The 288,358-nt window shown below is 45.2% G+C and overlaps 1 protein-coding gene and 1 non-coding gene across 3 annotated transcripts; one reads left to right on the forward strand and one right to left on the reverse strand.

Moving 5' to 3' along the window:
• Window positions 1-37,642: 37,642 nt before the first annotated feature.
• On the reverse strand, window positions 37,643-214,655 carry MCTP2 (multiple C2 and transmembrane domain containing 2). 2 transcript variants are annotated; one of them, XM_063142442.1, is made up of 23 exons: window positions 214,594-214,655; window positions 185,188-185,712; window positions 183,924-183,986; window positions 183,066-183,174; window positions 164,727-164,869; window positions 161,460-161,536; window positions 160,335-160,446; window positions 160,057-160,092; window positions 145,320-145,484; window positions 143,074-143,204; window positions 132,966-133,152; window positions 130,788-130,881; window positions 129,046-129,148; window positions 126,482-126,584; window positions 113,470-113,571; window positions 111,524-111,598; window positions 106,800-106,919; window positions 73,925-74,047; window positions 62,680-62,721; window positions 50,404-50,513; window positions 45,013-45,122; window positions 43,406-43,503; window positions 37,643-37,743 (listed from the first exon to the last, which is right to left on the reverse strand). In XM_063142442.1, the coding sequence occupies exons 1-23, from the start codon at window positions 214,609-214,611 to the stop codon at window positions 37,675-37,677; spliced, it is 2,715 nt and encodes a 904-aa protein (XP_062998512.1). In that variant the 5' UTR covers window positions 214,612-214,655; the 3' UTR covers window positions 37,643-37,674. The 2 variants fall into 2 exon arrangements, with proteins under 2 accessions (XP_062998512.1, XP_062998513.1); XM_063142443.1 differs by lacking the exons at window positions 37,643-37,743; window positions 164,727-164,869; window positions 183,066-183,174; ... (1 more) ...; window positions 185,188-185,712; window positions 214,594-214,655 and having other exon boundaries at window positions 43,268-43,503; window positions 160,335-160,442; window positions 161,456-161,594.
• TRNAA-UGC (transfer RNA alanine (anticodon UGC)) lies at window positions 95,697-95,768 on the forward strand. Its single transcript has one exon. It is a non-coding gene; the product is annotated as a tRNA-Ala (tRNA).
• Window positions 214,656-288,358: the final 73,703 nt, after the last annotated feature.

A 288,358-nucleotide genomic window follows, 5' to 3' on the forward strand; every position in this document is an offset into this window, starting at 1 on the left:
CTGGGTATGAATCTTTGTCCATTTCTAGCCTGGCATTCACTACTTGGACTAGAAACAGCTCTACAAGGGCTCAGGCAAGAGGTTTTTCTCCATCACTTGCTATCTGATCCTTCTTTCAAGAGAACTGGAAAGGCTAAGGGTTGAAGCCAGAACCTTCTACACACGAAGCAGGTGCTCTGCCTCTGAGCGATGGTCCTTCACTATACTTCATGGCCCTGTTGAGTAGTCAAGCGCTGCACGCTCAAGTAAACAAGGTTTTTTTCTGCTTGACTCTGGGTTGGACTTGAACAAATCAGTAAGGGGTGAATACAGCCAGTCAACTATAATTTATCAGGCAGTAGCTTGCCATAACGTGGGTAAAGTTTGCCACACTGCCTGCTTGTCTTGTCCTGGTGAGAATATCAAGCAGGATTCCATACATGACAAGGAACATCCCAGGAAGCATGAAAAGCGTTAGGATTTTACAGACATCCTTACGCTAAGCCAGGCCATTGGTTCATTGTACTATTTAGAAACCTTACATGCCCCACGCTATATAATTTGTCACCCCATTAGTCTCTGAAGGACCACAGCCTTCCCAGTGGATCAGTAGACACATTTGGACATTTGCAGGAGTGTTGTAGGCACTTTTACAAAATGGCTGCATGGAGGGTTCCCCCCCCCGGTTCATAAAATGGCTGCACTAGTGGCCATGGGCAGTCACAAAATACTCATTCCCCAGAAGGCAAACTATTGAGACTATAAGAAAAGTAACAGATCCCAAAACCTATGTTCAAGACAAAGGTGGGTTCTGAGAGTTTCTCTAAATGAGCAATTTATTGCACACTCATGATTGGCCACTCACAAAGCTTGCGGGTCTATTTCATGATGTCATCAACATCCGAGACATCTCCCATGATATCCCCTGATAATCTCACTTTTAAAAAGATCGGAGATAATGTCGTATTTATTGTTGGGATATCACGGGATCGCCCCAGTGTGTAAAGTTGGCATTATGCCATAATTCTATGACTAGATAGCACTGTCTCATGAAACACAATGAAGCCTTTATGAGAAGGGAAGTTTTCATTTCAAAAGCACATGGTTGTGTGTAAAGCAGTGAGTCATAAAGGTGGATAGACCAAGGGAGGGTGAAAGCCATGGTAAGGATGTGGAATTTTTCCTATGTGTAGTTCTGAGCTCTAAAACACAAAACCACCCCTTTAACCAGTGGAGGTTGGTGGCTCCAATGTCAGTGGAATGGTTAATCCACTCTGGAACAGCTCCTGAGTGGTTCTGACTAGTATGTGCTGAGCTGGGCAAGCACACGATTACCCACACCCTCACCAAGTCACCATTTTGCATAAAAATAGTGGTTCAGACTTTTTTGTAAAGGGCCATTTATGCCTGTAATGTTCCATAAATGGTCCCTTTATGCCCCCCCATTTGCGTAAATGGCCCTTTCCAAAAAAGACTGAGCCACCATATTTATGCAAAATGGTGACTCAGCAAGGCAATGAGGGAAGGATGAGGGTTGGAGCACTAAAATGTCCCGTCAACTGACTAACAAGTCCCTGTGACGACCGTGCTGGAGAAGCGCCCCACACTCCCCTTTTGTCATCAAGTCTCCATTAGCACACGCCTCCAACAAAGGGAAAAGCAAGAGGGGAAAATAATCCAGACTTTCCCCGCACCAAATTAAATGCAACAAGAGGGAGAAGGGGCTAGATAATTGCAGAACAGGAACGACGTCATGTGAGTACCGCTCTGCAAATCCACATACCAGGCATGGTGAGTGTGCAATAAATAGCCAGTGTGATGGAGCTCGATATCTGCCTCTTGTTTCTCATTTCTGTTGGCAGTCATAATAATCTAAGTTCACTCTAAGAGGGACTGATTCACAGCTAGTCTCATTTTCCCTCTTTTGAGCATCTATTAAAGTGATACCCTCTCACTGAATTTTCACTACTGGCACTGATGGTGGTGAGATTTGGGGGGGGGAAATCCAATCACCCCTATCTTCTTTCACACTCTTAGCCAGCCTAAGCATTAGCTGAATTAGGCCCTTTTCCCCCCTCCAAACCCTAATCCCCTTTTCCTGACAAAATTCATAATGACAGACTATTACACAATGCAACTCAAAGACTCTAGCTTCTTTCTGGGTGTGTGTGTCTTGATCTCTCCCACATCACACATCACGGGAGTGATTTATAAACTATAGTCTCAGAGCATCTCAGAGACCTGAAGTGATTTGACAAAATACTTCAGGGCTCATCAGTGAATACAAGAGCTCTGAATTCCAATCACAGAATAACACATGAGGTTTTTTCTCTCTCTCCTACTTCTCTTTCCACCCTCTTCCTGTAGCTAAAGACTGATATTTTTCCTAAAGGATGTTAGTAGGAGAGAAAACAGAGGTTATAAAGATGGGTGTTTAAATTACAGGTGCTTTGAGCTGCTTCCCCGGGATTTCAAGAATAAATGTATTGTTACTTACTTTTCCTTTTCCTTTTTAATCACCCAATTTGCAGCTCCCAGAACTGAATGCAGACTCATACACAACTTGCATTTGAGGTCTGTGCATTTCTTAGTTTGCACCGCAATGCAAATATGCCCACATTTGAAAAGTGCAAATGAAACAATTTGAGCATTTCAGATATTTGCAGTCGCACACTTTAATCAATGGGAGAAATTGCATACATTTTAAAAATGGGACGAGTTTGGGGAAACGTGCACAAAAACGCACATAAGACGTTCATATGAAAAGGTTGGGGGGAAGCAAATCTCAAATCTGATGCAGCTATAATTCAGGTAGGGTTTTACAGGCGTTGTCCTGCGTCTGCCCCCGCGAAAGCTCACCAACACCATCCTGCTCGTACAGTCCACCCCAACAAGCCAGGCTGTGCAAGCCTCTGTCAAACACTTACAAACCCCACGAACCCTCGGCAAGCCCCCCCTTTCTTCCCCTCTGTGCTAACGGCAGCTGCCGTTAGCCCAAAAGGGGGAAACGAGTGATTTCTGGAGGGACCGGGAATTGTGTATTTCCCCCCCTCCGTGCCAATGGCGCTATAAGCGTGGAGCGGGGGGGGGAATGCACAATTTCTGTCCCCTCCCACCAGACGGGCTCATGAATAATGCAAATGTGGCTCATAATGAATCCCCCTCCAAAATTTGCATGAGGTGCGGTGCTCCCCCCTCTGTCATGTTCCCTGGTTGGTCGCCTCTGTCCCTCCCTCTGAGCAGCAACACCCTAACCGCGCAGCTGCACCCGGAACCAGCCTTTGCAAGGAGGGGGAGGGGGGTTCAGATCTCCAACTCCCTATTCCGAGGCCAGAGCCCTTCCTCCAACCATGGAAGTATTTTCCTGAGCCATCCTATAGCCCCTGTTCTCCCAGGGACCTCAGGATTGCTCTCTAAAGCTATTACTGTCAGTAAGTAAGCCCAAGAGATGACTAAAATCAACGACGCACAAGGCTTGAAGCCACCACATGATCAGGGGAAAGGGGTGGGACCAAGGAAGCAGAGGTGATCATCAGAGGTGAAGATTGAGAGGAGACATGATAGCGCTCTTCAAATACTTGAAAGGTTGTCACACAGAGGAGGGCCAGGATCTCTTCTCGATCCTCCCAGAGTGCAAGACACGGAATAACGGGCTCAAGTTAAAGGAAGCCAGATTCCAGCTGGACATCAGGAAAAACTTCCTGACTGTTAGAGCAGTACAACAATGGAATCAGTTACCTAGGGAGGTTGTGGGCTCTCCCACACTAGAGGCATTCAAGAGGCAGCTGGACAACCATCTGTCAGGGATGCTTTAGGGTGGATTCCTGCATTGAGCAGGGGGTTGGACTCAATGGCCTTGTAGGCACCTTCCAACTCTGCTATTCTATGATTCTATGATCTGGGGAACCCCAAAGACCCATAGCAGGACTCCAGAAGGCCAGATTTGCCACCAGGCCTGAGTTTCCTCACCCTTGTCTTACAACAGCCCTGGGATGTACGTGAATATTATCCACACTTTGCTGATGGGGGCTCAAACTGAGGGAGACAGAGAGTCCAATCCTATGCATGTTTAGAAAGAAGTCCTACCAGCATTCTCCAGCTGGATAAGGAATGCTGGGAGTTGTAGGACTTATTTTCCAGCTAAAGATGCACAGGAGTACCCCCTAGCTTGCTTGAAGAACACCTTGTGAATTCAAAGCAGGAGGACAAATTTTGAGTTATGGTTCAGCATCTGGGATGCTGCATCATCCATACTCCTCACCATCCCAGGCCCAGGCACGAGTCTACGGAGGACTAAGCAGTAAGTCAGACTGAGTCGGAGAGAGTGCAGCCCCGTTCATGTTGAAGAGACAGACGAAGGAAGCTGAGCTGCAGTTCAGACTGTGCCGATAGAAGTTTTATTCTAATTGATTATGGCGGCAGAAGAAGGTATTAGATGTCCAGGAATGCAAATGGGAGGGGATGCCACAGGAGGGGAAAATGGAAAATGGGGAACTTTCCCCCCAATTTCCATGTGATACAGCAATAATTTTCCTTTCCAAAAGCATCTGTGCGGCTTTGAAAGCCATTTCTGATCAAAAAATAGTCACAAGGAAAAAAAATACACGACTAGAATTGTGGGCTATTACCCAAATTCCCCTCTTTGGAAGAAGATTTCCTCATCGAAACATCACTATGCTCTTTTCTTTTCCTTTTTTTTTTAATCATTTCCCTTCTCATGTCTTCTACGTTCAACCATTCATTCTAAAGACAGTCAGGGATCTAAATATATATTAATTAGAACTCTGGAGGCTGGCAACACTGAGATACAATTATCCCAAACTGATGCTATTACAGGCTCTGATAGCTTCATTTAAATTCCTGAATAAAACATGAAATATCTTTAATGAGAAATGAATATAGTTGTCAGGAGGGAGTAGTTGCAACAGTGTTACTGGTTGGAGATTGAAGTGATGAAGATGTAAAATGAATACCTTTGATTTTATATAAAAATGATGGCTGTTAAGCAAAGGCGTATTTCCTCCTTTGGAGATTTCGTTCCAGCTCCCACTCAAAACTGCACCAGAAAAAGATGCAAACTTTGCGGCAAGGAACCGTGGGCTTTTCGAAGCGGCTGTAAGAAGATCAGCATGTCATTGGAATATGGAGCTCCCTCCAAAAAATGGCATCCCTGTAGGGTGGCCAGGGGCCCTATTTTACAGAGGATAGTCCTCTGTTTTGGAGGACTGGCAGTCCCTTGTTTGATGGTGTCCTCTATTCAATTGGCTGCCCATCCAGTCTGGTTTAAAGTCAAAGAACCCTAAGGAGAGAGGGCAACAGGGGTTGCCTTGGAGTTGTCCATCCAGAGATTGCAGCACCCAACCCAACCTTCTCCACCATGGTGAGATCTCATGTTTCTATTTAAATGGTAGTTACAATTTTTAAATTTGCACCTATACATATACTTTTGCATATGCAGATGTTATGCTAATGAGTGTCTTCTTTTGGGGTGATGCATTTCTTGTTCTTTGGTGATGCATAAGTGGCCACTCTACCTCCTTGTGGCAAGTTATCTCCTGCTACAATGATGCCCTTTAACATTGGCAGGAGAAAATAAAGAGACAGCTGAAGACCTTTTTATTTTCTCAGTATTTTAACACCTAATTTAACTTAATTTTAAACTTTGCTGTTTTAATTCCAAATTTTAACCTATATCAATTTTTGCTGTGTGGTTTTAATCCTGGTTGTGCTTTTTATATTGTATTTTGCATTTGTGTTTTTAGATTGTTGGTTGTTTTTATGCTCTTCATGATTTTAATTTTTGTGAACCGCCCAGAGAGCTTCGGCTATTGGGCGGTATAGAAATGTAATAAATAAATAAATAAATAAGTCTCATACCATGTACTCTCGCCTGAGTCTTCTTCAGTCCCCTCTCCCGACATCATCCATCAGCAGTCATAGAGAAAAAGATGTATCCCTCTCAACCAGGGGTTGGGAACCTTCTCCTCCAAACCATGGGCTGCATTCCCTTAGGGATAATGAACTGATCTCCACACCAGTGCTGGGTAGGGCCAGAGATACAACTGGCTATGGCCACCTCATATTCCATCATATCTTTCCCTGATGCCACAGTTTCAGAGGAAGAGTCTGATTTAGAGTTAGAAGAATCTGATTTAGGGCCTAGTTAGGGTGACCATACGTCCGGATCCCCCAGGACATGTCCAGAAATGGGGGAAAATCCAGCGTCCGGGGGGAAATGTAATAATTTATTAAAACGTCTGGGAGTTCTGATCTCCCCCATGCTGCTCCTGCCCTTTTCTTCACCACCGCGATCATGGAGGCCAAGAAAATGCCCAAAGCAGTGTGAGGGAGGACCTTGGAAGACGTGTTTCCGGCGCAGCAGGAAACGTGTCCTCCACCCCCTCCCAGCGCAGCTCTGGCCCTTTTCTTGGCCTCCAAAAGAAAAACAAACATTACCCGAATGGGTTTCTGATGTGATCAAAAGCCATCCTGCTGCACTGCTAGCAAAGGAAGGGCAAGAGAACAAGACCAGCCTTGGGCTAGCTTACGCCCATGTGTCTGTTACTCAGTGCCTCCAGGATTACATAGTTACTTGTTATTTTATGCATTGATTTATTCCTTTGATACCTTGCCTTTGGAGTGGGGGGGGAAGAAAAAGGAAAACCCAAGGTATGTGTGTGACAAGCAAAGGAATCAAACCACATCAATTCTTACCAGTATAAATGCCCAGGTAAACAAATAGGTCTTAGCATGGCACTGAAATGAGAGTAAGGTTGGCACCAAGTATATCTCTTTGGAGAGGGCATTCCAAAGTCAGGGTGCCACCATGGAGAAGGCCCTGTCTCATGACACCATTGCATGTACTTCCCCAGTGGTGGGACAACGAGGCAGGCCTCCCACACAGATCTTAGAGCAAGAGCAGGCTGGCTGAGGCATTTCTTCAGATATGTGGTTGTGTGAAGTAGCCAACATAGATCCAACACCCACTGATAGATCTTTGAAGCAAAAACAAAATTCTCATACATTCCTAGGTTGAAAGATAAAGAACCACAAGAAGGGACATCAGGTGGGGAGGGCATGGCATTGCCCCCCAACAGTGAGCAGCACCTGGACTGCAGCCTGAGCAACAGGCACACAGGTTACCTGGTCAGACTCATTCCCACCTCTGCACCACCCGAGTGAGTTGCATTGCATTTCTATTTAAACTGTAGCAATCATTTCTAAATTTGCATCGATACAAAGTAATTAATACGTGAAAGAGGTTCTGTCCTGCTGCCTTTTAATCAAGATTTAAAGCAAATCTAGGCTTTGTGCTGCATTTAAAAAGAAACACACATGTGTTTACAGCATGATATATAGGGCTTTTCATTGCTTGTGCAGGCATTCTCTTTGCAGGGTGCCTACTATGCAATCAGTGTAGTGATAGCATTGCTAGGCATTTCACCCACTACGTAGTATCATTACTGCTATGGAAAGTACTTACAAACTGAAGGAACGCCTCCTCCCTTATGTACCTGCCCAGACCCTAAGGTCATCCTCAGGGGTCCTTCTCTGCAAGCCCCTGCCAAAGGAACTGAGGCAGGTGGCTACCAGGAGGAGGGCCTTCTCTGCTGTGGCACCCCGGCTGTGGAATGAGCTCCCTAAGGAGATTCACTTGCCACCTACATTATATGCCTTTAGACATCTTTTTATTCTCCCAGCATTTTAACAGTTTATAAATAATGTTTAACTTGGTGTTTTAAATTTGTAATTTTGCATTGCTGCTGTTTTTATCTGGTTGAGCTTTTATATTGTATTTTATATTATGGTTTTACCCTGTTGTTTTATACTTTGAATGGTTTTAATTTTTGTGAATTGCCCAGAGAGCTCCGGCTATTGAGCGGTATCAAAATGCAATAAATAAATAAACAACCATTAACTTGCCTGAACTTTCCCAAGTGACTCCAAGAATCAGGGACGTAAGTATTACTGATCAACCCTGTTCAGATGACACGCTAAACCATGCTGGTTAACCAATTTGGGCAAACCATGAGAGCTGAGAGTGTTGTGTGCAAGGCATTTGCCTAACCATGGTTGAAGCATAACCCCATTCTAACCACCTTCGCTAACCATGGGCCGTAGTTCCACAGTTTTGTGCAACAGAACTACGCGGGTTTGTGGTAACCACAGTGAGATGTGGTTAGCATAACACCATTCCCCAGAGGGCCTGTTCAGGCAACACGCTAAGCCATGGTTAGGCTGGTAACCCTTTTGCAGCAAATGGTTAGTGAGCGTGTTTAAACCGTGGTTATGTAGCCCCCTTGGTTAGGAATGCTAAGTCATGGTTCACACAGCACACTAGGCCATAATGTTCCGCTCAAAATGCTTAGTGGCTTAGTGTCTGAACAAGGTCAGTGTGTTCTTCGATGACCCAACAGGTCTCTGAGTTATGTGCATGCCTCGTCCCACACGCCTTTCCGGGGACAGGAAGAGAATTACAAAGAAAAAATAACCGGCTCTGAGGAACTTGCAAACTGCATCTGCTTTTGAAATTGTCTGTCTATGAGTTCAGACGTTCGCCCTTGGAAAGCAACAGTACTGAGAATACAGTAACTGGTAACAACCCTGAGGTACGCATCCTGACCCTAAATCCATACCCAGGTCCCATTTCACCCAAACAGCATCAGCATCAACACACACACACACACACACACACACACACACACACACACACCGTCCCCCTGAATGCGGCGTCTGTGCGCCCGGCTCCATTGCTTGCATCTGTGTCTATCCAAATGACAGCTTCCGTCTGTCAGAGCCACCTTGGAGACCAGAGGAGAGAGAGGCATTAAAAATTAAAGAACGGAGCTGGAGTCTGGCTCCTAGTCTTAGGTTTATAGGCAGCAAAATTCCTGACAGGTGGCCACTAAGCAAGACATAGCCTCCGAGACACATTTCTCTTGATTTTTATTTTTTAATTAACTTTTATTCCCAGCATTTCATCCTTTGCCTCACCTTTAAAAAAAAAATAACTATCTCATGCATTAAAAAAAAAATGGATAGAAAAAAGCATATTGCATCTTTCCCAAATAAAAACATCTGTCTGTGAGCACAAAGGCATTTGGGGGCTTAAATAAATAAAACACATGATGATGATGATGATGATGATGATGATGATATAGCAGTTTTCTCAAGGGATCATGCTGCTTTACAAACATCTTCTTAGAGATCTTTACAACAACAACCCTATAAGGTAGATCAGACGGACATCTGAGCAACAGAACCAGGCAAATTTAGAGGTGGCCATCGGCCTGGCGTAAGAAGCCATGCTGTTGCAAATCATGCAAACAACCAACTAACCCGTGGCAGACAAGCAGCCTATGTTGGCAGGACAGGGGTGCTGTGGGGATTTCCCTTGTGACCAATTTATTTATTTATTTATTTATTTATTTTAGAAAAAATCAGCTGTTACTGCTTAGCATGGCCTATTTTTCTGTTTTAACTTTTTTACTGATTTACTGCTGCTCTGTTGCATTTCACAAGCTATTGTAAATCATCCCAGATTTAAACCTTCTAACTGAAGGGCAGTATTAAAATATTATAAACAAACCAACAGTAAGGGGACAGGGGGAAAGGCTTCACAAATCATGACTCAGGGCCAGCTGAAGACATTTTGCTGCCTGAGGTGAAGACCAAGATGGCATCTCCCACCCGCCCCCACTCCATGGACAAAAGCCTACTGAACAAGCGGTTGAATCTTACTTCAATACTGTGGATAGGAGAGCGTCGTCCACTACACCTGAAGGCAGCAGGCTAGCAGCATGGCACACAGCTCTCTCCTCCAACGCCTTTCTGCCACCTCCCAGAATCTGCCACCTGAGGCAACTGCCTCACTCTGCCTAATGGTAGGGCCGGCCCTGTTACTGTCTCCCAATGCATCCAACAGCCAGCAAGAGTTTTGACAGCTGGCAACCACTGATGCCATTTGCCCGTAGCATCAGTGGCCACAACTATGGCAGCAGGAACAGTCAGGAAGAACATCTGTCCTCCAGTCCCTTCCTTTGTCACCACTGAGGAAGAGCAGAGCAAGGATCTAGCATCAGCCCAGCCAGAAGGAAATATGAGGCATCCCCAGAAGGGAAAAATCCAATGACAAAATGCAATACTACATTCTAGGGATGCTGAAGAATTTCATTCAGCCTTTACTTTTACGTGAACCAAGCTAATTTGAGTGCCCTGGACTAAGACGTGGATTGGAACACAGTTATGCTTCAGATGCCAAACCACTCTGTCTTTTGCAACGCAGTTCTCGGCTCAAAAACAGCATACAGAAATGCATATATTAGAGGAAGATGGATACAAAAGGTGTATGTTTAGGGAAAGATATGTACAAAAATAAATGCAAATTCTCATATTGTTGTTCCTTAATGATGTGGAAATTGGACTTGTGGCTGAATACATACAAAACCAACACGGAGCAGATGTACACAGATTCGTACATCCCTACTGCACACACACACACACACACAATGTAGATAGAAGGATACTACATACACACTTATTATTACTACTACTATTATCATCATCAATATGTGTGTGTGTAATATATATATATATATATAATACACACACACACACACACACACACACACACACATATATCACCCTCCCACCATCCCAAATGGGAAACATAAAAGCCACAATATCAAATGACAAAACAATAAAACTAAATGGACATAGCTAGGGATCTAGGAAATGACCTTATATCAAGGAATATCATTAACAATAAGCCTAGATCAAATAAGTCCAACTGAACAAAGTCAAAGAAGGATTTAGACAGATCTCCTGGGGTGAGATAATTCCACAGCCTCGGTGCCACCCATAATAAGGCCCTACCCATGTCCCCATCCTCCACACCTCAAACTGGGTAAAAGGAACAGGACCACACCCTGCCTTCATGGCAAGCAGTCCTTCAGATATCCAGGTCCCAAGGCATTTAGAGCAGGGTAAAGGACTTGTGACTTTCCCGATGTTTGGCCTACAATTCCCATCAGCCCTAGTCAGCATGCCCATTGGAGAGGGCTGATGGGACTTGTAAGCCAAAACATCAACAGGGACACAAGTCGTCTACCCGTGATTTAGAACAAAAGCAGCACTTTGATTTGAGCCCAGAAGCAACCTGGAAGCCAGTGATGCTCCCAACAGCAATCTAACTGTAGCATTCTACACCATCTGAATTTTCCAGATGGTGTTCAAAGGCAGATCCATATAGAAAAGCATGTACTAAAATCATCAGCATTGTAAACACAACCCTGGAAACCAGAGAGCATAAAAGGCGTGTCTAAACTCAGCATTTGCAAATACCTTTTGGAATGCTGTGAAGGAAGGGGCTCAGTGAGCCTCCTGAAGGAGGGTGTTCCAGAGCCTAAGGCACCATCACAAAGAAGGCCCTGCCCTGCTCAGTCAGCAAGTACACCTTAGAAAATGGTGGGACACAGACCAGAGGCTCGCTTTTTGTAAAGTTGAGTGTTCAGTCATGTGCACCCACCAGTCGCACCCAGATGCAGGTTGACCACCTCAGGGAGAACTAGGCCGAAACTATGAATGGCATGGAAAGAAGGAAATCTCCCCCTTTATATTATGAAACTTCTAGTGGCTCAAGAAAGCCAACAGAGAGGGAAGGTTTAAGACAATTAATGTATGGAATTCAGTGCAAAAAAGATGTGATGGTGGCCATAAACTTAAGATCCTTTTCAAGAAGGATTTTTGACAAATTCATGGAGAATTAGTTGAACTTCTATATACAATTGTAACTTGCATAGGACAAACAAGCTAGGTAAGTAACCATTGTGCCCTGCTAGGAAGGCCGCTCTGGTCCTTTTCGGAAGCAAAACTGTTGGACAATGTGGTTTTGGTCTGAGCCAGTGAGCCAGATCCAAATCGGAGCTCCGCAGCTCTGGCAGCGGCACCGAGGACTCAAACAAGAAGACCAGGCTGCAGCTTGGTAAGGCCCCCTTACCTTTTTTGCGGAGCTCCGGATCAAGGCAAAGGATCCACCTCCATCTCGATCCACTCCGCTCCGCTCCGCTGCCCCCCCATCCTCTTTTCCTCCACCTTAAGGGGAGGCGAAGCACCCTGATCCGCTTCTGCTTCTCCGATCCAAAGAGAAGCGGCGCACAGCCCTAATAATAATAATAATAATAATAATAATAATAATAATAATAATTTCAATCCCATTCATTTCAATGGGTCTACTCTAGTAGAACTTATGTTGGATTTCACCCACTAAAACAAACATAGGTGTGTGCAATGTCTCAAGCAATAACCCTCGGGCTCAGTTGAAGCAGCTGCCGGACCGCGGATGGACGCAAGTAAGGGGTAGGAGGCTCTTACCTGGTGCCGCTGCCACAGCTGCGGAGCTCCAATTTGGATCTGGAGCTCTGCAGTGAAGTGAAGCGGACCACTGGCAAATCGGGGTGGAGCGGAGCAGACCCAATCCGAAAGTTGCAGATCAGGATCCGTGCACAGCCCTAATAATTATATTTAATGACTGAATTGTTGTAGCAGGTTGTTTTCATAGGCGTGCACAGCACATTCCATTAGGGATTTTTTTTTAAAAAAAAGGTGAACATTGATTGAATACTCAATCATAAAGGACATTTTTTATTCATTTATTTATTAAACTCTGTAGACACTGATGCCTTACTATACGTTCGGCTTGCCTGACTGTGAGAGGGCCAGGTGCGGGGAGGATTGAGGAGAGGGTTATTGCTTGAGACATTGCACACACGTATGTTTGTTTTAGTGGGTGAAATCCAACATAAGTTCTACTAGAGTAGACCCATTGAAATGAATGGGATTGAAATTATTATTATTATTATTAGGGCTGTGCTCCGCTTCTCTTTGGATCGGAGAAGCAGAAGCGGATCAGGGTGCTTCGCTACAAGAGCTCTATTGGCAGACTGCAAACCTTGAAGTAATCAGATATTCTTAAGTTCTTAATGTCCAATTGGGAGGACCTTGGGGGCGGGCATCACTGGAGTGCCCCCACTTTCATCTGTGAAAGGTTGGAGGGCATGCCTTCTGTCACTCGTCTCTCCAGAGAACAACCCCCCCCCCTCGTGCTTGCCCTGAATAAAAAATGTGCAACTCCACTATTTGCTTGCTAACAAGGAAGGAAGAATGCTCCATCCAATGCATTTGGAACGCTGTTTTTCTAACCATTTTCTGCAAGGATTCGGCAGCCCTTTAAATTTTAAACAGCCCATTCTCCCAGCTGTGCTAAGTGGCTCACCCGGGAAGAAAAGTGGTTTTAAATTTGCTGGTACGCATGGCCCTGTGGCGTTAATGTCATTTATCAGCAGAACAGGGGCCTTCCAGCAAAAGGCTCACAGATGCGGGGTTTAATTACAAAAAATTAATTTTCAGCTGTGCATTTCGCAGCGTTCCTGACAATAACAGCTTTTCCCCACCACCCCTCCCCACGTGCGCCTTCTGCATGCCACACACTGAGCCGAACAAGCAGAAACGTCTCCTCGTGGCAGCCGCTCAGTGATGTTTTGACTGAATTCAGAGTAACATAGGATGCATTACAGGGATGGGTGAATTTGCCAGTTGTGCATTCGGATTTTTCAAATCTCAAGCTGTTTCTCCTGTGAATAAGAGGAACTTCGTGGATTTGGGCAAATTCTTATTTAAAAAAATGAACTAAAAGAGAAAAAAAATCTCAACCGTCTTGGAACAAAACAAATTCAAGAGGCACAAAAATTTCCAGCATGGAGAAGACCATGATGTACCTGCCTGCCATATATCTGTTATAGATGAGGATCCTGTCTGAAATAAAGATGTGGCAGGTTTAATTAGGCACTTGCATGGTTGATAGGGTGACCCTATGAAAAGGAAGACAGGGCTCTAGTATCTTTAACAGTTGTATTGAAAAGGGAATTTCAGCAGGTATCATTGTTCTATGTGCAGCACCTGGTCAAATTCCCTCTTCATTGCAACTGTTAAAGCTGCAGGAGCCCTGCCCTCTTTTGTAGCTTGTCACAGGGGCAGCGCTCCTGCAGCTTTAACTGTTGTGACTAAGAGGGAATTTCACCAGGTGCTGCACGCATACAAATGACACCTGCTGAAATTCCCTTTTCTATGCAACTGCTAAAGACAGAGGAGCCTAGTCCTCCTTTCCATATGGTCACCCTAATGGTTGAGCACTCAGGGATTCATACACCCAGGCTTTTAAGAGCAAAGTGTTCAAAGCCCTGCATTTCGATCTGGCAGCTCCAGTTTACTCCACATTTGAGTTGTTTTAAACTCCAATCTCAAGGTAAACTGATACTTCAAAAGCTTTAAGATAGGGTGACCATATGGAAATGAGGACAGGGCATCTGTATCCTTAACAGTTGTATAGAAAAAGGAATTCCAGCAGGTGTCATTTGTAGGCATGCAGCACCTGGTGAAATTCCCTCTTCATCACACCTGTTAAACCTGCAGGAGCTATACTAGAGTGACCAGATACAAAAGAGGACAGGGCTCCTGTAGCTTTAACTGTTGGGATGAAGAGGGATTTTCACCAGGTGCTGCATGCATACAAATGACCCATGCTGAAATTCCCTTTTCTATGCAACTGTTAAAGGTACAGCAGCCCTGTCCTCCTTTCCATATGGTCACCCTACTTAAAAGGAACACCACCTAACTGGAAATTTAGTGTGCTTTAATATGACCATCACCTTCCACATAAAAGTTTCTCCTGACAAGGATACAATGACCCGTAATCTCAAATAGGATAACAAAAGTTCGTCCTTCGTATTGGCCCCTTGAAAAACAATCTGTCCTATTCAAGCAGACCAAGTAACAGCTTTGGCATTTTTTCCCCTACAGAAAACAAGGTCTCAAGCAAGGTTTTCCTCTCATGCATACCTCTTGAAAATAAAAGGGCCCACAACTCTGTAGCCAAGAACTCATTTCTGCATGATGATTTCTTGGGGGGTTGTGTGTGACTCATTTAAAAACTTCTACTCTGAATACTGTTTCACTCCTTTCTCTCCTTCACGACCTCCTCAAACTCCAGTTGCTTCATGCACTCCTCTTCTCCCCCATTCACACCAGGGAAACAAGAGACCCCTCTGATAAATTGTTATGGATCACTATGGTTACGGTTCAGAGAGGAGTCAAAAAGCAATTTTGATGGGATGCATGAGAGAAGGTTGGGAAGAAATGTTCCCCTTTGTCGGGATTTCAGGACAGCTGTAACAACATTTCAGAATTCAAGCAAGTGTAAAATAACAGCAATATTGTAGAGCACTAAATGCCAGTGTGTGGTGCATTTATGTCCCCCCCTCCCCTGATTTTAACATCGCATTACATAAGAGGACAGGAAATATTAATTTCCTGTTGCGCTTCCTGTCTTTTAATTAAGAAACGGCCAGGGTGAATCAGGAGACAGGTTAGGAAAGAGAAAAGGATTAAAGATGGCAGAGAAAACCAACATGTCTACTTAAATTTAAGCACTATGCTCAATGAATATATATATATATATATATATATATATATATATATATATATAGTGCAGGGGCATAGTAAAACTGCCATGACCCGATGAGAGATGTAACACCCGTCTGGCACTGTCAATTAGTTGCATAGAAGACAGAACTTCACCGGGTGCAGCCTTTCACTCCTCTGTATGAAAAGCAGTGCCTGTCAAAATTCACTCTTTGTTCTATTTGGCCTCTGTTGTGATGAGGGCTTCATGTTGCTGGGTGATGATGAAATCTGGGTTACGGGGTTCCGCTGAGGGTTGGATCTTTGCCAGGGTTTTGGACAAGCCAGGTTTCTTAAGAAAGCAGGAACAGGAGAGAGCCTTGCAGAGCTCCAAATGGTGCTAGGATTGGAAGCCAAGCAAGACCGTCTGGACGTTCTTCCAACCAGAAGCAGCTTGAGACTGAATCTAAAGTAGAGATTTGTCTTCCTTTAGGCTTGTTGGTCCCACCTCCACACTGATCGAGGGGTTGTCTCTTAAAGGGGCTTGGTCTGTTTTAGCAAATTTAGCCTGTGATGGTGCAGGGGTGGCTGTGGCATGTCAGACTCTTTGTGGCTGGATTTTTCAGAGTCTGAAGAAATGCCATGTACAAAACCATTGTTGTTCTGTAATGTTTACTTTGTGTGGCCTCTTAGAGGCTATGATGTATCTGAGTAGGCCTGTGGGCTTGCTTGATTGGCTGGGGGATTCTAGTTAGGTGAAAAAGAGTAGTTTGGAAAGGACACTTAATGAGTTGACAGTTGAGGATTTAGTCAGTCTGTTGGTAGTCAGTGAGGGGAAAGGTCTGCTGGTTGGTTAAGAACATAAGAAGAGCCCTGCTGGATCAGACCAAGGGTCCATCTAGTCCAGCGATCTGTTCACACAGTGGCCCACCAGCCATCGACCAGGGATGAACAAGCAGGACATGGTGCAATAGCACCCTCCCGGCCAGTGGGTAAGGTAAAGCAGGAGAAAGTGGACAGCTGAGGCCTGATTAAGCTATTCCTTCTCTGTAGGATAACCATAGAAGGTGGGTCAAGATTACAAATAGGGAGCAGGGAGTGTATTTTGTCAGGAGGCTGCCCTAAGACCTTGCCAGAAGAAGTTAAATAAGCAGGCATTAAAACACAGATAAATGGTCCAAGTGGCCAGCAATGCAATAGGAGGATCTTTGAAAATCAGAAGAAGACTGTACCCAAGAGCTGGACCTGGTTCTAAGTGTACTTCACTGGGGTGGAGGTTTAGAGAATTTGGCCAGAGGTAAAAGAAGTCATTAAGAGGATTGTAGTAGCAACACTGTCTCTTGAGTCCTTAATAATGGTCATTAAGCAGTATTTGAAAAACCCAAAGTACATATTAATATTCCCTTATATGCAAAATATCCCTTTAATAAATTGACTTGTTTATTAGTTCATCTGGTTTTTGGCGTTAGTGCCCATCTCATGCCTAAGCCTCTTGTACCAATCAACAAGGAGGTTTTAATGTATTCTAAGAGAACTGGTGGTAGCAGAGTTCAGTTCCTAGAACTCTGAGTTACAGTGGCAGAGAGTTCCTTAGGCCCTGAAATATAGGCATTTGCTAAAAATAAGAAATCCCATGGATGGATTTGCCCAGTGAAGAAGTAGTTTCCCCATAGGAGGTGGCAGTGCTGGAGAGGGAGGGTATATGCAATAGAAATGCTGGGAGTGGGGTGGACCCATAGAGTCCAAGGATGGCAATGCAACCTCCTTTGGATGCAGAGGGGTAGGTATTTCCTGGAGAACTGGGGTCTGGGAAATCTGGAGCCTCTTTTTCTAAGGCCAAGCAGTCATGATCCTCTGAGGATAAGGGTTCAAGTTCTGGTCCATGACACTCTTCTACCTCTCAAAAATATAGGTGCACTGGCCACCTTAAGTGAAGACCAACTGGTCTATTGTGACATGGGATTTCATAAGCAAAAGACTGTAGAATATGGAAGGTCATAGAATCATAGAATAACCACCGAAAAGGCCCTCTCCCTTGTTGCCATCCTCCAAGCTTCCCTCGGAGTAGGCACTCAGAGGAGGACCTTAGATGTTGAGCGCAGTGTACAGGTAGGTTCATGTCGGGAGAGGCGTTCCATCAGGTATTGCGGTCCCAAGCCATGTAGGGCTTTATAGGTTAAGACCAGCACCTTGAATTGGGCTCGGAAATGTATAGGCAGCCAATTCTTGCCTTAAACAGGCTTCCTTATCACCTAAGAAAACCTGCTGCAGCTGCCTCCTATCAGGATCCTCAGAGCCACTCTCATTAGAACAACCTGACAGCAAATTCTTAGCTCAATAGGTTCAGGATGTCTCCTGATTCACTCGTTCCTGACAGTCACTCTCTTGCACGCAGATCCTGACAATGCTATTCATCGTCCCAGAAACAACTGGCTACTGTAGTTGTCCAGTTCCCCTCCCCCCTTTGTCTATTCTCACTTAGAAAATGATGAGAATCTTCTCTGAGGGACGACCCAGTCATTGCTGTGGCTGAAATACCGCGGGGCGATGAGTCAGCTTCATTCCTGTTTGGATTTGAGCATCTTGCCAAATCCAGTGGGATCCAGTCAGTACGTTCCAGGAGAAAAGCTCTATAATAGCAATGGGAGAGTTACCTGGATTAGAATTATTTTCATTTTGGAGTCTTCCACAGTGGATTTGGAATGGTCTCACAGGCTTCAAATGCAATTATAGCAAACAAATCTCTGGGCATTATGTTTTAGATAAGATTTAAAAAAAAAAAAGAGGGAGAGAGAGAGAGAGGAAAAAATAAAGGAGAAAATGCATCACAGTGCTTAAATGTTACCTAATACAAAATAGTCAGCCTGTTTTTACTGGGGAGTGGCTGCAGCTCAGAGGTTGAACACACTATTTGCATGCAGATGGCCCAGTGTTCAATCCCTGGCAACTCCAAGGAGGGCCAGGAAAGATCCCATGCCTGGCACCCCGGAGAACTGCTGACAGTCAGTGTAGAATATATTGAGTTAAATATATTGAGCTTGGTTTAAGACGGTTTGCCAAGTTTCTATCCTTTTTTATTTATCTATTACATTTTTATACCGCCCAATAGCCAAGGCTGTCTGGGCAGTTCACACAAATTAAAAAACTATTCAAAATATAAAACAAACAGTATAAAAAACAAGACATAAAATACTCTATAAAAACCCAACCAGGATAAAATCAGCAGCAGGGCAGAAATACAATTTTGAAATACAAATTTAAAACAGCAAAGTTAAAATTAAATTTATAAACTGTTAAAATACTGAGAGAATGAAAAGGTCTTCACCTGGCAACTGGAAGACTATAGTGTAGGTGTCAGGTGAACCTCATTAGGGAGCTCATTCCACAGCAGAGAAGGCCCTCCTCCTGGTAGCCACCTGCCTCACTTCCTTTGGCAGGGGCTCGCAGAGAAGGACCCCTGAGGATGACCTTAGGGTCCGGGCAGGTACATATGGGAGGAGGCGTTCCTTCAGATAGCCTGGCCCCAAGCTGTTCAGGGCTTTAAATGTTAATAGATTTGGACCTACACTAGAGGCCTTCAAGAGGCGGCTGGACAAGCATCTGTCGGGGATGCTTTAGGGTGGATTCCTGCATTGAGCAGGGGGTTGGACTCGATGGCCTTGTAGGCCCCTTCCAACTCTACTATTCTATGATTCTATTGCTGCACTTTCAAAACCTCATCATCTTTGAGAAATCCTAGATAATGGGTGAGATTCTGCAAGACTGGAGCCAGGCAAATGTCTGAATCTGCAAAATGAAAACAGGCGGGTCCAGGAAACTACAGACTGGTCAGTCTGACCTCGATACCAGGGAAGATGACAGAACAGATGATAAAGGAGCCTGTTAGTAAGTATCTTGATAACAACCCAGTGATTGGTAGACAAATCCACAGTGGATTTGTCAAGAATAAATCCCGTCAGACTAATCTTTGCTCTTTCTCTCTCTCAGATTATTAGTTTAGTGGATTGAGGGAATGCTGCAGAAGTAATTTTTCTTGATTTCAGCAATGTTTTTGACAAATTCCCCATAATATTTTGTTAGCAAACTGGTTAAATGCAGGCCAGATAACAATCCTGGCAGATGGATTCACTCAGCTTTTTGGATGACCATATTTGAAGAGTGCCCATCTGTGTTTCCTCCATAAACTGGAAGAAGGTTTCAAGTGGGACGCTGCAGGTTTCTGTCTGGAACCCTGTACCCTTCAACCGTTTTTTATCATTGACTGAGATGAAAGGCTGGAGGAAATCCTTGTCAAATTTGTGGATGACATAAAGCTGAGATGTATAGTCAGCAGCACTTCAGAAGAGAGGAATAAAATACAAAACGATCCTGATAGATTCAACTAGGGGTGAGTACTGACCACACAATTCAGTTCAGGTCCTGATTCGGTGATTCAGGAAGCAGGTCTACTCACCTTGGCTTATTCAGAGGTCACCCACTTTGTCTTAGGTCCAACACCAAATCTCAATATGGAAATCCAAATCATCAGGTCTCCCGTTGACAATAACTGAAAATCAACAAATGCCTATAACTTCTTTTAGTTCATCAGTAATGGAGGATATATGGAGACATATTACTCCTTCATGAGGGGGCTACCCCTGACAAATTTCAGATAAGTGCATGGCCTACTCATTTTGGAACAAATAGTTATGAAGAGGGGGGAACTTCCATACTGGTGGGCATGTTACAAAACAGAAATGATACACAAACGAATGCAGCAAACATTTGTCAGAAAGTTGAACGGGTCACCTGTTGAAATTTTCCTATGCACAGTCATCAGGTTTAACTGTATCCCATTATACAGTTCATACAGTAGAATGTATGAGCAGGGGGTTGGACTTGATGGCCTTGTAGGCCCCTTCCAACTCTGCTATTCTATGATTCTATGTATGGATTTATTGACACACACTCCATTTTCTCTATGGAATGGACTGAAGGCAAGTTAGAATTTCACACCAAACCATAAAACCAGACCATAAAGTAGTCAACGAAACACCCTTTGATTTCACACTGGAAGTTCTTCTCTAGCGAACTCATCTGAAAGATTATTTAAAAATAATAGTCACATGTGTATGACTCGAAGAATCATAGGAAGCTGCCTCAGGCCAAATCAGATCATTGGTCTATCTAGCTTTGCATTGTCTCTGTTGACTGGCAGGATTTCAAGAAGGTCAGGATAAGAGTGAGAATGAGAAGTTCCAAGATCACCTGGTCAGCTTCATGGCTGAATAGGCCTTGAACCCAGATCTCATTGGTCCACCTAAGGATGGACTGACTCACCCATGCCCAACTTTGTCGGGAGCTCACTGAGGTGCCACACAAGCTTCTGGATAGCCCAGTGAGTGCCTGACGAAACCGTGCGGCCATCTGACCTCTTAGTGCACTGCCATTGTTTGCAACAGTGGTGGCTCTGGTTTTACTGGGAAGGTAATGCTACAGTAACATTGTGTAAATGCCCCCTTTACAGTTGTAATTTACAAAGCATTACCTTCCTGGAAACTCCTGAGCTGGCACTGTTGTGTAAAACTGTAGCTCACTAAGGGGGCGGGTGTCTGCTGGGTGCTCACCAAGCCGTGAGGTGCTCCCTGAGCAGGTCTGCAAGTGCCCCACAGTTTGGTGAGTAGGGCCTGGCAGGGCAAGTGTGGTGGATTCTGTCAGACTCCACCCTCCACATTTCTAGGTCCAACAGTGTAGCCGCTCCACCAGAGCGACCTGGGCCCTTTGGGTTGGGGTGTGTGAAAAGACAAGCTGATAGCTCAGGGAGTAGCCATGGCTCAATGGGAGAGCTCAGGTTTCACATGCAAAAGTTCCCATGTTCAGTGCCCAACTAAAAGGATCTCAGATCGTAAAGCCGGGAAAGATCTTTTCCTGAGACTTTGAAAACTCACTGCCAGCTAGTGGGGACAATGTTGGTCTGACTCGGTATAATGAAGCTGCTCAGGTTCCTGTGAGATCATACATTCATAAGAGAGAGGCCCATTTTGGTTGGAGGATTTGATCAAGCACAACCAGCATGACTTTCTTTGTTCATCTTGAAGAAGGAAGGGCTTCGCTTCACCAGGCCAGATCTGTTGGAGCAAGCTGAGGAGTAAACTTTGATTCCGATTTGCCTTAATGCGTTCAGCAGCTATAAAAAAAAATCCATTAGATTTTTCTCGCCTATCCCAAAACCTCATTGCCGTACAGTCTCCACAACCCCAGAGGCCTTTGACAAAGATAATTTGAAATTACTGTATTGGCAGCCCCTACATTATGCTTTTGAAAGTTAAAATAACCAGAGTCCGCTGTATCTCCGGAGAGGAAAGGAGGGAAGGTGTCAGAACTCAGCTGGTAAATAAGATGTTACCGTGCAAAGCATGGGGGAAATTCCAAGTCCCTTCCTCCTTTGTAAAAGCTCTACCTGTGTTACATGAAGGGGAGAATCGGTGACAGACACATTAAAACACCATTAAACTGTGAAATGGAACACAGTGTGAAAATAGATTTAACCTTCACAGCATATCGATCTCTACCCTGTGCCGTGCCTAAGTTCTTGGACAACTGTTTTATAATAGGTTTTACTCATTTTCCCATTGCTATTCTGACTTCCTCAGAGGAGTGTGTTATTTCTAAAGGATCCTGACAGCTAAGGCAGTGGGGGGTGGGGGAGAGGAAAGAGAGAGAGAGAGAGAGAAGTTGTTGTTGTTGTTATTATTATTGTTGTTTTTTCACTACCCTTCCACTTGGGAAGGTTACAACCAACAGTCAACCTTGCAAACAGGAAGTACTCACCCAAGATGAACTGGTAGCATTTCACATGGGAACTACTCCGCCCTCATCTGTTCCTCTGCCTCCATCCTCCATGGGTTCATCTACACCAAGCAGGATATTCCGCTATGAAAGTGGTATATAAAAGGCAGGAGCCACACGACTGCTTTATAGCGGTACTGAAGTCCACTGCAGGATCTACACTACTGCCTTATAGTGGTAATGAAGTGCACTGACAACTGTTGGGGCCCAGGACACATCTACCCCAAGGAGGATATAACACTACGAAAGTGGTATGAAAGCGGTATATGGTATGTGTCAATGGGCCCCAACAGTCGTCAGTGCACTTCAATAGTGCACTTCAATAGTGCACGTCGTGTGGCTCCTGCCTTTTATATACTGCTTTCATACCACTTTCAGAGTGGAATATCTGCTTGGTGTAGATGAGCCCCATGTTTGTGGAGTCTGACTTTGCTTTGCTTCAGCCAAGCAATTCAATATTAGGGCTGGATCCAAACGTAGTCAGAGTAGACTTGTTGAAATCCATGGGAATTCCAATAGTTATGACTAGGGATGGGCAGATCGCAGTTGCCATTAATGCAGTGGGGGGGGAACAACACATTTTTTCCGGCTTGGAGAAATTGTGCATTTCTCCCCCCCCCCGGTGAATGGGGGCCTTAAAAGCCCTATAATCACACATTTTTCCCCCTCCATGCTCTGGATAGTGCACAATTTCACCCATTGCATTAATGGCGACCGCCATTAACATGGCAAGGAAAGGGCCAAAACCAGAGTAGGTGGCTGTCAAGCACTCACGAACCTCATGACCGCTCAGTAGGGGCTTGCAGGGCCCAGCTCCTGGGGGCAGGCTGAGGTGGTGGGTAGGGCACACAGTCCCCAAGCTCACCATTCCCTAGACTAATGTGCAAAATGTTGCCTACTAGGAAATGTTATGTACATCATGGTGGACATTTTGCATACTCTCTGAAATGGTGGGGGAAGGGGCTGATTCCATAGTTCAATTATGGAACTCACTACCACAAGATGTAGTGACGGCCACCAATTTGGATGGCTATAAAAGGGGGTTGGATAAATTCCTGGAGGTGAAGGCTATCCATGGCTACTAGCCCTGATGTTTATATGCTATCTCCAGTATTCGAGGCAGAAAGCCTATGTGCACCAGTTGCTGGGGAACATGGGTGGGAGGGTGCTGTTGTACCATATCCTGCTTGTTCTTCCTTGGTCGATGGCTGGTTGGCCCCTGTGTGAACAGAGTGCTGGACTAGATGGACCCTTGGTCTGATCCAGCATGGCATTACGTTCTTATGTTCCATCAATGGGCGGACAGTGGCATAAAACACGCCTGACAATCCGCAAAACACAGACGACACACAGACAGAATTAATTTAACCAAAGCCGTCCATCCTAATTGCAACTGAGATCAGTGCACACAGAGTGATAAACTGCCATCTTAAAGGCAGCACAATGCAAAACCATGTGCCTGGGAGGGTTACTGTCCTCATAACGCTAGTCCAGGCTGTCTAGTAGCTACCGCACCACGTTCAAGGTTTGTCATTGACATTCAAAGCCCTAAACAACTCTTGGCCAGTGTACTTAGCCCTACATACAAATCTTCATCTGAGCTCTTCCTTTACATGAGGTAAGGGCCTTAATGGTAATGGCACCACACACCCACACCCGGAACACTCTCCCATACGTGTCTTGAAGAGGCGGACACTGGCAGGCTTTAAAAACACCTCTTGATAACGCACTTGTTCACTCAGGCTTTCCCTGACTTGTAATCGATCATGGCACTGCTCTGCTTTACTACTTTTGCTGTAATGTTTGGAAGGTATTTATTGTTTTGTATGGCTTATTGTTTTATGCTTGATATCGTTTTATATGTGTTTTCATGTAAACGGTTTGGAAATCTTGAGATCTCAAGCGTGATAGAAGCAGCTTAGGGAACAATTCTATGGGTTGTGCCTTGGGTACACGTAAGTCCCCAAATGTGAGGATTTATGATCCTCTCCTCCATGCTCCAGCCACCCTTTTTTGGCTGGGCAGCCAATTTTGGTTGTCTAGCTAGGGGTTTCAGAGCAGGAGGAGTGTCTAAACCAGCTTCCATGGTCTCCTGGAACCACTCTCCTTTTCACTCTCTCTGTCATTGGTTTACTGAGCATGGAGAGGCAGTCACCAGAGTTCACTCCGCGGTGCCTGTGAGTGGGAGGGGCGGGCAGTGTGGTTTCCTGGTTCTGCACTCAGAACACTTTGACCTCGGTGCCAGAAAACCAATAAATAAATAAATAAAAATTTCCTACGTCCCCCCAGATGCTGTCTAGGGGACATATTTTTTTAACTCTTAATTATTGCATTTATATCCTGCCTTTTTCCCTCTAAGGAACGCAAGGTGGTGTACATAATCCTCCTCCTCCTCTCCATGTTATCCTCACAACAACAACCCTGTGAGGTGGGTTGGGCTGAGAGTGTGTGACTGGCCCAAAGTCACCCAGTGGGTTTCCATGGCCAAGCGGGGACTAGAACCCAGATCTCTTGACTCCTAGTCCAACACTGTAGCCACTGCACCACACTGGCTTTCACATAGGATTGCTCCTTCCAATGTATAAAATAAGAGCTAATCCAGAAGTTCAGAAATCCAGTCAAGTGTGCAAATGGAGTCTGTAGAAAGAAGGGAGAGAAATTCATCCAGTTGTGCACTTTTGAACTGCCATGTGAACCGAAACTCAATTATCTTTCAAAATTCACATGGCTCTGGATATTGCAATGGAGACCTCTAATCGACAAATGCACACGGAAATGCATATATTAGGGTAAATAACATTCATAAAATGCATTAAATTAGGGAAATCGTTTGCAAAACAAAAGGGTACATTAGGCAACAGTGCACAGCCAAATGCAATCATTAGGTGAAATGTGCTGAAAATGTTTATTAATTTTGAAGCAAACTTAAAAATATATATCTTTGAAAGTTCAGGTCAAATTGAACTTAAGACTGGAGAAATTCTCAAAGTTCTGAGATGAACCAAACTCATGACTGGAAAAGTAAGAAATGGAGAGACAAATAAAAATAAAATAAAAAAATAGACAAGTTCATCCATCCCTAAGCTCGTAGCATTCATTCCCTGCCTTGTCAGAAGACCACATGCTTGCAGTATTGTTCATGGAAGAGGGGTTTGGCCATAGGCGTCGGACTCATTGATGGTGGAGGGGGTTCTGGCTGGGGAGAGGATGTAGGATGTCATAGAATCAAAGAATCATAGAATAGCAGAGTTGGAAGGGGCCTACAAGGCCATCGAGTCCAACCCCCTGCTCAATGCAGGAATCCACCCTAAAGCATCCCTGACAGATGCTTGTCCAGCTGCCTCTTGAAGGCCTCTAGTTGTGGGAGAGCCCACAACCTCCCTAGGTAACTGATTCCATTGTCGTACTGCTCTAACAGTCAGGAAGTTTTTCCTGATGTGCAACTGGAATCTGGCTTCCTTTAACTTGAGCCCGTTATTCCGTGTCCTGCACTCTGGGAGGATCGAGAAGAGATCCTGGCCCTCCTCTGTGTGACAACCTTTTAAGTATTTGAAGAGTGCTATCATGTCTCCCCTCAATCTTCTCTTCTCTAGGCTAAACATGCCCAGTTCCAGCTGATGTCCAGCTGGAATCTGGTTTCCTGTCACTTGAGTCCGTTATTCCGTGTCCTGCACTCTGGGAGGATCGAGAAGAGATCCTGGCCCTCCTCTGTGTGACAACCTTTTAAGTATTTGAAGAGTGCTATCATGTCTCCCCTCAATCTTCTCTTCTCTAGGCTAAACATGCCCAGTTCCAGCTGATGTCCAGCTGGAATCTGGTTTCCTGTCACTTGAGTCCGTTATTCCGTGTCCTGCACTCTGGGAGGATCGAGAAGAGATCCTGGCCCTCCTCTGTGTGACAACCTTTTAAGTATTTGAAGAGTGCTATCATGTCTCCCCTCAATCTTCTCTTCTCTAGGCTAAACATGCCCAGTTCCAGCTGATGTCCAGCTGGAATCTGGTTTCCTGTCACTTGAGTCCGTTATTCCGTGTCCTGCACTCTGGGAGGATCGAGAAGAGATCCTGGCCCTCCTCTGTGTGACAACCTTTTAAGTATTTGAAGAGTGCTATCATGTCTCCCCTCAATCTTCTCTTCTCTAGGCTAAACATGCCCAGTTCCAGCTGATGTCCAGCTGGAATCTGGCTTCCTTTAACTTGAGCCCGTTATTCCGTGTCCTGTACTCTGGGAGGATTGTTAATATCTGTCTGTTAATATCTATTAATATATTAATATGTCTGTCTGTTAATAACTTCAAACTTGCACACTTTGTTGAATCCTCACTCTTGAGGCTGGTTGCTTTGGCGGAATCATGGCCTGGAGTGGCTGACTTGCCCAGCATTTCTGTCAGGATCTCCCCTTCTCTTCCTCCAAGACGTTATTTGCAATCCCTGTGCAGAACGCTCCCACCCACCCCGCAAGAAGGCAAGATGATAAAACAGCATAAGGTGAAAGGGATGGAGATCGACCTTAGGGCACAAGGTACCGCTTCCGGTTGCTTCTCTCTTTCTCCCCACCCCCTCTTTTCTCCTATGGTGGAGTTGATGCCGGTTCCTTGCAATGGTGCGATTCCTGCATATCCAGGATGGGCAACGAGCCCCGCTGACCATTCACGGAGATTGTCCTGCCATGCAGGCTGAAGCACCTCCATATTCTCTAGTTGACTTCTGCTTGAATGTCTTGGTTGCTGATTTAGAAAAGTTTTGGATAGAAAGGCCAGATGGGTCATTGTTCTTGAAAGAATCTAAAAGGCTTCCTCAAGAGGTGGCTGATCTATTATTGCAGATGATGGCATATCGAGAGCTGTTGAACAATGGCACAGTGGGCATTTCCCGAGGCAACCAAACGTGTCTGAAGCAAGCTTGGATCTGCAAAGCAAAAATCTCAGCCCAGTCCTTCAAGAAGGCTCTCTGCCATCATAAACTAGTAAGGAATGATCTTAGGGCACAAACTAACTGCGATGATCATAAGCCATCAGACTCAAGGACTATACTGCATTTCTATACCGCTCAATAGCTGAAGCTCTCTGGGCGGTTCACAAAAATTAAAACCATCAGACACGATTCAAAATATAAAACAAACAATAGTATAAAAACACACGCAAAAAAACCCTGCATAAAAGCACAACTGGGGTAAAACTGAGCCACTTCGTCAAGAAGTGTAACTCTCTGACTAAACAGGGGGTGTTGAACCACAGGCCCGTGGGCCAAATTTGGCCCTCTGGCCTTCCCCCAATGGCCAGGGCCCATTGATCACCGGGTGGTTTCCTAGCTTTCGTGGGGTTATTTGCCACTGTTAGAAAGGCAGTCAGCAGAGAAAAAAACAAAAAAGGCAAAACAGAATGAGTGTTTAACAGTCCCACATGTATACAGAGGTTATCTTGCAGCACACCCTTTTTCAGAGAAGAAAAGGGAAAATACAGTATTACAAATAATCTTGCATATAATTTGCAGGTACAGCGTATAAAGAGGCTTTCTTGGCCCTTTTCAGCAAGAGAACAAACACGTGTGCTTGAGGCAATGGAGACGGTCCAAGAGAGAGAAAGAGAGGGAAGGAAAGAAGGGGAGGAGCCAAAGGAAAACATCACAGGAAACCACACTGTAGACCATAGAGATCCTAAGGCTAGCTGTGGTCGAAATTCCCATGAACCCACTAACTGCAACACTGCCCCCTTCCTGTAACTTGCAGAAGAGGTTGCAATATTCCCAGCAATTCCCCCCCCCCACATTCTTAAAGGTTGAAATGCCTCTCCTATGCCTCTGTTATGGGCTGTAAGAGCTTTAAGCGAAAAGATGCTAATAATGTCGGCATTTGTCCCAAACTTTTGGCCTTCAGTCGTGCCCACCCCAGGAATGGATCCAAGAGCTTCTACGAAATAGAATTCACCCCTGAGGCTGAAAGAAGTTTGACACCCTGGTCTAAAGTATCCATGCCTTTATGCGCACGGCTGCCCCCAACGCTCCCACCCCCAAGCTAGAAAATGCCAACACCGACCCCAGGATGTCATAGGCAAAAATAACTGCCAGTAACTAAAGGCTAGGTATTCTGAACAGCGGGGAGGGGGATGGATAAACAATTAAAATGTACTGAAAGTAGAAAGGGGGAAAAGAGAGAGAGAGAAATAATTCCTAATTAATTCTGGTGCCCTGCACAACCCGAGTCTATTTGTAATCCTACAGGGAACATCTTTATTGATCTGGGGGAGGCTGTTGCAGACTTCTGATGCTTATCTCAGCATAAAAATAGGCTCTCGTGATGAGCAGTGATTTAATTACATGACAATCACCGTTAACAATGCATGGCGAGTGCCGAAAAAAAAAGCAAGAAAAATATGCCGAGGAAGACTGGCAGTGATAAATGCGAGACGATGGCGTTGACTTTCAGTAAAGTCAACTGTTGCCAGGAATAGTAGGAGGCTGCCACCCTGCCTCCCCCTTCCTCGTCCTCCACCCCCCCCCCCAAATTATGCTTCCCATTTCTTGGGAAGTCGTTGGCTCTGCTCGAGAAGTACTCAAGGGGATCTGGAGACATACTGGTGGGTGGGTTAAGAGAGAGAGGGAGAGAGGAGGTGGAGGAGGAAAGAGGATCGTGATCAAAGCAAGGTTTAAAGCATGCGACAGTTGAACTCGCCTCAGCACGACACCTCAGAGAGCGCTGGGATTTCCTTTGCACATGTGCTCTTCTGGAGTGGAGATGGGAAATGGTTCCTGCAGTTCAGTCAATACCAAAAAAAGTGAGGGGGGGAGAAAGAAAGAAGAAGTGTGTAGAAGGGGACAGAATTGAAGCCCCTTGAAAATTACTACTTGGAATAGCATTGGATCTAGGCTTAGCCTTCCCATCAACAATGAAAGTCTCCAGCAGGGATTCTGTTTTCAGTTGAACCCCACACAGCTGGATTTTCTATGAAAACTCTTCTTGCCTTCTCCATTTTTAGCTGGTTCCAATTCAATTAGCTTCCAGGCGAAGTATAAAGTGTTGGTTATCACCTTTAAAGCCCTACATGGTTTGGGTCCAGGCTACCTGCGGGATCGCCTTCTCCCGTACCATCTACCCCTCACGCTCGGGTCCTCTGGGAAGAATTTACTTCAGCCAGCAAAAACTAGATTAACAACTGTTACCTAGAGGACCTTCTCTGCTGCCGCTCCCAGAATGTGGAATGGCCTACCAGGAGAGATCCACCAACTCAATGGTCTAAAAGCAATAAGGACTGATCTCTTCTGGCAGGCCTGCCCAGTCAAATTTTAAGACATCTGGCTGTTATTTTAATAATGTATGTTTGTATATGTTTTAATCAGTTTTAGAGTGGATTCCTGCATTGAGTAGGGGGTTGGACTCAATGGCCTTATAGACCCCTTCCAACTCTACTATTCTATGATTCTATGTATTTTATAATATTTTGTATTTTATGTTGTTCCCCGTCTTGATCGAGGGAGAGGCGGGTTGTTGTTGTCGTTGTTGTTGTTGTTGTTGTTGTTGTTGTTGTTGTTGTTATTATTATTATTATTATTATTATTATTTCAATTGTCAATTGCACGTTGCCTGAGAGCAATGCATCACGGGGTTTGTAGACCTAGTCGCCACCTGTGTGCAAATGTCATGGCAAGTTACAGAAGTATGGAATTTATGTAATGATTTACAGATTTTTCAGAAAATTTTGCGTATTTTTCCTGGCACAAAGTTTTGCCACTTTTTGTGTGCCATGTTTCTGCAAAGCATGTAATTTTACTAAATTCTTATTATTTCTCAAGTTTGTAGCCCTTTCCTTTATTGGTGTCCTAATTTCTGACCTGTGCAAAATGATTCTTGCATGTGCATATTTATGTCACTGTGATGTTGTGGGGATTGAAGAGATGACAGAAAGTTCACATTTTCACCCTAAAATACTACAGGTATCACAAGAATGCACGAGGGCCATTGAAGTAACTGTGAAACAATGAAAAATGTCATGGTGTAGGATGAACACGCCACCCATTTATCCAAAACACAGTTTGACATGACCTTTTGCATGCAAAACGTGTGTCCTTTCACTGAGCTATGACTACCATCTAATTTGCATTTTGAGAATAAGTATGGAATGCCGATCTCAGAGTGGTCCACCTTGTGCCATTATTGTTAAGTTTTAAACTTCATAGTATCTTTTAGTATTGTTTTTTGATTGAGGGTTCATGCACAGTGACCCTGATTTTATCCGTTGATATAGTCTGTTTGATCTGCAATTTTTCTTCCTCCTTGACCTGCTGTTGTATTTGCTATTTTATCTGCTGTTTCTAGACATTACTGTATATGACTTTTTTTATACCATCTCCCAAGTAGTTTTTCTGTAATATTTTTTCCTTTTCTTCTTAAAATTCTTGCATGTTGCTTTTGGATCTTTTAAAAGTTTAAAAGTGGAATAGAAACCCTTGGAAGGCAGACAGTGGACTTATTACAATGCAAGGATTGTTCTGATTAAAACAGGATGAAGTGTCAGGTGGAAGAAACATTGCATTGTCACAATCGCCCTGCTTGGGTCACAGCAGCAACTGGGGAGAAAAAAAATAGACATCAAAGCAACTTCTGTGTATTGATAAATAGTTGCTGGAAGACCTCAAACAGCGAAGTCCTGGGTGGTCTGAGGGATGCATGAGAATTTCGTTTCAGTTTGCAAATCATTCGAACTTACCCCGTTTGTAACCCCAAATGTGAATAGAAACACATTTTTTGAGCCATGCTTGCACGTTGCTGGAGTCGTAATTTAGGGTGACCATATGAAAAGGAGGACAGGGCTCCCGTATCTTTAAAAGTTGCATAGAAAAGGGAATTTCAGCAGGTGCCATTTGTATGTATGGGGAACCTGGTGAAATGCCCTCTTCATCACAACAGTTAAAGGTGCAGGAGCTATACTAGAGTGACCAGATACAAAAGAGGGCAGGACACCTGCAGCTTTAACTGTTGTGATGAAGAGGAAATTTCACCAGGTTCCCCATATATACAAATGACACCTGCTGAAATTTCCTTTTCAATACAACTTTTAAAGATACAGGAGCCCTGTCCTCCTTTTCATATGGTCACCCTATGTAATTACATTTGAAAAATGCAGATTTACCCCCCCCACACACAGAAAATGTGTACTTTAAAAAGCACATTCTCTCTCTCTCTCTTTCAAACTTTAGTCAATGGGGGGTGGATGTGCACACTTTTGAAAAACGCTCACAGAAATGTGCACTTTTCCCATTCAAATTTGTTGGTTCACAAATACATCCTGTACGTATCTGACCTGATTCCTCTGGATGTGTGAACTGATTCCGTCAAGAACCAGTGAAGGTTTCCTGTGATGGCTTGAATGTGTGAAGTGGCTGACACTGAAGTCCTGGTCAGGCATTCTCAGAAGTGTGAACTTGCAAGGAGGGGGAAATGTGCCAGGTTCGCACCCTCCACCACTGCTTTCATCATGCTGTATGTGTGGAAGACAATTGTCTGAAGCGGAGAGCCTCCTTGATCCGTGGAGGTCTCCATGTGATCCAAAATGCTGATTATCCAGTGATCCGGATTGTGAGGATGGCCCCAACAGCCACCCACTAAGGAATATGACTTAGTGGTAAACTAAGGGCTTCTGGGATTAACTTTCGGGCTTCTGGGATTGACTTTCGGGCTTCTGGGATTGACTTTGGGTTTTTAATAGAATTTGAAGCTCCACCTGCTGGAAGCAGGTGAAAAATAGTAGCTGGGAGGGGGAAAGAGATGAATATGCCCTTGAAATAAAGAAAAGGCCTCTGAGCACATGATCAATCCAGGGATTTCTTTTCCGTACCGCAAATGCACCCACCGTCTTTTCACATGAACATGCACTCCAGGCTTTCTTCAAAGCTTTCTTCATTTCATTTCAACAGTCCAATTTCGGATGGTAGTGTATTTTTGTTTTCACACTTGTTAAACCGTGGGGAGTCAGGACCCCTTGCTGATCGGCTGCAAATCACCCTGAGATATACCAGGGGGTCTCAGTCTGCTTTTGCCCACTCCAGCTTTAGATGGATGGGCAACAACTTGGAGACAGAAACTCATAAACAAATGGTAGCAAGCTCCATGTGTCAGGTTACCATGCAGGGGTGTTGTTGCTTGGTTTCGAAAAGGAAACTCCTTACACACGCATCTGGCCTGACTCAGATCTAGGCCTATTGCATTTTTAAAGCCATTCTCTCATATAAGCAGTCCCCCTTGATACCACCAGAGGTATTGAGACCCTCTAGACATTCTATTTTTTTTAATTACCTCCTGATATGCACATACACAAAATTAAAACTGAAATTTGGCAGACCGTTAGAACAGGAGGGAGGGACGTACTTCCAACTGTATATCAGAGCTGGAAAAAATCAGCAAGTAAGGGGGTGTACAATGATGATATCTCCCCCCCTCTTTTAAATAATAATAATAATCGGGATGATTTTTTGCTGTTGATTTGTTTTTCTTGAAGCCACAGTCTTCTTTTAAATCCTTGACTTTGTGGTTTGTTTTTGCTTTGACAAATTGACAGTATAGGAAACCGAATGAGAACTTGGAGGGAGACAATGAGGCATTGTTGATACAGAGGACTGAGTAACCAGTTGCAGAAAAGGAGTGGGAAGGTATTATTATTTTTGTTATCACATGTACAAGCAACAGAGACTTGCTGGAACTTTTGTGATTCTTCCCAATGAGCGTCATTAACTTGAAAGTAAATCAAATCAGACAGAGAGCTGGCTAAGCCAGAAAGGAAAACTAGGAGGAAAAGAAAGATGTAATATGAAGAACAGATGCAAGACTTGAAGCCTGCAGCCAAAGAATTAGTGCAAATTAGGGATGCACAGGCATCCCATAGTTCGACCTGAAAAGGCTTGCGTAGGGATGTCGGAGAAATCCGCAAAGGAATCACATGAGTTTGGATTTCTATAAATCTGACCGATGGATTCTGCAGCGGACCAGCTTTTTCCAAGCCGTAGAGATTCCACAGACTTGTGTACTGCTCTTTATAACCCCCCCCCAAAAAAAACCCCACCGCTCTGGAATTTTATGCAAATTAGTCATAGAAAGATAAGTAAAATAGTTAAACACCCGCCAAAAATTTGCATTTCCGCCATAGGCTGAAGCATAAATGTGGCAGATTTCCACATTTTCACAAGCACCTAAATGTAGTTTTGCACAAATTCAGGAATTTGGAAACAAAATCTGATTCTGTCATTGAGCACACGAAGGAATGCTAGGAACCTGACAATCCATGGAATGGAGGTGGAATGGGTTTTACAAGACACGTACATTCCTACGGCTACAAAAGGCTTAGAGGCGCTCACATTGAGTACCGGATTCCACCACCTCCCCCTTCTCTGGCCTCAAAGGCCAAGGAATCACCAAGAACCAAGGTAGCATGTCTCTACCTTCTAGAGATAGGAATTCCAGTCGTAGGATTCCTGGCAAGAAAATGGTGCCCTATGAGTAGTCCCAGTCCTATCCCCAGTGATAAAACCCTAACAACACTCCAACACATCTTTCAGGCTACCTACCACTGGTTTCCCCCTTGCTGAACCCAAAGGTAAGTTCTTGGCCTTTGAGGCTGAGTAAGGTGTGCTCATCTCTATCTTCCCTCTCGGCTCAATCTTCCTCAAATGCTCATAACATTTCTACTTCAAATCAATGTATGAAATTTGGCCTTGTCCTTCACAACTTCATGGCTGTTCTCTGAACTCAACCCCCTGCCTCAGAATACCTTGCCCCTAAGACCTCTCACCTCCCAGGAGACCTTCCTAGTTCTCAGCCTCCCATACACGGCTATTCCTATCTCTAAGCTGCATGTGAGGTGTTACTCCCAGACAAGAGTACTTTCCCTTCCCTAATAGAAGCCAGGTGACAGCAGGGTTGCCAGAGCAGTTGGAACACTCCGTGGTCATTCTACGCCAGCCTACCCAAACCCACTGCCCTCCAAATGCTTTCAATGACAACACCCTGCATTTCTGACCACTGGCCAGGTTGGCTGGGGCTGATGGGTGTTGAAGTCCAAAACATCTGGAGGGCATCAATTTGGGGAAAGTTTATTGTGCACAGCTCAGTCAAAAGATGCCAGAGACTTCACTACAAACACAATACAATTTAGGAAAACTTTAAAATCTTTGGCACTTCTTGGAAAGAATTTGTCTCATGAAATACATTTTATAAACACACACACACACACAGAGAGAGAGAGAGAGAGAGAGAGAGAGAGAGAGAGAGAATGACTGCAAATGTTATGACTTATTACTCACACTTAGTCCTACTAGAACCAGCTGGTTCAAGCATGTATCAGAAGTTACAGGATTACTTACTACATGTTTTATTCCATCCTTCCTCCATGGCATTTAGACGGACATGCTTCTCCCCTCAGCCATCATTTTATCCTCACAACCCTTAAAGTAGGTTAGGCTGAAAGAGAGTTTGACTGTCTCAAGATCACCCAGTAAGCTTTTGGCTGAGAAGGGATCCAAGACATTACACGCTCTACGCTACACTATCTCTCAACCCATGCACCTAGTCTAGGACTACACATATACTCCAATGTGTGTTCCTTCTACCACTGTTAATTAATTATACCATTAATGCAAAAATACAATAATTATGCCATTATATTAGGAGGTTTCTCCATTCATTTCAATGGATGCAAGGTTGCCACGTGCGAGCAACTCTATGCTCCCATGCTTGTACGGCACCACTAGATCAGAGAACAAATTTGCATATAAACATGGAGGGGAGGAACACACACATACACAGAAGATGAATCTGTCCTTTAAAATAAAATGAACTCTGTTTTTTTATCTTTATTGTGTCATCAAAATATCTTCTTTATAAAATTAAAATCTCCCATTAACCAAACCTCCAATTCATTCCAGAAAGCCGGCTTATAGTCACTTATTACATCTGACAGAGCGCAAGTGGTTCTAAAAACGAGTGATGCAGGATGAATTTCCCACTGAATGTTCATGATATCCATTTTGCAAGACTCAGAGTGTACAGAATTCCAGGATATTGTTCATTGGAGGCAAACTTGTGATCTGATATGGATTGAGAGTCTGTTGTCTTTGTATGCACTGAACCCTCAAATCTAATCTCTCTAGGAGATGACTGATAACTTTAATTATTTGCATCATCATTAACATCATCTTCCTCTGATAGTAAACTACTATCAGAGGTAGTTTATAAGGATCTTCATCCTTATCTGAATGAGATGTTCCTTCACCTGATTCACTTTGTTGCTTCACAAGAACTAACGACCACAAGAATTGCCTTGCAGAATCAGATCCATCTACTCTACCACTGACCCTGTTCAGACAACACGCTAAGCCACAGCGGTTAAACATTTTGAGCTAAACATTATAGCTTAGGACACTGTGTGAACCATGACCTACCATGTCATGTGAACCATTCCTAACTATTGTAGCTACACGATCATGGGTTAAACATGCTCACTAACCATTTGCTGTAAAAGGGTTAGTGGACTAACCACGGCTTAGTGTGTTGTCTGAACATGCCCATTCTGTTCCCAACGGCGGCTAGCCAAATGGTCTGTCTGAGGTTGTTGTTTTGCAGATATACTTCCCATTTGCTCTTGGAGGACGGGCTTGCCTGGGAATTGAATCCTTAGGGACTTAAGCATAGGACCTTCATGCCCAAAGCAAGGACAATGCTCTAGAGCAGTGGTTATCAACCTTGGGTCCTTAGATGTTGCTGGGCTACAACTCTCATTATCATCAGCTAGCAGGGCCAATACTCAGGGCAAGAACATCTGGGGACCCTACATTGGACACCACTGGTCTAAACCAACATGCGGCATTAAAGGAAGAATGAAAACCTATTCAGTCAGATTTGAACAAAATTATGGATTCAACAAGCGAACATCTCTCCCTAATTGTAATATACAAGCGTTTCAGTAACAGGGACAACCGCACAAGGCACTAGCCATTCACAAGGCAGACTTGAGCTCAAAAGCCATCTCTCTTGCTGCCCTAAATCCAAGTAAACAATGCAACAGTATGTGCACAATTAAACTAGAACAGCTCGCATAAAAATCACTGGGATCTTCTTTATAGCATTTTTCACGTCCTTTTAACCTGTGCGCCTCTAAGTCTATAATGTTAGAAAAAGTATTTTGCATATGTAGTGTTGATGACATCTCCTTGGATGAAGGGGGAAGGGAGAAACAGCGTCAGATAAGATGAAATCTTAAAAGGCAAAACAGAAGTATAGCATCTGTAGGCTCAGCGGGAGGTGCAGTCCTTTTATTTTCGATGAAGGACAGCTTCAGCCCGTTGCCAGCAACGGACTCCTCCCGGGTGCAGCAGCTCTGGTTTCTAGCAGTTATTGGCAGTTTATAATGAATATATCAGCAGCAATTGCGGGATGAAAAATTGAGGGTGTATGAGGACTGTGGAATTTCTTGTAATTATGATAAAACAATGTTGTAAACTCTGCATTGCTTAAATCTGAAGATAGGGTATCAAAGATGCATTAATTCAGAGCTTAAAACCATCTACACATGGTAATTTGGACAAGAAATGAATCATTTTCCTATCTTGATGTTAAATCTGACAGATATGGCTGTGGTTTTGTGTGTGTGTGTGTTTTTAAAAAAGTCCAGAATGCCTCATATCAATCAGCTTTGTTGATCTGCTGTACTTAGAAAGTGGAAAAAAAGAGTCTTTTCTATTATACAAAACACTGGGAGTCCCTCATATGCTTTTGACTCCAATATCCATGTTGAAAGCCCTTCTGCGGTTCTAATTCTCGTCTTACAGGCGCAAATCAATGCTCTTGCAGTAACAGCGAAAATTCAAGAAAGCGTTCTCCCATGAAGCTGATTGGTGAGAGATCCAGGAGAAATAAAAGGAAGGACTTCTTCACACAGCGCATAGTTAAATTATGGAACTCACTACCACAGGATGTAGTGATGGCCACCCATTTGGATGGCTTTAAAAGGGGGTTGGATAAATCCCTGGATGAGAAGGCTATCAATGGCCCTGATGGTTGTGTGCTATCTCCAGTATTAGAGGCAGTTGTTGGGGAACATGGGTGGGAGGTTGCTGTTACACAATGTCCTGCTGTGGGTTCCTGGTCAACAGCTGGTTGGCCGCTGTGTGAACAGAGTGCTGGACGAGATGGAGCCTTGGTCTGATCCAGCAGGGCTCTTCTTATATTTTCTTTCTTTCTTTCTTTCTTTCTTTCTTTCTTTCTTTCTTTCTTTCTTTCTTTCTTTCTTGTCCATGTATATCTTCCAGACAAAATATCCGGGATGCGAGGCAGTGTGAACAGCATTGATCTGATCTGAAAGGGGGGGAGGACCCATGTGCGCGGGTTTATAGGAGGGTTTTTTTTTCCTTGCTGCATTCCGAACTCCATATCCTACAGAGCGCTCCGTTTCTTCCTAATGGGACTGGAGCCGCTGTATGGTTTCAATTCAGCATGTTGCACCTGTAAAAACAAACAGACGTCACGTTTGCAACAAGGTAACCCAAGCTCACTCCACTGTGCGTTAATGGCTCCCCACGGACAGGCCAAGGGAAAACTAAGGAAGGTTCAGAAGTAATGAATCATTTTCTAAACACAGTAACGTGGGGGATTAATTGCAGGAAGGATTTGAGAAGTCATGCATCATTTCTTGAAAACCAAAATATTAAAACCAGATTTTTTTTTCCTAATGAGATGCACCGGGCTGGGGGTGGAATGGCTGCTTCCACCTGATTTCGGCATGTGGCAGGAAGGGCCTTGTTCCACTTTATTTTTAGTTCTTTTTCTCAAAGTCTGATAAAGAAGTGGGTTTCCTCTACCACCACCACCACCACCACCACTACACATGAGTTAGACGTGCGGTGTTTCCTGATCTTGGGGAATATAGCGAGATATGCCCCACGTTTGCTTATTTGATAGAGAAAAGTCAAACTTGACGCAAAATTGGAAGCGCTGGACTTGATGATCCTTCGTGACTGAATCTTGTTTACTTCAACTGATTACAGAAGCACTCATTTCAGGCTGTTTTCATTTTTAAAAAACTTCATCTTGCAAAACAGTCATTCCCAAACCCCACCTTGACTGAAATGAACGTATTCATCTTGATACGTTCGATGAAGTTGCATTTGGAAGCTCCTGCCACAATAGAATTGTTTGTCTTTAAGGTGTCACCAGACTCCCGGTTTTTGCTACGACAGACTTACTGACACAGCTGCTCTTCTAGGACCTAAACAAAGTCAATAGCGACATTCTCCCCTCCTGTCCCCACACATATTTTCCCAAAAAACGAAAACAAAAGATAATTGTATTTATAGCAGTGTAATTATGCTAAAACTCCAGACTGCTAATGTTCACAGTGCTTGCACACATTTGTACATATCTATCCGTCTTTCTGGATCCCCCCAGTCTACTCCATTCCCACAATCCCTTGGCCTTTGAGGGAACTAAGCCGGTTCAGCATCCAACATGAACACTCCAAAAGATCTTCATCAAAGTGTTTTCCACAAGTAAAAAGCTCACAGAACACTAGGAAAACCAGAGTTGATCCAATACAGGATTCTTGAGAAGATGAACTGTGAATTTCTCCTGAACGTCATGCTTAAGGAAACGAACAGGGAACATGCAGGGAATTCTAAGTATCTCCCATCTGGAGGTGTTAACATGCCAGGCACAAACTATGGCCCTATCGAGTTACAATGCTTCAACTCATCTAACTGTGGTAAGGAGACTGAGAGCACCATATGTGCTAGCAAACTCCTTCTCCCTCCCTCCTAAGCTCATGTGTGCAAATACACCCTTTTCATTATCAGAGCTAACCACACTTAAGGCCTGTTCAGTCAACGTGCTAAGCCACGGTTCAGCTGCTAACCATTTTGCAGCAAACAGTGAGCATGTTTAAATCATGGTTATGTAGCCATCATGGTTAGAATGGTTCACATGACACATAGACCCTGTTCAGATGGCATGCTAAGCCACGGTGTTTAAGCATTTTGAGCTAAACATTATGGCTTAGTGTGTCATGTGAACCATGACTTAACGTGTTGTGTGAACCCTTCCTAACCATAGTGGCTACATAACCACAGTTTTAACCGACTCACTAATCATTTGCTGCAACAGGGTTAGCAGCCGAACCATGGTTTAGCATATTGTCTGAACAGGCCTACTGTTCACACAACATGCTAAGCCATAATGTTTAGCTCAAAATCCATTATTATTATTATTATTATTATTATTATTATTATTATTATTTTATATAGCACCATCGATGTACATGGTGCTGTACAGAGTAAAATAGTAAATAGCAAGGCCCTGCCGCATAGGCTTACAATCTAATAAAATCATAATAAAACAATAAGGAGGGGAAGAGAATGCAAACAGGCACAGGGTAGGGTAAACAGTCACTGGGTAGGGTAAAACTAACAGTATAAAGTCAGAACAAAATCAAGTTTTAAAAGCTTTAGGAAAAAGAAAAGTTTTTAGCTGAGCTTTAAAAGCTGCGATTGAACTTGTAGTTCAATCTTAACTACTGGGGCTTAGCATGTTGTCTGAACAGGGTCATGGACTTATAGATGTACCTGCAATTTAACCAAGATTTGTGAACATGCTTCTAACCATGGTTGCAAATGTGTGTGTCAACCTAACCATGGATAGTGTATACAAGGTTGCAGAGGCAATGTTGCATAATGGTTAATTCTTAAAAAGGAAAAGGTGATGGAAGTTCATGCTAGAGAAGGGAGCAGGGAGGGAGTTCAGGAATTGCTCCCAAACTACTAACTATGGTTACGAGATCAGAAATGTTGCTTCCACACCAAACCTCAGTCATACTTTCTATTTTTAACACTTGTTGTAGAGCCGTCAAATGATACATACCATCATCAGAATTCCGAAGACCTTCTTCTTTCACCCCCACCCCCACCCCCATCTCACCCCCTACCCCCAAACTTTCTTTAAGGTCACTAAGGATCAGAGAAACCATTTCAGGCAAATTTTACAAATGCAAACCTTCTATATAACCTAAACAGTAAAGCAGCTTATCTTAGAATATAAATATTAATGTATCCTGCCATTGCAAACTCCGTGTCCTCTAGGAGAAAGAGCTGGAGCAGAAAGTGAGAAGGGAGTGGAAAGCACGCTTAAGCTTAATGACTTTATAGAACGGGAGGAACTAAGCTAAAATAAATCTGGATCCAGTCTGCCCAAGATGGCATCCCCCCTGCCCTCACCACCTTCCCAGTGACAATCCTGTGGAACTTGATGTTTCAGGTCAAGAGGCATTCACAAAAGAGCAAGAAGTAAACTATGCTTATATACCTAAACGTTAAAATAGGGAACAATGCCAGCCGAAGGCACGAAGGAGTTCTCAACTGGCACCCCAGCCCTATGCCACGTGTGAGGGCCAAGATTTCAACAAGTCTGTGGCATCTTCGAGACCACAATTCCTGCCTTCAACTGTCTCCCAATTCACCATCACTATTATTATTATTATTATTTATTTATTTATTTATTTATTTATTTATTTATTTATATAGCACCATCAATGTACATGGTGCTGTACAGAGTAAAACAGTAAATAGCAAGACCCTGCCGCATAGGCTTACATTCTAATAAAATCATAATAAAACAATAAGGAGGGGAAGAGAATGCAAACAGGCACAGGGTAGGGTAAACAGGCACTGGGTAGGGTAAAACTAACAGTATAAAGTCAGAACAAAATCAAGTTTTAAAAGCTTTAGGAAAAAGAAAAGTTTTTAGCTGAGCTTTAAAAGCTGCGGTTGAACTTGTAGTTCTCAAATGTTCTGGAAGAGCGTTCCAGGCGTAAGGGGCAGCAGAAGAAAATGGACGAAGCCGAGCAAGGGAAGTAGAGATCCTTGGGCAGGCGAGAAACATGGCATCAGAGGAGCGAAGAGCACGAGCGGGGCAATAGTGTGAGATGAGAGAGGAGAGATAGGAAGGAGCTAGACAGTGAAAAGGTTTGTAGGTCAACAGGAGAAGTTTATATTGGATTCTGAAGTGAATTGGAAGCCAATGAACAGATTTCAGCAGTGGAGTGACATGGTCAGAGCGGTGAGCCAAGAAGATGATCACTAGTGGTACTGCCTGAAACAGTTCACTCGCCCTGCTGCACGGCAGTCCCTGTTAACTCGTAAACTCCATGTTATTTATGGGGGGGGGGGCGCGGTTAGACAGTTGGGGCCCAAACTGGCATTTCTAATTTTGTGGCTGGGTTCACACAACACACTACGCCATGGTGGTTTATTTTCTGGTGAGACCCATGAAGGGTGTATGTGTCGTTTGTGGGATGGTTCCACCACCCACGATGGGGTAATCCACCCAAACACCCCACTCTGAGAACCCACACTCTGCAGAATGGGCACAGTGGGCTGTTTGTGTTATTTATTTATTTACTAATTACATTTTTTACCGCCCAATAGCCGGAGCTCTATGACACATCATGGCTTAGCATTATGTGTGAACTCAGCCTGTGTCTGGCAACTATGTCTTTCCCCCCATTTTTACCACAGAGTAGGTGGAAAGAGCTTGAGTAGGTGCAAGTGAGGAGGGAGCTTCTAAAATCCAAATTGAGCCCCCTGTACCTACTCTAGAGGGGAAATGGGGGGGGAGAGAGAGAGATGTAGCTGCTAGACACAGATTGAAAGTAACATCTGCTTTGGCCTTCACATTATTCTCTCAAGCCACATGTGAGAGATAAACCCACAACACATCGGCAAATGAATCAGCAGCAGTTTGCACCTTTTACTACTCTCCATGTGTATTTAATGGAATAAATTGGTTTCCATGTTAGGCAGGTTGGTCTGTTTATACATATGTGTGCACAAAAATATGTGTAACAATTTCCAGAGTGGTAGCAGCCATGTTAGTCTGTTGCAGCAAAAACAACAAAGAGCCTTGTGACACCTTAAAGACTAGGGGTGTCCCTACATTAAGGAAAAAAACCCTGCATCCTTACTGGGGTTTCTTCTTCTGGAGACTTTCCATGTGTACGACTGGCCCCTTTAGACAGCAACCATGTGTTTTTGAATTGAAAACTTCCCCTCTTGGAAATGCTGTTCTATTCAATGGAACATCACCATCTAGTGGTGAAGTTACAGCACTATGTCAGCTTTACACACTGGGGGTGTCCAGCGATAATTTAAATACTGCATTATCTCTGGATTTTGTTTGTTTGTTTTTAAAGTGAGATTATGGGGTGGGGGTGGGGGCAAGGGACACATCCTGGAACTTGATGGCATCATATAAAGGACCTGCAAACTTCCAAGAGTTCATGCAATAAATTGCTCATGTACAGAAGTTTTAGGGATGGGGGAGAAATTAATTCATTCCAAATTTTAATGTGAATTGGTTAATTTTGCCCTTCTAACCGCAGTGTGAACTGAAATTCAGTTATCCTTCAAAATCTGCACTGCTCTGAATTTTACAATGGAATTCTCCAATGGGAAAAAAAATCAACAGAAAAATTCATATGCAAGGGGAAATAACCTTCAGAGATGCTTTATATTAGGAAAAAATACTGCAAAAATGTGTATATTAGGCATAAACACATACAAAGACATGTGTACTGTGGGCGGGGGGGAACATAGGCAGAAATGCTTATGAATTTTCATACAAACTTAAAAAAAACCAAAGACCACAAATTTTGAAGCAAACTGAACTTAACATTGGAAAACGGAGAACCGGAGAGCAGCCGAAATGGACAGATTTATCCATCACTATATGTGTGTGTGTGTGTGTGTGTGTGTGTGTGTGTGTGTGTGTGTGTAAGCTTTCATGAACTAGAGTCCATTTCAACAGATAAAAATGTATGATTTGCGCCATGTGAAGGTGTTTAAACTGCACACAGGCCGGTTGGCAGGGGCAATCCCGGTTTAATAATCACACTGAGTTCCTGAATAAAGGGAGCAGTTTTTGGAATTCACTTTCATCCCGGGAACTTTTCAAGCTCCCCTTTTCCTGGGGCTGCCCCCTTCCCTTCCCGGTTTATGGTTTCTTCAGCTGCCTTATCTCTGCTGGTCAAACTGCCCCTCCATTGTGTTCCTCAAGCACCACACCTGGGGCCTGCTTGGGCCTGGCCTGCTGTCTCTGTTGGAGGCGGCCAGTCATTGCTTACCCTTTGAACATCAGATGGTACCCTGGAGAGGAAATCCAGCAACTCATTATTGTCAATGGCATAAGGATTTCTAAGCTTCTTAGTAAATTTATTTATGCCTGGGAAAGAAAACAAAAACAAACAAAAAATGGTTTAAGAGAGAGAGAGAGAGAGAGAGAGAGAAGGTGAAAACACACACATAGCCACCACATATGACAGCCGTACGTGCTCAGGCAGGAAGATGTGGCGTTGTGGGGGAGGGCTGTGTTTTGCAAGAAAAAATTAGTGTGAAAACACAGACAAGCTGGACACATGTTGCTGTCATATGGAATCATTCACAAACATCTTTCCTTGAAGGAAGCAATGGGAGGTTTATTGCAAAACAACCCGGCTTGCCTCGGCAATGAAAAATCCCGTTATTCAAAAATAGCAGCCGAGAAGCAGGGGCAGCCGTTGCCCAGAACGGCAGGGTTGGCTTTGCAGGCTACGTTTGGGTCTTGGGAAGAGACATCCACAGGCAAAACGGTACACATACCGCGTCGGCGGTGAAGGTCCCCCATCAGTTCTGTGCATTCTAAAGCAGGGAGTGAGGTAATTTACAAGCGGGTGCCTTTCGTAATGGACCTGATACACAAATGTTCTGTGCTCAGATATCTGCACACAGCTACAAAAGGTAGCATGAGAAGCCACCTTTGATACAGCACATCGTGAAACTATGGAATCCGTGATGGCCACCAATTTGGATGGCTTTAAGAAGGGATTGGAAAAATTCCTGGAGGAGGAGGCTATCAATGGCTACTAGTTCTGATGGCTGTTGCCTCCATCAGAACAGATGCAGTAAGTCTGTGTAAACCAGTTGCTGGGGAACATGGGCAGTAGGGTGCTGTTGCAGCCATGTCCTGCTTGTGGCTTTCACATGTACATCCACTGTGTGAACAGAGTGCTGGACTAGATGGACAGTTGGTTGGACTTGATGGCCTTATAGGTCCTTCCAACTCTACTATTCTATGATTTTAAGATTGGCGCGATCCAGCTGTGAAGCACATTAAATTAGTAAGGATCAGAGATGGGCAAGCTCTCCAAAGCAGGGATGTTGTAGGCATCCGGCTGGGGCTTGAGGCCTGGTGGCCCAGCTCGGCCACCTTTGATGCCAGTCCACAGATCCTGCACTTGCCCAACTCTGTGCGCACTGAGTTGGGCAAGGGGAGGGATCCCCAATCCCTCACTGAGCTGCTTGCATACAAATGACATCAGCAGCACCTGGTGAAATTCCCTCTTCATCACAACAGTTAAAGCTGCCCTCTTTTGTATCCAGTCACTTTACTATAGCTCCTGCAGCTTTAACTGTTGTGATGAAGAGGGAATTTCACCAGGTGCTGCATGTGTAAGAATGGCACCTGCTGAAATGCCCTTTTCAATACAACTGTTAAAGATACAGGAGCCCCGTCCTCCTTTTCATATGGCCACCCTACCAAATGGGGGAAGGAGGTATGGCCACCTGTGCAATCTTGGAGGGCCGAATCTGACCCATGGGCCTGAGGTTCAACACCCTTGTCGTAGAACAATAGCCTCTCATATAAATGCATAGCTGAATTATCCAGAGCCAACTGCATTAAAGACAGACTTACCCCAGATTAAAACGATGTACCTTAGTGGTATGTAATACAGCATAATCGTTGCTACTGCAAGCACTAAACAAGCCAACACAGAGAGGAAAGGAACTGTCCAGTTGAACGTGCTGTGGACCAACATGGGGAAAGAGAGGAAGAGAAAGCTTTGAGTGTTTACAGATATGAACTATCACAATTCATTAACCCAATAGTGGTTTGAATGGTATCCCATGCAACAAGTGAAAGTCACTGCAGCCGATTCCATCAGAGGGAGGAGGCTATGTGAGTTCATTTCTGTGATGGTACACACCTACATATATAATGGACCTGTGCTTAAGGTTATGTGTTCCTGTTCCTGTATATCTCTGTGTTTTATGGTATTTCCATGGCGAGAGAGAGATGAGTGACAGAAAGGATGCTGGATTTGCATATGGGTAATGATTAGGGATGTGCTCCGCTTCTAATCGGACCGGAGAAGCAGGAGCGGAGCGGGGGGCTTCGCCTGCCCTTAAGGCGGAGGCGAAGAGGATTGGGGGGCCGGCGGAGCGTGGCGAAGAGGATCGAGGTGAAGGCGGATCCTTCGCCTTGATCTGGAGCTCCGCCGGAAAGGTAAGTGGGGTTTACCGGGCCCTGCCGCTGTCGCTGTCGCCCATGCGGCGACAGCAGCAGGGCCCGGTAACGCCCCCCGCCCTCCTCTCCCTTACCTGCCTCCGTCCGCGGTCCGTCAGCGTCTCCAATTGAGCCCGTGGTTCCAGCAGGAAGTCTGGGCCGCACTTGCGGCCCAGACTTCCTGGTGGAACCGCGGGCTCAATTGAAGACGGTGACGGACCACGGACGGAGGCAGGTAAGGCCCCCCTCCTCCTTACCGGGCTCTGCCGCCGTCGCCACATGGGCGGCGATGGCGGCAGGGCCCGGTAACCCCCCCTATGGGGGGGGACCGGAGCTCCGATCTGGATCCGGAGCTCCGAGCGGAGCAGAGTGGGCACAGGCGGAGTGGGGGCGGGGCGGAGCGGGCCGATCCGAAAATGGCGGATCTTAAAGTGAAGCGGAGTGGGGGGTCCATGCACACCCCTGGTAATGATTGGCTGAGTGTATGAAGGGGGGAAGCGTGTGTGCTATATAAACTGTGTGTTGTGCTGTGTGAGTCAGACAGGGACTAGGAATGAGGTATAAAATCACAGTTAGGATTTGCGATGAGACAGAGATAGGGATTTTAGGACAGACAGAGAGAGAGAGAGGGAGAGAGGGAGTAAGCTTACATTCTTATATGAGAATGTAAGCCTATGCGGCAGGGTTTTGCTATTTTATTGTTTTACTCTGTACAGCACCATGTACACTGATGGTGCTATATAAATAAATAAATAAATAAATAATAATAAAGGGAGGTCTGTGGCGATTGTGCAAGGATTGCTTGAGAGTGTGTCCTAGACTGTGTATGAGAGAACATATATTGCTCGAGCAATTAAGAGTTACTCTTTATTATTGAACAACTCATTCATGTAATTAATAACGCTTCTTTTGTTTCTAACATCCTGTGCTCTCTGCCCTTGGCTACAGAAGAGGTAGGTAAGGCGCAGTACCAGATTATTGAGTAAAGTCTATGTGTCCTCTGAAACAGAGTACCGAGTGTGAGATGGGCCAGACCCTAAGGGTCCTGGTGGCAGCGAAACCCGGGGGGAATCCGCACGTCGTTCCGAGATCGCTTCTAAGCGACCCCAGTGCGGTGTGAAAGCGAGCGTGTACCTGGCCTTTGGAAGAGCCGACGAAGAGACGTCCTTCCCGCCGCCACCCGCCACCCGCAGACCTCCTCGCCGGCTAGGACAGAGAGCTTGGGGGAAGAAGGCAGGGTGGAGAGCTTCTTCCGCTCTCCACCCCGCCTTCTTCAGCCGAGCTCTCCTCGCTGGTTGGCGAGGAGGTCTGTGGGTGGCGGCGGCGGCGGGAAGGACGTCTCTTCGTCGGGTCTTCCAAAGGCCAGGTACATGATCGCTTTCACGCTGCACTGGGGTCGCTTAGAAGCGATCTCGGAACGACGTGCGGATTCCCCCCCGGTGTATGTGAGAGAAGTTGGTTCCTGCTGGTGTGAGAAAGGCCTTAGAGATGAGGAATTTTCACTAGGAGAAGGTAGGAACACCACAATGTCCCTGGAAACCGACAACACATCCAGCTGACTCTCATGTGCATGGTTTTCATTCAACCACTTGCATATGCAATTGGGCCATCACAGACAACAATCCCACGGGCAGGAATATCAAACATATGCTATTTCAACAAGGCCCGTTTGCACACTGAGGTTGAAACTAGACATTATGGAGACAGCATGGCTGCTACTAAAAGCAAACCCCTGCTTTCTCTCAGTATTGTCTAGTAAACAAAAATGCATGGCCATCACATTACTAAGTATGCATGTGCGACTCTTCAAGCAGTCTCTGCAAGTGCTCAAGCGAGTTAAATCATGGCTTTTTATCAAAGCCTTTGAGGGCTAAAGCTGCACATTGTTTTACTTAATTTTACTTGTTTTTATTTTATTTTTTACTGGTTTTAGCTAGTTAATGGTTTGATACATTTTTAGCTGTATACATTATTTATTGTTTAACACTGCTTGCTTTTATCTGTACGCTGCCCTGAGATCGCAATGATATAGGACAGGGTACATATGTTTTCATGGATTTGCATGGTGCTTTGTGAAATGCAGCCTGTGGCAGGGATCCGGGAATGAAAATGCCCCCCAGACGTCTGATGGTTGCCCACCTTTGGCCTACAGACTGCAAACCTTCTTTGCTTATGAATTCTCCTGCTGACTGGGAATAATGGAAATTGTAGTCCTACACATCTGGATGGGTCCTGGTTGGGAAAGGATGCTCTTATGCAAACAGATGGAAGAATCCAAGTGAGGTGCATTTAGAATCATAGAATTGCAGTTGGAAGGGGCCTACAAGGCCATCAAGTCCAACCTCCTGCTCAATGCAGGAATCCACCCTAAAGTATCCCTGACAGAGGGTTGTCCAGCTGCCTCTTGAAGGCCTCTAGTGTGGGAGAGCCCACACTATAGCCTGTGTGGTCCAGGCTATAAAAATCTCTCTATCGCTCCCTGCACTCTACAAAAAAAGGAGAGAAATCCCTATGAGTGGCCGTGTGAATTGGACAGAGCGCCCCGTACCTAGGCCAAACAACTTGGGTCTCCACAAGAAGCCAAATAAATCAGCATCCTGCCTTTTGAAAGGCTGAGTTGTAATGAGGAGGTCACCCAGGGATGTCCTTTGGATGTGCGTAAAACCCGATGCTGGCACAAACTGACGGGCTGAACCAGAGGAGCCCTAGATTGGGTTATGAAGAAAACTTTGTCTTAACGGGCGATGAGAGGAAGTAATACATCTCTCAATGAAGACCTTACAATTTAAATTAAAGCAGCGGGGAGCGATGGCCCATAAATACATGGAAAGTATTTTTAAATCCGCCAACCCCAATAGAGTCGAGCTATTAAAAAAGACCCTTTGATACTCAGGGTTATACAGATGGAAGTGCTTATCTAAACCATTGTGACACTTGTTAATGCCTCGGTGCTGGATTCCCCTCATTTCCCTTGTCCCTAGCAACATTACTATGGAGTTTCAATGGGATTCCTGGGGGATTAGCCAGGACCGCCATATTAATGCCCCCTTGGGTTCTTAGGGATCATTGTCATAAAAATGAATACCAGAATTAAGAGTCACCCAGCGTTCCAAGCCTTCCTGCCATCCAGCTGCACTCAGAACAGTACTCTCTTCACAGTCTGGAAGCCATCTCTTGGCCATTTCCCGCACAGCTGGGACAGATGTTGCAGAACCACAACACATGGATTTGTTGTATTTTTAGACCCCACACGGCTGTTCTTTGAAAGAGCGGCACTGTTGACAAGACTCAATTCGTGTCTTGTGCGTGTGTGTGTTTAAAAAAAGGAAGGTCACACGGTTATGCCAGTGCACGAGAGAGAAAGAAGATCCCTTCTTCCTAAGCAAAAAAGAAGTGAAGTCAGAAAATGGCAGGGGAAGCAGACTGAAGGTTTACTGTTGAAGCTAAACTTGACCTGCAACTTCTAGGGATGAAAGACCAGGCAGGAACCAGGCACAAACTTGCAAAATTAGTGGTATATAAATGTAATTAATTAAAGCAAATTGTTAGATGCGGTTAAAAGCAGCAGGATTTGGGGCTGCTCACTCTAAAACCCAGAAGAAACGTTTTCGTTCATCTTTTATTACTTATCCATGAAGACTAAGGCACCTAATTATCACTCAGAAATGCAAGGACAAGCCAGAGAGTGGCCATCAATATGTATAACAGGGCCTGGAGGCTTCTATGCAGCATTATTTCAGAAACCCTAAACAACCACTTGGATTTAGTCTGGAATACAAAACTCCAGGTGTTCCAAACTGTCCTGAAATTAGACTGAGGGACCCATCTTTAAAGAGCCTCTCTTAAAAATTGGCCAAGAACCCTCTTTTGCTTTCCCCAATAAAGTCTTCCATAGTTTCTGGGAAATGCCCTAGGGTCAACATAGGTCTGCAGGGAGAGTTTTCCATACATCAGGAAGTTCCAATGAACTAGGGGATGCCTGAGAAATTTGTTTCAGTTCATTTTTGATCAGGATTTACTGAATTTGCAACTTCTGGCAGAACTTTGACTCAGCTGCAACCTGCAGTCGAAGTCCATATATTTCTGAGCTTGTAATGTGATTCGAGAGTATGTTTACATTTTAAAGAAAGAACTTCCAAATTAGTACTTTTGAAAAACGCATACAGATGTGCTTGAATCAAAGATGCACGCAACTGATGCATATATTTGGAAAAATATACACGAAAATAGGCAGAGATTCCCATGGGGTGGGTGGGAAACAAAGCTCACAGTCTGATACAGACTGATATTGGAACAGGCTTTGAGATCGAATTTGGAGAGCTTCAGCAAGGTCATCTTTTGCTGATTTGAGCATCCCCACATAAAACGCACATGTTCTACGAGTCTTTGTGGTTCAAACATGTATGATTGATAGTGATGGGGCAAAATAGATGATTCTGAATGGTCCATAGGGAGAAGCTGAAATGCCAGGGGATGGAGGTGGTTTTGGGAAATCAGTGAGGAGAAAGGTTTCAAGGCAGTTTCCAGAGAGGAATAACAAAGCCAGAAATCAACCTAGGCCTGGATTTTCACAAGCTTCCACTCGTAATTTAACTGAGCAAGGAAGACAAAGGAAGAAATGAACGAATGATACCATGATGGGTATTGTTCCTAGTGGATTGAAAATCATGTGTAGCAAATGACCTTTCTGCTGTTTTATTCTTGCCTTCCAGCAATTCCCAGTTAAATCTTTTAGCCTATTGTTTCCAGTCACGGTGTTCAGAGGTTTTTCAGAGTGCTGGGAACAAAACTTTCACTTACTTTTTTATCCTCTCTGCAAAAGATGCTATTTCCTCCAGGAGCGTTTGGACGGTTATAACAATGTCCTGCACCATGTGGATTCTCTCTATTAAGCCCTTTTTCTCGGATTCCTGGAAGGATTAAGGAAAGAGGAGGGGGGAGAAAAAGGGGAGGAAGGGACAAGCAAACATATAAGTTATCTCCTAAAACCGTCCCAGACAATAAAAGTCACCACAGAGGCTATCGTAAGATATTTAGCAACGGTATTGATCACAGCAGACTATAAAATCCAGATGCCAACATGGTTCTGGATCTGGCCTGGAAACGTATGGTGTTTCTGCAAAAATGATATTTATTTTAACACTTTTAAAAACAACAACAGGTTGTTCTAGTTTTGACGCTTTGGGAGGAGTTTTCTGATCAGCTGAAACTTCTTTGAATTTCAGAGGAAAGAGGGGAACAAAAGTGTCTGTGTGTGTCTGTGTGTGTAAAGGGAAGCTCATGTGACATCCTTCCCCCAACTGACTCTGAACAATTATCTCCTCCCATATGTACCTGCCTGGACCCTAAGATCATTTTCAGGGCTCCTTCTCCAGGAGCCCCTGCCAAAGGAAGTGAGGCGGGTGGTTACCAAGAAGGGGGCCTTTTCTGCTGTGGCACCCCGGCTGTGGAATGAGCTCCCCAGAGAGGCTTGCCTTGTGCCTACGTTGCGCTCTTTTTGGCACCGGGCGATGGCCTCTTTATTTTAGCCTTTTTGTCATTTTAAATCTGGTATGGCGTTTTAAATCTCTGGGTTCCTGCTAGCTTGTATTGTGGCTTGTACTTTTGTATTGCAGTTTTCAGCTTTTGCATTTTATACCGTATTTTATGATGCGTTTTTGTGGTTCCAGTTGTTGCAAACCGCCCACAGAGCTTTGGCAATTAGGTGGTATAGAAATAAATAAATGAATAAAAAATGCATGGGTGGGTGGGTGGAGTCATGGGGCTGGGCTGGTTATTCCCACCACTCATGTGTGTCTTGGCCATGCACCTTATGATCAACACCTCCGGTGGGAATGCTGCCCTGTTAACTGCCCCTTTGACCAGCATAGGGAAAGTCTCTTCTTATGCATGTGCAGAGTGCTCCTCCACATTAGGGGGAATTCTGATGGGGTAAGCCTCCACCCCTGAATTGAGTAGCTCTCTCTCTGTATGTGTATATATTAGTATGTTCAGTATGTGGAGTCCTTTCCAATCCTGGCCAAACAACAGATGAAGAAGTGCTTCCACTGAGGGAGACAGGAGGTGTGGCAGTGCCATAGGTTCTACCCCTATATGGACCCATGATCCCTGCCCCCATGCATGCTTCCAAATGTGTGGGGTGGTGGTGGAAGAGGAGAACTGTGCAATCTCTCTAGAGCGTACCATGAATCAAAATTTTATTGCGGGGTGGGGGGGGGGGGAAATACGCTCTCTTCTCAAAAGGGTTCTCATCTCTGTATTTGTCTTAGGAGGCATACTGTAGGGAGGGGGCCCCTTATAGAGGAGAATCTGGAGGTAGAAAGGGGCGCGTCACCCACCCACTCACCATTTCCCCCCTACAAATGCCTCCATGTTATCTCAGCATACATAGGTTTGGGAAACTTTGTTTGCCACCCTGTAGCTCCAGCCTTGGGTGGGTAAATGCAGCACTCTCACATCTGCAATTGGCAGGAAAGTCTCCCAGGTAGCGGTACCCTGCTTCCAAGAAGGGACCAGCAAAGCCGGAGCTACTCGGCTTAGAAATCTAAGTGGTGCTGTCCAGTGTTTCGCCACTTCTAACTTCTGCAATTGAATTAAAACACACACAGAGACACAGACTGATACTCTCTCTCACTCACACACACACACACGATCTTCCTGGGCAAGCCTGTTCTTGCAACCTGGAACTGTGAAGAATATCATCTGGCAGCTGGATACGCGTCCCGCTGGCTTTGTTTACACATCTTAGATTGTGCTACAAAAATGTGGCGATAACACAATTTAGCAAAAACAATATTACATCTTCTGTTGCAAGCTATCTGGACTGCCTAGGACTGAGAGGTTGAGTTAAGATGAAATAACGGATTTCTTCTGAAGAACATCCTAGACAGTTTTATGACTATTGATAGATAGTTGGATCAATAGATATGGATATATACACACATACCCCCCACCCCCAAGAGAAGCTAGGTTGGCGGGTATATGAGACAGGGCCTTTTCCATAGCAGCCCCCTGACTGTGGAGCTCTCCCCCCAGCGGGATCGGGTTGGCTCCATCTTTACCAAGGTTTACAAAGGCAGTAGGTACTGCACTGATCATAGAATCATAGAATAGCAGAATTGGAAGGGACTTACAAGGCCATGAATTTTAATGTTTAAAGGAGGTTGTGTTTTCCACTATTATTTTGCTGTTGCAATTTTATCCTATTGTTGTACTTGTCTTTTAAATGGTACACATTTCCTTAAGGCCCTTGGTGGGCTGAAAAGCAATTTATAAAAGTTTATGTACCTGCCCGGACCTTAAGATCATCTACAGGGGCCCGTCTCCGTGAGCCCCTGCCAAAGGAAGTGAGGCAGGTGGCTACTAGGAGGGCCTTCTCCGCTGTGGCACCACGGTTGTGGAATGAGGTCCGCCTGGCGCCTACACTGTACTCCTTTCGTCGCCAGCTGAAGACCTTTTTATTTTCTCAGTATTTTAACACTTAATTTTAACTTAAATTTAAATTTTACTGTTTTAACTCTGTATTTTAATCAATTTTGCTGCGTGGTTTTATCCTGGTTGTGCTTTTTATACTGTATTTTGTATTTGTGTTTTTAACCTGTTGGTTGTTTTATTATGGTTTTAATTTTTGTGAACCGCCCAGAGAGCTTCGGCTATTGGGCGGTATAAAAATGTAATAAATAAATAAAAATAAATAAAATTATAAAAATTTAAAGAAATCAAATGCAAATACAAAAGAAGATGGAGGCGTTTCTAATTTGTAACACGATTTTTTTCCAAGGAAAAGGGACAGTGGGTTGAGAAATCCATCAAGCAAATGAGATTGTATTGGTGGTTTATCTGGGCTAGCCTAAGCAATAACTTAAGACAGAAATGGGCAATTACTCTTTCTTCAGTGGGCCATCTGCTCTCCAGGGAAAGTTTGGAGCCATCTAACAAGTAAGATCTTTGCCATAACAGAACACAGGCAAAACCAAGGCATCATCATTTTGCTTAATCGTAAAATTGAGTGGTCAGGTTCTATCACCCCCAAAATAGATAGCAGTTTCTACATACTGGGTGTGTGTGTGTGTGTTATAAAGTGGTAAGGTTGCGGTTTCAACAAACTCTGCATAAACATCGCTCTACAGAAGTATATTAGTTTGTAAATTAAATTAAATTAATTTTTCTAAAAAAATATCTCTCCAAAATGGCCTGACAAGGACATGTGAGATTCCAGGACTTATGAAACATTGATGGTGGTTGAGCCTACAGATGATGATGATGATGATGATGATAATGATGATTTCTATATCAGCCCATAGCCAATGCTCTCTGGGCAGTTCACAAAGATTAGAAACCATTTAAAAATACATCATATACAGTGGAAAACTATTTACATAAAAACATACATAGACAGACAAGATACATCTAAAAATATATATAAACAACCAACCAAAAGACAGTCCGGGCCTGATTAAATTTATTATATGCTGCCAAATGCCTGGGAGGGCAGTTTTCACCTGGCACCCAAAAGATAACAATGTTGGCGCCAGGCGGGCATCGTCAGGAAGATCATTCCATAATTGGGGGATCACCACTGAGAAGGCCCTTTTGACTCTAGCAACTACAGTAATTCACCCCATTGTCTAGAGACGGAATTTCCAGGCTCATATTGAATGACAAAGACAGTGCGACGGTGGAATCAGTTACCTAGGGAGGTGGTGGGCTCTCCCACACTAGAGGCAGCAGGGCCTTGCTATTTACTGTTTTACTCTGTACAGCACCATGTACATTGATGGTGCTATATAAATAAATAAATAATAATAATAATAATAATAATAATAATAATAATAATGGACAGCCATCTGTCAGGGATGCTTTAGGGTGGATTCCTGCATTGAGCAGGGGGTTGGACTTGATGGCCTTGTAGGCCCCTTCCAACTCTGCTATTCTATGATTCTATGAGCTCCTGTCTTTGTTGCTAGCATTGGTTTGGGCTGAGCGTTGGAGACCAGGGACCTGTTAGTGCCCAATCACAGCTGCATTAAAATTCTGCAACCCACATGGCGGCTTAATAAGCAGAATCGTCATAGTGCTTAGTAGTTATCTAGTGCTTCAGATACGTTATCTCAGAAATGCCTTCAGCCGCTCTGTTAAAGTAGGACAATATTAATATACCCATACTACAGATGGGCTGGGGCTGTGTACCTATGAAGTGAATTAAAAGCAGAAGGAAGATTTGAATAAGGGGTCACAGCTCACACTCATAGCAACTACACATAGGCAGAGAAACCATGTAAGACGGCACTTAGACATCAGCAGTCAAAAAAGTTTTGTTTCCAACTGGGTCTGTGCCAAACACACATAAAGCAGGGTGTGGGCATGTGGGTTCTGGTTTGGAAGAGGAGGAAGAGGATGAACTATCAGCATGGTGAGGGGGCTGAGACCTTGCCACAGTACACAGTACTTATCACCCAGCTGGAGTCTGGGTAACAGATTTCAGCGTGGTCAATCATCCATTCTCTCATTTTTGCTCTTAAAAGTTGGACACATAGCTAGGGTGACCATATGGAAAGGAGGACAGGGCTCCTGTATCTTTAACAGTTGCATAGAAAAGGGGATTTCTGCAGGTGTCATTTGTATGCATGCAGAACCTGCTGAAATCCCCTTTTCTATACAGGAGCCCTGTCCTCCTTTCCATATGGGCCTTAGCTAGACCTAAGGTTTATCCCGGGATTGTCCCGGGGTCCTCCCTGCCTGCTCCCGGGATCCCCTGTATGTCATTTACATGAACAGGGATGACCCCAGGACGATCCTGGGATAAACCTTAGGTCTAGCTAAGGCCATGGTCACCCTAACGTAGCTCACCTTTGTACATAAATTGGGTAGGTGTGGGCTTGAGTAAATGAAACTCCCCCTCTAGATTGAGCTTACAAAAGCATGCACACTGTGTGCTGCTAGGTTTGAGTTGCATCAAAGGATAAAATATATCACAGCCAGATATCTTTTGATATGGTCTTCTGGCGACTCCTTTAGTGACCTGCTTCTCTTAAGCCAATATCTAAATTGGCTCGTGAATGAAATACAGGCACACACAAAAGGAACCGGCACCCACGGCTTGTAAGACTTGGCTCAGAAGTCTTTGTTTAAAATTAAGAACAAAAATTTTCCGGCTTGCGTCTGGCAAAGTTGTCCTCCCAACCTTTCCTCCCAAGCCATAATAAGTAGAGAGACCCCCATTTCCTCGCAGCCCCTTTCTGACTCCAAATGCTTCTCGGGTGAGTGCAGCACTTTGGGGGGAATAAAAGTCCCCTCGGCCTCTGGGAAAGAATTAAAACCATCAAAACGAATTTACAACCGAGAATGAATTACACGATCAGTGTGTTACTTAAAATCTTCTCCTCATATTCTGAGCTAAGAAAGACCTTGCTTCACCATTAATTACTTAAGCAAAACTACAAAAGGGGGTCTCGGGGATGCATGGCAGGGGGAAAGGATTTTTTTTTTTTTAAAAAGATGAACTGAGTCAGAATTTAAAGCCTTTTGTGTCTAAGTAATTCACCTCTGCTTGAACTTGGAAAATGAGATGCATGGCCATCGCCCAAGGGAGCTGAAATGTTCGCGATCTCAACCCCTGTCAAGCGCGCAACAGCTAACAATGACCGTGTTGGGTGTTCGCTCCAAAGGTTTTGACGTTTTGTGACACCACAATTGAGTGTCACGCCCTTCAGTGGATCCAACACCTTCCTACAGGATCTCACCCTCATGGGGGAGGGAACAGAGCACCTCTGCAGAGTGAACCCTTTGTACGTCAGGAAGCAGGGAAACTTGCAATAACTGTACACTGTTCATTATACAAGAGGGATAGATCAAAGAGTTCGTGGGAAAGGGCTACGTGGGCATGTGGTTGGACGGTCATACTAAGGTTGGCATTTTATTTATTTATTTCATTTATTTCATTTATATCCCAACTTTTTTCCTCCAAGGAACCCAAGGTGGCATACATAATCCTCTTCCTCTGCATATTATCCTCACAACAACAACCTTGTGAGGTAGGTTGTGCTGAGAGTCTGTCACTGGCCCAAAGTCACCCAGTGGGTTTCCATGGCCGAGTGGGGACTAGAACCTGGCTCTCCCAACTCCCAGTCCAACACTTTAGCCACTACACCACACTGAATGCAGAGCAAACTAAAGCAGAAGGAGAGTCACTAGTGAGGCTGAAGAGTGGGTCCATGGAATGAGACAGGGGCAGAGGACGATCCTGGTTATTGGAGCAACACACAGGAAATGCTCTGCTTTGCTATACAACTGCAGATGGGAAGTTATATAGGAACTAGGGAAGACCACCCATAGATGCTCCATCACACCAACAGTGTAAATACATTCCCTCTAATAACCCTATGCTTCCCATGCAAGGTAGGGTATACTTAGGTAACCGCAGATGTTCAAGTCCACAGCAGACAATGTAACGCTAAGTTGATGATCTTCTTTAAGGAGCAAGTTCCTTTGGCAGCTATATCTAAAGTTACTTGGAGCCACTTTACTGTGTGACCTTGGGCTCATGTCTCCTTCGGAAGAAAGGCAAATTTAAGATCTGGATAATCTGAAATGTCACTAAAATGCAACTAACTTAAAATGGATAGGTCAAATCTAAACACAGCCCTCCATCTGAAGGCCCTTTCTCTTTTGAGCAGCCGACGGACTCCCCTGTGCCCTTCTCCCCAAGACCCACCTCAGTGGGTCACACCACATTCATGGGGCCACTCTTCAAGTGCCCTGTGACTGCCTGGCAGCTGTCCGCCCTCATCTGAAGCTTCCATTGTGTGCAGCAATGAAGGCCCCGGACCCTACATATTAATGTACATACAGATGTAGAGAGAAACTGATGGAAGATTTTCTTCAATGGAAATATTTACAACAACCCACAGCACAGACTGCTACTGCCTGACAGAGACCAGAAGTTGCATAACACATTCAGAACTTATTTTATTTGTGGATGACGGTTGTACCCCGCACTTCTTCTTCCAAGATTCTCAGAGCAACTTTCACCTGGCACATGGTTTCCAGGTGATCGCCATCCAGGAAGCTTAAGGAAGCAGAACTGACGTGGAAATCCATCATATACTTTCAAGTCCAGTCCCGGGACTTAAGCAATTCTATGCCACTGACCTGTCTTCACACCCATAATTACGTCGGCTTTCAACCCGTTCCAAAGATTTTGTTTGACGCATACCTCAGCAAAGAAGTATTTTATACTGCCATACTCTATTCAAATAGCCACTTATTCAGCCAGTCAAGTAAACTGCATCTACTAAAAACAGAGCAGAGGTGGAAGAACCTTTTGAAATTTCATTTCCATTATTTCATGATTTGATTTTATTCTTTTGCCCATGTCATGCTGGAGCAGCTATCTCCAACCTGGTGCCCTCCAGATTTGTTGGACCAACTCCCAATGGCCAAGTTGGCTGGGGGTGATAGGTGTTGTGGTCCAACACATCTGGAGGGCACCAAGTTGGGTGCTGTGTTTCCAAGCCCTCCCGCTGCCGTGTGAGACAATAGAGAGGTCTGCCAAGTAATCCACAAAGCTTTATTCAGCAAATGAACATCTCTGCCCACCTGAAGAGAGTGTAAACACAAGGAACTTTCCTCTAGGTTAAAACTGGGCTAACTAAGCAAAACAATTGCCCTTTCAACAAAAGGGAAGAACTTTTCCCTGAGTCCCTTTAACTTCAGGGAGGACTCCTCCGAAGAAGCCTTTGGCAAGAAGCCAGCCTAGCGCCACCCGTTTGAACCTATGGCAGACTCTGAAGTCCCTTCCCCCTCTGAGTTCCCACAGATGCTGAGTTGTTAACATTCTCACTGATAAGGTTTGGTGAAGATTCCTCCCTGGCTGCTGAAGAGCCTGGGAAAATCTCCTCCCCCCACTTCCTGTATAGGCTGGTATGTTTCTCGTCCTGTTTCTTCTGCTTCAGAATCTGATTCTGATTGATAGCCTGAAACTCCTTCCCCCACAATAAGGGAAACAGGCCTGATCATGACAGGCTGCACTAGAGGGAAGTGTCCAACAGGTTCCCAAAGTTAGGCCAAATAATTGTGCAGAGACTGACCTGGCCTGACCTTCAGGACCATGCCCAAGGAAATGCCTGTGCTGTGTCTTGGCAGTAAACCACCTGAGCAATCTCTGAACTTATCTAAGCAAGTTCAGGAAACCTTCCCCATAGGGATTCACTCCACGGAGTCTTTTTAGGGATTAATCCAGCTCACCCTTCCTGAGCCTTTTAGCGAGATGAGACAGAGCTGCGTTTTGAAACCCGCATTTTTGTGAGCTTCCCAATGCAGCTCCACTTGAGAAGAATGCACACAAAACATGTTCCTATTAGGGAAAAGTCCATGCAAACCAATATTTCAGAAACATAAAGTGCACGGGGAGAATGCATGTTTTAAATGCCTACTAAATGCACACACTGATATGGCCATTCATGAGTCCATTATGAAAAATGTACACAAAAAAGGTAGAGATTTGTTTATGGTTTTTAAATCATAATCACAAGCTCATGCAGAAATGACATGGAATAACCTCGACCTTAGGAAATAAGAACATAGGAAACTGCCTTATACTGTGTCAGACCATTGTTTCATCTAGCCCAGTACTGTCGGCACTGACTGGCAGCAGCTTCCCAGGGTTCCAGCAGAAGCTTTTCCCATCCCGACGTGGAGATACCAGGGATTAAATCTGGTACCATCTGCCTGCAAAGCAGGTGCACTACCACAGAGCCTCAGCCCCTCGCTGGCCATCCCAGTGAGACTGAGATTGACAGATTCATCCACCAATCCGACTGAGTTAATGCTGAGACAAGAGTACAGATTCTCAACTGCACCTTCCAAACGATGGGTTACAGGTCCACCTTCAACATGGCCTGTGGTAGCCTTTCCTACCTCTGTGCCCTCCAGATGTTTGACTGCAACACATCACACCTTAGCATTGGCCCTTTTGGCTGAGATAGAAGGGAGGTTTAGTCCAAAACATTGGGCAGGATCCAGGTTTGGGGAAAGCTGGTCTATAGATGCTTGGTTTGGGGAAGGTTGGACTAACGGGAAGCACTGTAGCTCAGTGGCAGAGCTCTAGCTTAGCATGCAGAAAGTCCCAGGTTCAATCCCTGGCATTTGGGCTGCATTAATAGAAGTATAGCTTCCAAATCGCATGAGGTACTGGTTCCTCTCTATTTGGCCCTGGTTAGGCTTCATCTAGAGTATTGCGTCCAGTTCTGGGCTTCACAATTCAAGAAGGACGCAGACAAGCTGGAGCGTGTTCAGAGGAGGGCAACGAGGATGATCAGGGGTCTGGAAACAAAGCCCTATGAAGAGAGACTGAAAGAACTGGGCCTGTTTAGCCTGGAGAAGAGAAGATTGAGGGGAGACATGAGAGCACTCTTCAAATACTTCAAAGGTTGTCACACAGAGGAGGGCCAGGATCTCTTCTCGATCCTCCCAGAGTGCAGGACACGGAATAACGGGCTCAAGTTAAAGGAAGCCAGATTCCAGCTGGACATCAGGAAAAGCTTCCTGACTGTTAGAGCAGTATGACAATGGAATCAGTTACCTAGGGAGGTTGTGGGCTCTCCCACACTAGAGGCCTTCAAGAGGCAGCTGGACAACCATCTGTCAGGGATGCTTTAGGGTGGATTCCTGCATTGAGCAGGGGGTTGGACTCGATGGCCTTGTAGGCCCCTTCCAACTCTGCTATTCTGTGATTCTATCTCCAGGTAGAGCTAGTGAGAAATCCTGCTTGAAATCCTGGAGAGCAGCTATATTGATAATACTGAACCAGACTGACCAGTTCTCTGATTCCAGATAAAGCAACTACTTATGTTCCTGTGACTTACAGAGAATACACTGGGGTTGCTCAGTTTCCTGAAACCTTAAAATTATCCTAGGAGAAGTTGTGAAGCTCTTCTACAGTTCTAGCTGAGCAGCAATTGGGTCTCCAGGACTTTAACAGAAAGCTGAGAAATGAAGCATTCTCCCCTACCAAAACAGCCGCATTTCAACATGAAAACTGAAACTTCGTGAAAACGTGGTCCCGCTCTAATGAAAAGATGGTTTATTTAATTTTACAGATCTTCAATTGCTCCATCTGGTTGTGTAGGATGGGGAGAAACAGCCATCCCAACAGAAACAGAGTTTCAGATGTCCTCTCATTTTCTGAAAGAAGTTGAACTTTGTGTTTAAAATGGCAATGCTACAGAGAATCACGCAGGAAGGCACATGCCCGGGGAATGAACCATGGTTATCTTCCATCAGAATCTCCGCCGTTGGTATTTGGAAGGGAAAGGGGAGCTGGCAACTCAGCCCTTCCATTTTAAAGATTGATCATTCACATGGAAGGGAGTTAATCGGTTCCTCTGTTTTTGAACTAAGTGTCTATGTGTTTCTAAGTCGTAAACAGTTAGTCTCTGAGGGCGTGTTACAATTCCCAGAAGCACGGTCTGTTATGTCTGACATGCAACAGAATCCAAGAAGGCACTCTCTCCCCCTTTCTCTGTATACTTTGATAGAACACGCACACGTTTGATAGAAACCACGACCTTCTGTGTCAGATCCCAGCCAACGGCTTTCCCAAGTTGTGGGAGTTGCTCAGTTGTGGGGGGGGAAGTATTTTATAATGTCTACTTCTATGCATTTCATTAACACAATAGTAAAAAAGGAATAGTATGCCTACGTTTCTCTGCAACAACAGGTACCTCCTTGAAAATCCTGTCACACTCCAAATGTTTTTTGGGCTCCAAACCCTATCAGGCCCAGCCAGTATGGTCGATGGATGAGGGGAGTTAAAAACATTAGAATATAAGAACTCCATTGCAAAATCCAGAGAAGTGTGACTTACGAAGGATAATTGAGTTTTGGTTCATATAGAAATTATATACCTTGACATTAAAATGTGAGTGAAACAAATTTCTCCCCCATCCTTAGGTCTAACCCAAGAGCTCACAGATTTCAGTGAAGGGATTGTCATTGACCAACCGAATATCTCTTTGGGGTATGCATTCTCACCCCAAAACTCACCATTTTTGTGATAGCTTTGGCTTTATTCATTCCATTTACATGCGTTCCAGGCGTAACGGGCAGCAGAAGAAAATGGGCGAAGCTGAGCAAGGGAAGTAGAGACCCTTGAGCAGGCGAGAAGCATGGCATCAGAGGACCAAAGAGCACGAGCGGGGCAATAGTGTGAGATGAGAGAGGAGAGATAGGGCGGAGCTAGACCGTGAAAAGCTTTGTAGGTCAACAGGAGAAGTTTATGTTGGATTCTGAAGTGAATTGGAAGCCAATGAAGAGATTTCAGAAGTGGAGTTACATGGTCAGAGCGGCGAGCCAAGAAGATGATCACTAGTGGTACTGCCTCACACTATTGCCCCGCTCGTGCTCTTTGCTCCTCTAATGCCATGTTTCTCGCCTGCCCAAGGGCCTCTACTTCCCTTGCTCGGCTTCGCCCATTTTCTTCTGCTGCCCCTTATGCCTGGAACGCTCTTCCAGAACATTTGAGAACTACAAGTTCAATCGCAGCTTTTAAAGCTCAGCTAAAAACTTTTCTTTTTCCTAAAGCTTTTACAACTTGATGCTGTTTGGACTTTATACTGTTATACTGTTAGTTTTACCCTACCCTGCGCCTGTTTATCCTACCCAGTGCCTGTTTGCATTCTCTTCCCCTCCTTATCGCTCTACTATGATTTTAATAGAATGTAAGCCTATGCGGCAGGGTCTTGCTATTTACTGTTTTATGCTGTACAGCACCATGTACATAGATGGTGCTATATAAATAAATAAATAATAATAATAATAATAACATTTTTGTGGATTTTGTTTTCTAATGGACCAACATGGCTCTGTGTGTGTGTGTTTGTGTGTGTGTCAGGGAGAGAAAGGAAGGAAGGGACAGAGAGGGGAGAGAGAGAGAGAAAGAGAGAGAGAGAGAGAATGTGTACAAGTGTGTGTTTTATGTATCAGCCTGCACTTGTGAACCGCCCAGAGAGCTTCGGCTGTGGGGCGGTATATAAATGTAATTAAATAAATAAATAAATAAATTTCACATATGCTTACCTTGTCATCTTCATCTTCATCCTCCTCCACAACAATGCAATCCTTAAAAAACAAAACAATACAAAATAATCAGTCTGTTCCAGAATGCTTAGCATAATTAATATGTAAGGTTATTCACTTATATTTCGCTGTTCCAACTATTTTGGCCCATAAGGCAGACAGCAATGAATAGTTAAACACACAATGCAGCATAATAAAAACTGATAATGGAACAGAAACAGCAGCCAATAAACAGTAAATAAATTATGGACAAAACCCATCAAATGTTGTAAGCGCCACTAGAAGCTTCAGCAATTTTTTTTTTAAAAGGTTGTAACTGTTCTCTAAAAGAAAATGTTTTCTGTGTATCGCTATAGAAAAGCACCCATCTAGCCACTGAAGGTGGAGGAGCATAAAAGAATAGAGAGATTCCAAATTGGAACAGTCAATTGTACTCCCTGACCATTTACTAATATGTTGTCCTCTTGATGCTTTGGACTACTATCTCCATCATCCCAAGTCAGCATCGCCATCTGGGGATAATGGGGATTATAGTCCCACACATCTGGAGGTCACTAGCTAGGGGAAGGTTAGTTAAGGCCATGATGATTTTATTCTCTCAGCCATAGTTAATAATGAACTATATTTGCAATAGTGAAAAGAAAGGTATATGCATGGCAGAATTATTTCATGAAATGTTATTCCCCCCCCCACGCCCCTTAAATAAAGCTAACAGCATAAAGGCAACAAAAAGAAGAACACACATAATAATAAATCAAGATCACTAAAGAAACTCAGGAATTTGTTCATTGCAATTCTTAGTCTATAAATGAGCTGCTTGTGGAACATCTACAATAAAATGACCTCAGTAGGAGCTCAATATACCCAATGAAAGAGTAAAAATTCAATTCATACAGCATAGAAAAGGAGCATGTGTGAGTGTGTGTTATTTTGTGTGTATGTGTGTATTAGTCAGAAAAAAATATAGTTGGTTGGAATTCGTTCAAAAGTTCATATGAAACAAATGGCAACCATGCTGCCAAAATATCTTTCTTAAAGTTAGGATTCCAGCACAATTACATGAAAGTTTTAAACAAAACAAACACACCAAATCCTTAATTCTTACAGCAGTTACATGAATCTCCACAATGAACTGTGGCCTTTTAGCTGTTGTTGCCAAAAAAAAAAAAAAAACAGAATAAGAATAAAATGGACAATCATAGGTAGGGTGAGGGGATTACCTTTGCCATGACCATCTCTATCTGTATTTTGTCAATCAAAACTCTTCTTTAAAAAACAAACAAAAACGGACAAGGAATTCAAGCAAATGGGAAGTGATGGAAGTTAAACCCAACTTCTTAAACAAAGTTAAACAAAATAGAAACCAAATGCACAGTTACAAGATGGGGGATACTTGGCTCAGCAATACTACAAACGAGAAGGATCTTGGAATTGTTGTAGATCATAAGCTGAATATGAGCCAACAATGCGATGTGGCTGCAAGAAAGGCAAATGCTATTTTGGGCTGCATTAATAGAAGTATAGCTTCCAAATTGCATGAGGTACATTCCTCTCTATTCAGCCCTGGTTAGGCCTCATCTTGAGTATTGCGTCCTGTTCTGGGCACCACACTTCAAGAAAGATGCAGACAAACTGGAGCGTGTTCAGAGGAGGGCAACGAGGATGATCAGGGGTCTGGAAACAAAGCCCTATGAAGAGAGACTGAAAGAACTGGGCATGTTTAGCCTGGAGAAGAGAAGAGGGGAGACATGATAGCACTCTTCAAATACTTGAAAGGTTGTCACACAGAGGAGGGCCAGGATCTCTTCTTGATCCTCCCAGTGTGCAGGACACGTAATAACGGCCTCAAGTTAAAGGAAGCCAGATTCCAGCTAGACATCAGGAAAAACTTCCTGACTGTTAGAGCAGTGCGACAATGGAATCAGCTACCTAGGGAGGTCGTGGGCTCTCCCACACTAGAGGCATTCAAGAGGCAGCTGGACAACCATCTTTCAGGAATGCTTTAAGGTGGATTCCTGCATTGAGCAGGGGGCTGGACTCAGTGGCCTTATAGGCCCCTTCCAACTCTACTATTCTATGCTTCTATGCTTTATATCGAACATAGAATAAGGAACATTATCTACAAAACCAGTTCTACGAAACAAAAACGTTCTGTTCACATGAACACATGAGGGCTTAAAGTGAGCGGAGGGTCCGTCTGCCACAGTCCCTCCTCTCTCAACTCAGATGTGGCTGTGTTGAATTGTCAAGTCCTGAAAGGGGGTTCTACTCACATTCATTTGAATCTGACTTGAACTCTCTGGGCAATCAGGAACTGTCTCTACTGGTACTCTATCTCCTTCCCACATCCCCACACAGGGCTGGCCCTATCGTTAGGTAGAGTGAGGCAGGCAGTCACTTGACGTGGCAGATATTGAGTGTTGGCAGAGAGGTGTTGGAAGACACAGCTGTGTGCCATGTGGCCTGCCCTGGGGCCCCTCTGCTGCCTTCAGGAGCAGTGGAAGATGTTGACCCATCACCCATGTTGAAAACAGATTCAATTGCCATTGTAGTTGGCTTTGATACATGGAATTGGAGAGGACCCCATCTTGTCCTTTGCCTCAGGCAGTAAAATGAGTTGGGCCAGCCCTGCACACACATTTTCTTTTTTTCTTTGCCAACTGACACTGGTTTTAGGGGGTGGACGAGGCTTGCCCTCATTTATATACTGCATACAACACACAAACACACATTTATTTATTATTGCATTTATATCCCACCATTTTTCCTGCAAAGAACCCAAAATCCCCCTCTCCACTTTATCCTCACAACACTAACCCTGTGAGGTGGGTTGGGCTGAGAGTCTGTGACTGGCCCAAAGTCACCCAGTGGGTTTCCATGGCCAAATGGGGACTAGAACCCGGATCTCCTGACTCCCAGTCCGACACTCTAGCCACTACACCACACTGTCTCTCTCTCTATATATTATCAGAACCATTTTGATTCAGACAGGGTTTTTTTTTCTAATTTAAACTACCCTCCTTCCCTCAATCTTTCACCAATCTTCTTGAAATTTTGAGGGTTTGTAAAACCAACATTTCTTTCTGGCACCTGTAAATTTCAGCAAGATTGGTGAAACATTTTCAATTTTATGAATGCTACAATGACCATCCCCCGATTACTGCTTTATAATGGTGGTGTGCAATATATACTGTTCGCTCTTAACTACAGGGACATTGCCATGTCCTTGTAAATGTATGTTGTACTTCTCCATATCTCTGGATTTACCTCAGTATGTCAACTACACCCTCTTTTTTGCCTCAATGGTATTCTTTTGGTTCCAACCCTGTTAGTGTTCAATCACCTGAGTTTGCTGCTAGGGGCAAATGGTGTTTCTACAACGTCCATCAAGAATGGCCGAGGAGTAACAAGAATACAGAATATATCCAGTGGAGGCTGGTCACTCTGTTGTCAGTGGGGCAGTGAATCTGCTCAGGGTTTCAGTCAGAACCTGTCAGAGCTCTATTATTATTATCTCTCTTTTCTTGCTCGTGGCGTTTTTTTTAGGTGAAGCTTCTTTTACTGATTCAGGAGTTTCCTGACTATTGAGCCTGTTTTAAGTATGACTGCTTTCTGGATGTTGGTGTGGATGTATTTTGGTAGGCCCCATTTCTGAAGGTTTTTTGTAATATATATATATATATATATATATATATATATATATATATATATATATAATGTGATGCCGGTGACTGATATGAATGACTGTAACCTTTTCCTGTTGCCATAGTTCTTTAACTTCCATGGCTAGTGGTGTGCATTCTTCTCTCTTTTCCTCTTCCTTTTCTACATTTTTGTCATTAGGTATTGCTATGCCAATGAAGTAGGTGTGTTTTTCTTTTTCTATAACTGTTATGCCTGGTCAGTTGCAAAGGATTGCCTTGTCCATATGAATTGTTCTGTCCCAGTATATTTTATGATCTGCATTTTCCAAGACTGTTTCAGGTGAGTATGTATAGTACGGTGTACATTGTTTGATGAGGTTGTTGTTGTTATTTCTATACTGCCCTATAGCCAAAGCTTTTTGAGTGGTTTACAGAAGGAGCAGAATTTGGAGAGCTCCCTTAGAGTTCTGATGGGTTCTGACTGAAACTCGGATTGGATTCTCCACCCCACTGACCTCAGAGCTTCCATCCTCCCCTGAATGCGTCAGAGCTCATTGCATTCCCTTGCTTCTCCCACACTGTCCTCCCCACATCCCACGGCAGTGTGATTTTGACTCAAAATAAACAAGCAGGCAAACAAAAAACCCTCTTTTCAATGCTCAAGGACCAGAGGCTTTGCGCGCGTGTGCGCCCCCAAGATCAGAAAATAGCAGCACAAAGCAACCCTCACCCAAGACAAAAAAAAAAAATGTACATCTAAACAAAACAGATGCAGCCTAATCATTTCAAAGGCAGCAAGGTTTGGGACTTTATTTTATGTTGTTTAAATTCATTGCCAAGTTTTCCTGCTGCCGGTACACAGCTTTGTTCTTTCCCTGACAAATGAACCAGTTGGAATGTCAAGGCTGCGAATTCTACACTCAGATTGTTCTACCCTCTTTGCTTGTTTCAATGACTGTTCTCTCCCTTTAGGGCCATTACCGAAACATTAGGGGGCAGAAAATACATTAGCAAGCACGTAATCAATCTTAAGAATCAGATACAAAATTCTATATCGCATTATCACTCGACTTGATAAAAAAAGAGAAGAAACGAGGTTACCGAGGGGGTGGAGGGGGCAACGTGGGTTTCAATGCCGTTTCTTTGCCTGCGATGTATAAAACTGGTTTAACTGGAGTGCTGTGTTGTTGTTTTTAAAAGGCAGATTTTTATGTATCTATCTATGAAAAAAACCATGATAAAAATCTTTACACACAGTAGAATGGAGATGTATCAAAGAGGAATTAAAAGCTGCTTTGTTCAAAAATTACAATATCCAGAAGCTGTGGGCAAAGCACTAAGCACTTGAAAGGAAGATCCATCCAGCGCTATGCTGTGCAAGAAGCTGTCTAAGCACTGAAGAAAAACCCACTAAAAATGTTGGAATGGGGGTCCCGACATGATAGTGGAGCATTTGTCCCACTGGGAAATATAAAATGTGCAAACTCTTTGAGACTTTAATGGAAGCTTCTTTCCCCTATGCAAACTGCAGGCACATGGATCATGACCACTGCAGGGAGAAAAGGTTAAAGCCCCCTATCCCACCCACGGATGTCCCTATTTGGATCGGGTGCCCATGCTTACTTGCAAGAGGGAAAGAAAGTCCTCATGCAAGTGCGTGCTGCGTATTAAAGGTTACAATCAGTTTGGCTCTCAGTGATCCTTGAAATCATTTCAGTCCATTTACAGCAGAGGGATGGTGCTGTGACCTGTCACAGCAGAAAAGTGGGTTCAAAGGGACCACTCAAGGAGGTGACAATCTCAAGGACAGTTGGGGTGGGTCTACAAAACATCTCAGCAACCCTGATCTAAGGGGCACAAAAATGATCAGATTCATTCAGGGTGGATTCACTTGATAATGATGGGTGGATACCCATCACTACCCTCAGAAATGGGCAATAAAAGCACACATGTGAACATAGAATCATAGAATAGTAGAGTTGGAAAGGGGTCTATAAGGCCATCAAGTCCAACCCCCTGCTCATGATGAAGGCTATCAATGACTACTAATCCTGATGGCTATGTGTTACCTCCAGTAACAGAAGCAGCAAGCCTGTATACACCAGCTGCTGGGGGGAATTGTCTGGAGGGTGCTGTTGCACTGCTTGTGGGTCCCTGGTTTACAGCTGCTTGGCCAATGTGTGGATGAGATAGGCCCTTGGTCTGATCCAGCAGGGCTCTTCTTGTGTTCTTATGACCTCACAAACCATGCATGTGTGTTCATGTGAACCCTCCTAAAGTAAACTTTTCCAAATGAGATGTGATGGATAATGGGAGGCATTATAAGGGAAAAAAAATATTGTCCTCAACAAAACGTTTAGCAAATTGTGACATCCATCACTTGCTTAGCAGCGGCGATGAGGACATTTTGGGTTTTTAGTGGGACATTGATGTGCCACCAGAGAATGAGTGATGGAGAGTGGCTGTTTTTAACTCTACATCGGTAACCTTCATCAGGTTTGCTGAGCTCCACAATACTTCATACTCTGTTTTTAAAATATCCCCTTTTGTATTTAATGAGTTGTTTGTCCCAAATTCCATCTAGTGCAGAGAACTCCCATTTTCCAGATGCAATAAAAGACACGTTAAATGTCCTTATGGCTCCATCTGTAGGGCTTGGGAGTTTGCTTCGATTCCTCGGCCTCTTACCATTTGTCATCATATCCAGCATGGCTGAAATGTTCCGCTAACTGGAAATGTGATCTGCAACTCATTTCTCGGGGGTGGGGTGGGGAGTTGAGAGTGGCTCAAAACAGAACCGGAAAAATAAAGGAAAATCCGAGGGCATATAAGAACTCAGGAAGCTGCCTTAGGTGGAGTCAGACTATTGATCCATCTGGTCCAGTAATGTCAACCTTGACCAACAGTCTGGCATGGGATCTATTCCTTGCTCTATCTGGAGATGCTTGAGGTTGAGCCTGGGACCTTCTCATGCGCTCTACTGCTAAGCCATGGCCCCTCCCAATGGAGTTCCTTTGCCCCAGGGAATTATGTCTTTCTGTAAGGTTCTGTCACTGCCAAGAGTAAATTGAAATTGCACTTAGCACAGACAAATAACATTTGCTTTCCTTAAAGATCCACAAAAAGAGAGCCGTGCAAGCTCACAACTCTTTTAACAGGACTGATATCGAAACACAGGTCTGCATATTACAGAGCAGCATTCCAGTTCTTTCTCGCTCTAAGGACCTGAGCATTCAGCACCAACCTGTGTTTAGTGCTCTTACCCAAACGAACACATTTTCACAATCCCTTCCCTCGCTCCCCCCTGCACGGGTCCTTGTGGAGCGGGCTTTGCCCATTTCAAAAGGGCAGGAGGAAGAAGTAAAGTTGGCTCAATTGGAGGCAGGAGAAGAAAAGGCAGGATCCTTAGCAAAGCTTGAGAGCTGCCTTGCGTTAAACTTAATTCAACTTACATTGCAGTGTACTTTAGGAGCCTGTGTTGTGGTTTTATACGTAGCTATAGTAATGTTGACGACACAGCCTGGAACAAGCAATTGTGTTTACGGCACTTGGTGCATAGACAATCTATGATAGATTTCCTGTGGGCTGCATACACACCTCCCTTGTCCCACCTTCATCACGGACCAAATAGCTTTTGCACTTTCGCTTCTATTTAAGGTGCTTTCTCCTATCAGAGGGTAGCAATTATTACAGCTATTTTTGTCTTTGATGCTGCTGCTCTAAATAATTGTATAGAAGTTATAGCTTTTGCACAGGTTTCAGGAATTTACTCTTGGGTATGTCAACCCGGTGTGCAGTCACTGTAAAGAAGGCAAACTCCATGCTAGGCACTATCAGAAAAGGAATTGAGAATAAAACTGCTAGATCATACTGCCTTTATACAAATCTACAGTGCGACTACACTTAGAGCTCCATCAGATGAGTGTTTTATTGCATGCTCGTTGCTGGGCAGGCACAGATTTTCCCTCTTATAACGTCATTTGTCCCCCGGTCGCCTCCCACACCTTCTGGCCTTCCTTGCATGACAAAAAAAATCCCCTCAGAAAGCCAGATATATTTTTAAACATGGAAGTTACCACTATCTCCTGCTGTGTGCAATTAGAATGGCCAACTGAATGGGCCATGTGCATGTTGCTTACTTCCTGTTTCAAAAGAGGAAGTAACTAGCAACGAAAACAGGTGCGGAGAAGTGACAGTAGGGAAGCGTGATTTCCCCTGTCTGATGGAGCTCTTAGTTGCTACTCCTAAAAAAAGGTATCGCAAAGCTGGAAAAAATGCAGAAAAAGGCAACTAAAATGATCAAGAGGCTGGAGCATCTCCCCTATGAGGGAAGGTTACAGCAACTTGAGTTGTTTAGATTTGGGGGTGGGGGAAAGAGGCTAAGGGGAGACATGATAGAGGTGTACAAAATTATGCATGGCATGGAGAATGTGGATAGGGAGATACTTTTGTTCCTCTCTCAAAATAATAAAACCTGGGAAAATCCCATGAAGCTGATTGGTGGGAGATTCAAGACAGATAAAAGGAAAGACTTCTTCACCCAGCTCAGAGCTAAACTATGGAATTTGCTACCACAAGATGTAGTGATAGGCAGAAATTTGGGTGGTTTTAAAAGGGGATTGGATGAATTCTTGGAGGTGAAGACTATCAATGGCTCCTAGACGTATTGGTCATGTGCTACCTCCAGTATCAGAGGCAGTTAGCCCGTATTCAGTAGCTGCTGGGGAACATGGGTGGGAGAGTGCTGTTGCACCATGACCTGCTTTGTTGGTCCCTGGTCAACAGCTGGTGGGCCACTGTGTGAACATAGTGCTGGACTAGATGGACCCTTGGTCTAATCCAGCAGGGCTCTTCTGATGTTCTTATGTGTTTAGGATTGCCAATCTGGGTTACAAACCTAAACACACTTGGGCCATAGCTAGACCTAAGGTTTATCCCTGGATCGTCCAGGGGTCAAACCTGTTCATCTAGGTGACACACACGGGATCCAGTGCTCAGGCAGGGGTGAACCCTGGATGATCCCAGGATAAACCTTAGGTCTAGCTGTGGCCTTAGTCAGGAGTAAGCCTCGTTGAACTTAGTGGGACTTACTCATGAGTAGACACACATAGGACTGCACTGTAAGTCTAATACGGATAGGCAAACATGCAATATTCAAGTTCATTGATGTCCCCCAAATTCTTCCTCAAAGCTCATTTTGCCTTGATTGCATTCCAGAATGTGAACAACTTTTCTCTGAGTGAGAAAAATGTGCATTTCTAAAAATACAAAATCTTTCCCAGTTGTGGACATTTGCACAAGGGTGTACTTTCAAAAGTGAATGCAAGTTCTGGAAATTGTGAAAATCTCCTGAAAACTGCATTACTGATCATGTTCATGTTCAGGGCGGTTTTAAACACACATGTTGGTGACAAAAGAAAATGACAACAATCCATGTGATATGGTCTTTTCTGTGGTGGGCCATCCTGTGTGGTACACATTAGCTGGTGAAGTTAGATGATCTCCTTTGCTCGCATTCTGCTAGCATCTGAAACTGGATTTGTTTTGCTTTAGCAAGGCTGGTCAGGCTACTGTCATGTTGGCTCTCCTGCTGTTTCCAATGCTGCTTTATTTTATATTCATTTTTTATATTGAAGCATTTATAAACCATTTAGTGCTGAGGTGCTGCATTGCTATGATTTTTACGTTTTGTTTTGTGCGCATTTCGTTAGTTGCTTTTTATGTCTCCTTGGAGAGGAAGCTGGCCATCAACTTTGCTATAATATAATAAAATAATAATAATAATAAAAAGAAAAAGAAAACGAACAGAAACCAAAACCATTTTGTATAGATTCCCTGTCTGGTCATATGGCTATTATAGATGACCATCTGATTGGCTATTGACAAGAAATAAGTAATTTCCTTTATAGATGATTCCTCTTCTATTTTCCATTTTAGAGAAAGGACCCTATCTGCTCATACTTTCAAAAGTATCATTACGCAAGAAGTGTATCCAACAAGAAGTATATCCAACTTTCCGTTCTTATGCCACATGCTTTTAGATACTGTATTTTCTGGCGTATAAGACTACTTTTTAACCCAGGAAAATCTTCTCAAAAGTTGGGGGTCGTCTTATACGCCCAGTATAAGATGACTTTTTAACCCAGGAAGATCTTCTCAAAAGTTGGGGGTCGTCTTATACGCCCAGTCGTCTTAAACTTTCTTAGCCAGTCTCTTTGTCTGTGCTTCTTGACAACATATTATTATTATACAAAGGGAATTTATTTATTTATTTATTGCATTTCTATACCGCCCAATAGCTGGAGCTCTCTGGGCGGTTCACAAATATCTGTGTGAATTTAATATATGTGTGTGCCTGTGTCTCCATACACACACATAACATTATGGATTCTCAAAAGTCCTTGAAAAGGTTTCATTTTTTTGAGGGGAGTAGATTTGAAGTTCAAACAAACAGTGGGTTGTTCATTTGCAACATGTAAACATTTTATTTTACAAGGTTCCTAACATGTATGTTGCTGCTTGTATTTCTGGATAAATCAATAGGCTTTTGATTATTGTAGATGATTGTAGAGATATTGCAGTTGAGTTGATTGAGTTCCTAATAAAATCAATGGCACTTAACTCATGACTAACTTTCCCCACTGAAACTGATGTGCAACTAGTTTAGATCCAATCCACCATCACTAAAGGCTAGCAATATTTTACCCCACTTTTTATCATAGATATTGAATATAGCAAACAACAACTCAGTAAAAAACACAATAACAATTAAAATACACATTGTAATAATTAAAATATATATCATAAGAATTATCATCATGAGCGGTTCTCCTGGAGGACGGGCAACAGGCTGGCACGCAGGGAGGATTCAGGTAAGTCCCATGGGCTGAGGTGGCCCAATCCACTCCCAAACCAAATTTGGGCTAAGGCAAAGCACCCCCTACTTCTTATAACTACTCTGTAACTTGCGACCAGCGGTGTATTTTTAGTTATTTATTTGCAATATGTATATACTGCTCTCCATTCAGAATTTTGGAGCAGTGGACAAAATAAAACAGAATAAAAACGGAATAAAAACACATTAAAAGTACATTTCAAAAGGTGTGTGTGCATGTGTGTGCCTAGTTGTAAGCTGAGAGCCCCCTCCCTCCTGCTGTCAACTGTAACTGCTGAACTTTACAACTAAGATTGTAGTGCCTGAATTTGCTTTCCTTTTCCCCCTCCTCCTCCTCCCTCCCAATCCCCTTTCCTTTTGTGTCATGTCTTTTAGATTGTAAGCCTGTGGGCAGGGACTGTCAAGAAATACTTTTGTAAGCCGCCGTGAGAGCCTTCTTTGGCTGAATGGCGGCATAAAAATCCTTAAATGAATAAATGAATGAATAGTTGACGCAATACATTGTCCACGCAAGCGGAAACCTGGAGTTGATCAGAACTTTTTCACATGTAGAGAAAATGTTCTAGTCCAAACTGACATTTAGAAATCCAACAGAAATTTAGGTTTTACGCTACCATAAAACCTAAAGCACCCAAAGTCCAAATGTTCTCCATTGTTCAAGAGCAAATGGCAATTGGTCCTGAAATATGAAGCACTGTTTACCTACCTGGATGTCTTGGGTGTTGGCAACTTTCTCCGGAGTGATGAGGGAGAAGTTGTAAGCGAAAAGCAGCAGCAATGCCAAGGGCATCATGTACAATTCAAAATGCCAAACCGTGACTACGAACACCTAAGATAAACAAAGCAAGACAGAGAGAGTTAAGGGGGAAATTACATCATTTGCATTAAAAAAGAGAGGGGGGATAGAAAGAGATGAAGTCTTTATTCCTACAAATACACATCCTTGAATCTACACTAACCTCTGATTTTCCCCACCCCACAGCTTTTATGTTCATGAAAGGTAATCAGTCTGAACATTTCTACATTTCTTGTGCCCCGATCCTTCCATAAAGATTGTTAGCATCACCTTCTCCTTTTTAACCTCCTTTTTAACCTATTGCTTTTATAATCCTACATAGATATAAGCAAGGGAAACAGAGAAAATCTACATTAAGTTTAAAACAACCACAAACAGCTCAGAAGAGATGCAAAAGTTCAACGCTAATTTTAAATGGAAAGAAGGATGTGCAGGAACAGAATACAAAAGACTTCCTGGTGGAACCGCGGGCTCAATTGAAGACGGCGACGGACCACGGACGGAGGCAGGTAAGGTCCCCCTCTCCCTTGGTCCCTTACCGGGTTCTGCCGCTGTCGCCGCATGGGTGGCGATGGCGGCAGGGCCTGGTAACCCCCCCTATGGGGGGGGAAAGGAGCTCCGATCCGGATCCAGAGCTCCGAGCAGAGCGGAGTGGGCACAGGCGGAGTGGGGGCGGGGCGGAGCGGCCCAATCCGAAAATGGCAGATCTGAAAGTGAAGCGGAGTGGGGGGTCCGTGCACACCCCTAGTTCCAGCACAGTGTTGTCATATCAGCTGGAAACTCCCTTGGATGAAACAGCACTTGGATGTCAAAAACCACTGAGAGCCATCCCAGGGATGGCAAAAATGCTCCCCTCTCACCCTCCGATGGGCACGAACTCCCCCCACAGAGCTCCGTGCCCATTTGGTGAGGCCCACTACTCATGGGGAGGAAGAATGACGCTGGGATCAAGTGCCACACCGCCTGCGGACCTCAGGGTTGTCCTGGGACAGCAGGAAAACCTTGGGGTGTGTGTGTGAAACAGACCCAGTTATCCCAGGACACTGAGAGGTCATCCCTGGTTGACTCCGGGATCACTTCTGCATCATTTGGACACACAGGGATGATCTCGAGCTCACCCCGGGATAACCGGCTGGCATAGATTAGACCACGGCGCTTAATTAGAGCTGTTGCCTCTTTTTTTTCTGGGAGGCTCCTCATCTTTTACAGTGATGTGACTGAAAGGTCGAAGATCGGCCTCTCTACGCTGGGAACAGCTCTACCCACTGAATGTGGCCCATGCAGTTAGGTGAGGATTGCATTTCAGTTCATTTTTTATGGGAATTTACCAAAATTCATGAGAGGGAGAGAGAACTTGAGATTTAGGCTCAGTTCAGACAACACATTAGTCAACGCAGCGTGAAAACTCCACTCAACAGTAGAGTTTTAGGGGGCACTCCCCACAGAACATGTTCTAACTCCACCGCTGTGTGACTGTGGGCTACTGCGGAGTTGACTAAATTACATCATGACGTTTGATTGACTTTTCCTCCACCTTCTCTCCTCCCCTGGTCCTTCTGATGGCATCCCATCAGCCATTGCTGCAAAAAAATAATAATCCCGGTGGCTCTCCTAGAACTGCACTCCCTCCTTTCACCGCTCTTGCCAGGGAACTCTGTAGCTAGCGGGAAAAGTCAACGCAACACAAAACTCCACGGAGCCCACCACACATCACAACGGTTGTTCAGGAACTCTCCTCTGCAAAGCACGGATATTCTGCGTGGAGTGTTTTCCAACACACACCCCCCCAAAAAAAACACCCTTCCATGGAGTTTTTCTGCCAGACAACACATTTCTCAATGGTGGTGTAAAAACTCCACCGTGGAGTTCTAAAAACACCATTGAGAAACATGTTGTCTGAACTGAGCCTTATACAATTTGATTGCAGGAGAAGGCAAAACTGAGAGATTTGCCTATCTCTACTCTGCAGTGTCTATGTATGCAGAGGGGTATACGATATCCCCTGACCGCAGGCAAAATACTTCCTTTCCACATCAGGTGAAGCAAGTATGGGTGGAGAACTGGGGTAGGGGGGAAGAGAGAGAGAGAATGGCTGTTTAGCTCTTTTCTTCCCAGCCTTTTTGCTTGCTCAAAATCACCCTGCAGTCTCAGGAGGCAGATGTGCAGGGACTGGTGGCAAGGTGTTGGAGGACAGAACCCCTTGCGCACCCCTAAGCTAGCCTGGTTCTCTCAGGGGCAGCAGAGGGCACAGTCCCATTGCTATGGATATCTGCCACTTTGAAATCCAGCCCCTTTTTTGGCTCAACGGACTGCGACTCACAGCCTAACTCAACTCTAATTTGTGTGTCTTTATCCAAAATCCGGGGACTTTTCCCATGCTTTTTTTAAAAATGTCAAAATAGAGATTTGCGCAAATTGCAGCTGCAAGTTGCAAATTTGCGCAAGTTGCGCAAATTGCAAATTTGCGCAAATTGCAGCTGCAAGTGGTGCCGTTGGAACAAACTGTGTGCAATTTTTTTGTGAACCACCCAGAGAGCTTCAGCTATTCGGCGGTATAGAAATGAAATAAATAAATAAATAAAAATAAATAAATTACGCAAATTGTGATTGCAATTTGCCCAAATCTCTTTTTGTGCATTTTTTTTTTAAAAGAAAACAACAACAGAAAATCCGTGACCTCACCCGACTCAATGCAGTTTGGGTCAGGCCAGTTTGCAATAAACAGACCGAAGCCCGGAGAAGGGGGGGAGAGTCAAGGGAAGCTCATCAAACTCCACCCCCCCAAAAAAACTGATTTCTCTGACATCCTTACCAATTGTCAGTGCTAAAGAAGAATTCAACAGCCCATCTAGTTGTCTTCTCTATATGGAATTTGAGAGGGAGCTATCTTGTCCTTTGCTTAAAGCAGCAAATCATCTTGGGACAGCCCTGCTCTACATAGAATCATAGAATCATAGAATAGCAGAGTTGGAAGAGGCCTATAAGGCCATCGAGTCCAACCCCCTGCTCAATGCAGGAATCCACCCTAAAGCATCCCTGACAGAGAGCTGTCCAGCTGCCTCTTGAATGACTCGTGTGGGAGAGCCCACAACCTCCCTAGGAAACTGATTCCATTGTCGTACTGCTCTAACAGTCAGGAAGTTTTTCCTGATGTCCAGCTGGAATCTGGCTTCCTTTAACTTGAGCCCGTTATTCCGTGTCCTGCACTCTGGGAGGATCGAGAAGAGATCCTGGCCCTCCTCTGTGTGACAACCTTTTAAGTATTTGAAGAGTGCTATCATGTCTCCCCTCAGTCTTCTCTTCTCCAAGCCAAACATGCCCAGTTCTTTCAGTGTCTCTTCATAGGGCTTTGTTTCCAGACCCCTGATCATCCTGGTTGCCCTCCCTAAGAGATGAAAAGATTCATGTGCCCGACAGTGGGTTTTTTTTAATCTCTCAAGAATTAAAGAGTTTGGCCATTGCAATCCTGAGTAGAGAAATACCTGGGGTAGAAGGGGTTAAATAACCCCTCCCCTCTCGGTTCCTCATTCTGTCTGAAGCCACCTACTGCTGTTTTGCTGGGTCAGAGAGAGCCTTTGCGGGGACGATGACGACTGAAGAATCATGGGGCAACATTTAACTTGTGGCGATGACTTCGGAGTCCTAAACATTTGCTGTTATTTATATGGATTGCGTGTGAGTGCATGGCACGAGCTCACCCGCACACATATTACACACACACACACACGGGATGTGCATCTTTCGCATCTGAATTTTTAAACACAAAAGAGATCTCGCACCTTCAATTTTATGCCAATGAAGTCGCTTCCTGTCTGTTCCAAATATCCTGCGCTAGAGAACAAATCCTGCTTTGCAAGTTGAAAGCAAGGGCAGGGGAGGGGGGACACAGAGAGAGAGAGAGAGAGAGAGAGAGAGAGAGAGAGCGAGAGAGAGAGAGAGAGAGAGAGAGCGAACCATCCTGGGTGTTTTAGTAATTAAACAAATGTGCATAATGAACCATATGCCCAGAAGGGGCCTCTTTTTTCATGTGGGCCAGATTTTTGTTTGAATTTTTAATTTTTATATACAGATGAAACACTGGGTGTGATGGAGTAACCCAGTGAGGTAACACACCATGCGGTACAGGAGGAAGAGGGAACTGTGGGTGTGAAGATGAGCAGAGCATCCTTGGATGATTATGTGTCTAGATTTCACTACTTAGAGAAGGATTTTAAAAAAAAAAAAAACTTTTTTTTTCTTCCTTCCCTCCTTTGAGCAACTGTTTTAAGCATCTGTTCAAAGTCTCCATGAAAGAGATATTGACAGCTTTTTCTGCTGAACAGCCCAACAAAAAGCAGAACGCTGCCTGCCAAAAATGAAAACCACGCTGACCCCCACGGGAGAAAGCAACAAGGACTCTTCTGCTTTCCTTCCGTGGGACCCACCGCGTTGCCTCAACCACTCCGGTTCGGTGCGAAGACTGCCTTTGAAGCCCACGCCAAAACATTCTACAATGATAAGCCTGGCTTATCGTCGGGCTCTCTGAATTCCATTTATTTAAAATTTTGTTTCCTGGCTGCCCTGTTTCTAAGATAACAAGGAATGGGTAACAACCTCTCTCCTCCAAAAAAAAAAAACCACCAAAGAACACCCATCACTAAAACCAATTAAGAAAACATACATTAAAAACATTAAGAGTGCAATCCTATGCATGTTTAGACAGAAAAAAAAGTCTCACAACTCCCAGCATGACCCCAGACAGCATGGGTCTGGCTGGGACATGGTGGGAATTGTAGGACATTTTTCTGTCCAACCATGCATAGGATTGTGTCCTAAGTTACCTTATACCTTCTTAGTGCCACAGGGTGTGTTTATTTTAGTGTGCAGTTGAACACAAAATGTGCAGCTGGGGAAAAAATGTGCAGTTGGGCATCCGATAACGTGCAGTTGAAAAAAGTGGTAAAAAATAAGACACATGTTATGTGTATGTGTTTATGAAGAGCTTAGCAATAGACAAAGTCAGGGATGGCACGTAACGCAAATTATATAAGGATGCAGGTGAAAGAGCCCTTGATGGTGGGACTGATGTTGTTGGGTCCTGTGACAGCGTTGCCTGAATAGATGTGGGGGCAGAGTTGGCTCTTGGGTCTATTGCTTGGCCCGGTCCCTCTATCTGTGTCTCTGTCCTGTGTACTGTTGCTGGTTAGCATCTGCTTCAGGTTGGGAGTTGGTCTGTAGGCCAGGACTGCTCTGCCTCCCAAGTCATGTGAGAGGAAAGTGTCTGTGCCGATGATGGGTTGGAGTTCACTGATGATCCGTAGTAGTAGTTTCAATTGGGAGCTGTAGGTGACAACCAGGGGTGTACTTCTCTTGGTTGTCATCCTTCCTGGGTATCCTTATGGCCCTGTCAATCTGTCTTTAAGTTTACGGTGCTACTAGTGTGGGTGATAATCTGTCCAGTTGTAAAACAGAAATAATGTGTTTGGCTGGGGCAGGGGGTCTGACAGGGCATTTGTGCAGTTGGAAATACGGCTTTTTAAAAAACCCTGTAGAGTGCCAACCTCAGGAAGGAAGGGAGGGAGGGAGGTTCATCTGAACCCCCTCATGAGTTGAAAGAGCCTGTGAGACAGATGCAGGGTCCACTGGCCATATATTCAGCAGGAACAGGAGCAGGGGCTCTACTTGTGTACTGACATGCATAGAGCTTCTCCACACAAAGGTGGATTATTGACCCACCAGAATCCCCCCTCAGATGAAGTATCTGCACAGGTGGAGGGACCCTAAACACGGCTGCTCACTGGGAGCATGACCAGAATGTGCGTCAGGAACAAGGGGTGAGGCAATGCAGGTGCTTTCAAGTGTCTGAAGGGGTGAGACTGACCCTCTCCATCCACCCCAGATCTAATCAGGATTCTACATTTGCGGGCTACCCTTAGGGACTCATGGAACATGGGAATCTGCCTTATACCAGGTGGACATATGTTTTACCACCTTTCATCATTGGTAGAAAGCTCACACTCCTCCTGCAAATGGTCTACTTTAACATCCCCCAACCTGGTGCCTTCCAGATGTGTTGGACTACAACTCCCATCACTCCCAGACAGCACAGCCACAGTACCAGGTTGAGGAAGGCTGGCCAAGCTTGACCAAAGGATAGCGAAGGCTGAAATCCTGTTCATTAAGCTGATATTTTTTTATAAAGGCATGTATTTTTTACCCACTTTTAAATTACCCAGGTGACCGATGTGATAATGAAACACTTTGGCACTGTTTTGATCCTTTGGATGCGATGACAATTAGCACCAAGTAGCACCCATTTTAATGCTTGTTCAGCCTAATGAAATACTTATTGCACTAGAAGTCTTGCATTTGGGGGCAGGGAGGGCTGGATATGCATCTGAATGGGTTTTGGAAAAAAAAAAGCAAACATTTCTATGCTGTCTCTTTCCCAAAATTAAGGACACTTGGCAGCAGTTCTGAATTGTGTGTCTGGGTCTTACAATGAGCCCTTCAAGAGCTCACAATGGAAAGAGGCCTGATAAAAAAGATAGCATCATACTGACTGGGTTCACACAACACAATAACCCTTACTCAGTGGTCGTATGGGTTGAGTGTGGGTTTATTTATTTATTTATTTACATTTATATACCACCCCACAGCCAAAGCTCTCTGGGTGGTTCACAAAAGCTAAAAACAGTAAACATTAAAAATATACAAAAATTAAAAACCATCAGAAACATAAAAACAACAGTATAAAAACAGCAGCAGCCATTTAAAACAACAATTCTGGGGTCCGTTAAAAAACAAACTTCGCGTTCAATGTCTTTAAATGCCTGGGAGAAGAAGAAAGCCTGAAAGATAACAACGTTGGCGCCAGGCGAGCCTCATTGGGGAGATCATTCCACAGTCGGGGGGCCACCACCGAAAAGGCCCTCTCCCTTGTTGCCATCCTCCGAGCTTCCCTCGGAGTAGGCACTCAGAGGAGGACCTTAGATGCTCAGCGCAGTGTACGGGTAGGTTCATGTCGGGAGAGGCGTTCCATCAGGTATTGCGGTCCCAAGCCATATAGCTTTATAGGTTAAAACCAGCACCTTGAATTGGGCTTGGAAACATATAGGCAGCCAATGCAAGCGGGCCAGAATCGGTGTTATATGCTCAAACCTCCCTGTTCCAGCTATCAATCTGGCCGCCGCATTTTGCACAAGCTGCAGCTTCCGAACCGTCTTCAAAGGCTGCTCCATCTCACTGAAGTGTGGGATGTTGTGTGGAAATGTGGGTTATCATGCTATCTGAATCCAGCTACACTAACAAACTGTGGCTTCTTAACGTCTGACTTCAAAAAGACCCATGCTATCATTCTGATGTTCAATTTTTCTAAAGAATTAGACCTTTCCATTCCACAAAATACCTCTGACCATGTGATGCACCTCTTCCAATGCCTCCACACCCAACTAGGGATGGGTAAGGAATTTGTTCAGTTCACACTGTTATGCTGCCTTGCACCAAATATTGCAAATATAGTTCACAAGTTTTTAAAAAAGTGTTCAAAAATTTGAGTAATAGGGGAAAGTAAGCCTAAAATGCACATACTAGGGGAAACTGCATACACAAATGCATATATTTGGGGGAAATGATCTGTCTCTCTCCACACTCACACAGAGAAATTTTCATGCTGAATTTTAGAAAATAAATCACACCGGGTGGAATTAATTTCATATTGGAAAAAAGAGAAAATGAGTGATATCGAACTTGACAGATTTGTTCCCCTTACCTTTAAAGCTCCCCACCGGCTTGCTCCAACTCTTCCCCCTCATCTCCCAATATATCCCTAACCATGATGTTCACTTAGCCAACTGCCCCATCCTCAGCTGCCCGGATGGACTCTGGGCTCTCCTAAACAACTTTGCCCCCTCTGTATTGCCCGTAATTTCCTCCTGACTTTTTACTTATCTAACAGCGTCATATAATTGAAAGGTGCTGTATAGATCATTAAAAGCTTGACAAATTTAAGCTGCTTTAAGGTACTTTCACCCAGCAGCCACTACATTAGGCTGGCATTGGCGTGCGCACAGCAGGTTCAAGAGGTTCAAATGAACCCCCTAATCCGCTGCCGCCGCCATGTTTGCCCCGCCTGCACAGTGAGCCACTTGAGGGAGAGAGGACAAGCGAGGCGCCGCTGCTCTGGCCCGAGCTCCTCTAAGCGCGGCCCAGCCCCGCAGCTGCTCTGCAGCCTTGCTTCCCAGCCAACTTTCACAGGAAGTAGGAAGGCTTGCAAGAGTTCCTGCGAGACTTCCCAGCCAGCAGCCGAGATCTCGCGCGATTCAAGAGCGCGCCAAAGACCCCGGCTGCTGGCTGAGCTGCACAGCTGAGCTGCACAGCAAGAAGCACGAGGCGCGCGGCGGCGCGAGGGCCAGAGCTGTGGGCAGCGCGAGGAGGGAGGATGAGAAGCAGCAGCAGCAGCAGCAGCAGCACCTTACGAGGCGGAGGGAGTAGCAGCGGGAGGCCAGCAGCGCTGCCAGGGAAGGTACGTGGCCCCCGTGTCCATTCCCCATCCTCAGCTGCTTGGTTTTCGCCCGCCTCCCCCTCCGCAACCTCTAATAATGCCCAACCCAGATTGCTTCTCCTGCAAAAGCCCCCTAGAACAAACGAAGCTCTACTCCAAGGGAGGCTTTGTGTAGGAAACATGGGCTTTGGATTGTGTTTGTGCCGTATTGCTATCCTGGGGATAAGCACACGTCTGGAGGTTCCCACCATCTGTATCTCTCTCTTTTTCTTTAATGTAAAATGTCTTGTCTTCTGTGAGCTCAGCTTAAATACTTTCCAGAGAATAAAATCTTTGCCTATTCTTCTGTTATATTTTTTTTTCCAAAAGGTTACCGGTGGCTTTCTTTAATATGTTTTGGTAGTCTTCATATGTGGCAATTAGGTTCCCAATTCTGACAAATTTGGGAGAGATAAAAAGCTGTGTTTTATTTTTGTTTTTAATTTGACAAGTATTACTTGGAAGCAAATCCTCTCCAAGGCGGCGGGGAGTTACTTCTGAGTAAGCCTCTTGGTATTGTGGTGTTAAGCACATTTCAGCTGTTGCTGTATTGATATTTTTGAGAACTGGAGGGAGGAAGGGGAGGAACGCCTCCTTGAAAAGCTGAGGCTGTTGATCCGATGGTCTACCCAGTAAGATTGCCCGGAGCTGCAGATTGGGGCCCTCCCCCCTTCGGAGCTGCTGCCCTCCTCTCCCCATCAGCCCTGCAGGTACTGTAATGTTTGGGAGAAAGAGGGAGAAGCTGCATGTTTGCGTGCCTTCTCTCATCATCGCTGCCCCACCGCCCACCCCAGTCTGGTCTCCAGCAAGAGAAAAGAAAGGGGGAAGAGGGGAGAACTGCAATGCCCCCCCCCCCAGGACCTCCTGGCTAAGGAGGGTTCATTCAGCAGCACCTTTTTCAGAATGCATGCAAAAACAATTCCTATCTGTCCTTGCTTATTTTAGGGTGTCTATCCCCCTTTTTTCAAGCCATTCTTTTGGTAAACATTGGATGTGTGCATCTTGTGTCACTTTAAAACAGAGCTGCAGCACAATCCTATGTATGTCTACTCAGAAGTAAGCCCCTCTGAGATCAATCAAACTTACTCTGAGGTAAATGTTCACCGGATGCAGCCTGAAAATGAAGAGAGGATGAAGAAAGGACAGGAGAAAAAGAATTGTAGAAATAGAATTGCAAGGTAACTGTGGGATATTTAACCATATTAAGTACATCCCACACTGGGATATTTAACCATATTTAAAGACAATAAGTACAGCAAAATTAGTGCCCCTCTACTTCAGTCCCAATCAAATAATTACAACAGTGAACCAGCCAGGTCTTCCATAGGAAAACTCTGTACATATGTAATAGTCTTATAGACCCCTTTATGTCTTAAAATGCATTGCTTCAGTTCAAATGGCAGATATATCTTCCACACTGACAGCTGCTACATTCCTGATACTAGACCAATAGTATATATATGATTCAACACATGTGAGGAGTTTCACATTTTAAACTCATTTAAGGTGCAAGCCTGTGCATATTAGAATGTAAGCCTATGCGGCAGGGTCTTGCTATTTACTGTCTTACTCTGTACAGCGCCATGTGCATTGATGGTGCTATATAAGTAGATAATGATGATACCAGGTGATAGTTATTTTTAAATTTTAATTAAAAAAATATTACCCTTTCCTATAACAAAATGGTACTTACTCCTAAGTAAGTGAGTCCCACTGAAGAAGGAAATCTTATTTGATTCCTGTATTCCTGTTAGTGTGACATGATAAGTTAAAGGCACAATTTTATGCATGTTTAGACAGAAAAAAGTCCTTCAACTCCTAGAATCCCCTAGCTGGCATGGCTGGCTGTGGTATGCTGAGAATTGTAGGACTTCTTTTCTTTCTAAATATGCACAGGCTTGCACCTTAAATGAGTTTAAAATGTGAAACTCCTCACATGTGTTGAATCATATATATACTATTGGTCTAGTATCAGGAATGTAGCAGCTGTCAGTGTGGAAGATATATCTGCCATTTGAACTGAAGCAACGCATTTTAAGACATAAAGGGGTCTATAAGACTATTACATATGGTTTCTAAAATTGCTTAACACCATTGTAAGCTACTACCTGATTATGCAGAGAGAGATGCCCAGGCAATTACTATACTTTGCCATTATAGGCAGCGTGACTCCTGGCAAGGGGAGGAGTGGGTAGACTGGCTGTTGACATGTTCAGTGGAGTGCCATAGGCCTTCTTTACTTGTTGCTTCTTCCAAGCTGCCCAGGCCCCTTATCTGGGTCAAGGGGGCAGAAGTGGCACTGCAGCAAAAAGGGATATGAGCACCAATGTTTGGACTGGGGCAAAATAATACAGTATGTGGGTATGTGGTGTGGTTTGGCTTGAATTGCTTGTGTCTGGATTTCCTTTCTGGAGTGTACTTGCTGGTTACATGACCCACAAGGCCAGGTTGTGGTATAGTCCTCTTCTTCTTTTGTGTTCAAAAGCCGTAAAGTATCCTGTGAGATCTGGAAGACTCACAACTTTATTATGGCATAATAAGCTATTGTCCACTGGCCTCAAGTGCCAAAATGACTTTACTGGCTTTGCACTGTGAGTTTGGGGGTGGGGTGGGGGGTCATGTCATTTGCTATTCCACTTTGGGCAGCAAAATATCTTGGGCCAGCCCTGGCAAGAGCTGGCTATAATTTAGATACTGAACAACATACATTGGGTTTCCTAGGTGTACAGGGCCCAGGTGTCTCAAGCAGGATCTACACTACTGTTTTCATAGAATCATAGAATAATAGAGTTGGAAGAGGTCTATAAGGCCATCAAGTCCAACCCCCCACTCAATGCAGGAATCCAGCTTAAAGCATCTCTGACAGGTGGTTGTCTAGCTGCTTCTTGAATGCCTCTCGTGTGGGAGAGCCCACAACCTTCCTAGGTAACTGGTTCTACTGTCATACTCTAACAGTCAGGAAGTTTTTCCTGATGTCCAGCCGGAATCTGACTTCCTGTAACTTGAGCCCATTATTCCGTGTCCTGCACTCTGGGATGATCGAGAAGAGATCCTGGCCCTCCTGTGTGTGTCAATCTTTCAAGTATTTGAGGAATGTTATCATGTCTCCCCTCAGGCTTCTCCTCAAGGCTAAACATTACCTCTGTTTCCTCTCCCATCCGGGACACTCCTACCTCTCCTGTCTGCACCCTCTCTCCCTCTTCTACCCCCACACATAGGGGCATTTCTCTCTCTTCTTTCCCCAGGGCTCCCCCTACGCCAATCCTCTACTTCTGCCCTTATTTTATTTAGAGTATTTTTATTTAGAGTATTTTTATCCCGCACCTCAGCCTAAAAGGTTGAGCGGCTTACAATTGATCAGTAAAGAAGACTGATGTGCCCTTGTGACGGTTTCCCATCCTCTCTTTTCTCCTTCATCTCCTGTCTTCTGCCAATAGCCCCTTCGCGGCCTTCCAGAGATGTCCCTACTTCCAGATCTCCTACACTCCCACAAGTTCTCCAAATCTTGCCAGCCAGCCCTCTCTTATGCTAGGCTCGCAGCCACCCCTCGTCCTCACTATATTCACCCCAGAAGTCTCTCTCCTGGACCTCATTCCAAATTCTTTGCTCAGCAGCACACAGGGCAATCTTTTAAAATCATTATTAGGGCATTTTATGTATGGTGTATTCTATGTATGGTGCTGGAACTTAAGATGACACTCGTTAATGTGATAGAATCTGTTTTAAATGTGAATCTGTTTTAGAAAGTTTGGATTAGGTCATTATCTGATTAAATTTAAAGATGGTGAAAATTGACTGTGTCTTTATATATGCCTGGTTATCACTACAGCAAAAAAATAGTATTCAGAGTCTCCATTTTAAAATGTGTATTTTTAAAGTACAGATTACTTGTTAATTAAAAAATACAGTTTACTTCAGTTTTCATTTATTTTGTTTGTTTGATGAATGAAAAAAAGTCCTTTATTACTGTATATTTAATCAATGTTTACCTTAAAAAAAATCCCTGGCTGAACCCCCTAATGAAATGTGCTGCGCACGCCTATGTAGGCTGGGTGTGGGCGGAGAAGGAACACAGGGCTACCATCTGCCCTGCAGAGAAGCCAGTTTCCTCATGGTTTTCCTCTCCCCCAACTCTCATCCAGGAGCCCTTCCATCAGGCTATGACAGAAGGAGAGACAGGAAGCAAAGCCCTTTCGTCAGGCTATGACAGAAGGAGAGACAGGAAGCAGAGCCCTTCCGTCAGGCTATGACAGAAGGAGAGACAGGAAGCGGAGCCCTTCCATCAGGCTATGACAGAAGGAGAGACAGGAAGCAGAGCCCTTTCGTCAGGCTATGACAGAAGGAGAGACAGGAAGCAGAGCCCTTCCGACAGGCTATGACAGAAGGAGAGACAGGAAGCAGAGCCCTTCCATCAGGCTACGACAGAAGGAGAGACAGGAAGCAGAGCCCTTCCATCAGGCTACGACAGAAGGAGAGACAGGAAGCAGAGCCCTTCCATCAGGCTATGACAGAAGGAGAGACAGGAAGCGGAGCCCTTCCGTCAGCCTATGACAGAAGGAGAGACAGGAAGCAGAGCCCTTCCGTCAGCCTATGACAGAAGGAGAGACAGGAAGCGGAGCCCTTTCGTCAGGCTGACAGAAGGAGAGACAGGAAGCGGAGCCCTTCCGTCAGCCTATGACAGAAGGAGAGACAGGAAGCGGAGCCCTTCCGTCAGGCTATGACAGAAGGAGAGACAGGAAGCGGAGCCCTTCCATCAGGCTATGACAGAAGGAGAGACAGGAAGCGGAGCCCTTTCGTCAGGCTATGACAGAAGGAGAGACAGGAAGCAGAGCCCTTCCGTCAGGCTATGACAGAAGGAGAGACAGGAAGCGGAGCCCTTCCATCAGGCTATGACAGAAGGAGAGACAGGAAGCAGAGCCCTTTCGTCAGGCTATGACAGAAGGAGAGACAGGAAGCAGAGCCCTTCCGACAGGCTATGACAGAAGGAGAGACAGGAAGCAGAGCCCTTCCGTCAGGCTATGACAGAAGGAGAGACAGGAAGCAGAGCCCTTCCATCAGGCTACGACAGAAGGAGAGACAGGAAGCAGAGCCCTTCCATCAGGCTATGACAGAAGGAGAGACAGGAAGCGGAGCCCTTCCGTCAGCCTATGACAGAAGGAGAGACAGGAAGCAGAGCCCTTCCGTCAGCCTATGACAGAAGGAGAGACAGGAAGCGGAGCCCTTTCGTCAGGCTGACAGAAGGAGAGACAGGAAGCGGAGCCCTTCCGTCAGCCTATGACAGAAGGAGAGACAGGAAGCGGAGCCCTTCCGTCAGCCTATGACAGAGAGAGAGACAGGAAACGGAGCCCTTTCGTCAGGCTATGACAGAAGGAGAGACAGGAAGCGGAGCCCTTCCGTCAGGCTATGACAGAAGGAGAGACAGGAAACGGAGCCCTAACGTCAGGCTATGACAGAAGGAGAGACAGGAAGCAGAGCCCTTCCGTCAGGCTATGACAGAAGGAGAGACAGGAAGCAGAGCCCTTCCGTCAGCCTATGACAGAAGGAGAGACAGGAAGCGGAGCCCTTCCGTCAGGCTATGACAGAAGGAGAGACAGGAAGCGGAGCCCTTCCGTCAGCCTATGACAGAAGGAGAGACAGGAAGCGGAGCCCTTCCGTCAGGCTATGACAGAAGGAGAGACAGGAAGCGGAGCCCTTCCATCAGGCTATGACAGAAGGAGAGACAGGAAGCGGAGCCCTTTCGTCAGGCTATGACAGAAGGAGAGACAGGAAGCAGAGCCCTTCCGTCAGGCTATGACAGAAGGAGAGACAGGAAGCAGAGCCCTTCCGTCAGGCTATGACAGATGGAGAGACAGGAAGCGGAGCCCTTTCGTCAGGCTATGACAGAAGGAGAGACAGGAAGCGGAGCCCTTTTGTCAGGCTATGACAGAAGGAGAGACAGGAAGCAGAGCCCTTCCGTCAGGCTATGACAGATGGAGAGACAGGAAGCGGAGCCCTTTCGTCAGGCTACGACAGAAGGAGAGACAGGAAGCGGAGCCCTTCCGTCAGGCTACGACAGAAGGAGAGACAGGAAGCGGAGCCCTTCCGTCAGGCTATGACAGAAGGAGAGACAGGAAGCAGAGCCCTTACATCAGGCTATGACAGAAGGAGAGACAGGAAGCAGAGCCCTTTCGTCAGGCTATGACAGAAGGAGAGACAGGAAGCGGAGCCCTTCCGTCAGGCTATGACAGAAGGAGAGACAGGAAGCAGAGCCCTTCCGTCAGGCTACGACAGAAGGAGAGACAGGAAGCGGAGCCCTTCCGTCAGGCTACGACAGAAGGAGAGACAGGAAGCGGAGCCCTTCCGTCAGGCTATGACAGAAGGAGAGACAGGAAGCAGAGCCCTTACATCAGGCTATGACAGAAGGAGAGACAGGAAGCAGAGCCCTTTCGTCAGGCTATGACAGAAGGAGAGACAGGAAGCGGAGCCCTTCCGTCAGGCTATGACAGAAGGAGAGACAGGAAGCGGAGCCCTTCCGTCAGGCTATGACAGAAGGAGAGACAGGAAGCGGAGGCCTTCCGTCAGCCTATGACAGAAGGAGAGACAGGAAGCAGAGCCCTTCCGTCAGGCTATGACAGAAGGAGAGACAGGAAGCGGAGCCCTTCCATCAGGCTATGACAGAAGGAGAGACAGGAAGCAGAGCCCTTCCGTCAGGCTACGACAGAAGGAGAGACAGGAAGCGGAGCCCTTCCGTCAGGCTACGACAGAAGGAGAGACAGGAAGCGGAGCCCTTCCGTCAGGCTATGACAGAAGGAGAGACAGGAAGCAGAGCCCTTACATCAGGCTATGACAGAAGGAGAGACAGGAAGCAGAGCCCTTTCGTCAGGCTATGACAGAAGGAGAGACAGGAAGCGGAGCCCTTCCGTCAGGCTATGACAGAAGGAGAGACAGGAAGCGGAGCCCTTTCGTCAGGCTATGACAGAAGGAGAGACAGGAAGCGGAGGCCTTCCGTCAGCCTATGACAGAAGGAGAGACAGGAAGCGGAGCCCTTCCGTCAGCCTATGACAGAGAGAGAGACAGGAAGCGGAGCCCTTCCATCAGGCTATGACAGAAGGAGAGACAGGAAGCGGAGCCCTTCCATCAGGCTATGACAGAAGGAGAGACAGGAAGCAGAGCCCTTCCGTCAGGCTACGACAGAAGGAGAGACAGGAAGCGGAGCCCTTCCGTCAGGCTACGACAGAAGGAGAGACAGGAAGCGGAGCCCTTCCGTCAGGCTATGACAGAAGGAGAGACAGGAAGCAGAGCCCTTACATCAGGCTATGACAGAAGGAGAGACAGGAAGCAGAGCCCTTTCGTCAGGCTATGACAGAAGGAGAGACAGGAAGCGGAGCCCTTCCGTCAGGCTATGACAGAAGGAGAGACAGGAAGCGGAGCCCTTTCGTCAGGCTATGACAGAAGGAGAGACAGGAAGCGGAGGCCTTCCGTCAGCCTATGACAGAAGGAGAGACAGGAAGCGGAGCCCTTCCGTCAGCCTATGACAGAGAGAGAGACAGGAAGCGGAGCCCTTCCGTCAGGCTATGATAGAAGGAGAGACAGGAAGCGGAGCCCTTCCGTCAGGCTATGACAGAAGGAGAGACAGGAAGCGGAGCCCTTCCGTCAGGCTATGACAGAAGGAGAGACAGGAAGCAGAGCCCTTACATCAGGCTATGACAGACGGAGAGACAGGAAGCGGAGCCCTTCCGTCAGGCTATGACAGAAGGAGAGACAGGAAGCGGAGCCCTTCCGTCAGGCTATGATAGAAGGAGAGACAGGAAGCGGAGCCCTTCCGTCAGGCTATGACAGAAGGAGAGACAGGAAGTGGAGCCCTTCCGTCAGGCTATGACAGAAGGAGAGACAGGAAGCAGAGCCCTTACATCAGGCTATGACAGACGGAGAGACAGGAAGCGGAGCCCTTCCGTCAGGCTATGACAGAAGGAGAGACAGGAAGCGGAGCCCTTCCGTCAGGCTATGACAGAGAGAGAGACAGGAAACGGAGCCCTTCCGTCAGGCTATGACAGAAGGAGAGACAGGAAGCGGAGCCCTTCCGTCAGGCTATGACAGAGAGAGAGACAGGAAACGGAGCCCTTCCGTCAGGCTATGACAGAAGGAGAGACAGGAAGCGGAGCCCTTCCGTCAGGCTATGACAGAAGGAGAGACAGGAAGCGGAGCCCTTCCGTCAGGCTATGACAGAAGGAGAGACAGGAAGCGGAGGCCTTCCGTCAGCCTATGACAGAAGGAGAGACAGGAAGCGGAGCCCTTCCGTCAGGCTATGACAGAAGGAGAGACAGGAAGCGGAGCCCTTACATCAGGCTATGACAGAGAGAGAGACAGGAAGCACAGCCCTTCCGTCAGACTATAACAAAAGGAGAGACTGGAAGCAAAGTCCTTCCATCAGGCTATGACAGAGAGAGAGACAGGAAACAGAGTCCTTCCATCAGATTATGACAGAAGGAGAGACAGGAAGCGGAGCCCTTCCATCAGTTCAAGCTGAGGCACAACAGCAATGTTTGGCTCTTTCTGGCAGTAGCGGCCCAACTCCTTTTGCTGCCTGAGGCAAAGGACAATATGGTGCCCCTTCCCATTGTATTGGACTGGCAGATGGATCGGTCTTCAACACTGATAATGGGGCAGTATTCTTCACTACCTCTGAAGGCTGCCAGCTAACTTAGGGGGCGCAGAGCTGGCTGCACGGCCCACAGCTCCCTCCTCCAACAACTTGCTGCCACCCCCAGCCATTGCCACCTGAGGAAACTTCTTCATTCGGTCTAATGGTAGGGCCAGCCTTGCCTTTTTATAACCACCAGCGGTGATGCAGCTCTAATGGTGTAATGCTGCTGGATGCTACAAACAACATCCAGCTGCATCACATCATTACATCTGCATCAACACTGGTAGATATAAGAACTGCATAACCTTGCAAATTGGTGGCTGAGTTTCTGTGTTTTCCTCTTCCCTCTCCACCACTTTTTCCTTTTGCACCATGCGTTTTTAAGATTGCAAACCACAGGGAAGGGACTGTGCTGTTTGACTGAACTCTGAGCCACTCTGGGAGCATTTCTATCTGAAGAGGAGGGTTAAAAAGGCTCTAAATAAATACAATACTTTTCCTTTTCCCAAACCGTGTAGCTCAATCCAACAACGATGAGATATTTGTGAACAAAATCTGTGTTGCTAAAGGGAGGGGGGGAGGTGTCACATTCCTGCTTGTGGGATTGAGCGATGTTTATTATTTCCCACCCAACACACTATGGGTTGTTGGGTAAGCTTTGATATCCACCAAGATAGTTTGCTCTTTTCTTTAAAATTAGAGGTATCCATCAGAGAAAGGGGGAGAGAGACAGAGAGAAAGGAAGAGAGGGTAAGGATGGTTTCTCAGCGCAATGCAAATTCTGGAAGCGGGACATTACGGAGAGCATAAGATGGTTGACAAAATAATTCAACTGTGTGCGTCCTTCACATTCCCATGGAATGTCTAGGTATTGCTCAGCACGTGACATCATCACAAAGTGACCTTCGCCATCCATACTCCACTTCAGTGATGGGCAGACCTGCCCTGTCAGAAATCGTCATTGGCTCTCCATGTTACAAATCCATCCTTATAAGCAGTTCTTGAGCACGCATGTCACCAAAGTGCATCTTGGGAAGGACCTTTATTTTCCAAACCCGTCATGTATTATCATGTATCCCTTCTCTAACTGGGCTGTTTTCATGTGTGCGTTTATTCAACTCCAGTGACATGGAACACAACCGCAAGTGAGAAAGAGATGTTGAACAAGGGGTGAATACTCATCAACCAAAAAATATTTCTTTAAATGTGACCGGCTGCCGCACAGTTTCAAACAGATTGGTTTGGGCAAGGAGTAAATAAAGGGATTGACGTAAAATCCTTCCATGCACATGTGCGTTGCAATCCCTTTAGAGATTAAAAGGTTACAGAAAACACACACACACACTTGAGAACATGTGCAGAATGTAGAAATTTGAATGCTTAGTCATGCAGAGTGCACAGGCACCGAAAACATAAACTAACTCATAATCAATCTTGGTTTGAATTACGAAAAGTATTAAAGTTCATTGAATCAAGGCCTGGGCTCATTACACATTTGGGAAACCATGCAAATTGGCCACCAGTGGTGAGGGTGAGGCAAATCACAGCATGGTGGCACATCACGCAATGAGCCATCCAACATGTTATGGAGGAGAGGAGAAAGAGATACAGGTTTGCCATTTCAATCGCTGGCATCATATTCGGACAGACCTGATCTTACACAGAGACTGCTGAATTTTCCTCCGACTTTCAGATGTTTCATGCTATCCCTAGCTTTATTCCCGTTAAAAACTTTCCTAGGCTTTGTACATCCATTCAGGTTAGGAAACACTGTTCCCTGGCCAGGATCTTGTCTCGATCATCCCAGAGTGCAGGACACGGAATAATGGGCTCAAGTTACAGGAAGCCAGATTCCGGCTGGACATCAGGAAAAACTTCCTGACTGTTAGAGCAGTACGACAATGGAACCAGTTACCTAGGGAGGTCTTTGGCTCTCCCACACTAGAGGCCTTCAAGAGGCCATCTGTCAGGAATGCTTTAGGGTGGATTCCTGCACTGACCGGGGGGGTTGGACTTGATGACCTTATAGGCCCCTTCCAACTCTACTATTCTATGATTCTAACACTGAGCATCATCACATGAGTGTTTTACAGCACACTCATTACTGGCCACTCATGGATGTTTGCTGGTCCTTTTGATGACGCTGTCCACCTCTCGCACATCTTCCGCTCATTCTTGCGTCAAAAAACAACACAGAGAAAATCATTTATTTATGTTTTACTATAAGGAGACCTGCTGCCATTTCCTGCTGTGTGCAGAAGCAGTGCAATAAAAATCACCCCCTGAACAGGCCACGTGGTCGTTGCTTGGTTCCTCTTTCTTCCCTGTGTGAAGGAAGAGGAAGCCGCTTGTCCCTTTTGTGGTTCAGAAACAAGAGGCAAAGTGATGGGTGGCAATAGAATTCCCACCCACCCCGGCTGATAAGGCTCTCTTACACACACACCAGAGAGAAAGCAGATATAGGTATATGCAAGCTGTTGAGCATCAGAGAACATTTCCAATATCTCAGTGGTTACAGTGCTGGTCTGAGACTCAGGAGATCTGGGTTCTAGACGCCATTTGGAGGAGAAACTCACTGGGTGATACCTGTGCTGGAACTGCCAGACTTGACTCAGCGATTCCCCAGCCATAGAAAGGGGGGGGTCTGGCTCGGCCAGCCCAGACACACGCCCTTTCACTGCAGCTTTTAACCCTTTGGAAGTCTAGGTTCTCAAGGAACGAAACCACACAGGAGATAGGGACCAAACACTTTTATTCTTCACACAAACACACTTCCTTAAGGTTCCACACATTAAGATGACACATAAGAGGTTTTGGGGAAAAACACGGACAAAGGAATGACACACTCCAGACAGCAGGGACTATATACCTCCCCCTCCCCCTTTATACACTCAAACCAATTGGATTCACACTCACTCCCCGCTAACCACCCACCAGCCATAAATCCGGCAAGGTCCCTTGCCCCAGTACCCAAACCTAAACTAAAACAAACAAACACTTAGCACTGCGACTCAACCTCTGTTGCTCACTTCGACTCGGCTATCCGCCACTCAAACTAACTCCTTTCCTCAACGGTTACATGGGGCTTCCACCAGCCAGCCAGCTCAGCCTGGATGCTCTTGCTCACCATGCACACACTGGACTCCTGACATCCACAGGAAAGAGGCTGGACCCTTGGGTGCCCAAGCTTTTATCACTTTATGGGACCCCCTTTGTCACCAGACCCACCCTGACCAATTGAAACCCCCCTAGCAACCCACACCTCACTCAAAGGGAGGGGGGAATGCTCCCAGACATTGCATAGCTGCAACTTGTTACTCTCACCCGGTACCAGCCCGGGGAGGTGTTATCGGATGCCAGGCGCTTCTCGCGAAAACGTGGCCTTGGCATTTTAACTTGCTACTCCCTTTTCGGACACAAAGAAACCCCTCTCCTTCTCCCTGGGACAAAGCAAAGATGTTTTCTTAAAGGGTCCCAGCCCATGACAATACCGAACCAGCCACTGACTTTCAGCCTGACCTACTTCACACAGTTGTGATGAGGATGAAAAGGAGAGAAGGATTATCTAAACTGCCCTGGGGCCCCTGGAGGGAGAAGGCAGGATATAAATGCCATAATGAAAATAAATAATAAAAATGTGTATATGGAAGACTCGTCCATCCTATTGAAGAGAGAACAGAACAGGGAGAGGCCATAGCTCAGTGGTCCAAGGTTCAATCCCTGGCATGTCCAGCTACTGCAGGAGAGGTCATGCTTGAAACCCAGAATGCTGCTGCCGGTCAGCACCCTGGGCTAGATGGACCAAGTAGAAGGTGTCTTCCTATGTTTCTAGAATACACTACCCATTGAGAGATTGGGCATGTGCTCTCTTACAGTACAGGATGGGTAAATACTGCCAGGAGGCAGCTTACTTAGTGCGCAGGGATGGTCCTACCATGGGTGGCCCTAGAATGCAATCGCCTCAGGCGGCAGATGCCAGGAGGCGGCAGCAAGGTGTAGGAGGAGAGTCCTGTGTGCCTTGCAGCCTGCTCTGCAATGCCGTCCAGGTGTCCCATCCAGGCAGCTTTTGTACATGGGATGGGAAGGGGCGCCATCTTGCTTTCCACTTCAGGGAGCAAAATGCCTTGGGGCGGCCCTGTTAGTGCACCACTCCCCTTCCCAACTTGGGGAGAGAGCAGCACGCTAAGTCCTTTCCCTGCCCCATGACCTCCAGCTGAGGCTGCTCTACCCATTGCCTCGGTTGGGGTCACTTTGCTGTGGGCCTAGCCTGGGAAAGCCAAGTCCCTAGGCATCAGGAAGCTTTCACCCAGGGAGCTTCGGCTGTTGGGTGGTATAAAAATGCAAATAATAATAATAATAAGGTCCACAGAGGGCTGGGTGGTAGGTCGTCTAGCACATCTTCCCCAAACCAGTTGCCTACTCGTCTCCTAAGGAAACAGCCAAGGAGAATAAAAGGAATCAGAGTAAGAACAAAAATTGAAACACTCCGCCCTCACCTCCTGCTTTCCTGGCAGTTAGCACCAATGTGCCCCTTGGGAGGGGCTGTGGCTCAGTGGTAGAGCATCTGCTTTGCATGCAGAAGGTCTCAGGTTCGATCCCTGGCATCTCCAGGGAGGGCACGGGAAAGTCCTGCCTGAAACTCTGGGGAGCCGCTGCCAATCCTGGGTTTGATGGACCAATGGTCTCACTCAGTATAAGGCACAATCCTACGTTCCTAGGGTGGGTGGGACGGACTCCGCGTCCAGGTTTTTGCTGATCCGTTGACAACCGTTGACAATCACTGTCTAGCTCCTTCCTATCTCTCCTCTCTCATCTCACACTATCGCCCCGCTCGTGCTCTTCGCTCCTCTGATGCCATGTTTCTCGCCTGCCCAAGGGTCTCCACTTCCCTTGCTCGGCTTCGTCCATTTTCTTCTGCTGCCCCTTACGCCTGGAACGCTCTTCCAGAACACTTGAGAACTACAAACTCAATCACAGCTTTTAAAACACAGCTAAAAACTTTTCTGTTCCCTATAGTTTTTAAATATTGAGTTTGTTCTGACTCTATACTGTTTAGCTTTACCCTACCCGGTGCCTGTTTACACTTCCCTGTGCCTGTTTGCATTCTCTTTCCCTCCTTATTGTTTACTGCAACTTTATTAGATTGTAAGCCTATGCGGCTGGGTCTTGCTATTTACTGTGTAACCTGTACAGCACCATGTACATTGATGGCGCTATATAAATAATAATAATAATAATAATAATAATAATAATAATAATGTCTGCTTCAGTCCCAGCACCCATGGCAATATGGGGAGAATATTACTGGCCTACTTTGTAGGGCTGTTGTAAGGGCTACTGTAGTAATGAGCTACAGGTTTTTGCTGATCCGTTGACAACCATTGACAATCACTGTCTAGCTCCTTCCTATCTCTCCTCTCTCATCTCACACTATCGCCCCGCTCGTGCTCTTCGCTCCTCTGATGCCATGTCTCTCACCTGCCCAAGGGTCTCTACTGCCCTTGCTTGGCTTCATCCATTTTCTTCGGCTGCCCCTTACACCTGGAACGCTCTTCCAGAACATTTGAGAACTACAAGTTCAATCGCAGCTTTTAAAGCTCAGCTAAAAACTTTTCTTTTTCCTAAAGCTTTTAAAACTTGATTTTGTTCTGACTTTTATACTGTTAGTTTTACTCTACCCTGTGCCTGTTTGGTGCATTCTCTTCCCCTCCTTATTGTTTTATTATGATTTTGTTAGAATGTAAGTCTATGTGGCAGGGTCTTGCTATTTTACTGTTTTGCTCTGTACAGCACCATGTACATTGATGGCGCTATATAAATAAATAAATAAATAAATAATAATAATAATAACCCCAAGCAACCCCAGTCAAAGAGGGCTTCAGCGGAGGTGTGTTCACGCAGCTCAAACGGCCTCTCAGCTGAAGTCTGAACATTTTATCACGATTTTCTACAAGTTGTACTGGAGATTGGGGTTGAAGCAACAGATAAGCAAAAAGGACAAAAATAAATAAATAACCTGAAGCAGGAGGAGGGGGGCACGAGTTGGAGCGCAAGTTTGGCAGAAGGAAGAAAAAGGAAGGTGAAGGGAAGAGAATATTTGAAGTCGGTCCTTTTCCCCCCATTCATGATTAGATATCGCCACCTAGAGGAATTTCCCTTTCCTAGAAAATGGCAGAGAAATTCTGGCTGACGCAGACTTCTTCAACAAGTTCTTTCGCAGGGAAGAAAGGGTGGGGAGAACGTTCAGGATTTCCCCGCAAGCATGGAATGAAGTGTTTGTACACCACTTGCCGTCCCCCCCACCCCGAGTCCAAATGGCAATAACGTTAAATAAGCCATCCTCGCCATGTAACAGAATGCAGTCCAAGTGTTCATAGCCCTTCACATAAATCGTAAAATCATGGACTTGGAAGAGATCTTGGAGATCATGTAGTCCAACCCCCTTGCTCAATGCAGGCTCTGAAATGTGGGATGCAGCTACAGCCTCCCCTGACAGATGGCTGTCCTGCCTCTGCTTAAATACCTCCAGCAAAGGCGAACCCACCACCTTTGAAGGAAGTCTGTTCCACTGTCAAACAGGCCTCATCATTAAGAAGTTCAATGTTTTCTTGTCTCGCCTAAATCTGTTACTCTGCTATTTCTGCTGATTGCTTCTAGTACAGCCCTCTGGCACAACAGAGGCCACGTCACGTTCAACGTTTTAATCTCAAAGAAGTCTGCATCAGACAGACTTCCTCTGCCACGTTCTAGGAAAGGGAAATTCTTGTGGGTGGCGAGCCTGCACTGAGCATTGGAACCCGCGATATAGTAGACCTGCAACAAAAAGTTGCAATGTGTTCTCACCTCTAAATAGCATTGCTCCTGTTCAGGGTTCCAGCCTGCCATTCCTTCCAATGGAGAACATTCCACTCTCCCAGGCCATAGCTAGACCTAAGGTTTATCCCAAGATCATCCCGGGTTCATCCCTGCCTGAGCGCTGGATGCCCTGTGTGGCACTTAGATGAACAGGTTTGACCCCAGGACAATCCTGAGATAAACCTTAGGTCTAGCTACGGCCCCAGTTCAGTTTTTCTATCCCAATCAACGTTCAACATTCCATGGCTAATGATCATGCTGTATGTCCTGTTTGGACTGCTTTTGGGGTGGGGGAGGAGGGTTGCCTCCTTGGGATTTGGGGGTTTAAAAGAATTCTTTTTCTTTTTCTTCTGCAAACATCAGGATTCCCCCAAACATCCCAATTTTTGGGCTGGGGCCAGCAGAGTCAAGAACAGAGCAAGCTTTCTGTCCCAGTGCACACATTTATATTCTTCCTTACATAGAATCATAGAATCATAGAATTATAGAATAGCAGAGTTGGAAGGGGCCTACAAGGCCATTGAGTCCAACCCCCTGCTCAATACAGGAATCCACCGTAAAGCATCCCTGACAGATGGTTGTCCAGCTGCCTCTTGAAGGCCTCTAGCGCGGGAGAGCCTACAACCTCCCTAGGTAACTGGTTCCATTGTCGTACTGCTCTAACAGGAAGTTTTTCCTGATGTCCAGCTGGAATCTGGCTTCCTTTAACTTGAGCCCGTTATTCCGTGTCCTGCACTCTGGGAGGATCAAGAAGAGATCCTGGCCCTCCTCTGTGTGACAACCTTTTAAGTATTTGAAGAGTGCTATCATGTCTCCCCTCAATCTTCTCTTCTCCAGGTTAAAGATGTAAGAGGAAGCATCACATTTGTTCACACAGCATGTGGAGCCACATTCAGTGGCTGAGTGCGAGTTGTTGAGCCATGGGTTGTTTCCTGAACTTAAGACATTTTTTTCCCACTGGGTGGCTTGTTAACCACCCTGAACAACCCAACAACAAACCATGGGTTCTCAAGGTGGCTTGTTCAAGAAAACTAAGCCACATGACCTGGTTAGCAAGCCACCCTGCAGAAAATGTCCTGGGTTCAGATGACACGTTAGACCACGGTTCAACGACAACTCACACTCAACCACTGAGTAAGGGTTAGCACGTCGTGCGAATCCAGTCACTTAGGGTTCATCTACATCAATAATAATAATAGTAGTAGTAGTAGTATATGCCACTATGAAAGTGGTATGAAAGCAGTCCAGAAAAGGCAGGAGCCAGATGACTGCTTTATAGTGGTATTGAAGTGCACTGACCACTGCTGGGGCCCATTGACACATGCCATATACCGCTTTCATACCACTTCCATAGTGTTATACCCTGCTTGGTGTAGATGTCTCATGGGCCCCGACAGTTGTCAGTGCACTTCATTAGTGCACTGTCTCTTCTGCCAAGACTCTTGTTCATGCATTGGTTATTTCTCGGTTGGACTACTGCAACCTTCTTCTCACTGGCCTTCCTTCTTCTCACATCAGTCCGTTGGTTTCTGTTCACCACTCTGCTGCTAAGATCATCTTCTTGGCTCGCCGCTCTGACCATGTTACTCCACTTCTGAAATCTCTTCATTGGCTTCCAATTCACTTCAGAATCCAATATAAACTTCTCCTGTTGACCTACAAAGCTTTTCACTGTCTAGCTCCTTCCTATCTTTCCTCTCTCATCTCACACTATTCCCCGCTCGTGCTCTTCGCTCCTCTGATGCCATGTTTCTCGCCTGCCCAAGGGTCTCTACTTTCCTTGCTCGGCTTCGTCCATTTTCTTCTGCTGCCCTGGAACACTCTTCCAGAACATTTGAGAACTACAAGTTCAACCGCAGCTTTTAAAGCTCAGCTAAAAACTTTTCTTTTTCCTAAAGCTTTTAAAACTTGATTTTGTTCTGACTTTATACTGTTAGTTTTACCCTACCCAGTGCCCGTTTACCCTACCCTGTGCCTGTTTGCATTCTCTTCCCCTCCTTATTGTTTTATTATGATTTTATTAGAATGTAAGCCTATGCGGCAGGGTCTTGCTATTTACTGTTTTACTCTGTACAGCACCATGTACATTGATGGTGCTATATAAATAAATAATAATAGTAATAATAATAATAACAATTACCACTATAAAGCAGTCGTGAAGATCCTGCAGTGCACTTCAATACCACTATAAAGCAGTCGTGTGGCTCCTGCCTTTTATATACCACTTTCATGCCGCTTTCATCGTGGAATATCCTGCTTGGTGTAGATGAGCCCTTAGGCTCTCCTCCAGTCCAGAAATTGGTGGCCTGCCTCCCCCCCCCCCCCGACACAGCTATCTTGCTGGAAAGGGAGTTGCAGTGTGTCTCTGTATGCAGAGCACAAAGAGAGATTGTACTCCCTGCAGGACCGGGCAATACATAAGCTGTCCACCTCAACACACAAACCCAAATACACACACCATAAAGACTAGGCATATTACCTAGTCCTAAATAAAGAGATGCAGCACATAAAAGCTGAGGCCAATCACCAGTAAAAACAACTGGGGATTCAGGAAGTATCAAAGAGCTAAGACACGCTACTGAGCCACAGAGGTGGGTAACTGGTCCACCAAAGAGGGTTTCTCTCCCCAGAAAATATCAGATCAGGCAGCTGAAATTATTACCGCATTTCTCTTGTAACTGTCACCTGCGGTGGGTATAATTACAGGTTACTGCCGCCAGCACGCCCACCTCATATGGCAGTAAAAAGGGCCTGCCGCTTGCCAAGCCTAGGCATACAATGGGGGAGACGCACCATCTGACGAGAGTCCAAAAAAGAGAGCAGCCGGGGAGACCAATAAAAATGACAGCTGAGAAACGAAATGATAAAGCTCTGGAGCTGCAGGAATGAGACACGCACGCACACAGACACGCGCGCGGGAGAGAGAGAGAGTGGGGGGAGAGCAAGTTAGCTGGAAACGCAACGCCTGAGCACGGTTCTCCAACGGGTCAAGGCGATGCGAAACGTTCCAATTGTTTTCCTATCTCCCGGGTTCAGCTTTTTCAGCGCTTCCTTCCTTCCTTCCTTCAATAAAATGCTTGCACACAACTTATTAGCGAGCCAACCGGATGAAACATAAGCGAGGCGTAAAGGCATGGCAGTTGAGGACACAATCATTATTCAAAATGGCATAAAGGTTGGATTGATAAAGGCACTTTCTTTTTGAAGAAGAAGAAGAAGAAGAAGAAGAAGAAGAAGAAGAAGAAGAAGAAGAAGAAGAGTTCTTCTACCAGAGCATCACAACTCCGCCAGGCAAAAGTAATTCGTGCTGTGCCAAATATTTACTTTAATTTTCGGCAATTCACAGGGAGTGGTGAAACAATGAGGGGTGACAGAATGAGGGAGAAGGGGTGGCAGGAAGAGAAAAAAGGGGGAAGGGGTGGCAGGAAGAGACAGAAGGAAAGGGGTGGCAGGAAGAGAGAGAAGGGGTGGCAGAATAAGAGAGGAGAGGAAGGGGTGGCAGGGAGAGAGAGAAGGGGGAAGGGGTGGCAGGAAGAGAGAAGGGAAGGGGTGGCAGGAAGAGAGAGAAGGGGTGGCAGAATAAGAGAAAAGAGGAAGGGGTGGCAGAATGAGAGAGAAGGGGAAAGGGATGGCAGGAAGAGAGAGAAGGGGTGGCAGAATGAGAGAGAAGGGGAAGGGGTGGCAGGAAGAGACAGAAGGAAAGGGGTGGCAGGAAGAGAGAGAAGGGGGAAGGGGTGGCAGGAAGAGACAGAAGGGAAGATGTGGCAGGAAGAGAGAGAAGGGGTGGCAGAATAAGAGAGAAGAGGAAGGGGTGGAAGGAAGAGAGAGAAGGGGAAGGGGTGACAGAATGAGGGAGAAGGGGTGGCAGGAAGAGAGAGAAGGGGTGGCAGGAAGAGACAGAAGGGAAGGGGTGGCAGGAAGAGAGAGAAGGGGGAAGGGGTGGCAGGAAGAGAGAGAAGGGGAAGGGGTGACAGGAAGAGACAGAAGGGAAGGGGTGGCAGAATGAGAGAGAAGGGGGAAGGGGTGGCAGGAAGAGAGGGAGAGGGGAAAGGGGATGGCAGAAAGGGAGAAAAAGGGAAAGGGGTGGCAAAGAGAGGGGGAAAGGGGCAGAGGGAGGGAAAGGGGGTGGCAGAAAGAGAGAGAAGGTGTAGCCCTGACTACTTTCAGCTCTCGCCCTGCCCACCAGTGGCTTCTGCCATTGTCGCTGCCATCACACAACCCCTGCTGCAGGTCTTCGAATGAGAAAGACCCATTTCATCAGGCGCCTCAAATCCTGCTCGGATCCGTCTCATGTTCAGCCTTACCGGCCTGTGCTTTCCCAATGATGGAAGAAAGCAGAAAAACAAAACAAAAAAACACCAGTCAAATAAGTCCTTTTAATTTCCCTCAGATTACAGTAATTGCATTAAGAAAACTGTAATTTCATTAAATGACATAATTACCATTAATACTCAGCAATCTGTCAATAGAAGGGGTAATTATTCTGGAGAAAAATCATAAGCAAAATGTGCATTGAGGCATAGTCCCTCACAACAGCCATTCAGCACTTAAAATTAACCTCAAAACTGTTTTTAAAATATGTATTATCCAGGGGTAGCAATTAGCTCCAAGAGGAAGGCATAACTTTCAGGATGGGAATCTGCAGAGTGCGTTTTCAGCAGGAGTTCAAAAGAAGACCCAAAGACGTGTTCCTAAACTCCAGCGGAGTTTGCTTCAAGGTGGTAGCTGGGGGAATGTTGACTGAGGACTGGTATTAAAACTTTTGGATTTTCGTTTTTAAGAAACTGTTGGAGAGTGTCCCTAAAGTAGCCTTCAAGTTCTCAGCAAAAGCTTTCACTATGTGAAACTTAAGAAAATTATTTATTTATTTATTCATTTAGAATATTTATATACCGCTCCCCATTGAAAAATTTCGGAGCGGTGTACAAGGTAAAATGAAAATAAAAACAGAATAAAAACAGTTAAAACAAAATTTAAAAGACGCAATAACAGAAATCCAAGGCTGCATGTTAAAGAAAGGCTTCTTGGAATAAAGATGTTTTCAGGAGGCGCCGAAAGGAGTACAAGGTTGGAGCCTGCCTGACCTCCAGAGGCAGGGAGTTCCACAGGAGGGGGGCCACCACGCTGAAGGCTCTTCCCCTGGTGGATTCCAATCGGAGGATGGATCTAGGTGGAACCACCAGGAGCAGGCCCTCGGATGACCTCAGTGACCGGGCAGGTTGGTAAGGGAGAAGGCGCTCTCTCAGGTATCCTGGTCCCAAGTTGTTTAGGGCTTTTTACACAAGTACAAGAACCTTCAACCTGGCCCGGTAGCGAATAGGCAGCCAGTGCAGCTCCCTCAGCAGAGGAGTTACATGCTGGAAAGGAGCAGCTCCAAACAACAGCCGAGCTGCAGCATTCTGCACTAGCTCCAGCTTCCGGAGCAGCTTCAAGGGCAGCCCCACATAGAGCGCGTTGCAGTAATCCAATCTTGAGGTTACCAATGCCTGTACCACCGTATAAGAAATAGCTTGATACTGAGTCAAACCATTGGATCAATCGAGCTCTGTATTGTCGACACTGACTGGCAGCAGCTCTCCAGGTTTTAAAGCAGGATACCTTCCTGGGGCAAGATGGATGGGTGATATTCTGGAGGCGACAGACTTGACCTTGGGGGAGCTGGGGGTGGCGACAGTCGACAGAAAGCTCTGGCGTGGGCTGGTCCATGAAGTCACGAAGAGTCAGAAGCGACTGAACGAATAAACCACAACACCTTCCTGGCCCTACCTGGAGAAGCTGGGTTCAAACCTAGGACCTTCTGCATTCAAAGCAGGTGCTTCTACCACTAAGCTAGATTGTGTGGAGGAAAGGAGGCTATGGATTCAAAATGACATTTAAAAAAACAAAACGGAAAGGAAATTTGGCAGGTAGTTCTTGCTGACCAGTCTTTTTCTGATTATTATTATTTCAGCCAGGTTGGGCTGAAAGTGGCAGAATCCCCGGAGATAATAGGAATCAGGGTGGAATTGTTTTCTGCGCAGCGCTGACAAATGGCACACCCAGAGCTGTTAGGGTGTAACGGCGCTGTTAATTTACAAGAAAAGAAAAAGAGGGGAAACAGATTTTGCTGAAATGCAAGAGATAGAATGGAAAAGGTCTGCATGAACTCATCCTGGCAAATCCAGAATTATTCTTAGCTAGCAAATCTCTTTGCATTTTATCCACCCAATAAGGGCAGGGCAGAATTTGGAACTGGAGACAAAACTGAAGCAAGGCAAACAAGTAGCTCTCAATGAGTACTGTGCTGAATTGTTCTCCAATTCTGATTTTCAGTTTGTTACAAATGCTTGGAGGAAGCGCAGAAATATTCCCTAGAAACCCCTTAATTCAGATAATACTCACCAACCCCCTGGTTTGCACATAACAACAACCCAGAGAACAGCTTGAGTATGGGTTGCTATTGAATCATGAGTTGTCACTGAATTATGGGTTGTTGTTACATACGAACCCTGTGCTATGGTTTAACTTTTGTAAACTGCCCAGAGAGCTTCGGTTATGGGGTGGTATATAAAATAAATAAACAAATAAATAAAACTTCTGTTTGTTAACTACAAACAAGCCAGAGTTCACAACCCAACGGCAAACCACAGGTTCTCTTCCCTTATGTATGGATGCTTCTATACCAATCTGTTTCTTACAATTACTGAAGTTTCTCTTCCAGTTTAGCCATGGTGTAGTTGATCCAAACCCAGCAGAGATCACATGAGATTATGTCATGACACAATGGAGCTAATCAAATTTGCCACATGAGGGCAAGCAAAGGCCTAGTTTCCACTGAGGTGGTCAACCTGCACTTTGGTTGTACAAGTTCAGAAGGGAGGCAGAGGTTCACATGACTAAAGGCTTTGCCATACCCTGCAAAAACTAAATAAAAATTCCTTGAACACAGAAAACTAGCCCAGCAGGGACAGCGTTAGACAAAAACACTTTTCCAGGCTGACATGCTAGTTCTCTGTATGCGAGGATTCTTTTCTTATTATCATTATTTGCCAAACACATTTTTAAAAATCCATCAAGTACCTCAGTCTTGGCCTTAAACCTCTCCTTTTCATCTAATATCTGAATTTGCAATGAATCAGACAAATGTTCTGTCTAACAAAACACTATCTACAAAGTTTGACACCAACCATGGCGTTAAGCACTCTACACAATGTAGATTGGGAAGATAGATTTCAAACAACTGGGCCAAATTTTGCATCAAGCAAAGTGGAATCCTGTTACCTACAGTACTAATTATGCAAATTAAGCAAAGTTACCTATTTCTGCCTGATTCGCATAACTTATTCTAGTAGCCGTTGGGAGGGGCCAGATGTTGGGAGGGGCCAGAAGTTTCCCAGCCAACGGAAACATTACTGAGTCTTCTCCCTGCATTCAGACATTGCCACACAACTAAAAACCTGCCTTGGCAGTCGTAAGGACTAGAAATTTGTGCATTTTTAAAAGACCACCAGGAAACTTAATTCTGCACCTAATGCCACATGCTGCAGCACGATTTCTATGCTTATATCGCATGTGCTACCCTGGTTATTCAAACGAGAAGCAAGAGTTGTGGCACTCTCATATTTGCTCCCTTAGAGGTGAGGAGGGAGGCTCGGACGAATGGCCAAACTTGCTTTGAAGATGTGCCTCCCTTCTTCATTTTGGTTTTATTTCTTCCTCCCCCGCCTCTAAAAAAAAAAAGACTACTTCAACAGAAGATGGAACAACTCTACACTAGTAGCAGAGTAGTTCTAAGAAACTTAACCCAACCACTATCACACATGGATCATGCACATGATGTATCCCCAAAACAAGAGGGCCAGAACTTTTCTTAAACCAAAGAAGAGACTGAGTTAATTTCTAACCATTCCTTCTGGAAATGGATCATTACAAAGAAACTGTTTGTAAATGGAAGCTGGTAATATATCATGAATGAATTGCTTATCCAGAGCAATTCCATACAGCATCGTCGAAGCCACAACAACAAAGAACTCCAAAGGACTTCAATGTATCTACAGTATATTTATATCTGTATATGACCAAACATGTCCTGTAACAAAACATCACCATGCAGCTTCACCTCCTAGAAGGAACACTCATGGTCAAGGTTCCAACCAGACACTAAGGTGTAAGAAGCTCAAGGAAAAGAATCCAATGTTTGTCACTAGTCCTGGTTTTGGTACAAATCCTGTCGGCCCTCATCACCTGAGTTTGCTTTTAGAGGGAGTGATACGTCATTCCCAACATTCGGCAGGGATACATAGTTGCTCAATAATGCTGTTCGCTTGCTTGTTTATTGGTTCTTTATTGCTTTTATGTGCCGTGTTTTGAGTTGTATTTTTTTTTTAATGTTGATTATAATTGTGGTATTGCTCGATTGATTTTTAATTATGCAAGCTGCCTTGGGTGGTTCCATTTTGGAACTGGAAAAGCAGGATATAAAAGGACTAATCAAATTAAAAAGGACACGGCTACACAGATGAAAATTGGCTCAGTCCTCAGCGGTGCCCATTGATATTCTACGGGACAAAATAATAAGGCTGAGATCTGGGCAACAGCTGAAAGGGTGCAAAATTGTGCCTTGTCAACATCTGGCCCTCCGCCCAGACGCAGAGAGACAGAGGTGCAATATGCAGACTTTCCTTCCAGATACACACACACGCTGCCCATCACAACAGGGCAAGCGGGGGAGGCATTTCACTAGCTATCTAAACCACAAAAGCCACTGACGAAAACACATTTAATTCTGCGTGAAGAAATCCACTCACCACAAATGCTATCACACTCCTTACAGGAGACTCCCAGAGAAAACAGCTCCGGAGAAACTGTATCGCGTTCCATATTGCCATGGTGATTTTTTTCACACGATCAACGTTCTTTGATAAGATCTGGTGAACATTAGGTGGGAAGGAAGAACAGATTAAAAACAAGGAAGAGTTTAAAAGGGGGGGGAGCTTAAAATTCCCAACATGTTTTAGGAACAGAGGCAGGTTAGGCAACAAAAATAGATCAAATACATCAATAAATAAAGCAGGTCTAGCGTATTTGTCTGTTCTGTCTGCATATGCAAATGCCCTCCTTTAATTAACTATGTCTGCTTTGGACCATGTTCAGAATACATCAGGAGTTCTTCCTGCTCCCTCTTGGTCATTCTGGACATGCTGAAACAAGAACAGTATTTAGATGTTACTTGTTGTCAATAAAAGTATTCAACTGATAAAAGAATTTGTATATGGCTTGATCTAGCAATCTGGCGTTGCAAATCCTAACACTGATCAGGACAGCCTTCCTAAATCACTGCTGATGCAGGATCCATCATTCAGTAATGAACATACATAGAATCATAGAATAAGAATTGGAAGGGGCCTATTAGGCCATCGCGTCCAACCCCCTGCTCAGTGCAGGAATCCACCCTAAAGCATCCCTGACAGATGGCTGTCCAGCTGCCTTTTGAAGGCCTCTAAGGTGGGTGAGCCAATGACCTAGGGAGGTCATGGGTTGCATTGTCATACTGCTCTAACAGATAGGAAGTTTTCCCTAATATCAAGCAGGAATCTGGCTTCCTGTAACTTGAGCCCATTAGTCCATGTTCTGTACTCAGGGATGACCGAGAAGAGATCCTGGTCCTCCTCTGTGTGACAACCTTTCTAGTCCTTGAAGAGTGATATCATGTCTCCCCTCAATCTTCTCTTCTCAAGGCTAAAGATGTCCAGTAATTTCAGTCTCTGCTCATAGGGCTTTGTTTCTAGACCCCTGATCATCCTTGTTGCCCTCCTCTGAACCCTCCCATCTTGTCTGCATCCTTCTTGAAGTGTGGTGCCCAGAACTGGATGCAGTACTCAAGATTAGGTCTAACCAGTGCCGAACAAAGGGGAAGTAGTACCTTGTGCAATTTGGAAGCTATACTTGTATTAATGCAGCCCAAAATAGCATTTGCTTTTTCTGCAGCCATATCACACTGTTGGCTCATATTCAGCTTGTGATCTATAACAATCCCAAGATCCTTTTTGCTTGCAGTATTGCTGAGCCAAGTATCCCCCCGTCTTGTAACTGTGCATTTGCTTTCTTTTTCCTAGGTGTAGAACTTCGCATTTATCCCTCTGCCCAGACAACACCTAGCATTGCTCCTTTAAGGCCTGCACTCCATGATGATCTAACAACACTGCATGAACATTTGAGGATGAACAGAGGAAAAGCTGAAGCTGAGAGAGATCCAATGAGGTACCCACAGCATTCGGCATCTATGGGCTGCAAGCATCCACTTTCAGAACACCCACATGTTATTTACTGTTTTATTTGCAGAGTGGCATTTATGTGGCTGGCACTTTACAAAGAATGAGAGGGCAGTCCCCTGAACCAAAGGGCCTTCCAATCATATATATATATATTTGGGTTGCAGTTAAACCTCAAAAAAACCAAGATTATGGCAACCAGCTTGATTGATAACTGGCAAATAGAGGGAGAAAACGTGGAGGCAGTGACAGACTTTGTACTTCTGGGCGCAAAGATTACTGCAGACGCTGACTGCAGCCAGGAAATCAGAAGATGTTTACTTCTTGGGAGGAGAGCAATGACAAATCTCGATAAAATAGTTAAGAGCAGAGACACCACACTGACAACAAAGATCCGCATAGTTAAAGCAATGGTATTCCCCGTAGTAACCTATGGCTGCGAGAGCTGGACCATAAGGAAAGCTGAGCGAAGGAAGATAGATGCTTTTGAACTGTGGTGTTGGAGGAAAATTCTGAGAGTGCCTCGGACTGCAAGAAGATCAAACCAGTCCATACTCCAGGAAATAAAGCCAAACTGCTCACTTGAGGGAATGGAATTAAAGGCAAAACTGAAGTACTTTGGCCACATAATGAGAAGACAGGATACCCTGGAGAAGAGGCTGATGCTAGGGAAAGTGGAAGGCAAAAGGAAGAGGGGCCGACCAAGGGCAAGATGGATGGATGATATTCTGGAGGTGACAGACTTGACCTTGGGGGAGCTGGGGGTGGCAACGGCCGACAGAAAGCTCTGGCGTGGGCTGGTCCATGAAGTCACGAAGAGTCGGAAACAACTGAACGAATAAACAATAATATATATATATATATATATATATATATATATGTATGTATATATACACACACACACACATACATACATACATACATACAAGGGAACCTACAGACGAAGGGGCAGGAAATGGAGGGGAGGTAAAACAAGGATAGAACCTATGACTATTTCAATGGGGCATATTTCGACTTAATCAAATAGATGTTCTAAAGGTTTCATGGAAAAAGTAGGTGCAAGGCCTCCTGCTGCTCCCAGGGAATTTAATGGGTTAGTTCAGTGGTTCCCAATTAGCTAAGTACTGCGGACCCCTTGTTTTTCAAATGCCAAGCCATGGACCCCCTACTTTTGAAAATTTTGTTATCTCTATGGTAGTTACCTGTGCGAAGCAATTTTTTGGAGAAAATAAGGGGTAGCCCCTAATAAGCAAAGAATTTTAGGTATACTAAAAAACAGACCATAAAATTTATGATATTACCACACAAAAATGATAATGATTTAGTTAGGAATATAAAGATGAATTTAATTTTACTAACGTCTAGTTTACAATTGAACAAATTATGACATGTCTAGCAGCTAATAAACCTAAATGTGTTGGGAGAAATCTTGCCTCTTTTTGTCCCGAACAATCCCTTCCACATCCAGTTCAATATTTGCTATTTTTAATCTCAAATCTGGATCAACACTGAGCTGATTTCTATGCTTGTTCTTCATATAACAAAATGTCAAAAATGTGTGTTCACAAAGATATGTGGAACAAAAGGGAACTAGATGTTTCAAAGCTTTTTCACCTAACTTCTTATAATCAGGAAAAACCTTCACCCAGAATTGGTCCAGTCTATATTCTTTGAAAAATGGTTTCAATGAACCATCACAAGTCACGTCAACAAGTGCATCTCACTCTTCCGCAGATAGAGCTGTTGTTGTTGTACATCACCACATTCAAAAGGATTCCTTATCCATGAGTTTTCAGGATTATGTGCAGGGAAGCAATCTCTGAAGCTATTTGATAAATCATCCAGGTGCTTTTGCACATGACGTCACCGTCGAAGCAAACGGAGCGCGGGAGACAGTGTATTTTCTTTTATTAAAATGTGGACCTTGCAGAGCTAATATGTGAATGGTGCCACGGACCCCCTGGGTGGGTTATGCGGACCCCCTGGGGCCCATGGACCACCAATTGGGAACCACTGGGTTAGTTATTTCCATTTTTATTCTACCTTGGAGAGAGCAAAGTGTCCTTGTTTTCACTAGTCCTTGTCTAGTGAAAATAAAGGAGTTCCAGGGACAGGGAGGGAGAGAACATGCCAAGCATTTCTTCCAACCCTGCCTGTCTTAGGAATCTCAAAAGCCTCCAAGTTCAGGGGCTTCCAAGCAGCAAGGGCAAAGTCCATCAGATCTCAGAGCAACAGACATGGTTCTCCCATCCCATCCTTTGAATCTTAAAACATCCCTGTGAATCAAGGTTAAGAAAGAGAGAGAGAGAGAGAGATGAACGCCAATTTGGTTGGCTTTAAAAGGACGGGTTGCATAAATTCCTGGAGGACAAGGCTATCAATGGCTAATAGTCCTGATGGCTATGTGCTACCTGAAGAATCAGAGGCAGTAAGCCAATATGCACCAGCTGCTGGGGAACATGGGTGAGATGGTGCTTTTGCACCATGTCCTGCTTGTGGGTTCCTGGCTGACAGCTGATTGGCCAACTGTGTGACCAGAGTGCTGGACTAGACAAACCCTTGGTCTGATCCAGCAGGGCTCTTCATGGTAGAGTGGGCACTCAAACCTTAGTCTCCCTCATGCTGACACTTTAACCACTACACCAGCCTTCTCCAAACTGATGCCCTCTGGATGTTTTGGACTTCAACTCCCATCCGCTCCAGCTAGCATGGCCAGTGGTCAGGAATGTTGGGAATTGCAGTCCAAAACATCTGGAGAGAATATGCAACTAAGAATGCTAATCCTCAGAACACAATGGATGTAACGCCAAACCATGGTTTGATATTAACTGAACAACCTTCAGGGACTTTGTGGCTCCCTCTCTCTTTAGGCACACCCATTCCGTCCTGTGCTTCCTCTTTCACAGAAAACCATAGTTTGGTATTACACCTGAACTGGGTAAACTATGGAAACATGCAAGAGAAAGATGGAGGGATAGGATCATAGAATCATAGAATAGCAGAGTTGGAAGGGGCCTAGAGGCCATCGAGTCCAATCCCCTACATCACAACCATGGGGTTGTGATGTAACGCACAACCCCATGGCTCATTCTGGTACCACTAAACTATGGTTTGGCATTCCACCCAAATCAAGCCAATGAGTTTCCATTTTTGCCCCTCTCCCTCTGTTCAACAGCAATGCCTCCAAGCTCTGTATTTCCAAACTACTGTTGCCTGCATACACAACGACACAGGGAACACCAGCCCAGAGACCAACATACCTTCTTCGAAAACTTGCGGTCGTCTTCCAGAAACCTCCTCCCACGTGGTGAAAAGGTTCTGATACTTGCTTTTACCTGAGAAAGAATATAAAACAACCACATATTAGCATTTATTATGCCTAGGAGCTCTGTCTTGGTTAGGTTTTATAGGCATTTTTTCCTTAACGATGAAAACCTAAATACGGGACATCCCCCAGCCAATATAGTTCTAGCCACTGCAGTCCAGCAATGAATTGTTACAGCAGTTGGCAAACTTCAGCTGGTACAAATCAGGGCAGCAAGATTGTTAACAGGGACTTGCCAATGAGACCACATTGTGCCAGCACTTTTCCAGCTTCACTGGCTGCCAATCCAGGTCCGGGCTTGATCCAAAGTGCTGGTATTAACATTCAAAGCCCTAATAGTGTAATTATAGGATACTTTTAGTATGCTTTTAGGATGTTTTTTAACAGTGTATACTATGTTTTTAATCAGTATTTTATGCTTGCTGTTGTTCTCTGCCTCGATCCAATTGGAGAGGCGGGTAAGAAATATATTATTATCATCATCATCATCATCATCATCATCATCATCATCATCATCATCTTGGGGCCAGGCTATCTGAAGGAATACCTCCTCTGATACATATCTGTCCAGACCCCTAAGATCATTTTCAGGGGTCCTTCTCCATGAACCCCTGCCAAAGGAAGTGAGGCAGGTGGCTACCCGGAGGAGGGCCTTCTCTGCTGTGGAATGAGCTCTCTAGAAAGGTTCACCTAAGGTAACTCTTTACGATGCCAGGTGAAGACATTTTTATTTTCCCCAGAATTTTAACAGTTTACCGTCTTAGTCTTTTAACTCTGCTGTTTTAAATCTGCTTTTTAAATCTGCATAAATCTCTGCATTGGTGCTCAGTATTAGCTTGATTGTGTTTTTATAATGCACTTTTATATTGTGGTTTGTTTTATACCTTGAATTGTACTTGATGGTTTTAATTTTTGTGAACCACCCAGAGAGCTTTGGCTAGTGGGAGGTATAGAAATGCAATAAATAAAATAAAATAACCATGGGTTATTAAGTTCTTCTTCTATGGGACAATCTAGTGAAAAGGCCTCACATTCTCAAAAGGCCAGTGTGGACATCATGAGAAACCATGGTCAACTGTGATGCAGTGAGACACAGGCTCGGTTCAGACAACACGTTAGTCAACGCAGTGTGAAAACTCAACTCAATGGTTGAGTTTTTGGCAGGTATTCCCCACACAACACGTTCTAACTCCACCATTGTGTGACGGTGGGCTACCGTGGAGTTGAGTAAAATCCATTGTGTTGTTTGATTGACAGTTCCTCTGCCCTCTCTCCTCCCCAGGTCTTCCTGATGGTATCCCATCAGCTATCGCTAAAAAAAATAAATCCCAGCGGCTCTCCTAGAGGGAACTCTCTCCTTTTGCTGCTCTTGCCAAGGAACCCTGAAGCCAGTGGGAAAAGTCAACGCAATGCAGTGGAAAACTCCACGGAGCCCTCAACACAATACGCAACACAACAGTTGTGCAGGAACTCCTCTGCACAGCATGGACATTCAGTGTGGAGTGTTTTCCAAAAAACACCGTGGGGTGGAGTTTTTCTGCCAGACAACACACTTCTCAACGGTGGTGTAAAAACTCCACCATGGAGTTCTAAAACCACTATTGAGAAACGTGTTCTGAGCCATAGTGAGCCTTGGGCACATGTGTTCCCCCTTCCCTCCTTTCCTATAGCGGAGCTGCAAGGAAGAGCTCAGAAGCTTTCACTCCTATTTTTGATTCATCACAGTTCAACTTTACATCTGAACGATAAACTAACCTTAACTATGCAGGTGTGGGGTGTACACACGCACACCAGAGAGACACACACACACCAGCTGCATAACCCATGGTTTTGTGCTATTTCACTGTCTTGACCCTATTCCTCTGAAGACTGTTGACTTACGGGATTAAACAGGACTTCTAGCTCCAAATGGATCACACCTTTCGAAGGGAGCTCCAGGTCTTTATTCTTTAGTGTGTAGCAACTTCGCTGCCCATTTCTGATCTGTAATAATAATTTTAAAAAGAATGGGAAAAAGAGCTTCAATAAAATATCATTGCATGCTCCACGCTTCTCAGAGCAGCACTGGTAGTTCTGAACTACCCGGGTCCAATACTCTGGAGATACACAGTGCTTTTTTGCTTTCTGTACAAAGCATACAAGCAGAGCAGCAGTAGAGACAAACAGGCATATTCACAAGTAGCAGCAGATGCCCTAAGAAGACTGTGACGACACCGACCTTATACAGAAGGCCTTGCCTAGCACACCCTTCTCAAGCCAAGCGCTACCTCTTGGAAAGCCTGAGGAAAGGGTAAAAACAACACAACCTATCCCCTATACATGAGGGGACAAGGTAAAGGGTTTTGGCAAATAGGTTCTATTACTGAGGTACGGAACAGCAGGTGTATTGTTAGATGCTTTTACACTGTGTAATACAGCAGGTAATCACTCTGAGCAGACGCGTGGTTTGTGGTAACAGAACACAAAGTAAAGTTTATTGAAATTTAAGAAACCTTTAGTATTTCAATTTAAATCAAACCTGCATCTTTTTATTATCAAAATAACAATCTCAAGCCCCTTAAAATTCTCACTCCTCACACCAAACACTCTCATGAAGCACAAGCTCGACTAAGGGCCTTGCTAGACCTGCTGGGATAAGCCGGCAGGGAGGCGAGGCGACGGCGCGCTAACATTAGCGCGCGCCGCCCTGCCTCTTAGACGGCCGACGCGCAGGGACTGAGGAAGCCCTGCAGCGTCGGCCATTTTTTTTGGTTGTTAAAGGGGCCACGTGCGGCCCAAAGACTCCGGAGAAGGTAAGCCGGTTTTTTTACTTAAACCCCCCCCCATCCAGTCCTGATCCGTTCCCATGCCTCCTGCCTACTCTTTCCCCTCCCTCCCTCTCCCTCCGTGTGTCCCGTGTCGCCCGTCCTCCCTCTCCCTCCGTGTGTCCCGTGTCGCCCGTCCTCCCTCTCCCTCCGTGTGTCCTGTGTCACCCGTCCTCCCTCTCCCTCCGTGTGTCCCGTGTTGCCCGTCCTCCCTCTCCCCCCTGGGATCCGCCCGGCCCGATGGGCACAGCGCTGAGCGCTGTGCCCAGTCCGTGGCTTTTTGCGGCTACTCGCAAGAAGCGAGTAGCCGCAAAAAACCACGGCCCTTGCTAGACGTTCTGCAGCCCCGGCCTCAGGCCGGGGCTGCAGAAAAGGTGCACCATAAGTGACTTCGCTTATGGCGCGTTAGAGGAGGCTTCAGTGCGGCCTGGGCCCGGATTCCCCTGTGCGTCATCTGGACGCACAGCAGGGAAACCGGGTCTCAAAGCGCGCTAAGGCCTCGTCTAGCAAAGCCCTAAAACTCCTACTCAAACTGAAGAAACAACCACCTAAAACTAACTTCACAATCCCGTCAGCCAACCTATTTATACTCCTCCCTCCCACTCTCTCACCGCATCACTAGCCACACCCACTCAGTCAAACATTCCGCACTCACTAGACATATAAATTCAGACATACCTAAGGGACAGAAAGGTGGGTATCGCCACAAACTCCCTGTACTACAACATGCTCCACCTTCACCCGGTTCACAGATCTCCAAGAATTCTGTGTGTCTGTCTCCAAATATCAAACAGAAGAATGCCCTTCTTTTTAAATACACACCCCAGCCTGCTGAGAAATGACCTCAGACCACACCCCGCTGTTGGTAGATTCCTAAGGATGAGAGCAAACCCCTCATTTCTATTCTGTAATTATTCAGGTCAACTCCTGCTGAATTCTATTTGATTATCCAGATTTTGGAAGGGCAGCATGCAATTCTGTGCATGTATCATTCATGGATTTCATAGAAGCATAGAGTGTGAAGGGATCTTGGTGGTCATCTCTGCTAATCCCCGGCTCAATGCAGGAATCTTGCAGCTACAGCCTCTCTGACAGATGGCCATCCAGCCTCTGGTTAAATACCTTCCACGAAGGAGAGCCCACATCTTCATGAGACTCTGTTACACAGCTGAACAGCTTTTAATGTGAGGTCAGCCTTCCTCAACCTAGAAACCTCTAGACGTGTTGGCCTACAACTTTGCGTATGCTGGCTGAGGATGCTGGGAGTTGTAGGCCAACACATCTGGAAAACACAAGGCTGGAGAGGGCTGTGTTCAGATGTTTCTCCCAATGCTTCCCTGCAATTTGCATCCATTGGTTCTAGTCCTGCCCTCTGGTACAACATCTCTGGAGCAATGAATGGAGCAACACCATACCTAAAAAAAAAATATAGATGTGGAAAAAGTGCAGAAAAAGTCAACTAAAATGATCAAGGGGCTGGGGCGTCTCTCCAACGAGGGAAGGTTACAGCTGGGATTGTTTAGCTTGGAAAAAAGAGGCAATGTGGATAGTGGAAGTATCCAGATTGGGAGACATTTTTCTCCCTCCCTCATAATACCATATTTCTTCGATTGTAAGATGCCATTGATTGTAAGATGCACACTAATTTCAGCACCACCAACAGAAAAAAAACACACCCTAAGACACACCCACAATTCTAAGACGCACCCCATTTTTAGAGAAGTTTATATGGGGGAAAAAGTGCATCTTAGAATCGAAGAAATAGGGTAATAGGACACAGGGTCATCCATGAAGCTGATTGGTGAGAGATCCAGGACAGATAAAAGGAAGGATTTCTTCACACAACACAGTTAAACTATGGAATTTGCTACCACAAAACATAGTGATGGTAGGTTGGATAAATGCCTGGAGGAGGAGGAGGAGGAGGAGGAGGAGGAGGAGGAGGAGGAGGAGGCCATCAACGGCTACTAGACTTGATGGTTATGTCCTACCTCCAGTATCAGAGACAGTAAGCATATATATACCAGTTGCTGGGGAACATGGGTGGGAGGGTGCTGCTGCTGGTTCTTGTCTTGCTTGTGGGTCCCTGGTCGACAGCTGGTTGGCCACTGTGTGAACGGAGTGCTGGACCGGATGGAACCTTGGTTTCATCCTGCAGGGCTCTTCTGATGTTCTTAGTATATCAGGAATATCAGGAATTGGGCACATCCAACTAAAGGCTGAATTGGTAGAATCTCTCTATCAAGATTCTAGCACCACATTCTGCTGCAGGCGTAAAGCAGGGCTCAGGGCTTGTGCCAGAACTCCAATAGAATTTCTAATGCCCTAAGCGGCAAATTTGGCTATGGGGGGGGGGGAAATCAGATTAAAAATAGCAGGGTCCAGCTTCAATTCATCGATGCTAGCCTTTATTGTAGCAAATCTGAAATACACCCAACACTGCCAGAAAGCAAAACATGCCCTGGAATCCCAACAGCCAACAGGAAATCATTAGCTCCCGCTATTTACAATTTTAAACAGCTCTTTTCCTTCCAAGTAGCAGAGGGTGGGGGAAAACAAGCTTTCCCAAATAACCCATGAAGCAAAATTACTACCAAATATCATGGTAAAAATGGAACTTTTTTTTCCCTTATGTAGAATCAGGAAAATCATAATTGGAAATAGATATACAAAATAAAACACACAAAATGAAAATGTTGTGGTTTTTTCCAGTCATTTCTGAAAATAGCTTTCTGCCTAGAACTTAAAATGCTCATAATTTGTCTGTTGGCCCTGTTGTGTTAGATGTCTATTTATAATATTTTTTTAAAAAAGGTAAAGAAATAATTTCGGAAACCAATTTGGCTCATCAAAAAAAGTGCCCTCTGTTTTAAAAAATGACAGCAAAACACACTCATTATGCACACTAGGAAAAGTATTGATTAAACATTTGGCTCTTCGCCCTACACCCCACTACTTTTTTTCCCTTTTTTTTTTAGGATGAAGACCAGCTAAATTCAAAACAGCAGAAACATAAAAGATGACATTTATCAAAAAACAACAACAACACCTCCTTTGGGGAACGAAACATTAACGATTAAAAGATAATGGAGGACATTGGAGGGCATGAAATTGCAGCCATATTTAATGTGCTTGTTGCAGCAGCAGCAGCATTCACATTTACCATAACCCACAGTTCAGGGAATGCAAGAAACGGAGCCATGTTTACTCATGGCTGCCTTTCCAGGCCTACACAGTTTCACCAGAAACTACAGGAGAAAATCCGACATGTCCAGTTTCTTAGCAAGCAGGGAGCACTGCGGTTGTTGGGGGTTTTGCGATATCTATTTCATTTACAATCATAGAAGTTGAAAAGTGGGGTGGGGGACTAGCAAACATGAAAGTAGCACCAGTCCTCCCAAAAGCCAAGAGAAATGCATGAGAATAGAAGACTGCTAAAACAGGACGTTTATTTAAATGTAATTAATCTGCTAAAACAGCAGATGATCAACTCAAATCCATCCATCGGCAGACAGCTCTAGCTAGCTTTTACACTAGTAAATACATATTTAACGGATTTGAAGTATTTAATTCTCAGATTCACACACAATTCCTCTGGAACAGTTTTCTAGTTTAGCTCATTTCGATTGGATGGATGGAGTATGGGTCAGTCACTAAAGGTTAAATCAGATTTGGTACAGTTTCACTCACAAGATGATGCACACCTAAGCAAGTATTTATTGCATTTTCAAAGGAAGCTGCCTTATACCAAGTCAAAATTAAGGATGGGCGAACAAGCAATGTTAGAGATCAGGAGACTTCTCTGAACTTCAGTAGACTTCTCTGAACCCAGCTCCTGTTCATATTTGTGGTTGCTGTTCGCTCTGCATGAATGGGAAACCAGTGCAAATCTCCCCAAATATGTGCATAGACTAAAGTGGGGCTGATTCAATCTACTGAGGAAATTTACGTAAATTTAGAAACTTGTACAAATTTGGAAATCTGCGCAAGTCAAACAGGGAATTGGGAACAAGATGGATTTTGAGTATGCATTTGACAATTTGCAAAAAAATAATAATATGGTGGACATGTGTTCATGCTCTTATTTGGGACTACAAACAGGGCATGTGTGCATGTTCTACAAGCAAGAAATGAAATTCTCATATATCCCTAGTCAGAATGTTTGTTCATCTTACCCAGTATGATGTATTCCAAGTGGTAATGGGAATCCAGAGTCCCAGTCAAAGGTCTTTCCCCTGATCTACTACCTGATCCTATTTTTAACTGGAGATGTCATGTGTGATCCAGTCCCTCCCAATGAGAGACACATGTAATCACGATGGGACACCCTACTGATCCATGCGTCTGGGGTCTGTGATTGACTACTGCTCCCAGCTGGGTACACACTAAAACACAGTTCAAATCTCTCTCAGCTATAAAAGATGGACTTTGGCAATTCTCTCTCCCTCTCTCTCATCTTCATGCAAATATTTTATATCTCACCCTTCTTCACAAAAACCCACGGTGGCACCTCTGCCCCCTCTGAACAACAACATTAAGCAACCTTAAAAGGTTGCCATAAGGATGACAGAAACAATGTATATCGAGCTCTTTTGAATATACGAAAAGACAAATATCACTGCTATGGAGATTTCCAAGCTGAACCAAATGTCAGTCTAACCGTCCCCAGAGGATGTCACATCTCATCCAACGGCATGCCAGATTTCTCGAGGACTAATGGATGTATTTGCTGAACCATTTGTACAGAACATTCCAGGTAAAATGGACGTGAGGGAGTAGAGCACCGCTACGGATAGCCAATGCTAAATCTATTAAGGAGAGACTCTACTGACCACTTGAGAATTTTAATGAAACAGTCAACGTCGGAGATTGATAAAGTCCAGGACACCATGGAGACAGGGCTCTTATACAGTGAAGGTTGGCTTGCCATGGCTCTTCTCTGAAAGAGAAATGTTTTGGCGACTTCTCCCCCCCCCCACCCCCCACCCCCGTTCCATTCACTTAAGAGCGCTTCAGATGCATGCTTGGCTCCAGTGCAGATTCAGTGTCTGCTACGGCTGACACAACACAACACGGTTCAGCAAAATCCTAGTCTATCAAGTGTTCCCTGGAGCACAAGGAAGGGCCATCGCGGCACAGATAGTCTTCCATGTTGATCTTTGAGCAGAAATTCATTATTCAAGGGAAGGGTAACAATGTTACCCCTAAAACACACACACACACACACACACACACACACACTACATGCACATCATGTCCGGTGCTATTTCCCACTCTTAAAGTATATAAACTTCTCCTGTTGACCTACAAAGCTTTTCACTGTCTAGCTCCTTCCTATCTCTCCTCTCTCATCTCACACTATTGCCCCACTCGTGCTCTTCGCTCCTCTGATGCCATGTTTCTCACCTGCCCAAGGGTCTCTACTTCCCTTGCTCGGCTTCCTCCATTTTCTTCTGCTGCCCCTTATGCCTGGAATGCTCTTCCAGAACATTTGAGAACTACAAGTTCAATCGCAGCTTTTAAAGCTCAGCTAAAAACCTTTCTTTTTCCTAAAGCTTTTAAAACTTGATTTTGCTCTGACTTTATACTGTTAGTTTTACCCTACCCTGTGCCTGTTTGGTGCATTCTCTTCCCCTCCTTATTGTTTTATTACGATTTTATTAGAATGTAAGCCTATGCGGCAGGGTCTTGCTATTTACTGTTTTACTCTGTACAGCACCATGTACATTGATGGTGCTATATAAATAAATAAATAATAATAATAATAATAATTGGTCCATGGGGGGAAAGAATTCAAAATCCACAGTTGAGCAACACACATCTATTAGGACCAGCCCAAACGTCACAAAATAATGAGCAGATTTTCATTCATGTATTTTGTTATTAAATTTATTGGATGCCTTTCTCTAAAAAAAAAAAAAGAATCAAAGCATCTTACAACAGGGGTAAAAACACACACACACACAAATTAAAAACACCAAGGTCCAGGAAAGCAACTAAATTAAGAGGCCCCATCATATGCTGTCAGATGCTTGGGAGTAGAGCTTTAACTTGACACTGAACAGATGATAAAGTTTGCAGCACATCAGCCTTACTGGGGAGATCATTCCACTGTCAGGGAGCCACCACTGAGAAGGCCCTCTCCCTAGCTGCCACCCTCTGAATCTCCCTTGGAGGAAGCACTCATAGGAGGGCTTGAGATTTATTTATTTATTTATTACATTTCTATACCGCCCAATAGCCGGAGCTCTCTGGGCGGTTCACAAAAATTAAAAACATTCAAAGTATAAAACAACAGTATGAAACCATACTATAAAATACAATATAAAAGCTCAACCAGATAAAAACAGCAGCAATGCAAAATTACAAATTTAAAACACCAAGTCAACATTTATTTATAGACTGCTAAAATGCTGGGAGAATAAAAAGGTCTTCACCTGGCGTCTAAAAGCATATAATGTAGGTGCCCAGAGATGTCGATTGCAGGGTAAGGGTAGTTTCATACAGGGGCAGACACGCCATGCAAGGCCTTATAGATCAAAGTCTGTAACTCTATAAGCTGTACTATATAGGGTGAAGGAAAATCCATAGCCCCAAAGCCTGGAGGTAAATGTTTGATGATATGGATGGCCAATGGTATCCATGGCTGTCCATTCTCCAAAAATGAACACAGGTTCTGAACAATTCAACGTCTTTGCAGGTGAGCCAGGATTTATGAAATTGGCTTTGCCTACTACTACTAGCTTCACAGATGTAGCGTTGGGATGCTACGAGGATCAGAGGGTGCCAGGGAGGGGGATTTCTAAGGAGCCTTCAGGAGGCAATAATCTTTCATTTTTCCAGAAATCACGCAAGACAGTTCTGCGACACAATTTACATATGAAGCTGCCTTAGATTGTTTCGGGACACCAGTTCATCCAGCCCAGTTTGTACTCTTTGGGGCAGCTGCTCTCAGATTTTTCCCAACCATGCTATCCAAAATTGTTTGAGCTGGAGATGCCAGCAATTGAACCTGAGACCCTTGGCATGCACAGCAAGTGCTCTTTCACAGAGCTATGGATGTGAAAATTCCACCTCAAACCTCGTTCCATCGTAGGTTCACTTCCGATTGAGAGCATGGTATGTCTCTTTTCTTTTTGCACAAAAATTGTGATGCCGGTTTTTCCAAAGGTACAAATCAATTGTGGGCTTTTTTAAAAAAAAATGGCCGCATTCTTCTCCCACTGATTAATGCATGCTTGTATGCTCAAATGCATTTTTGGGGTGGGGGTTGGGGGGGGTGTCCAGGAATCACATCATAAGCTTGGAAGTGCACAGACTCCAACTGCCGATGTTGTTCAAATTTGTGTTCAGTTTGAGAGATGCAAACTGGGAAAATCCAGATCAAAAACGAATTGAAATGCATTTCTCATACACCCCTGCACTGAGCTACATCCCATCCTTTGCATACAGAACATAAATCTCTGCATTGCTACTCGGTTTTATCCTGGTTGTGCTTTTATATTGTACTCCTACATTGTGTTTTTGCATTGTGGTTGCTTTATACCTTGAATTGCACTTGATGGTTTTCATTTCTGTGACCCACCCTTCAGCTATTGGCCAGTATAGAAATCCAATCCAATCCAATCCAATCCATCAATGAAATGTCTCTGAGTTTCCCTTTTCCTGACAACATAAGCAAGCCTTTTAGTACAATTTGTTAGGACTAGTGCTGTGCCAAAAATTTAGGCCAATCCATTTTCAGCATTTCATGTGGTGAGGGGGACATGAAAACTCGGGTGAAAGAGGTGAGAATTTTGGAGAATTTACTCTTTGGGGAGGGGGGACAGGGTTTCTGCAAACCTTTTTTTAATGTTGCCAGTTCTTGAGGGGGTCTTCTTTCTTTCTTTGTATTCTTTTTAAAACAAAACACAAAACAAAAACACGCCTGGCATTTTCAGGCGCCCAGGTGTTCTTCCTGAATGGTTACTGGAGAGGGAGAGGTCACATGATCTCCAACAGTCATTCATTAAGAATTGCTGGGCTCTTCCAAATGCCAAGGAAAGGTGGTGGTGGGGAGGTGATTCTGTTTTTTTAAAAATAGGAACAAGCCCCATCAGCAATCTGCTACACCTAAAAAATGTATGTGGAAACCCTGTCCCTCTCCCCAAGAAGAAAATTCTCTGAATCCTCCCCCCTCCCGCAAAAGAGGCAGAAAAAACAATGCCTCTTTTGCAAGGAGAAAGTTCCCAAAAATAGGGTGTAGGATGTGGGTGCTCTGCAGACCACCAACTGCACTCAGACCATCCCTGAGATAAGCTGAAAAGGTTCCACCTATGACCTGAACCCCCTGAGCAGCTCTTTAAGGAGCTTTTGCCTCAAGAATCTCACTTTCCTTCTTTACCTTCTCCTTCCCAATAAAGTGGGGTTTAGGCTGTAGACGTGGGGTGACTTGACATTTAACACAATAGTTTGCTAGCATATTAAAGCAACCAAATTACAATGGAAGTATTTAGTCATTAGAACTGAGTGATCCAAAGGCATTAAAAGAAAATAAAAGTTGCAAAATGCAAGTTCCTTTACCCTAGCTGCATTTAGACTTTTCAAAACTGCTTCTTCCTCACGTTCGTGTCTTTTTCCGGCTCTCTCTGGCTGGCTGGCTCTCTCCCCACTTCCCAGAAAACAGAAAGTACTGTTTCAACCTTGAAGAAATGAAACTTAACAGGAGAAATGAAACTACTCCTCTCAGGGATACACCCTCCCAACAGAAAACCCCCAGGCCTCTAAGGCCTGACGTTATTACCTGGCCTTTGTAGGCCTCAAACTTCACATAAGTGTTGTCTGTTCTTAACACTTTGGACAAAAAAGCCAGACAGAATGGAGTTTGGACGTCCCTTAGACTCCACACACAGTTCTCCTCCCTCCCGCTGCCTGTTCTGCCTGCCTTGTTATGCAAATCCTGAGGGACACTCGACAAATGTCTATAAAATCAAGAGGAGAGGAAAAAAATCAGAACCTAACATCTTCTCACTGTCAGCCCACACAGCCGGCTGCCTCGCACATAGACCATTTGGCAGGCACTAGCTCTCCAGGAGCCCAGCTGCTCACACCACTCCCGTCCAGTAACATCAGGGATACGAGGACTCGGGGAGAAATTAACAGAGTCATCAAAAATTGAATAAAAGATGTTAAGGAGTTGTTCCTTCCCTGTAAACATCAAACGGTTCGTCGCACGATGCAAGCTCGGATAGCCATTCAAAAAAAGGGGGGAAATGAGCCAGCATTGAATGGCTCTTAGAAAGGGGGTCAAACGCAGACTAAGAAGTCAAGGATGTTGTGAAGAGGAACCTTATGAACAGCGGAAAGTGTGGCACCATTTAAAGCATCCTGCATTCATGGCTGGAAGACCACCACCCTTTCAAACAAACAATCAAACAAACAAAAAACTAAAATCCCGATTCGTTTCAGTCACTTGTTAAGTGTACTTGATGTCTCTCTCAACGATGATAATCAAAATGTATCTGTTTAACTACCTTATTCAGCTTATTTATTTATAGCATCGCTAGACCGCTCTACATCTAAAAAAATAAATACATCCCGGCAGAAGCCACCCCACAAAAAAATAACGAGCAAGCTTTACATTTGCAGATTACTTACAATCTAACAAGGTGAATCATAAAAGTCTTCTTAAAGGCCAGAGCAACTAAAAATCAAGGGGCAAAATGTCCTTCACTGCTTGGAAGCCCCCAAATTTAGAGGCTTCCAAGAGTCCTACCCTTGCTGGGCTTGAGCCAGAAGGGATAGAGGAGCAGTGGAGGTGATAATGCCTTTTTTTTCTTTTCTTTTTTTTTTTGCTAGATGGGTTTTTGGCCCATCTAACGAGGACACTTTGGTGGGGGAGGGAAGGAGGCTGGAGGAGACTCAGAAGAAATCATATCACGGCCTTTGTGCTTTCCTCCACTCCCTGCCTCCTGGAACACCCTCTTTTCCCCTTCTTGGAGTTCATTAGCTGGCACAATTCTCTCTGTACAAGCTGTGAGGAGGTGGAGGAGGGGGCGGATCTCCGACTTCCCTTTCTGAGGTCCAAGTGCTGTCTCCAACCTCGGAGGGGAAAGTCCAAGCTATGTTTGCCCAAGGAACGTAGGATTGCACTCTGAATCTAACTTTCACTGAGAATAACACTTCGTACATCCAATAAGATGAACAACTAACAAAAGCTTATTCTGTAATAAATCTATTACTCTTTGAGGTGACGAAATACTCTTTGTTTTTTCAAAAATCAGGAGAAGCAGCCTAAACTAAGAGGGAACGGTGACTGAGTAACACATTCTTCTTTCTATCATCTGCTAATGAACAGATTTGCAAATTTTTGCAACACCGTAACACCTGAAACCTGTTTACCAGAGGCAACAGAAGGATGAGTCTGCAGATCAGAAGCAACATTGGTTCTAATATTGTGGAAATATCTCTTAAGAATATAAGAACATCAAAGGTGCCCTGCTAGATCAGACCAAGGGTCCATCTAGTCCAGCACTCTGTTCACACAATGACCAACTAGCTCTCAACCAGGGAACAATAAAGCAAGACACGGTGCAACAGCATCCTCCCAACCATGTTCCCCAGCAATTGGTGCACACAGGCTTACTGCCTCAGATACTCGAGGTAGAACACAACTATAAGGGCTAGTGGCCATAGATTGCCTTCTCATCCAGGAATTTCTCCAACCCCCTTTCAAAGCCATCCAAAAGGGTGGCCATCACTACATCTTGTGGTAATGAATTCCATAGTTTAGCTATGCATTGTGTGAAGAAGTACTTCCTTTTATTTGTCCTGAATCTCCCACCAATCATCTTCATGGGATGACCCCAGGTTCTAGTATTTTGAGAAAGGGAGAAAAATATCTAACTATCCACATTCTCCACACTGTGCATACTTTTGTACACCTCTATCGTGTCTCCCCTTAGCCTCCTTTTTCCAAGCTAAATAAACAATCTTGTTGGAAGGCCAAGCTTAGAAGAATGAAAAAAGGGATTCACCCTTAAAGATGGCCTAAAATAATTTTATATATAGATAGATGATAGATAGAATGATAGATAGATAGATAGATAGATAGATAGATAGATAGATAGATAGATAGGAAGCACCCACACCAGATTCAGTACAAGCATATTTTTTGCTCTCCGGAGCTGAGCTGTGGGAGGTGGACAGACAGTTCTGAAAAATCTACTATGGAAGGCACCAACTGGCTAGTGCCTGACACATCACTGGCACCTCTACTACAGCCCCAGTTCACAGGAGCAGCTTTACAATTGTATTATAAACTTGCAACGTGTTCCCCCCTCCCTTGAACAATGTGCAAACTAACATATAACCAGATAAAAGTACACATGGAACGTGAGCATTCTTAAAAAAAATCAGGAAGACCACCTCACAGCAAAACTGAAGAACACTTTGTGAATTCTTTTTAAATATTATGTCTGCCTAGTCCAATAAATTGGCAAAAACAGCCACCTAAATAAATACTGAAACTACGTAGAAGAGAAAATATTAAAATTACCCTGTTTCCCCGAAAATAAGACAGTGTTTTATATTAATTTTTGCTCCCAAAGATGCGCTAGGTCTTATTTTCAGGAGATGTCTTATTTTTCCATGAAGAAGAATACGGTACACATTTATTGTTGAACAAAAAAAAAGGTCTTATTTTCGGGGGGACGCCTTATATTATAGCAAGAGGCAAAACTGGAAGTAGGTCTTATTTTCGGGGGATGTCTTACTTTCGGGGAAACAGGATTTGTTATTATCCCCCTAGAATTTGGAAAGAAAGAGAGTACGCAAGAGAAAAAAAACCAACAAGAAAGGACAGATACCAAAATATTGTGTTCCAAAATGAAATCCGGCTACAGCACTGATGAACCAAAATCGTATCAATGGTTTTGTCTCTGTCTCAATTAATCACAGCACTTGAAAGGACCATCATAAAGACCGATTGAAACCTATAACACAAGAGTTATTGTTCTTTCTGTCCAAGTTGCTATAAGAGGAAAGCGATACAGCAGCCGTTGAAACTATCAAAGCTGGAGAAATACACGGAGCAAACAATAACAACTTACAGACAGCAAAGGGATGGCAACTTTCCCAAGGAAATCAGGAGGTTTATCTCCATCTTCGTCGAACACTGTCACTTCCAGAACATCATGGATGTCTTTAACGGGGCTGGAAAGAGAGTCATAGTGAGATAACTGAGGAGTACGTACTCATTCCGTCTGTTACACAAAGAGCTGTCAGTACACATTCCACAACGAAACCCGGTTCACTTTAGAGTAGTGATGTCAGAGAAATCTGTAATGGATTCAAATAAGTTTGGATTTCTGTTAATCAAACCTTTTCAGAGCCACACAGATTCTGCAGACTTGCAGACCATTTTTTCCCTGGGGGGGGGGGGATTTCCCCTAATTTGCATTATCTCTAATTCACATTAACTAACAAAGCTGAATCCCAATAGGACAGAGAGCCTGTGGGTTGGTGGTTCCCCATTCCAGGAATTGGGGTGTTTGCTTGTTCTGGATGGGGTTGCACTCCCTCTGAAGGAGCAGGTCCATCATTTCGGGGGCTGCTCTTGTATCCATCTTTGTCCCTGGAGGCCTAGGTAGTCCAGAGCACCCATTACATCTTCAGTTACCCCTGTTCCTGGATAGGGATAGCCCAGCCACAGTCATTCATGCACTGGTAACCTCACAATTAGACTACTGTAATGTGCTTTATGTGGGGCTACCCATGTGTGTGGTTCAGAAGCTGCAGCTTGCACAGAGTGTAGCAGCCAGGGTGCTCACTGGGACACCTGGTTATGCTCACATAGCCTGTGTTAAAAGAACTGCACTGGCTGCTGTTAGCTACTGAGCCACCTACAAGCTTATGCTATGATCCTATAAAGCCCTAAACAACTTGGGACCAGGATACCTAGCAGACCGCCTTCCCTTATATACACCCAGACAACTGTTATAATCTTCAGAAGAGGCCTCGGCTGGTCATTCCAAAATGAATGGAACGTCGCCATGAAGGACCTCGACGGCAGGCCTCCTTTGTAGCGGCACCCACCCTCTGGGAAACCCTCCCTTATGGAGTTCAGGAGGCAGAAAACGTAACTTCCTTTAAATGCCTCCTGAAGATATATCTTTTCACACAGGCTTCCCTGGACCTTGGTTTTACACATTATTTTTAACTTTTAAAGTTTTCAATTTCAATCTGACGTGTATTTTAGGGTTTTAACTGTGAACTGTCCAGAGATGGGGCAGTACAAAAATGCATTAAATAAATAAATAAAGCACATATGCACAAGGGCACATTAGTGCTGATCTAAATTAGCGCAAGTAGAATGGAATTCTGGTTTAATTTTTTTTAAAATTCCACCAAAGTGCAGATGATGGAATGAAAGATGCCCAGCAATTCACAAAACACGTATGTAACAGATTTCACAAAATCCGTACATCCCAACTTCAGAGCAGGGATGGCAACTTGTAGCCCTCCAGATGTTTTGGCCTGCAACTCTGATGAGACCCAGCCAGCATAACCAATGGTGAGGGATGAGAGCCAATGTGATGTAGTGGCTAAAGTCTTGGACTGGGAGTCAGGAGATCCAGGTTCTAGTCCCCACTCAGCCATGGAAGCTCACTGGGTGACTTTGGGACAGTCACAGACTCTCAGTCCAACCTACCTCACAGGGTAATTGTTGTGAGGATAGAAATGGAAAGAAGGAGGATTGTGTATGCCACCCTGGGTTCCTTGCAGGAAGAAAGGTGGGGTATAAATGCAATAATTAATAAATAAATCAATAATGTTGGTTGTAAGCCAAACACCCTACTTTAGAGTGATAAACTTTCATATAATTGTATTTCCCCGGATCCAAACCAACCCTGCTTTTAGCAAGCTTTCATCTTATGCAGGTTCGTGGGCCCAAGTTATGGGGAAACATCTTGGATATAAGAGTATTAAGACAATTCACCATCATGAGGACAAGCACAAGAGCTCAAACACTGGATGGTCTGCATGCCATAAATCTACAGCAGCTTCAGAAGACAAGGAACATCATTAGGAGAGAGAGAAAATGCTTGAGATTTGGAGGGAAATCAATTCTGTGCCCAATACTACATATGTAAAGTGCCTGCCTGCACTTTAAGTTCAGAAAGAGAGGCCTTTCTCATTTTCTCACCAGTGAGAGCAGTTAGGTGGGTGTCCACACGGGAGAGGGCCTTCTCTGTGGTGGCCTCAAACCTCTGGAACAAACTCCCATCGGAGGTCCACCATGCACCATCTTTGCAAGCTCTTAAAACGGCCTTATAAAAAGGCTGCTGGTTTCATTGTTGGTCTCATTGTTTTAATAGCTATGTTGTTGTGATCATGTTTTTATTGCTTTTATTATTTTAACTGCTTTTATGTATTTTATTTTTGTAAGCTGCCTTGCAAGGCTTCTGTTTTAAACGGTTTAAATAAATACAGTAAATAAATAAATTGTATTTATTTATTTATTATTATTTTTAGAAACCTGCCTACAAGTATCCCTCCTTCCTTTGAAGACTCGGTACCTTGTCGAGAAGGCTACTTTCTGTTGACCTATTTCACAAAGGTGTTTGTAATTCCTAATGCGAACGTCATGCATTCCAGTGGCAAATCCACTTACAAAGTGAAGACCTGGTTCCACTCTGGATTGAGATTTTTGTAAACGGTGTAACTCTGAAGTCTGCCATTCCCTAGCTCCAGTACACAGAAAGGATCACTTTTCCCTGAAAAGGAAACAAAACAGAACGAAAACAATAACAAGCAGGTATATATGATGCTTTTCAAGTATATGATCATTGAAGAAAAACTGGCCAATGCTTCAGTCATCTGCCAGGTGACGCTTGTTTCAAACCTCCTACAGCCTTGTGAGAAATGCAGTGTTGCTTGAGCTGCAAGAGGCACATGCAAGAAAATCTTTCAGCATCGGCAAAATTCTGCTCGGCTATGAGAGGGCAAGTGGGCCATGGCTCTGCTGCAGGCAAAGCAGCCATTTCTCCACCGTGCCTGGGTCCAGCTCCAGCTGAGAGCCCCCTCCCTCCTGCTACCAACTGTCTCTGCAGAGGCCACCAGCGAGGGAGGAAGCAGCAGCCAGACACCTCTCCACCGTGCCTGGGTCCAGCTCCAGCTGAGAGCCCCCTCCCTCCTGCTACCAACTGTCGCTGCAGAGGCCACCAGTGAGGGAGGAAGCAGCAGCCAGGCACCTCTCCACCGTGCCTGGGTCCAGCTCCAGCTGAGAGCCCCCTCCCTCCTGCTGTCACCTGTAACTGCTAAACTTTCCAACTAAGATTGTAGTGCCTGAATTTGCTTTCCTTTCCCCCCTCCTCCTCCTCCCTCCCAATCCCCTTTCCTTTTGTGTCATGTCTTTTAGATTGTAAGCCTGTGGGCAGGGACTGTCAAGAAATACTTTTGTAAGCCGCCCTGAGAGCCTTTTTTGGCTGAATGGCGGCATAAAAATCCTTAAATAAATAAATAATAATAAATAAATTTCCAAATCACGCCTCCATTCCATGCAAAGTGTATCCTTGCTTGCGATGTTCATTTACCCGCATAGCAAGTTAAATCAAATCTTCGGCATTTTCCTAACAGCAGCAGCGAAAATAATCATCAGGGTTTGAGAAGGGTGAATCTGTCAAACCCAATGGCGCTTGGGCTCTTACGTTTGCAATGTTAAGGCCGTTCCATCCTGATTCTGTATCACATTGCATTTTTTTTTAGTTCAACAAAAAAATCTGAATGCATATATTATTATTATTTTAAAAAAAAGGAAGCTGCATTTTGTATGCATTTGTCCTCAAATGCACGCATTTCCGCATGCATTTCTGCATGCACTTCCTCACGTGTCCCTCGTTAGGATATTGTTTCCTTATGTCGCGGAGGGAAGAAGGTAATTCTTTTGTGGGGAAATACCATGATCATTGCCACTGCACGGGGCATCTCTGAGTAGGGTTAGTTGTTGTTATTGTTTTTAAGACTCTGGAATGTGTCACTAATACCAAGCACAATTTTTTTAAACAAGGTAGAGAAAGATGCATAAAAGAGAATGTCTTTGTTTTAAAATATAGCCTACTTTTGTCAAATTGTGGAATGACCAATTTCAGGATGTGCTATTTTCTCTATATACGTAATATGGAATGGTCCATTTAGGGTTAGTTAACTGAATGTCTATGCATCTTATTAGGCTATACCCAATATGCACTATTTACATTCGCCACTTTTATATATGCATTCTCTCTGCTATTTGTTTACTTTTCCACATTATATAAAGAAAATAGCACAAATCGAGTCCCATTCCAATTCATTTCAGCTCTTGGTTGCTGAATGTACTGAAAAAAGAGTCACATTTAGAGAAGCAATATTTCATACCTGAAAAATCTGCAGCTAATAGATCGACAGCTTTTAAAAGTTTGACTTGCAAGAATCCAATGTCCTTCATGTTGTGGAGTGAATTCCTTATACACTGCAAATTAAACCATTATTAGAAAGAAGAAGAAAATATTGTTAAAACATTTCTTTGATTTTTCACATTGATAGTCTGGCTTTCAAGAATGGTTTACTTTTGGACATTACCAGATAGTGTCTACCACCAGCTTTTCCTAGACTGCACCTCTGTACAGAGTGAAGAGAAGAGAGCCTGAATATTTGAATATTCCCCCAGATATAATATGTTGTTGCTATTATGATAATATCCCTGCATAAAAACATAGCATGACAGAACATAGGAAGTCCATGCTGGATCAAACTGAGGGTCCACCTAGTCCAGCACTCTGTTCACACAGTGGCCAACCAGCTGTCAACCAGGGACCAACAAAGCAGGACATGGTGCAACAGCACTCTCCCACCCATGTTCCCCAGCAACTGGTGCATACAGGCTTACTGCCTCAGATACTGGAGGTAGCACACCACCATTAGGGCTAGTAGCCACTGATAGCCTTCTCCTCCAAGAATTTCTCCAACCCCCTTTTAAAGCCATCTAGATTGGTGGCCATCACTACATCTTGTGGTAGTGAGTTCCATAATTTAACTGTGTGCTGTGTGAAGAAGTCCTTCCTCATATTTGTCCTGAATCTCCCACCGATCAGCTTCATGGGATGACCCCAGGTTCTAGTATTTTGGGAGAGGGAGAAAAATGTCTCCCTATCCACATTCTCCATACCATGCATAATTTTGTACACCTCTATCATGTCTCCTCTTGTTGTTTATTCGTTCAGTCGCTTCTGACTCTTCGTGACTTCATGGACCAGCCCACGCCAGAGCTTTCTGTCGGCCATCCCAGTTGTTGTAACCTTCCCTCATAGGGGAGATGTTCCAGCCCCTTAATCATTTGATTTGCCATTTCCTGCACCTTTACCAGCAATTATATATTTAGTTGTGGTGTCTAGAACTGTACACAGTATCCTAAATGTGGTTGTACCATAGATTTGTATAAGGGCAATATGACACTGGCAGTTTTATTCTCAAATCCTTTTCTTATGATGCCTAACATGGAGTTTGCCTTCTTTACAGCTGCTGCACACTGGGCTGACATTTTCATCGAGTTGTCCACCACAACCCCAAGAATTCTTTCTTGTTCAGTCAGCACCAGCTCTGATCCCATCAGGTTATACTTGAAGTTGGCTTTTTTTGCCCCAACATGCATCACCTTATATTTGCTTACATTGAACCGCATCTGCCATTTGGATGCCCACTCTCCCAGCTTGGAGAGATCCCTTTGGAGCTCTTCACAATCCCTTTGTGTTTTAACAACCTTAAATAACTTGGTTTCATTGCCAAACTTGGCCACTTCACTGCTCACTCCCAATTCTAGATCGTTTATGAACAAGTTGAAAAGAATTGGTCCCAATCCCAATCCCTGTGGGACCCCACTATTTACTTCCCTCCATCGAGAGAATTGACCATTTAATACAGGGAGAGGACTAGGCTGTATCTTCTTTCTGGCATGCTCAATTTCTACATGCCTGGAACTCTTTTCCCCATGGGGGAGTATTTCAATCTGCAATGCCCTACCAACATTCTCCCAATCTGAGTAGGCAACTCCAGATGTTCTTGGATGGCAACACCCACAACCCAACCATTGGCTATGCTGGCTAAAGTCAATGCAACTTGCAGCCTAACAACATAAGGAGGGCTATAATTTGTCTAGCCCTCTTCTAATGCTTAAGCAAACTTAACGTAACAGCAAAAAGACACCCAGGAAGAACAAAATAGGGTTGATACAAATTTGAGGGCAAGTCAGAGAATGATCTGCCTATTTGTCCCTCCCACTCAATAATATGAAAAGGAAATTACTATTTTAAGAACCATCAAATGCAAACCAACCATCAGGATGGAGGCTAAATGTGCGGACAATTGATCCATCACACCAGCCATAATATTTAGTGTGTCATTTATCCCCAACCTTCTCCACCGTGCCTGATTAACAGACAGGCAATTAGAATCTGGGCTTTGACATATTTTTCTGGGCTCTGACATATTTTGTCTGTACTGCTTCCTGCATCCCCATCCCTGATTTTCCTTAAGGAAAAGAAAAGCACCCGAACTCACATAGCGCTGGGAAATCTTTTTCTTCTCACTGGGGTCTCCCAGTGGACAAAGGCACAAATCTGAGATTGAAACCCCCGAGCAGGGGGCAACAGAGATCACCATCAATAGGGACCCCGGCTGTCTTTCCAGTGGCAATTCCAAATAGTTTGCTTGTTTGCCAGGGAGTGCACCAATGTCAACTTTACACCTAAAACCAAAAGAAGCAAAAGGGGACCAGTGTTAATATGTGACAGCAGTTTCAAACCAATATGCAAGTGGTCTCTTGCTACCAATTGTTCATATCCTACGTACAATGTTCAAAGTGTTTTACATTCTTTAAAGTGAACTAGGTAAAAGAACCTAAGAAGAGCCCTGATGGATCAGACCAAGGGGTCAACCAGTTATCCATGGGAAGCCCATAAACTGCCCCTGATATTGGAGGTAATATATAGCTATCTGGGATGGACTCCTAGTCTGTCCCCCACCCCCTGACCCAGTCGGGCACGCGTGGTACAACTGCCTAGCCTGTGCTTTGACTGCCCACGCAGCCTGACGAGCACCCAGCAACTGTCTGCCCTCATCCGGAACCTCTATTTTATGCAAGAATGGAGGCTCAAGAAATTACATATTTTCCCCGTTGAGTAAATGGCGTCCGTAAAGGCCCCATTTACGCAATAGGGAAATGCGCAATTTCCCCTGTTGTGTAAATGGGGCCTTCACGGATGCCATTTATGCAACAGGCAACATATGTAATTTCCGGAGCCTCCATTGTTGCACATAACGGAGGCTCCGGACGAGGGCGGAGAGGCTCATGGCATCATTGGATGCTCCCACAGCACCGTGAGCAGGGACAAGCAGCCGACGGATCAGACGCAAGGCAGTCTGTCTATCCCTACGAGCAACACCTAAGGGCAGGCGTGGGGAAAGGTGTGGCCCTCCAGAACCAGATGTGATTGGCTGCTTACTTTTCCTCTGCATGCGTATGTAACGCACGGGGAGAATCGAGTTTTTATATAAAAAGGAAAGACAGGTGAGAGGAGCTGAGACCTCCCCTTCCTACACAACATAGAAGCCGCCCCCACAGTCTGTCATTTCAGAGATTTTACATCCAATTATCGCTCCCCTAATGGAAGCAAGACAGGCAAGGCAGGAAAATGACAGATTGCTGGGCAGTAAGGAAAGGAGAAGAAGTTCATTCCCCCTCACCCACGCTCCCCCATATATATCCATTTATTTTGGCATCCAATGCTCCCAGTTTTCAATGAAAAAATAGTAATTCTCAGCTAGCAAGTCCATTACACTTAAAAAAACGAACCGCTAATTAACAGCTCTCCACAATAATAAGCAAAACACAACAACAACCTGGCCAGATAAAAACCTAAACAAAGGACAGAAATCTAAATTTGCTTTAATTGGTTTTTACTGCTTTTAAATTCTAAGCGGGTTTTAGCTTGATTAATGGTTTGATTTGGTTTTAACTCTCTATATTTATTGTTTTCTATTGTTAGTATGGTTTTATCTGTACGCCGCCCTGAGATCCATCCTAGTGATATAGGGCGGGATACAAATGTCTTAATAAATAAATAAATAAATAAATAAATGGCCTTAGTGGGGGGGGAGTTTTTGACATGCACCCAAAATATTACAACTCAGGATCGTGTTATGTTTAATACATATCATAGGGATCCCTATGTGACCTTTCTTTACTCACAAGTAAGTCCAGGAAAGACTGAATTGGATTAGGAATACACGACATGTAAAAGGAAGGTTTAAATCTCCCTTCTCCAGGCATGCCACCCTCTCCCAAGATCTCATCTCCCGTCTAGAAGTTAATGGGGCGGGGAGGGATCTCCTACTGCTACCATCCCTAAGGCTCAAACTATTTATTTATTTACTTATTTATTACATTTTATAATGTAATTTAAACATTAATACCAGCACTTTGAATTGGGCCTGGACCTGGACTGGCAGCCAATGAACTACCATGCAGAGGAAGCAATTCAGGGTGTGTCTGTGACAGGGTAGGGAAAGAATAAATCTCCCCTCCCCAAATGTTGTGGCCCTGATCTGAATTAATATTCCAATGCTTCCTTTTGAGTAAAGAAAACACATGTAGGGAGCAGCTCTCGGTGTATTTTATGTAATGTCTAGTTTGAACCTCAGCACCAGCCGAATCTCTCTTGAGGAGAAAGCTCTGGAACCAGGCCACCACTCCAGGTGTGTGTGTGTGTGTGTGTGTGTGTGTGTGTGTGTGTGGGCTCTATTAAACCCCTAGTGACTGCACAGTGGTGCTGTGTTGTTTATATAATGCAGCCGCCAACTCGCAACTACATCGGGCTTCTACCCCTGAAACGGCGCTATTTCGTGGTGTCCTTTGACCGTGATTTTTTTTTTTTAGTTGCTCCAAGGTCACCACGTTGTGTCCCAGTCTGTCAGTGGTAGCCACGGTGTTGATGGGGCCAAATGCAAGTCCCAGGGTAAGTCCAAGTAAGCACGGGAGGCAAGGCAGGGAGGAGGGCTCCCTTCCTGCTGTCTGAATTTATTATTCTCACCTTGCAGCAGCGAGGCTGCGGAGTTTTGAGGGAACCCAGCTACAAATCTGTGTCATATACACACACCCCAGGATAGAGTCCAGTGGGGTTACCTCACCTTAAGTAGTGGTGGACCATAGGAACGGCCTTCAAGGCACATCCTCATTTTTTAATAATAATAATAATAATAATAATAATAATAACAACAACAACAACAACAATTTTAGTGCAGACAATAGACCATTCCAGCAAAAGTTACCTACAAAAGGACTGAGCATACATTTAGCTATTAAAAAGACAAGTAATCATAGAGAATCTAATAGAAATGGTCAAGTTCAAAAACTTAGCCACTTGCTCAGTGATTGATTTGTCTGAGTTCCAAAGAGACATTAGGAATTCAGTGGGGTGACCAGGGAAAGGTTGTAAAATGGGGTTCAGAAGACCATTCCTCGCCCCTTGATAAAATCTGCAGAACAGTAACACATGTGATACGGTTTCCACTTCGGTATATAATAATTATAATAATTTATTTTTAAATCTACCTACAAGTCATACAACTTTTCTTTTTTTCTTTTTTTTAAGGGGGAACGAAAACAGTTTTACGCTTTGAAAAGGTTTCCAAGAATCGGAGGACAGGGGCGAAGGGGGAGGGAGAAGCAACTCTCGAATTTCTAGCTGTGAAAAGTCCTGCAAACATGAAAATATCTTTGATTTGGGAAATAAATGGAGCGCAGCTTTCACGGAGCTCTGTGGATCTGAGCTCTTGCCGACGGTGTCAAGCAAACAGACTTTAAAAAAAGACTCAAAGGGGAGAGTTGTCCTGCCCTGGTATGCAGCAGGAGTCGAGTTTCCAAACAGAGGCAGGGGAGAGAGAATTTGGAACAGGCGTTCCGCGCTTAAGGCCTGTCGACAGGTTTCTATTTAAACAAAAACTTGTTAAAGTGTTTTCTTAATAGGCAAAAAACACACACCAAAAAACCCCTCGGGAGTCCCCCAGGTGGGTTCTTTCTAAGTAAATGGGGCATGCCTTACTCCTGTTTGATCCTACACCAGTTGTAGAACCTGAGCAATTGGCACCCATCTGCTATGAATTGCGGAGATTTTCCACTTTTAAATCATCAGTTTGGGAGAGAAAGGGAGGGTGCACTGAAATGTTCATGTTAACTTCATTCTAGGGAAACGGGGGAGAAAGGGGGGTGGGGAAGCCAGTGGTGTGAATCGGGGCTGAAGCCATCCACTTGGAAGTCATTCAAAGTACTCACTTTTGTAAGTGCTTAAATGGAGGGAAAGAAATGCTTGAAGCTCAGGTTAGATCTTTGTAGTCCACAACGCCGGGACTGGCGGCAAGTTTGCTCTTAAAAGGCTGCACTCAACCATACAGTTGAGTAGAGAGAGACACAGAAAATCAAGACTGCGGAAGCCAGAGGCGCACACACAAAAAGCACTTTAAACGGGGCTTTTGCTTGGGGGTTCTTTTAGACCCATCATTGTCACTTGAGGCTCAGGTGACCTCGGTGGCATGGAGTGCCTTCTACAAACTCTGGTTGGTGGCCCAGCTACGCCCCTATCTAGACAGTGATAACCTGGCTTCAGTTGTCCATGCTCTGGTAACCTCCAAGTTAGATTACTGCAATGCGCTCTACGTAGGGCTGCCTTTGAAGACGGTTCGGAAGCTGCAGCTCGTGCAAAATGCAGCGGCCAGATTGATTTCGGGAACCATAAGGTTTGACCATATAACACCTGCTCTGGTCCGCTTGCACTGGCTGCCTGTATGTTTCCGAGCCCAATTCAAGGTGCTGGTCTTAACCTATAAAGCCTTACACGGCTTGGGACCACAACACCTGACGGAACGCCTCTCCCGATGTGAATATACCCGGTCACTACGTTCAACATCTAAGGTCCTCCTCCAGGTGCCTACTCCGAGAGAGGCTCGGAGTGTGGCAACAAGGGACAGGGCCTTTTCGGTGGTGGCCCCCAGACTGTGGAATGATCTCCCTGACAAGGCTCGCCTGGCGCCAACACTGCTATCTTTCCGGCGCCAGGTTAAGACTTTCCTCTTTGCCCAGGCATATGGCGGCACATCCTAATTACCCACATGTTTAGTTTTTAATCGGTTTTTAATGCTTTATGTATGTATGTTCTGTGTTTAAGAGTTTTAAATTTGGTATACTTGTTTTTACCTCAATTTTAGAATTTCTGTAAACCGCCCAGAGAGCCCTGGCTATGGGAGCTGTATATAAGTGAAATAAATAAATAAATAAATAAATTTTGCGAGATGACTCAGAAAATTTTGTTGGTGCACAATATAGCCATCTAGATGCTTATTAGGGTCAAGCATGTTACACCGATATTGTACCAACAGCACCAATTACAGGTGTGTTTCTGGGTCCAATTTGAAATGCTAGTGATAGCCTTGAAAGCCCAAAACAGCTTGAGGATAGGCTATTAAAAGGGATGCCTGTACCCATATCAACCTGCCCAGGCCTTAAGACTGGTCTTATAGATGCTGCTCGCAGGGTCACCTTGAAGGTCAAGACTGGCAGGCACGAGAGGCAGGGCCTTTACAGTGGTGGCCCCATATTTGTGGTTCTCCCTCCCAAGAGACATACATTTGGCTCAATCACTGCTGGAGTTTTTGAGTTTTTTAGGTGGGCTTTGAAAACTCATGTATTCCAAGCTGCTTCTCGTTAAGACTGAATGTTTTTAATGGCCTTAAGTGCAGCTGTTTCTAAATTGGTAGTTTTGGATTGCTCCTGTTAAAACGCAGTCTTATGCATGTTCAGACCTTTGCACTATTAGCTTCTGTACACACAGGAAAATCCTGCACCTTACTGCGGATTTCCACCTCTCAGTAATCCCACCATTGCAACACATTTCTTCACATACAATCATATGATTAGTTCCCTTCTTGCAAAGACTCCGGTGTGTGTGTGTGTGTTTTAATCAATTTTTTTTTGTTGTTTATTCGTTCAGTCGCTTCCGACTCTTCGTGACTTCATGGACCAGCCCACGCCAGAGCTTTCTGTCGGCCGTTGCCACCCCTAGCTCCCCCAAGGTCAAGTCTGTCACCTCCAGAATATCATCCATCCATCTTGCCCTTGGTCGGCCCCTCTTCCTTTTGCCTTCCACTTTCCCTAGCATCAGCCTCTTCTCCAGGATATCCTGTCTTCTCATTATGTGACCAAAGTACTTCAGTTTTGCCTTTAATACCATTCCCTCAAGTGAGCAATCTGGCTTTATTTCCTGGAGTATGGACTGGTTTGATCTTCTTGCAGTCCACGGCACTCTCAGAATTTTCCTCCAACACCACAGTTCAAAAGCATCTCTCTTCCTTCGCTCAGCCTTCCTTATGGTCCAGCTCTCGCAGCCATAGGTTACTACGGGGAATACCATTGCTTTAACTATGAGGACCTTTGTTGTCAGTGTGGTGTCTCTGCTCTTAACTATTTTATCAAGATTTGTCATTGCTCTCCTCCCAAGAAGTAAACGTCTTCTGATTTCCTGGCTGCAGTCAGCGTCTGCAGTAATCTTTGCGCCCAGAAATACAAAGTCTGTCACTTCCTCCACGTTTTCTCCCTCTATTTGCCAGTTATCAATCAAGCTGGTTGCCATCATCTTGGTTTTTTTTGAGGTTTAACTGCAACCCGGCGTAAAATAAATAAATAAATAAATAAATAAATAAAACCCCACTGTGTTTTAATGAGACAGTGCCATCCAGTGGTGAAGAGATACCTCTTTTTTTCCAGATATTACCACATTATCTGTGTGTGTTTTTCAAATGCGCAGTTTCCAAGGGATAGCGCAGAGACATCCTAGCTATTAATGACGTTGTGTAAGGGATCCAAGAACTTCCGTGAGCAGCCAATGATGAGTGTGCTATAAATCGCTCATTTAAAGAAGCTCTATGGCAAACCCACCTGGGGGACTCCTGAGTTTTGTTTTGTTTTGCCTATTATGAAAACACCTTAACAAGTTTTTGTTTAAATAGAAACCCGTCGACAGGCCTATGAGCATGTTGGTGACAGCAACGGAATAAGGGGGGACATGAGCAGGTTAAATAGAGAAGGGATGGGGGTGTACCGTAAATGAGCTGCAAGTCCCTGCTTGAAATCTCGGCTCAGCCAAAAACTCACAGAGTAACCTGGGGTGCAGATCTCAGGCTCTCCCCTTTCAACAGTTAGCATGGGAATAGCACTGGTGCACTTTACAGGGTTGTTGTGGAAACAAAGCCCTATGAAGAGAGACTGAAAGAACTGGGCATGTTTAGCCTGGAGAAAAGAAGATTGAGGGGAGACGTGATCGCACTCTTCAAAGACTTGAAAGTTTGTGTCACGCAGAGGAGGGACAGGATCTCTTCTGGATCCTCCCAGAGTGCAGGACACAGAATAATGGGCTCAAGTTACTGGAAGCCAGATTCTAGCTGGACATCAGGAAAAACTTCCTGACTGTTAGAGCAGTACGACAATGGAACCAATTGCCCAGGGAGGTGGTGGGCTCTCCCACCTTAGAGGCCTTCAACAGGCAGCTGGACAACTATCTCTCAGGGATGCTTTAAGGTGGATTCCTGCATTGAGCAGGGGGTTGGACTCGATGGCCTTAGAGGCCCCTTCCAACTCTACGATTCTATGATTCTTGAGATCATATGCATCAAGTGTTTAGAGCACTTACAAAAAGCACTGTATCAGGACAACGTTATTGTTTTAAGCATCTATTCTTTTCAATCGAAGTCCTTTCAGATCCATGGCTGCCAGGGACCATCTTAAAGATGCATCTGTCCTCCTCTCTCGAGGACAAATGCCTCTTTTTAGAGAAGGTGCTTGCTGTGACCCATGCAGGTGTCATTTTAGAGCAATAAACCCTTCCCCTTCTTCAGGATATTTTTTTTATTTGTGTGCAAACGTATACAGATATAATGAATTAAAACTGATTACATTAAGTGATTTTTAAAAAAAATTCACAGTAGTACACCATAAATATAGTACGTAGATTTTAACTTGTCATTTCAACCTTGCCTTTGCACTGGTTATTGCTTTCACATCATCCCCATTCACCTTAAATAGGGTGACCATATGAAAAGGAGGACAGGGCTCCTGTATCTTTAACAGTTGCATAGAAAAGAGAATTTCAGCAGGTGTCATTTGTATATATGGAGAACCTGGGGAAATTCCCTCTTCATCACAACAGTTAAAGGTGCAAGAGCTACTAGAGTGACCAGATTTAAAAGAGGGCAGGGCACCTGCAGCTTTAACTGGTGTGATGAAGAGGGAATTTCACCAGGTTCTCCATATATACAAATGACACCTGCTGAAATTTCCTTTTCAATACAACTGTTAAAGATACAAGAGCCCTGTCCTCCTTTTCATATGGTCACCCTACCTTAAACCATGGCTTTAACCACAGTTCTTAAGCCAGATAGCCAGGCTGTGTTCAGAAGACACCTTAAACCCAGGTTTAACCATGGTGAATAAAGCAAAAAGCCTTATTCATCATGGTTAAAGCCATGGTTTAAGGTGTCTTCTGAACACAGCCTGGCTTTCTGGCTTAACCTGTGGTTAAAGCCATGGTTTAAGGTGTCTTCTGAATGGGCCCATCTAAAAGCTAGAACCCTCTACCTGTTTAACTGGGAGAACCGCCCATAAACTCAATGGGACGTTTATCCATATAGAGACACATAGCACTGCAATGTCAATCTGTTAAAATCAGCCATTTTTAAAATCCATGCTATTCTCCTTACCAAAAAGGGGGTATATTCAGCACGCACCTTCATGCCGTATAACCAATTCAGCTTATTCTTCCCTTATTTAGTTTTGCTGTTATTTCTTTTAAAAGTTTTGATCTTGTCATCTTAGCCCACTGCAGCTAAGTATCCATGTATCAAGTTGTATTTCATAAAAACAAACTCCCAGATGTGCATAAACATAAAATCAGCAACAAAATTGACAAGGACAGCAGGTCAAACTCCAAAACTAAATACACATAAACTGAACTGCAACAATAAATTTTAAAAAACCATATAATTTAAGCAAAAGGTCAAAACTAGCGAAAGGGGGAAAAGATGAAAAGTCAGGTTGGATGGTGGTTGATATATTCCTGCTGATAGAAGGCACTGGGAAAAGCAGAGTTAAGTGCAGCTTTCTCCAACCTTGAAGGATTTCAGTACAGACTTGCTAACTACCCAAACCATCTGGGATCACTCAAGCCACGGGGCTAAAATTGGTTGAACAGTTTTGCTAAGGAATTACAAACAGAGTCCACACCTGCACCAAGCCAACAGATCCCCTCAAAGACATCTGTACACTTAAAATGTAAGTAATTGAATTTAACTAATCCAACGGTATAAAAAGAAGGGAACACCTTGGTATAGCTCGGAACACATATTGAGTTTAATGTACAAATCCAGCTGTTTAATGACTTGCATTAGACTTGCATGTCTAATTGTTTACACTGTGATGTTTCTCTGTGCAATGCCCTCATCCTTTCTCTTCTCTTATTACCCGGTGAGCATCAGATGGAATGCAAAGGAACCCCACCGTTGCTCAAGCTAAGGACCAAGCACACCATGAACCCGCTACGGTGATGCCTCCAACACAGTCGCCCGACTCCCACCACAGCTATAACAGTCTACAGTCATTTACCATATGAATTGTTGGCACCATGTTGCATCCTACCACCACATACTGGGTCTAGTTGCAAGTAAGCCATGGAGAACATGGGGAACAGTAACTCACAAAATTAAGGAGGCAAGCCATGAAATGAGATGTTCTAGATATTATGGCGCAAGGATGGGCAGAAAGTAGATCTCTAGATGTCTGGGACTTCAGCTCCCAGAAGTCTCTGCCAGCATGGCCAATGGTCAGGAATGTTGGGAGATGGAAGTCCAAAAGATCTGGAGAACAATTTTTTGCTCACTCCTGGTCTAGAGAGGTTTGGGGGAAAGTCACTCATCATGGAAAGGAGACATTTTCAACACGCCACTTGGGAAGCATGTCTGGTATAAACCAGCCTTCCCCAACCTCCAGATGTGTTGGATGACTTAACTATCTGGGGATTATGGGCATTGTAGTCTAACACATCTGGAGGACGTCTGGTTAGGGAAGGCTGGAATAAATGAGCCTTCCCCACCCTGGGTCCCTCTAGATGTGTTAGACTACAACTCTCATTGACCACTGGCCATGGTTGATGGGGCAGATGGGAGCTGTAGTCCAAAACATCTAGAAAGTTGCAGAGGGTTCTTCTAAACAGCAGTTCCCTGGGGGACAGGATCTTCAGTGCTCAAAAGCCCCACTCAGACATTCTCCCTATGCAGTACCTACACGTGGAAAAGGGGGTGGTGGTGGTGGTCCTGCCCCTAACACCCTACTATGCAGCACTGGGCATAACGTTGAATATCATGGAGAATACCTGAATGGGGCTTCAATAAACTTCAATTCCCAGGATTCTCTGGGGAAATCACAGCATTAAAATGGTATAAAGCAGATATAAATTCAGAGAGAGAGACAGAGAGAGAGAGAGAGAGATTAATCCACTTTTTTCGCTTCAGCTTCATTATTATTCAAGGCTTCCCAAAGCACTTTTAAAAATAATAATAGCAAACTTACATTCCCAAAACTTCTTCATGCTTTTTGTTATCTTTTCCCCAAATCTCAATCTCCAGCACATCCATCCTGTCAGAGAAGTAGTGAAAATCAAACTGTTCCCTCCACTGTGGATTTGCACTCTTACACAGTGTCTAGAAAACATGCAGTTATAAAGGTTTACTTTTCTTGAAAAAGGTTGATGCTTTCACATAAAAAAATTCAATCTACAAAAGAAAGGGGGGGAAGAAGAAGAAGAAGAAGAAGTAGAAGACGAAGAAGAAAGAACCCTCTAAAAACAACCAATATTGAGAAGAGCAGAACATTTGCAACACTACGGCCGGGGGGGGGGAGGGGGGGAGAACGCCCAGCACTCTTGATCCTCTGCACGAGAGAATTGAAATCTTTGACACACAAACCAAAACGGCATGTGAATTTAAAACTTGCTGAGGGGTAGTTGTGTTGGTCTGTTGCAGCAGACACAGTGAGCCTTGCGGTGTCTAAAAGACAAATGTATGTACCGTGGCATAAGCATTTATGGACTAGAGCAGAGGTGGGCAAATTTACAGGGTGGCGGGAGCAGGGGCCAATTATAACTCCCCGGGAGCCTCCTGCAGGCCATACTTCTGATGGCCAAATTAAGCATTGGCAAAAAATCCCAGTGGTTTACCGCTGAATTTCAGCAGCAAAATCTGCCAGAGGCTTGGCAAATGGCAAATGTAGCTGTTTTCAGGGGCCACACTGGATGGGGTGGGACACTGAAATGCACACAGCCTTCATGTTGCCCATCCTGGGCTGGAGTAAAGTTAAAGGAAGCCAGATTCCAGCTGGACATCAGGAAAAACTTCCTGACTGTTAGAGCAGTACAACAATGGAATCAGTTACCTAGGGAGGTGGTGGGCTCTCCCACACTAGAGGCCTTCAAGAGGCAGCTGGACAGCCATCTGTCAGGGATGCTTTACGGTGGATTCCTGCATTGAGCAGGGGGTTGGACTCGATGGCCTTGTAGGTCCCTTCCAACTCTCCTATTCTATAATTCTATGATTCCCTAAACGTTTTGCCAATCAATCAGATGTGTTGGACTACATCATGCTTGGCTGGGGAACAATGGAAGATGTCGTCCCACAGACACATCCAGAGGACATGCAGCTTTGGGAAGGTTGGACTAGAGATTTGACTATAGCCCACATACCCATTTGATTTATTAATTAAAACACTGTATCCCACCCTATATCATTGGGACCTCAGTGCGTCATACAGATAAAAATCAGAACGTAAACGAACATCGTAATTAATCTGTCGGTAACAAGAGCCTCTCGTTTTCATTCCTGCATGGATGCAAGACCTTGGACTACCAGGGCCAGATCTACACCAAGCAGGATATAACACTTTGAAAATGCTTTGAAAATGGTATATGCAAAGTGTCCTGTGTCTGAACAATTGTCAAAACCATTATAAACCGTCATAAAGTAGTAGTGTAGATCCTACCCAGGTGTGTGGCTTTAAATTCCCCAAGGCAACAGCAGACCGGGACAGCTGCTGTTTCTCTTATCATCTCTTAAGCTGCCATTTGTCTCTTAGAGCACCTGTGTTTTATTTTATTTTTCTCCCCATGGGGTAAACAGCATCCTAGTCGAAGTTTTCTTTAATTAGGATAATAGCATGGGGAAAGGATTTTTAGAAATCCATCTCACCCACCCCTATGGAAGAAAAACTGGCAGTGGCCCACAGCTGCCTTTAAGAACATATGAAGTGCCCTGCTGGATCAGCCTGAGGGTCCATCTTGTCCAGCACTCTGTTCACACAGTGGCCAACCAGCTGTTCGCCATGGACCAACAAAGCAGGACACAGTACAACAGCATCACCCATGTTCCCCAGGAACTAGTGCACACAGGCTTACTGCCTCGGCTACTGAAGGTAGCACATAACCATCAGGGCCAGTAGCCATGGAGAGCCTTCTCCTCCAGGAATTTCTCCAACCCCCTTTTAAAGCCATCCAAATTGGTGGCCATCACCACATCTTGTGGTAGTGAGTTGCATAATTTAACTATGTGCTGTGTGAATAATTCAAAAAAAGGCAGGCGGTCTATGACTGGAGAGCCACATTACACTTCGCTTGGCCATTTTCTCCCTGCCACGCACTGGCATTTTAGCCTTGCAATGCACAGAGACCCGAGTGGAAACAGGTTTTCTGACGATTCATTGCACCAACGCCACATGCACAAAGACCATACGTCAGTTGTCAACACATCCCATTATAACACACTTACCTTGCTCTTATACTTTTGGTCTCCCATTTTCAACAAAACAAATATGTGCATCATTCCCCCTGTGGGGAGACTCTTCCCTTCCAGTAAAGCAATGGTAACCGTTCCATTCCACAGCTGTCTTTTTCGCCAAGAATCCTCCAGCCTGGCGCTTCGCATGAGGCTTACCTAGAAAGGGAGAAAAGCAAAAGTTGTGCTCTGGATTTCCAGTGTTTAACTTTTGGGGGGGGCGGGGGGGTTTCCATCCATCTCCTATGGCATTCAGGATGGTGGGGAGGTTAGCCCCACACCCTTTACTCTGTTGCCTGAGATGTGCGGGGGGGGGGGGGGCACACAGAAGAGGGCCAGGATCTCTTCTCGATCCTCCTAGACTGCAGGTCAAGGAATAATTGGCTCATCTCTCCTCTCTCATCTCACACTATTGCCCCGCTCGTGCTCTTCGCTCCTCTGATGCCATGTTTCTCACCTGCCCAAGGGTCTCTACTTCCCTTGCCCGGCTTCATCCATTTTCTTCTGCTGCCCCTTATGCCTGGAACGCTCTTCCAGAACATTTGAGAACTACAAGTTCAACTGCAGCTTTTAAAGCTCAGCTAAAAACGTTTCTTTTTCCTAAAGCTTTTAAAACTTGATGTTGTTCTGACTTTATACTGTTAGTTTTACCCTACCCTGTGCCTGTTTGCATTCTCTTCCCCTCCTTATTGTTTTATTATGGTTTTATTAGAATGTAAGCCTATGCGGCAGGGTCTTGCTATTTACTGTTTTACTCTGTACAGCACCATGTACATTGATGGTGCTATATAAATAAATAAATAAATAAATAAATAATAATAATAATAATAATAAGTTACAGGAAACCAGATTCCGGCTGGACATCAGGAAAAATTTCCTGATTGTTAGAGCAGTATGACAATGGAACCGATTCACTAGAGAGGTTGTGGCCTCTCCCACACTAGAGGTATTCAAGAGGCAGCTGGACACCCCTCTGCAGGGATGCCTGCAATGAACAGAGGGTTGGACTCGATGGCCTTGTAGGCCCCTTCCAGTTCTGCTATTCTATGATTCTATGGGGGGGGGCAGCAAGCACCACTAGAAGCAGATAAAGGCATGGAGTTCATTTCCAGCCCATGTTCCTTTTACACGTGCTCACCCAGAAGCCTATTCCACACTGTTTCTGTATTAAAATGAAAAATAATTTCTGAATGCTTTTTCTCTCAAAATACACATTTGTCAATGCATTTGTTTTTTATTTATTTATTTTTATTTAGAATATTTATATACCGCTCCCCATTGAAAAATTGTAAAAAAAATTACAAGGTAAAAATGAAAATAAAAACAGAATAAAACAGTTAAAACAAAATTTAAAAAGAAGCAAAAAACAACAACACAGAAATCCAAGGCTGCATGTTAAAGAAAGGCTTCTTGGAATGAGGAACTTCAGCAGAACATTCAGGATTTGCCAATACTGACCATAGAAGGGATGTGAATGCAAGCAAAACTTGAGCTCAACGTTTTCCATATCCTACCACACAGCTCGTTCCGGTCATGTCTGCATCAGATCAAGATCTTTTTGTTTTCGCATGAACCTTCGCCTGTATTTTCGTGCATGTTTTCCCCCCAAAATATATGCATCAATTGTGTGCGTCTTAGAAATATGCACATTCTTCTCCCATTGATTAAAGTCTGTTTGTGCACATTTTTCAAAGGAACACATTTTTATGTGCACTTTTCAAATGTGTGCATGCTGTTGAATGCAATTTTTTATTTTTTATTTTTGGTCCATGAATCACACTGCAAGATCAAAAATGCATGGAATCCAGCCACAGATGGAGTTTGAGTCCATGTTCATTCTAGGATGTGCAAACTGTGTAAATAAGACCACTAAAGAAACCTGTGCCCAAGATATTTAACACGACAGTTATCATTGGTGTGATGCTTCATGCACACATGCAAAACTCCTCATAATACAGCAGTCATGCAGACATAGCACGCCTGACCATCAGTCCGTCTAGCCCAATGTAACTTAATCTGATTGGCAATGACTTTTTTTTTTTTGCAAGGCCTCAGACAGAGATCTGAGCCAGCTATGCTTCCTGATATCCGTTAACTGGATGTTCAGGAGACAGGATGGAACCTTGGACTTCCTACACACAAACCATGTGCTCTACCATTAAACATGCATAAGTAAGCGAAGACTTCTGACATACAGGAGGTGGTGCAGTTATCCCAGAACATGTATTATTATTATTATTATTATTATTATTATTATTATTATTATTATTTATTTATTTATTTATTTATATAGCACCATCAATGTACATGGTGCTGTACAGATTACACAGTAAATAGCAAGACCCTACCACATAGGCTTACAATCTAATAAAGTTGTAGTAAACAATAAGGAGGGAAAGAGAATGCAAACAGGCACAGGGTAGGGTAAACAGGCACCGGGTAGGGTGAAGCTAACAGTATAGAGTCAGAACAAACTCAATATTTAAAAGCTATAGGGAAAAGAAAAGTTTTTAGCTGAGTTTTAAAAGCTGTGATTGAGTTTGTAGTTCTCAAGTGTTCTGGAAGAGCGTTCCAGGCGTAAGGGGCAGCAAAAGAAAAAGGATGAAGCCGAGTAAGGGAAGTGGAGACCCTTGGGCAGGCGAGAAGCATGGCATCAGAGGAGCGGAGAGCACGAGCGGGGCAATAGTGTGAGATGAGAGAGGAGAGATAGGCAGGAGCTAGACCGTGAAAAGCTTTGAAGGTCAACAGGAGAAGTTTATATTGGATTCTGGAGTGAATTGGAAGCCAATGAAGAGATTTCAGAAGTGGAGTGACATGGTCAGAGCGGCAGGCCAAGAAGATGATCTTTGCGGCAGAGTGGTGGACAGAGACCAGCGGACTGATGTGAGACGAAGGAAGGCCAGAGAGAAGAAGGTTGCAGTAGTCCAACCGAGAGATAACCAGTGTGTGAACAAGAGTCTTGGCAGAAGAGACAGACAAAAATGGTCGAATCCTGGCAATATTATACAGGAAGAAACGACAGGATTTAGCTACTGCCTCAATATGAGGAATAAAGGAGAGCGAGGAATCAAATATAAAGCCAAGACTACGAGCTTCCTTGACCGGAGTAAGCGTGACATCATTGACAGTAAGAGAGAATGAGAGGTGAGGAGAAGGTTTAGGAGGAAAAACAAGCAGTTCAGTTTTTGCCATATTAAGTTTCAAACGACGATGAAGCAGCCAGGCTGAGGTATCTGAAAGACATGCCGAGATACGGTCGTGAACATCAGGAGAAAGTTCCGGAGATGAGAGATATAATTGTGTATCATCGGCATACAGGTGATATTGGAGGCCATGTAAACGCAAGGTACCAAATCCACGCCCACTCTCAGTGTAATAAATAAATAAACCCTTGATGACAACTACAACCGCCCAATCGCCAAAGGTTTTTGGGAGATTCACAAAAACAAACCAGAAAGTACAACCCAAAGTACAAAACTTAAACATGGCCCCTCGCATGCATCGCTGATAGCCCCATTGATACCTCCAACCAAAGACAGAATTTGTGTATCAATGCAATACTTCCCAAAAAGAATAAGTTGACACCTGCACCTGCTGGTTATCAAGTGTAAAACTAGTCAAGCAATGTAGTGCTTTCATTATTTATATATTTGCATAATTTGTTAGATTTTTATCCTGCCTTTTTCTCCGAGGATCTCAGGGCCAGATCTACACTACGGCTTTAAAGCACTTTATAACAGCTTTGACAACTGTATATGGAGTGTGTCCTGGGCCCCAACAGTTGTCAAAACTGTTATAAAGTGCTTTAAAACACTTTAAAGCAGTAGTGTAGATCCTGCCCAAGTTGATACATGCTGCTGCTCTTCATTTCATCCTTACAACAACCCTGTGAGGTAAGCTAGGCTGAGAGTCCGTGACCGGTCCAAAGTCACCCAGTGAGCTTCATGGCCAACTTGAGCACTCGAACGCAGCTCCCCTCAAACCAAATCTAACACTCTATCAATCAATCACTTTATTACGGTCCGAGACCAGCACAACATTAATCCAGTAACAACAACCATACAAAGTAGTACGTATCCTTAATTCCCATCTCCCAGAGATTTAACGGTCCTCCGAGGTTAATAGGTTATGACGTGTCCTCATAGCCAAGTGGCAGAATTTAGCAACCTTATAAGTAACTGAGGGGTTTCTATCAGCAAGGAGAAACTTGGTATAAAATTCTTCAGTGTTACCTGGAAAGCCCTGCAGTAGAGGATGGATTAAACCTGACCGGGCCTCTGAGTAGAACGAGCAGTGTAAAAGCATATGAGAGAATGTCTCTATCTCACCTGAATCACATGGGCAGAACCTTTGGGGGACTGGAATTCCTTGATATCTGCCTTCTGTGAACTTGGAAGGGAGAGCATTATAGCAAGCTCTAGTAAACGCCCACCTGTATTTATAATATGTAAGGGAACTCAGAGAGGCCGGGGGGGGCACTGCCCTGTATAGTCTAACACTGTAACTACTGCACTATTACTGCATGTTGTGACCTAACTCTATTCGGGGGCCGGGGGAGAGACGGGCTGACAGAAGCATCTCAGAACAGAGACTGACCTTTTTTTCGCTCATCTCCCTATCTCAAAATGACTCAGTGCACTGAAATTGCTCTTTTGGGTTAAGCAGCCATGCTCTCTGCAATCCCACACACAGATCCATTTATTTCTGTACAATCGCAGGATTCCATTTAAACTACCCAATTTGACTTCCCTTGTACAGAGGCTAAAAACTCCCACATCTCAAAAGAAAATGAGATTTTGATTCATAAATCCAGCTGCAGGCTAATTTTTTTAAAAAAGGTTTCGTCTCACCAGCCAAAACAGCTAAAGCATGAGCGTTCCCATGGCCATACTTCAAAGCCCCAGCGGATCTCTTCCTCCCTAAAAGCAGCAAACTATTTCAAACTCCATTTTCTTTTTCTCCCCCCCTTCCTACTCCCCCCTTTTTGGGAGGGCAGGGGGGGGGGGGAGAAACAGAACAGAAAAGAAATGTCCGCAAAGGATCAAAGGTCGAGCTTGCAATCTGCCAATTGCCGAAGAAAAATGGCCCTGCTTCCGTGAAATATGCTCTAAAATAATTTTGCGGCTTGGTATGTCCTAATTTTTCGAATTGGATGTTTGTCTTGGAAAGGATTCTTTCTAACTCGTCCATAAAAACAGGCCCACTTAAGCTCTGTGAGGCCTGTGAAAATGGAATCTGAGGCTGGCCATTAAAAGGGGCTGGGAGATTGCTTCCATATGGCAGAACAGCATGAGAGCAGAGAGGCCAAGGACTACAGCAGGCCGGACTTGGCTGGCAGCTCTTGCTCTATCCGTGGACACTCGTTGCGTTACAGGGGAACATCTGGATTATTGCTTGTAATGTCCCTGGGAAATATCCACTTCCCATCAAAGCCCTTTATCTATCTCCACCGTACTTTGAACATTTTAGTGCACAGCGCAGACGCGTTTGATGTGCGATGCTCGCTGTGCTTAAATTCAAAACGATCACTTCCCCCTCCAAACCTAACCAAGTCTCCCTTGCCTTTTCCCCTCTTTTTTTTTTGGGGGGGAGGAGGGGGAGAGGAGATATTTGAGGCTGGTTCCCAGAGAGACGGATCAATCCCCTCCATCACCAACATTGGACCATTTCTTTTGAAATACTCAACTTCTTACAGGAATTCCAGACTCAGAGGAAAGGAAGAAAAGCAAGATAGAGAGAAGAGGGCGTTTGTTTCCCCCACCCCCCAAAAGAAATGTTATGGGGAGCCCTCTAATTTGGAGGTCATACTGAAGAACTCAAAGGAGTTCTGGAGGACTTGGAGCTTAATTATGTTTGCTACTTAATCCCACCACCCTAAACAGAGACACCCAAACATAAAACAGCAAATTTAACACAAAACTTTTTTGAAAAATAATTGTAGAAAGCCTTTTAGCCACGTTTTCTTTGCCAAAGGCAGCTTTAAGGCCCATCCCACCACAAGTTATTTTATGATCACCAATTCCTGGACACTTCATTATTATTATTAGGGCACTTTCCTCCCAGACCACCAATGAGCTCACATGGTACGTGGTCCCTATCACCTACTTTATCTTCACACTAATCTTGTGAGGTAGGTTAGGCTGAGAGAAAGTGACTGGCCAAAGATCACCCAGTAAGCTTCAGGGCTGAGAGGGAATTTCAGCCCAGGTCTAAGTCCAACAGAAGAAGAAGAAGAAGAAGAAGAAGAAGAAGAAGAAGAAGAAGAAGAAGAAGAAGAAGAAGAAGAAGAAGAAGAAGAAGAAGAATTCCTTACCCGCCTCTCCCTTTGGAACCACTGTACCATACTTATACACTGTAGCCCATCTTGTTTTGCCTCTTTGACCTCATACACACACTCCTGATAAAGATGGCTTCCAAAGGCCACCTAGTTTAAGGGCTGCAGCTCAATCGCAGAGTAAAATGCTTTTGAGCCACAAGGCCCTCAGATCAATAAACAGCATCTCAGAGTAGGGTTGGGAAAGCGCCTATGTCTGAAATCCTTGGAGAGCCGCTACGAGTCAGTATAAAGTACACAGTACTAAGCTAGAAGGACCAATGGTCTGACCCAGTATAAACTAGCTTGCTATGTCCCTAACTTTTACCAACCAGCCTGTGTCTTCCACATTGGGGCCATCTTCAGGCTTCCTGTACTTGGGCCATGATAGCAACCATTGTACGAGGCCCTGAAGACCCAAGTCATAGCGCAAATCCGCTCAACCCAAGGTCCAAAATCCACATTATGGGTGGACACCTAGACACTGCCGACCCGTTCATCTCAAGTAACCCACAGTTAAAAAGAAACAAGATGCATCATTGTCATCTTAGCATTTCTCTCTGCTCCACAAGTAACAGCCAGTGAAATTGAAAGACTACAGAAAAGTCATTCATATCCACTAGGCTAGTAAGGAGTCATAGCAGCATCTACTGCCACCCCGTAGATTTCCAGCTGAGTCGAAAACTCTACAGTTTTCAACTTTGATCTCCAGTTCCATTTATTTATCTTTAAAGAGCAACTTTGGAGAAGTCACTTAACGCCCCCTTGGCCAACAGAACTAAGAAACCAAGGCTTTGCTAGGTAGGATGCATTTTCCAAGATATCTTCTTTTAACCCTCTACCTCTCTTCTAGTCAAGTGCAACCCCAAGAGGCAAGATAGGCTGCAAATACTCCCCAATGCTTTTTGCTCTGCCCATTGTCCCCACCTACCAGAAAAGAGGGGGCTATCTTCATGGTGCCAGATTGGTGCCACCTCCCTACTCAACCCTACTCTTTCCCTGTCCAAGGGTGGCACCAGATAATCCCGACACTGAGGAGGGAGTGTGTGGTTACTGGACCACCATTCAGGTCCCAGAGCCAACCCGCCCTCTTTCTGGTGGAAGGCGAACAATCGCTGGTCGCCTTCCACCAGGCTCCTCCCCTGGGTTGTCCCTGGATTGGCTGCGGAGTGAGGTTACACAGCGGAAGTGCCGTGTTGATGCCGCTCTCTTTGAAAAAGCCAGGGTAAATCCCCGACTTTTTCAAATCGGAGCAACGCAGGGACCCCGTGCGGTGGCTGTGAAGCTGCACCTGTGTTGTCTAACCAACGGGGTCAGATCCACCGTGGGGCTTTCCCCATGTGCAGACAGCCCCCTGGAGAGTGTCTGAGTAAGCTGCAAAACATGAAAATGCAAGATGGAAACAAAACGTTCAGGCGGGGTTTGAGGGCAAAAGATAGGGTGGTGCAAAAATCAAATTTAAACTTTGGAGAGTTTTTCATGTTCATATTATGTCATTTAGATAGCTTATATTTGGGGGTCATGCTTCTGAACAAAATAAATGAAAAGAAAACTAGTTCCAAATTGGGTAGTTATCCCAAATAGGGTTTGTTTGTTCGTTTGCTTTTAAATACATAAATCCAAAACTGATGACGTGCCAAGGAAACTCACCAAATAAACAGAACGATGCACAAATAAAAGATGAAGCCATCTTTCCAACTCCTGAGCTTAAAAGGATGCGACAGAGGAACAGAAAGACCTGTGAATAGGTCAAAGCAGCAATGCAAATTGAAGGGAAAATGGTTTTTTTTTCCCCCTTCTTCTTCTCATTAGGCAGGGAAACCACTCTGCAGAAGACCTTCCCCTGTGGGAAAGAGGCGAGGAGAAGGAGCTAAGGCAGCCGAACCGTCATGCAACGGCTCACGACCCTGTGGCAACAGAGTTCTACAATTCTCTGGAACGTTCAAAGAGGAGAACTGCTCAGCTGCCCAAAGGGCATTGCTAGAGACAGCCAAAATAAAACAAGGAGGTAAGCGACGAGCGGCAGCGGGCAGCGACAGAAGCACGCAAACACACGCGAAGGAGGAGGAAGCATTTTTGCTAGGCATCAACTCAAGGCCGCTTTTCAGTCAATTTCTCCAGTCGTTTGGACACCAAGGTGGGGCTCAAATTTGTTTGGCTTCCGCATAAAAAGCAAGAAATGCTTCAGGTCCGTCGCCACCTCCCTGGAGCAAACCCGGGCGCCAAATCTGCGCTCATCGAGCACGCAACATTTGCTCAACTGCACAAGGACATGCCGTGGTGCAACGGGTCCAGGCACCTGCGAGAAGCAAACCGGAGACGAACTGTTCTAATGAGGTCATCGGAAAGCGCCCCTGCCCCAACGCTCCTCATCTCCTGAGAAAACCAGTGGCCCAGAAAAGAGTAAATACTTCAGCCATCTTTCCCCACCCCCACCCACACATCTTTTCATAGAAGCTAACCTATTCCATCGAGTACTGCCTGAGTACAAAGGGCTTTCTACCACGTTACACATCCCTGTGGCCAAAAGAGGCCCAGGTCCCAATCAAGGCATTCTGTTCTTCCTTTTTTACTGTCCAGAGTGACTTTTTAAAAATTGCTCCACCCCCATGCCTTATAGCAGGGAAGTAAAACCTCTTGGTCCGCGGGCCAAATCTGGCCAGCTGAGGCTCTGCGTCTGGCCCACGGGGGCTTGTTCTTACAGTGTTAAGAGCAACTAATTCATATTAACTGGTCCAGAAGATGTAGCCACTGATGCTCCAATAGAATGACCTGAGAAAACAAAGGGCTACTTAATCGCCGGCAGGTTTTGCATGATTACAAAGGGAGAAATAAGACACGGTGGCTTATTTTGGGTGCTGGCTGCATGCTGGGGGGGGGGGGCGATTTGCGTAATTTCCCTTGGCAGCATGGGTTGCTGTGTCATGTGACCCCAGAGAAAGTCACTTTGCTGCTGTGATGAATGAGCCACCCAGGGCTGTTCCAGGGTTCTGGGGTGACTTCTTAACTACGGCAACAAGCCACCCTCACTAGGTTCACACAACACGGTAAATCCCCATGGCATGAGCAGCAGGGAAAATAAGAAACTATGTCTTATTTTCCGCACCGTAATCATGCGAACGGGCCCACTGAGGAAAACCTTGTCTGCTAGACCATACAAAACTCGGTTTATATGGATGGGGGATTAATAGAAGTATAGCTTCCAAATCATGTGAGGTCCTCGTTCCTCTCTATTCGGCCCTGGTAAAGACTCATCTACAGTACTGCGTCCAGTTCTGGGCTCCACAATTCAAGAAGGACACAGACAAGCTAGAGCATGTTCAGAGGAGGACAGCCAGGATGTTCAGGGGTTTGGAAACAAAGCCCTGTGAGGAGAGATTGAAAGAACTGGGCATGTTTAGCCTGGAGAAGAGAAGATTGAGGGGAGACATGATAGCGCTCTTCAAATACTTAAAAGGTTGCCACACAGAGGAGGGCCAGGATCTCTTCTCGATCCTCCCAGAGTGGAGGACACCGAATAACAGGCTGAAGTCACAGGAAGCCAGATTCCGGCTGGACATCAGGAAAAAATTCCTCACTGTTAGAGCAGTATGACGATGGAACCGATTCCCAAGGGAGGTTGTGGGCTCTCCCACACTAGAGGCCTTCAAGAGACAGCTGGACAACCAACTGTCAGGGATGCTTTTAGGTGGATTCCTGCATTGAGCAGGGGTTGGACTTGATGGCAATACAGGACCCTTCCAACTCTACTATTCTATGATTCTACAAGACCCTCCAAGGGAAAAATGCCAAGGTAAGGAAAGAAGACCACAACACACACTCATAAAGAACCAGGTTTTCACCTGTTTTGTCTCCTGTAAACTTGAGTTAATTTTGCAGGGGAGGGGGAGATTTTAGAGCTCATCTTTCTTCACCAGCAACTGTTTTGTATTTAAATTGGTTTTATGCTTGTTTACTGGAAGCAGCCAAGAGAACTTTGAGATAGGGTTGCATACCGATGTCAGAAATAAATAAAGTCATCATCCAACCACCCCAATATTTGGGTTGTGTTTTTTTGGGGGGGGGGGGTAAAACTGGATGGGGGAGAGGGCTGGCAATGCAGTAAGAAACAAAAAGGTTGCTTTAAATCACTGATTTACTATATCATCTCCCTATTTCAATTATGCCGTGCTTGACCCAACTCCAAACAGGAACAGCGGCTTTTCTTCTTCTTCAGGCTCAACCTTTGATGGAAGGGCTGCAGTGGCCTGGTTTGCAAATAATACTACACCATGGCCTGATTTGTGAAATCTGGCTTGTTGTGCACTGAACCAACCCCACAAAGAAACCAAGGTTTGTTAAACAGCTGCAAACCACAACTAGAAGCCATGGTTTGTTGTTGGCTTAGGTACTCTGGCTTGTTTAAACCATGGCTTGTTGTGATGTCTGAACTCAGAACCGTGCTTATCCCTTTCTTGTTTACACTGCTATCAGCCCTGAAAAAGAGGCACCCAGCAACCACAGCTTAAAAATGAAACCATTCTGAAGGCTGGCAAAATGGGTAGGAAAGGGGGGGGGAGAGAAATAGGAAAAACTCTGTGTTTATTTGCTATCAGCAAGGTAATCCACGGCTAAAGCTACAAACCATGGTTAACAAAAGACATGGCTTAGCGTGCAAACACATCCAATAATAAAAAAAAGAATTAAACAGGAAGAGGATTAACCTGGAAGCAAGTTTCAAAAACTCAGAGCACAATACCGAGTGTTTCCTCTTTCATACACCTTGCCGGAAGAGTCGAGTGTGTGTTGGGCAGGGGGAGGGGGGGGGGAGAGAGAAGAATATGGTGGTGCCAAGTACACAGATCCATTAGAGAGCCTGTTTTTTATTTCCTCCTGGTCTCTTAATCCAGTCCGTCCACATATCTTCTGCCCCATCACACTCCTCCTGACCATTCTTCCATAACCTCTCATTCCTCTCCGAGACACCCATATTCCCTGAGCACACGATTTTTCTTTGTAGCCTTTATGTTCTGCCACAAAAAAAAGGGAGGGGGGTCGGGGAAGAGCCAGCACTGTTTCCACAGCCTGGCGCTTCCTAACTAAAGATAGTTATTGATGTACAACACTGGCGTTTTAGTGTGGCAGCAGAATCAATAAACCAGGAAATACTGCTTTGTCAAGTGTTGCCCAAGCAGTCTTTCTGGGAAATTCTTTACTGCCTCTCGGATGGTCACAGAAGCTTTTTTCTTTGCCTTTTCTTTTTCTGAAAAGAGCACTCCAGAGCCTGAACTCTGGCTTGCAGAGGGAATGCCGCTGCTCTCCTACCCTCTAGTGACAGCAACAGAAAAAGGCAAAAGGTTTGTAGGTTTCCTTTCCCCCCATTTATCCGGCCTTCTCTTTTCGGCAGAATAATCTTGTCTCTACGACACACACCCAGTTATCACCTTTGGCATCTCTTACATTTTGTTTTGGGGGAAATAAGGGTGCGGGTGTGGGTGGAGGGAGATAATCTGAACACCTTTGCCAAGATTTTGGGAAGTAAGTGACCTGCCAAGGAAATTTAAAGTTTTATCTTAAGCTATCTGAAAACTGAAAAAAAATATGCAAATATACAAAGAAAACAACAACGAACAATATAAGGGCCTGCAAACAGGTTGAAAGGGGATAGCCAGAGATTGAAAATCCAGATCCCTTTTGAGAGTTCTCCAAGGCCAAACAGAAGAGAGAAACAGAGAGCAAAAATGGGGGGGGGGCAGAAGAGAGCAGCCAAGAGGACTCAGAAAACCTACACAGATCAAGATGCGGTCTTTACAATCTCTCAGAGATTTGCTTCGAGTCAAACCTAATCCGAGAGCTTGAATGCCGTCAACTTCCATTTAGAAATTTTTATGGCAGCATCTTTACTCCAAGTGCGTTGCTGTTTCACTTATAGCGGTGCACATTCCATTCCGTTTCATTTATTGTATTTCTAAAACGCCCCGTAGCCGAAGCTCTTTGGGCAGTTTACATTTTTTTAAAAAAAAAAATGTTAAAATACATTATATAAGGTATAAAACCATTCATTGGAAGACATAAAACAGCATACACAATATATATCTAAAAGATTTTTTTTAAAAAAAAACATCAGCCAGAGAAACTCGAGGACCAGAACAAAAGGATTTGTTAGATGCTGCCAAATGATTGGGAAAAGAGGGCAGTTTTAACCTGGTGCCAAAAAGATGACAATGTTGGCACCAGGCGGGTCTTGGTCAGGGATATTATTCTATAAATTGGGGAGGGGGCACCACTGAGAAGGCCCTGTGCTTTGTTACCACCCTTTGAGCCTCTCTTGGAGGAGGCTCCCAGAGGTTGCAGAGTACAGTGTATGGGTTGGTTCATGCCGGGAGAGGTGTCCCATCAGGTACTGAGGTCCTCAGCTGTGTAAGGCCTTATAGGTCAAAACCAGCACCTTGATTTGGGGCTCATCTACACCAAGCAAGATATTCCACTATGAAAGCAGTATGAAAGTGGTATATAAAAGGCAGGAGCCACACTAGTGCTTTTATGATCAGGGGTCTGGAGACAAAGCCCTATGAGGAGAGACTGAGAGAACTGGGCATGTTTAGCCTGGAGAAGAGAAGATTGAGGGGAGACATGATAGCACTCTTCAAATACTTAAAAGGTTGTCACACAGAGGAGGGCCAGGATCTCTTCTCGATCCTCCCAGAGTGCAGGACACGGAATAATGGACTCAAGTTAAAGGAAGCCAGATTCCAGCTGGACATCAGGAAAAACTTCCTGACTGTTAGAGCAGTGCGACAATGGAATCAGTTACCTAGGGAGGTTGTGGTCTCTCCCACACTAGAGGCCTTCAAGAGGCAGCTGGACAACCATCTGTCGGGGATGGTTTAGGGTGGATTCCTGCATTGAGCAGGGGGTTGGACTCGATGGCCTTGTAGGCTGCTTTTCTCCAGCTATCTAGGTTGGGGTGCAAACTTTTGTTCAACTAACAATGTAATCCGGGACATTACTTAAATTTAAGCCCTACTGAGTTCAATGGGTTCTACTCCCAGGTAAGCTTGAGCCTCTTTCTGGAACGGAACATCCAATGTGAGTTTTTTTCCCTATTTTTCTTCTCTTTTTGCTATGTGACTCAAGGATGATGTGCAATACCTGCAATGTCTATAATCTATCAGAAGGGGTCGCTACTATGCTGTGTGCACAGCTAACAGAAATAAACCTTGATTTGAAAAAAAAATGAAGAAAAGAAATAGTGAGCTGTGTGGGTGGAGAAATCAGTTTCAGGCTGCCATGAGGCCCAACCAATCAGCACGTTGCACAGCTGGATGGGAAGGTGGATGCTCAAGGCACTTCATACACTATCGAAAACACCTTTCCAACTGGGCTACTGCTCTAAGAAAGGTCTTTGTAAAGGACAGTTGAATCTAAGAAGGAAAGAAAAAAGGTTGGGAATTCCAAACATTTGGGCACCACCACAAAAAAGGACATGCTCCCATGTAAACTCTGGTGGAAAGAATATTTGGAGAAAGTTTGTAAAGAAGAGCTCAGTACACATATGGGACAAAGGAATCCTTCTGAGATCCTGGTTACAGAACACTGGGGCTTTAGAAATCAAACCTCAGGCAGTTTTTTGATGAGACTATGATAGGGAAATCATGAGAATGCAAGAGAGAGTAGATGTACATGCACGCACGGAGTACTGCAGGGATGTGGAACATGTGGCCCTCCAGATGTTGCTGGACTGCAGCCCTAGTCAGCATGGGTAATGATGAATGATGTCGGGACTTCCAGTCCAACAACATCTGGAGAGCTAAACATTCCACAACCCTGTTGTATTGGTTAGAGTGTTTGAATAGGACTAGAAAGATGCAGGTTCAAATCTCCCCCGAGTCACGTAGCTCATTGGGGTGACCTTGGACCAGTCACTCACACTCACTCTCAGACGAAATGCACATAATCCCAGCAGAGAAGACAAGCCATGGTGGCTTATTTCCCCTGCTGTGCATGCTGGTTATGTGCCGGCAGAACGTGCAAAATTACCTTCACCAGTAACTAGTGCATCCAGTCGCAGGCTGCATGGAGGCCCAGGCCTGCTGCCCCAGGAACCCACCAGAGCTCCTGAAAGACTCCAAGATGTCTGGTTCCAATTCAAAACAACTTTGCGAAAACATGGCATTCTCCCTGGATAGACCTCGACAACTGCTCCTCATTTTTTCAAGGCAGGTAAAGATTGAGCTAATAATTGGAGCCCTCTGGCTGAACACTGCCGGAAAGAAAATGCTGTGCTAGGTGGACCTTTGGCGTTGGCGCTTTTCTGCTTCTAATTACTGGAAGTATCTCCAGGACTAGTTCCCAGCTCTGCCACTGAGGTTCTCTGTAAAACCGGAAACTTTTCTGGGCTGGAAGGGGAAAAAATCCACACGTCGGAACATGGGTTACCTTCGGTGAAGAGCGTCTTCTCCGGTTCACCCATCTCTATTTTCCATGTCCCCATTGGTGTAACAAGGAGAATCCAAGAGAGGAAACAAAAAGAGAAAAGAGAATTGGGATACTTAGTGACAGAGTGTTGTCTCTGAGAAGGGCTCATTCTACTCCAGATGCAGCCCACATCTGCTCTGCCTGCCTCCATTGGCCTCCCACGGACACCACCCCTTTCCCCCAATGGCTTCCTAGTGGCAGCCATTTTGAAAAAAGAACCATTTCACAGGTCTGCTTACATTTCTTTTAACGTCTCCCTGTTTCACAACAAGCTTCAAGTCCAGCACTATCACACCCATGTCATCTTCTAAGCTGTTTGGGTCTTCAAGTGTTAGAATCTTCTCACTCTTCCTGAAAACAGAAAGCAAAGTTGTGATCCACTGACTAGTTTACAACCAGACACCACTGAAGGTGAGACTCTCAGCTAAAACGGAATAGATTCGGGTGAAGACTGCCATTCAGGTTACAGGGCAGTGCCACTGGTTAGCAATTATTTGGTGCCCTCGAAGCACTATATATTTTCTCCCACCTTCATTATCTATATATAGAAAATTCTAAGGCGGTGCGTGGCACATGGCAATACGTGGCATGCTGGAAGTTCCACGAAGAACTTTGCGTTGCTAAGCAGCAGAAGTTCCATAATAAGACATGTAAACAAAAACAAACAAAGATGATATAGCTGGCACTGAAACATATCTTTGCCAAAGCAGCCAAACCATTTTGTGCCTATTCAGCCCAATGTCCAGCTACCGCCCCCTGGAGGTAGCTCCTGAAGGTCGGTGGGCAGGCAGGAAGGGCGGGCAGCAGCTGGGAGTGAGTTTAGAGAGCACAGGTGAGCAGCTGGAAGGGAGCAGGGGGATGGGATGTCCAAGCAATAAAGTCCTAGCACGCAGATGCTATGTGCAGGTCAAGCTAGTTATTACTATATCATACATAGCACTGTATAGCAAAACACACATAGTTTAGGAAGTACTCTACTATAGAGTTGACATGGACTTGGAGGGGGTGGAAATATCAAGAAAAGCATAATTTGAATTTGTTTGCAATCATGCTAGGTCATCATTGTAATATGATTTTCTTCTTCATTGCCAGTTACTGGGTGAGAGATCTTAGGGGAAAGGTAATATTGAGTTTAGCCAAAGCAATGCCTTAACGTTAATTATCAGTGTGCAAATTTGGAAGGTTTATGTCTCTATCAAATGTTGTTTATTTCTGAAAGCAAAACCTGAGAAAGCTGAAAGATTCAGCAAGCCAAACTAGAAAGTGGTAACATTATGCATTTCAAGTCAAGTCTGAAATACTGGATAACCAGCATCAATAAGTAAGGAAACGTCATACAGTTTTAATAAGCTATAGAAACATACCTGTTCAATTCCAGTTCGCCCAGAGTTACAACTGCTGAACCCATGAAGTCTGAAGAGGTTAAATCGCGATCATATACCTGATGCATATGGAACAGCAGAGGAGGGGGGGAAACAGATCTGAACATCTGAAAATAATTTCTGCTTGTCAGAAGAAAGAGCAATTTGTTCTCATTTACGTTCTCTGTTGGTGAACCAATCGCAAGCTTTATGATAAGAACATATGAAGAGTGAATTGTCAGCCACTTAGGAATGGACGAACAAGCGATGTTCGAAATACCAGGATTCACTCAACATTATCTCACTGCTCTTCTTATACTTTATTCCCATTTGTGTTGACCGTTTGCTCTGCACGAATGGAAAATGTGCATATCAAGTGCTGTTTGAACTGGAGATTTAGAGGTTCCCCAAATTTGCACAACTGTCTTAATTTGCACAACTTTCCTCCATCGACTAAAGCGGGGCTGATTCAGTCTACGGAGGAAATTTGGGCAAATTAGGAAATTTGCACAAGTTGAACTGGGAATCAGGAACAAGGCGATCGTGGACACGTGTACGATAAGATACAAATACTATCGGTGGACACGTGCTCACGCTCAGAGCTTCAAATGGGGCACGCTTGCATGGTTTGTGGGCGAAAACAAAATTCTCATATATCCTTACAGCCTTCACAATTAATATGAAATACAATGGTTGATTGTCTTGTTTTCTTTTGTTACACATTATTTATTTTATTTTAATTTAATTTTATTTATTTATTTATTACATTTTTATACCACCCAATAGCTGAAGCTGTCTGGGCGGTTCACAAAAATTAAAACCATGAAAAGCACGACAAAACAACCAACAGTCTAAAAACACAAATACAAAATACAATATAAAAAGCGCAACAAGGATATTGAAACATTTTTTTAAAAAAGAAATCATCGTTTCACCCCAACACCAACTGCCCCAACTCCAATATTTTTCCTCTATTTTATCGTGCTTTTTATCAACCAATGACCTTCCTGGATTTTCATAAACAATTTTAAAAAAGGTTTGTATGGGGGGTGAGTGGGGTTGGTTTGAAGAACTATGAACTTTTTGCTGGGAGAGCACTCAAATAAATAAGAAAACCTGACAAGCTGTTAATTTTTAAGGTATTTCCTTTGTCCTCTATGTTTAGAAAGCAGGGATACATTCTGCCTTTACTGACCTCCTAGCATACCAACAGCTTAAACCAGGAGTGGGTTGAAGGTAGATTTCCAGACGTTTTTGGACTTCAACTCCCAGAACCCTTGCCAGCAAGGCCAATAGTCAGGAATGCTGGGAGTTGAAGTCCAAACATCTGGAGATCTACTTTCTGTCCACCCCTATTATAAACTATTTATAGAGATTGTGCCCAGAAATAGACAACATGCTAAGCCATGGTTAGGGCTGCTAACCCTTTTGCAAGAAGTGGTTAGTGAGCATGGTTAAATTGTACCACCATGGTTAGGAAGAATGCCATTCACAAGACATGCTAAGCCATCATGGTTAACTCAAAATGTTTAACCATCATGGCTTAGCATACTGTCTGAACAGGGCCTTTAGTTACATACAGCTCCATTAACGTCGGTCTCAATGGTATCCAGAAGGTTCTTAATTACATATAGTTTTCCAACAGAAGTTAGCAATATTCAGTATTGTCTACACAACTGGCAGCAGTTCTCCGGGGTTTGTTAACAGTTGCCTTTCCCATGTGGAGATGCCAGGGATTGACTCTGGGATGTCCTGTATGCAAAGCACACACTCTACCACTACAGAGCTACAGCCCTTCAATGACTGCAATAGATTCATTGCATCATCTTTTCAGATCAAATTGACTATTTTGACTGCATCCCTTCATGAATCTTATGTTCATGTCTTCACTTCTTTCTTTCAGAAGGCCTTCTAAGATCCATGGCACACACATATATAGAGGGAATAGAGATCTCTGGAAGAATCTAGAATCTATCTAGACCATAGCTAATCTATGGTCACTCTAACCTATGGGCAGAGAACCTGGTCTATAGCTACTCTGAATAGCTACTCTATGGGACATTGGCAAATGGAAGATTCTACCTATGGTAGGGTGAACATATGAAAAGGAGGACAGGGCTACTATATCTTTAACAGTTGCGTAGAATATAGAATTTCAGCAGGTGTCATTTGCATGCATGCAGCACCTGGTGAAATCCCCTCTTCATCACAAAGCTGCAGGAGCCCTGCCCTCTTGCCCAGATACAAAAGAGGACAAGGCTCCTGCAGCTTTAACTGTTGTGATGAAGAGGGGATTTCACCAGGTGCTGCATGCATGCAAATGACACCTGCTGAAATTCCCTTTTCTATATGACTGTTAAAGATACAGGAGCCCTGTTCTCCTTTTCATATGGTCACTCTAACCTATGGGCAGAGAACCTGGTCTATAGCTACTCTGAATAGAAGCTGAAACAAACCCCTGTGTTCACCCCATAGGGGAGAAAGAGAGGATTTGTTGAGTTCAGATGTTCTTCCTAAAACAAAAACCATGCCAGTTAAGAAGACTGGATATCTGGCATTTCAGCCATGCCATCCAGTTGTAAACATCTCAAAAGAGAATTTCTTAGGTTTGGAAGGTTACTTCTAGTAGCATCTTTCCCCCAAATCAACAGTAAGAACTTTTCAAATGACCCCACTTAACGAAATTAAATAGAGAGGTAAAATTTCTGGAAATTTTGAAACCATGGGCGGGGGGAATCATTTTCCCCATTTTTCGGGGGAAAACATTTATTTATTTTTCAAAAAATTGTTTTGGTTTTTTTTCAGTATCAGGACTTTTTACAAATTGAAAGTCACTTTGTTACTTTAGGAACATAAAACTTCTTTGGTTTTGCCAGTTTATGAGGAGCAGGCAAAAAACAATTTAAAAAACCAACAACAGAAGAAACCATCAACATTAGTAATGTAGAAAATTATTTATGTCTCCACTAGTCCTCCACTGGGTCAAGCAGACATAAAGCGCCCATTTCCATAAAAAGAACTGAGAAAAAGCGATAACCAAGATTCAATGAATATGCATGAAATTTAATCAGACTCGTTTTCTGAGCTATAGTCATCACTATCAGTTTCAGTCTCTGCTTCAATGGCAGTGCTGCCCCCTAGAGGCAGAAGTGCATCTTGCTCTTGCATTTGAGAGTCTCAGTGCACAGAAACTGTAATAATCAGATACGGTACACAGTTTTTAGAAATCATTTCTCTTTATTGCAGTGGAAGCTCCGATCCACAACTTACCTTCACGCAGAGTTTCTGATCAAGCGCTTGTATCGGAAGCACGACAGTTTCATCCCAAATGGGGTTCAGGTTCTTATAGATGACCTTGCTTTTATAGAGGGTTTTGCCATTCAGCTTAAACTTGACATATGGATCACTCGTACCTAATAATGATAATAATAATAATGAACAAAATGGATTCAATTGATCTAGAAAAAGTTACACCTACCATCATGTTAAACCAGTAATTCAAAAACTAAATACCATGGCAGAGGCCTCTCTCTCTGGGTGCCTCTGGAGTTGCTCCCAAACAGACCGAGGGTGGGGGGACGGGCATGCAGGAGAAGGCTAGTGCCGCGGGTGAAACTTTAGCCAACCCCCACTCACCAGTGAAGCTCTCCAGGTGAATTTGGAATAGTCACCACCTAAGCCTACCTATGATGATAAAAAGTGTGGAGAGGAATGGGACCGCATACACTGCCCTGGAGTCCTTGAAGGAGGGCCGGGCTAAAAAATGAAAGCATGGATCCTAAAGAAGAGATTACAAAAGAGGGTTGCTGAAGTGTAGCAAAGCCCCTCGTCCTCTGCAGCCTCACAACCAAAACCCTCTCCTTAGGTGTGTGTTTTTGGGGGGACCTTCTGAATAAGATGGGCAATAGCACAGACGTCTGAGGGAGGAATCGCTCAAGACCAGGTAGTGTCTCTTTTGCCAACTCCCTTCTGAAAGTCTTCCTAAGATCCATGCTTAAGGGTGCAATCCCACGGAACTCACTGGAACCTACTTCTGAGTCAATGTACATAGGACTGCCCTGAAAAATAATAAATAATTATTGCAACGGGACGGAAAAGAAGTGTGGAACCTTGCATCAACAACGGGAAAACTTCCTCCGCCATCTCCTCTCTCTTTCCCACCCTCTGCACTTCAGCCAAAGAGAGCCATACAATGTTTCCATGGATCAGTCAACTCGGAATGTGATCTCCGCTTACTGAACATACAGACACGGAAAAAGAAGAAGAAAAAAATCCCGAACGTCACACGTTTCACAGAAGGGCAAAGCTACCCAGATAAATACCAGGCATGAAGTATTTCCAATAACCTTCAGAGGATTTTTTCCCCCACTTGGAGAGGAGATGAATGGAGGCCCTTTTGTTAATTTCTCTTGAATATTCTAATCCCTTCTCTCCTTTCTAAAAAAAAAAAGAAAAAAAGTGGGGGTGGGGGGGGTGGGAGAAGACGCAAGACACAAGAGAAGAGAGACAGCCTTTATCTTCCTGATAAGCAGAGGCTGCCGGCATAATAACAATATTAAAAAGTCCCTCAACTATTAACTACGTGAAAGAAGCAATACCAAGACGAGACAAGAAAAGTAACCAGAGGAATGAAAACATGAATAGGGCAATGGAGGCAGGTGGTCCAGGCGCATAACTCATCTGTTTCTTAAATGGAACAAGAGGCATGCAACAAAGCGCATCTTTGAAATGGAACGTAGAGAGACAATGCGAGACGTGTGTGTGTGCGTGTGTGTGTGTGTTCCTCCAGCTTTTGCAATATTAATCCAAAAAAGAACCACCACCACCCCGCCTCCTTCTAAATTAGACAAAATCGCCATGGGGAAATTCTGTTTTTCTCGCATCGACACTGAAGTTTCATGGTTGCTGGAACAACTTCCTCACCGCCAGCACCCAATCGCCCCTTACTGTAAAACAACGCTGTTCATGCGAAGCAAGCTTTTTAAAACACACACACAATGTGTGTGTGTGTGTGTGTGTCAGGAGGTTTGGCTGGTGCGGGAGGAGGCAAACTATAATGAAAGAGTCTTTTAATTAAATGAGATTACCTCCCTGGGATCAGGACTTCATGCTTGTCATCTTACTCTCAAAATAAACATCTCAGAACCGGGCCTCGGCGGTGTCACTTACTGAGGCAAGGCATGCTGGGTAATCCCTAGGTATCTTGACAGCTACATAATGTTCAAACTGTTTCACGGGTGAACGGCGGCACTCGCGTGAAAGAAAATATTAATGTCTGGAATTAATAGGGGGGGAACGGAGGCGGGGGGGGAACGCCGGTTGACAAAGCCAAAACGAGGGGAAGAAGTGTCAAGTTAGTAGAACGTTAATTGTGAGGGGGAAATAATTGAGAGGCAGGGGGGAAGGAGAGGCGGGAGAAAAGAAACAAATGCTGCAAATGAATGGGAGTGGAGACGGCTTCTCCACACACACACACACACACACACACACACACACACCCCATCCCGAAGCAAAATCATAATAAAAAAACCACACAAAACAAAACCCTGTCTTACTGTCAAGAAAGTAACATCTCAACTAGGCAAGCAATGGGAGGGGGGGGGGAGACGCCAACGAAAGCAGGAAGGAGAATCGGCCGCTTAAGGATGCAATGCCGAGAATACATGAATGACGGGCCTTCGGTGTAAAGCAACAGATGGGCTTCGGACTCAATGTCGGCAGATTTACAAACAGAGGGGCCGTGAGGCATTTACTTAAACAGAGCTGGCTGCCGAGATCCTATCCAGGACCCCAACAGCTCCTGTTGCTTGAAAAGCGGTCTTACCTCCTCAACTTTGCAGCGGTATTTTCTCTAACCTACGTGCCTTCTGCAGCAGCCGTGATCGCTGACTATGAAAGCGAACGCAAGTGGGGATTGGGGGGAAATGGCATGAGTTCAATGTTAGCCCTTCGAATTAGTCCTTACATTCCTTAAGCTACACTGCTCATGTTTAAATTGAGGCACATTCAAAATTAGTCACTGCCCGTTCTTCCTAATGCCAGTATCAGCACCTTCGTTCTCTTTTCGGTTTGGTTTTGTATTGCAAATTCCATGAAAACAGGAGTCCATACAATCAAAATATCAACTCTGTAAATTAGTGTCACACACAAAAATAGTATCTGTATCTGAAATCTAAACCCTAATGGTTCTAGCGAAAATGTGGGGGAACCATGCAGCAGCTCAGTCCTTTTCCAGCTTCACTGGCTGCCAGTCCAGGTCCGGGCCCGATTCAAAGTGCTGGTATTAACATTTAAAGCAGTGGTTCTCAACCTTCCTAATGCCGCGACCCTTTAATACAGTTCCTCATGTTGTGGTGACCCCCAACCATAAAATTATTTTCGTTCTTCTCTACACGATCCATTGTCATGGGATGGTTTGCTAATGAAAATAATACATAACCATAGCTTTAATAATACAAAAGATGATACATGACATAGTTCAGTCAATACAGTTTCCTAAGACCATCGGAAATATGTGTTTTCCGATGGTCTTAGGCGACCCCTGTGAAAGGGTCATTCGACCCCCAAAGGGGTCCCGACCCACAGGTTGAGAACCGCTGATTTAAAGCCCTAAACGGTTTGGGGCCAGGTTATCTGAAGGAACGCCTCCTCTCCTATGTACCTGCCTGGACCCTAAGGTCATCCTCAGGGGTCCTTCTCCATGAGCCCCTGCCAAAGGAAGTGAGGCAGGTGGCTACCAGGAGGAGGGCCTTCTCTGCTGTGGCACCCCGGCTGTGGAATGAGCTCCCTAAGGAGGTTCGCTTGGCACCTACATTATATGCCTTTAGACGCCAGGTGAAGACCTTTTTATTCTCCCAGCATTTTAACAGTCTATAAATAAATTTTAACTTGGTGTTTTAAATTTGTAATTTTGCATTGCTGCTGTTTTTATCTGGTTGAGCTTTTATATTGTATTTTATATTATGGTTTTATCCTGTTGTTTTATACTTTGAATGGTTTTAATTTTTGTGAACCGCCCAGATAGCTCTGGCTATTGAGCGGTATAGAAATGTAATAAATAAATAAATAAATAAATAAATAAGAACATAAAAGCAGCCTTGCTGAATCAGACCAGTAGCCCACCATTTTGTTCCCACAGTAGCCAAACACAACCCTTTGGGAAGACTACAAGAAGAAAAGACATGTTGATCAGGTTCACACAATCACTGTGGCTTATTCCCCTGGTGGGGGGTTGTCATGGTTGACACAGTTGTCTGAACCCAGGTGACCCAATAACGCATGGGCTGTTGTAAGGTTATTGGAGGGTTGTTCCCCCCTCCAACAAGCCATGCCGGACAGGTTCAAAGATGCAGCAAACCATGCCAACCCCCATGGAGCTGATTGGTGGGAGATCCAGGACAAATAAAAGGAAGGACTTCTTCACACAGCGCAGAGTTAAATTATGGAACTCGCTACCACAGGATGTGGTGATGGCTTTAAAAGGGGGTTGGATAAGTTCCTGGAGGCAAAAAGCTATCAATGGCTACTAGCCCTGATGGTTGGGTGCTAACTCCAGTATTCGAGGCAATAAGACTGTGTGCACCAGTTGCTGGGGAACATGGGTGGGAGGGTGCTGTTGCACCATGTCCTGCTTGTTCATCCCTGGCCGATGGCTGGTTGGCCACTGTGTGAACAGAGTGCTGGACTAGATGGACCCTGGGTCTGATCCAGCATTGCACTTCTTACGTTCTTATATACTTCTATCATGCCCATCTTTGCGCATACAAACATTGTAACCTATTCTCATCGGGAAGTTGCACCAGCCCCTTGATAATTTTGGTTACCTTTTTTTTTTTTTTTTTGCATGTTTTGCAGCCCTCCTAACCTTGTTTTGCAGTTCAGTGATGGGAATTGTACCCAGTACTCCAAACATGAACATACCATAGATTTGTCTAAAGGCATTATGTTGTTCCCCAAACTAGAAACTGGTGTTTTTCCCCCCACACCAGCTGCATGCAGGGTCAAAACCTTGTGCTATCCACTATAACTTCAAGATGTCACTACCAGCTCAGGCACCATGATTATGTATGTGAAATTAGACTTGATTTTTTGTGTGCATCGCTTCACAATTGCTCACGCTGAACTGTTTTTGCCATTTTAATGTCCATTCTCACTTTCTGGAGAGATCCCTTTGGAACTTTTCACATACCCTTTTCAATTAACCACCCTAAATAATTTTATATCATCAGCAAACAAACATGGCCACCTCACTCCAGCTCATTTGTGAAAGAGCATATATAATATTCATTTATGAAAAAGCAAACATCAGATTATGTATCCTTAAGGGAAGTTCACTGTTAAATTGCAAGAACTGCCAATTTATTCCTTCTCTCCACTCTCTGTTCTTTATCAGTTTTTGATCCATAAGAGGACATCCCCTTTTATCCCATGACTACGAAGTTTACTAAGGACAAAAAAGGGGGAAAGCTGCAATGTCCTTTCAAAGACTGGTTCACCCCACTCCACATATTTGTTAACTCTCTCAAATAACTCTAAAGCATTAGCGAGACAGTATGTACCTTTGCACAAGCAATACTGATTCTTCTTCATCAAGACACAAATCTATATACGCTTGATGAACTTATCTTTAATAAAGTTTTCCACCAACTTACCCAGAACAGATGTTAAGCTAACAACGGTGTAAGTTCCCCCCTGCTGCACATTCCAACACACGCACACAATCCCTTTTTAAAAGTTGGCATTGCACTACCCAATACATTTGCTTCGATGAAATTACAGGTGGGTTCACACACACATCACATCACAATTGACATGCAAACAAGGACTACTGATGGAGTAGAACAACATGACAGAATCTGGAGATCAGAAAGAGGGCAGCCTCGCTTGGGATGCAATTTTTCTATTCTTCCGTTTGCATTAACCAGGGGCCATAGTGTAATACGGTAGTGATACTTAGTTATTTAACATATTTTTATATCACCTTTCAAGCCAAAGCCCTCTTACATTTTATAGAATTACAGAATTACATTTTTACTTTATTTTTTACAGAATTACATTTTTACTAAGTAAAAATTTTACCCTAAGTAAAAATGTAATACTATAAAACGTAAAGTACAATTATAACTAAAACAAAAGCGTAACACATTGAAAAGAAAGGGGGGAGCCTTCCTGTTCATGAAATAAAAAATGGGCTTCTATTCATTTAAAAGCAAACTGGAACAACCAGACCTTTAAGTAGGGTGACCATATGAAAAGGAGGACAGGGCTCCTGTATCTTTAACAGTTGCATAGAAAAGGGAATTTCAGCAGGCGTCATTTGTATATATGGGGAACCTGGTGAAATTCCTTCTTCATCACCACAGTTAAAGGTGCAGGAGCTATGCTAGAGTGACCAGATTTAAAAGAGGGCAGGGCACCTGCAGCTTTAACTGTTGTGATGAAGAGGGAATTTCCCCAGGTTCCCCATATATACAAATGACACCTGCTGAAATTCCTTTTCAATACAACTGTTAAAGATACAGGAGCCCTGTCCTCCTTTTCATATGGTCACCCTAGGGATAGACAGTCCTCAAATAACCCTTGGCTTATAACAAACATTTGCATTTCTGCATTATATACAATTTCCCTTAAGGCCCTTTAAAAGCAATCAAAGTAGGATTGTATTTCTGTACTTCTGCTGATTTTATCCTGGTTGTGCTTTTATATTGTATTTTATATCATGTTGTTATACTGTTTGTTTTATACTGAATGGTTTTAGTTTTTTGGGAATCGCCCAGGGAGCTTCGGCTATTGGCCGGTATAAAAATATAATAAATAAATAAATAAATAAAATATCCCATGGCACAGCATTCCACAACAATGAGGCCAATACAGAAAGGCCCTATCCTTTTTGCCCACAAGCCTAATGGATCTTACTGGTGGGATGTAAGCAGGACCCCCGGGGCCAAAGTCCTAGGCAAATCCATCTAGTGCAGAGAATCTTTCAACCAACACGGTCAAATGGCAAATAATACTGAATGCTCTGATCACGTAGCCCTCACAAGCAATCAGGAGGCTGCACTCCGCACCAGCTGAAGTTTCTAAACCATCTTTAAAGGCAGCCCCACATACGATCCATTCTACCACTGTAGGAGTCTACCGTAGGAGTCTAGAGCAAGCCAGGATCTGTAATCCAAGTCCACTGAAAAGCATTGTGCTTGCACAGCAAGATGAGGTTACATGAATGTTCTGTTGGTGAGGTTTGAGGTTTGCCAGCCATCCCTGCAGGAAATGACCACTTCACCCCACGTTCTATTTAAAAACGTTCAGGAGTCAAGAAGATGAATTTGCACCTGAGCCACAAATTTGGAAATCACCAGTCTGAATCTCGCTTCCATGAACTCACTAAACGGACTTCAAAAACCACTCTCTCTTGGCCTCAGTCCCTCCCCATCTGTGACATGAGGAATAAAAATAGGAACCTTACAGGGTTGTTGTATTTGTAAGGACTATGACTACACTATTATTGTTGTCGTTGTTATTGTTATTATCATTTATTTATATAATGCCATTAGTGCACATGGCACAGCACAAAATAAAACAATAAAATGACAAATCCCTGCCACACAGGCTTACATTGTCACTCCAAATGACAGCCCAGATAGATGTGATGGCCAGGAGTGCCTACGAGCTTTGGCTGATATGCCAGCTACACCCCTTCCTAGAGTCGGAAGACCTAAAGACGGTCGTGCACGCACTGGTAACTCCGAGGCTTGACTTCTGCAATGCGCTCCACATAGGGCTACCTTTGTGTCTAGTCCGGAAACTTCAACTAGTTCAAAATATGGCGGCAAGGCTGGTCACCGGTACACCTAGGGGTGACTGCATTACACCAGTTTTAAAATTTCTTCACTAGCTGCCAATTAGTTTCCAGCAAAGTATAAAGTGTTGGTTATCACCTTTAAAGCCCTACATGGTTTTGGGTCCAGGCTACCTGCGGGATCGCCTTCTCCCATACAATCCGCCCCGCACACTCAGGTCCTCTGGGGAGAACTTCCTTCAGCCAGCCAAAACTAGGCTGACAGGTATTACCCAGAGGACCTTTTCTTCTGCTGCCCCCAAACTGTGGAACGGCCTGCCAGAGGAGATTTGTCAACTTAACAGTCTTTTAGCATTTAAAAAAGCTATTAAGACTGATCGTTTCCGGCAGGCCTATCCAGTGGAACTTTAAGATGCTTTTAGGATGTTTTTTTAGGAAGTTTTAACAACAGATATTATGTTTTTAATCAGTATTTTATGTATTTTATACTTACTGTTGTTCCTCACCTTGATCAGGATAGAGAGAAATAAATTTATTATTATTATTATTATTATTATTATTATTATTATTAAAATGATAAGCTATGATGTGCTTGATGGAACACTGATATTGTGAAGCCTGCATTTTTTTTCTCCTGTTTTTCATTTTTCTTCTCATTATTTGCTTTCTGTTTTGTTTTGTTACATTCACAATAAAAAGAAAAAAATATTAATAAAAAAAACAAACTCAAAATAAAACCCAAAGAAAGGGAAGGGAATGCAGCAAAAGGGCAGAGAACACTACTAAAATAAATAATCAACATTACCAAATGATAAATAAAACCTCAACTAAGGTTCCAGAAATCTGGAAATAAAGAAAAATTTTAAAATGAGATTTGAAGACAGTAATTGAAGCAACCATCTGCAAATTCTCTGGAAGAGAATTCCAGGAAGAGGGAGAAACAAGAGAGAATGGATGGAGCAGAAACACTTGGGCAAGTAATAAACATACCATTCAAGGAGCGAAGAGCATGAATGAGGCTATAATGTGAAATAAGGGCTGAAAGAATTGGGGGGAATCTATGTGTTGTACTGAAAGTGCCTCCTCCCACCCGTCCTGCATGTTCAGTGTGCATTGAAGCCTTGTGATTCACATGACATTTCTTGAAATCCGCCTCTATAACACTGCATGCAACATTGAGGGGAGACATGATAGCACTCTTCAAAGACTTGAAAGGTTGTCACACAGAGGAGGGCCAGGATCTCTTCTCGATCCTCCCAGAGTGCAGGACAAGGGATAATGGGCTCAAGTTACAGGAAGCCAGATTCCAGCTGGACATCAGGAACAACTTCCTGACTGTTAGAGCAGTATGACAATGGAACCACTTACCTAGGGAGGTCTTGGGCTTTCCCACACTAGAGGCCTTCAAGAGGCCATCTGTCAGGTATGTTTTAAGGTGGATTCCTGCATTGATCAGGGGGGAGGACTCGATGGCCTAAATAGCACCCTTCTAAGTCTACAATCTCTTCTCGATCTTCCCAGAGTGAAGAACATGGAATTATGGGCTCAAGTTACAGGAAGCCAGATTTCATCTGGACATCAGGAAATATTCCTGACTGTTAGAGCAGTACGACAATGGAACCAACTGCCGAGGGAGGTCGTGGATTCTCCCACACTAGAGGCATTCAAGAGGCAGCTGGACAGCAATCAGTCAGGGATGCTTTAAGGTGGATTCCTGCATAGAGCAAGGCATTGGGCTCGATATCCTTACAGGCTCCTTCCAACTCTATGATTCTATGATTACTCTCCGCTGTGAAAGTGGCCCTTTTATCCCGTCTACCCGATATTTCTGTTAATGTGTATATCAATGATGTGCTGTTTCCTCCCCGCCCCCCCATAAGCTGACCATATATGGTCATGTTTCCACTTGAACTTCTTAGCCAATGGGATGCTCAGTACACTTTCGGTGCGAAGTGGGGCCATTTTATCTCCTGAGCTTTCCGTGGCTCTGCTTGTCCCAATTAAAACACACACACACACACACACACACATCCGGGCACTTTCGAGGACGTCATCAGTGAGGATGACGTTACCCATCCTTTCTGGAATGCCCTGTTGCTGTGGTAGGAAGTCATTATTTGATAAATCTGTGACCCTGGGAAACGGAACAAATTGCAGTAAATGGGAAGAAACAACGGTAGAGAGAGAGAGGAGTGTGGCACACGACGTTTTGCTGCGAGAGAAGAAGAAAAAGTGCGAGGAGGCGCTTTGAATGCAATATGTAGGTTCTGCCAAAGAGGGGCTAGTCCATGACAGGCTTTTAAAAGTCAAAAGACGACGCTTACCCTAGAAGAAATAGGAAGCCAGTGAAGAGATTTTAGAAGTAGAGTAACATGATCAAAGCGACAAGCCAAGAAAATGTTCTTAGCGGCAGAATGTTGAATAGAAACCAAAGAACTAGTACGAGATAAAGGAAGACCAGTCAGAAAAAGATTGCAATAATCAAGACGAGAAGCAACCAGAGCATGAACAATCTATATACAATTCTTTGAGTACATGGAAACACTAAACAAAGGTTAAGTACCATCAGCGTCATCCTCATGGCAACACAGCATGTATCTGCATTTATTTCAACTGGGAGATCATGTTTTTGCACATTTTGCCCCAAACTCATTTGAAACATCAAAAACATATATAACGAAAGGAAATTTGTGCATTCTAGGAATGTACGAATTTGGTAAAATTCTTTCTGTCTGTGTTTCTCAGATCTTTTTTTTTTCCCCCGTTATCCGCTCATTTGTGGAATCAGATTTTTTCCAGCTTCCCAAATTCGCACAAATTCGCATTTCAAAGATGTGAATTTGTGCAAATTCAGACTCTCAGCTCAGCCTACCTCACAGGGTTGCTGTTGTGAGGATAAAATGGAGAGGAGGAGGATTATGTACGCCGCCTTGGGTTCCTTGGAGGAAAAAAAGCGGGATATAAATGCAATAAATAAATAAAATAAATAAAAATTTGCCTACAGCAGCATTTGCAAAAATGTGAAAATCTCTGCAAAGTGCCCCCAAAACGTGCATATTCATGGTTTAGCCTATGAGGGAAATTCACATTTTTAGCTGTGAACATTTTTGTGTGCACTTTTGCAAGCATGCAATTCTTTTTCAACGAGCAAAATGGAATTTATGTGCTTTCCCCACAAATACACATATTTTTCTCTGCATGTTTGTTTATGTTAACTACATCACAAACTTCAGAAATTTAGAGATTTTGACAGCAAACTATGTCAGGTTCAGAAAGTGCAGATTGGATAGTTTGCACTAAAACGTGAACCAAACATATTTTTCACCCACTGCTAATTACTATATACCCTTTACACACTGCAGCTGGTCAACCTACATCCTTGAATTAGAGGCACATTAAAATAACACATCCCACAGTATTTAGATAGAATTTAGCTCCCAATGAAGTTGTCCAATGTGATTTTAAGTGGCTACTGCTGCCCTCTAGCAGTTAAAAATGAGAACCACCAGAGTAATTTCACTTTCTATTGCCTCTGAACTTTTCCAAAGTTTATCATTTTGTTTCATTTTCTGTCGCTTTTTATGGTTTTTCTATGCTTTTTATGGTTTCCAGTTTTGTATATTTCTTTTTAATGTTCACTGTTTTAAACTTTTGTAAACCGCCCAGAGAGCTTCGGCTATGGGGTGGTATATAAATGTAAATAATAATAGTAATAATAATAATAATAACAATAATAATAATAATAATAATGCAGGGTACCGATAGACACTCAGCTATGAGAGCTTGATTAGCTGGAAGGAGGCATGAACTTCCTTCGCATATATATATTCTGCATCCATTTCCCATCAATGAACTGTCGTTTTTTCGCACAAGTGGCTTGTTTCATCCTGATAACCAAAAGGACCTGATTGATGACTTGGACCTGGCAGGACCAAAACCCAAACTCAACACAGGGCTGAACAGACTATTTCAACAAATTACCACAAAAATCATAAATACACACAGGGCTAAAGTAGTTTGGGGTTTTTTTGCATGTTCCATGGCATCTAGAAAGAACGTTAGCAATTGTCAAGCAGTAGGCATTCCAGAATTCCAGAATTTTTCATTGCAACTTCACCTGAAGTAACATCTGAAATCGCTTTTCCTAGTCCTAAACACAGATAAACACTCGAAAAGGTGCTTACCAAAGGCCAATTCATGCATTGAGAACATGGCTTGGCCTGGATCCCTGCAGAGAGGTGTGAGCAGAATAAAAGAACTCCAGATTGCTCAAATGAGTAAACCAAGCCTAACGCTAACGAAGAAATCAAGCACACAATCTGATCCAAGGCTCATTCCTCCTGTCAAACAGCAGCAAATGCAGGTTTGCCCTTAAGGGTCAAGCTACACATGACACTAATTCAGCGGAGGCTGGTGGCTCCAATGTCAGTGAGGCAGCAGTGAATCTACTCTGGGTTTCATTCAGAACTAGGCAGAACTCTTAAGGGGAGTTATCCAAGCTGCTTCACACTGTGATCAAAGGCTGATATTACAACGTTGGAAAGAGAAATCCTCACCTCCTATAATGAAATGGATTGAGGAGTGAATAACGTTTTCAACGTTTGAACTGGTGTGGTGTAGTGGCTAAAGAGTCAGACTGGGCGTCGGGAGATCCGGGATCGAGTCCCCACTCAGCCATGGAAACCCACTGGGTGACTTTTAGCCAGTCAGACTTTCAGCCCAACATACCTCACAGGGTTGTTGTTGTGAGGACAGAAATGGAGGGAAGGGGGATGATTTTTCCTTGGAGGAAAAAAGGTGGAATATAAATGCAATAATAACATAAGTAATTAGAGGGACCACTCACTAATGGATACATACGTTGATATTTGGTCTGCCTTTGCTGAAATTGAGGTATAATTTGCTTTCTTTTTAAGATAGCTGCATTTTCACATACACACACACACATTTCACATGTATTAACTGACATTGACACACTCAGTCACGTTGACAGATGTGTGTGCGTGTGTGCTTCTTTTATGACACTGCTTTGCTTTGTTCTCTTGAAATTTACAATAATGTTTTTTTTAAAAAAAAAATGTCCACTGCCTTCTCCATTGGAAGTGGGAAGGGAGCAATGTAAAGTACAATGGGGTGAAAGAGGAAGTGAGAAGGGCATAATTCGTGCCCACTTCCTCTGGAACACTACGTTCCTGTCCAGACTGAGATTCGCACCCAAGCTGCCAATCCTACCTGGAAAAGTAAAGAGATGAGAGAAGGAGAAATGAAAAAGAGTGTAACTTTCCATCTTTCTCTTTCACCTCTCAAGCGGAATATCCATTGTTTTTTCTCCACCTCCCCTCTCTAGGTCTGGGTTTTGTTTCTCAATCTGGATCGGTGTGTGGCAAAGCAGCCATTTTGAAAATGGTCATTCCACCACCACCCTCATACATGCCATTTTGTGATGGAAACTGCAACCCCCTTTCAAAATTCCAAACATGTTCATGGGCCTGAAAGGATTGGAAACTCCTGCTCAAAAGGAATCATAGAATAGTAGAGTTGGAAGAGTCCTATAAGGCCATCAAGTCCAACCCCCTTGGTTGTCCAGCTGCCTCCTGAAGGCCTCTAGTGTGGGAGAGCCCACAACCTCTCTAGGTCATTGGTTCCATTGCCGTACTGCTCTAACAGTCAGGAAGTTTTTCCTGATATCCAGCCAGAATCTGGCTTCCTGTAACTTGAGCCCATGATTCCGTGCCCTGCCCTCTGGGATGATCGAGAAGAGATCCTGGCCCTCCTCTGTGTGACAACCTTTCAAGGACTTGAAGAGTGCTATGATGTCTCCCCTCAATCTTCTCTTCTCCAGGCTAAACAAGCCCAGTCCTTTCAGTTGCTCTTCATAGGGCTTTGTTTCCAGACCTATGATCATCCTCTGAACACGCTCCAGCTTGTCTGCATCCTTCTTGAAGTGTGGTGCCCAGAACTGGACGCAATACTCAAGATGAGGCCTAACCAGGGCCGAATAAAGGGGAACCAGTACCTCCCGCGATTAAGAAGCTATACTTCTATTAATGCAGCCCAAAATAGGATTTACTTTTTTTGCAGTAAAGCCAACACTGTTGGCTCATATTCAGCTTGTGATCAACAAGAATTCCAAGATCCATCTCATTTGTAGTATTGCAAACAGTCGATCTCCGCTCACTGACAAGTATTCCTGTACAATGTACATCATTGTCGTAGCCACAGTTTTACTTTATTACTTGCATATCTCAAAAGATAACGTGTGAATTGGTCCATTAGGGTGAAGTCTTTCTTGATTGCCACTATGGGGATAGCTAAAAGCCTGAGAATGTTTAACCTGCACCAGTTGCGTTCTAAAAGGTAGAGTTTTCTCTGTCATTTCGATTGACTTGCCTTTGAGAAATATTTACCCATTGGTGCACCCTGTCTCCTCTCTTACCCCTCTAAGATCTGGAGGAACCCTGAAAAAAAGGAACTTGTTTGAAACTCATGAAGTTCTCCCAAGCCGGACTCGGAGCAGAGCTTCAGAGTCCCACAAAAACAGGTCTCTCAAATGGAGAGGAGAGGTCGACAATTCCCCAAACCTTTCTGCAGCTCAGATTAACATCCAGACTGGAGAAAAATGGTAGAATTCTGTGGCTTTGCTAGGGGAAAGATCTCAGATGGTTGAGGAGAGATCATGTCAGCCAGAGATGGAGGAGGGGGCATGTTGGCAGGTGAAAATCAAGTGTGCTGCAGGCCTGGATGGGCTGCCTTTGCAGCACGGCAGGGGTGAAAGCGGAAGGCTGAGGTTAGAAGTCTGCCCATCCTCCAAGGACGACTATTTTGCCTAAAGACTTTTCTGTGGGTGTTAAGCCTTAAATTGCCCCCCATGCAATCTCACACAGCAATGCCACAGACGGAGGAGGGAGTCCTTTTCCTGAGCTCGGAGAAATAATCCAAGACCTTCTGATTCCACCCCACCCTAAGAAATCCTGTAGTTCCATCCATAAGGGAGTTTGGGAGAAGTTGCTTGTCTCTATTGTTGACCTCAAACCCAAGCAGATGACACATCAGAGGAAGAATTAACAGTCTTCCTGTTGAAACAGTGGGAGAGTTCAATTCTATGGGTGCCTGCAATGAGCTCATCTGGGGGCGAAACAAAACTTGGCAGCAAGAGAGCCATGATCCTGAGCATCGTCAGACGAGCGTTATTGGCCACTCTCGGTTTGTCTTGGGTCCTTTTGATGATGGCGTCCACCTCCCGTCCACCTCTCGCTCCTTCTGTTCTATTTTCCGCAAGAAAATAAGACCCGGTAAACCCTTTCTTGTTTTGTTTTGAGGCGAAACGTGCCGCCATTTCCTGAAATTGCCCACTGAATGGACCACGTTGCTGCTTCCTCTTTCTTCCCCGTGTGAAGAAAGAGGAACCTGCTTGTCCCTATTGTAGAACAGAAAAGCGACAGTTGGGAAATGTGATTCGCCCAACCCATCTGATGACTGTCTCTATCAGGACCACAACACTGGGGCAAAGGGGTTAACCTATTGACAAATGCACATGCACACACAGAGTTACTATTTTTCAATTTGTCAACTAATTAGGGATCTAATACTAAACAGTTGTGGAAATATCTGTGCAGAGAGAGAGAGAGAGAGTCAGTCTTACGCTGGTTCTAATATCCTGCAACATTAAAAAACATCCACAAGAGGGCACCACTAAAACAGCATATTAATGTCGCGTGTTTTTTATCTAGCGTTCCATAAACGGTTTCACAATACCACTAAGTTCATGCCACGAAAGCAAATCGCCTTAAAAAAAAGGTTTTAAAACTTTATTATACAATAAAGGAGAAGTACAACTAAAATATCCTAAGCTAAATAAGGGTCTTCAAAATGTAGAAACAAAACATAAACGCAGCAGGTGGTAAAGTTATACAGTTTCCTGGGCTTGGTTCTTTGACGGGTTTTACAAGCGTTTATGCAAAAAGCTTTACAAAAAGCATTATATTATGAATTTTGACGTGGGGAACAGACCTTGCCAAGATTACAAGTTCCCCACAATCCTGCAGGGGGGGAAATAGAGTTCTGACTGAAACCTGGAACAGATTTACCACCCAGCCTCCATAATTTGACTACAGGCTTGTTCAGAAGACACCTTAAACCACAGCTTTAGCCATGGTGAATAAGGCTTTTTACTTTATTCACCATGGTTATTATTATTATTATTATTATTATTATTATTATTATTATTAATTTATATAGCACCATCAATGTACATGGTGCTGTACAGAGTAAAACAGTAAATAGCAAGACCCTGCCGCATAGGCTTACATTCTAATAAAACCATGATAAAACAATAAGGAGGGGAAGAGAAAGCAAACAGGCACAGGGTAGGGTAAACAGGCACTGGGTAGGGTAAAACTAACAGTATAAAGTCAGAACAAAATCAAGTTTTAAAAGCTTTAGGAAAAAGAAAAGTTTTTAGCTGAGCTTTAAAAGCTGCGGTTGAACTTGTAGTTCTCAAATGTTCTGGAAGAGCGTTCCAGGCGTAAGGGGCAGCAGAAGAAAATGGACGGAGCCGAGCAAGGGAAGTAGAGACCCTTGGGCAGGCGAGAAACATGGCATCAGAGGGGCGATGAGCACGAGCGGGGCGATAGTGTGAGATGAGAGAGGAGAGATAGGAAGGAGCTAGACAGTGAAAAGCTTTGTAGGTCAACAGGAGAAGTTTATATTGGATTCTGAAGTGAATTGGAAGCCAATGAAGAGATTTCAGAAGTGGAGTTACATGGTCAGAGCGGCGAGCCAAGAAGATGATCTTAGCAGCAGAGTGGTGAACAGAAACCAATGGACTGATGTGAGAAGAAGGAAGGCCAGTGAGAAGAAGGTTGCAGTAGTCCAACCGAGAAATAACCAATGCATGAACAAGAGTCTTGGCAGAAGAGGCAGACAAAAATGATCGAATCCTGGCAATATTATACAGGAAAAAACGACAGGATTTAGCTACTGCCTCAATATGAGGAATAAAGGAGAGCGAGGAGTCAAATATAAAGCCAAGACTACGAGCTTCCTCGACTGGAGTAAGTGTAACATCATTGACAGTAAGAGAGAATGAGAGATGAGGAGAGGGTTTAGGAGGAAAGCCGTGGTTTAAGGTGTCTTGTGAACACAGCCCGGCTTTCTGGCTTAACCATTGTAGTTGAAACCATGGTTTAAGGTGTCTTCTGAACAGGCCACCATGTATTCGATATACTGGACTGCAGGGGTAGGAGTCACAGGCCCGGGTGCCAAATCCCCCCCCTGATGGCCCCCAAAAGGCCCTGCTTCCTTCCTCCAAACCACTGATCATGTGGTGATTCCCCAGCTTCTCTGTGGTTCACCCCGCCCCCATTCTAAAAGTCTAAAAGGCCTTTCTTAAGGCTGAGTGACTTGCAGGAAGACCCTTCAGCTGCAATAGGCTGGTATCTTTTGGCCCCGCCTCTTCTGCTTTTGCCCCGCCCACCCCTGCAACATGGCCACCAAGAGCCTCTCTCAAATTGAATTTGGCCTTCCGGCTGAACGAGCTTCCCCAGCCCTGATCCTTTGGAAAGATATTCTTGAAGAAGAATCTGCCATTTATATTCACAGCTCGGATCCGCTACCCAGTTTTTTGGGGACCAGGGCCAAGCCTCGTGACACGTTCAGAAGACCGGCCAACGAGTCTGGCCTGGTGGAGCCAGTTTCGCAAACGCTACTTTGCCGTGCCTGAAAGAAAAGATCTTCAGGAAGAAAGAGACCAGAGACCAGGATGTGGCCAATTGTGGTCCAGCTCCTGGTAGAACAAACACAGACTTCCAGAACTCAAGTGATTATTTTAAAAAATAATAGCAATGGAGAGATTTCCAATTCAGAGACTTTAACAAACTTAAACAACTTCCAGACAAGTTCTAGGACTCGCTGAGCAATGCCTGAGCTGAAATACCACCTAAGAACAAGTATGGGTGCGGAGAGGGTAATACGGTTTTATGTTCTCACCACAATAATTGTGCAAGAGCAAAAGGTAGCATGTCTTAGTTAATTTGTCTTTGTCAAGGTAACTCCTCTCTACTCTCCTGTCTGGAATGCTCGTTTACAAAAGGGCTTGTTTCAGCATGTATGAGTTCCTAGTTCAAGTCCAGGTGGACAAAGCTCTGAGAAAAATCCTTTACTAAAACAGGACAAGAAACATTCTAAGAGGAAGAGGAGATCTAGCTAGAGACGGAAAGATCCATCTTGAACACTGGCCAGATCTACCACAAGCAAGATATAACAAGACTCGAAAATGGTTTATGGAATGTATCCTGGACCCCAACCATTGTCAAAACCATTATAAACCATTATAAAGCAGTAGTGAAGATCCTGCCACTCTCCCAGCTCAGTCCAGTAGAGGCTGGTAGCTCCAAGGTCAGTGGGGAGGGGAATCCATTCCAGGTTTCAGTCAGATCGACTCAGAACTTTAAAAGACCTATCCAAGGTGCTTCATGAAGCACCATGGACAGCTCCTTTAGAATTCTGACTGGTTTTGACTGAAACCTGGAGCAGATTCCCCATCCCACTGACATCAGAGTCACCAACCTCCACTGGCCCAGTCCCTGATGGGGACATGCATATTATGTACATTCACGCAAACATCCTAGAGATTCAAAATTCAGTACAGGGCATCGTAGACTTTTGGATTTTGAACCGCTTTTCCCCTTTTCTATGGTATTATGACGAGGTTTCGATCCAATCATTAACCCTCTGAGTTCAGCCAAAGCACCACTCGGATGTTCTATACCACTTTTTAAATCAGTGCTACATACAGCATTGTATTGACTCACCACAGCGATCCCTGATGACCAAATTTCTGCCTTCTTTCAGATGGATCATTAACAGATATGCAAAGGAGCTGGGCAATTTACTCAAGCAATCACTTCCTTCCTCGAGGGCCTGTTAAAAGGTATAAAGGGGGAAACACTGCATCAGTTTCACTTCCCCTAAAGGGCATGAACCAAACACAGTTGTTTTCTATCACATCTCATAGAATCATAGGGTAGTAGAGTTGGAAGGGGCCTATAAGGCCATTGAGTCCAACCCCCTGCTCAATGCAGGAATCCACCTTAAAGCATCCCTGACAGATGGTTGTCCAGCTGCCTCTTGAAGGCCTCTAGTGTGGGAGAGCCCACAACCTCCCTAGGGAACTGGTTCCATTGTCGTACTGCTCTAACGGTCAGGAACTTTTTCCTGAACAACCACAAAATGATCATACATCCCTAAAGGAGCAAACCCAAGGATCCAGGCACAGAGAATAGGCTCCCCCACCTGGAGAATCTATGAATTGGGCCCCAGTTCTTCCACATGCTGGGGTTTTACACGCGCATTGACAGCCTTGCCCCAAAAGGGTTTTCCATGAATAGGAGTTCTTGCACCCCAATATTTGCTACACCAGTCCGTGTTCAGCCTCTGGGATTCAAGACATATTGGGCCTGTTCAGACAACAAGTTAAGCCATTGATAGGCTGCTAACCCTTTTGCAGTAAATGGTTAGTGAGCATATTTAAACCATGGCTATGTAGCCACCATGGTTAAGAATGGTTCACATGACGCACTAAGCCATAACGTTTAGCTCAAAATGCTTAACCACCATGGCATAGCATGTCATGTAAACAGGGTCACTGAGCGCATTTTTAAATCACTTACGGACTGCTCTTCAAATAGCTGAGATGAACACGATGACTCAAGGTTGGAACCACTGTATGAACGCTGTTGAAAACAAGGAAGCCTTTATGTAACAGAGGTTGTATTGACATTGTATTTTATTGCTGTTCCTCAATGCTTCTACCCAAGTGCAAAGCCACAGAAAGGTTGAGCGGAGACGAAATTACTTCTCATCAGCCATGTTCAGACACATTGGCGGATGGTGTTCCCATATGCAGTCGGAGAAGGGGCACATAGACCTCCCAACGATCACAAGTGTAAATCCAGGTGCTCTGTGCAGTGATCCTAGAACCTAGGAAGCTGCCTTATATTGAGTCAGGCCATTGGTCTAACTAGCCCAGTATTGTCAACACTGACTGGTAGCAATGGCTCTATAGGGTTCCAGCCCTACCTGGATTTGCCGGGGATTGAACCTGGAACTTTCTAAGAACATAAGAACATCAGAAGAGTCCTGCTGGATCAGGCCAAGGGTCCACCTAGTGCAGCACTCTATTCCCACCATGGCCAACTAGATGTTGACCAGGGACTAACAAAGCAGGACATGGTGCAACATACCCTCCCACCCATGTTCCCCAGCAACTGGTGCACACATGCTTATTGCCTCAGATACTAGAGGCAACATGTAACCATCAGTGCAGACCATCAATGGCTACCAGCCCTGACGGTTATGTGCTACCTCCAGTATCTGAGCCAGTAAGCCTGTGTGCACCAATTGCTGGGGGACATGGGTGGGATGGTGCTCTACTCCTCTACATGCAAAGCAGGGGATTTGCCCACTCATCATCACAGAAGTGAACTGGACTAGGAGATGAATTCTACTCCAACCCTGGCAACAGGGCCGTGTCCCTCCACCACACTGGAGGGCAGCAGGCTAGTCTAGTGGGTGCAGGACAGGCTGTGTGGCGCATACATTTCTATCCTCCCACAGGAGGATAGAAATGTGTATGCCTTTCATGCACACAAGTCTACCTTTGCACAAATATAACGATCACATTTAAGATACATTGAATTTTTTGAAGTGCCAAACATCCTACAAACACATTAGAAAGCAGCTTACGAAGTCAGGAGTGGGCAACTTGAGACCCTCAAGATGTTGTGGGGCTGCATCTCCCATCAGCCCTAGCTAATGTAGCCAATGGTGAAGGATTCTGGGAGTTGCAGTCCGACATCATCTGGAAGGACAGAAGTTGCCCACCCCTATACTAAGACTCTCTAACTTGGGTTTGGTTGACCCAATGCCCATTACCTCAAGTGGGTCTTCTGCAAAGTCACTGTTGAAACTATTCCTTTTCAACAGTTCCACAAGATCTTCGCTGGACCTCCGCTTCACTTCTGGCGCCGCTTGCTCCGTTTCTTTAACCCCGATTTCCACGCGCACCGTCTCCTGCTGGCTCCACCGCCATTCCTCCCCAGTCTGTTCCAAGGAAGCATTGCTGCTATTCTCAAGGTACACCTCCGTGGCGGAAAAGCCGCTCGGGAAGAAAGTGGACATGGCTTTGGAACGCGAATAGTTCATTTCTTCTTTGACAATTGCCTCTACATTCAGCATGTCAGGCATGGAGGAACTAAGTTGCCGGTCTAAGGGATGCCGTCGCCTCCTCTCCAGCAGTTTGGAAGAGGTTTTCTTGGTCCTTCTGATGCTCAGGTTTTGTAAGAAAGGCTTGGTTCTTTGTTTGAATGATCCCCAGACTGAAAGCTTCTCCAGATCCATAGTTAAGTCAGATTCCCAAGGGCCCTGTGGTATCCCTGGTGTTGAGCCTTTCATCGACTCCTAGGAGTGATGGGGAAAGAAACACAGGGAGAACTTACTTAAGTTAGCCGCAGCATTATGGAGACGCATTGATTTGGATTATGTGTTGGAATGTCCCTGACATATACCTTGAATAGATTCACAATTTTAAAAGGTTGCATTACTAATTCCTCCCAGTGTTTTGCTTTATTATTACTTTTATTTTAAAAAAATCAACCTTCACAGGCAAGTGTTGTTCTTACTAGAAAGGAAGTACAGCATTTCATCCTACACATGTCGTGAGGATAAAAATAGCTGTAGGGGAGCTATTTCAATTTTCTCCAAGAAATGCGTCATGGGAATTCCCAAATGCCATTAATGATTCAGCTCAATGACTACAGGACACTATTCTGGGGAGAAGTAACCAACCTCTCTCTGAGCTCTAGAAACTGCACAGGCATCCCCCAAACAATCTGTGTATACCATCTACACAGATTACAGCACCAGCCTCATGGACGAAAGCAGGGGGAATTTGGGGCCCTCCAGATGTTTTGGCCTACAACTCCAGTGATCCCTCGCCATTGGCTAGGCCTAATGGGAGTTGTAGGCCAAAACATCTGGAGGGCCACAAGTTGTCCACCCATGGACTAAAGGCACATGATGCAGTCACCTTGTTGAAGTCCGGGTCTGACCAGTGCTTGATTGGGACGGAATGATCCCCAAGGAGAGAGGATCGCGTAGGATTTTGCTGGTTTTGTCCCCATAAACAACACTTTATCCAATAAGCAAGTGGAATAACTGAAAGGACTTCATTGTTCCCAAGTTAATTGGGCATCTTTACTATTTAGAGCTGTGAGCTAAAGACACTTGCTATAAATCATTCTTACTACTGCAGCAAACAGTCATTCTGTAAGCTATCCAAAGGGGTAGAATATTAGTCTGTTGCAGAAAAAGAAAAGAAGAATCTCATGACAACTTAAAGGTGACAAATTTATTCTGGTGTAGTCTTTCATAGACACCGATTCATCTGATGAAGTAAACAGTGTCTCTGAAAGCTTATGCCATGGATTCCGGATACTGCATCCATTTCTGGGCACCACACTTCAAGAAGGATGCAGACAAGCTGGAGCGTGTTCAGAGGAGGGCAACCAGGATGATCAGGGGTCTGGCAACAAAGCCCTGTGAGGAGAGACTGAAAGAACTGGGCAGGTTTAGCCTGGAGAAGAGAAGGTTGAGGGGAGACATGATCGCACTCTTCAAGGACTGGAAAGGTTGTCACACAGAGGAGGGCCAGGATCTCTTCTCGATCCTCCCAGAGTGCAGGACACGGAATAATGGGCTTCAGTTACAGGAAGCCAGATTCCAGCTGGACATCAGGAAAAACTTCCTGTCTGTTAGAGCAGTACGACAATGGAACCAGTTACCTAGGGAGGTTGTGGGCTCTCCCACACTAGAGGCCTTCAAGAGGCCATCTGTCAGGTTTGCCTAAAGGTGGATTCCTGCACTGAGCAAGGGGGAGGACTCGATGGCCTAAATAGCACCCTTCTAAGTCTACAATTTGATGATTTGATAATTATCACATGCTGTCAGGGTTGAAAAAGATGTTTCAGACCCCAGTCCTACCTGGAGATGCTAGGGATTGAAGCCAGGGACCTTTTACATTCATAGCTGGTGCTCTACCACTTAGTTACAGCCCAACATTTTTGGGGGTATGAGTGCACCTCCACCCTCATTCCAGGAAAAAGAGAGAGCCCTGAGCTCTCAGAAGATGTTTCAAGTTAGTCTTAACAGTTATGTTCCATCTTCCTCATTATCATCATACCCTGTCCACAAAGCGTTCGCAATGGCTTTGCTTTCGCTGTCTAAGTAATATTTCAAACAGGAAAGCCATTTCCTTTCAAGGGCCAGCCACTGTGGAAAAAGGACTTCTCATACCCTTGTTTAGCTACCCTTCGGCCAAAGGCTAGGAAGGCGGCAGCTTTTACCACATCCTGGGGAAAAAATGCTAAGGTGTCTCCGTAAGCTAAATTTAACAATATTTTCACATCTTTCTCTCCTGTCTGCAAAAGGAACCTAATGGCATTTCGTGAAGTGGAGAGGAAAAACTATTCCTGGAAAAACTGCATTCTGTAAATTATAAATAACAACCCTCTTTGGGGTAAATGTATGGCTGGCCAATCCCCTCCCAATTCAGGGAACAATAGATTAAGAAACGCAACGCCGGTTCCAGGTTTTGGAGTGCCTTTGGGTAAGACGCCCCCTGTGGACTGACTCCCTCAGTGTGTTGACCATCATTGGTACCACCGCCATTGTCACCGGTTGCTGTTGCTCCTCATCCTCTTTCTCCTCATGGCTCCCGCTTGCTCGCTTGACAGGCAGAGAGCCAGGGAACAAGGAGGCAGTGGCATCTACCGCTGCTCCTCATCGCCTCCACTGTCTGAGAAGAGTGAGAGGCAGGTGAACAGGGGCGTTGCAATGGCCAAGTGGAGAAATAAGAAACAGCACCCTCCTGCCCATGTTCCCCAGCAACTGGGATACGCAGGCATACTGCCTCTGATGATGGAGGTAGCGTAGAGCCATCAAGACCAGGAAACGGTCCAATCCCCTTTTAAAGCCATCCAAAATGGTGGCTGTCACTACATCGTGTGGTAGCAAATTTCATAGGTTAACAACGCAGTCTGTGAAGAAGTCCTTCGTTTGGCCTGCTCCGAATCTGCCACCATTCAGCTTCACGGGATGACCCCCCGCTGGGTTCTAGTAACACGAGAGAGGGAGAAAAATGTCTCGCTATCCACTTTCTCCATGCCATGCATAATTTTGTACATCTCTGTGATGTCTGTCATCGCTTGCCTTTACTCTAAACTAAGCAGTCCTAGATGTTTATTTACTTAAAAGGTTGTCACACAGAGGAGGGCCAGGATCTCTTCTCGATCATCCCAGAGTGCAGGACACGGAATAATGGGCGCAAGTTACAGGAAGACAGATTTTGGCTGGACATCAGGAAAAACTTCCTGACTGTTAGAGCAGTACGACAATGGAACCAGTTACCTAGGGAGGTTGTGGGCTCTCCCACACTAGAGGCCTTCAAGAGGCAGCTGGACAACCATCTGTCAGGGATACTTAAAAGGTTGTCAGTCACACAGAGGAGGGCCAGGATCTCTTCTCGATCCTCCCAGAGTGCAGGACACGGAATAACGGGCTCAAGTGACAGGAAGCCAGATTCCAGCAGGACATCAGGAAAAACTTCCTGACTGTTAGAGCAGTACGACAATGGAACCAGTTATCTAGGGAGGTGGTGGGCTCTCCCACACTAGAGGCCTTCAAGAGGCAGCTGGACAACCATCTGTCAGGGATGCTTTAGGGTGGATTCCTGCATTGAGCAGGGGGTTGGACTCGATGGCCTTATAGGCCCCTTCCAACTCTACTATTCTATGATTCTATGTTGTAACCTTTCCTCATATGGAGTTGCTCCAGCCCCTTGATCATTTTAGTAGCTCTTTTCTGCACATTTTCCAACTCTACAATAACCCTTTTTTAGGTGCGGTGACCAGAACTGTACATAGTATTCCAAGTGTAGTCACGCCATAGATTTCTATAAGGACAGTATGACATTGGCAATCGTATTGTCAATTCCTTACCCTGTGCCTGCTTACCCTACCCTGTACCTGTTTGCATTCTCTTCCCCTCCTTATTGTTTTACTATGATTTTATTAGATTGTAAGCCTATGCGGCAGGGTCTTGCTATTTACTGTTTTACTCTGTACAGCACCATGTACATTGATGGTGCTATATAAATAAATAAATAAATAATAATAATAATAATAATAATAATAATAATAATAATAATAATAATGCCTACAGAGTATTTGCCTTTCTCACAGTAGTCGCACACTGGGACAACATTTTCATGGAGCTGTCCACCACAACGCCAAGATCTCATTCTTGGACTTTCACCACTAACTCAGCATGTACATGTAGTTTGGGTTATTATTTTGGATTATTATTATTTTGAACCAACTTACATCTGTTTACACTTGCTTACATTGAACCGCATTTGCCATTTGGATGCCCAGTCTCCCAATTTGGAGAGATCATTTCAGAACCACCCACAATGTTTCAACCACCTTAAAGAATTTGGTGTCAACAGCAAACTTGGCCACCTCACTGCTTACTCCTAATTCCAGGTCATTTATAAACAGGTTGAAAAGTGTGGGTCCCAGAACAGATCCCTGTGGGACCCCACTGTTTATATCCCTCCAGTGGGAGAATTCGCCATGTACTCCTGCCCTCCGGTTCTGCTCTTTCAGAACAGAAAACTTAAATGAACATTTTACAGAGATCTCAGCCCATTTGTGTTTCTCAGCACAGCTAAAATGCAGCAGGGAAGTCAGTCACTAAGTCTATGAATGGACAAAAGACCAGCTGGTCCCCAATCAGAAAGCGATTACTTGCAAGGAGAAAGATGTTCCATCTGCAAGCAGCATGATCAAAGAGAGCTGAACTCGAATCTGGTTAATGCCGTTTCCAGGCCCTGCTTCTGTCAAGTCTCATACGCTACAAACTGTGTCATTATTTAACAGGGACAACCCCTGGTAAATCGCAGCTCCCAAATTTGCCTTTGATGGATAGTAAGTGTGATCTGCAACAAAATGTTGCAGTGTAGCCTCTCCCACAACAAAACGGACCTGTTCAGGGTTCCAGCCAGCTGTGCCCTCCTCTAGGATCCTATGAGCTATAAGTGAAAGGCTGGCCCCATCCTCTTCTCCTAAAAAACCTAACTGGCAGGCTCTTTGTCAGGGATCAGAAGACTGGGCAACTGCTGAGGGCCCAGGGACTAAGGAGGGCCTGCCAGTTGGGTTTTGTAGGAGAAGTGGATGGGGCCATCCCTACCAACCCCTAAGACCCTCCACTCATTGCTGCTGCCACCCATCCCCTTCAGAGCCACATTGGCAGGAGAAAGTGTCCGGAGTGGTACTTCAGAGAACTGGTCATAGCTAAATGCCTGAGGATCATAGAGTTGGAAGGGGCCTATATGGCCATCGAGTCCAACCCCCTGCTCAATGCAAGAATCCACCCTAAAGCATCCCTAACAGATGGTTGTCCAGCTGCCTCTTGAAGGCCTCCAGTGTGGGAGAGTCCACAACCTCCCTAGGGAACTGGTTCCACTGCTGTACTGCTCTAACAGTCAGGAAGTTTTTCCTGATGTCCAGCCGGCTTCTGGCTTCCTGTAAGTTGAGCCCATTATTCCGTGTCCTGCACTCTAGGATGATTGAGAAGAGATCCTGGCCCTCCTCTGTGTGACAACCTTTTTAGTATTTGAAGAGTGCTATCATGTCTCCCCTCAATGGATACTGTTTTACACTGTTTTTATATATATTTTTGATGGTTTTAAATTTGTATACTTTTTAATGTTTACTGTTTTAACTTTTGTAAACCGCCCAGAGAGCTTCAGCTATGGGGTGGTATATAAATTTAATAAATAAATAAATAAATAAATAAATCTTCTCTTCTCCAGGCTAAACATGCCCAGTTCTTTCAGTCTCTCCTCATAGGGCTTTGTTTCCAGACCCTGATCATTCTCGTTGCCCTCCTCTGAACCCCCTCCAGCTTGTCTTCATCCTTCTCCAAGTGTGGTGCCCAGAACTGGACGCAGTACTCAAGATGAGGCCTAACCAGGGCCAATTAGAGTACCTCCTGCGATTTGGAAGCTATACCTCTATTTATGTAGCCCAAAATAGCATTTGCTTTTTTTTTTTTTTTTTTTTGCAGCCATATCACACTGTTGGCTCATATTCAGCTTGTGACTTACAACCATTCCAAGATCCTTCCTCAGAGCCAGGCATTGTAGAGACTGCAGAGGTATCCCAAGAGATCACCTGTGCTGCAGTTTATCTCCTGGGCACCTCTCTTCGGGAGAAGGTTCCCATTGTTTGTTTAGGCAGAGCTAACAGAGGACAGGTGACCCGGAAGATCACCTACGGCACAGGCGTTCTCCAGTCAGGCAACCTGGGTCGATTTCACAGAATCATGAAGTCTGGCCCAACACTCTACTTGCTGCAGGAAATCCAGAGGTAAAGTCATCTCCCCAAGAGAACCTCTCCAGCCTCTCCTTGAAGGCCATCAGCGAGCAGAACCTCCCCACCACCACAAACACACAGAGTGCCTGACTCCATCATGGAGCAAAGAGCTTTTCTCAGTCAGAATTGTCTGCTAACAGCCAACCAAAATCTACCGTCACCACCAGCAACCATTCCAGCAAGGCTGCACTTGAAGGAGATGAAAAGAGAAAGTGGGGCAGTTCCAGCACCCTGGCTGACAGTCGCATTCTTCCCCTCTGCCCTCCGCATAAGTGTTTCCTTGCATGTCATCTCTTTTTAGATGGCAAACCTGGAACTCAGGAAGCTGCCAAATGCTGAATCGGATGACTGGTCCATCTAGCTCAGCATTATCGACACTGCCAGGGTTTCAGGCAGGATTCTTTCCTAGCCCAATCTGGAGAAGTCAGGGATTGAACCAGGGACCTTTGGCATATATAAAGCTGGTGCTCTACCGCAGAGCTAGGCCCACTCTTTGCTGGCAGGGACTTTTTTACTGATGATATGTAAACTGTTCCTGGAGCCATTTTGGAGCTAGACAAAAAATACTGTAAATAATAAATAAATAAAAACCCGCCTTCCTGTAACTTAAGCCCTTTTAAGTTCTATTCCTGCCTTCTGGAGCAGCCGAGAATGAGCCTTCGCTCTCTTTCACGTGCAAGCCCTGCAGATATTTGAAGAGTCCCGTCACGTCTACTCTCAAGTCTTCTCCTCTCTGGGTTAAACGCCCCCAGTTCCTACAATTGTTCCTCATGCGGACGTGCGTCCTCTACCCCTGACCGTCTTCAATGCCTCCTTTGAACCCTTTCTCATTGATCTGCACCCTTCTTAAATTGCAGCACACAGAAGCACTTTGGACAAAGGCTAGAAGCGTACATGCATTCCTTTATTTCCCCCCCGAAGTTAACGTCTTTTCTCAGATTGCACTACAGTCGTGGGCATATTCTTACGAGGGACAAAAACAGAACAAAGAATACTGTCCATTCTCTCCAAACCATTCAGGGTAGGGAGAGAGGCACCCAGTAAATAAGCAGGCAAGGTGCTCCTTGAACTTGAAAAAGCCACAGCAGCCTGCCCAGAAATGGAATCCCATTGGTAAACACAACCCCCTTCTCTTGATTTTTCCAAAAGAATCAGTCTTGAAATGACTCCAGCTTGCAACCCTTGGCTGCGCCTGCAGCTCTTTACACTCGGGGAAGGACCGGCGCAAGTGACAACTTGCTCCAAAACATTTCCAATACATTCAGTGTCCTCCTTTTGCCAAAGGACAGGAGAGGGAGGGAAACCCTACTTCCTGTTGCTAATTTTTAATTGTGCACTGCCGTGAGAGTGGCAAACACTTGTAAATAAAAGCCGCCTTATGCAACGCCGTCTGCGTCAGCGCTGGCTGTCAGACGCCAGGGCTGGGTCGAAGAAGAAACGCAGTGCCTGAAGCTGGAAGGAAGGGGGTGGAAGCATTGGCTATAGGCAGTGAACCTGGGGGTACCATGAAAGGGCATCAGCAAAAATCAATTATTTGGCCATGGCTTTACCACCCCGGGAGGGACTTTCCCAAGCAAAGTGTGTGTTCTACCACAGGGAGCTATGAGGTGTGCAAAATCCCAGCACCACATTAAAACCAGGCTGGCCACTTACACGTCATCAAAAAGAGGAAATGCATTCCTTCCCCACCCACCCCTCCAAAAAAACAGATCAAAAGAGGATGCACATTTACATACAGTTTCCATGTGCTGATTTGCATGCATAGATGCACTTTTGGAGAGACCGGCTGTAGTAGAAACGTAGTGCATCTCACCGTAATGAGGAACACGGTGTCCAGTGCACCTGCTTAGGCTGCTGTCCAGGTGCTAATAGTTGGCGGGCAACTTCAATTGCTGTCCTGGCTTCCTACTGTTCTTTATCTTTAAACCAGACTTGCATTCGTGAGCCCTTCATAGAATCATAGAATAGTAGAGTTGGAAGGGGCCTAAAAGGCCATCGAGTCCAACCCCCTGCTCAATGCAGGAATCCACCCTAAAGCATCCCTGACAGAGGGTTGTCCAGCTGCCTCTTGAAGGCCTCTAGTGTGGGAGAGCCCACAACCTCCTTAGGTAACTGGTTCCATTGTCGTACTGCTCTAACAGTCAGGAAATTTCTCCTGATGTCCAGTCGGAATCTGACTTCCTGCAACTTGAGCCCATAAAGACTTTTGCATGGATCCTTGCAGCAGCCAGTGCAAAAAGGGACACCCCTGTAAGTTGAAAAAGTGTCAATTTCTGGTCATTGGTAGCATGTCTTTCCTGGGATAACACACAAAGAAAACTAGCAGATCAGGGGGAAAGGAAGCCTCAGAAAAGCAGCAAATAAATATTCTAATAAATTAGCAGCCTGTAGGCAACATGGCTTAAAAAATGTCCCTCCTTCTTCTGGTCAAGAAAGTGACAGACATTAGGTGGATCCACAGTTGGCTACAGAATCGGACTCAAAGAGTGCTTATCAATGGTACATTCTCAAATTGGGCAGAGGTAATGAGCAGGGTACCTCAGGGCTCAATCCTGGGCCCAGCGCTCTAGCTAAAAATAAAGATATGGTTTGATTTCAAAATGGATTCCTGCATTGAACCGCTTGGGGGGGGGTTTGGACTTGATGGACTTATAGGCCCCTTCCAACTCTACTATTCTATGATTTTCATTAATGACTTGCACAAGGAGGTGCAGGGAATGCTTATCAAATTTGCAGATGACACAAAATTGGGTGGGATAGCTAATACCCCAGGAAACAAAGTTCCAAGTGATCTTGATAGGCTGGAGTGCTGGGCTGAAAACAACAGAATGAAATTTAATAGGGATAAATGCCAAGTAATACACCTAGGAAAAAGAAACCAAATGCACAGTTACAAGATGGGGGGTACTTGGCTCAGCAATACTACAAACGAGAAGGATCTTGGAATGGTTGTAGATCACAAGCTGAACATGAGCCAACAGTGTGATGTTGCTACAAAAAAAGCAAATGTTATTCTGGGCTGCATTGATAGAAGTACAGCTTCCAAATCGTGGGAGGTACTGGTCCCCCTCTATTCAGCACTGGTTAGGCCTCATCTTGAGTATTGCGTCCAGTTCTGGGCTCCACATTTCAAGAAGGATGCAGACAAACTGGAGGGGGTTCAGAGGAGGGCAATGAGGATGATCAGGGGTCTGGAAACAAAGCCCTATGAGGAGAGACTAAAAGAACTGGGCATGTTTAGCCCAGAGAAGAAAAGACTGAACGGAAACATAATAGCACTCATCAAATACTTGAAAGTTTTTCACACAGAGGAAGGCCAAGGATCACTTCTCGATCTTCCCAGAGTGAAAAACATGGAATTATGGGCTCAAGTTACAGGAAGCCAGATTCCATCTGGACATCAGGAAATATTCCTGACTGTTAGAGCAGTACGACAGTGGAACCAATGACCTAGGGAGGTCATAAGCTCTCCCACACTTGAGGCCTTCAAGATGCAGCTGGACAGCTACGTGTCAGACATGCTTTAATGTAGATTCCTGCAGTGAGCAGGGGGTTGGAACTGATGGCCTTATAGGCCCCTTACTTACAGCTCTATGATTCTATAATTCTATAAAGATAGGTTAATAATGGAGCCTGCCCATATGCAGCCATCTATGGTATTTTGACTGTAAGCACAAAACTGATCTATTCCCTGACTCCTCCACCAAATCACGATCTGAAAATTGACCAGTTAAGTCCTACAAGATTCCTTAGGATGTCAACATGCAGTACATTACACTGAAATATGATGCTCCAGGTCACTCCCTTGAAAGCAATGAAGCAAATATATTTGAATAAGCATGTAAATATACCAGCTGCACCTGGCCATAAATCCCCACACTTTTATTTGCTTATGCACTGCAAGCGAGGCTGATAAGGACCGCTCATCATCAATCTTTATAAATGCACTGACATTTCCTGTTCCTGGAGCCCCCGATGTTTAGAACACCTCGTCTGCTTAATAGCAGAGAAAGGTTGACGTGTGACGGAGAAAAGAATAAAATAAAGAGGGACGATTAATTCAGTTCTTTATTCGTGTTAAAAGAGACAGTGATAAAGTGCAAAGGCTGCAAAGGAAGTCCCAATCACCCAGGAAGCAAACCCAGGCTTCAAAATTTGTTCATCTGCTCATGCTGCTCCAGGGCTTTTCACACCTTAAACATGCACACCCACCACAAGGAGCCACAACCAATTCTGACCCCTGAAGAAGTCCTGCACATTATGCACATTGCATTTGCAAAGGCCACCTATTCATTTCCAGGCACCATTGAAAGAGCTGGCATTAACCTTTCACATCCCTAATGGTTTAGGGCAAGGTTATTTAAAGGGCCTTCTATACCCATATGGGCCTACCCAAGTCCTTAAACTGGTCTTGGAAGTCCTGCTCTCTGGCTCACCACTAAATATCAGGTTAGAGACTGGGATGGCATATTTCCAATGGTAGATCCAAATCCTTTGGAATTCTCTCCTAAGGTTACTTTATTTGGCCTTCTATTTGGAGCCTTAAAGCAGCAGTTTATACAGCTGAAACTCTCCCCACGGCCTGAGTTCGATCCCAGCGGAAGCTGGTTTTAGGCAGCCGACTCAGGTCGACTCAGCCTTCCATCCTCCCGAGGTCGGTAAAATGAGTACCCAGCTAGCTGGGGGAAAGGTAATAACGGCCGGGGAAGGCAACGGCAAACCACCCCGCTATAAGGCCTGCCAAGAAAACGTCAGCGAAAGCTGGCGTCCCTCCAAGAGTCAGTAATGACTCAGTGCTTGCACGAGAGGTTCCTTTCCTTTCCTAAACAGGCCCTAAAAACCTTTATTCCACCAAGATGATGATGATGATTTATTGGAGTTTTACTGTTTTTAAATCTGACGCTGCTTTATTTCTGTTCATAGTAGTTATCTTAGTCCTGATTTCTTATTTCGCAAGCTGCCTTGGCCCTAATGGCAGGATAAAACTAACTTAAGAAATTACATAAAAGACAAGTTTCTTGTTGCTTGCACTCCACATTTTCAAGTGTACAATAACGTGTGCCTCAACCCTTTGCATGAACTCTCATGTGTCAGGAAAAATTATCACACAAACCGAACAATTTGATCATCACAGTAAGTTCTGTTTAATAGCCCAGCAAAATCCTGATCAAAACTAGTTTACCGACATTGGAATTCCATCCCAGTCATTTCAATTGGTGGAGGAGGCTCTGTTCCACAGGAAGAAAGATCTGTCCAGAAACAGAGCAGGGCTTTTTTGGCAGTGCCACCCAACAGAACCTGAACAAGCTGGGTCATTGTATACCCTCTGCCATAAGGTTAGGACTTTCCCATTTTCCAATACCACATGACATCCATGTTCTTTTGTTGCTGCTATAATGACATTTTGTGATTGTGTAAAGTGTTTAGCAATTATATAGGATGCAGTCTTTTGTCCCCTGGACACCGTCTGGGGGACATAGGATTTTCTGGTTTCTGGGATCCGAGGTCGGAACCAGGGCACTGACCTCAGAGCCCAGAAACTGAACTACCCACCCCCTCGTAGCTGCTGCAGTTCTCTCCAGTCAAGATGTCAAACGGGGTGGTCCTTGAAGCAAAGAGGGGAGGAGACTGTGGCACCTGCTTTATGCAGCTTCCTATGCACCATGTCCCATCCCCCCTCCTGCTCTGAAGTTCCCCAGCTAGACATGTGAAATCGCCTGTCTAGCCAATAATGCAAGCCAGTCGGAGCACAGAGGTGAGGATCCAGCTGCCCTGCATTGAACAGTCTTCAGCCTCAGAGTTTGGAGGCTGATGACTATCTCCATAGGATTGCACCCTTGAAGAACTGACAAGCATCCCTTGGAAAGGAGGCCAACAGCAAAAGATTTCTCATCAATGAATTATTTTGGCCTGGGGGGTAAAACTTTGTAAGCCTCTATGTCTCGGATATCACTACCCCATCAGAAGCACCCCATGGTTTCACACACTCCTGCCCCCCTCCTATTACTTATGCAAAAGTTCGCCATTCCTTTTCATTTCTGGATTAAATGTACAGCATGGTGTTGCATCTCCATGGTTTCTCAACCATGGTTCACTCCAAGCCCATTTGCAACAATGGTTAGCCATGTGTTTCAAAGTATTTGGAGTGAATCATGGTTGGCAAACGCTGCAGAGCAGAAGTAGCCCTGTGCCGTAATTTGCTTTCGAAAGCGAAAAGGAAGGGAGAAGTTTGCGCATGCAGGAAAAACAGGGAAAGTGCACGAATCTACAAGGCATGCTGATCTTGATGACGAGCAGTAGCATATATCCACCAGGCCATGAAATCCAAGTACCGTGTGCCCGCACACATTTGCATGGCCATGGTGCCTCTGCCTGATAATCAAGGGGTGTAAATCAAGTGGATTATGAAAAATAACTTCCAAGCCAAATCAAATAAGGTGGAATTTATTTACCAGCCTACCTTTGAAATCCAACACCCGCACTTAATCAGAGATTTCAACACTGGACTGCTTTAATGATTTGGCAGGTCTCAGAGCACTATTGAATCAGGCTCTGACCTAAAATGGCTCCCCAGTGAGATTACTGCCTGGTTCTCTCCTTTCCCCACTCCTTTGGTTGTTTTTTTTAAGACAAGGGTGGGCATTAACTTGCGGCCCTCCAGATGTTTTGGCCTACAACTCCCATCTGCAGAGCCAACAGTAAGGGAGCATGGGAGCTGTAGGTCAAAACATCTGGAGGGCTGCAAGTTGCCCAGCACTAGAAAAGAAAGAGAAAGAAACTGAGAGATGGAAGGTGACCAGATACAGATACCTTCACCTCTAAACAGGTCTGCAGACAAGAGAATTTTAGAGGGTGTAGCTTCTCTCCTCAGCAAGCTGAACCTGCCAGAAATTATCTCTTGCAGAAAGTACGGGAGACTGGTGATCCTTTACCTCTGATCACCCTAAACAGAGAAGGAATAAATGGGGCCTGTGTGAAATGGTTATTGCAGGTTGAGCCTTGGAGGTGGAGTCTGTAAAGGTTGAAGTGAAGACTTAAGAGTATTAGGGACCGCAAGACCAGCCTTTTCCAACCTGTAGGGCATCTATATGACACCACTTTAGCTACTGATTCCCCAAACACACACAAACCACATCATCAATAGGGTTCATGGCAGGAGTGAGCACGGGCTAGAAAGGAAAGGAAAGGAACCTCTCGTGCAAGCACTTGAGTCATTGCTGACTCCTAGAGGGACGTCTGCTTTCGCCGACGTTTTCTTGGCAGACTTTGTAGTGGGGTGGTTTGCCATTGCCTTCCCCAGTCGCAGTTACCTTTCCCCCAGCTAGCTGGGTACTCATTTTACTGACCTCAGAAGGATGGAAGGCTGAGTCGACCTGAGCCGGCTGCCTGAGAACCAGCTTCCGCTGGGATCGAACTCAGGCCGTGGGGAAAGTTTCGGCTGCAGTAACTGCCGCTTACCACTCTGTGCCACACGAGGCTCTTACAGCATAGAAAGCCATTATAGCATTAGGAAAAAAGCCAGGAAAATTTGCAGCACCGTTCTCACACAGCGGAAACATGCAGCAAATATCGAGTGACTGAAAACCTCCAAAACCTTATTTCTTTCCTGGCAATTCTGCACAACATTGTAGTTTTGTAAGTCTGTAGCTGCGCAGTTGCGCTGATACAGTGCATTGAATTTATGTGATATACATAATAACTGTCCTTACTTCTGTCCCAGAATGAGACTTTAATGTCGCCATGGCAGCCAATACGAAACATTCACCTGGAGCCTACACCCTTCCCTGTATTCTCATGTCTACTGGGATCCACTTCCTAACCACGTGAACGGAAGCCATCACTGACACAGGCACAAACAACTGTGGTGACATTGGAGCAAAGCAAAAAAAATTGTGGTAAAACGGCACATCAGAAATGCACAGCTTCGCGGGAAATAATGTGGCTGCGATTTAGCGGCTGCATCGTATAAACAACGGGGCCCCACTGTGCAGAGACCTGACTCAGGGTCTCCCCAGTCTCAGCCAAACACTCTAACCACTACATCACACTGCCTCTCCCAAACCATTATACCTGATAGCTTCTCATCTGCAAAGAGGAGAACCAGGTAAGTGCCTTGGGTTCCTTGCAAGAGGGAAACATTGTGGAGTGGAAATGCAATCAATGTAACGTGATAATAAAGAAGCCAGACTTGGATTCAACAGTCCTTCGAACAGAGGACTGTCCTCCGCAAAGTAAGGCATACAGCCAACCCAGGTGAGAACAGATGGTGACACTGTAAAAACAAGCACCTACTACTCCCAGGAATGCGATAATTTCTCCTGTACAAAGCCAGATGCAAAGGGTAGGCGAGAGAGAGAGAAAGAAACTCAACTCCATCCTAATCCTGTGCAGCTGCAACTGCTAACATTTCTAAATCTGCACAACTATTTGAGGTACAAAAGAGCTGCCCTCCTTTGCATCCACCAGTATTGTTAATTCCTGCCTGGAGTCGGCATGACCGGGAACCCGAGGTAGCTGTGAGCATCATGGCTTCTAACAGCAAACTTAGGTGTTTGAGTTCCGACAGCTTTGGAGCCGGAACAGGGCTACAGGTATCACAACACGTGGGTGAATCCCGGATTAGGCAGAGGTACAAGATACTTCAAAGAACAAAAAAAAATGGGGACAACCCTTCCCACCCAGCAAAAAAGCCCAGCCCAATGAGGGCTGAACATGCTCAGAGGCCTCCAGAAGCCAATGGAACAGGGTGTCACAGCTGGAAAGCACAAAAACAAAACCCAGGGCTGGGCTTAGAGGGCTTGCTTGATCCCCTTGCGGCTTATAGGATTCTGGAGAAGAGGATGAGTAATTACAGGCTGGCTCTCCGAAAAGGAACATTTCTCCACACTAGAGGCCTTCAAGAGGCAGCTGGACAACCATCTTTCAGGGATGCTTTAGGGTGGATTCCTGAACTGAGTAGGGGGTTGGACTCAATGGCCTTGTAGGCCCCTTCCAACTCTGCTATTCTATGATTCTATGATTCTTTTGCTCAACTGGCTTTTTCTTCTTTTGCATTAAGAATTTACCAATTTGCAAATTTCTTCAGTGAACAGGCTGAAAAAAACTTGCGATTATAAAAAGAAAAAGTGTGGGAGAAACGCCCGTAGTACTTAGCTCGTAAAGGTCTGGTTCTGAATCCCTGTGCGTTTGACCACGTTAGTGCAGAATTGACTTGCCAGCATTTTTCTTCTGGCAGGCTCCCCAGCTACATGGCTTGCAGGCAGAACACAGTCCTCTCCATATTCGGAACAGCTGTACCTGTTGAATTTGGCCAGTGCTGATGAATGAGGATGTTGCTTGGTTCGTTTTTTGACAAGACTTGGTGCATCAGTTAGGCTGTTGGACTGGGAGTTGGGAGATCTAGGTTCTAGTCCCCCACTCGGCCATGAAGCTTAGTGGGTGACTTTCACCCTTTCGCTAACTTTTAGCCTATGCTACCTCATAGGGTTGTTGTTGTGAGAATAAAAAAGGAGAGGAGGAGGACCACATAAGCCACCTTGACTTTTTTGCAAGAGCCAGATAGTTGCAGGAGAGCCAGTGTGGTGTAGTGGCTAGAGTGTTGGACTGGGCGTCGGGAGATCCGGGTTCTAGTCCCCCTTCAGCCATGGAAGCTCACTGGGTGACTTTGGGCCAGTCACAGACTCTCAGCCCAACCTATCTCACAGGGTTGTTATTGTGAGAATACAATGGAGAGGAGAAAGATTACGTATATGGCCTTGGGTCCCTTGGAGGGAGAAAAAAGGTGGGATATTAATGTAATAGACTTTGTATTTCTGGGCGCAAAGATTACTGCAGACACTGACTGCAGCCAGGAAATCAGAAGACGTTTACTTCTTGGGAGGAGAGCAATGACAAATCTTGATAAAATAGTTAAGAGCAGAGACATCACACTGACAACAAAGGTCCGCATAGTTAAAGCAATGGTATTCCCCGTAGTAACCTATGGCTGTGAGAGCTGGACCATAAGGAAGGCTGAGCGAAGGAAGATAGATGCTTTTGAACTGTGGTGTTGGAGGAAAATTCTGAGAGTGCCTTGGACTGCAAGAAGATCAAACCAGTCCATACTCCAGGAAATAAAGCCAGACTGCTCACTTGAGGGAATGGTAGTAAAGGCAAAACTGAAGTACTTTGGCCACATAATGAGAAGACGGGATACCCTGGAGAAGAGGCTGATGCTAGGGAAAGTGGAAGGCAAAAGGAAGAGGGGCCGACCAAGGGCAAGATGGATGGATGATATTCTGGAGGGGACAGACTTGACCTTGGGGAAGCTGGGGGTGGCGACAGCTGACAGAAAGCTCTGGCGTGGGCTGGTCCATGAAGTCACGAAGAGTCGGAAACGACTGAACGAATAAACAACAAATTAATGTAATAAATAAATAAGGCAGGATATAATATAATGATAAAATAAAATAGATAATAGGTCAGGGAGATGTCAAGTTTTTAAAAGGGGAGAAAGGGAAACTGACAGATTCATCCAACCCGAGAACAGAGCCTGTAGCCTTAACTATTTGCAGTTGGGAGAGTTTTAGCAGGCCCAGCGCTTCTCAGACCCAAATGACAAGCTGGATTTGTCCTTCAGAGGCATCCCTGTCCTCCTCTGTGCCTAGTGATTTGCACTCCAACTGTGTCCTGTTGGAAGGTGAGAGTGGGGTGGGAGACGCATCCTTTTTCCATCAATGTACGCAAGACTGCACCAGCAAACAGACCACGATGTTCAGTAGACGTGAGTTGGAAGTCTCTCTGCAAGCAACCTGCCCAATCTGGGTTTTGAATAAATAATTACACGTAGTGCCATGTGCGATGAGTGACTCCAAAATAGACATTGCCACCAATAGTTAAGAACATCAGAAGAGCCCCGCTGGATCAGAGGAAGGGTCCATCTAGTCCAGCACTCTGTTCACACAGTGGTCAAACAGCTGTCGACCAGGGACCAACAAAGCAGGACGTGGTGCAACAGCACACACACCCCAACCTATGTTCCCCAACAACTAGTGTATTCAGGCTTACTGCCTCTGATACTGGAGAGTTCAAACCATACGCTAATTTTAAGAACCAGATGTACACCCGAGCAGTAGTGCACCAGTAATTAGTCCAAATAACCTGGAGGTTGAACAATGTCACAAATGCTTGTAACCGCATCTCCCCATGGGAGGAAACAGGAAAGAATGTACCGCTGGGGACCAACACATTACAAATTCCTCAGTTACAGCTCTCCACATGAGGTTCGTGCATATACACACGCCAGAAAATAAAAGGAAGCTACACTCCGAGCTACGGAACTATTTCACATACCTGCATGCAAAGCTTAAAATTGTACGTGGCTTAAATACCTGGCATTAGATTCATGAGCGCAGATTTGCACAACCAGATACCATGTAATACTTGGCACCATCCCACCGTCAACCTAATCTACAAGAGCAAACAAGCCAGGTGCTGCAGAAAATAATAAACGGACATAAATCTGACTTCAGAAACGGCAATGCTCAAAAAACAGTGGGAGAACATTTCAGCCTCCAGGAACACTATTAACGGATCTTGAACTGTGCACCAAGGAGCAAAGGGACGTCAAAAGAGATTGCAGCGAGAGACTGCTGAATTCATCAACAAGTTAGAATTCATCAACAGGTTCAATTCCATCAGCAGAGGTCTGAATCAGGATAAAGGGTTTTTATCACACTACCTGGGTTAATTGGCTTGCCTAATGTCAGGATGCTTGTTATCAGCAGCAGTTGTCATGTCAACAACCAGTGGTTGTCACTTTCAGCACTTCCTGCATTTAATTGCCTTCTGACCTCACTGTTTATAATTCTTCCCCTCTGCCACTATACATACCATATATAAACCTGAAACTCTCCATTCTACTCCCTGCATCAGATGAAGCAGGCTACAGTCCACAAAAGTTTAGGCCAGAATAAACCTGTTACACTTTTAAGGTGCCACAAGCCTTGAGGCCCTTTGAAAACTGATCTTCTAAATTCACTTTCTGTAGAAATGCAAACACCCTCAAAGGACAACCCTACGCCATGGAGGTGGTGCAATTCTAAACTTGCCCCAGCTCGGAAGAAATCATTTCCCTGGAAAATGATTGCACCCTGAAGGTGTAACCTGATAAGAAACATCTCTTGCCTAAGCAGCCTAGCAAATTACACATTCCAGGCTACAAATTGGCGGTCGTCCACTCATTTGTATTCCTAGGAAGACACATTGGGGGGGGGGGGAGGAATGAGGGAGGAGATACACTGAGTTTGGAAATACCAAAGAACGCGCAGCTGAAATCATGTGCGGTCTTAACACTTCACACTTTGGAATGCTGTACAATTCCATAAATGGCGGCTACAACTTCAAGTGGTTATTATTTATTATTTATTACATTTTACATGGTTGAATTCAGCACCCCTTGTCATGTTATTCAATATAACAAACTGGGTAACCAGGTATGTCTTCACACAGCCCTAACCCTCAAGACACAGAACTGGTGAATTAGATTTATTTATTATTAATTATTATTATTATTATTATTATTATTATTATTATTATTATTATTTCTATCCCACCCCATAGCAGAAGCTGTCTGGGTGGTTTACATAAGATTAAAACAATTATAAACAATTTAAAACCACAGAAACATACAACTATAAACAACTTTAAGATATGAACGAAAAAACAGATAGCATCGATAAAGCTCACCACCTATTGCTAAATGCCTGGGAGAAGAGCAAGGGGTTGGACTTGTTGGCCTTAGAGGCCCCTTCCAACTCTACTATTCTATGATTCTATGATTCTAAGAGAAAAGTCTTGACCTGACGCTGAAAAGGTAGCAATGTTGGTGCCAGGCAGGCCTTGTCGGGGAGATTATTCCAGAATTGGGGGGTCACCACAGAGAAGACCCTCTCCCTTGTTGCCGTTTTCGGAGCCTCCCTCAGAGTAGATGTTGAATGTAGTGTATGGATAGGTTCATGTTGGAAAAGGCGTTCCGTCAGATATTGTATCAGGCCTATCAAAATAAAACAAAACCAAAAAAACTTCCAACCCTTGGCTTTTCATCGGCATGACTCCAGCACAAGTCCTTTGCTCTTCTAGAAGGGCTGCCACCATTACTGACAAGCTTCCTGGACCTCTAACAATGTTGCAACAGGCAGAAATTTAACAGGTTTGGCTTTATCCCAGGATGCAACAGAAGTTGCAGCTAGTGCAAAATGCAGCAGCTAGACTGCTAGCAGGCACATCCTACAGAGACCACATAACACCGGTCTTAAAGGGTTTTAAGACTTTATTCCAGCACCAAGTAACATGGCTTTTTAATAAAGCATTTAATGGGTAAATTCACCTAGTTTGCACATTGTTTTAACTGTTTCAATTGCTATTGCTTTTGCTTTTAAATTATATATTTAATTATATATTTAATTGCTATTGCTATTGCTTTTAAATTATATATTGGTTTGAACTTGAATAATGGTTTAATTTGTTTTTTAGCTGTATATATTTATTGTTTTAAATTGTATGATTTTATATGTACGCAGCCCTGAGATCCTAGTGATATAGGGAGGGATACAAATAATTTAAATAACATAAAATAAATGGTGTCATGAAGGTAAGATGCAGGCTGGGATGAAAGCCCTGGCGGTTACTCAGAGCAACTGCTGCGTAGATCAAGGGATGTCTGTGGGACAGGGGACAGAGACTGCTTGGTGGCTCAGATCCTCAGCTCGAGGATTTTCCAGGGGACTTCCCTGAATTTTCAGTTTTAAAAACCAAGTTTCTAAGGGCTCAATCCTATGCATGGTTAGGCAGAAAACAGTCCTACAAACTCCATGTCTGGCTGGGAAATGCAGGGAGTTGTAGGATTTCCCCCCCTGTCTAAACATGCATAAGATCGCAGCCTTTCCCAACCAGATGTTCGGCGAGAAATAAATGTAATAAACAAATAATAATAAATAAATATTATTGCTGACCTGTATAACTGGTTGCCATTCTAACTAAGATTGATGAAAGTTAATTTATGTATGTATGTATGTATGTATTAGTACATTCTTAGACTGTCCAATAGCTGAAACGCTTTGGGCAGTTCACAAGAATTAAAACCGCAAAATATGGCATAAAATGTAATAGAAAATATAATGGCTTAAAACTGCATTATCAAAATGCAACCAAGAGTAAAAACCTAGCCGCAGTGCAGAGATTTAAAATGAAATAGCAGATTTAAAAACAGAAGAGCTCAAAACAGGAATGCTAAAATACTTGGGAAAATAAAAAGGTCTTCATTTGGCACTGGAAAGACCACAACGTAGGTGCCAGGCTCCTTCCGCGGCCAAGAAGATTCACTAAAGCTCATTCCACAGCCGGGGTGCCACAGCAGAGAAGGCCCTCCTCCTGGTAGTCACCTGCCTCATTTTCTTTGGCAGGGGCTCACACAGAAGGACCCCTAAAGATGATCTTAGGGTCCAGCCAGGTACATATGGGAGAAGACGATCCTTCAGGAAACCTGGCCCTAGGCCATTTAGGGCTTTGAATATTAGTATCAGCACATTGAATTGAGCCCGAAAAAGGCCTAGCAGCCAGGGCAGCTGGGAATGTACTGGCATAATATGACCTCTTTGACAGGACTCTGTTAACAATCTGGTTGCCCTGTCTTTGGAATAGGTGAAGTTTCCAAACTGTTTTCAAATAGTTGTTTTAAATGGATATTGTATCTTAAGGTGACCATATGAAAAGGAGGACAGGGCTCCTGTATCTTTAACAATTGCCTAGAAAAGGGAATTTCAGCAGGTGTCATTTGTATATATGGAGAACCTGGTGAAATTCCCTCTTCATCACAATGGTTTTTGTGAACCGCCCAGAGAGCTCCGGCTATTGGGCGGTATAGAAATGTAATAAATAAATAAATAAATAAATAAGTTAAAGCTGCAGGAGCAATACTAGAGTGACCAGATTTAAAAGAGGGCAGGGCACCTGCAGCTTTAACTGTTGTGATGAAGAGGGAATTGCACCAGGTTCCCCATATATACAAATGACACCTGCTGAAATTTCCTTTTCAATACAACTGTTAAAGATACAGGAGCCCTGTCCTCCTTTTCATATGGTCACCCTATGGTATCTAATCTGTTTTTAAGCCTTTTATGGTTTAAAATTTTGTATATCGGTTTTTAATGTTCAATGTTTTACTCTTTGTAGCTTCGGCTATGGGGTGGTATATAAATGTAAATAATAATAATATAATAATATTCAAGGGCAGCCCTACATATAACACATTGCAGTAATCCAGATAACAGCATGGATTATGCAATAGCTAATCTCTCTGTGTCCAGATAAGTGTGTAGAGTTGTAATCCAACGTAACTGGAGGGCACCAGGTTGGGGAGAAGACTCACTAAAGACTCAAAGGTCCCCAGTTTTACATGTTCTTTTTGCTCCTTCCCGTCCTGAAGCACTCTCCTCAAGCCAGAGTTACAGTACTGATCCGTTCCATGGTAAGAGGATGTCACTCCAACATTAGACCTAATTCTCTCCCTTTTTTTCTTTTTCTTTTACAATGGTACCCTTGACGGATGAAATGATGATATTCCTATGTTTGTAAAAAAAAAAAAAAAAAAAATCCTTTCTCTTTTCATGGCTTTTTTTGTTCTGGTTTGTTATAATTCACAATTAAAAAATGAAATAAATATTAGACTCGCTGATGTGGATCAAAGCAGCAAGCGGGCCACAGCATCACAACAGAGAACAAATACATGCATCCCACAGAAACTCCACCCAAAGAAATATGCACCTGTATGCAAACAGAATTCTAAACACAAGTGTGCAGTATTCTACCCAAGATATGGCAGTATCACTCCCTCCAATAGCAAACTTGAGTGCAGAATGACGAGAGGGTGGCCCCATTCAGAACACACCTTAAAACCATGTCTTTCACCATGGTGGTTAAGCCAGAAAACCAGGCTGTGTTCAGAAGACACCTTAAACCATGACTTTAACCATGGTGAATAAGGCTTTCTGGCTTAACCACCATGGTTTAAGGTGTCTTCTGAACACAGCCTGGTTTTCTGGCTCAACCACCATGGTTAAAGTTGTGATTTAAGGTGTCTTCTGAACACAGCCCGGCTTTCTGGCTCAACCTTTGCAGAAATACCACCACCACAAAAACAAAAACTTTGTAAAAAGCATAAGAGGGCCAAAGAAAATCCCCCAAATGCAGCCTGGTGAGGACCGAGCATGCTCAATAGCCACAAAGGATTGAGTGACGACAAGAAAACTGAAAATATGTGTTTACGTGGGGGTGGGGATGTTAAACGGAATGGAGTATCCTGGTGGAGAACATAACTGGCTGGCTTCCTCAACAGCAGCGCTCCTGTTATTAGGTAAGTGTACACTGCATTCACGTCAGTTTAGAATCTGCTCCGAGTAGAGCTTTTACCGTACAGATTCCCCCTCTGTGGAACTCCCTGCCAATTGAAGTCAGGCAGGCACCAATGTCGCTGTGTTTTCAGTGCCTGCTCAAGACATTCTTGCTGAAACAAGCCTTTCCTGGGTGAAAGAGAGGCCATGGTTTTCTTTGTACAATTTGATTTTAACTATTGATTTTTTTAAATTATGTTTCAGTGTTGGTCATCACTTGGGATTTCCCCTTTTTTAAAAAAAAAAAGGAGAGAGAGACATAGAACGGTCTATAAATATTATCAATAAATAAGTGAAATAAATAACTTTGCATTGCAGGTCCTACTTGTTCTACCAAGTTTATGAGTAAGAATTAGATCAGCTTTCAATGTCCTGCCTAAGGAAGGCAAAGAAACAAGGTTATAAACATTTCCCAGATGTAAACATTTGGCGCTTTCCAAAAAACTTGGCTGAACACTAGATTTCTCTTAAAGTAAACAAAAGGCACAATCCTATGCGTGTTTAGACAGGAAAAAGTTCAACAACCCCCAGCCAGCATAGGGAATGCAGGGAGCAATAGGGATTTGATTTTTTGGTCTGAACATGCATAGCACTGTACCCTAAATAGCTTTGCATTGAAGAGTTAAAGACTGCAATCCTATGCATGTTCAGACAGAAAAATCCTACAACTCTCAGAATGCTGGGAATTGTAGGACTTTTTTCTGTCTAAATATGCACAGAATTGTGCCCTAAGTTGCTTTTGCATCAACTTGCAGTGCCCGCCCACCCCCCTGCCCCCCAAACACAGTTGCACCGAAAGTCCTACCAACACTGAAGATTCCAGGCTTTAGGCAATGGTGCATCTTGGGTTGGATCTTAGGTTCAAAGTCCAGGCCCAGGCTGCTCAGGTAGGGTGACCATATGAAAAGGAGGAGAGGGCTCCTTCTTTAACAGAGCCAGTGTGGTACAGTGGCTAAGGCGTTGGACTGGGAATTGGGAGATCCGGGTTCTAGTCCCCACACAGCCATGGAAACCCACTGGGTGACTTTGGGCCTGTCACAGACTCTCAGCCTAACCTACCTCACAGGGTTGTCATTGGGAGGATAACATGGAGAGGAGGAGGATTATGTATACCGCCTTGGGTTCCTTGGAGGAAAAAGGGTGGGATATAAATTAAATAAATAACTAAGTAACAGTTGAATAGAGAAGGGAATTTCAGCAGGTGTCATTTGTATGCATGCAGCACCTGGTGAAATTCCCTCTTTATTACAACAGTTAAAGCTGCAGGAGCCCTGCCCCCTTGACCAGCTACAAAAGAGCACACCTACAAAATGACACCTGCTGAAATTTCCCTTTCAATACAGCTGTTAAAGATCCAGGAGCCCTGTCCCCCTTTCCATATGGTCAGGGGCCAAATGACCACCCAAAGATCGGCAGAGCAAGATGGCCACTGAGTCAAGCACCGTTGTATTTTTGTGGCGCTCTGCTTTTTAAGCGAGTTTAAAATGCAAAACTTCAATGACGGATGGGGAGTTTAAATCAGGGTTGGCAAATAGTTTTTTTTATTATTATTAATTATTATTGTAGTTGTTGTTCTAACTTATCAGGAATGTAGAAGCAATTGTAAACCATGGAATGGCAGCTGAGTGGGGTGGAAGGAGAGAAATGTTAACCGTGTGCTTCACAACTGACGCCATTACACATAGCCATCTAAAGGCGGACATAAGATCATTGAGTCCACGGTTTTAAATCGCCTACCTGCATCACTGGCTTTGGGTAGGCTTGGGGCAACAGTTCAGAAAGCAGGTGCCAATCATATCGCTTTTTTAAAACAACAGCTTTGCGCCGCTAGGAGCCCCGAACATATAGCTTAACTGAAGCACCAACCACGTCACAAATACGTTGTTCAAAAACCACAGAATTTCATTTCCACCTAAAGAGCAAAACGCTCGCTAATACCTCTGGCCTGAAACTCACACGGAATGGTAAATTAATCGCAACAAAGTGGTGGAGGCTATAGCTGCTACCGTTCGTCACGAGGCTTCTTCAGTTATCTGGAACCACAGAAACCACAGCATAGGTTATCTTACCACCACCACAAACTCCGTATGAGTCAACGTTGAGTCTGAAACTACGAAAACGAAAGATGTTTGGGTTCTTAAGCTGGAAAACCCAGAAGACATTACCCCCCACCCCTCTTCCGATTCGGATTGCTAAATTTTGAACAGCTCTATGTAGCTTGCCTTTAAATGCAATCCTAACTACAGCATCCAATACTGACGTTTCTCTTTATGCCTTTGCTTCTTCATTTTTTCATCTTATGAGTTCTGCAGATTATGCTGCTGTAAAAGGCAAAAGAGGAGGCCAAGAAGACGGTTCTAGTTAGCTGGCAGTGAAGACTGGCCACTTTTTAGTTGTTGCTTTTCCCATGGCTTTAGCAAGCAAAAATTTAGACGGTGACGCCTTTCCTGGCATGGAGATAAAGTGAGGGGTAAAAGATTCACCTACTGTATTTTTATGCTTTAAGTACTATTATAAGCATCGCAACCAGGTTGATTAAAGATGAAGGAGGAGGAGGAGAAGTGCAGGACACGGAATAACAGGCTCAAGTTAAAGGAAGCCAGATTCCAGCTGGACATCAGGAAAAACTTCCTGACTGTTAGAGCAGTACGACAATGGAGTCAGTTACCTAGGGAGGTTGTGGGCTCTCCCACACTAGAGGCCTTCAAGAGGCAGCTGGACAATCATCTGTCAGGGATGCTTTAGGGTGGATTCCTACATTGAGCAGGGGGTTGGACTCGATGGCCTTGTAGGCCCCTTCCAACTCTACTATTCTATGATTCTTTTTTTAAATATATTTTTATTATTAATAATACATCCAAACAATACAACAATACAATTTCTCTTTTCTCATTTTCTTTTTTTAAAATCAGCTCCTCAAACTTCGGAATTCCTCTACACTTTCTATTGTTATTTAACCATTTCTTTGTCCACTGTTCTAATTGGATATAATTTAACCATGTTATATTTCCCTCTTTTAGTGTCTCCTTTATTTCTTCTCTAGTTCTCATCCTTTCTAGCCAATCTTTTAACTTCATTACCTTTCTTTCTTTTAAGCTTTTTCCCCAACTCATTCTTTAAATTTCCCAGAAAGTTTCTCATCATTATCACTGGTGATATTGGGGAAATACTCGGAAGTAAGTCCTTTTTATATAATCGCCATATTTCCCAGTGATTTTTTTAAAAGGGGGTGTTATTTGTATGCATACAGCATCTGGTGAAATTCCCTCTTCATCACAATAGTTAAAGCTGCAGGTGCCCTCCTCTCTTTTGTATCTGTCCAAGAAGGCAGGGCTCCTGCAGCTTTAACTGTTATGATGAAAACAAAATTTCACCAGGTGCTACATGCATTCAAATGACACTTGCTGAAATTCCCTTTTCTATACAACTTTAAAAGATACAGGAGCCTTGTCCTCCTTTTCATATGGTCTCCCTAGACATGGGACAAGGCAGAGGTGGCTTTGCATCTTGACTAGCTCCTTTGGAATTCTGACTGAAACGCAGAGCGGATTCACTGCCCCAATAACACTGCAGTCACCAGCCTCCACTGGTTTTCCTTGGCTTTCATATTCTGAGCACAGATTACACATTGAGAATTTAAAATGAGACCAGGAGATCAGGCTTTATTTCCCAACACAACACGCAAATAATCCTCAGTCAACACCCTGGATCACTCCTGTAGAGTTCTGTTTGGTTCTGACTGAAACTCGGAGCGGACTCACTGCCCCACTGACATCAGAGCCACCAGCCTCCACTGAGACAAAGTGTTTTTGATCATGGCACACAAGCAATGGAATTCCCTCCCCAGAGAGGCTCATTAAATTCTGCACTAAATTATCAGGTTTTGCTCTTTTGGTCTGTTCTTCCACCATGCTTTTGTAATGTATTTTTTTAAGTGATCGCTGTGAGTTGCCATTCTGGGCCAAAAAACCAGGGACAAATCATTTTCATAAAAAGATTAAATAATATTTTAAAAAATAAATGAATAGAAAAGTGCTCTAAGCTCTTTGACATACACTTCCACCAGGTTAGCCTGCTGAGCGCTGTGTGGATTTCCTCACAGTCACAATTGAAGCTGTGATTCCAATATTTAGCTGATGACTCTCCGCTTCCATGTCCCCCACACAAATCAATCCATCAATGCAGTCAGCCAGTTGTTTGGAGAAGGAGAGGCTAGGAAAATGCTCCTTGTCACGCGGTCTCCGAAGGCAGGAAAGCCCAGGGGATCTGCAAATCTCTCCAGCAGAAGAAACAACCCACTAAATTTAGGGATAACCCATCACCACCACCAAGCCAGTACTCATATTACAAGGGGATAGACTACTACCCCCTACCCTTGATGACTGACCTCTTTATCGTTTTCGGAAGCCTACCAGAATCCCTGTTTTGGTGGATGGGGGTGTCACTGGTGGATTCAATCAAGCCCTGCTGCCTTTCCCAGACAGTTTGAACACAGCCCCCAGCTCCACTCCATGACTGAGTTCGGACGACACGCTAATCAACGGTTGTTTTCCATTTTGTTCTGCCGTCCCCATCACCACCACATTGATTAGTGTCTCATCCAAACTCAGCCCATGTCGCCGTCAAAAACTAGAGCTATGGGGCTCATCCAAAACGCCAACTGACCAGAACAGCCTGGTGTACTGTGCCTTTTTCAAAGCAGTTGTGTAGGGTGACCATATGAAAAAGAGGACTGGGCTCCTGTATCTTTAGCAGTTGTATTGAAAGGGGAATTCCAGCAGGTGCCATTTGTACGCATGCAGCACCTGGTGAAATCCCCTCTTCCTCACAACAGTTAAAGCTGCAGGAGCCCTGCCCTCTTTTGTAGCTCGTCATAGAAAAGGGAATTTCAGCAAGTGTCATTTGAATGCATGTAGCACCTGGTGAAATTTTGTCTTCATCATAACAGTAGGGTGACCATATGAAAAGGAGGACAGGGCTCCTGTATCTTTAACAGTTGCATAGAAAAGGAAATTTCAGCAGGTGTCATTTGTATATATGGGGAACCTGGTGAAATTCCCTCTACATCACCACAGTTAGAGCTGCAAGAGCTATACTAGAGTGACCATGTTGCACTAGGTAAATTCGGCTGGCTCCACTCATGGCAGCTTGTTTGGTCCAGGTAAAGCAAACAATGGCTGAGTGTCTTCATGTAAAGGAATGGAGAAAAGGCATCTTTCAACCAGATTTAAAAGCGGGCAGGGCACCTGCAGCTTTAACTGTTGTGATGAAGAGGAAATTCCACCAGGTTCTCCATATATACAAATGACACCTGCTGAAATTCCCTTTTCTATGCAACTGTTAAAGATACAGGAGCCCCGTCCTCCTTTTCATACAGTCACCCTACATAACAGTTAAAGCTGCAGGAGTCCTAACTTCTTGACCAGATACGAAAGAGTGGAGGGCACCCGCACCTTTAACTATTGTGATGAAGAGGGAATTTCACCAGGTGCTGCATGCCTACAAATGACACCTGCTCAAATTCCCTTTTCTATGCAATTGTTAAAGATATAGGAGCCCGGTCCTCCTTTCCATATGGCCACCCTACCGCTGTTTGTCAAAGGAGAAGCTTAACTGGTTGCCTTGCTTATCACCAGCTTATGTCAGCCGATCAAGCAGCGGTTACAGAGGTAGGGGAGCCGATCCAGCGGTTTAACTAAGCCGCGCGGAGTTCAACGGGACTTGGCTCTTGGGTAGATGCGCTCAGGAGCCCAGCCAGGCAGCCCGATCCTACACGTGCTCGGCCACGGGGGAGTCAGAACTCAGCCCAGAGACGGCGTGGAATGGCGTCTTGCCCCATAACCAGTCTGGGAAGACACACAGGCGCACTCCCCGGGCCAGGGAGCGGCAAATGAGCAAGTCCTTTCCTACGCAACCGAGGTTGAAAATGCCCGCGAGGCTTCCTCGAGAGGGGAAACCCTGGCAACTTTAAAGATACTGCCCGACCGCCCGGCTGCAACGCTCAGGAAACGCGGCGGCGGCGGCGCAACCGACTCGGTTAACCGGCGCCCCCCGCCACTTTGGAGGCTCCGATTCCGCTCGCGACGCGTGCGCCGCCTCCCCTTCCCCAAGACGGGAGAGCCGCTCTCCAAATCCTGCGCTCTCCGCTTTTGCCCAGGCTCCCAAACCCCCCACCAGGTTCGTTCCTCGAAGGCGCCTCCTCTCTCCACACCTGCGCCCAAGTCTCTCCAGCGCCCTTCCGCTGCCTCCCCAGCAGCCGGCTCCTCGTTCCCGGGCGCAGGGATTGGGGGCCCCGCAAAGACTTTGCGGCAGCCTTCACCCCCTCCTCCTCCTCCTCCCCACTAACGCCCCCCGGGAAGGTTCTCCAACCCGCCCGCCGTCCGTGCGTCCTGGAGAGCCAAGCGCATCGCCCAACTTACCTGCCTGGCTCCAGCCATGCGCGCTGCTGTTGCTCCAACATGGGAATCGCCTCCACGCCGGAGACAGCAACGGCTTCCTCCTCCTCCTCCTCCTCCTCCTCCCAAGGTGCCTCCCACACGGCGGGGGAGGAGCGTCGGGGCTGCCACCCGAGCCGAGGGTCGGAAAGGTGGCGCAAGGCGAGTCCCTGTGCGCAACCAGGAGCCCGGGGCCGGGCGGGTCTTTCCTCCGCTTGAAGCTGCGCGTCCTGGAAAAGTCGAGCCTCTCCCGCGAGTGAAGAAATCGAAAAAAAACAGCTGGTTTGTTTGTTTGTATTAAATTATTCTTTCCTAAAAGAAACTTTTGGACTTGGAGCCTCAGCCCCGCCCCTTTCAAGACGCTCCTTCTCTTTAGCCCCGCCCTTTCTTTAAAGAAACAGAAACAATGAGATGAGTTGAGTTGAGTTTGTTTATTTCGGTCATAGACCAGCACGGTAGAAAATATCACAATAATATTAAAAAACCCAACATACAATAAAATACATGCATAAAATACAAAAAACACGGCAGTCTCAGCCTAAGTCTAAGGTACAATAAAAAAAGCTAAAATTGACAAAGGAAACACTACCCGGGCATGTGCAGAGAGCTGTTCTTTCCTTTGGAGCAACTGCAGCCAAGGTCCCCTGAAGAAGCAGGGCAGATCTCCTGCGCAAGCCTGAGCCCCGGCAACTCCTTCTTTGCAAGGGGCATGCTGGGCGCTGTAGGCCTTCCCCACCCCCGCCCCGTCTAAGCATGCATAGGATTGCGTCCTTAATAAATAATTAAGTTAATCATTATGAAATCTAGCAGGGGCAGCCTTTCCCCCAAGGAGATGGGCAAAACTGTGCTTCTGTAATTGTTGTCTGTTGTGCAGGTGTGTTTTTTTAAAATAACAAAGAACACACACACACACACCCAGATCTACACCAATAGCAGGATATAACACTTTGAAAACTGTATATGGAGGCCGGATTTACACTACTGCTTTAAAGCGCTTTATAACAGTTATAAAGCCCTTTAACTGCTTTAAAGCGCTATAAAGCACTTTAAAGCAATAGCTGGGCTGAAACAGTTGTCCCTACTGTTATAAACCATTATAAAGCAGTAGTGTTTCAATCCTGCTGGTGCTATGTATGTTTACTTGGAAATACGTCCTCCTTTTTCCAGTGCTCAAGTTACGGGAGAAAGGTGTGGAGTGCAAAGGTTGACAGCCCTTGGTTGTGCTCCCATTGGGAGTTGTTGGTTAGGGTGGCCGTATGAAAAGGAGGATGAGGCTTCTGTATCTTTTTAACAGCTGCGTAGAAAAGGGAATTTCAGCAGGGGTCGTTTTTATGCATGCAGCACCTGGTTGAAATTCCCTCTACATCACAACAGTTAAAGCTGCAGGTGCTATATTAGAGTGACCAGATATAAAAGAGGGCAGCTTTAAGTGTTGTGAGGAAGAGGGAATTTCAACCAGGTGCTGCATGTATACAATTGACGCCTGCTGAAATTCCCTTTTCTATGCAACTCTTAAAGTCCTGTCCCCCTTTTTCCTATGATCGCCCTAGTGCTGGTAGTCTTACTTGGGTCCAGCTGCCACTGAAATTCGCCACAATGCCTTGAAGCAGCCGTTCCCAACCTGGTGCCCTCCGGATGCCTTGGACTACAATGCCCATCATCTGTAGCCCTGGGGATAATGGGAGAGGGAGTCCAACACATCTGGAGAGTGCCACATTGGGGAGGGTTGTCCCACACCAAAGCTATGTCTGGGGCACTGATGGGATGGGATATGAAAATGGTGACTTCTGAGCTCCTCAAAGCTAGTTGGAGCACCCAGAATGCACCAGGGCAAGTGGGAATTCCGGCTTTTAAGGGACGTTGGGGGCAGTGTCTTCCAAAGAATGCCAGGTAGTGATGCTAGCCCTGAGGGAGCCCTAACCCCCCCCCAGCCTAAATGTAGACAAATCATGCCTCCCCAGCCTTCTAATAACTTGTTTGAGTGGGACTTCCTTTCTTCTAAGTATGCAGCCACAAGACTGGGTTGCACATCCGCTTTCGCAACTACACAGCACTCGCTTTTCCAACGCCTTCTAATCTAATAAACAAACTTTTCCTTTCAGCTCCATCAGAAGGACTTCACTTCCTTTCCCTCGCCCCTCCTGAAATCCTGCTGCTTTTTTCCTGACATGTCCTGGTAATTTCAGCCTAAGCCAGGTGGCTGGGTAGCCAAACAAAACCTCCTAGCTATTACAAACATCCCTTACTTTAGAAACCTCTGGTCTGCTGGACTTAGGGTACCTTTTGTCTGGGAGTAGTTCTCTTGGCCCAATGTCAGATGATTTGGAAGATTAAGTCGTTAAAATCAATAGGAGAAATGGTTTCCGCAAGAAGTCAAGTTCCAAGGGAATCTACACGTCGTTGTGAGGGCGCTTACATGCGCCCCCAGTGCGCCCCCACAACAACAGTGTAGATTGAGAAAGAAGAGACAGAGGAAAAGGCGGAGGAGGAGGCGGCTGGGGAACCGGCCGCGTCCTTGCTGCCGCCGCCACCTCCCCGCCGGCCTCCTGCTGCCGGGCTAAGAGCCACCCGGGTCGAAGAGCTCGGCTTCTGCTTCCGCCGAGCTCTCCGACCTGGGTGGCTCTTAGCATGGCAGCAGGAGGCCGGCGGGGAGGCGGCGGCGGCGGCAAGGACGCGGCCGGTTCCCCAGCCGCCGCCGCCTCCCCCTCTTCCTCCGTCTCTTCTTTCTTGGTCTACACAGTCGTTGTGGGGGCGCACTGGGGGCGCATGTAAGCGCCCTCACAATGACGTGTAGATTCCCTCATGGTGTGTGAAGGCTGGTTCTGGTTAGGGTGGAGCACAGTGCCTTGACTGGATCATTGCAGGACACACACACACACACCGGCAGAGTTCGCATGACATTCTAATCAATGGTTGATTTTCATTTTGCTCCTATTACCCACTCCCGCTGCTGCCCATTGGTTATTGTGTTGTCCGAACTCAGCCACTGTGTTGTATTTAAGCCTCCCATTTCCCTGGGTTTGTTTTGGGTGTTTTGCACCCACTAGGCTGACCATATGAAAAGGAGGACAGGGCTCCTGTATCTTTAACAGTTGTATTGAAAAGGGAATTTCAGCAGGTGTCATTTGTATATATGGAGAACCTGGTAAATTTCCTCTTCATCACAACCGTTAAAGCTGCAGGAGCCCTGCCCTCTTTTAAATCTGGTCACTCTAGTATAGCTCCTGCAGCTTTAACTGTTGTGATGAAGAGGGAATTTCACCAGGGGCTGCATGCATACCAATGACACCTGCTGAAATTCCCTTTTCTATGCAACTGTTGAAGATACAGGAGCCCTGTCCTCCTTTTCATATGGTCACCCTAGCACCCACAGCCAACAATTGCATCACTCTTTCACAACATGGTTACATCATCTAATCTGTGCATGCCTCATTCTGATTCCCTGTTTTGCATTCAAATCCTGCACCAAGAAAAACAAAAGCCTGCAACGCCGACAAAATTATGTAAGTCAAGCAGATTTATCAGTTCCCTCTTGTTTTGCGTATTCATTTGGATTTTGCTAGTCAAGGGGAGTGATAAGGAGTAATGCAGGGAGGGTATTGAGGCCCTGCCCAACGCCACCCCGTCCAAACCACTGGGATGTTTTTTTAACCATCATTCTCCTGGCTTCAGAGATTTCTGCAAGCATTATCCACTAGGGATGTGCTCCGCTTCTCTTCGGTTCAGAGAAGCAGGAGCGAGGCGGCCTAATTCGCCTCCGGAAAAGGCGGAGGCGAAGAGAGTCAGGGGGGCTGCGGATTGAGGCGAAGAAGATCGCCTCAATCTGGAGCTTCGCCTGCAGGAAAGTGGGGGGGGGGAGGGGGAGGAATCTGGCGCTGCCGGCGCCGCCATCCATGCGGCGGCGGCAGCGCCAGGTAAGGGAGCAGGGAGGAGGGACACTTACCTTCCTCCGTCGCAGGCTTCAATTGCCGGAAGCCGGAAGTGAAGGCCGAGGCCTCTTCCGGCTTCAACCGGGGCCTCAATTGAAGCCAGCGATGGAGGAAGGTAAGGGGGCGGGGGCAGGGGGGCCTGGCCTACCTGGCACCACCGGCACCGCCATCCATGCGGCGGCGCCGCCAGGTAAGAGAGCAGGGAGGAGGGACGCTTACCTTCCTCCGTCGCGGGCTTCAATTGAGGCCCCGGTTGAAGCCGGAAGTGAAGGCCGAGGCCTCAAGAACCGGGGCCTCAATTGAAGCCCGCGACGGAGGAAGGTAAGGGGGCGGGGTGGGTGGGTGGCTTATCTTGCGCCGCCGCCGCCGTCCATATAGTGACGGCGGCGAAGCCGGATCTCGCTCCGCGGAGCGGGCGGAGCCGCGCGAAGAGGATCGGGCCTGATCCGGATTTTCCAGATTGGGCCACAAAGCGGATTGGGAGGTCCGTGCACACCCCTACTATCCACACACTTTTACACATATCTTGATATCCATAAGGACTAGAAACTTATTTGTTTGTTTTTAAAATGCAAACAAACCAATAAACAACAAGAGCGGAGATTGTCGGGAAGTTAGATTCTGTATTCAACACCATACAATTTGTTTATTTGTTTCCTACACTGCTATAGAGTCCGTGCCGGCTCCAGGTCTCCAAGGGACTTTGGCAATGCCCCCACCCTTTTCCAGTGAGTCTACCTTCTCACCGCCTTTGTCACCAGCTGGACTTGTTCCTCATCCTCATAATTGCATCCACTTGCTTGTGCAATAGGCAGAGAGCCAGTGAGCAAGCAGTCGGCAGTACTGGCTGTTCCCATCATTTTCTGGGCCAGAGCGTGAAGCAGGTAAGGAGGAGCAACTCCAGAGAGGCCCTTCTCAGTAGTCCCCTGCTGGGGTGTGGGCCCTTGGCAGGTGCCCAACCTTACCTACCCTTGATGCCAGGCCTAGGTGGTACCATGAATACAGCCCTGATTCAGGGTTAAGGCTATCCTGGACACTGGCCAATCCAGTCTTGTCTCTGCACTGGCCAGACCTCTTCTGTTGATCTTGGGTCAAAGCCAGCTGAAGTTACTTACATGCCATTAACTCCCAAACCAATGCCTTCTGCGTCCCTGCGTGCCACGCCACGTTTCCTGACAATGTGCAGGTTGTGCGCGCTTCTGGGACAATCCAAACAGGAAAAGGTGGGCTTTATGCCCGGCTGGAAATGCAAGCAGAAGGCAGCGCTACACAAACAATCACACACCTGCTGAAAGGGAGGTGGAACCAGGAGATGTTCTTTTATTTATTTCTCTCTTCCCCCACCCCTGTTCCACCGCAAAAAAAAATCTTTGTTCTCATGTTTGCCAAAGGCAGCTTCTCCAGGGGGAATGAATTTTATGATGTAGGAAGCAGATGATCGCTTTTCATTTCCTGGTGTGTAACTTCTCTTGATCCCGTCTCTGACTGCATTAGATTCCCAGGATGGGCTTTGACAACATAAAATGCAAACTGGGCAGGAGCCTTGCCCACCGCTCCAAGAGAGCCCCCTGCAACAAATCCTTACCTCCTTTCTTACAGCTATGCAGCAGCAAAGTCATCCACCTCAAGGGTCCCTATTGGTCATGGACACTCAGCCTCCAGTTTTCGTGGGCCCTAGCAAATCGGTTCATTCTCCCTACGTTGCCCCGATTTTGCATTTTCGGCAGCTTTGGGGGATTCTACAGGGGGCTTCTTGAAACCTCACCAGTTTAGCCTTGCCCCACCTCCAGAACCATGTGCTCATCAACCCCTCCCCTGATGTACACCCCTTGGAAATTTGTGGGAAAGAGTTCTTCATGTGTACATGTGGGGAAGGCGCCTACTCTTAAGAAGGGATGCTGTACAATCAGAATTGTACGGCATCACAATTCTGTACAATTGTGTACAGTTGTCCCACATATTCTAGTGATGGGTGGGACTACCTCGTGTGCCTCAAGAAAACCTCCACACATTCATTGATGTGGGTTGGTGTAAACCTGGTAGGGTGGGTATCATAGAATCATAGAATAGCAGAGTTGGAAGGGGCCTACAAGGCCATCGAGTCCAACCCCCTGCTCAAGGCAGGAATCCACCCTAAAGCATCCCTGACATATGGTTGTCCAGCTGCCTCTTGAAGGCCTCTAGTGTGGGAGAGCCCACCACCTCCCTAGGTCATTGGCTCCATTGTCATACTGCTCTAACAGTCAGGAAGTTTTTCCTGATGTCCAGCTGGAATCTGGCTTCCTTTAACTTGAGCCCGTTATTCCTTGTCCTGCACTCTGGGAGGATCGAGAAGAGATCCTGGCCCTCCTCTGTGTGACAACCTTACAGTATTTGAAGAGCGCTATCATGTCTCCCCTCAATCTTCTCTTCTCCAGGCTAAACATGCCCAGTTCCAGCTGATGTCCAGCTGGAATCTGGCTTCCTTTAACTTGAGCCCGTTATTCCGTGTCCTGTACTCTGGGAGGATCAAGAAGAGATCCTGGCCCTCCTCTGTGTGACAACCTTTTAAGTATTTGAAGAGTGCTACCATGACTCCCCTCAATCTTCTCTTCTCCAGGCTAAACATGCCCAGTTCTTTCAGTCTCTCTTCATAGGGCTTTGTTTCCAGACCCCTGATCATCCTGGTTACCCTCCTCTGAACCCGCTCCAGCTTGTCTGCGTCCTTCTTGAATTGTGGAGCCCAGAACTGGACACAATACTCTAGATGAGGCCTAACCGGGGCCGAAAAGAGAGGAACCAGTACCTCATGCGATTTGGAAGCTAACTGAGCAGGTCCCTCTGGAGTTGCTGCTCCTCTTCACCATTGCAACTGGCTTGTTCACCTGCCTGTTGCTCCGACCCAGGCAATGGTGGTGGTGAGGAAGAGGAACAGATGCCACTGCCTGCTTCCTCCCTGGCTCAATATCTGTCAAGCAAGCTGGTGGCAGCGATGATCATGTGAAAGAAGAGAAGAGGCATGGTGATGATGGTGGTGAGAAGGTAGACCAACAGAGGGAGGGCGTCCATTGAGGGCGTCTCCAAAACCTGGAGCTGGTATTGGTCATGGGAGTTGTAGGCCAAAACATCTGGAGAGCCACAAGCTGCCCACCAGGTCCTGCTTGCTTATTGGCTGTCTACAAGGGGGAGGAGCAAGAGCAGCTGGAGACAATGATGAGAAGAAGGTCGATTCACGGAGGGAGGATGTCTTTCCCAAGGGCCCTCAAAATCTGGAGCCGGCACTAGTGTGAACCCCCTCTTTTGATATGTAACTGCATTGTCTTCTAGACAGACAGATACTGAAAACTGCTTCAGGAGAGGAATTCTGAGCAGAAGAATGGCAGGGTCCGGGGAGAAAGGGGGCTTTGAGTCCATTCCTGCCAGAATTGTACATCCTCCTGTTACGTGGTCTATTGTTTCTTGGAATTGATGACATTTCCTACATAAATCTGTTGTTACACAGTTATCTTTTCTGATGTATTTTTGGTAGTTCTTGGTTGCTGTAACTCGATCCTGTAAAGCTATTAGGAATCCTTCTATTTCAGGAAATAGCTCACCCTTCCTGAGCCATTCGCACGATTGTTCTTTGTTGATTTGTGGGTTCTATATTATGTTTTAGTGCTTTCAAGGTAGTCCTTTTTGTGCCCATTTTTCTTTTTTCTCTGTGAATGTGGGTGGTCATGTTTGGTCTTTGTTTTGTAGTGCTGCGTTGAGTGGGATGTAATTTTTATCTTCTTTTACTATGGCTTTATGAATGGGGGTATTTTCAGCATGAAATAATTCAGAGTGATTTTATCTGTTTTGCATGAATTGTGTCAATGTCCAGCAGACCACTTCCTCCTCATTTCCTGCTGATTGTTATTCTTTTAATGCACGAATTGGGATGGGACATGTGGTGTTTTGTGACTTCATTGTGACTGAGTCTGTTTATTTCTTCGAGTTCAGTGTGTGACCAGTGTATGACTCTGAATGAGTATGTGAGGTTGGGTATTTGGTAGGTGTTGATGGCTTTGGAAATCGTTTTAGAGTTGAGTTTGGATTTTAGGATCTACGATAGGCAGATTTTGTATTGCATTCTTAGTTGAGTTTTTACTATGGAGTGGTTGATTTTTGTGTTTTGTTGGAATCTTAAATATTGTATGTTTCATTTTCTTCCATGTTATCTAATATTTCATTATTTAGTGTTTTCTTCTGTTTCTTCTTTCTATTTTCCTCTTTCTATATTTAGCATATTCCATTTTCCTATCCCAAATTCCATTTTCATGTCTGTCGTCAGTTCTGCTGTGATTTGCAGGAGGCCTTTTATCTGCGTCAATGTCGAAGCATAGATTTTGATGTCATCCATGTACAGGAGGTGATTAATTATTATTATTATTTCACCTTTCATGTGATTTATATAATGGAAATATTGTAGGTCTCTGCCTCCAAGGAGCTTACAATACAACCTCCATTTTGATGTAGTCGGCACAGGGTGGGTGGGGGGCAGAGGAACATAGGAAGCTCCCTTAGATGGAGACAGACCATTGGTTCATCTAGCTCCAACTTGTTTATATTGACTGGCAACAGCTCTCCAGGGTTTCAGGAAGGAGATTTTTTTCTGCCCTGCCCGAAGGTGTCAGGTGTTGTACCTGGGGCCTTTTGCATGTCGAGTGTGTGCTCAGCTACTACGCTATGACACGGTTGGATATTTGTAACATTAGCCTGTGCAGAATCAACTGTGCTAGTTACCTCTCCATACTCAGGAAACAGAGTGCAAGACAAGGGAAAGGGGACGTTCCTGGGGACAGAGAGGGAAAGAGGACAGAAAAGTTGGTTTTCTTGTTTCCTATTGCTGCCCCAGCGTCTTCCCCCCACCCCATTCAAGGTGCTGCTGCTAGGTCCTCATGGGAGTTGTAGGACATTTTTCTGTCTAAGCATGCATAAGATTGCTCCCTTAAGGGAGCAACCCTCTGTCCCCTAGACAGTGGTCAGCGGGACTGGGGGTGGGGGGTGGGGGGCATAGGACATTTTGATCAGGGGTCAGGATGATCAGGGGTCTGGAAACAAAGCCCTATGAAGAGAGACTGAAAGAACTGGGCATGTTTAGCCTGGAGAAGAGAAGATTGAGGGGAGACATGATAGCACTCTTCAAATACTTAAAAGGTTGTCACACAGAGGAGGGCCGGGATCTCTTCTCGATCCTCCCAGAGTGCAGGACACGGAATAACGGGCTCAAGTTAAAGGAAGCCAGATTCCAGCTGGACATCAGGAAAAACGTCCTGACTGTTAGAGCAGTACGACAATGGAATCAGTTACCTACGGAGGTTGTGGGCTCTCCCACACTAGAGGCCTTCAAGAGGCAGCTGGACAACCATCTGCCAGGGATGCTTTAGGGTGGATTTCTGCATTGAGCTGGGGGTTGGACTCGATGGCCTTGTAGGCCCCTTCCAACTCTGCTATTCTATGATTCTATGATTTCCTGGATCCAAGATCAGAAATAGGGCACCAACCTCAGAGCCAAGAAACTGTGCTCTCCTCCACCTCATAGCTGGCACAGAGACAACCATGGTAAACAAAAAACACTGAACACGGAAACAGGGGAAAGGAGGCATTCCCAGGGGCAGTGAGGGGAGGAGTCTGGGACGGCTGTGTTACCCTGTGCTCCCCACCCCCTCTTCCCCATCATAGCCAGCATGGAAAGAACTGCATCAGCTACCTCTCCACAGAAGGAAGAGGTCAGGGCAGCAGCCATACGACATATCCTGTGGCCGCCCCAGCCTCCATGTGTCCCCCTCCCCAAAGCCTCTGCTAGATGCGCAAAAATACCCATCTAGCTTAAATGCAGAGTGGGAGGTGTGATGTGCTTCCCGCTCTGCACTGAACACCCTTAAGGCTCAGAGTTCGGAGGCGTAGGAGGACAGAAGGTGGATTTGATAGCATTGCTCGTATTTCTTGTATTCTTTGAGCCACATCTCGTTTGCCTTTTGACCCCCTCACCACTAGAATGTGTTTCTCCCCCACCCCGATCTTTTCAAAAATTGAATTTTGCCTTTCAGGCTGAAAGAGATTCCACACCACTAGTTTAGAGGCTTGAAGTAGATGGCTTGAAGCACCATCTCAATCTAAGCCCCATCAGATTGCCTGACCTTTCAGACCGATGCAGGGATCCGGCATGGAGCCCTGGCCTCAGTAAATTCAAAGAGGAGTCATGCCACATCTAAACAAGATGACATTTCCCTGCTGCCTGCCCGTCCCAGAAGTAAACAGGCACCTCTGGATGGTTTTCTTGTGAGTAAATACATCCAGTACATATAGTAGATGCCTGAGCAGCGATCAAAGGCTCTCTTCTTGATCCTCCCAGAGTGCAGGACACGGAATAATGGGCTCAAGTGAAAGGAAGCCAGATTCCAGCTGGACATCAGGAAAAACTTCTTGACTGTTAGAGCAGTACGACAATGGAATCAGTTACTTAGGGAGGTTGTGGGATCTCCCACACTAGAGGCCTTAAAGAGGCAGCTGGACAACCATCTGTCAAGTATGCTTTAGGGTGGATTCCTGCATTGAGCAGGGGGTTGGACTCGATGGCCTTGTAGGCCCCTTCCAACTCTGCTATTCTATGATTCTATGCTCTAGCTCAGTCACACTGTTTCCTGATCTGTGCCTTTCCCAGTAAGATCCCACAGTACGATCTGTCATCCGTACAAGTCTAAAAAGAAAAGGAGTGAGGAGGGGGGGATCTAAACAGTGCAGGAAATTCAGCATTGGCAAGGAAATGGCAAAATAATCAGTTATTTTTAATGGCTGGGGTTTTCTCGGCCGGATCAGACCATCAATTGCTCACGTCCTGCCTGCGAGGACCTTGCAAGGTGTCCTTCTGGTTGCACAACTCAACCGTTTATGGGAAGTGATTATCTTTGTGGTCTTGCCGGAAACATACATAGAACCGCCCCGCTGAGCAGAAGACATGCAATCCAACCCTAAGCAGCTTTCCTCAGAAGTGAGTCATGCAGAGCTCAGTGGGATTTGCTCCCACATGAATCTGTGAGGAATTGCAGTCTGAAGTGAACCAATTATGTCTGTTTCTCACGTATCCCTCCTTCCCCACACAAATACACTTTCCAGACTTTCTAATCAACCAAGGGGAAAAAACCCATAATTTTGTTTTTACCGCTGCCAGCACTGGAGACGCTGAGCTGAGCAACAGGTGTGTTGTTGCATCATTTGGTTCATTCACTTAAATGCGCTTCTGCGCAACCTGGGCACCCTTCAGACTACAACTCCCATCATTCTCTGTCAGTACACCCATGGGAGTTGGAGACCAACCTGTCTTGGAGCGGGTTGCAGAAAGCTAATGCAGAGCTAAAAACTCTGCAGGTGTTATTACACGCCCTACGAAGGAGGTGGAGATAAGATGCCCAGAGCCAGTTGCTAGAAAAACTCAGGGACGCCATCTTCCTCCTACCTCACTCTGTGCTGCCTTCTTTTTTCCTTTTTCAGCTGTGCACTTTAAGCTCTGGCCGATGATGATGATGATGGTAATGATGGCACTCCTATCCCACCTTTTTTCCTCTTATGGTGACTTACATGGGCCTCCTCGTCTCCATTTTACATCACAACAACCCTGTGAGGTAGGCTGGGCTGAGAGGCTGTGACTGGCCCAAAGTCGCCCAGTGAGCTTCTATGGCCGAGTGGGGACTAGAACCCAGATCTCCTGAATCCCACTCCGACACTCTAGCCCACTGCACCACGCAGTCTCTCAGCAGTCACTGTTTACAAGCCACTACCCCTTTATCCTGGTCTTTGCCCCTTGTAAATCACTATTCCATTTTTCACCTTACGGACATTTTATTTGGTGTTGCCATTCTTTGGGGTTCACCTCCCTCCTCGACCTGGTGCCCTTCAGATGTTTTGGACTTCAACTCCCATCCTCCACCTAAAGGTCAAGGATGATGGGAGTTAGACCCCGAAACATCTAGAGGGCTGCAGCTGGGGGGACACTGCTTGAACAGTTGAATTTCTATGGGGAATGCCTCTTGTCTGTTGTACATAAGCACATTCCTGCACATGAGTTCTGTGCTGTGTGTGGGAATATAGGAAGCTGCTGGATGAAACCGTTGATCGCTTTAGCTCAGTATTTCTGCATTGGCTGAAAGCAGCTCTCCGCGGGTTCAAACAAAGGGCTTTCCCAGCCCTGCTAAGATAGCAGGGACTAAACATGGAACTTTCTGCATCCAAAGATGGTGCTCTGCTGAAATATAGCTTTCAAATCATGCGAGGTCCTGGTTCCCCTCTATTCAGCACTGGTTAGGCCTCATCTTGAGTATTGCATCCAGCTCTGGGCACCGCACTTCAAGAAGGATGCAGACAAGCTGGAGGGGATTCAGAGGAGGGCAACAAACGCGATCAGGGGTCTGGAAACAAAGCCCTATGAAGAGAAAGAGAAAGAACCATCCTTCTCAGGTCTTAAGAGATATTGCCTCATGGCACCCACACTACTAGCTCTAATTTGAGAAATGTTGGGAGCCAAAGATTACATAGTTGGAAGGAATCCTGATTCTCTTTGCAATCATCAACAGTGAGCCGTAAGGGACCTTTAAAGGTCATTCAAACCAAAGCCATAGCAATATATTTGTAGGGTAGAAATATCTCCTCTTTCACAGGGTTGACAGGCATCAAGCACACTGGCAGAAGTGAGGTTTTCCTTGACTTTAATTCTCTGAGTACACAATAAACACTGAGAATTTTAAAAAAAAACCATCAGAAGTACCATGCTGGATCCAACCGAGGGTCCATCCAGTCCAGCACTCTATTCACACAGTGGCCAACCAGCTGTCGACCAGGGACCCACAAGCAGGTCACGGGTGCAATAGCACCCTCTTACCCATGTTCCCCAGCAACTGGTGCACACAGGCTTTCTGCCTTCAGATACTGGAGGCAGCACATAGCCGGCAGGACTAGTAGCTACTTAAAGCCTTCTCCAAGAATTTATCCAACCCTTTTTTAATGCCATCCAAATTGGTGGACATCACTACCTCTTGTGATAGCAGGTTCCATAGTTTAACTATGGAAGTCCTTCATTTTCTCTGTCCTGAATCTCCCAAGAGAGACTAATAGATTGGGCTTTACACAAACACACACACACACAAATAGCCCTCAACAACTTCCAGAACAAAGTCATTGTGTTTATATTGTAGTCTTTAACGCAGAAGGGACACTTTTCATGTATAGCCTGTGACGCTTCATGTATCACAGCTGTGGGAATCTTTTGCAACTGAGCAACAATTTCAGCAAATCCCTTTTCTACCATAAAAAGCAGAAGAGACATCCTGGATGTCCTCAAATGCCTGTTTCTTACAGGAGCCGGGATATCTTTGGAAGCATCAAGGAGTAAATTATTGGAGCAGGGAAAATAACTCCACAAAGAACAGAGTGTTCTTCTGGTACACACGCGGGAGCCATTTTGTTTTGACTGAGATGGATAGATCCTTGGGTCATTTTTTGCACCATTCTGCTCTTTATTCTGCACTCATCACTCCTCTATGATTGATGAAGGACGGAAATGATGCACCACATATTTCATCCTGATGTGGCAACACATGGCAAAGTTGGATGAAAAGTCCTTCTTCACCTTCAACCTTCCAGTCCTCAATCTCAAATGAACATTTTGTGGCAAGGCGATCTTTCTTCTTCTCCCCGCGCTCATGACCCAAAATTGCCAGGTGATTTTCTTCTTAGGAAAGAAAATTAGTTTCACTCCATTAAGCAGCACCATGGGTGACATTGCACACAACAACACTGATGTCAGGTAGCTCTACCATGTAAATTGACTTGGTGGGTTGTGGATGTGGAAAGGATGTGGACGTAGAGGTTTGAGTTTGCAAGGAAATAGTAAATGATTCATGGGGAAGATGGATGTACAGACCTCAGAGCAGGCAGGCAGGGGAGAATTACAGTACATTGTGTTCTCTACAGAAATATTTCTTTTCCGGGATGAGGTCGGGGATGGGGGAAGAGAGAGGGAAAAAAGTCTGCAAGTGTACGTCTTCGTTGAGAACAAACGTTGAGAACAAACTATTTGGCCCTGGTTAGGCCTCATAGAATCATAGAATAGCAGAGTTGGAAGGGGCCTACAAGGCCATCAAGTCCAACCCCCTGCTCATCTAGAGTATTGAGTCCAGTTCTGGGCTCCACAATTCAAGAAGGACGTAGACAAGCTGGAGCGTGTTCAGAGGAGGGCAACCAGGATGATCAGGGGTCTGGAAACAAAGCCCTATGAAGAGAGACTGAAGCAACTGGGCATGTTTAGCCTGGAGAAGAGAAGATTGAGGGGAGACATGATAGCACTCTTCCAATATTTAAAAGGTTGTCACACAGAGGAAGGCAAGGATCTCTTCTCGATCCTCCCAGAGTGCAGGACACAGAATAACAGGCTCAAGTTAAAGGAAGCCAGATTCCAGCTGGACATCAGGAAAAGCTTCCTGACTGTTAGAGCAGTACGACAATGGAATCAGTTACCTAGGGAGGTTGTGGTCTCTCCCACACTAGAGGCCTTCGAGAGGCAGCTGGACAACCATCTGTCAGGGATGCTTTAGGGTGGATTCCTGCCTTGAGCAGGGGGTTGGACTCAATGGCCTTTAAGGCCCCTTCCAACTCTGCTATTCTATGATTCTATGAGGAAGGTTGTGAAGGTTTGAGGCCTACAGAGAGAAGGTAATAGTGACCCTGTTCTGATGACACGCTAAGCCATGGTGGTTAAGCATGTTGAGCTAAACGTGATGGTTTAGCGTGTCATGTGAACCATGACTTAGTGTATCGTGTGAACCATCCCTAACCATGGTGGCTACATAACCATGGTTTAAACCCACTCACCAATGATTTGAGGGTTAGCAGCCTAACCATGGCTTAGTGTGTTGTCTGAACAAGCCCAAAGTCAGGCCGTAGAGGCCTGGAGGTTTCTGTTGGGAGGGGTTATCTCTGAGTGGAGCAATGTCATTTCTCTGATTAAGGTTCATTTCCCAGTTAAGTTTCATTTCTTCAAGGTACAAAACTGTACATTCTGCTTTGATGAGAAAGGGTATAGAAAGAGTGAGAGAGCCAGAGAAGGCCAGAGCATAAGAACAGAGCAGAAAGAAGGATTTCAACTTCCATCAGCTCATGCTATCAGGGATAACAGCTAGCTGATCTATTCCAGCAGGCCTATCCAGTGAAATTTTAGAATGTTTTAAATATGTTTTAATGTTTTAAAGATGTTTTAATCATGTATGGCATGTTTTTAATCAATTTTTAATGTGTATTTTATATCATGTTTTGTTTTATACTTTGAATGGTTTTAGTTTTTGTGAACTGCCCAGGGAGCTTCGGCTGTTGGGCGGTATAAAAATACAATAAATAAATAAATAATAAATAGTCCCAAACATCTGGAAAGTAGCAGGTTGGGGAAGGTTTTAGTAGCGGTTTGATACATATTCTTGGGATTCCTAAGAGCGGGAGCCAATGTGGTGTAGTGGCTAAGGTGTTGGACTGGGAGTTGGGAGATCTGGGGGGGATCCACATGTCGCTCCCAGAGCGCTTCTATGCGACCCCAGTGCACCCCGAAAATGATAGTCTGACTTCCCTGTAAAAGAAACGAGGAAGAGCCGTCCATGCCGCTGCCACCGCCGCCGCCGCCGAGGAGAGCTCTCCGCCGGCGAGGAGAGCTCAGCAAAAGAAGGTGGAGTGAAGAGAAGCTCTCTACCCTGCCTTCTTTTGCCGAGCTCTCCTCGCCGGCAGAGAGCTCTCCTCGGCGGCGGCGGCGGCGGCGGCGGTGGCGGCGGCATGGACGGCTCTTCCTCGTTTCTTTTACAGGGAAGTCAGACTATCATTTTCGGGGTGCACTGGGGTCGCATAGAAGCGCTCTGGGAGCGACGTGCGGATCCCCTCCTGGGTTCTAGTCCCCACTCGGCCATGGAAACCCACTGGGTGACTTTGGGCCAGTCACAGACTCTCAGCCCAACCTACCTCACAGGGTTGTTGTGAGGATAACACAGAGAAGAGGAGGATTATGTACACCGCCTTGGATTCCTTGGAGGAAAAAAGGCAGGATATAAATGTAATAAATAATAATAATTCCCTAGGTACGCAGAAGTGTAAATTAAAAGAAAAGACAATGTAACCTCCATCCACCCGCCAAATGTCCCATTGTGGACCTGTGCACTTCCAGGACCACTGAAATGTCAATTTTCCTTTCCTCCCACTTCCTATGAGCTTTAATTAGTACTACAAGGTTCTCAGTTGAGACTGGTTGGTGGCCTGAGCGGAAACACTCTGCAACAAAATGTTGGGGACACAATGCGACATTTTGCATTGTACGTTTATTTATATGGTGGTGATTTGTGAGTGCAGTATGTTCTCAAAGAGAAAACATCATAAATCAGATTTATATTAATACCTTCCGGCTGTTTATGAGCTGAGAATAACTGCAGACCAACTGCAGAAGGCCATGCATCTCTTAGACACGGCACTGAAATAACTAGTAGTGTATAGCAAGCATGTCTCTTATATTCTTGCCCCTACTTGACTAGCCTGAAAAAATGTTCATCAGAAGCACGAGTCAAAATCTGAAAGAAAGAAATGATATGACCTGCTGCAGACTAGAGGGGAAAAAATGTAAAAGTGTCAATTTTCAGCACTTTTTAACTTGTGTAGCTGGGACAATTTGTGTCGGATTCATTTGAAATTTTGCACAATGGTAGACCTGATCATGGAAGCCATATTCCACTTGATTGGCACAACAGGTGTTGTTTTTATAGGCAACAAAATTTGTATGCTAATAATGGCAGAACTTTTTTTCCCCTTTTTGCGTCTCACTTTAACTAAAAGGCTGCTCTTGTGCCATTTTAATATTCCTGCTTTGGTGAAGGGAGTGGAATTTTGGTGGGGGACATCCAAATATTCCATGACTGATACCCAGTCAGACATAAAACTACTCTAAACTCTGCCTTGAGAGACATCTGAAGTTGATGTGAAGTCTGTATTTGTCCATTTTATGTTACCTTGATGGAACTCTAACCACTGAGCGGTCCGGAAACTTCAACCGGTACAAAACAGGGCAGCACGGTTACTAACAGGGACTGGCCGACAAGACCACATCACGCCAGTCCTTTTCCAGCTCCATTGGCTGCCAGTCCAGGTCCGGGCCCGATTCAAAGTGCTGGTATTAACATTTAAAGCCCTTAAACGGCTTGGGGCCAGGCTATCTGAAGGAATGCCTCCTCCCGTATGTACCTGCCCGGACCCTAAGGGCATCCTCAGGGGTCATTTTCCGTGAGCCCCTGCCAAAGGAAGTGAGGCAGGTGGCTACCAGGAGGAGGGCCTTCTCTGCTGTGGCACCCCGGCTGTGGAATGAGCTCCCTAAGGAGGTTCACTTGGCACCTACATTACATGTCTTTAGACGCCAGGTGAAGACCTTTTTATTCTCCCAGCATTTTAACAGTCTATAAATAAATGTTAACTTGGTGTTTTAAATTTGTAATTTTGCATTGCTGCTGTTTTTATCTGGTTGAGCTTTTATATTGTATTTTATATTATGGTTTTATTTATACTGTTTTATACTTTGAATGTTTTTATTTTTTGTGAACCGCCCAGAGATCTCCAGCTATTGGGCGGTACAGAAGTGCAATAAATAAATAAATAAAATACAACACATCAACTCACCCAGTGTGGGTTGTTCTTGAACTATGTGTTATGATGTTGCCTGAACACAGTGTGTTTTCCATAGGGTTGCTTGTTAACCATGCATTGTGGCTTGTGACCCACCCTGAACACCCTAACAACAAGGCATGGGTTCTCAAGGTGGCTTGTTCGAGATGAATAAACCACACTGCATGGTTAACAAGCCAAAATGCAGAAAACACACTGGCCTGGTTCAGACAACACGCTAAACCATGCTGCTTAACCACAAAATGGTTAACGGACTGTATTGCCCTTAATGCATTCTATTAACCATTTTGTGGTTAAGCAGCATGGTTTAGCGTGTTGTCTGAACTAAGCCAGTGTGTTCAGACAACATGATAACCCAGCATGCAGCAAACACTGCATTCAGACAACAAATTAACCCACCCTGCAGTAAATACACTGCGTTCAGTCAGCACAATATCCTGTGGTGGGTTAACACGTTGTGTGAATCCAACCAGAGTGTGTAAACTAGCCTTTCCCAACTTGGTCACTCTAGATGCGTTGGACAACAGATCCCACCATTCCCAGCTGGCTGGGGAAGATGAGAACTGTTGTCCAACATACCGAGGGCACCCAGTTGGGGACAACTGGTGTAGAATGTATGGAAAGACTTTTCATTTTTCCTCTGGCCTTGGGGCGGAGATAGAAAGACTAACCTTGAAAGGAAATAGTGTCTTGCCGTAGGATCATCGTCCTGCTGGGCAAGTTGATTTATCAAAGGGGAAGTTAAAATTCCATCTTGGCTGTTGCTATTTTTCTTCCATGGGATATGACTGGTGGGGAGGAGGGAATACAAGCTGAAAATTGGTGTCAGGGTCCTTAGCCTTCTAGTTGTCAACAACGTGAAGATAAATACATCCGAGGCTTAATCCATCACCTCTCGTGAACCTACCGAGACCAGGAGGAACAAGAGCAGAAGGGGGAAATGGCTCATATCCACTTTGATAATACTGTGGCTGTATTTGTGAAGCTGTAAATTTCAAGCACCTTATTTTTAGGGAAAAAAAAGGGGGGGGAATATATTTCTGTACCTCCGCACAAAGTATGACTTAACATGACCTCTTGTGCTTTTCCAGTTGCAACTTTCCTTCTTCCAAGAAGGTGAGCAGGCAGGGTTCTTCCCATGCAGGTACCCTGGCTGTGGAAAGTTCACTTAGGTTATCTAGTTCTCAAACAAATGACTGAGAGCATCATCGGACGGGGACGGGGGGGGGGGAATCGCATTTCCCTACTGTCGCTTTGGCCTCCTGCTGCTGCCCCACAATAGCAACAAACATTTTCCTCTTTTTTCACATGGGGAAGAAAGCGGACGCAAGCAAAGACCACGTGGTCTGATCTAGAGTGTCCCTTCTTAATTTTCTATGAGATTCCCCCCAGGGATGGCGCTGCCATAGAGGCCAGTCAGGCGGCCGCCTAGAGTGCCAAAGAAAGGGGGGCGCCGAACGCCACTCCTGGAAGTCGCCCTCCCACTCCCAGAGCCGCTGTAGGCGAGCGAGGGCAGCTTCCAGGCGCACCATTCTAAAGCCGCCCTTCCACTCCCCACCCCATCCCCACCCCAGCGTCCCTGGCTTGGCTTCGACTGAGCGCCCGCCCAGCTGAAACTAAGCCAGGACACTGGGGGGGGGGAGGTGGACGGCTCCATGTTCTGACTTCTGGCACGCCCCGGACGTCAGAATGTGGAGCCGTCCGCCCCCACCCCAGCGTCCCAGCTTGACTTCGTTGGGGTGGGGTGGGTGTGTACGCTGGGGGGTGGGGGTGGGGTGAAAGCAGCTCACCTTGCCTAGGGTGCAAAATAGCCTGGCACCGGCCCTCATTCCCCCAAAGACACAAGAGCAGCCCTGAAAGGTGGCTGTGCTGCTCTTTCCCTTAAAAAGGTCAGAATTCCTGTGATTTGAGAAAAGTTGGGGGAAAGTACTGGACAACCATGGACATGTCAGGGATGAGTAAGAATATCCTCTGACCTTTCTGTAAAAAGTGAATGAATAGAATGATAGGAATTCTACACTAAAGGGCTAGTGGTGATGGTCCCCATAGTCCAGCTGCCTGTCATGACTAGTTACAGCAAAGCCACATCCATCGTCACTTCTCTGGACTACTTGCTTCTGTTAATAATGAATAATAATGATGATGATTTTTAAAAAGAGAATAACTATACTCCTGTGCAAGTGACTTGGCATGTAGCTCTATTCGCTGCACCTGCCAAAAAGATTAGAAAGAAATTCATAGCAGAGATAACTGTCAGTTGTTAAGGAGATGGCAGCATCCCGTGGGCTCTCCTACCATAGAGGCCTTCAAGAGGCAGCTGGACAGCCACCTGTCCGGGATGCTTTAAGGTGGATTCCTGCATTGAGCAGGGGGTTGGACTTGATGGTCTTATAGAGCCAGTGTGTTGTAGTGGCTAAAGTGTTGGACTGGGAGTCGGAAGATCCGGGTTCTAGTCCCCACTCGGCCATGGAAACCCACTGGGTGACTTTGGGCCAGTCACAGACTCTCAGCCCAACCCACCTCACAGGGTTGTTGTTGCGAGGATAAAATGGAGAGGAGGAGGATTATGTATGCCGCCTTGGGTTCCTTGGAGGAAAAAAGGTGGGATATAAATGCAATAATAATAAAAAAATACTATTCTATAACTCTATGGCCCCATTCATTTAACCATGGTGGTTAAGCCAGAAAGCTGGGCTGTGTTCAGAAGACACCTTAAACCATGGCTTTAACCACCATGGTTTAAGGTGTCTTCCGAATGGGGCCAATGACTATATCTGATTTACACCATATCACTTAAGGCTCATCAATGACACACTATTTTTCTATTTTTAAATTTGGTATATCATGTGTTATATGCATTATGTTTAACTTCTGTATTTGTTGTTGTTGTTGTTGTTGTTGTTTTGGGTTTTTTTTCTTGTTGGTGTTTTTATGTTTTTTATGCAAAAGCCATTGGCCAAAAGCAATAAAATTTGCCTGACTGACAATCGTCTGCATCCTGTCCAGTAGATGGCAGCATTGCTTCATGGATGGATCAGCTCTTCAGGTTGTGCAACGTATCAAGGCGAAACTACACCTTCTTCAAGTCACGCATAGGGGCGGGATCTACACTATTCATTACACCGTTGTTTAAGTGCATTGTTGCGTCCTCCCTTGCTACGTTACAAAATGCAACTTGAGCCCAGTCAATCGAAATACCTTTTCTTCTATCGTTTTACCCGGGCACACTCTTCTTTAGAACGTTCTTCATTATGCTCATACCGGCTCTGAAGTAAACCTCCTTCTTCCGGTGACTCTGAGCTAGACCTGCCGGGATAAGCCGGCAGGGAGGCGGGGCGACGCGTAGGGACGAGGGAAGCCCTGCAGCGTCTTAAAGGGGCCACGTGCACCCCGAAAGATAAGCGGTTTTTTAAAAAAAATTAAGCCTCTGTCCCCTCTTTCACCGCCCTCCCTCCCACTCCCACTCCCGCTCGTCGCCTTGTGCCAGCTCTCCCTCCCCTAGAAAAGCCCTCACTTGTCCTAATCAGGAAGCAAAGACCATGGTCACGAGACATGACTTTGAAAGACGGCATTGAATACAACGAAAGGTTGGGGCACATTGTTAGTTTTAAAACGATTTTAACAGAAAGTGGAACGGTTTTAAAAGTCAGAAGAAACGTAACAAAAACAGCATCACGTGACTGCTGACGTCATCTCTGCCAACTTGTTACGTTTCATCTAGACAAGTGTAGACGGGCTCAGGCTTGTTTACCTCCGTGTAAGAGTGTGTGGGCCCAATTCAGATCAAGAATGTGGCACCCCAGGAGGGGGACATTTCAGCTTCCCTCACACCAGTTTTGGTCCTGAAATTCCACTGCCCTGTGGGATGCAGGGGTGGGGGGTGGGAAGCATCTCCATTGATTCCAAGGAGATGTGGCCTGGCCCTCATGTGGTGCATTTTCTCTCTCAAATTTATACAGCTCTGAGGAGAGATTATGCACGTGAGCGTTAAATGAAAAGACCACTGTGTGGCAAATGGTTCAAGAGATTCTACAACCCATAGTTTCTGTTTCGACAATCCACTCAGTTATGTATTCTTTGAAATAGTGTTGGGCTGTCTTTTAGGGTAGAAAACCCTCTGAAGGCCACTCACAAAATAGCAAACATTTGAATTAATAAAAGACAATGAAAATAATAAAGCAGTTGCAGTCAAATCTATCAGTGCTACCATAAAAGCAGAACTCAGGAGAAGGCTGTGGAAAATAGTGAGTCTGATGCCACAATCCTATGGATGCTTAGACAAAAAAAAAGTCTTACAATTCTAACTTCTAAGACTTTTTCTGTACAAACATAAGAACCTAAGAACTGCCCTGCTGGATCAGACCCAGGGTCCATCTAGTCCAGCGTTCTGTTCACACAGTGGCCAACCAGCCATCAGCCAGGGATGAACAAGCAGGACATGGTGCAACAGCACCCTCCCACCCATGTTCCCCAGCAACTGGTGCACACAGGCTTACTGCCTTGGATACTGGAGGTAGCACACGCATAGGATTGCACCCTTCAGTGCTTTCTTGATAGCCTGTAGAAATGGCAGTTCATGGACTTCAATTGTCAACACCATGCCTCTAGCTGATGTCACAAGCACTCAGCTGGGTCTGAGAGTCCCCGCTCGAGCACCTGCAAGGCCCCTACTGCGCTCAGCAGCCGTCTGCCCTCATGCCGCAATTGTGCTCTTCTCCCCGCTGTGTCCATGGTGGCCATCAAGGCCCCTTTGACGCAAGGGCAAAGGCGTGATGTTTCCTAAGCCACATACCAACATTGTGGTGGGGTCTTTTAGTAGGGTGACCATATGAAAAGAAGGACAGGGCTCCTGGATCTTTAACAGTTGCATTGAAAAGGAAATTTCAGCAGGTGTCATTTGTATATATGGAGAACCTGGTGAAATTTCCTCTTCATCACAACAGTTAAAGCTGCAGGAGCTATACTAGAGTGACCAGATTGAAAAGAGGGCAGGGCACCTGCAGCTTTAACTGTTGTGATGAAGAGGAGATTTCACCAGGTTCTCCATATATACAAATGACACCTGCTGAAATTCCCTTTTCTATGCAACTGTGAAAGATACAGGAGCCCTGTCCTCCTTTTCATATGGTCACCCTACTTTTAGTAGCCACAGTATTTAGAATGTCTTGATGGGGTCTTTTAGTAGCCACAGTATTTAGAATGTCTCTTCTTGACAGGTTGTTCTATGTAGCCGAATCAGGGAAGACTATGAGCTTAAACCAGCCTTCCTCGGCTGGGGACTGTGGGAGTTGTAATCCCATACTGCCTTATATCAACTCAGGCCATTGTCTAGTCTAGTGTAGACTACACCAGGGCACAGGGAAGCTCTTTCTGCCTCGGGGCTGAATTCAACTGTGGAGAACCTCTCAAGCCAAAAGAGAAAAGGGGAGAGGCAAAATACATCTCTCCGCCTATTTTATCTTAAAGCTCTTATTGCCAGTTACTGAGCCCTGGGAGAGGCTTTTCATCCCTTAAGAATGAGGGGAAAACCATGCAAGAGACGGAAAAACAAATGATTGACAGTTGCGGAAAAGGGGTGTGGCCACAGAAATGGCTACAGTCACCTGGGCAATTGCAGAGGGCTGGATTGGGGCCCCACTCCTCTCCTAGGTCTTCTCTTCTTTCCCCGCGCCATAATACCAGCTCCAGAAAGAAAGCTGGAAAGAGCCCAGTGTTCGGAATACCACCAATAGCGCCTTCACCTCGATCCTTTTCGCCACGCTCCGCTGGCCCCCAATCCTCTTCACCTCTGCCTTAAGGGTAGGCGAAGCCCCCCGCTCCGCTCCTGCTTCTCTGGTTCGAGGAGAAGCGGAGCACATCCCTACTGATTTCCCCCCACACAATGTCTGATGCCCCCCTGCCCGCTCGCTCGCCCGTCCTCCCCCCGTCCGCCATGCCTTGTCCCCCGTTCTTCTCCCCACCCCCCTCCGCCATGCCTTGTCCCCCGTCCGCTCGCCCGTGCCCGCTTGCCATGCCCTGGCTCCACTCTCCCCCCATCTCTCCTGTCGGGTCAGCTCTTTCCCCCAGCTCCCATCTCTCCCCCCCCCCCGTGATTCTCCCCCCTGGCCCGATGGGCACAGCACTCCTATGGAATCCTGTGCCCAGTCCGTGGCTTCACCTGGCTACTCGAGCAGCCAGGAAAAGCCACAGACCCTGCTAGACCTTCCGCAGCCCCGGCCTGAGGAAAAAACGGGCCATAAGTGAATCTGCTTTTCCCGGCTTAAGGGAGGTCTTAGCCGGGGCTTACCCCGGAATCCCCTGTGTGTCATCTGGATGCACAGGAGGGAGACCGGGCCTCACACCGCGCTAACGCCTCATCTAGCAACAGCCAGGGTCTCCTCCTTACATCTCTGATTTAAAAACTCTCGGGTAGCAAGATGAGTTGGAAACATCGATGTGACACCTGGAATACTACTGCCAATCAGAATCAAGCCTCCTCCCTCAACTAGGTGTCCCCTAGACGTGTGGGACTACACTTTCCATCATCACCAGCCAATGCTTTGACTCAGTACAAAGCAGCTTTATGTGACCTCAGTACTATCCTGTGCAAAGGGAGGTACTGCATTTCATTTGATCAATCCTCATTCTCCAGGCTTGTTTTGTACGTTCTTGAAGCCGCCTCCTGCTTTCACCCACCATCTTCCTCCAGCCGAAATTGCTATTCCTAGCTGCACATTCACACGGCGTCCCTTGATGCTTCTCTCATTAAGCAGCACCACTTAGTGTTAACGGCACAGAACCACTTCATCTATCACGTCCTCAAGAGACAAACATTCCACTTTTGCTCAACGACGCCAACCATTTTGCATTAAATAGGGCGGAAAGCAATTTACTCCACGGTACCAAGCTCTTGGTTGGTCATCATGTGTTAGAACTTCCTCACTTGAGTCAGTAACAAAGTGTCTTCTAGGGAAAAGGCTGTATGACTAGCATGACTGTCCTCAGTCTTCTTTTATATTATAGAAGTATTATTGTACTCAAGGAGTCCATGGCAGTACAATCTTGGAAATCTTTCAACTCTAGGAGTTGATACACAACCAACAGGGCTAGTAGCCATTGATAGCCTTCTCCTCCAGGAATTTATCCAACCCCCTTTTAAAGCCATCTAAATTGGTGGCTACCACTACATTTTAGTGAGTTCCATACTTTAATTATGCACTGTGTGAAGAAGTACTTCATTTTATTTGTCCTGAATCTCCCACCAGTCAGCTTCATAGGATGACCCCACTGGGTTCTAGTATTACGGGAGAGGGAGAAAAATATCTCCCTATCCACATTCTCCACACTGTGCATAATTTTGTACCCCTCTATCATGTCTCCCCTTAGCCTCCTTTTTTCCAAGCTAAAGGATCCCAGCTGTTGTCACCTTCCCTTATAGGGGAGATGCTCCAGCCCCTTGATCATTTTAGTTGCGCTTTTCTGCACTTTTTCCAGCTCTACAATATCCTTTTTTGAATTTTGTTTTATTGGTTTTCAGTAGAGCTGAGCACAAAGGGCCTCTCAAAATTCCCCCACCCCATCAGTGGACAGAGAAATTGGGTGAACAATTTAACTGAATTTCTCCAGGAGAAATTCTCCAACAGTTTCTCACACTTAGGTCTCATGATTGGCAAGGGTTGTAGTAATATGTCTTCCTTTTTTCCTAAGGGTTTGGGTGTTGGTCTTGTTTTTCACTGCCGCTGCAAGTGGAAATAGCATCAAATGTGTTGGCAGCCTGCCCTAAATTTTACAGTCTCTACAATGCCCCAAACTTAAGAGCCTTCCAGGGCATTGTGGAGAGGCTGAGGTAGGCAATCATCAGACCCCATAGGTGAAGGACTCCAAGGTAAAAAAATCATCTCAAGCCTTCTCCCATACAGTCCGCCCCGCACACTCAGGTCCTCTGGGGTGAACTTACTTCAGTCAGCTAAAACTAGGCTGACATCAGTTTCCCAGAGGACCTTTTCTTCGGTCGCCCCCAGATTGTGGAATGGCCTGCCGGAGGAGATTTGTAAAATTTTAAGGCAGCTTTAAAGACTAGCCTTTTCCGGCAGGCCTATCCAGATCAATGTTAAATCAAGAATTTTTAAGATGTATTGATTCCTGTTCTAATGTTGTTCCCCAAAGGGAGAGGCGGGTAAGAAATTATTATTATTATTATTATTATTATTATTATTATTATTATTATTATTATTATAACAGGAAAGACAGATTAGTTTTGGGAAGGTTGGAAACTTTACATACAAACCAGTCTTCTTCAACCTGCTACTTCTGGATGTGTTGTGCTACACTTATTTATTTATTTATTTATTTATTTATTTATTTATTTATTTATTTTATTACATTTATATACTGCCCCCCAGCTGAAGCTCTCTGGGCGGTTTACAACAATTAAAAGTAGTAAACATTAAAAGTATACAAAAAATTAAAAAACATAAAAACAGTATAAAAACAACAACAGTATCCATTTAAAAACAACAATTCTGGGATCCATTAAAAACAAACTTAACGTTGTTAAATGCTGCTACACTTGTTGTCTGGGGCTGCCTTGATGGCACCGCTTTCCGAAAAATCCTGCACTTTTGCTGCTGCCAGGTGGCACTGGGTAATCCCAATGCAGGAGGCAATGTGAGCTTTCTGGCAACCATTTGGCTCACTGGGCCACCCTCCTCCTCCTCACCTGGCTTCTGTTGACCAATGGGAGGTCACCTTCCACCCAGGAATGCCACCAGTGTGGTGCTGGATTGAGGACCAATGGTGGAATTTAGTGGCCATTTTTCACATATGCTCGCACAGCGTTCAGAAGACTTGGACCTCTAAACCAGAAGACAAACTGGAGACAAGCAACAGAGATTTCCATGGTTCTATTTGTAAACTTTCCAGGAGCCTCCTGCTGACCACAGTTGAAGACAGAATGGGAGGCTAAGGGCCTTGCTAGACCTACCGCCGAATCCGGCGGTGAGGAGGGACCAGGCTGCGCTAGGGGGGCAAGAGCACTGTGGCCCATCCACCACTTTTCCCGGCTACTCGTAAGTGCGGTAGCCAGGAAAAGCGGCGGAATGGTCCACACACCTGCGGTTCCGGCCTCAGCCCGACCTAAGGCTGGGACCGCGTGAAAAACCAGCCCAAAAGTGGATCCAGTTATCCCGGGTCAAGGGAGGGTTTAGCCCGGCCTGACCCCGGGATCCCCTGTGCGTCATCTGCACGCACAGCAGGGAGCCCAGGCCTCGCACCGGGCTAAACCCTCGTCTAGCAACAGCCTAAATAATCTTTTGATCTAATCCAACAAGGCATATTCCTACATTGTTCTGAAGCCTTACTGTCCCTGAGAAGGCACAACTGAGCAGTTTAGAACACAGCAGACATCAAAAAGGATTATTTTGAATGGATGTTCTGTCCCTTTCCAAGAAAAGATAGCTAAACATTGTTGCTGAAACAGCTGGGCATTCAATGCAAAGGATTGCCTTTGGAGGGCAGTGCAGTATCTTGAAATATGAAACTTAATACAGCAGCATGCATTGACACAGATGCATTCTAGGATCCTGAATGAATCCCGTGAAATAGAAACAAATTGCTCCTCCATGTGGCTATTAGGGCATTTCCATGGCATACCACATCTGTCATTACCAAGCAGGGAGTAGCAGGAAATGGTTGCAGGAAAAATTATTTACTGCACTTATATACCGCCCAATAGCTGAAACTCTCTGGGCGGTTTACAAAAGTTAAAAACACAAATAAAACTTTGTGCAGGTGATTAAGAGCTTCCAAAGGATTGGGCTTCCAAATACAATGTCACAGGCCACAGCTAGACCTAAGTTTTATCCTGGGATCCTCCAGGGTTTGTCCCTGTCTGAGCACTGGATCCTCTGTGTGTCACCTAGATGGACAGGTTTGACCCCTGGATGATCCAGGGATAAACTTTAGGTCTAGCGATGGCCACAGTAATCATAGAATCATAGAATAGCAGAGTTGGAAGGGGCCTGCAAGGCCATCGAGTCCAATCCACCATAAAGCAGGGAATCTGACCTTTTTGCTCCCCCCCCCCATAGCCTAAAAGCACACACACACACACACACACACACACACACAGAGAGAGAGAGAGAGAGAGAGAGAGAGAGAGAGGGAGGGGGGGCAGTTTTCTTCTAACCAGCTGGCAACTTCGTCTTCTCGTCTTTTCTCTTAGGGATGGGAGAGAAAGTTTGCATTTTAACGTGCACTCCCCTAATGCGTACATCCCAAACCAATACGTAAAATGAAACGCAGTAACACTTCGATATTTGCAGTTTCCCAAACTTTATGATGCACTGCTTCAGTCAAAATGTGTACGTTAGGGAAACTTGAGTGCAAAATTGTGTATTTTAGTGAAAACAGCCTTAAAAATGTCATGCTAGGGGAAATTGCTTGCAAAAGTTGGTCAAAATTTCATATAAAAATGCATGTATTTAGGAAGATGTTCGTGAACGTGTAGAAAATTCCATGTGGACTTAAAAAAAACTGCTATGGAAACAAGACAAAATACCATACCATACTTCTTTATTGCGATCCATAGCTCCATGAAAAAACAAGAATCAAACATGAAACAAGACAAAATGAACTTACGGCTGGGAATCTGATAAACTGAGTGAAACAAATTGACAGCTTCTGATCTGAACCTGAAATTGACACACTGAAGGTGTTTCCATCCTTACCCACAAAAAGGCTGCTGATGTGATGCTAACTTGCATTTCAATCCACTGGATTGGCCTTTAGCCCACGCCTATAAAACAATTCCTGGAGCATTTTTGTGTCTCTTATTCACTGCATTCGTTTCTATTTAAAGACTGTGTGCTAATTTCCTTTTGGTGTTTCTGGCCTTTAAACACTTTAATGGGTAGCATTTCTCAGGTTTTATTGAGATGGAGGAAACGGCAGCCATCTCCTTATGAAATGAGGGGGAAGAGAGAGGACTCACTTGCCCAAAAGTCCATGATGAGGAAATGCCCGTCTTGGCTGCAGTTCACAAGCAGAAAAGCAATTGATAGTAGCAGAGCTAGGCTTTGTTAGCGCTCGTCATATGAACATGTAATGTGGTGCCTGATTTTAAAATTCCTGGTTGTGGCCCAAGAAGGATGGGATTTCTGCATGCAAATCCCACACCATGTGGCTGAAAGGGGTTGGAGTTTCTCTCCAATGAAGAAAGGCTAAAGTTGTAGGGAATATTTTATTTAGAAGATGGCTTCTTATGTTCTTCACAGGAGCTGTCTGGCTTGATTGCCCTTGCCTTTCTGCCTCACTCCCTGAGATGGATTAAATCCAAATAACAAAAACATCCATAATATTCCAGGGAGTCTAACAGTGCAATCCTATACATGTCTACTCGGAAGTATAAACCATTGCGTTAAATGGGGATTACTCCCAGGTAAATTTATTTATTTATTTATTTTATTACATTTGTATCCTGCCTTTTTTCCTCCAAGGAACCCAAGGTGGCGTACATAATCCTCCTCCTCTCTGTATTATCCTTGCAACAACAACCCTGTGAGGTAGGTTGGGCTGAGAGTCCGTGACTGGCCCAAAGTCACCCAGTGGGTTTCCATGGCTGAGTGGGGACTAGAATTCAGACCTCCCGACTCCCAGTCCAACCCTTCATCCACTACACCACACTGCATATAAAATTGCAGCATAAAACATCAAGCAAAATAATACTAAAGAACATGAAACATTTAAAAATGGGGCAAAAAAGGTCAGCACTGAAGACAAAACATGATATATCGAAACTCATACAACAGCCTACTGGAAAGAGACAGTGGCCCTTTCTACACCTAAGGGTTCTCCCAGGAAAATGGAGGGATCATCCCTGCCTGCTCCTGGGATCCCCTGTGTGGCATCTGGATGCACAGGAACGATCCCGGGATGATCCCGGGATATAGGGCTGGTGTAGACATGCCCAGTGTTGTCACCAGCCACCAAAATGCAAATAAGTGAAATTTGGTGAGTTCCTTTTGAGAGGGAGTTCCAAAGGGTAGGAGCCACAACTAACAAGGCTGTGCCTATTGTTACTGCTTTGCTTATTGTGTGTTAGCGAAGTTGGAGTAACCTGTTTGGGGGGTGGGTGGAGTTCAATGAGTTTTGCTAGGTTTTGCCCCCTGCCCAGACTTCCTGCTGCTGCACCCAGCTCATTCTGCAGTGAGTTGGGCCAGTTTGCAGCTTTTCCAAGCATTTTGCGCTCTTCCCTCGCAGGTTCTGCAACTTGCACAAATTCGGGCATCGTTTTTGCAAATGGCTCCAGAATTTGTGCAAGTCGCTCTGAGAGTTGTGCAGATTGTGAAACATGTGGGGGAAACGTGCAGAAATGTTCCGTGAGTCCACAACTCGGCTTGCAAACATGAGTCGAGCCACATCGCCCAGTGGAATTCCGTCAGGTCAAAAAGAAAAGAGCAGTTTTCCGAGAGACGGACATCCCTAATTCGTGTCAAGGCATTTGTCACGGAGCCCCAGAACAAAGTCCCAGTACTTCTACATTTAGTTTGTGAGTGTGCAATAGACAGAGTGGCCACTTATGCATTGCCGAAAAAAGAGGAAAGGCGTCACTAAAAAGAGGACACGATGTGCATAACATCTGCATGTGCTAATGCATATGTAATCAATGCACATTTAGAAAGTATAACTATAATTTAAATAGAACTACAGTACATCTCACCATAGTGGAGGAGACTGAACAGGGCATGTCTATACCAGGGGAGGGGAGGGGAGGGGGAGGATCTCACGATATGCTAATCATGAGATCCTCCCCCTCAGTCCACCTGGGCTGCACGACATCCCGGGCATCATGCCTGTCATGGAGGCCGGGTTTTTTTACAAACAAGAAGAGCTGGAATGGAAATTTAAAAGATAAAAAGGCCCAATTCAGCTCCCCTCTGCACCCCCGATGGGCACAGAGCGCCTGAAGAGCTCCATGCCCGGTTCCCGGCTCCTTGCGTTTACTTGCAAGGAGCCGGGATGAAACCAAGATGGCCGCCCACACCTCCCATGGTCTCGGGACGATCCCAAGACCGCGGGAAAGGTCAGGCTAAAAGCCATCCCAGTTATCCCGGGGAAATGGAGGGATCTTCCCTCCCTATCCCCGGGATATCCTGTGGATCATGTGGATGCACAGGGATGATCCCAGGGTGATTCCCGGGATAAGGCATGGTGTAGCCGTGCCTGCTCAGCCTGGTGTCCAGGTGCTACCATTGCTGGTCAACTTCAAGCCCTCACTGCCCTCTACTCTCCTGCCTTAGGACTCTTTGGCTTTAAACCAGGTTTGGAATGGACAACCCATCAAATAAGGACACCTTCAAATAGAGGAGTGTCCCCTGCCAGCTCTCCAAAATAAAGAACTGACCTTTGTAAAGTAGGACACCTAGCCACCCTATCAGGCATTCATTTTCAAGAGATCCGAGATTAGGAGGAGAGAGGGGGAAAAGAGAACGTTTACGCTGGCTTCAACTTTCCTTAAGCTGGGTTTGAATTTGGCTTTCATCTTTCAGTTTTATTATCACACGCCACACTCATTTAATCTCCAAACACTGCATTACAGCCCTCCTCGTTTTACAGAGTCCCTCTCCTGTTTCAGTTCGTTTAGCCTCAGCCACTTTTAATTTTATATCAGCACAGAGAGAGAGAGAGAGACTTCCTGAAGATGGCTTCTTTTGCCTGCCCGTCTTTGCTTCAAAGGCTCTTCTGATAAAGCCAAAAGCCCATGAGCAACCCCCCCCACATTTATTTTACTCTCTGAATCTCATTTGAGCAGATGCACCATGAATGACAAAATTAGATAGCCTGAAAAATAGGTTTCCAGACCTCGAGGCGAGAAGTTGAAACTTTTGGGGTGTTGTTGTTTTTAATCCTCTCCAACAACGTGTTGGGTTTGTTTTGTTTTTGGTTAGATAAAAAGCTGACTTAATAGTTAATGTGGAAACTACCCTGCACGTCTTGCAAGACAATCCTATGCAAGGGGGATTTCCCCCCCCTTCAATTTCCAGAGGGGTAGCCAGCCATGTTAGTCTGTTGGAACAAAAGCAACAAGGACTCTTGTGGAACTTTAAAGACGGACAAATTTATTCTGGCATAGGTTTTCACGGACGCCGCCCACTTCCACAGATGCAATCTCAAATTAGCAGATTTATATTCACATACTAGGGCAGCTGGGAAATGGAGGAGATGTAAGCTGTGTTGACAGAGGGAATTGAGATGCAAAAATTACAGACAGTGATACTTACCTCAGTTCCCATTGACAAAACATTGTTGGGTGATAACACAGACTTCATTGCAAGGGTCATCATTTTTTAAAAAATACAATAGGTTGGATCCAGATTTAGTCACACTTGAAGTAGACCTATTGAAATCAATGGGACTTCAGTTAATGAAGACTAACAAAAGTCTCCATAATTTCAAAGATCTACTCTAAGTATGACTGAATTGGGATCTAACCCATTATTTATATGCCAGCCAATAACCAAGGTTTTCTGGGCAGTTTACAGTAACAACAACCCAGAATTCAACAAACTATACCATGGGTTAACATGATGTATGAACCAGGTCAACGTTTATGGCTTCATAAATGTGGAAAATTGGTCTATAGCCAGTGTTGGTCACAGGCCAGGGGCAAAGCCATGATATTGGTTCATAGTAAACTTGGAGAAAGACACAAGAGAGTAGCAAACAGAATGCACAACTTCGGAAAACCCAGAACTTTAAAAATGCACAGGTTTTGAAAAATGCACTCTTTTCCTATTTGAACTAACTAAAAATTAGATCACAAACGAGAACTGGAGCTAGCCAAGCTGTGTTTTGAAATGAAGTTTGGAGAACTTCAGCAAACTTGTACATCCCTTGGTTCTCTCAGCGTAGGGTTTGAAGCACTGGGACTTTTGTATTCGCAATGATGGTGACATGATCTGCCACACACGCAGCTCTCCTGTCCCATCAGAACTAAGCTGCCATTACCCAGAAGACCTTCTCTTCTGCTGCTCCCAGACTGTGAAATGGCCTGCCGGAGGAGATTTGTCAACTTTTAGCATTTAAGAAAGCCATAAAGACTGATCTCTTCTGGCAGGCCTATCCAGTGAAATCTTAGGATGCTTTTAGGATGTTTTTAAGGATGTTTAAACAATGTATAGTATGTTATTTTCTGTATTTTATACTTATTATTATTATTATTATTATTATTATTATTTATTTATTTATATAGCACCATCAATGTACATGGTGCTGTATAGAGTAAAACAGTAAATAGCAAAACTCTGCCGCACAGGCTTACAATCTAATAAAATCATAGTAAAACAATAAGGAGGGGAAGAGAATGCAAACAGGGACAGGGTAGGGTAAGCAGGCACAGGGTAGGGTAAAACTAACAGTATAAAGTCTGCACAACATCAAGTTTTAAAAGCTTTAGGAAAAAGAAAAGTTTTTAGTTGTGCTTTAAAAGCTGCGATTGAACTTGTAGTTCTCAAATGTTCTGGAAGAGAGTTCCAGGCATAAGGGGCAGCAGAAGAAAATGGACGGAGCCGAGCAAGGGAAGTAGAGGCCCTTGGGCAGGCGAGAAACATGGCATCAGAGGAGCGAAGAGCACGAGCGGGGCAATAGTGTGAGATGAGAGAGGAGTGATAGGAAGGAGCTAGACCGTGAAAAGCTTTGAAGGTTAACAGGAGAAGTTTATATTGGATTCTGAAGTGAATTGGAAGCCAATGAAGAGATTTCAGAAGTGCAGTAACATGGTCAGAGCGGCGAGCCAAGAAGATGATCTTTGCGGCAGAGTGGTGAACAGAAACCAACGGACTGATGTGAGAAGAAGGAAGGCCAGAGAGAAGAAGGTTGCAGTAGTCCAACCGTGAAATAACCAGTGCATGAACAAGCGTCTTGGCGGAAGAGACAGACAAAAATGATAGAATCCTGGCAATATTATACAGGAAAAATCGACAAGATTTAGCTACAGCCTCAATATGAGGAATAAAGGAGAGCGAGGAGTCAAATATAAAGCCAAGGCTACGAGCTTCCTTGACCGGAGTAAGCGTAACATCATTGACAGTAAGAGAGAATGAGAGATGAGGAGAAGGTTTAGGAGGAAAAATGAGCAATTCAGTCTTTGCCATATTGAGTTTCAAACGACGATGAAGCAGCCAAGCTGAGATATCTGAAAGACATGCCGAGATACGATCGTGAACATCAGGAGAAAGTTCCGGAGATGACAGATATAGTTGTGTATCATCGGCGTACAGATGATATTGGAGGCCATGAGATTGAATAAGCTTGCCCAAGGGCAACATGTATAAGGAAAACAACAACGGGCCAAGCACCGAGCCTTGCGGAACTGCTGTTCCCCGCCTCGATCAAAATGGAGAGGTGGGTAAGAAATAAATTTATTACTGTCATCATCACCATCATCCCCATAGTAGCTGGTAGGCAACTGCCCACACCCAGCAACAATACATAGGTCTAATTACCACCACACCACTGATGGTTGTAACCACGGTAGGGCCCCATGTGGCATTGCAGAATCTGAAATATGTGGCCTTGGGTGCCTTTCTTCAACCCATCTCCTCACAGGTCTTGCTAATAAGAACATACGAAGAGCCCTGCTGGGTCAGACCAGGCGTCCATCTGCTCCAGCACTCTGTTCACACTGGGCCAACCAGCAGCCCGTGGGAAACCCACACGCAGGATATGAGTGCAGCAGCACCCTCTCACCCAAGTTCCCCAGCAACTGGTGTACATAGGCATACTGCCTTGATACTGGAGGTAGCATATCAGGACTAGTCGCCTTTAACAAGCCTTCTTTTCCAGGAGGCCACCATTACGTCTTGTGGGAGCAACTTCCACAGTTTAATATTGCTGTGTGTGGAGAGGTCCTTCCTTTTATCTGTGCTGAATCCCCCACCAATCGACTTCATGAGATGACTCTGGGTTCTAGTATTACGAGAGTGAGAGAAAAATGTCTCCCTATCCAATTTCTCCACACCACGTATAATTTCAGCAAGGTTACGCACACACGTTTCCCCCATCTCCTCCCCGCACGCAGGAACGCCTCGCACCTCTTGAAAGAAGAAAGCTGCCTCGGCTGTATGTTTAAGAAGCTGACAGCAACAGGATCAGATAAGCCATATGCCGAGAGCTATTGAGCAATTGTGTTGGTTTAGGGAGACGTTTGGCCCAACAGTTTGCTAAAGGCGTGTATCAACAGTCTTTGGGGCGAAGTAAAGAAACACAGGAAGGAAAAGAAAAACTTGACCCACCATGTCGTCTAGAGATGCTGTCATTCATGTTACATCAGAGAGATGGCTAAACAAAACAGGCTAGTGGACTGAAATAGGTACTGGAAGGACAGAAACATGGTGGTTCATCTTCTTTTTAAAGGTTAGTCTTCCCAGTTATGAGACGCGCTCTCTCTCTCTCTCTCTCTCTCTCTCTCTCTCTCTCTCTCTCTCTCTCTTTCGGGCTTTGCTTCACCTCCTTTAAGCCTCCAGGCAGTTTCTCTTATGCTTCACAAAAGACACTCAAGTGAAGAAGTATGGAGGGAAAGAATGATCCTAAAAAAAATAAAAAAAAATAAAAAAGCAATGCATATTCCCCAGCTAACAAATAAAGGTTAATGATAGATTTATGGCTGCATTCAAATCAGTTTCCCTTCTGGGCAAGTAACTTGAAGAATGTGAAGGAGATTGTTTAGGATGCTTCCAAGAGAGTTTTAGAGGAACGTTCTTGATACTTTTGGCCCAGCCTTTATGCATAAACATGAGAAGAGCTTGATAAGATCACACCAAAGGTGAATCTAACCCAACATCCTGTTCCTGTGTTGTTTTCCACCATCTTTCTAGAAGACTCATCATGGGAACTGGATCGAAGGAACGTCATCCTATCACTCTCCCATGTGTCTGTGGGGCTCAAGAAGAATTGGAGGATTCTGATAGCTCTCCTGAGACTCTTATACAGGGGGATACTCATGGCATTGGCGGAACTGAAATGCCTGGAGTGATCCTGTCCCCCTCCTCCAAAACCACCAGGATCACTCCCAGAACCCCAGGAAGAGAGGAAGCAGCATGTCCAGATGGAGGTCCAGAGCCAGAGGCTGTCTGGCAATATGATAACTATCCCTGAGACAACTCATAAGGAGGAAGCATGCTCTGGATCTAGGCTTTACCAACTAGGCCACAAATGGTGGAGCAGCAGCATCACCTATAAATCTGCTCAGTTGGACCCTAGATGTTGCTGAAGCAACATCTTTCTTGATATGCTCGCTGTGGGACAGCTCGTCTGCTATCCTGAAGTCTCTAATCCTTCACCCAGAAGAATAGTCCTAGGAAGACACGATTTGACCCATGTGGCAGACCTGGCAGTAATGGAACATTCCGCATGGAAAACCCACAATGAGGGTATGAAAACAATCATTTTTGTCTCTTCCAAACATCTGGTTCTGGTCGGAATGCCGTGCCTGACTTGCTGTCCCCAAAACTCTGCCCAACTTCTCTCCAGTACTTCCAAATTTTTCTTCACCTCCCAGCCAGCAGAGGGTCATTGGAGCTCAACCAGCTAGCTTCCACTTCAGGTGATGGTGTGTTTCCCAGCCAGCTTTGTCTACACCAGATGAGACCTCTGGAAGCTGCTGTTACTCCATGGATGCAGCAAGACTATGAGGGAGCTGGTGGGGTGATGACCCCCACATTGACTGAATACATGATGTTCCAGTCATGACTGTTAAAGCGGTATGACAATGGAATCAGTTACCTAGGGAGGTTGTGGGCTCTCCCACACTAGAGGCCTTCAAGAGGCAGCTGGACAACCATCTGTCAGGGTTGCTTTAGGGTGGATTCCTGCATTGAGCAGGGTGTTGTACTCTCTTCCAACTCTGCTATTCTATGATTCTATGATTCTATGACAAAGAGATTAAATTTCTTGATACTCCAAATAACGGTGCCCCAGAACAGTTGGTCATGGAACTGACCGGAGGAGGTGTGAGGGATTTTGTTGGCAACTGAGATCCACGATCTGTCCTGACTTGCACATTTGCCTGGATGCATTTGACTGGAACATGTAACGTGTGATCCAGGACACCAACAGATACAGCCACAGTTCCACAACAGCATTTTCTGTAATTTTTTAAGCCGCTATGACCATGAAAGTCACTTCTGCAGCTATGATGTCCTGGATCAGATACAGCCTCCACAGGACCAAGTTCTCTTGCATTGTACATGGGATGGAGAACACCAGACAGGATGTTCTGGATGATAGGGTTATTTAGGAATGATGCCTCCTGTTAGAAAGGCAATTAGTAGAGTAGAAAACAAAAGGCAAAACAGAATGAGTATTTACCGGTCCCACATGCAGACTGGGCTATCCTCACACCTTTCTTTGGTGAGAGAAAGAAAACAGCTTTAGTCATAAATATTCTTGCATATAAAATGCAGGTGGAGAGTTTCAAAAGGAGTTTGTTCAGTCTATTTTGTGTTCTATTACAAACACGTATGCTGTGATTCCAGCAATGGTGGAAGTCAGAGAGAGAGAGAGATGGTTGGGCAGAGAGAAGGAAGGGGAGAAGCAAACAGAAGAAATCACAGGGAATCACATTGTGGGGCATAGAGGTCTTGAGGCTCATGAATTCCCATGAATTAAATAACTGCAACACTGCCCTCTTCCAGCAATTTGCAGATGAGGTTGCAATATTCCCAGCACTTGAATGTCTTGAACAATGGTCAGATTACAGGGGGAGGGGCAACACCCTTTTCATGGTATATGCCCACCCCACACCCCAGGCCATGTTTCAGAAGGCTACGGGGGGGGGCATGATTTGGCTAAAATTCAGCAGGCTCAGGAGGGCTTGGGGGTTTCATTAAGGGCCCCTCCTATCCCGTTCACCTAGTTTGAGCCCTGCAACTAAAATGGCTATATGTGCATTCCCCCTTGGAGGGGCAGGGGCCCTGTGAATTCTTTATCTGGTTCCCCAAAACCTTCTCTTCCTCCCTGCCCCCACCACTCCACCACTAGAAGAAGAAAAAAAACTCGGCTTGGAAAATCTGTGGGCCAAAGATTAATATCAGTGTTTACATTGAATGACACGTTGCAAGTCCGTTCCTGAGTCAGCGCAAGTTGTGCTTTTAATCAATGCACAGAGTACAAATGCACTGAGGCATTTTTCACAGCTGCAGAACGGGATTCTTCCTCAGCACGGCGTTCCACACAGGCTGGTCGTTGTTCGCTTTCCAGCAGCTGCCTGCTCCTCCCTGACCCCCTCCCTGTCCCACCCCCACCCACCCCCAGATCACAAAGGGATTGGGCTCACTCTGCTTCAGGGAAACGACACAGGTACAAACTTGTTTGATGGTGTCCTTGCAGGAGACAGCTGCTAATTTGTCACACCTTAGATCAGACGGCAGATATCACCTTGGGACTGCAGCCAGAATTTGACGTTCCGCTCCTTGCCGTTTCGGCTTTCTGGGTAAAAGAGTGCTAGCAGATAGGTCAGCCGCTCCACTGGGAAGAATAACAGAGAGGAACTCAACACATTATGCAGGGAATCTGTGTTCTGATCCCTTCCCAGGAAAAAAAATAGTTGAGGCAGCCATTTTCATTTCTGAAAACCATTGGAGGAGGGTGTTATGAAGCCCTTCTGGTCCACAATGCAAGCTCAAACAGTTTCATTTTGAAGAAAGAGGGGGGGGGATCTGCAATGGAATCAAACAGGTTTGGATTTCTATGAATCCAAGCTGTGGATTCCACAGCTTTTGCCAAGTTGCACAGATTCCGTGAACTTGTGGACCTGCGTTTGTACTTACCAGAATTTTACATAAATTTAATAACAGAAAAACACATAAGATTGAAAAACAGGGACTGAAAAGGCGGATTCCCTCCGCCGCCGCCCCCCCCCCCCCGCAGACTAAAGCATAAAAATAAGTATTTAGGGAGGGGGGAATTGCACATTTTGGGGGGATTTGTGCGTTTTTGCCAGTGCAAATTTGCGCAGCTGTGAATGTACATATGAAGGCAAGTTCAAGAAATTAGTGTGAGTTAATACAGCCTTTGAGGCCCCCAGTGACCAAGGTGGGTGGGGAGAAACATGTGATTTCCCCAAGGCTAATTTCTTGAACTTGCCTTCATGTGCCCGGGGTGGGGGGGAGGGGGGGTATCGCGAGCACTTGGGCACTGGTCTGTCCCAGCCCTGGGTGCATCCACCGTGAGGACTGGATACAGGGGCATCTGCTGACTTTGCAGACCCGGGCACACTTGCGCTACATTGCTATTAAGGGTGGGTGAACTCACCCACATCCACATCATTGGATGCTCCCCCATCACCACCACTGTCTGCCCCCACTCGTCGGGCTTTGTGAGTTTCTTTGGAGGCTCAGCCTGACAAGCAGTCAGCAGCCATCCGACCCCTCTGCTGAAACGGCGCACCTTCCCCTGCTGCGTCACTGGTGGCTGCCATTGATGCACTTGGGGGGAATTGTGCAATTTCAGCAGTGGGTGCATACAGCTGCCGAGCGCTCAAAGTGCCTCACGAGCATCGAGGGTGGATCTGCAATCACACCGTACGCGCCCGACTGGGTCCAGGGAGGAGATGTGTGGGTGTTGGGGGGTGGGGTCTGTGGCATTACCCCAAAATTGATTATATTGTATATGACTGGATTAGTATGTCTGGTAAGTAGGGAATGTTAGAACTGAGTGGAATGTTAGAACTGATGTAATGGGGGGGGGGAAAGGAGTATATAAGGAAAATGTTGAGAGTTTGTGAGGTGTGTGAGTTGTTTATTTGTAGAGAAAGAAGAGTTTGGATTCTAGGGACTTAGGATTGGTGTAAAGAGAGTGAGGTGGTTGGTGTGTGGAGAGTTTAGATCAGGCAGGATTGGAAGCATTATATTTTCATTTAAAGCTTTTAACATGACAATAAAATTATTATTATTATTATTATTATTATTATTATTATTATTATTATTATTATTTTGTTAGCTACCACATACCACGTGTCAGCTTGGCCTTGTTTTCCTGCCTTACAGTTATTAAACACCTACACCAGATTATACCTGCAGTACATCCAGAGAGATCCAATATTAAACCTGTTTCCCTCATAGCTAGGAGAAAGGTTTTCATTAACCCTCCCTCAGGTTTTCAAGGGGTGGTTGCTTGACCTGAGACGGGTTTAGGCGATGGGCCTAGCATAAGGATTTGTTACGTCGCAGCATCCATCAGAGTTCCAGACTCAGTCGGGTACTAACGACAACCCTAGCTTCAATCTTATCCTCTGTCTCATCACAATCTGGCCTTTGCTAGACCTACCTGTTGTTCTGGGATGGATGAGGGGTGATCTCCCATTGTAAATAACGCGAGATCCCGCCCTCGTCTTGATGTCAGGCGAGGCGACTGAAGTATAGAGACATTTCTTTTTCATTTAAAGGGGAGGATGCGCACGGACGCTCATGCGCAAAGGTAAGTGGGCTTTTTTTTAAAAAAATGGGTTTCCCTGCTCCCCCCATCCACGATCCCCTGTCCGCGATCTCCCCCTGTCTGTGATCTCATTCCATCCACGATCTCCGCCCCCACCCTGCCCCGATGGGCGCAGCCGTGTGCTGCTTCTCCCGGCTCCTCGTGAGTAACCGCTGAAGCCATGGAACAGCCCACACACTCGCAGTCTCGGGCTCAGCCGAAGACCGTGGGAAATACGGGGCCCAAAGTGGAGCCCATTATCCCGGGGCAAGGGAGGGCTGACCCCTCCCTGACCCCAGGATCCCCTGTGCATCATCTGGACGCACAGGGGCAATCCTGGGGTTCACCCTGGGATAAAGCTTGGTCTAGCAAAGGCCTCTATCTCTTCATAAACTTTCTCTTTCTCTCCCTCCACACTCTCCACAGGCCTTATCCATCTCTCTCTCTCTCTCTCTCTCTCTCTCTCTGTGTGTGTGTGTGTGTGTGTGTGTGTGTGTCTAACTCTCTCTCATCACAATCCCTGGCTGCCTGTTAGCTGCCTGCCTGTTAACTACTGAGCCATACAAGGTTATACTATTATCTTACAAAGCCCTAAACAACTTGGGACAGGATACCTAGCAGACCGCCTTCCCTTATATACACCAGGGCGACATTTACGTTCTTCAGAGGAGGCCCTGCTTGTCATCCCAACACGAAAAGAACATCATCATGAAGAACCTCAACGGCAGGGCCTTCTCTGTAGTGGCACCCACCCTCTGGAAAACCCTCCCTCGTGCAGTTCGGGAGGCGGAAAATGTAATAACTTTTAAACGCCTCCTAAAAACATGTCTTTTTAAACAAGCCTTCCCTGGACTGGAATTTATTCTGTTTTTATGTGATTTTAAAGTTTGAATCTGGATCTTATGGTTTTAGTTGTAAAGTGCCCAGAGAGCTTAGGATGTTGAGCAGTATAAATATGTAATAAATAAATAAATAAATAAATAAATAAATAAATAAATAAATACACCTGCTGAAGTAGCACACCTCATTTCACCTTCACACCACTCAGCCAGTCACCACACATATGCAAATACATCTGCCTCCTGTCACTCACCCTACTCTCCCTCTAGATATATTCACATAAAACACCAAAGTCATAACAAGAACACACATCTATAACCACAAATTGTCAGGACCCAACTTCCCAGCGCTGAAGCCCAATTCGCAGTAAAACCGTTTATTGCCGTCATTTCAGACAACAGATTTGAGCCTTTACAACCCTAATAAAGATCCACAGATTAAGGTTCTCAACGCAGGAGTTAAAACAGGCTCAGTTCAGGATCAGTGAAACAAAACCTCAAACAGTCCAGTAACGAGCTGGACAAATAAATCGTAATAAGTTCAGAAAGTCCAGTGCTACAGAGGGAAGCTTTGCAGGTTATCCAAGCGCTGTCTCTAGCAAAGATGTCTGCTAAGTCCCTGGCTTAAAATACGGGGAAGTGGCCACTAAAGGTCAGAATCAGGCATTCAATGCCGGCAGGGGAATCTGCCCCTTAGGCAAGTGCTACAACTTTGCTCTGCCCTCTTAAATTGACACCACTGTCAAAGAGAACTCACTGCCACATGATGTAGTGAGGGCCACCAATTTGGATGGTTTTAAAACCATGGGGTTGGATAAGTTCCTGGAGGAGAAGGCTATCAATGGCTGCTAGCCCTGATGGCTATGTGCTACCTCCAGTATCCAAGGCCTGTATGCACCAGTTGCTGGGGAACATGGGTGGGAGAGTGCTATTGCACCGTGTCCTGCTTTCTTGGTCCCTGGCCATTAGCTGGTTGGCTACTGTGTGAACAGAGTGCTGGACTACATGGACCCATGTTGGGCTGATCCGGCATGACTGTTCTTATGTTCTTATGAGACACCCCTGAACTACCCTCTCTCAGAGAGAGAGAGAGAGAGAGAGAGAGAGAGAGAGAGAGAGAGAGAGAGAGCTCCTTCCGTGGCCCCATCGAAGGCTACCCTAGTTGAGAAGCAGAGGCCTCCATCAAGGACAGGACTCCCAGCTGTGGAGATAGATAGGCCATATCAGGTTCTATGTCTCCCACCCTCTCAGCTGGCCAGCCAGTGGGAATCCTGGCACAACTGAGATCTCAGTCTCCTGGCTTCCCATAGCTGGGCCTGATCCAGCAGCGTCTCCTTCTGAGTCAGAGTCAGAGGCTACAAAGTTAGGGTGACCATATGAAAAGGAGGACAGGGCTCCTGTATCTTTAACAGTTGCATAGAAAAGGGAATTTTAGCAGGTGTCATTTGTACATATGGAGAACCTGGTGAAATTCCTTCTTCATCACAACAGTTAAACTGTAGGTGCTATACTAGAGTGACGAGATTTAAAGAAGGCACGGCACCTGCAGCTTTAACTGTTGTGATAAAGAGGGAATTTCACCAGGTTCCCCATATATACAATTGACACCTGCTGAAATTCCCTTTTCAATACAACTGTTAAAGGTACAGGAGCCCTGTCCTCCTTTTCATATGGTCACCCTAACAAAGTGGGACAAGGCCTTACACAAATTTGTAAGGCCTTGTCCCACTTGTAACATTACAGACGTAAATCCTCTTTTGGGATGATTCATAAGTGGCCACCCTAATGCCAGTATTGCCCACAGCAGGGCCACACAGGTGACCAATAGCTACTGCACTTAAACAAACAAACAACACACACACACACACACACACACACACACACACACACACACCAGGCCCTGCTCCCGGGTTACTAAAAAGGCCAGGTAAGGTGCTGGAATGGGGTGGTGCGAACTCAAACCATAGCCTCTAGAGGACAATTTCCAGCACCATCATACATCCTGGTGTAACCTAGAAAATCAGGTGGGGTAAACTTTATGCCTTCTAGGCTGCTTGACTTCCTTAGTTCCTGCTTCATTCTCCACAGTCCTTAGAAGAACTCACAGTAGACCCCAAGGATCTAAACAAGGAATGGTGTCCAAAGGACATTTGTCAGCCCACATAGAATCATAGAATAGCAGAGTTGGAAGGGACCTACAAGGCCATCGAGTCCATGTTTGAAGGGTGATGGAGGAGAAGAACCAGTGTGGTGTTGTGGTTAATGTGTCGCACTAGGACTCAGGAGATCCTGGTTCTAGTCCTTACTCATCCATGAACCTCACTAGATTCCTCACAAGAGGGAGAAAGGCAGGACATACATGTGAATCATCATCATCATCATCAATACTGTCAGAGTTTAAATACAAGGCAGGAAGTTGGAAATGTAAGAAACTTAAACAACTGGACCTAATCAAACTAAGGGTGCACTCTTATGGAAGTTAAGACAGAAAAATGTCCTACAACTCCCAGCATGCCCAAGCCAGCATAGCTAAACATGCATAGGTTTGTGCTTTAAAGGAAACCAATCAACCGTCCAATTTTTCATAATGGACAAAGGATTGTAGGGGAGAGGAGGCCCATGTTACAAGTTTTATACCAGCCCAGTGGAATGATATTTGTCCTTGGTGCCACTACCACAACGTCTGGTGAGATCTCAAACCACTTATCTGTCCTTCCTATTATGAAGGTCTCTCTCTCTCTCTCTCTCTCTCTCTCTCTGTGTGTGTCATCTGCATCTTTCATTTCAAACAAACTGTGTGCCTGTTCAGGGTGTGTGTTGTATTGATGATGATGCAATGGCCAGCCAATTAATTCTCCTGCCTTCCACACTTAAGTGTCATGGTCATAATGATCCCGACTTACTATCCAGAACAGCTTTCTAGATGTTCATCACCTGCCACCAGACTCCTTAATTGTGCCTTCTTAACAAGAGATAATTAGGATAACGTTATTATTGTTTTGAAATGGCTCTAGGGTAGAAGATACATCAGTGCTGGTTCCTTAGTTAGATGGGGCTTTTAATTGCACTTTCAAGAACCCAATTGAAAGCAGCAGTATTGATCTGGCAGGATATATGCAGAGGAGGAGGAATGGGACGCTTGCTTGAGCTACCTTGACAGGAACTGCAAATCGAACATTCAGGAGATGTCACAGCAAACCTGTCTTTATACCACAATTAAATGGCCAGGTGGAAGAAAAAAATGGAGGGTGGAAAAAGTGAGTGCTGATTTGAGTGACACACTGCAGGCTTTAGCTAGTCCCTTTGCCCAGATAATCTTAGATAGTGTCATTCTTCGAAAGCAGCTAGCATTCACTGTAAGTGAGTTCTCATCCTCCTCAGCAAATTACAATCTCCAGGACTCCTTGAGGGAAGCTACGACAATTAAACTGATGCGTAATCTGCTCTCCCCCTGTTTCAAATGGACCGTTTTCTGGCAACAGTTCACACACTCAGCCTAAAGAGTTTGTGGAAAGTGCCTAATTTGTAAAATGCGGTTTTCCCAAAGTACTGACTCAGACAAGCCAAGAAATCTTGCAAAGTGGTGCAGTTGTGAATTCAGGCATTACTTTGCGAAGAAGTGAATTCAAATTATTTGATGGGGAAAAGGGAGGAGAAAAAAGGTGCCCCAAGGACACCCACCTTCCAAGTTCACCATTCCTCATTGCTGATCGCTCTTTTCCAGGAGCAGCTTCTGGTGACTTCTAGCTGTCCTTATTTATTTACTTTTAACCGTGAACAAGGGGCGGGGGAGAAATTTGTTCAGTTCCCATTTTAATGCAACCCTACCATATTCACACCTGCCAAATCTGTGCACAAGCGAGAACCCGGGCACTCTTTCACTCTTGCACTCTTCCAAGTTTTGTGATGCCATTCGCAAATAAAGAAAAAAAAAGGTGTGCAACTGTGCATCGATTAGGCAAAAGTGTGCACCAAAATGTATCGTTTTATGGAGAAATCCTTTGCAAAAAAAAGTGTACATTTGAAAATGGGCGTACAAAAATGTTTTTAGAAGGATACTGTTGTTTTTATGCTTTTTATGTTTTTAAACTTTGTATATTTGTTTTAATGTTTACTGTTTTTAACTTTTGTAAACTACCCAGAGAGCTTCAGCTATGGGACAGTATATACATGCAATAAATAAAAAAATAAATATATTTTGAGATATGGGCTTGAAAATATATATACATCTGTTTTTTGTGTGTGCAGCGCATGAAAAGACGAATATACAAACTGATGCAGAAATGGAAAGAATGAACTTAATGTTTGGAAAATGAAACTGGGTGAAATGGAGCTTAACTGATCCATCCATCTGTACTCTGAACTATGCTGCATCATCCCATAGCATTGTGCTGGGGCGACCTCTGGATAAGAAAATGGATGCCCCTGGGACTGGAAAGCGTTATTAAAATCAATTCCATACAATAAAATGTATGAGGAGCAGGACAAAAAATCCAGAAGAGAAACTGAAAAACAGAACTTTAACCCACATCAAGAGCTCCATGAAACAAGAAGTCCTTAGCTGCTTGTTTAAGATATCTCTCTATGGTGTGAGTTCTGTAGAGATATTAAACATCTCTAGGGATGGAGTTCTACAACCACTATTAAAAAGGTCCTGTCTTTTGCTTACCCCAATTGGCAAAATGTCGGTTCTCCAACTTTGCTGCCTGCAAACGTGTTACGGAAATTGGTGGGGTGAATATATGATCGATTGTAATACTTTTATGCTGCTTAATATATTAGAATTCCAAAGCAGTTCATAGTAACATACAAGAGCTTTGGCTCAATAAATAAAGCAAATAAATAAATAAATAAAACAATATAAAACCATGATAAAAATACATTATTAAACACATTAATATGTTAAAACATTACAGCACTGTAAACAAACAGTAAAAATAAATGGTAGTACTAGAGTCCCCCACAGGTCAGAGGAAGCCTGTGCAGGGATGTGCAAAGTGACAGTGCCATTTTCTATATTCCTTCTCAAAGTTCATTCCACCTCCATGTCAGCATCATATTGTGAGCTGTGTCTCTCCCCCACCCCAACGCACAATAAATTTTGTGCATCTCTGAAATGTACACATTCTTCTCCCATTCATTAAAGCATATTGGTGCACATTTTTTCAGAAGTACACATTTTTCCCCCAAATGTGCGCATGTTGTTGAACTTTTTTTTTCCCTGGTCTATGAATTACATTATAAGCTCTGAAATGTACAGACTTCAACCACAGCTTGTGTCTGAGTCTTTGTTTGGTCTGGAAGCTGTGGACTGGATAAACCCTGATTTTTAAAAAGGCAAACTGAAATGAATTTCTCACACATCCCTAAGCCTGTGTGAACAAGTGCATTTTTAAGAGGTGTTTAAAACTAACCACCAGTTCTGCCTATGAAACCCATGGTAGAGTATTCCAGTGAATGGGTGCTACCACTAAGAAGTCCTACTTACTTGCTGGTATGTAGACGCATACCATTGGCTGCAGAATGACTAATAAGGCCTGCTCAGAAGATCTAAGGGATCATCCAGTTATATATGGGGGAAGATGGAAAGCTAGATATGTCAGCTGATATCAGTGGATGGGATCACACAACACGCTAACCCACATTCAGTGATTCAGTGTGGATTGTTTTGAACTGAGGGTTGTTTGTTGAACTGTGGACATCTTCTGTAGGGTGGCTTGTTAAGCATGTTGTCCAAACCAAAGATATCTTCTGCCGGGAGGCTTGTTAACCATCCTGAACAACCCAACAACAAACCATGGGTTCTTAAGGTGGCTTGCTCAAGACAAATAAGCCACACTAACAAGCCACTCTGCAGAAAATATCCTGGGTTTGAACAATACACTAACCCACGGTTCAACAAACCACCCATGGTTCAATTTTATTTATTGCATTTCTATACCGCCCAATAGCCGAAGCTATTTACCAACCAACCAGTGTGGGTTAGCTTGCTGTGTGAACCCAACCAGTCACTATCAAATGCTACTTGGGAGATGTCACGTTCTCAGGTTCAATGGCAGGCAAAAGTCAGGCAGATCCATTGGCTTCAGCACACACCAGGAACCAGGAACCCCATTGGCCCAGTCTACTCAGATCCAAGATGCTCAGTCTGACACTGTAGAAGTATGCAAGAAAAAGAAAACATTTGCTTTGCCACTCCATTCATTTTCATTATGAAAACATTTAATTGTTCATTTCTTATAATTGCATTCGTTTATATTTCCCCTAGCAGCCAGAAGGTTAAGGTTATAGCTAGAGATTGGGGAAGGGGATTCATTTAGCCCACCAGTGTTGCCTGATGCCCTTGACCAGGAGGATTCTGGGATGTTCTGAGGGTCTCCCAGATGGAAATGTGGCTCTCAGCTCTGGTAGTGTCGTGAGCTGAAAGCCTATGATTGGCCCTCAGAGCTTGCTGTTCTTCCAGAGAGTTGGAAGGCTCATTTCACCAACTCCGGGAAGTGTCCCCGAGTTTGGACCATCTTCAGCATCTTTGCCCATGGCATCATCTTATATGGAGGCAGATCTAAAGTTTGTTGAAATCAGCAATGATCATACCCCCAAAGTGCTACAAAGCAGTCAGGAATCCGGCTTGCAAACCAATCAGAGAGAGAGAGAGAGAGAGAGAGAGAGAGCATGTGTGTTTGTTTGAAAGGAACGTTTTTTAATGCTACTCCAGTTATATTATATTTTTCAAATATTTACCATACAACTCGCCAACTGATGATAAGCAAGCTATCTATGAGACGTTCATATGCAGGAGCTTTATAAATATTATACCTAGTCCAGATTCCTTTCACTTTCTTAAAATCCATTCTGTTTACACCCCTTCGATTTGAGAAGAAACATGGCTGACTTTTTAAAGTAATATTCAAACATTGGCAGGTCCCCATGAAAGGAAAACAGGTTAATGTAAATCCAATTGGCCTTGTGCCTATGAAATGTTTACCCAAGGCTTGGAGACGGTTCCCTTGGATGCTGCACAGAACAGAAATGTGTCCCCATAGCAAGGGTGATCATAGCATTCCACTAAATCATTTTAGTGGTACTCAAAGTGGAGAAAGAAGGGGCAGCTCTTTTTGAATATAGGGATTGCAGTTGATTATTAAGGTATCGCTTGCTTGTTTATTATATTTCTCACCATCCGATAGCCAAAGCTCTCTGGGTGGTTCATAATATCATTTGTTATTGGACTGCGTTTGCAGAGATGTGTGTCAGCAGGCAGCCAAAGGGTTGGTATGGAAAGCTGGTGTGAGTCCCGGCAAAACTGGAACTGGAGTTAAATTAGGGTGACCCTATGAAAAGGAGGACAGGGCTCCTGTATCTTTAACAGTTGTATTGAAAAGGAAATTTCAGCAGGTGTCATTTGTATATATGGAGAACCTGGTGAAATTTCCTCTTCATCACAACAGTTAAAGCTGCAGGAGCCCTGCCTTCTTTTAAATCTGGTCACTCTAGTATAGCTCCTGCACCTTTAACTGTTGTGATGAAGACGGAATTTCACCAGGTTCTCATATATACAAATGACACCTGCTGAAATTCCCTTTTCTAGGCAACTGTTAAAGATACAGGAGCCCAGTCCTCCTTTTCATATGGTCACCCTAGTTAAATGGACCCCTAATTTGGAGAAATAATGGGAGGATCTTATGGCTATACCAAATGGATAAGGACCATTTCTCAGCTGTCGCCCACTCTGAATTCGTCTGTTTTGTTTCAGCCAATGGAATGGCCCCCATTTTCTTTTTCACAGAAAGCCATGTGAAAAAAATTGGGGAATTCAAAATGGCTAGTGTTATGAAAAATGGCTGCCTCGTTTGCCGCTTATTGGGAGCCAAAATTATTGCAGACAGTAGCTGAATATCTACAAAACACACCCACGTTTTACAAAGTGAGCAGCTCATCCTTCCAGCAGCTCATGTTAAATCATTTATTTATTTATATTTATTTATTTATTTTTATTGCACTTATATATCTCTCCCATAGCCAAGGCTCTCTGGGCGGTCTACAGAAATTCTAAAATTAAGATAAAAACGAGTATAAAAAATTTAAAATTCTAAAACACAGAACATACCCACATAAAGCATTAAAAACCGTTTTTAAAAAAATCATCCCTCCAAAGAAAGGGAAATTCTTGAAACAGGGTTGTTACCAAAAAATAAAAGAGTGCCATTTTATGCACCATTTTATGCAACCCATTTTTTAAACCTAAACTACTAGCAAAAAAAGGTTTTTGACATGTGGATTCCTTTTTATAATCCTTTCTTCCTTCCCCCCCCCCTTTTTAATAAGAATGTCTTTGCAAAAAAGAAAGCAGCAGGAACTCAAAGAGAAGCACAAGCCTCTTCCTTTTTCTTTTTTAAGTCAGCTACTGCTTTACCTGCTATTGCAATGACAAAATATGAGACCCCCCTGAACACATACTGTCGAAAGACAAATTTGGTGGGAAATGTAGCAGCGCACCTCTCTTCAATGAAAAACTGAAGGAAACACACAACAGCATCAAGCGAATGAGCTCATTTAAGACTTCCTTTCGCCATTATTTGTTCTGTGTTATTAGTTACGGTTCATATTATCCAATGAATTGCTATTTGTTAAAAATTAATAAACATGTTTCTTTAAAGAAGCCTTAAAGAAGCTTTATTAGAAAACAGATCCAAAGATTTAAAAGGCATGCCGTCCCAGGGATTTTTGGGGAGCTGCAGGAGTGGAATCAGAGAGTAAAATGCAATCCTCTGCATGTCTAATCAGAAACAAGCCCCATCGAGTTGAGTGTGACATAGTCCCAAACACAGACGTACGGATTTTGTTAAATCCATCCCATCCATATTTCACGGATTGTCAGGCATTATTCCATCATCCCCGCAGAGATGGAACTGGATTTTTTTTAAAATCAGAATTTCATTCTAGTTAGGGTGACCATATTTGGGAAACCAAAAAAGAGGACACTTAGTGTGTGTGTGGGGAAGCAGCTTTCTGAAAACTGCAGAAAGTACGTTATTCCCCCGCCACCTTAAAGAACCCGATTAGAGTGGAGGAGGGGAAAGGATTTCATTCTGCACCACCACCATCCACTCCAATGGGGGCCTTTTCTATAATGTCCACGAATGACCCACTTTCCCCTTTAAGACCTCAATTGGAGCTCGGGGTGGGGGAATGATGTGCCTCAAGAAAGCATGTCATTCCCTCCTGCCATGCTAATGGCAGCCTTAAAGGGGAAGGTGTGTCATTCCAGGACATTATTGAAAATTATAGAAAATCCCCCCTGACACCATGGAAAGAACAAAAACCAGGACAAATCCGGGGAAATCCTGACAGTTGGTCACCCTAATTCTAGTTCCACTAATGTGCATTACTCCTTGCTGGCACGCTAGTGCAAATGCACTAATGTGAAAGAGTTCAAATCTCCCCCCCCCCAACCAAAAGTGAGAAAAATGGTCTGCAAGTCTGAGTGAGCCATGAGAATTGGAAAACGCCAATCTGCTGCAATAGCCACAGATTGGATTCATAGAAATCTGAACTTGTTTCAATCTGTTGTGGTTGTCTCCAACATCCCTCCTCCCAAATAAATGTGCTGAAGTATCAGTGAAATGAGCCAGAGAAAGAAAGTTGGGGGTGGAGACCATTTCATGAAACAGTATCTCCTCAAATTATTGGGTAATTGGACCACTGTCATAGGGCTTTGTTTCCAGACCCCTGATCATCCTGGTTGCCCTCCTCTGAACACACTCCAGCTTGTCTACGTCCTTCTTGAAGTATGGAGCGCAGAACTGGATGCAATACTCAAGATGAGGCCTAACCAGGGCCGAATAGAGGGGAACCAGTACCTCACGTGATTTGGAAGCTATACTTCTATTAACGCAGCCCAAAATAACATTTGCCTTCCTTGCAGCCATATCGCACTGTTGGCTCATATTCAGCTTGTGATCTACAACAATTCCAAGATCCTTCTCACTTGTAGTATCGCTGAACCAAGAGTCCCCCCATCTTGTAACTGTGCATTTGCTTTCTTTTTCCTAGGTGTAGAACTTCACATTTATCCTTATTAAATTTCATTTTGTTGTTTTCAGAACTTGTTCCAAAACTTGGCATGGACCAGAAGGGGCTTCATTTAAATTAGTGCTGGATCAAACCTTTTCCTTCAGAATTTTCTTCCTCCACAGAAAGCAACTTCTATATTTCTGTGTCATTCATTCTCAAGGCGGTTTTGAATTCCTTTCACTGGTGTTTTTCAACACAAAACTGTTTTCAATCACACCAGATCCTGACAAAATGCTACATCAACATTTATTTCAGTTGTTCATCTGGAGTTACACAGATCCATGGAGGGTGAATTACGTTAGACAATTGGACTGGGCAAATTGAAGAAGTCTATTGATCAATGGCTATTGGTTACAATGTCTACATATGGAACCTCAATTTCAGAGACAGTATACTGGGGAGCAGCAGTGGCTGAAAGTTGTTCTCTTCACGCCATTCCCAGAAACATCTGCTTGGACACTGTGTGGAAACAGGACTTTGGACTAGATGGACCTTTGGTCTGATCAAGCAGAGTGGCTCTTATGTTCATGCCGCACGTGTGGAGTATTATGGTAATCATTTGGGCTCTTGTGAGGTCTCACTTACTACTGAACCCATCAAGATCTCCACTGGGAGGAATGAAACACCATCAAGAGAAGAGGGTAAAGGACATGAGTTCTAAATATGACATTGGTCAAAAATATAGCATTGCAGAGTGGGAAGTGGCAGTTACTGGAGCCGAAACTCTCCCCACGGCCTGAGTTCGATCCCAGCAGAAGCTGGTTCTCAGGCAGCCGGCTCAGGTCGACTCAACCTTCCATCCTTCTGAGGTCAGTAAAATGAGTACCCAGGTAGCTACGACTGGGGAAGGCAATGGCAAACCACCCCGCTACAAAGTCTGCCAAGAAAACGTCAGCGAAAGCAGGCGTCCCTCTAGGAGTCAGCAATGACTCAAGTGCTTGCACGAGAGGTTCCTTTCCTTTCCCTTCCAATTATAAAAAGTATAATATTCATTTATTGCATTTGTATCCTAAGAAGCACCCAAAGCACATCTAACGTTTGAAGGAGAGTATGTACGATATTGATAGTTTTCATTATGTCGGGTCAGCTATTGGTTTTGCCATTGTTATGCCTATGTGGTCATCCTTCCATGGAGTTCAGAAAAGTCTACATGGGGGGTATCCCTTGAACAACCCTCAGAAGATAAGACAGGCCAAGAGATCATGCTGGGCTACGTTCGTCCAATGAGCTTCATGGAAGGGTAGGGATCTGGATCTGGGTCACCCATGTCCAAGTACAGCATCCTATGCTCTGTACCACATCAATGAGCTACAGGAAAATGATTGCATTATCTAGTCTTCTTCAGAGATCGCCATTATTTTCTTTCCTCCACCATTATTTTCTTTCCTCCAACAGTCCACAATTAGACTGGCCAAAAATGGCGGCTCCTCCTCTCGGATCAGAGTACACCACCAGCATATCAATAGCCAGCCAATGCTATATGATGGGAACGCCACCACTTACACTAGGGGCATGGAAAGGACCTACCTGAGATCTCCAGTGTTGACAAGGCTGCCAGCTCAAACTAAACGCATTTACAACATGGCCATCAGCCAAAAACACTAATCTTGCCAAAGGCTAAACACAGAATGTCTGCCTAGTTTCAAAACAATCATGCCACCAACCCCATGCTTACCATTTTTGTAGTGTTCCAGGGACATAGTGTGCAAACTTCTTCTCACTAAAATAGAAAGTCAAGGGAAACTATCTAATAGCGTATATAGTGGAAGTATTCTGTTTTTTGCTCACTTCCATTGGAATCTGCCTCATGCCATTTGTCAATCTAGCTCAGTATTGTCTGCACCAAACTTCCCCAACCTGGTGCTGTCCAGATGTGTTGGAGTACAACTCCCACCATCTTTGACCACTGGCCAAACTAGTTAGGCTGATGGGAATTATAGTCCAAAAGATGTGGAAGGCGTGACGGCTATGCAGGCTGGCAGAAGCCCTCCAGGATTTTAGACAGGGTTTTTTCTAAGCCCTACCAGAAGATGTTGGGGAAACCCTTCACCACAACGCCCAGCTTGCAGGGGCATGGGGAGGTGATTGCCTAGGAGGTGAACAAGACGCGTGGTGCCTGTTCATTGGCCCTCTCAATGGTGGTGCCACTGATGTGTGGAGGGGCGAGCTGCATTATTTAATGCTTCTCCTCAACTCTCTGCTCTGCTTTCGTTTTCGTGGCTCCCTCCCTGTAAACAGTGTGGGTTTGCTGGTTCCCTTAGGGGAGCCAAGTAGGATATTTTTTACTTTCAACTCCTGTTAATTTGGGAGGTTTTTTCACCTACTTCACACTGTCAGACAGCGAGGGTGTATTAATAGGTTAATTTGGTTCCATTTGGTCACATTTGAAGGGACGGGCATCAGGAGCAAGAATAAGGTTGGTGAGCATTCATGAGGCACCGTTGAGGTGATTGGTAAGACCTGAGCCCCTCACCTGGGAGTCCTGTGGCACCAGGTGATGGGATAAGGTTTACCTCTTAGGCCAACCTTACTCGCTCACTCAGGGTTTTGTAACCTCTGGTTACAAAAGGGGACCAGAGGTTACAAGAGGGGGAGTGACATCGGAAGGCCTACCTACCCCAAAAGGGGAATCCTGATGGGTGGCGAAAAACATGCATGACCTGTCAGGATAAGAATGGATCACCCGAACTCAATTATGGCCAAGAAGTTGGCCAAAATAGGATGCCTGCCTAGGCCTCCATCACTCCTTGCTGATACCTCATAAATAAAATGTGGCCCTATTTAACTCGAGTCTTGCTGTCTGTCTCATTATTTTGCCTTCCTCTTGCAATAAACCTGGTCCCTTCTGCATGCAAAAGCATGTTAGCTATTACTGAGCTCCAGACCTTCCATCCTTCTTCCTGCAATCCATCCATCCATCCATCTATCCATCCAAACCAGCCCCCTGCTATTAGGCAGGTGTCCAGGAGGCAGGTATCATTAACACACAAAATTGTTGAAACTTACCATCAACGTTGATTACCATTCAAGAAGAAATTGGGAATGGGTTTTTCTGCCATAGAAAGTGGCTGTAACGTTAACTAGGGATGTGCTCCGCTCCGATTAGGAGCGTAGAAGCAGTAGCGGATTGGCCTGCTCCGCCTTACCCAGAGGCGGAGTAGGAGCGGACCGCGGACCCCCTAGAAGCAAGGCGAAGAGAAGCGACCATTTTTCGGAGCTCCGAGTTCAGTCGGAGCGCTCCGGTCGCCATCTTGAAAACATTTCGCCATAGGATTGCATTGCGGCAAATAATCGCGCATAACTACGTTGTTTTTGAAGCTATCGTTCTGGAAATTCTTGTGCACAGAGAGTCGTGGATGGGGGTCATTTTGAGACCACTCTCACCTCTCTGCGTGCTGTGGTTCACGTGCAATATTTTTTTAAAAATCGGGTCAACCGCGGGGCTCAAACTGCGTTTCGGCTTTTCGCCCATAGGATTGCATTGAGGGAAAGAATCGGGGATAACTGGGGGGGGGTTTAAGCTATCGTTCTGAAAATTCTTGTGCACAGAGAGTCGTGGATGGGGGTCATTTTGAGACCACTCTCAACTTTCTGCATCGTACGGGTCGCGGGCTAGAAGTTTTTTAAAAATAGGGTCAACCGCGGGGCTCCGTTTCGGCTTTTCGCCCATAGGATTGCATTGAGGGAAAGAATCGGGGATAACTGGGGGGGGGGGTTTAAGCTATCGTTCTGAAAATTCTTGTGCACAGAGAGTCGTGGATGGGGGTCATTTTGAGACCACTCTCAACTTTCTGCGTGCTGTGGTTCACGTGCAATATTTTTTTAAAAATCGGGGTTTGGGTTTTTTTTATTTTTTTATTTTTATTTTTTTGGAAGCGATGACAGGCACATTCAACTCCCAATCCTGATGAGAATTGATCTCCTCAGAAAGCATCCTCCTCCAATCCCAGCGTTGGAGGGGGGACTAAGGCAGACCCACCCTGAGAACTTTCTGTTTTGTGTCTCTTTGTGGGTTGGCGTTCGTGGAGGGAACACTTAGTTAGTTAGTGCTCCTGCTTTGGACTTTGGAGATAGATTAGGATAGGTTTAGTTTGGCGTGTGTGTGTGTTTGTTTGCTTCTTTCTGACTTGTAGCTTAGTTTGCCCTGTGTTTTCCCCTTACTTTGATTTAATATAAACTTTATTTTTGAATTTTGGAGTGTGTGGTTGGGTTGGTTGGGTTGGTTGCCCCCCCCCCTTCCCTGTATTAAAGCCTGACTGTTCTGCTTTTGTGAAAGCTTTCTTTTGAAAGCATACACACAGTTTTTGTCCCATTTCCCTACATTTATATTCTTAAACATATTTTATTATATTCTTTCACATAGTCCATTAGTATATATTCTCATACATATTATATTAGTATTCATATTTTGTTCTTCTTATAGTAGTGGTTGGTTCTTTTCCCCCCTCCCCTCTCTTAAATCCTGATTGTGTTTCCTTCTATCTTCTATACCAAATATACCAAAAAAATTGGATTCTCTTTTTCTTCTCTGTGTAACTTCGACGGAGTGGGCTGCTTTTGTCAAGTTCAACAGGCAGCCACAGATTGAGCATTTTGGGGAAAGCATACGCACACCATTTCCCTATTCTTAAACATATTATTATTATATTCTTTGACATAGTCTTAGTAGTCTATTAGTATACATTCTCATACATATTATAGTAGTGGTTGGTTCTTTTCCCCCCTCCCCTCTCTTAAATCCTGATTGTGTTTCCTTCTATCTTCTATATACCAAATATACCAAAAAAATTGGATTCTCTTTTTCTTCTCTGTGTAACTTCGACGGAGTGGGCTGCTTTTGTCAAGTTCAACAGGCAGCCACAGATTGAGCATTTTGGGGAAAGCATACGCACACCATTTCCCTATTCTTAAACATATTATATTATATTCTTTGACATAGTCTTAGTAGTCTATTAGTATACATTCTCATACATATTAGTAGTAGTAGTATTCATATTTTGTTCTTGTTATAGTAGTGGTTGTCCCATTTCTTGTCCCATTTCCCTACATTTATTAGTAATATTCTTAAACATATTATTATATTCTTGTAGATATTCTTAGTAGTAGATATATATATATATATTAGTATATTCTCATACATATTAGTAGTAGTATATTTTATTGTTCTTGTCCCATTTCCCTACATTTAAACATATTATATCTTCTTATACATATTCTTAGTAGTACCTTATACATAGTATTAGTAGTATTAATATTTTGTTAGTCATCATGAAAAGAGGAAGCAGGCGTGCTGAAAGCAGCAAGGCTCAGTCTGCCAGCAGTAAGCAGGCTTCCTCTCCTCCTGTGAAACTCAAACGGGCAACTCCTTGGCTGACTGCTCCAAAACAGAAGCAGGACAAGCAGCAGGCAGAGCCACTCTCTTCTGCAACTTGTGCCCGGCGTTCTCTTTTTGAGGGTGGGAATGGGAAAAGTGCCCGTTTGCAAGAGGCACGTGGCAGCAGTGCCATTAGAGGAGGAGGAGTATCCCCAACTCCTTCATTCTCCTTTCAGCCCACGAGCCCGATGATGGACCTAGACGAGGTCCTCAGCACAGTGGAGGGGGGGGAGGAGGAGGAGGAGGCGGTGGGCCTCCAGGATGTGGGGGCTGAGGAGGAGCAGCAGCAGGCCGAGGCTCTCTCCCCAGTCTCATCCCACACCCCTGTTTCTGTGGCAACACCAGAGAGCTCAGGCGGGCAATTGGTGGTGTCACCACGGAAACGAAAGACAAGCATCGTGTGGGACCACTTTGAGTTGGGAGCGGATCCCCGCTTTGCTGTCTGTCGCCACTGCAAACTCAGCCTAAGCAGGGGTTCATCGACAGGGCATTATGGAACCAGCAGCATGAAGATGCATCTTAAGAGGCAGCACCAGTCGGTCTTGCTGGGGAAAGAGGCGGGCAAGGCGACTGGTTCCAGGGGAAAGCCGAAGGCGGCGGCTGCTGCTGCTGCTGCTGCTGCTGCTGCTGCTGGCACTTCCAGTCTCAGCTCTCCATCTCCCATCCCCACAAGGGTTAGGCAGGCAACCCTGCCGGAAATGGGGTGGGGGAAGTATGGAACCACAAGATGGCGTTTTCCAACGCCCTCCCAGATCACCACGTCAATCGGTGAGATGGTGGCGTTGGACGACCAGCCATTCAGCCTCGTCGACAACGCAGGCTTCAAGAGGCTGATGGCGCTTGTGGTGCCATACTACAAGCTGCCGTGTCGCACCACCCTGAGCAGGCGGGTGGTGCCTTCCCTGTACCGTTCCTGCAGGGAGTTAGTGCTGGGTCGTCTGTGCCAGGCAGAGGCACGGATGGTGCACTTCACCTCGGACATTTGGTCCAGCGAGGGCGGAGTGCACGCTTACCTGTCCCTGACGGCACACTGGTGGGCAGCCGTGGGGCAGGAAGGATCCAGCACTACAGGGACTGGCAAGGAGGGCTACTGCTGGGCCCTCCTCCACACGCAAGTGATGGACCAGTCCCACACGGCAGGGGAGATTACGGAGGCCATGAACCGCATGGTGGATGGGTGGCTAGCTGGGCAGAAGGTCACCCGCGGTTACATGGTCACGGACGGGGGAGCCAACATGGTGAAGGCGGTGCGCGACGGCGGATTCGAGGGCGTCCGCTGCATCGCGCACGTCTTGAACCTGGTGGTGAGGGATGGCCTTGGGATGGGCAGCAGCAAGCCCAACCTCGGTCCCCTGTCCGGGATCCGTAACCTCCTGGAGAGCTGCAGAAAGGTGGCAGGCCATTTCCACCACAGCGTCAAGGGCAGTCGCTTGCTGCGGGAGAAGCAGGAGGAGTTGAATCTCCCGCAGCACAGGCTAGTGCAGGATGTGGTGACACGCTGGAACTCCACCTACCTGATGCTGGAGCGGATGGTGGAGCAACAGCGTGCCATCCACGACTTGTTCAGGGTCAGGGACATGGGCATCCACCACCTGGGCAAGCAGCAGTGGGACGCCATGTCCCAGCTGGTGGCGGTCCTCAAGCCGTTCCTGAACGCCACCGAGACCCTGAGCAAAAGCTCTGCCCTCCTCAGCCAGGTGATCCCTGTATGCAGGCATCTCCAGAAACAGATGGGCGACTTTCTGGAGTACAGGGATCCCGTCACCGGCAGGCGCTTCGAGCCCGAGGTCCGCGAAGCGGTGACTAGGCTGAGGGACGGCGTGACGCGGAGGCTGGAGCCCATCCAAACCGACAGGGTCCACATGTTGGCAGCCATGTGCGACCCTCGTGTGAAGGATGGGCTTTGTGGGCCAAATAGCAGGCAGCACTGGGTGGAAACGCTGGTGGGCGAAGTGCGGGCGGCATGGGCCAAGAGGGTGGGGCAGAGTGAGGCAGAGGAGCAGGCCACCCCTCCCCGCAGCAGCACCAGCAGCACCAGCAGCAGCCTCACCTGCATCCCTCCCAGCAGCAGCACAGGCGAGGGGTATTGGGAAGAGGCTCTGCACACCGTGTTTGGGCAGAGACCCTCCCCAGCCACCAGCCAGGATGACGCTGCAACCACCGTGCAGCGTTACCTGTCAGAGCCCATCGAGGACTCCTCCATGGACCCCCTGGCCTACTGGTCATCCCGTTTTCAGATTTGGCCGGACCTGGCGCGGGTGGCCATGGATCGACTCAGCTGCCCACCCACCAGTGTTCCAAGCGAGAGGGTGTTCTCTATGGCGGGCGACATAGTGACCCCTCACCGCTCTCGCTTGGAGCCGGACTTGGTGGAGCAGCTGGTCTTTCTGAAGGGCAATCTCCCCCTGCTGGGATACCCCACCCTCAAGCCCTCGTGGGAGTGACAGGCAGGCTCCCTTTAATTCCACCCCTCCTTGGGTTGGCAGGCACACTACAGTTCAGGCAGGCTGGTTTTTTCTCTGTAGGCACTAGGCAGAGTTTGTCACCGTGCGTGTGTGTGACTGACTGTGAGGGCAAAGCACCGCACTTGAGTTCATTTCATTTCTGTGGCGTCCGGTACAGCTTAGTCAACTCATCCGGATAGTTTTCCACCCAGTTCCAAAAGACTCCATTTATTTATTTATTTATTTATTTATTTATTTAATTAATTACATTTATATACCGCCCCACAGCCAAAGCTCTCTGGGCGGTTTACAACCGTTTGTCCATGATTGACTGCACGTTTAGGTGAGGTGCAAGCAGGGGGCAAGGCAATGCCTGGCACCACCACCACCACTAGCCAGGCTGCCTCTCTCCAGCAGTCCACGGGTCGCCCTTTGGAGTGCCCTGGGAGTGGAAGACGTACTCCCTGATCCAGAAGTATGGTTTTTTGAGAAGCAAACAGGCGAGTCCTCGCCTTTGAGAAGCAACCTTTCACTTGAACTCACGGAAGTCATTGACTTCAGCACAGCCACTACATAGAGGCTGTGGACCTCTGGGTGACTCCATCAGTGTGCTGATTTTGAGAAGCAACCTTTCACTGAAACTCATTCACTTCCCCAATTGAGGGTGAGGGAGGTTACACTCCAGCAGTCCACGGGTCGCCCTTTAGATAGCTCGGGGATCAAATGGAGTCCTTGATCTGTGTGCTGATTTTGAGAAGCAACCTTTCACTGAAACTCATTCACTTCCCCAATTGCGGCTGGTACTCCAACAGTCCACCGAACGCCCATAGCACAGCCACTTAGTGCATAGGGACAGTTTAAGTTTCCTCCTGAGAAGTGAGCACTCACTTCAACTCATGACAGCCATTGACTTCACCACAGCCACTACTGCGGATGCTGTGGTCCTCCAGGATGTGGGGATAAGTAGCAGTCGCTGGTCGAGCTTCTCTCCCCAGTCTCATATGGAGCAATTTTGAGCTCTCACTTCGACTTCAAGTTCAGACACTTGAGCACAGCCCCTACGGTGGAGGCACAGCTGGCCGTGCCTCTCTCCCCAACCACTGACTGCACAGGGACAGTTTAAGTTTCCTCCTGAGAAGTGAGCACTCACTTCAACTCATGACAGCCATTGACTTCACCACAGCCACTACTGCGGATGCTGTGGTCCTCCAGGATGTGGGGATAAGTAGCAGTCGCTGGTCGAGCTTCTCTCCCCAGTCTCATATGGAGCAATTTTGAGCTCTCACTTCGACTTCAAGTTCAGACACTTGAGCACAGCCCCTACGGTGGAGGCACAGCTGGCCGTGCCTCTCTCCCCAACCACTGACTGCACAGGGACAGTTTAAGTTTCCTCCTGAGAAGTGAGCACTCACTTCAACTCATGACAGCCATTGACTTCACCACAGCCACTACTGCGGATGCTGTGGTCCTCCAGGATGTGGGGATAAGTAGCAGTCGCTGGTCGAGCTTCTCTCCCCAGTCTCATATGGAGCAATTTTGAGCTCTCACTTCGACTTCAAGTTCAGACACTTGAGCACAGCCCCTACGGTGGAGGCACAGCTGGCCGTGCCTCTCTCCCCAACCACTGACTGCACAGGGACAGTTTAAGTTTCCTCCTGAGAAGTGAGCACTCACTTCAACTCATGACAGCCATTGACTTCACCACAGCCACTACTGTGGATGCTGTGGTCCTCCAGGATGTGGGGATAAGTAACAGTCGCTGGTCGAGCTTCTCTCCCCGGTCTCGTCCCACCCCTCTTCCGCTGTAACCCTGTCTTTGAGAAGCAAGCTGTCACTTCAACTCATGGACTTCCCCTATGTGCGGGTGGTACTCCAGTAGTCGACCGATCGCCCATAGCACAGCCACTTAGTGCGTAGGGACAGTTTAAGTTTCCTCCTGAGAAGCAAGCTGTCACTTCAACTCATGGACTTCCCCTATGTGCGGGTGGTACTCCAGGTGTCCACCGATCGCCCATACCACAGCCACTTTGTGTGTACGGACAGTTTAATTTTCCTGAGAAGTGAGCACTCACTTCAACTCATGGACTTCCCCAATTGCGGCTGGTACTCCAACAGTCCACCGAACGCCCATATCACAGCCACTTAGTGCATAGGGACAGTTTAAGTTTCCTCCTGAGAAGTGAGCTTTCACTTCGACTCATGACAGCCATTGACTTCACCACAGCCACTTCTCGGTGGATGCTTTGTTCCACCAGGATGTGGGTGAGGAGGATTAGTTGCAGCAGCTGGCCGAGCGTCTCTCCCCAGTCTCGCAATTCAAGTTATCTGAGAAGTGAGCTTTCACTTCGACTCATGGACTTCCCCTATGTGTGGGAGGTACTCCAGCAGTCGACCGATCGCCCATAGAACAGCCACTTAGTGTGTACGGACAGTTTAATTTTCCTGAGAAGTGAGCACTCACTTCAACTCATGAAACTCATGAAAGCCATAGACTTCCGATGCAACCTCTCTCTCCTCAGTCTCATCCTCTTCCTCTTCCCCTTCTGCTGTAACCCGTCTTTGAGAAGCAAGCTTTCACTTAAACTCATCATTCACTTCCCCAACTGAGGGAGGTAAAGTCCAGCAGTCCACGGGTCGCCCTTTGGAGTGCCCTGGGAGTGGAAGACGTACTCCCTGATCCCGAAGTATGGTTTTGAGAAGTAAGCTGTCACTTGAACTCATGAGCCTCTGTGCAAAAGCTGTCCTTGTGTGTGTGGTTGTGAGTGTTACTGCAGCTGCCTGTCTCGCTGCGAAAATGAAACAGGCAAGTCCTCGCCTTTGAGAAGCAACCTTTCACTTAAACTCATGGAAGTCATTGACTTCAGCACAGCCACTACGTAGAGGCTGTGGACCTCTGGGTGACCCGATCAGTGTGCTGATTTTGAGAAGCAACCTTTCACTGAAACTCATTCACTTCCCCAATTGCGGCTGGTACTCCAGTAGTCCACCGAACTCCCATAGCACAGCCACTTAGTGCATAGGGACAGTTTAAGTTTCCTCCTGAGAAGTGAGCACTCACTTCAACTCATGACAGCCATTGACTTCACCACAGCCACTACTGCGGATGCTGTGGTCCTCCAGGATGTGGGTGAGGATTAGTCGCAGCAGCTGGTCGAGCTCCTCTCCCTGGTCTCATATGGAGCAATTTTGAGCTCTCACTTCGACTCCAAGTTCAGACACTTGACCACAGCCCCTACGGTGGAGGCACAGCTGGCCGTGCCTCTCTCCCCAACCACTGACTGCACAGGGACAGTTTAAGTTTCCTCCTGAGAAGTGAGCACTCACTTCGACTCATGACAGCCGTTGACTTCACCACAGCCACTTTGTGTGGGATGCTGTGGTCCTCCAGGATGTGGGGATTAGTAGTAGCCACTGGTCGAGCTTCTCTCCCCGGTCTCGTCCCACCCCTCTTCCGCTGTAACCCTATCTTTGAGAAGCAAGCTGTCACTTCAACTCATGGACTTCCCCTATGTGCGGGTGGTACTCCAGTAGTCGACCGATCGCCCATAGCACAGCCACTTAGTGCGTAGGGACAGTTTAAGTTTCCTCCTGAGAAGTCAGCACTCACTTCAACTCATGACAGCCATTGACTTCACCACAGCCACTTCTCGGTGGATGCTTTGTTCCACCAGGATGTGGGTGAGGATTAGTAGCAGAAGCTGGTCGAGCTTCTCTCCCCAGTCTCATATGGAGCAATTTTGAGCTCTCACTTCGACTCCAAGTTCAGACACTTGAGCACAGCCCCTACGGTGGAGGCACAGCTGGCCGTGCCTCTCTCCCCAACCACTGACTGCACAGGGACAGTTTAAGTTTCCTCCTGAGAAGTGAGCACTCACTTCGACTCATGACAGCCGTTGACTTCACCACAGCCACTTTGTGTGGGATGCTGTGGTCCTCCAGGATGTGGGGATTAGTAGTAGCCACTGGTCGAGCTTCTCTCCCCGGTCTCGTCCCACCCCTCTTCCGCTGTAACCCTATCTTTGAGAAGCAAGCTGTCACTTCAACTCATGGACTTCCCCTATGTGCGGGTGGTACTCCAGGTGTCCACCGATCGCCCATAGAACAGCCACTTAGTGTGTACGGACAGTTTAATTTTCCTGAGAAGTGAGCACTCACTTCAACTCATGACAGCCATTGACTTCACCACAGCCACTACTGCGGATGCTGTGGTCCTCCAGGATGTGGGTGAGGATTAGTCGCAGCAGCTGGTCGAGCTCCTCTCCCTGGTCTCGTCCCACCCCTCTTCCGCTGTAACGCCCTCTTTGAGAAGCAAGCTGTCACTGAAACTCATGAAAGCCATAGACTTCCGAAGCAACCTTTCACTTCAACTCATTGACTTCCCCTTTGAGAAAAAGCTAAGCTCCAGTAATGCACCGTTTTTCCGTGGGACAGCTCTCTTTCGAGAAGCTGCACTGCATATGCAGCAGTGCCATGGCTTTGAGAAGCCGAGACCCATCCCAGCCACCGGGAACCGGAGGAAAACTCCAGCAGTCCACGGGTCACCCTTTAGATAGCTCGGGGATCAAATGGAGTCCTTGATCTGTGTGCTGATTTTGAGAAGCAACCTTTCACTGAAACTCATTCACTTCCCCAATTGTGGCTGGTACTCCAACAGTCCACCGAACTCCCATAGCACAGCCACTTAGTGCATACTAGGGACAGTTTAAGTTTCCTCCTGAGAAGTCAGCACTCACTTCGACTCATGACAGCCATTGACTTCACCACAGCCACTTTGTGTGGGATGCTGTGGTCCTCCAGGATGTGGGGATTAGTAGTAGTCACTGGTCGAGCTTGTCTCCCCGGTCTCGTCCCACCCCTCTTCCGCTGTAACCCTGTCTTTGAGAAGCAAGCTGTCACTTCAACTCATGGACTTCCCCTCAGAGAAAAAGCTAAGCTCCAGCAGTCCACCGATCTCCCGTAGCACAGCCACTACATTTCCTGAGAAGTGAGCTCTCACTTCAACTCGTCTTGTAGTGCGCCCGCCGAGTTGAGCACAGCCACTACAGTGGAGGCGCCTGCCCGCCTGCCTGGGAGCCATCCTTGTGAGGTAGCTGGATCTGCTGGGACTGACTCCCCCACAGATCTATGGCTTACTTGTGCAAGGTACCAGCTTTTCTGGGCCCGCCAACCCATGCCTGCCTGCCTGTCTGCCCGCCTCCCCCGGGGTGCTGCTGTGGTGGGGCATCTGCCAGGACTGACTCCTCGCCTGCTCTGCCCGCCTGGTGCCTGGGAGATGGGCTTTGCGGTTCGTGGCCAGCACCCTCCGGCACGCTTGCTCCCAGTCGTCCTCCTCTGTGCCCCTCAAGGCGTAACTGCTGGCTTAGAAAGAAACAACCAGCCATCTTTGCCTCACTTTGCGCCCACTTATGGGTTGGTTTGCTATGCGTTAGTGCTCAAGCCATCCTTGCGGCACTACAATGCATGCTGCCTGCCTGCTTTCCCTCCCTTCTCCCCTTCCCGCCTTGCAGCGATGGTGTATGTGTCTTGCTTTGACTAAGGGGAGAAGTCCTTCCTGCGCTCACTTAGACTTTATCAAATTCAATAATCCCTTTTTCAAATGTGCCAGAAGATTTAGGGTTATCTCGTGGCATGTTGGGATTGCCTTGGAACTGGCCCCATTGAGCTGTCTGCAATTGCAACTTTAAATCCCTGACATACTGGAGTGTTCAAATTTCAAAAGTTCCCCTAACATCAGGGGATGATGGGATTGCCTTGAAACTTGGTGTCCATGGGGACACATGGGTAAGCTGTCATGGGACCAAAGGATAGGTTTCTAACGTGCAAATTGACGTAGTTGTAGAATGGGACTTGATTTGGGGTGAGTTAAAAAGTTTAAGCCGCGCCAAAAATCAGGGGATGATGGGATTTGCTTGCAACTTGGCGTGCATGTGGACACATGGATAAGCTGCCCTGGTGCCGAGTTTGAGGTTTCTAACATGCAAATTGACGGAGCTATCCCAAGGGGTGTGAATGGGGTGCCCGATTTTCATAAATTCCCCAAAAATCAGGGGATGATGGGATTGCCTTGAAACTTGGCGTGCATGTGGACACGTGGATAAGCTATCATGGTGCTGAGTTTGAGGTTTCTAACGTGCAAATTGACGTAGTTGTAGAATGGGACAATTTGGGGTGAGTTAAGCCATGCCAAAAATCAGGGGATGATGGGATTTGCTTGCAACTTGGCGTGCATGTGGACACATGGATAAGCTGCCCTGGTGCCGAGTTTGAGGTTTCTAACATGCAAATTGACGGAGCTATCCCAAGGGGTGTGAATGGGGTGCCCGATTTTCATAAATTCCCCAAAAATCAGGGGATGATGGGATTGCCTTGAAACTTGGCGTGCATGTGGACACGTGGATAAGCTATCATGGTGCTGAGTTTGAGGTTTCTAACGTGCAAATTGACGGAGCTATCTAAAGGGGTGTGAATTAGGGTTATGGGAGGTGCGTTAGAGGGTAGAGCCGCGCCAAAAATCAGGGGATGATGGGATTTGCTTGCAACTTGGCGTGCATGTGGACACATGGATAAGCTGCCCTGGTGCCGAGTTTGAGGTTTCTAACATGCAAATTGACGGAGCTATCCCAAGGGGTGTGAATGGGGTGCCCGATTTTCAAAAATTCGCCAAAAATCAGGGGATGATGGGATTGCCTTGAAACTTGGCGTGTGTGTGTATACGCCCATGAGGTGTCATGGTGCCAAACGTGAGGTTTCTAACTTCAACGGAAAAAAAGTTGTTTACTTTTTTAGCTTTCAATGCAACCCTATGGGGGGGCAAAAACGGAGCTCCGGATCCGGATCCGGAGCTCCGAGCGGAGCGGAGCGGAAGTGGGCGGAGCGGGGGCGGGGCGGAGCGACCCGCTCCGAAAAATGGCGGATCTGCAAGTGAAGCGGAGCGGGGGGTCCGTGCACACCCCTAACGTTAACATTACAAAGAGAGGAGGTTGCAATGACGCATAGTATTAAACCCTTTTCTTTTCAATAGGTTAATCTTCTAAATCTGGCATATTGCAAAAGTGCAGCATACAAGTCCATACTTACTACAAGGAAACATCTGCAGAATTTCTTCCAGCAAAAAGATTGTTTCCTGTATTAACCTATGGCAGACTGAATAGATTAAGAATAGATTAAGAGGCCCCATATCCTACAGATGAATTGGAGGACTGGATCCAATGGTTCAGGTGAGGTGATGCCCAGGGCTCGGGGTGGAGGGGAATGTCTGAGAGGGTGCAGAGAACTGGGCCATTGGGAAAGATGGAAGGATTCAAATTTCTATGCCCCCCCCTTTCCGGTCCAGCAAGCAGGAGTGTGATTGCTGGAACTGTCTGGAATAGGAGCAGGTGGCAGAAACAAGCAAGGTGTAGGGGAGTTTTTGCCCAGAGTTCCCATTCATGGAGCTCAACAAGAACTCCCATCGATAGAGGCTCTGTTGGACTGAGAGTGGATAGTCCGTCCAATACAGGATCACACACCCTTCTAGCTGACCCTGTTCTGAAGTCGGATGGCCGCGTGTCTTTGTTTAAAGAGAAAGGACCATGAGAAGTCATGAGACCAGGATACTTGAATATCTGCATCAGCACATATATGCAAATGTTATGCAAATTGGTGCCCCCTTTTGTCCTCTGTTTTGATGCATTTCCTGCCTTAAACAATTCCACCTGGAACATTTCTGTTTCAGCAGAAATGGACATGAAGGAGAGATTAATACGACCAGACTTTACCCAAGTCAGTCTTCATTCATACAGAAGCTGAGTCAACTGCCGTTTTGTTTTTATTTATTTTCTGCATCTGTTTTTAATACTAAAAAGCAAAATGTGGGGTTTACAGTGAGAAGAGGAATGTACTGACAGACCGCTGGTATTTTGCTTCAACCACAAGCGTTGCTTCCTTGGTGCCACTTGGGGCCAGTTCTATCCAGCAGGAATCCTGTGATTGAAAGTTCTTCCACTGCTTCACTGTATCCCGAAAGTTGTTGTGAGATGGAAATATCTCTGACATTTCAGGAATTGCTAATAGTTTGAAGCTATGGCTATTCAGAGTTATAGTGTTGTGAGTCAAAATTATAGTAGTTACTTAGAGGTTACTAAAGTAGTGGCCACTTTGTAGTTACTCACATTTCCTTGAGTCATACATTCTGCCCAACTTTTCACATGTGTATCAAAATGGATTTGGTTGTCCAGTGTGTGTGTGTGTGTGTGTGTGTGTGTGTACACATTCAGAGTCATAGATTAAGAGCCATGAATGCATCCACAAACTCCAAGTTGCACATTTGAGAAACTCAAAACCTTATCCAGCTATGAAGCAAATTGGAAAGTGTTGATCTTACTGGGCAGGGGAGGGGGGAGAAAAATAGGGGGGATCATAAAATTGGAATTTGAAATTTCAAACTTGAACATTTTGTTTTTAATAAGCTTCAGTTGAGATTTCCAGAGAGTTCTACTTGAAGGGAATAGTTTTAATGTGGGAGAAAGAGTTTGAGCTCAATGTGGAATCGGAAGCCATCATCGTAGGGGGGAAGGAGGGCTTCCTGTTTTTAATGATGAGGAAGATGGTGTACCCAGTAATCTCCGAAAAAATCAAGCCTGAGCAAAAGCTAGTGGCCATACGATGGGGAGATGCAGCCTAGTGTAGTGGTTAGAGTGTTGGACAGCGGCTGGGCTGACCCAGGTTCTAGTCCCCACTCAGTCATGAATCTCATTGGGTGACTTTGGGACAGTCACTGACTCTCAGCTTATCCTACTTTGCAGGGTTGTTGTGAGGATAACATTAAGAGGAGGACCATGTCAACCACCTTGAGTTCCTTGTAAAATGTGGGAGGGGGGGGGCTGAACTATCAATGTACTGATAACAACAACAACAACAACAAAACATTCAGATCAAGAAGAATTAAAAAGGTAGAATGGAGGGAGTGTTGTAGGTCAAAGCAAGATAACACAGATAGATATTGCATACCCTTTCAATAACATTGCAGATGAAATATGCAAGTCTTCAGGTAAGCCAGGCTTTGCTCTGAGCATACACAGAAAAATCCCACTGTGCAGATGTAACCCCCCCAAAAATCCAACTGGCTACAGTGCCACAATAATTTTGCATGGCAACCACTGGACCAGTCTGCCAAAAAGCCTGGCTAAAATATTATTATTATTATTATTCAACTGCCCATCCCCCATTCTCAGTGTCTTCTCACCCTAACCCCACCCCACCCCACCCCGCCTGCCTTGTTCTGTGTTATTAATGGGAGGCAGCTGGCTCCCATTAATGTTAGGAAAAGAGGTCTATCTTAGGAATTATGGTTAAATTGATGTGTAGGCTGAGGGAATTAGCCGTTTGCACCTGGCTGAACTTGTGTTAATCATAAACAGGCCATTGTTGTTACTAGGGCTGTGCAGAATGTTCCCCGTTTTCCATTTTTGGACCAACACGAGTAATTTTGGTGGGGTGGAATTTTCTTCCCAACAATGTTTGCACTGTGAGAATGTTCACATTTTTCAGTCTCATTCATCACCATTGCATTGTTTCCCCAGCTGTTGCTCCCATAGTGTAGGGTGACCCTATGAAACGGAGGACAGGGCTCCTGCATCTTTAATAGTTGTATTGAAAAGGGAATTTCAGCTAGGTGTCATTTGTATATATGGAGAACCTGGTGAAATTCCCTCTTCATCACAACAGTTAAAGCTGCAGGAGCCCTGCCCTCTTTTAAATCTGGTCACTCTAGTATAGCTCCTGCACCTTTAACTGTTGTGATGAAGGGGGAATTTCACCAGGTTCTCCATATATACAAATGACACCTGCTGAAATTCCCTTTCCTTGATGTAGATGTGTCATGGGCCCCAACAGTTTTCAGTCCACTTCATTACCACTATAAAGCAGTCGTGTAGATCCTGCAGTGCACTTCAATACCGCTATGAAGCAGTAGTGTGGCTCCTGCCTTTTATTACTGCTTTCATGCCACTTTCATAGTGGAATATCCTGCTTGGTGTAGATGAGCCCCAGGTCACAAACTACACAAATCTACGTGGGATACATCTACATAATCTCTCTCTCTCTCTCTCTCTCTCTCTCTCTCTCTCACACACACACACACACACACACACACACACACACACATACACACCTTTAAAATACAAAATACGAAGCCATCACTGTGATGTGAGCCAGAGATGGCATTTGAACAAGAGGTGAAACCTCTATACAGGGGCATCAGCCATTTGGAAAAGTGGTAACGCTTGCCAAAAACATGCACTGGTTTACAGATTAAAACGATTCCTACTCTCACAAGACACACAATTCACAGCACTCTTTTCTCAAATCACCCTGTTGAAAACACACTAGCATGCAAAAGGTGCTGTCCGCACATGAGCAGTCCATTCCAATAATTCACTGAGTCTAGGCCTGCTTAGCTATGGCAGGTTATGGAACCTAGCTAAGGTGAATAAGTGATTATTTCAATATACCAGTGCAGTCGCAAGTTAAACCAGTATGCCTATTTTCAAAAATTGAGTCCTTTCTGAAAACACATCTGACCTCAGACATATGGTTAACAACATCTATTTGTTTGGCTTCCAGATTGCTCTTTTTTTAAAAAAAAAAATCACTGTTATTGATATTGAAACCAAATGTGAAGTTTTCAAAGTACATTTTCTTTTCTTTTTTATTAAGTCCATACATTTGTTACTGATAAGAAATAAATATATCCATTTCAACAGACAAGAACACTGATCTTAAATTTGTAAGAATACATCTTCGAGCAATTAAAAGTGACCTAGAATGATAAACTATGGATTCAGATAGATAGATAGTAGGGATGTGCTCCGCTTCTCTTTGGTTCAGAGAAGCAGGAGCGAGGCGGTCTAATTTGCCTCCGGAAAAGGCGGAGGCAAAGAGAGTCAGGGGGGCTGTGGATCGAGGCGAAGAGGATCGCCTCAATCCGGAGCTTCACCTGCAGGTAAGTGGGGGGGAGGGGGACTCATCTGGTGCCTCTAGCACCGCCATCTATGTGGCGGCAGCAGCTGGCCTACCTGGCACTGCTGGTGCCGCCAGGTAAGGGAGCAGGGAGGAGGGATGCTCACCTGCCTCCGTCACGGGCTTCAATTGAGGCCCCGGTTGAAGGCGGAAGTGAAAGCCAAGGCCCCTTCCGGCTTCAACTGGGGCCTCAATTGAAGCCCATGACGGAGGCAGGTAAGGGGGCAGGGGCGGGGGCTGGCCTACCTGGTGGCACCGGCGGCTCCATCCATGAAGCGGCAGCGGCAGCGGCGCCAGGTAAGGGAGCAGGGAGGAGGGACGCTTACCTGCCTCCGTTGCGGGCTTCAATTGAGGTCCCGGTTGAAGGCGGAAGTGAAGGCCGAGGCCTCTGCAGGCTTCAACCGGGGCCTCAATTGAAGCCCGTGACAGATGCAGGTAAGGGGGGAGGGCTTGGCTTATTTTGCGCCGCTGCCGCTGTCGCCGTCCATGCAGCGACGTCGGTGAAGCTGGATCTCGCTCCGCAGAGCGGAGCGGGAGACGGGCGAAGCGGCACAAAGAGGATCGGGCCTGATCCAGATTTTCCGGATTGGGCCACGAAGCAGATTGGGGGGTCCGTGCACACCCCTAATAGATAGATAGATAGATAGAGATAGATATTCTCCTTCTCATCAAATGTATGTGGAGTGTTGCTAAATAATGAAGTGTATGAAGGTCAATCCAGGCAAGACAAAGTTCCTATAGGTAAATAGTTTAATTGCCTGAGGAGGTAGTGTCCTCTTTGTTCTAGACCTGTACTCCATGTTCACACTGTACGGGTGCTCCTTGATCCATTTTTATCACTAGAAGCACAAGTTGCTTCTATGGCATCGTGTAGTTTTTATCACTTAGGCTGGTACATCAGCTGCTATACTGAGATAGCTTGGCCTCAGTTTCTCATGCTCTGGCTGTAATGTGCTATTTGTGGGATATCCTTTGTAGATTGTTTAGATTCTAACCTTTAGCACATGCAGTTACTACAGAATGTGCTGCTAGGTTACTAACTGGGACTGGGTGTTATAATGGCATTGAAAGAAACTGAGCATTCTCACAGTGTGCAGGGTGTGTTTTGGTGGGGGGACTAGGAGGGAGAGATGTTTTTGCATTGCTTCCAACCCCAAACCAAAAACAGGCAAGTATTTGGTACAGCTGTACTATTTATACAAGGGTGAGCCAATCAAAATTCTTCATGCTGCCAACCAATTAGAGGGGCCAATATTGCACATCCTTATTCATTTCAGTGCCTGAGAAGGATTCACAGTCTTAGTTTCACTGCAGCCATAGCCTATAAGGAGCCTGGTCAAAAAATAGGAAGCTGCCTAGTAAGGTCATTCATAGAATCATAGAATAGTAGAGTTGGAAGGGGCCTCTAAAGCCATCGAGTCCAACCCCCTGCTCAGTGCAGGAATCCACCTTAAAGCCCCCCTGACAGATGGTTGTCCAGCTGCTTCTTGAAGGCCTCTAGTGTGGGAGAGCCCATGACCCCCCTGGGTAACGGGTTCCATTGTCCAACCCAGTTCAATATTATCTGCACAGATGGGCAGAAGCGCTCTAGGGTTTCAGACAGAGGTATTTCCCAGCCGTACCTGGGATTGAACCTGGGACCTCCTACATGCAAAGCATGTGCTCTACCACAGAGTTATGGCCCATCCCAAGTCCTGATGCCCTTGACATTACAACAACACCCCTCCCACCTCTGTCCACAGGGCTGTCCTTGTAAAGACTGCATCATTAGTTTTATTTGTTACACTTATATTCCACCTTTCTTCCATTATGGAACTTATGGCAGAGTACGTGAAGTTCCTTGGTGGGTCTCCCACCCAGGTACTGACTATGGGCAGACCTGTTTAGCTTCAGCAAAGTTGCTGCATCGTTGGCCTTCAGGCTATGTCCTGGAGAACAGACAGCATTGTGTACAGAGCTGCGATCAAGGGTAGGCATGATTGGACACCTACCAAGGGCCCACTGGCAAGAGCCCCCTAGAGTTGCTCCTCTTCTTCACCATTGGAGCCTGTTTGTTCACCTGTCTCTCCCTCTGGTCCAGACAACAGTGGTAGTGAGAAGAAGGCGCTCTAGATGCTCCTTGCCTACTGTCTCTCTTCACCTGTCAAGTAAGCAGGTGGTATAATTGACAAAGAAAGGAGGGGGAGGATCAATATCAGCTGGTGACAATGGCAGCAAAAAAGTTAGACTCACTGGAGGAGGGTGCACTGATTGTGTAGTCATAAACCCAACACAGTGGTTATGTTTCTGGCATTGCATTCTGCCAGAAAACATGGACCACACCATCCATGCAGCTCTTCTACCTGACTGGAGGACAGCTCAGATATATTGCTAAATGTGCACTCCTCCTTCTGTCTCAGAAATCGGAATGGATGAGGAATGCAGAACGGAATGGGAGCAATCCCCCCCTCTGCCCCAAGGGGGCAAGCCGTCATTCCTGACTTTGAAAAGAGCATCTAACACGGGACAGATGTTCTTCTCTGGGCTTGTGGGAACTTGCCTGGAGAAATTGCATTGGAACAAAATAACACACCCACCCCAAATGAAAAAAAGAAAGAAAGAAAGAAAGAATAATGCCACTAAGGGAGAATGCAGGCATTCCATACAATGCAAGATGGAAGGAGAGGAACACAAAGTCGCCTTTGCTCTAGTTTGCCTCTCCCTAGGAAGACTGCAGCGAATGCAAAGCCAGGAGAAACCGATCACCCCAGCTGCAGGAGAAATGAGGCAATTTGTTAGGGAGATGACATTTTTAATGAGAAACATTTGCTGGAAGAGAACAAAAGGGCTGGTTTGGCTGGAAAGATGCTCTTGATTCTCCTCTGAAGTGCATGAAAAAAAAATGGTTTCATTGAAGCATCAGACCCGGAGCAGCTGAGTTTCCTGAAGCTCCAGATGTTGTCCAGGCAGATGTGGAACAAATGCAACTCTGTCCCTACAAATTAAAGAGAGAGAGAAAATAAAAGCACCAAGGGGATACTGACAGGCTTAAGCGTCTGACAGCATCCCTGCAGGAAAGGGGTGAGGAAGGGAGCTCATAAAATTGGATCTATCTTTGGGGGACAGCAAGCAAACAGAATGTAATTTGTTCCAGTTAATTGCATGGGGTGGGTGGAGGAATTGCAGCGTGGATTAGAAACCACAATGGGCTTTTTATTTTTTTTAAACACACACACATCTTGGGGACCTGCTCTTTTCAAATGTGTTCTTAATGTTCATTCCCATTCCCTCAGTGGGCCCAGGATACTAGTAACAACACAAAAACATTCTTGCATTTGTAAATTGCGTTTTATAATAGATTAGGCTGTCTATTTGATTTTAGAATGATGATCATGCGATGTTATATATCATGTTAACAATGTTCAGAATGATACATTGCAACAAACTTCCCCCATCTAGAGACCGTTGTTTTGGAATACGACTCCCAGCATTCCTGACCATTGGTCATGCTGACTGCAGGAGACGGGAGTTGAAGTGCAAAACATCCAGGCGCCAGATTGGAGAAAACTGCATTAGAAGCAGAACCATGTTCTGTCTTCGCATCACTTGTGAAAAGTAGGGATTTGAAAGATCTGCAGGAAAAGTTCAATGTACACTTCAGAGCTTGTTTCAATTCAAGCTCCAAAAAGATGCCACTAATGCAGTATAACTCAACAAACCTCAGAAGCCTGGTTTCCACATAATGATAATTCATAGTTTATTTAACTCATGGGTTTTTGAATTCTGGGTTGTTATATGTGTACTTGCTATGACCATCTTACTCCGCTTCTGAAATCTCTTCATTGGCTTCCAATTCACTTCAGAATCCAATATAAACTTCTCCTGTTAACCTTCAAAGCTTTTCATGGTCTAGCTCCTTCCTATCTCTCCTCTCTCATCTCACACTATTGCCCCGCTCGTGCTCTTCGC

This window comes from Elgaria multicarinata, chromosome 16, assembly GCF_023053635.1.
Source record: "Elgaria multicarinata webbii isolate HBS135686 ecotype San Diego chromosome 16, rElgMul1.1.pri, whole genome shotgun sequence".
NCBI classification, from domain to species: domain Eukaryota; kingdom Metazoa; phylum Chordata; class Lepidosauria; order Squamata; family Anguidae; genus Elgaria; species Elgaria multicarinata.

Excerpts from the sequence above, each read along its gene's own strand:
- MCTP2 (XM_063142442.1), bottom strand. Across the intron at positions 126,585-129,045 it reads TGGAACCAGGTCTTCACTTT|CCCCGTTAAAGACATCCATG; the intron begins GTAAGTGGATTT and ends CTCTCTTTCCAG. Across the intron at positions 74,048-106,799 it reads GGAGTGTGATAGCATTTGTG|GTGTTCGTAGTCACGGTTTG; the intron begins GTGAGTGGATTT and ends TGTTTATCTTAG.